Raw genomic sequence first — 288,358 nt, forward strand, 5'->3', positions numbered from 1 at the left:
TTCGATAATTAAACCTATCAACAAGCCTTTTTACATTATGCCAGACTAACATACAAATAGATACAATTTCCAAATGCTGATCAAGGAGACAAACATTGATTTTCAGCTTACCTGGAACCAAAGTCAGTCTGTCGGGTATCAGGTTTCATAAGTATAATGTCATCAGTCTTCTTGCGAATCTTTTTCACTCGCCGCTTTGTCTTCTTGAAGGACACCTTTAAAAAAAAAAAAAAAAAAAAAAAACGCACTGTAATTTACTCCAGCAATATACATATTTGGAAATCCGAACCGTCGAAAATTAGCTTTCTTTTTGTAGACAAATAGTCTGCAATATTGTCGCAACATCAGTAAAATGCTGACACTAGTGACTACTCCTCAAGGTCTAAACTTCCAACTAACCCCATTTACAAGGGTCCTGTTTATTGTCTTACCATCTCCTCAGGAGTATAATATTCAGATGCAATTTTCAATCCTGGAAGTTCTAGAGTTTGTGCCTGATTGTGTAAAGTTTGCCGAATACTCTGCATCTCCCTTTCCCAAGACCCATCTGCAGTTCCACCAGTCTCCAAGCGGAAGGATTTCTTCTTTTCCCCATCAATCTCCTCATCATATTTGGAAAGTACAGATTTGTGTCGGAACTAATTTAAGAAAAAAAAAAAAAAGACAAGACATGTTTCCTCAAGAAATGTGACAGACTGAATTCAGCAACTGTACTATAAGAAAGACGCACACTTACCATTACCATGTCATCCACATTCTCCTCTTCCGCATATGGTTTGTAATCGGGTCGTTTCTTCTTAAGCTCTACATTTTTATCTGCTCTCTCTTTGTCTATCATATTCACATTAACTAAGACATCAGCATCATCTTCATCAAGGACACCTAGGTATAGAAACACCATGTCAATGCAAAAACTAAGTTTGGCTCAGTATGTATGCACATCGATCCCCACCCAGCTTTCTATGCAAATGTTTGACAGATTACCTTTGTCCTTGAGAGTTAGAATTACAGTCTTCCCCTCACTAAAAGACTCTGTATTGTGCTCTACAGTGAGTCCCTGCAAATCTTCTGAGGTGTAATGCTAGAAGAAGGAGATATATCAAACAACCATTAATTACTATCTCTACAAAAAGGAAAAACAATGCATGGATCTCAAGAAAAAGAAAATATATATAAAAAAAGATATAGTCTACAACAGACCTTCTTTTGTCCAAATTCCTCTTCCACAAGATTAGACACACCAAATTCTTCATCCATTTCTGCTAACAATTTTGCCTGTGCAACCAAATATAGTGTTAGGTCCAAGGTCTTATTCTTTTAAAATTAGGAAAACAAACATTTCAATTGCAATACAACCATGCTGCAGCAGCCAATCAGCATTACAGAATCCGGTGCAAAATCTGCTCGTACCTATTGCAATAATGATCAGCAGGGAAGGGATATTATCAGATCTCCCAGAGATGAAAGGACTGCCCCACCCCAGTCATCCTGCGACCATAAACAAGTTCCAGCCTGGGTGACAAGCATAGAGTACCCATGGTATGTGAAGTGCAATGGGTAGGAATGCTTTCAATAAGCCCTAATGGCAATAAGGGCAAGCAGAACAAAAAAAAGTTCTGAGTCATTGACATTATGGGTGAAATTTACTAAGATGTGAAATACACTTCACGTCATGTTGCTATGGGCAACCAATCACATCCTGTCTACTATCTTCTAGAGGGTGGTAAATAAATAAGTAGCTTGTGATTGGTTGCCCATAGCAACATGACCAGTGAAGTGTATTTCACATCTTAGTAAATTTCACCCTATATGTTAACTTACTGTCCAGAGGGAATATGATAGGTAGAATAAACCACAGAGGTATCCGACTAAAGCTGGCCATACGCTACTGCGATTTCTTGCAGCAGTGTATGGCCAGCTGATGCCCTGTGAGCCACCCGGGAGGGTCGCATGCGATCCATCACATGCGGTCCTTTCACATGTGATGGATCACAGTCAACCCCTGTTCCTCCTTGTAGGGAGGAGGAGGGTCTGCGGTTGGAGGTCAGACCTGCATGCCGGTCCGACCTCTGACTCAGGTCTGATGCACACAGGACCGCGCATCGGAGCTGAGGGGGACATCACAATCACCCCATTTGGGCCGATTTTTCTTCCCGTTCCATTGGGAACTGTAGAAAATCGGCCAAAATCGCAGTAGTGTGGCCTTTAAGGTTTGAGTAAATCAGTTTTTCAAGTAAAAGGGGGAAAAGTCTATTTTGTAACTAATGCTATAACTCCCAAGACAAAAGTTCAACTTATTACACAATTTACTAAAGAGTTCGATCTAGATGTGATGTCCCCAACTGGGATTTTTTACTAGCTTCAGATTTAGGCTAACTAGTGATTATGCTACCTTTTGCTTTATCCACTGCTTCCCCTTACTAACATATACCATATAACATAATGGTTATACCTAGGGATGCCAATCCCGGGGCATTTTTTCAATCCCGGGAATCGGGATTGAAAAATGCTCAATCCCGGGATTCCCATACCTAAAAGAAAGTTGCCCCTGTGCCCCACACTGACTGACTTTTGGGGAGCGGCGGAGGGGGGCAGGCAGGACGTGTGCAGCTGTGGGTGGCCTGGCGGCGAGCAGGTTCCGGGGCCACACTCACTTACTTTTGGGGAGCGGTGGAAGCCTGCAGCATCGGCGCGGAGGCAGGCAACTGGGGGAGGCGGGTTCCGATGCCAGTGGTGCAGCGCTGCGGCCTGCGCAGTGTGACCTATGACTGAATCATGCTGCGCAGGCCACAAGCCGGGTCGGGAACAGCCGGGCAGTGTCTGAGTGCTCAGACGCTGCCCGGCATTAGACTGCGCATGCGCAGTCTAAACTCGAAATCCCGGACATTTTGGGGCCAAATCCCAGGATTCCGATCCCAGGATTGGCCACCCTAGTTATACTCCTGTATAATGGTCATCAATTAGGTATTTATCCTACCCCTTCCTAAAAGTATTAATTATGTCCAAAATCCAAATCTTTACTGCCCTGACGGGATGTGGTCGGCATGTCGACGGTGAATACATGAAAGATTGAGACATACCTTACGCTGACATGGTCAGAAGGTCGACACAAATATTAAGCCGTTTTTTTTTCATACTTTACAATCCAAGTAGACAGAGTTAGTATATAATAGTATGCTGAGCATTGCGAGGTACCATGCCTGAAGCATAACAAGCGAAGCGGTACACTTCTAGCTTGTACATGTCGACAGACACCAATTTTTTTTTGAAAAACTCATATCGATCTATTGCTTGTGTTGAGCTTTTGACCATGTTGACATAAGCTATGTCAACCTTTTTCATGTGTCGACCTGATTACTGTGAACCCTAAGATGCACACCTGCCCTCACCATAAAAAAAATTGCTTCCTTCAGATGGCACCAAATCTCCTCTCCTCCAGTCTAAGGGAAAGCCCATGTGTCCTTGTCACTGACCTCAAGGTAAAAAGGGTTACCAGATAGTTGCTTATATTGCCCCCTGATATATCAGCATGATAGGCATGTGCCCTGCTTAAATGTCTTTTTCCCAGTAATTTGGCTCATCTTTCATCATAGCTCAAGGACTCCTTCCCTCTTTTTAGCTTTGTTGCCCTTCACTGAACCTTCTCCAGTTCTACAATGTCCTTTTGTTGTGTGGAGCCCAGAATTGCACTCCAAACTCCAGGTGAGGCCTAACCAGTACCTTATAGAGTGGCATCATTACAGTCTCGTACCTTACTTCCTTCCCCCTTTTTATTCAGGATAATGTCCTATTGGTCTTAGTTGCTGCTCCATGACACTGAGCACTGCAATCAAGTTTGTTATCAATTTGTACTCCTAGGCCCATTTCCATTTGTGCTCTACCCTCTTTAGATTGCAGCCAGCAAAAAGGAAACTTAAGGCCCACATACACTATCCGATTTTGGGACGATTTCATCCGATTTCGGCACTTTGTGCCGATAATCGTGTGAAATCGGCCCAAAATCGCAGGTGTGTGATATCTGATCCGATCCGATGCGCGGTCCCGGGAGGTCGGACGGTCAGTACATACGATCACGTCCGACCTCCCTGTATGCATATGCCTGCCCACCTGACAGGCATATGCATGCAGGCACCGGAGGAGCAGTGGGGCGGGCAGCGGGTCCCTGAGCGCCAGGGAGTGCTGACCTGGCCGGGCGGTGATGTTCATATATATCAGCAGCGCTGCAGGAGTCGGGAGGGGACGTGGTGCCGGGTGCGGCAAGTGCTGCTGGCTGACCTGGCCGGGCATGTGATAACAAATAGCAGCAGCGGGGTCAGGACGCGCAGTGGCGGCTATTCGATTTTTAAAATACCTGTCTCTCAGCCAATCAGAGAACGGCCGGTCATTTGACAGGTATTTTAAAAATCTAATAGCCACCACTGCCGATATATATGAACATCACCGCCTGGCCAGGTCAGCACTCCCCGGTGCTCAGGGACCCGATGCCCGCCCCACTGCTCCCCCTGATGAGAGCACCGCCGCCCCCTGCGCCCCAACATGTGATAAATCGCAGGCGATTTATCACATGTCAAATTTGGCTCATCAAGTGCCAAATTGTGTGTGAGCCTTCCGGGGAGCTCCCGGGCGGCTCACAGGAGAATTGGGTCCGACTTGCCTTATGGACAAGTCGGCCTAATGTATGGGGGCCTTTAGACACAAAGGAAAAGGAAACCAGGACAATGAGGTTGTCTTAAATCAACTAATGTCACTGTCCCTCTTTAAAAGGAACAAGCAAGTTTGCTATACTTGCCCTCTTCTCAGCTTTATCCTTTTCGGCTTGAAGCTTCCGACTTCGCTCAATCCAAGCGGCTGTATCATCTAACCACAGTTCATCTTCCCCCAGGGATTTTATTTTTCTGTAGGTAGAATTAAGAGAAGCATGGAAGAATGAGGGGAGAGTGAACAGTGTTCTTCCGGTAATTGCACAAACCAATACAAGGAAATTTGCTCTCAAACATCAATGTCTCCTGTCTGGATTCAATTCAAACCCCTTTCACACTCGCAAAAATATCCCGGGTTTGATGCACACGAAACGCGCATCACCCTGACCTGGGTAGATTCCGGGATCAACATGGGATGCTCAAAAACCCCGGATATTCTTGCGAGTGTGAAAGGGGTATCAGTTGGAATAAAAGAAGCCAGGAAAACCTCACCTAGGCCTTTATTCAGATCTGATCGCAGTACAAATATGTTTGGAAAATGGGCAAAACCATGTGCACTGCCGGTGGGGCAGATTTAACATGTGCAGAGAGAGTTCGATTTGTGCGAGTTATCTTGTTTCTGTGCAGGGTAAATACTGGCTGCATTATTTTTACACTGCAATTTAGATTTCAGTTTCAACACACCCCACCCAAATTTAACGCTCTCTGAACAGGTTACATCTGTTTCACCTGCAGTGCACATGGTTGTGCCCATTTTCCAAACAAATGTGTACTGCAATCAGATCTGAATAAGGGCCCTAGTACTAAACCATACTCTTCACTTACCCAAGTTTCTGGTTCAGCATCCTCTTCTCTTTCGCAGCTGCTAGTTTCTCTCTAATCTCTTGTTGATGCCTCAGGACCATTGGGTTAATAATAGCTGCTGCAACCGGGTCTTCTTTAGTGCCACACTCTGCAAAACAAGAACACATGAGTCAAATACAACGATGTGCCTAGTTTAACCAAAATTATATGATCAGACATCTTAATGAAAATGATTGGGGGGGGGGGGGGGGGGAACATACCCGTTTTAACTGTATTTAGTTCCAGGGGTTTCAAACCAAGTTTAGCACGTAGTTTACTAAAGAGAGAAAAAAGGAGTTAACAGATTACACTTGTACCAGTTCAGCAGCTCTCAGATTGGTCAAATAAAGGGGGAAAAGGACTATAAAAAAGCTACATTTGCAGCCGGTGACATGCTTGCTTTTTCAGGCACCTTAAAAAAGCAATGGCTCTTAAACAGGAACCTTAAGCAGATTAAACAACATCTTACATAATGATCCCTAATTCACTAATTAGTACATGTTAAAGGATCTGATTCAGAGTTGTACACAAGCCCAATGGTTTGCATACAATCCACTGGTGGGTGGATGGAGCACGAGCTGAATGGGTCCTGAGTAATCACTTGCAGTGCTTCATAGGCTGTGGCAGTTTAGGGGTGGGGTCTACAAGAGACAACCACCCCTTAATCCAGAACATTCTTTCCCAACCCATGTCTACATATCCATTAACCTTCTCTATAGATCACCCTGTGGTTAAGGACAATCTTCTCCCAACATCTTGTTTTCACTACCTTTGATTCTCATTGTCATTATTTCTCTACTCGCAGGTAGATGGTTTCCTGTGGCCAGTACGCACACTTGGACTACTAATCAAACATCTTTTCACCTTCTCTACAGTGTGTACTTTAATCTGTGTTATTCTAAACTGCTCAATCAGTATATTTATATTAAAAAGAACGGTACTTATATGTTATTTGGGCACCCACTAAGCTATTTGCTTAGTTTTACGCGTCCATGCTTTTTTTTGGGCTCCACACCAACATGGATAGTGGGAGTATGAGCGTACTAACTATAGTGGGCGCCCAACTAACATATAAGTACCAAAAGAACCTACTGATCATAGGTCATTTTTACCTTTTTTTACAGAGTGCTAGAGGTGCAGGTTTGCTTACGGTCACAACATTTTTATGAAACAAACATCTTGCACCACAATATAAGTTATGGAGAAATAAAAATCCCCAAAAGCAAACAAACCAAAAAAAAATAAAAAAAACTTGGCAAATGTAAAGGCTTTACACTTACTTGGTCTCCTCAATGCTTAATGATGAATCCCCACCTGCAGATTTGGGAGCAATACCTAAATGCAGAAGAAGCAGATTTTTGGTCATTTGTCAGTTAAAACTAAAGCAAAGTTACATGTGTTCTGTTCTAGCAAACACGGATTTACATTAATATTGGCGTTGAAGCTTTGTGGAGGTACCATCCCATGTGATGTGATAAAAGCATTCACACTCACAGAAAGAGACTTAAGGCCCGTACGGCAAGTTTGAGCGGCTTTCAGCCCAAAGCGGCCCATTGTTAATGGCCCAGCCCAGCTCATCTGCTGGTATGAGTGGTCCTCCCCCCACTGACAGCGCCGGGCAGGAGAAAAGCCGCTCAGTTTGTATGCACCGAGCGGCTTTCCCCCCAGCAATGATAGCGATCATCGCTGTCCATACACGCTGGGAATAATTGCCCAGTGTGTATGGACCTTTAAAATCATACAACTATATTCAATTTTAACCACACATTAATATATTTGGATTCAAACAGATTTACAAAACACTATCTATAAATTATTCTCTTCTCTTCCCTGCTGGAATCTACTCCCTAATGCCAAGAGAATGGTGGACTATTTATTAAATACTTGATTGGACTTTCAGTCTCTGTGGTCTTATTTATATTGAAAGAAAAATTATCGTGACATCATTTGTTATTTTGAACTGTCTTGGCATTGTTATATTAGGGATCCTTTGTTCATCACCCAGCTCTGAATTTCTAAGAGAAAGCACAAACCTCTAATATATTGAACTACCTTGTAAATGGATTTCAGAAAGTCCAACCACAGTTGTGCTGTCACTGGCTACAAATCTCTCTAGCTGTGATATGACAGAGGGACAACACTTTCAACATGTAACAACAATCATCTTTTATTTAATGTAAGTAGTTTAAAAACAATTATGTGGTCATTACCCTTTTCCCATGCAAATAACAAAGTCACTGCAGAGGGTCTTTCCGAACTCAAGGTATATACTGGACAGTTGAGATTGATGACACATGAAGCTTACTATACAAACAGGATTGAGAGAATTGTCTTTTGAAATATGGTATTGAGAATGCTCTCTATATAACTGTTCTTCCTTGCTAGCTTCCTATATAGCAGTGGTTCTCAACCTGGGGTACTGCGTCACTTCCAGTTGCTGGAAATAGAGCTTGAATCTCGTGATTCCTCTGTATAATAGTGAGTCAACTGTTGCATACGCAGTAATACAGAGGAATCACGCAATTAAAACTTTAAATTCCGGTACACACGATGTACATTCTACATTGTATCATACTAACCTACCCCACATGCACAAGGGTGCGGAGCACAGGATCCTTCTAATATAGAGTTACAGCTATAAATGAAATGTGCCATGTCAGAAATTATCTTTATAGTTATAATTGCTCTTACCATGCTCATACGCAGGGTCCAACTTCTCCTTTTTTATCCTGCGAGAGTCTGTTTCCTTGGTGGCCCTTGACCTTCCTTCTCTGTCCCGAGGCCTCTCTCTTTCCCGGGATCTCTTGCGTCTTTCTCGCTCTCGTTCCTTGTGCTTGTGCTTCTTGTGCTCTCTGTGACGATCTTCCCCGCCACCTGCAGCTGAAGCATCGCGATCCCGTTCCTTCTCCTTGTGTTTCTTAGACGAGCCCATTACTTACGGGAAAGAAAAGGCAGATATTTAATACTTTCCTGTATAACAAGGTTTGTCTCACATGATATTATACCAGTACCACCTGAAACGTGAAAACTTATTTTGAGTAGGAAGCTGAAGACTACGTTAGCCTTCCTCCCCCAGTGCCCAGCTGTGTTCTCTTAGCAGCAGCACATAAGGAACAAGACAGTTCTTTCTGCCTCCTGCAGAGGTGTTGCGTGCCCAACCCCAGTTTTTTATTTTTTTGTCACAGCCCCGAATAAGCGGCAGCTAACGCCAGCTTTTCTGAGTTAATTGCAAACCCCAGGCAAATCCATACGCCACGAAAAATTATCATTGTTAATAAGATAGCACCTTATATATTAAATGCTGGCAACCCCAAAGCTAAATAGTAAACAGGGTGGCAAAAGGAATGGTCCACTAATATTCACCCTTTCAGTGTTCTCAAATTAGGACATAAAAGCAAATCATGGTGTAGTTCTCAGGTATGCTAGTGCTAATAATAAAACCAAATAGGAAAGTTATCTGTACAGTATTTATTATAAAACCTTTGTGAAATCTGGACTAATACCCATTTCACACCAGCCAAAATTACCGGGTTGGCCCCGGGAACAACCTGCGACTAGCTCTGGTGTGCAAATTCCCAGAAAAATTTGCAGAGATTTCAACCGTGCTAGCTAGCAAGGTTGCTACCGCGAACAGTCGTGGTTGCTGGCTAGAGTGAAAGGAACTTAACTGAGAAGCGGGGTCTGGCCGGAAGTCAATGCGGTCCATGCCGCGGCGGCTGGTGCTTGTAGCGCTATTTGCCGGGCGGGAAGTGCTGCTGATATTGAAAAGACTTTTCAAAATGTTTTCAAAACCAGCAGCGCTTCCCGCCCCACTGCCTGGCAAATATCGCTATAAGCGCCCAACCGCCACTCTCCAGATCCCCGCAATCTGGACCCCGCTGCCCCCTCACACCATAAAATGCAGAGACAAGGGTGGTGAGAAAGGGGTCAACCCTGCTTGATCTAGGGACCATTTTCCCAGTTAAGCTCCTGCATTTTCTGGTGCAAAAGGGGTATAAACGTACGTAGTCAAGCAGCTCAAAAAGTTAAGGCCCATGCACACTAGGCGATTTTTGAGCTCAATGTAGCTCACTATTTGCATTTTGAGCTATTTTCCAGCCATTGATTTTCACATGATCGACTGGCATACAAACTGGGCAAACATGCCCAGTATGCACTTTAAGTAACATAAAATGCTTTATATCTCAATTTTCCAGGCAGGAGTAATGTTGAAATTTGCTTATGCAGTGTTTGTCAGACAATATAAAGGAGGGGTTAGGGTTAGTAAAGTTCAAAACTGGTGTTAGAACAGTTAGATAATAAATTAGTCTGGATCCTGTATCGGGTTTTCTGTTTGTGCTAAAAGGTGGAAAGGCAACCCAAACTGCTGTGGAAATACGCATCAAAACATGCCGTGTTATGATGTATACACACGGGGCCGATATGCCGTGCTATGCGAGTCCCGATGCGATCAGATCGCATCGTGACTCACATCGCACGGCATGCATGGAGGGGCACAATTTAGACTATAAAGTGCAGATACGCACTATATAATCTTGCCTGCCCTCTCTATTTGGCTGCTGATTTGCGCTCACACAGGAGCCCTAAAAAAGCATGCGATCTGGCTTCCGATGTTCACTATATCGGCAACATCGGAAGCCATATCTTACTTACTGTGTACACACCATTACAGTTCTAATATTAGAGTATGCCTAAAACTCTGGCAAGTCATACTAGGATGTGAACTTTCACTTGTATAATAAGTGCATTTACCTAAGCCACCTTATAATCATTGGTAAACACTGATCTGGATCCAATAGTAATAAACATGAATATATCCTGTTATTTGAGTTCAAATGTCAAAAAAGACAGTCATAACCAATGAAAAGGACCCAGCTATGGTGCAGTTCCCAATACCACAAAGGGTGCATGGAGAAGAGGTCATCTCCTAATGCCATCAGAGGAAAAGCCCCAGAAATAACCTGGGTATAAAGCTTTGTGTTTAGTGACCCAAACTGGACCCGAGATTTAGATATAATACTATCTAATATAAGGTATATAAACAAGCATCAGAAAGCAGAATCCCAAACCTCCTCATTAGGCCATGCCACCTACATGGAGATAGATATCTGCATTTAACCTGATTAATCCACCAAAAAACCTGTGCAAATCATAGGTGTCCCTAAATAAGAGTAATATCGCCATAAGCATATAGGTAATTGGCAAGGAATAGAAGCAGACAACAAATGCTGTATGTAGATACACATGAACATTACTGTACATACAAATCCCGTATATTCAGAAGATTGTATCATATATAACCTGGTGTGTGTATGCGATATATAGCACAGCCCCAATTTATACACCTACAGAACAGCCAGTTATATACATAAAGGACCCCCTATGTTTACATTACGGCAATCCCAGCTCTGTAACCCGCTGATTCGTATACAACGGGACCCCCGCGCAGACTGCCACACACCGCCCTACACTTGACGTGCCATACATCCCAGTGCCCGGTACCTGTCCTTGTAACATGACTTACGGATAGCACCGCAATGCTGTACAACACAAACTGGAGGTACAATAATAACCGGCACAATCTTATTTACTTACTGCCACCGTCAGAGTTTCGTTACTCAACTCAAGATGTCTGCCACAGCGGTCGCAGCTCTGACGTCACGCCGCTATTCTGTCGCTTTAAAATGACGTTTTCAGCATTCAAAGTGACCCTACCGCATAATTCTAGTTTACTGCCCTCTCCACAACCAACGAAGCAAGAAAAATCTCCAATGATTTTTGGGTTGCAGTAACCGCCTGTTACAGAATTTGCAGTTTGGTAAATCCATATGCTCTCTGAAAAATTAGGGTAGTTTTCAAGGATGTCTTGTAAAGATTAGACTATTGCAAAATGTGTAGTTGCTAGCAAATCAAATCTATTGTCTATACTTCAGACATCCAAAGATGCCAGCATTTTAAATATATAGAATTTATTGGTACTTGTTTAGTTTCACGGCGGCCTATATATCCCGCTGCGGGACACGCTGCGCATCGCTGGCTCACTGCAAAGGACAGCTTGGTACTTGTGTATTATCACGGCGCCCATTTCATACCATCGCATACCACTAATTAAGGTATGCAATGGGACCCATGATTTTTATTTGTACAAGCACCCTGATGGGTGATTACTATGTTAAATGCACCCCCATTGTTAACGCCACCCCCACTATCAATGCCAACCCGAAGCGTGCCGAGCGCAGTGAGCCCGCGAGGGGCGGCGGTACACGTCCTCTGACCTTTTCATACCCCCACTATCCATGTCGGCGTGGAGTTGATTTTAGATAGTGTGGCGAGCCACCAAGCCCGAAGCGTGGCGAGCGGACGCGGAATACATGTGAAGTAATCCGCGTGCGCTCGCCACGCTTCAGGCTCGCTGCGCTCGCCACACTATCTAAAATCAACTCCACGCCGACGTCGATAGTGGGGGTATGAAAAAGTCGAAGGACACGTACTGTTCTCACAGCTGTTCTCACAACCAGTAATAGTTACATAGGAGGTTATTCAGGTTGGTGCGTAAATTTCCGAATTCTTTCGGAGCGGTCCGCACGCCACGCTGTGCGGACATCGTACGAAGAAACGCCCACCGGACCTCCGCTTGCGGTCGGACTCCCACTAGAAGAACAGGGCGTGTTTACGGACGACATCCAAACACATATTCTGCACGGTCTTACAGCGTTTGCACGGTCTTACCGCGTTAGAACGGACGGGAACCTGCCCGTACGCACCGATGCGGTGTATTTTCGCAAAACTCACCACTATTATCTGAACTCCGAAATCGGTCACATGACCCACTTATGCAATTAGGCAACCTCATTAAAAAGTGTTTGTTTGGAATTGAAATCAATTAAATCCTAATAGATACTTAAACACATTACTACCACATTCATTACAGACATTAACCCTTACATCATGTGAAGTGCTATATATTCATTGTCACCCCTTTATTTAGGTTTTATGTATGCATATTATATCATAATTGCACGTGAAATGCAATATTCTACAATGTGCTAATTATTACTAACACATACTAAAGGAAACTTAACACAGTGTGTGTGTGTATTTTTTTGTTTGGATAATGTTAATTGCTCTACAATTATAGTACATTTGTGTATTGCAAGGATCTGCACACTACAATAACATACATCTATATACAGTATGTACCTTTTGCTACTTAAAAATATTCTAAGCAATTTACACATATACTGTTTAATATCAAAAAAACACACAGACAACTTCTAACTGTAATCAACAATTTATTTTTTAAACAAAATAATTTAACCTAAAAAAGTGGAAAAAAAACCCTCAAAGAAGCAGGTCAGTAAGGTCCTGCAGATCAGCCAGGACCAGTCATAGTGCACCTTCAGAATCCCCACCCACCCATGACTAAGCTTTGAGAAGCATGTAATGAGCTCCACCAATAACAACTCATCAAAAACCGCTCAGTGTCTGTACTCTGATGCAACGTGGCATGGGACTTAGTCAACTCTCAGGAATGCACAATACATTTGGGCAATCATGGATGGCTTGGCTGCTGATGGTCTGCTCCATAAATCATTGTCATAATGCCAGGTAGGTGAAGCTGCAGCACTAACCCACTCCCATGCACAAAATCATTATTAAGACAAAATCAACCAACAATTATGTTTGCAAAAATACATGCAAACCACAGGGGGTGTCTAGCTAGAGGAGGGCCCAGGGGCACTGACCACTTGTGACTCCATTCTAAGCCACGCCTGTCCATACTCCATTTATGCCATACTTAATCTAGTTTAGAAATATCAATCAACTGTAAACTCTATTCACCTATATGAGGCTACAGATTGTACGCTTGCAGCAGGGACATGTAACCCTTAGATGAGCATGTCATCCCTTTAATCCAGGATACAGATTAAGTACACAGGTTCAGTGGCAGTTCAAATCGAGCTGAAAGCCATCCCCAGAACCTGTGTAATTAACATGTGTCCAGGATGAAAGGGACTTTGACACCCTATCTAACCCCTAAGTGTGTCTATTGGTACCCAATTTGTTTTATGACTTTATACTATTGTAAAACACAATTGAATCACCAGTGCTACATAGCAAATAGTAGCAAATAGTAGTCTAAAAAATTAATAATGATGCATTATGTATACATACCACTTTCTGCCGCCTGCACCACCTCACAGGCCTCCTCCTCCTCCGGCTCCACCTCCTCCTCTTCATCCCTGGCCTCCTCCACCGCCACCACCTCCTCCTCCACTTCCTCCGCCACCTCCTCCACTTCCTCCACTTCCTCCGGCACCTCCTCCGCCTCCACTTCCTCCACCATCTCCTCCGTCACCTCCTCCCGGGCCTGCCCCGCCTCTGCCTCCTCCCGGGCCTGTCGTGCTCGATCCCGTGCTGTGTTGGAGAAAAGAAACATTAGTGCCAATTAGGGGTCATTGGGGCAGATGTATTAAGCAATAAATGCAAAGGTGATAAGTAGAGATAAATGTCCAGCCAATCAGCTCCTTACTGACTTTTATCAAACACAGCCTGTAACATGCCAGTTATGATGTGACATCTGGCCCATTGTATGCATCACAATCAATAATCCTATAGAATTACATATTGGGGGAAATTTACTAAAGGAAATGTGTAAAAAATCTGTGTATTTGTATCCAGAAATACACTTATTTTTGACATTTACTATCCCGAAAATACAGCAATTCGTATTGATAGCACATAAATACGACTACGAATTGCCGTATTTTTGGGATAGTAAATGTCAAAAATAAGTGTATTTCTGGATACAAATACACCTATTTTTTTTACAAATTTCCTTTAGTAAATTTCCCCCATTATATCCACATGACTGCATGTCAAACAGGAAGTAGCACACATATAGTGTATGGCATGTTAAACTCATGATCAGCCAGTTTACCTTATTGACTTAAAAAAGTTAATGTAAGCAATCATGTAAAAATGTTAATTTATTGTGTAAACACTCACATTGAGCAATCCTGCCCCTGATTTGCTGGAGCAAATCTGGCTGTCGCCTCCTGAGGTCTGATCATCACCGCTCCAGCTGGGCGATGCTCCTCCGCACCTGGGTGCGTGCGAATATGCGGCGGCGGGCCGCGGCATAAGCATTACGCTTCTGCCTGTTGGTAATGAACGGCCCGCACGGCCCAGCCTTCTCTCCATAACGGAGACCAGTGTCCTGAGCTCCGCATCAGAAAAAGGGGCTGCTCTGCCATAGGTCGCCATCTTAGCAATGGCACAATACAACCAATCATGTCCTGTAATTGGTTGTTCACAGTGAAATTTTATAATAACTTTATTGATCATTTTAACATTAACAGCGTGTATGCACCACAACAAACGGCTAAAACATCGCATAGCCAAACAACACTTGCTGTAGGTTGGCATCGCTGCGCTAACCTTTGCAGTACTTAGTATATTCCAAACAGACAGGGTGAAAGAAGTTTGAAAAACAATGTAATCACCAAACATGGCAGAAAACAACAGGTGAAATAGTGTGCCACAATATACAGTTACACATATCTGTACAAGGTACTACATTAGTCAGCCTTAGTGGTCAGAAAGCAATACACCACTAACATACAAAACAGTGCTTTACCTTTTCCCTTTCCCATGGAGCCATTTATGTACCTAGCATCAAGGCAATATTTATAGGCCTATCACATGTGATTTGTATGCAAGCAGTGATTACTAATGCATGAGTTGTGGACTGGATGAACATATGGAATGGGTTAGTGTCATTTGTTGTACATACCAAACAAGTGCACAGTAGAAATGAACATTCACATATAGATTTTATGTCTGGCCAAAGTTGTAGGTGTTTATTGGTGTTCAAATCTGCCAATAAGTACAAAATCAGACTTAGAAAGTATGCCTGGTTTTGTACTTTTGTTTGTCCCCTGGTATGGGCATGGCCTAAGCGCCACACGGTGTACGCTGCCGTACGGAACGCTGCCGTACGGAACGCTGCCGCAAAGAACGCAGGGTGTGGCTGATGTACGCCAATGACAGAAAATTGTATATAAAGGTGTGCTAGAAAAACAAAATGGTGTTGCAAACATGTCTGATTCTCAATAAGAGGGAGAACAGGAGTATTAGGGCCTCCTGGCTCACCTGGACTCCAGCACCTCCTATGTGCCACTCACCAGAGACCAGCCATTGGGAGGTGAGCAGGCAGCTGGCCCATCAACATCAGGCCAATCGACAGATGCCCAATCTGCAGCTGGGACATCTTCTGCCTCAGCAGAATCATTGGGAACACAGCAGGTGGCTTCCCAACAGAGTAGCCTGGCCAGCACTTCAAGTACAGCGACTGGTGGCTGTGGCCGTGGCCGAAAGAGGCTAACAGAGGAACCAAGCAGCAGGAACATGGTATTCGAACCGCAGGAGCTTGCCATACTGGTACACCATGCACAGGATTGGATAGAGTGTCCACAGGAGAGGTTGACACACACAAGGAAATGGAAGATTTGGAAGGACATAACTGTGGAGATTAATGCGGTAGCTCCACAAGTTCGTGAGGCGGAGCATGTGAAGAAGAGGCAAGATCAAGTGTGTTACATTTGAGCAGAACAAGACCAGTAATGTTTTTAATAGATGTTAGACGGAGTTGGTAAATGGTCGGTCACGTTGCTCGGAGCAACAGACATGATTGCCATGTCACTTAGTCTATAGTTATTGTAGGGTGAGTGTGAATGTATCTTCTAAAGGTTGGTTTTATAGTTTAACATAATGTAAGTTATGTGGAATGAAGCACATGTTTTAATCTGTAGCAGATTGCAATGGCTGCTATATCAAACATCAGGAGTGACATGTAGTAATATGTAAACTTTGGTTGCAGGTGACATGACTTCAAAACCAACCTCAAGAAGAAAATGACCAAATGGTGGGAACACAGCCACACCTCTGGGGCTGGCCCCATGCCAGGCCGCCTGAAGCTCACCCCCCTGGAGGAGATGGCTGAGGGCTGTATAGCAATTGAGGAGGACCGGGGGGTGAGCAACATCGATAGTGAGGCCCCAGTGGACGTTTTTGCTGCTGTTTTAGAAGGTAATTTGTTTGCATGGCATAAGTAGTTTGTACTAATTTTCCAGGAATGTGTTGTAATTGTAAGTTTCTCTTTCAGCAGCATCCCCACCGTTTGGTCGTGAATCTCTTGAGGAGGCGGAGGAGTCAGTGCCACCTGCCACCAGTGGCAGCCATGTGCAGCAGCAGCAGCCAACGGCCACACCGGATTTGGACAGGTGGGTGCAGATGCTTGGGCAGATTCGCCAGCAGGGAGAGTTAGCATCAGAGCGGCAGCGTAGGACCAAGGAGGTCATGCAGGGTATTGTCAGCACCCAGCAGGCAATAGCTGGGAGCCAGCAGGCAATTGCTGAGAGCCAGCAGACAATTGCTGACACCCAGCAGGCCATGGCTGGCACCCAGCAGGCCATAGCTGCCAGCCTGCAGGTGCTGGCAGATCAAGCCCTGCGCCAAAATGACCTCCTCCTCCACCATAATGAGCTTAAGGTGGAGCTAGTTACCACCAATAGGGCCCTATTGTCAGTCGTTTCTGGTGCATTTCCAACACCAGCACTCCCTGCTGGCAGAAGGGGAACACCATCCCCCCCTTCAACAGCATCTGCTCCACCTGCCCCATCATCCCAACGTGGCCGTGGCCGAGGAGCTGCTGCACGTGGCAAGGGCCCTACCACGGCCAAAAAGTCCCGCAAATGAACTTGTGTCCGCATTAATCTCCACCCTTATGTCTTCCCAAAGCTTTCATTTAGCTGTGTGTGTCAGCTTCCTGTGTGCAACCCAATCCCGTGCACAGGGTACCCACATTTGCCCTTGGTTCGAATGTCTTGTTTGGTTCCCCTGTTGCCCTCTTTCGGCTACCATTACCGTCTGCTGTACTTGAAGTGTTGGTGCTATACTTTTGTTGTGAAGCCACCTGATGTGTTCCTAATGATTCTGCTGTGGTTATGTATGCAAACAATACATTTTTTTATTTTTTTTATTTCGTTACAAAATTCCTGTTATGGTAACTTTAATTTTTGGCATGTGCCAAAGAACATGCTATTAAAATGTTATGTTTTAAATCTTCCTGGAATAAATTTTTCATTTTATCCCCAAATGTGTGCTGTTATTGGTGAATGTAAAAGTGACATATACATTTATATTAGTGATAGCAAGTTCTGTCCATTGCATACAGTGTAAATGTGTGTAAAAAATGCAGCCGTGCTTTCAGCATATATTTGTGTGTTTAGTAATGGTCCATTTAAGCTGCAATGGTTCCAATTGAAGCAATGAAAAGAGTGTAATTAATGAGTAATGAGTAAAGGAGGTGATTGTATTGTGTTCAGCTGACATTGGTTGAGGTGCGGCCGTCCTGATTAGGCGTTCCGATTGCCTAGCGCATGAACGAGTGGTGTCCGCAAAGCGATACTTGCTTATGGACACCGCATATTTCTAGCCTTTTTGTTCGCGTGCATTCGGTGTGCTGTCCGAATGCACGCCTACCAGAATAAGTGCACTCCCTCGTGCACGCCCATGTTTACGCCCAGTTTAGCCCACTTTGAAACTACGCCCCTGTGTAGTTCCGAATGACGCCCATAATACGCCCATATTTCCCGAGTGATTGCGGTGCACATTTCTGTACGGTATTAGTGAGAACAAGTACGTAGACCATGCGTGGCACATGCGCATAGCGTTCCCCAAGCATGCGCAGACGGCTGAAAAACGACATCCGAAAGTATTCGGAAATTTACGCATCGACCAGAATAAGGCCCTATGTGACTGAGAAAGGTAGAAAAATAAAGACTCCACGAATGTAACCCTAGAATGAATGTGTGTGCCTGTACATGTGGTAGGGAATATAGATTGTAAGCTCCATTGGGGCAGGGACTGATATGAATGTTCAAATATTCTCTGTAAAATGCAGCAGAATATGTTTTTGCTATATAAGAAACTGTGAATAAATAAAATAAATAAGGTTCCAGAAGCAGCTGCTGATTCTATACTATCACTGAGATCAGCAGATGAAGGACTTTTAGCAGTACCTAGAATCTCCCATAATTAATTTAGGGGTCAAGCTTTTAGCCCACACAGCTTGAGGGTCCGCCATTCTAGAATCCTTCAAAAACAGATTCAAGACTTAACTATTTACTCAAGCATTTCCGTAATTTCCAAAAGTAGTGTTTACGAAAAGTTTTTCTGTACTTCATTGTTCCTGTATTGCATTACATTCATTCTATCTGTTAATACAGTACAGTAGGAAAAACAGGGGCTGTTTTTGGTATACCTGCGCACAGATTCTATTGAGGTGTACCTTGGACTAGCAGCTGCACTTTAGAACGGGTGACTAGGTCCGTTGTGGATTACAGTATAGGAGATTTGGTTTCAGTGCTGCGCTTTGTCACTAAGATTCTACAAGGTTGGTAAATTAAATGATTTTTATTGTGCAAAAAAACATGCATAGAACAAATGCTCTTTTCAATACAGTGTCCAGTCACTTGCGGCTGGAGAATATGTATTCCTTCAAGGGCAATTAGTCTACACAGGAGGAATAAAACAAGTGAAAAGGAAAAAGAAAAAAAGGGGGCAAAATTGTAACATAAATATCCAGTTTTGTCACAAATAGTCTATTGATTTTGAACAATTGTCACTGCTTGAGAAATGTTGTTAGTTGACCGACAGTGCAGGATAATAAAAGGTGGAAATCATGCAAAAATTCGTGTTCGGGAACGGTGGTAATTGTGGAGGTGGCTTGGGGAGTGGGGGTCCTGGATGGGTGAAGCTGCCTCTGTCTCCCGCTCGTCACCGGTAGCTGAGTGCGATGCACTGCTGTGTCCCGGTTAGCAGTGCATCGAACACGAATTTAAGGTACCAGAACATTGCAAAGTACAATAAGGATTACAAATAGCGGGACGCCGCTGAACTTCTTCACTCCACTCAGAGTTCACTTATTTTTGAATATCAGGACCAATCCTGCACACTCGTTTTACGAGAAGGTACACACCACGCAATCAATTGAACAGACAATCAGAATCAGCATTTTTTTGCATGATTTCCACCTTTTATTATCCTGCACTGTCGGTCAACTAACAACATTTCTCAAGCAGTGACAATTGTTCAAAATCAATAGACTATTTGTGACAAAACTGGATATTTATGTTACAATTTTGCCCCCTTTTTTTCTTTTTCCTTTTCACTTGTTTTATTCCTCCTGTGTAGACTAATTGCCCTTGAAGGAATACATATTCTCCAGCCTCAAGTGACTGGACACTGTATTGAAAAGAGCATTTGTTCTATGCATGTTTTTTTGCACAATAAAAATCATTTAATTTACCAACCTTGTAGAATCTTAGTGACAAAGCGCAGCACTGAAACCAAATCTCCTATTCTATCTGTTAAGCACCTTGAGTCCTATTGGCAAAAGAGTGCTATATATATAAAATTATTATTACAGGTTGAGTATCCCTTATCCAAAATGCTCGGGACCAGGAGAATTTTGGATAACGGATTATTCCGTATTTCGGAATATTTTAATATTTCAATGATGTATTTTGAAGTATCTTGCATTTATGCTGTATAAACACATAATATACACACAAATATATTTTATTACCACATAAAATACACACAAATATATTTTATTTATTAAAAAAACAAGGTTTCAAAACGTGAAACAAAATGTGTGTACTATCGCAGCACTGAATTTGAATGCCAAGCAATCATTGTCTTGCACATATATAGTGCCAGTTACATATCATGTCCCCAGTGATGCTGTTACAAATGTCCCCAGTGAGTTTTTAGCAAAAAATATTTTTTTTTTCACTTTCTGGAATGTCTGGTTTTCGGAATAATTCGGATAACGGATATTCGGATACGGGATACTCGACCTGTATTAAAGAGTTGTCTCCAGCCAATCCATCTGAAAGATTTGATATCATTTCCTTTTGAAAAGAGTGAGAGAAGGCAGCTGTGGGTGGATCCATGAGTGCAGATTAGTCTTTTGTGCTTCTGCACTAATTGCTAATAATAATGTCCTACATACTTTGGCTAATCTCTGGCCTTTGGCAATATTCCTAAAGATAGCCTATTCTGCATTAAACGGTAAATCATTTAGTAAATACTCCAATGAGAAGCCACACATCTGCAACCGAAAGGGTGTTATTCAGGTTGGCTTGCAAAGCACATTTGGGCCTCATTGCGGTTGGCTCGGTAAGCTGCAAAGATCACAATTTACTGAGCACCAGAGGCACCGCCCACCACCTGTCTGAACGCCCATCTCCCCGCCGCCACCGAAAGGGATCTGAAATGAAGACACATCCCCTCGCATGTCTCCAAGGCAGGGGAACTCATTCCATGATTGGCAACCATCAAATAATTTCTCCTAACTTTGCAAATAAAAGACAGTTTTGCAAGCACTGGGACGAAGTCGGGGCGTGTGGCTGACTTCCTGGGATGTCAGCCGCCTGCTCCCAACAGAAATTGTCCCACCCGCATACCCAAGGGAACGCACAGCACTTTCATGGGGATGCCCATAAAACGATGAGCGGTCCCATGGGCTAACCCCTCCCCTGGCACGCCCTGATCCATGCAAAGAGCTCAGCGACTATGTAAGTCACCGAAGCCATTCGCAAAGGGGAACTGCACATGTGCATAATAGACCATGCGCATGTGTAGTCCCACAAACATCAGGATGGTCTCAAACTCACAGGAATGCGAGTGAATCAGAATGATCCCCTTAGTTTACTAATGAACAAAACCATGCTCACTGCAGGTTGGGCAGATATAACCTGTGGGTGAGTTATTTTGTTTCTGTGCAGAGTAAATACTGGCTGCTTTATTTTTGCACTGCAATATAGATATCTGTTTAAAGGACACACCCCACCTAAATCTAACTGTGGCACCCCGCAAGCTGAGGCACTACAAGTGCCAGCAGCATAACATAATGGAAACACTGTAAAGGCCTGCAGGCATAAAGTAGCTGTGGCACTACAGGCTCCAGCATGACTGTGTATTAAAAAGTACTACTGCATACCTCCCAACTTCCGTCCGGAGGAAATAGGGACGCCGCGCGAGCGCCCGAAAAGGGGGTGGGGCGTATGCAAATGAGGGCGCGGCTTATGCTAATTAGCCGCAACCTCATTTTCATACGAGAATAGACGCTGTGCGCATGCGCACAGCGTCTATTCTACTAGATTGGGGGGTCTCCCAACTGTCACCCCCCCGCAGCGGGACAATGCCTGCCGCGGGTGGGACAGCGGGACAGGACCCGAAAATCGGGACTGTCCCGACGGAATCGTGACAGTTGGGAGGTATGCTACTGGAGTTGCATAGAACTGAGCTTATATCGCTTGCAGCACAACAAGGGTTAACAGCCCAGCTCACAGCAAGGGAGATCAGTTTGCAAAAAAAAGAAACATTGTACAGATCACAAAAGTTTGCAGAAAAAGGTGGGAAATCCTGGAAGGAATCTCTCCCTGGGAGTCTGAGACAGCCGAGTGAGAAGTATGGTGTTGACTGGTGAATGCTGAAGCTTGCACAGCCCTGAAGGCTGGAGAAAGGTAGCCTGACTTGGGTGAAGATGAAGCAGCGTGCCCTGAAGTGTAGCACAGACTGGCAGCATGCAGAGAGCGCTGGTAAGTGAGGACAGCCTGTCAGCCCCATCAGCAAGTGTGCAGCTGCAAGGGTCAGAGAGAAAGAAAGTGGGCCTGCGTCCCTGGAGCTGAGGCATCGGGAGTGGCCCTGTGCAGAGAGAGAGAACCCAGTGGGAGTACCCGCAGCAGCAGAAGGCTATCAGAGGTCCTGGCAAGTATCTGACAACTGAAGTGTTATGCATTTAAAGTACTCTGCAACTGAAGTATCTTGCATTTACAGTATCCTGCATCTGAAGTATCTTGCACATGAAGTATTCTGCATCTGAAGTATCTTGCATTAGAAGTATTCTGCATATGAAGTATCTTGCATATGAAGTATCTTGCATTAGAAGTATTCTGCATCTGAAGTATCTTGCATTAGAAGTATTCTGCATCTGAAGTATCTTGCATTAGAAGTATTCTGCATCTGAAGTATATTGCATTAGAAGTATTCTGCATCTGAAGTATCTTGCATATGAAGTATTCTGCATCTGAATTATCTTGCATATGAATTATTCTGCATCTTAAGTATATTGCATTAGAAGTATTCTGCATCTGAATTATCTTGCATTAGAAGTATTCTGCATCTGAAGTATTCTGCATCTGAAGTATATTGCATTAGAAGTATTCTGCATCTCAGACTTCCGGTGGGCGGGGCATCAAGTATGGCCGCATTTTAGCTAAGCTCCTGAGATGGCGATCTGAACATCAGCATCCATCAGCCTTTCCTGATACCTATTAGTGGGTGAAACTACCCCACAGCAAAGCCTGAGAGCCGCTGAACTGATTTATATCAGTATCAGCCAAGGAGCACTTTTGGCCACCGGAGTCCGGCCGCACATGTTGGCGGCCTGTATGACCGCCTCACCATTGGCGCGAAATCTGGCTTGAAGGCGCCAGGGACCCACTCGATCCCCTCTGATTCTGCCCCTTACCTACATTCGCCGCAAGTTCACAGGTCCTCAAGGTCGGAGATATCGGCGTGTCAACCAGCCGGGAGAAGAGGACCGCAGGGAAGGACCGACTGACCAGAAGAGAGACAGCACCAGCCGGAGTCTTAGTGCACGGCGGCCTGTCGTGCCTGAAACACCTGCTACACATATCCCCACTGTGAGGAGGCTAGAGCGTGCTCAGCGCTACCTCCTTCTGCACTGCTGGAGGCGACGGGCAGAAGACAAAAAGAGAACCTGCTTCCTCTGCCACATTGCCGAGGCAACAGGGATCCGCGGCTTCGGGCAACGGAGGTGAGTCACTACTATTAGAGACTCCCGACCCGACTACCAGAAGCTGCTGCTGGACCTGCCTGCTAAACATTGCTGCTGGCAGGGGAACTGAGCGGCACACCAGCTACACAGCAGCTGACTGTAAGTAAATTGGTCCACTGGACTTGTATGTACAGTCTGGAATATCCACCTGAAGTGGTGGCAGGACTCTGTATCAGTTCCATCACAATTGATTTTTGCCATTGCACGGACTACCGCTAATTGAGAAGCCTGGCTGTTTAGAGCTAGATTCCCTTTCGGCACGAATAAACAATTCACGTGCATGTGATTATCAGGAAACCTCATCTGTGACAAAAACTACACATTCCCTCTAATCTGGATACTATTCTGCTTTCCTGAGAAAAGTCGGGATATTACCTTTCAGTGGTGGAGATACTTTATTTTACTCTGAGGGACTGTTATACGAGAGAGATTGTTTACCTTCAATACTGTCATTATATCTGGACTTCACTGTGATCATTTTCATATTTCGCTGAAGCTTCACGAGTCACTTAACTAATTACAGTGTATTGTTCAGACAACGTATTCTGTCAGTAATGCAACATTGCCACCTAGTGGCAGTCTCTATTAATGTATTGTTAGTGAATTAACTGTTCGATTTATTACACTGTTATTTCTGCTATCTAATCTATTAATTTACTAGTGAATTGGATATGCCAGGAGAGATGGCCATGTATGTAAAGTTGGAGGGTACTGCTTTAGCTACCCAGCTGGCAGTGGAGTTATCACAGATTATGTTACCATATTTTGAGAGAAAGTTTAATGATATAAAGCTTATCTTTGACAGAGCATCGGCTCATTCGGCTAACCACTCTCCTTGTTTGGAGGTACCTACTTTGCTGAAAAATGATTCTGAGATTGATGATTCTCTTGACACTGAGCCCACATTTATTTCTGATGTTAGCACTTCTACTTCTTCCACCACTCATTTCCACAGTGGTTATTTTTATGATTTAGCTTTGGACACTTTGGTACCTGATTCCTCCACAGCACAGGTCATAAATTGTAAGATAGAGGAGCATTTGGTAAATTGGTCACCTCGGAAGTTACTGACCAATGTATATAGACATAGCTCTGCTTTTCATAGCGCTCAGCCAGTTCTACCAACTGTGGGAATGTCAATATGGCATCTGTGGCAGTTCCCTTCACCCCCCACTGTGTGCATTTCACTTTTATTTCTATGCCTCTTAGGGGCAGTCACATGAATAGGTTGTTGTTGTTTTTTATATATTAAGTCTTTCTTCCTCTAGACGCACGTATGCAATTTTGACTATGCCTCCCGATATACCACTTGATAATTGAATGTGAAACTTAAATCTAGTGATAATGCGAATACGAAATGTGATGGGTTCTGTCTTACTTGATAGAGTTTGCTAATACTACTGTTATACCCAGTCTCATTTGCTTCGCAATGAGTATTTGCTATGATTTAGAAATGGTACCAATAACATCGACTTAATGCTTGTCATCCCAAAAGCCATAGCACAAATGTATGTTCACCTTCTTTTCCTCTCATTTAGGTTTTAATCAGAACCACTAGTTATTAATATACTTTTATTGTGCTCCTGTCAACCTGCCTTACTACAGTTTGGCTTGTCCCCCTTACAATCCTTGTTCTGCCTATATTAAGGGGTCCACTAGCCTTTGATTGTGACATATTTGCTATTATATGGCTATATGTACATGTTGTTCTGCTTTGGATTCCCTCTGGATATTGTTAGTTTATTACATGACATCATATGTATGACATACATTGTATATTATAACACAATGCTTTATGTTACTTATGTTTAAGTAGTTCAAATAGTTTGTTCCTTGGACATGGACTGCAACCGCAGTTCCAGTCCCTTTTCCCTGGCTTGGAAAAAAAGAAAATTAGAAGCGTAGCATCTATTTGTGCTGTAAATTTAAACACTTATTTGTTCCATTTTGTATTATTTTTTTTATTTTTCTTTATTAATTGAACAGATTGTCATTCTATATAGCCTGCCCTATATTGGTTTTAGTTTGACAAATTAATCGTACAGCTCATCTGCATTATGAAACCTATCTTAACTCTGCCTAGATATATTGACTCTGTAATGCATTTACCAATTGTATAACTTAATATGATGCATATGCTTCAATAAAAAGAGTTTGAAAAAAAAAAAAAAAGAAGTATTCTGCATCTGAAGTATCTTGCATATGAAGTATTCTGCATTAGAAGTATTCTGCATCTGAAGTATCTTGCATGTGAAGTATTCTGCATCTGAAGTATCTTGCATATGAATTATTCTGCATCTGAAGTATCTTGCATGAGAAGTATTCTGCATCTGAAGTATCTTGCATTAAAAGTATTCTGCATCTGAAGTATCTTGCATTAGAAGTATTCTGCATCTGAAGTATCTTGCATATGAAGTATTCTGCATCTGAAGTATCTTGCATTAGAAGTATCTTGCATATGAAGTATCTTGCATTAGAAGAATTCTGCATCTGAAGTATCTTGCATATAAAGTATTCTGCATCTGAAGTATCTTGCATATGAAGTATTCTGCATCTGAAGTATCTTGCATATGAAGTATCTTGCATATGAAGTATCTTGCATATGAAGTATTCTGCATCTGAAGTATCTTGCATTAGAACTATTTTGCATCTAAAGTATCTTGCATACGAAGTATTCTGCATCTGAAGTATCTTGCATTAGAAGTATCCTGCATCTGAAGTATCTTGCATATGAAGTATCTTGCATATGAAGTATCTTGCATATGAAGTATCTTGCATAAGAAGTATTCTGCATCTGAAGTATCTTGCATTAGAAGTATTCTGCATCTGAAGTATCTTGCATATGAAGTATTCTGCATCTGAAGTATCTTGCATTAGAAGTATTCTGCATCTGAAGTATCTTGCATATGAAGTATTCTGCATCTGAACTATCTTGCATTTGAACTATTCTGCAATTGCAACGACACCCTGTGTCACTATTCTGCATTAGTAGTGACACAGGGTATGGGTGGCCAATCCCGGGATCGGCGGGATCCCGGGATTTGGCCCCCAAAATGCCGGGATTTCAATCCCGGGATTGGAGATTCCAGTCCCGGGATTTCGGGATTAGACTGCGCATGCGCAGTCTAATTCCGGACAGCGTCTGAGCATTCGCTCAGACGCTGCCCGGCTTCTCCCATACCCGGCGTGCGGCCTGCGCAGCGTGATGAGGTCAGCTGTCACGCTGCGCAGGCCACACAGCCGCCCACACGCCCAGCAACCCGGCTCAAAACACCTTATCAGTCCAGCACAGTGCACGCCCGCCCAGCTACCCAGCTACCCGCCCAGCTACCCATCCACCCATCCAAGCTACCCGACCGCCTGCCCAGCTACCCAACCGCCTACCCAGCTTCCCGACCACCCGTCCGCCCCCCTGCCCAGCTACCCGACCTCCGGACATACACGGCTCCCAGCAACCCGGCTAGCAGACATACCTGCAGCTCACCTGGCTCCCAGCAATATCTGCACGCTCGCCCACCCACCCAGCACCCGCAAATGTAAGTACTGTGAATGTGCAGGGTGGCCGGGGCGTTTTTTCAAATTAGGGAAGCCAATCCCGGGATCCCGGGAATCCCGGGATTGAGCATTTTTCAATCCCGAATCCCGGGATTGAAAAAATGCCCCGGGATTGGCTTCCCTAGGGTGCATAAGCCTTCCATATTCTAAACATTGCTACAACAAGCAACTGTGTGTTTCATCAGTGTATATCCAGCATACAGTCAAGTTTCCCAATAAAGTATTTACAGTCACTGTCAGCCTAGCAGTGACAGGATCCAGTGGCAGTGGTGATATCTTGCCATATCATACTTGTGAACATTCTGGACACTCATGAGTCATTTATTTAACAAGTGTGCTAAATATTAATGACATTACTGCACTATGTCCAAATTCACTACTCTAAACTTTCCCCTCCTTCATTATGCAAAGGGTTTTATATACATGCATGTATATCCCAAACATCAGTACCACGTGACTATTCAACTGGGATTTGAGCATTTAAGTTACACTGAACGGTACAGTTATAAAGGAGACTGTTGATATTTACTTACAGTATGTTGCACTGTGAATTGTGAATATGTGCATGTGATGTATGTTCTGATTTATGCTACATTGAAACGGTTAAGCCTCAGATATATATGTCTGCTCTAGGTAGATATTGAAGTAAATATAGAAGTGTATTGCATTTATTGTGATAACCTATTGCAATTATAGAAGACTACCCACGGTCCCTCTGTGTTTCTTCCTTTTCACCCAAGCTCTTATGCAAAATAAATGACTTCAAAGTGAGGCCTTAAAAGGACAATAATCGTGTTAGCCTGTATTCCTTCCACTAACTCTCCAAGGAAAAAGAAGAACCTGTGCGGTGGGGCGATTAACACCAGCGATCCCGGTGAGTGCATTACATCTCACCCTCTGAGCAGGGTGTTACGTAACTCTCTCATGTACGTTACATCAGCCTTACTTGCAGTGCATATGGTTTTGTCCAATAGCAAACCAACTGTGGTTTGTGAGCCAACCTAAACAACCTGAATCACCCCCTAAATCTGCGTCCAGCGAACAACACCGAGAACATGCACTTGAAGAGGACATGGCCAGAGATTGCACATGTGTATACGCAAACCCCGACCATCAGGGCTGGAGCCGAATTCGGATTGCTAAGAGTGATCCTGAATCGGCCCCATTGTGCATAAGGTAAAGGATGACAGGTTATATTAAAATTTTAACCAAAAATTCACGGGTGAGTGTGAAAAACTGACAACCATTGGCTAATATCTGATCGAATATTAGAGTGTTCGATGGGCATCCTTAGATGTATTGATATGCCCTTACCTATGGGCGGTGTCCTCTGCGTACAATACATATCATTATACCAAACTATGGGCCCGATTCAGAGCTATTAGAAAGGCTGCAATTTTTGCAGATGAACAAAACAATGCTGCACTGCAGGTGAGGCAAATGTAACGTGCAGAGAGAGGTAGATTGGCCCCACCTACTGTTCAGCATGGTTTTATCCATCTGCAAAAATTGCAGCCTTGCTAACAGGTCTGACTCAAAAACTAGGATTTCTGGCATCCGGGGCAAGACAATAACTTGTGTGAAACTTGTGTGCATATGAATGCCCGCCCCCGCTACATGCCGAATGTTCCGACTGCACTGCGAATGGATGTTTTTCATAAATTTCTATTTGCAGGCGAGCCTGAAATCAAAACATCAGGAGGTGTAGGCAAGTGAAATTCAGTGTTCCAAAAGCAAAAAAAAAATATACAAAAAACCCCCCTAAAAATTACAAAAAGCAAAACAAACAAAAAATAAATAAACCTCCACCTCTCCCTACTGATTGTATCCCATATCAGGAATGTCATACAGTATGAGCAGGTCACAGAGGGGGTTAACAAAATGATTACCGGGTGTCAGCCAGGGCTTCATGGGAGCCCACAACTATGGAGATAGCAATGGTATAGGTTCCACATGTGTAAGGGCACTGCTGTTCCCGAGTCTTATTACGCTACACTAGTTAAACACAGATTTACGCTACAGCAGGAATGTCATGCAGTATGAGCAGAAGAGAGTCAAGCACAGAGGGGGTTAACAAAATGGCTACTGGGTGTCAACCAGGGCTTCATGGGAGCCCACAACTATGGAGATACAGTAGCAGCGGTATAGGACATGTGTAAGGGCATTGCTACACTGGTTCCTGCTGTGTGAAATACAGTACAGTATGTACAGTACTGTAACAACTATACATTCTGTGGAGGACTTGCAAAAATTGACTGTACAGTACAGTACAGTGCGGTGTAGATTTTACACAACAGTGCAGTGAATGACTTACTGTAAAGTACTGTACAGTAGGCCATGTCTACAGTACAGTATGATTCTCATACACATTTCCTGTTGAAAATGTGCAATGAGGTCTGCTTATTGTTACTGCTTTTATTGCTTTGTTATACAGTAAGACCTCAGATTTGTCAGCGCTCAGAGGCTAACCACAGTTAGGGGTCACGCTGTCTGTCCTGCTGGCCGCGTGGTATGGTCAAGACGCCGGGGAGCATGGGCACACAGGAGGCAGGTCCAGGGCAGCATGGTGCGGCAGCAGAAGCCGCCATTGTAGCACAGTGCAGTGTTCCTGCCTAACCTGCTGCTGCTTCTGTCCGGTGTACCTTAAAGTCCTAGTACCACAGTGACCTTCCAGCGTGCCGCAGCAGACCCACCTCTCTCCTGTTTGGATTGCCGTTCTGTGCCTCTCGGTTACCTTCAAAGTTCCTCAGAGACTCTCAGCAAATACCCAGGTATTCCAAAGTCTACACTATGCTAAAGTCTACACTATGCTAAAGTCTACAGCAGGGCTGGGCAATTGCGGCCCTCCAGATGTTGAAGAACTACACATCCCAGGATGACGTCTATAGTTCTACAGTGTCTTCTAAAGTGTCGACGTATACCAAAGTGTCTACAGTTCTACAGTGTCTTCTAAAGTGTCGACGTATACCAAAGTGTCTACAGTTCTACAGTGTCTTCTAAAGTGTCGACATATACCACAGTGTCTACAGTTCTATAGTGTCTTCTAAGTATCACAGTGTCTACAGTGTCTTCAAAGTGTCTACAGTGTCGTCTAAAGCACTAACCTATCTACAGTATATTCAAAGTATTACAGAGCAGTGTGGTCAAGTGCCTGAACCTTTCACAGTATTCCACAGTACCCAGTCTTCACCGTATTCCACAGTATCAAGTCTTCACAGTATTCCACAGTATTCAGTCTTCACAGTATTCCACAGTACCCAGTCTTCACAATATTCCACAGTATCCAGTCTTCACAGTATTCAGCCTTTCCAGCGTTCCACAGTATCAAGTCTTCACAGTGTTCCACAGTATCAAGTCTTCACAGTGTTCCACAGTATCACATCTTCACAGTGTTCCACAGTATCAAGTCTTCACAGTATTCCACAGTATCAAGTCTTCACAGTGCTCCACAGTATCAAGTGTTTACAGTATTTAATAGTATCAAGTCTTTCACGTCTTCCAAGTTGCCACAGCTATCTACAAAGGTCTTCTACAAACTTTTACAGTGGTCTCCAAACTCCTTCATCATTTTCAATCTCATAATTGTTGTATAAGCAAGCCTCTCTTCATAGTCTCATCATTGTACCAACTGTTACCGTTGCTACTGTTATCGTTCATTCATCTCATTATTTGCTGTGTGCTATTATTTGTATTTGATTGTATGCTAAGACCTTTTCATTAAACTCTTCAATCATATCCAAGTTCTCCTCGTTCATCCTCGATCCTGGTATGTGAGAAGGCAGTACATCCAACCACCAACCCTCTGCCATCCAATCCCTGTCTCTTCTAAGGGTACTCCCCATTTGCCAGTCCCTACAAAACCCCAGAGTGTGACAGTAAGCACTGGCCCAATGGATTTGGCAGGGGATCAAGCCACCAGAGGAGATATAACAGTCGACATAGTAAGTCGACTTGGAACCAAGAAGCAGCTCAAAGACAAATAATTCAATATATGCAAACAATGTCTCCTTGTCTCGATGCACTGCACACGGCCTTGCCAGCTACTCCAGCTCAACCCTCCGGGCTGGTGACAGTGGCCCCAGCTACACCTTTTCATGTCTCATCACCTCGTCTTTTGATTCCTTCCCCAGGCACATATGATGGAACTCCAAAACTTTGCCGTGGTTTCCTGAACCAATGTGAGATCCAGTTTGAACTTCAGTCAACCAATTTTCCAACAGATTGTACCAAGGTTGCTTATATTATTTCTTTATTCACGGGCCAAGCATTGGACTGGGTGTCTCCATTGTGGGAGAGAGCAGATCCTCTACTCTCAAATTATGTGGACTTTGTTGCTACATTCAGGAACATTTTTGATGAGCCAGGTAGAATTTCTTCTGCTGCATTGGAAATTCTACGCCTACGCCAGGGTACCCGCCCTGTCAGCCAGTATGTCATCTTTTTCAGGACACTTTCTTCTGAGCTAAAATGAAACGAGGAGGCTCTTATCTCAGCATTCTGGAATGGTTTATACGACAGAATTAAAGATGACTTAACTACTATTGACCTACCTAATTGTCTAGATGATCTGATTTCTCTCTGTAATAAAGTTGATTTGAGGTACAGTGAGCGATGTTCTGAGAAAGCTAAGACTGATCGTCCAAGACCCCGATTCTCTTCCCTTCCAAAGTCATTCCCAAAGGCACTTGACCACGTTTCTGAAGAACCAATGCAAATCAATCGTTCTCGTTTGACGGACGAGGAACGTCGAAAGCGAGGACAGGGGAAGCAGTGCATGTACTGCGGCTCCCCAGAACATTTTGTCAAATTCTGTCCCATACGTCCAAGAAATGCCCGCTCCTAGCTTATTCTGGAGAGGTTAAGCTAGGAGGATCCCAAGAATCATCCGTAAGGAAAGAACCCCTTCTCTCCACTTGTCTGGACATCCCTTCATCTAAAGTTTTTGTGGCTGCTCTTTTGGACTCTGGGGCAGCAGAGAACTTTATTACCATTCACCTAGTTCAGAGGCTGGGAATCCAGACTGAGAGATTGTCTCGTCCAGTGTCCATTACTGCAGTGGATGGTAGTTATATTCCCGGAAGGTTGATTACTCATCGCACTGTACAAATTACGTTAAGGGTAGGTGCCCTCCACTCAGAAAAAAATTATTTCCTTGTGATTTCAATTTGCCATGGCTCCAGCAACATAGCCCAAGTATCAATTGGCAAACCATGGACATTCTCAGTTGGGGTAAATCTTGCCATCACACCTGTTTACCCAGTATCAAGCCTTTATGTAGTGTGACCTCAGACAATAGTTCAATGGTTCACTCGCAAAGGCACAATCACTCTCTTATGGACAAAACCATATGCACTGCAGATGTAACATGTGCAGACAGAGTTAGATTTGGGTGGGATTTGTACTTCAAACTGATACAGATGGAGCCGGGCTCCCTCTTGCTGGCGAATCGCCAGAACGTCACCGCTGGCGATCCGCCAGCAGCCCTGGGGGGTGGGGGGGGGGGGGGCGGGGGAGGGGCGGGGAGGCGGTGGGGAAAAGGTTGATCTGGGGTCATCTGAAGCCCTAAAGCCTTTTCGTTTCTCCGCCCCTATTCTCCGCCCCTATGTTTCGTCAGCCCGACCTTACTCGTCCTTTTTAAGTCGAAGTCAATGCCTCTGCTATTGGGGTAGGGGCAGTGTTGTCACAGAATTTCGAAGATAATAAGAGTCATCTATGTGCTTATTTTTCAAGAAAATTTTCAGCTGCAGAATTGAATTATCCAATCGGAGAAAAGAAACTATTAGCCATAAAGTTGGCTTTCTCAGAGTGGCGTTATCTTTTAGAGGGTGCTCAACACCATATCTCCGTGATTACCGATCATAAAAATTTGTTATATCTACAATCTGCGCGCTGTCTCAATCCAAGACAGGCCAGATGGGCGCTTTTTTTTCTAGATTCTCTTTCAAGCTCTCTTATCGACCTGGACCTCTCAATCATAGAGCGGATGCCTGGCAAATGGATGATTCCGTCGAGTCATCCAGGGAAAATTCATTCTGGATCCTACGTCTTTTGCAGCAACTCAGGTGTCTCCAGTACCTCCGGTGGGGAAAACCTTCGTAGCTCCTAAATTTAGGAGGAAAATCCTGTCTTGGGCACATTCTTCTTCGTTTATGGGCCATGCCGGAGCCCAAAAAACCCTTGAATTCATTCAAAGATCTTATTGGTGGCCTCAACTCAAGAATGATGTAACCGAATTTGTGGCAGCTTGTTCCAAGTGTGCGCAGCATAAGACTCCTGGAACTTCTCCAGCCGGTCTTCTTCAACCATTATCCATTCCTCGAAAACCTTGGACTCATATTGCAATGGACTTTATCACTGATTTACCATTGTCCGGGGGTTTTAATACAATTTGGGTCATTGTAGACAGATTCTCCAAGATGGCTCATTTCATACCTCTTTCCGGTCTGCCTTCTGCTCCGCAGTTATCGGAATTTTTCATCTCTCAGATCTTTCGTCTACATGGATTTCCACAATTGTTTCTGATCATGGCCCTCAATTCATAGCTTTTAGAAGGGAAGGGGAAATGGAGAGTTTCGGGTCCGCACACAGATTGAATATACCCTTTGTCTAAAATTGATATAGGGGTGACATTTATTATAGATCGTTGTTGGGTTTTTGGCGATTTATTTCGTAAAAACGGCCATTTTTTGTTTTTTTTTCCCCCAAATCGACTACTTAATGGGTGCCGATTTGTGGCATAAATCGCTCTTTTTGCCGCTAATTCGCACTTTCTGAAGTGCCGATTTACAACATCGCATCCAGATGTTTTCCCATTGAAAAAGATACAAATCGCTAATTTAATGTCTGCCGCATTTGGAAATCGGCAGCAAAGTGCGATTTCTGCCCAAAAAAACCCCAGACCAAGTCCAGGGTGGCGGTTTGCAAAAAATCGCCACCGTTTGAGCTTAGAAACGGTAAAATCTCTCACAGGTGACCCACATACCACTTACTAACTCCCCTACATATACTCCCACATGATTATGGACACCTGTGAGGCTGTTTGAGATGGACATTTTGCACAGTGGACTGGAGGTGCTAGTGTGTGAGCTGGCCCGTTTGGAGGAGCTACGCAGGAGGGATGCTGCTGCTGCCTCATTCGTGGCTCATGACACCTCTGCGGAACCCACAAAGCCCTGCACAGCACCGCTACAATGCTGCACATATTGCAACCCGCAATGTAGTGGAACGCACCTTTGGGGTGCTGAAAAGCCGATTTCGGTGTTTGGACAGGTCAGCAGGTACACTGCTATACCCAGTGCTATTTTTGTAGGAAAATAGGTTCAGGAACTGTGGGCGGGGCAGAAAGTGGACGGTGATGTGGGAGGAGCTACAAAAGGGGCGGGGCATTAGGCGCACGCCCAAAAAAACAGGGGTGTAGCCTCACTACAAGGGTCACAGCATTGCAGGAAAAGACCGCAGTTTTGCAACCTGCACGCCGAGAATTGGCCCAATATACATATGCCCCACTCCGTAACGCTTATTATACATATGTCACACACCGAGATTCCCATTATACATATTCCACACACCGTGATGCCCATTATACATATGCCACACACCGTGATGCCCATTATACATATGCCACACACCATAATGCTCCATTATACATATGCCACACACCGTGATGCCCATTATACATATGCCCCACACTGTGATGTCCATTATACATATGCCCCACTCCGTAATGCTTATTATACATATGCCGCACACAGAGATGCCCGTTATACATATGTCACACACAGAGATGCCCGTTATACATAAGGCCCACACAGAGATGCCCATTATACATAAGGCCCACACAGAGATGCCCATTATACATAAGGCCCACACAGAGATGCCCATGTAGCCCACACAGAAATGCCCATCAAACATATGGCCCACACCAAGATGCCCATGTCACACTCAGATATTTCAGACAGCAACAGGATACAGCAGTGACAAATCTGAAATTGCATTAATTACTTCAGTAAATAAATACCAGACAATTGAGGCTTGAGGGATCAGAAGGGAGAGTAAGTGCTGCGTAGGTCAGGCAGGCAGACCCCTCTCCCGGTGCCCCCTCGCATAGCTGGCAACACAGGGCACACAGGGCTGCTCTTACCTGCAGTGGGCTAGCTGACATTGACAGATCTAGGTACTTGGCAGCACCACGCCTCCTGCACCTGACAGCGGGCTTCCTCCCGGGCTACACACCCCCTCGCCCTGCTGCCCAGCACCACATGTCCCGCTGTGTGAGTAGTCGGACTGGGGCTCATCCCTGTCACAAGCAGAGGACATGTGGGGGGTCTCCGTGCCCTAAAGCAGCCCCTCCCCCCGAACCCATACCCCCGCTCACCTGTCGACATGCTCGGTGGGGTGTGTCAGCTGCCCCGCTGCTGCCGCCGCCGCCCGACCCTCTGCACTGTCTCCATGCTGCTTCTGCTTTCCTTCCTGACGCGTGACTCCCCGCCCACGTGACAGGACGGTGCACCAATCTGCACCGCCTGGTACCCGGTGCCGGCCAATCCCAGCGCGCCTGTCAGGGTGAAGGGCCGTTCACAGGAGACTCCAGAGAATCTCTCTGCTGTAGCCTGTGCCCTGCGCTGATTTGCACTTCCGGAACGCCGTTCCTGGTGATGTCATTTTTCAACTGAACTTCAGGAACTGCGTTCCGGACCGTTCCCCCACAAAAATAGCCCTGGCTATACCACCCTGCCAAAGTGGTTTTGGTTGTCCAGGCTTGCTGCATGCTGCATAACATAGCTTTGGGTCAACCAAATTATGTTGATGTGGCCCCTGCAGCAGTCGTGCAGGAAGCTCAAACTACTGATGTTGTAGTGCGAGGTACACGAAGGGGGGATGTGGTTCGTACACGGATGATCCGGCAGCATTTCACAGGTAATTTGTGTGTGTACAATGAATAGTAATGGGGAACCTGTAACACACATACATTGGTAACATTACATTTTTCCCTGTCCATGTTAATTGCCCAGAAGCAGACCAACAATAATGGACAACCCCTGCAAGCTACCCCACCACAGCATACTTTATGGCTGGCAACATGATAACACCTATAACAATGTCAAGTAAGTACTGTAGTTTTCAGAGTGTGCAAATGTTGGCAACTACTATTTAACATAACAACACTTTTATTGGCAAGCTGCTCAATCAGAGGTCTGTCATTCAGGTGCCAACAGGGAGGGGTAAATCTGGTTAGGAAAAAAAACAGTTTGTATCCCTATTGCACACTGAATGAGAAATATACATATAATAATCAGATAATGGTTGCATATATCTTCAGATATAGGGTTAAGCCCCCAGGCCGTACGTCAAGGCATCTCTGTCACTGGGGGTCCCTAACACTGGGTATGGGTCTGGGGTGTGGGCCCCCAATATGCCGGCACAGGCTGACTACTCCAGGGCAGCACACAAATGAAAGTTAGTAGGTGTTAATTAAGAAGCACATAAGTGCTATGTAAGGAGGTGAAGGTGTGGTTAAAATAATACATACAATGTGATAGGGAAAAACATAAATGTTAATAAATCTCTGTATTATCTGATTATTATATGTATATTTCTCATTCAGTGTGCAATAGGGATACAAACTGTTTTTTTTTCCTAACCAGATTTACCCCTCCCTATTGGCACCTGAATGACAGACCTCTGATTGAGCAGCTTGCCAATAAAAGTGTTGTGCAGTTGAGAGAGGCACAGATGGGTCAGCATTAGGAGGGATTGCTGACACCTGAGTGCCATTGGAGAAGCCAGGGGTATCTCCAGGTAAGCTGGCTCTCAGATGTTGTAAGCCATTATCATGTGGCCTTACACTGGGCTATTAGGCCCATAAATTTGTTATTGTGCATGGGATGGATTTGGGAGTGTGATTCCCTCTTTGTTGGTATGGCTGGTCTGCTCCAGGTTGACACACCCTAACACTTTATTAACATTTATGTTTTTCCCTATCACATTGTATGTATTATTTTAACCACACCTTCACCTCCTTACATAGCACTTATGTGCTTCTTATTTAACACCTACTAACTTTCATTTGTGTGCTGCCCTGGAGTAGTCAGCCTGTGGCGGCATATTGGGGGCCCACACCCCAGACCCATACCCAGTGTTAGGGACCCCCAGTGACAGAGATGCCTTGACGTACGGCCTGGGGGCTTAACCCTATGTCTGCAGATATATGCAACCAAGATCTCTGTATTATCTGATTATTATATGTATATTTCTCATTCAGTGTGCAATAGGGATACAAACTGTTTTTTTTCCTAACCAGATTTACCCCTCCCTGTTGGCACCTGAATGACAGACCTCTGATTGAGCAGCTTGCCAATAAAAGTGTTGTGCAGTTTAGAGAGGCACAGATGGGTCAGCATTAGGAGGGATTGCTGACACCTGAGTGCCATTGGAGAAGCCAGGGGTATCTCCAGGTAAGCTGGCTCTCAGATGTTGTAAGCCATTATCATGTGGCCTTACACTGGGCTATTAGGCCCATAAATTTGTTATTGTGCATGGGATGGGTTTGGGAGTGTGATTCCCTCTTTGTTGGTATGGCTGGTCTGTTCCAGGTTGACACACCCTAACACTTTTTTTTTTTTTTTTTAATTCTTTATTAAATTTTTAGTATAGCAATACATAGAGTGTATATTTACATTGAATAAAAATATGCAGACATTTAAAATTTACATGACATGATACAAATACAAACACTTAGACAGTTACAAACATTTGTCAAATCATTTATATTGTTTATGTAGCACCTTCTGTGATCCTTTTACTGCGATGTTAATTACCGCTTTCCATATATTAAAGGGGTAGATTGTTTCTATCATATGGTTTTATATATAATTGTGTCTGGTTGGTCTTGTACGTTTATATTCCTTATCGTGCGAAAAAAACAGTATGAATTAGTAAAGGTATTCAATCAGAAAAGGGTTGCATTAATTTCATTCTAATTAAGTGTTATGTGTGTGTTTTAATAGTTATAAGCAGTGTAATTAGTAAATATATATATATATATATTTTTTTTTTTGTTGTGTCAGTTTTTATATATTTATTCTATTTATGACAGTTTGTGTATTTAATATCAATTACTATTTGTGATTGCCACGTGTTTGTTTTTCTCTACTAAGGAGAAAAAGTACACAATAAAACAGTGAGAAAGTGCTAAAAGAAAAAGAATAGTGTGTATGCTTATCACACTCCACGTGATTGTGTTTTATCTATTCTTTTGTTATAATGTATCATAATAAAGTAAACACTATTTATAATATTTAGAACTCAACCAACCATTCCATATAGCTTCATGTTTATGTAAAGTATTTCGGTTTATGTGAAGACTTTTTTCCTGTTTATATGTAAAATTGATCAGAGCTATCCACTCCTGTATCTCAGGTCCTTTATTAGCCAGCCACGTTCTTGCAATTATTACTTTGGCCAGTGAGGTTAAAATTATGATATAGTTAGAGTGCGGTTCATCAATATGATGGTCTACTACTATACCAAGCACACATTGCTTTATATTTAGTGTTTCTCTGGGTATTCCCGTTTCAATCATTATCTGAATCGCTTTTTGCCAATATTCTGCTACTACAGGACATTCCCATAGCAGGTGAATAAAGGAACCCGGGGTTAATTTACACTTAGGGCATTGATCAGAGGTCCTCCCCCCAAATTTTACTATCCTAGTCGTTGAGAGATATGCTCGATGCAGAATAAAAAGTTGAATTTGCTGTACTTGTAGTGCATTTGTCGCTTTTTTAATCGAGGTTGTGGCTAATTGCCATTCTTTGTCGTTTAACCTCCCGACATCCGCCTCCCATTTATTCTTGAGTGTTATTAACTGGTCGCTTTGTTCTAAGTTTCTTTAGTTTTCTTTATGTTTTTCCCTATCACATTGTATGTATTATTTTAACCACACCTTCACCTCCTTACATAGCACTTATGTGCTTCTTATTTAACACCTACTAACTTTCATTTGTGTGCTGCCCTGGAGTAGTCAGCCTGTGCCGGCATATTGGAGGCCCACACCCCAGACCCATACCCAGTGTTAGGGACCCCCAGTGACAGAGATGCCTTGACGTACGGCCTGGGGGCTTAACCCTATATCTGCAGATATATGCAACCAAGATCTCTGTATTATCTGATTATTATATGTATATTTCTCATTCAGTGTGCAATAGGGATACAAACAGTTTTTTTTCCTAACCAGATTTACCCCTCCCTGTTGGCACCTGAATGACAGACCTCTGATTGAGCAGCTTGCCAATAAAAGTGTTGTGCAGTTGAGAGAGGCACAGATGGGTCAGCATTAGGAGGGATTGCTGACACCTGAGTGCCATTGGAGAAGCCAGGGGTATCTCCAGGTAAGCTGGCTCTCAGATGTTGTAAGCCATTATCATGTGGCCTTACACTGGGCTATTAGGCCCATAAATTTGTTATTGTGCATGGGATGGATTTGGGAGTGTGATTCCCTCTTTGTTGGTATGGCTGGTCTGCTCCAGGTTGACACACCCTAACACTTTATTAACATTTATGTTTTTCCCTATCACATTGTATGTATTATTTTAACCACACCTTCACCTCCTTACATAGCACTTATGTGCTTCTTATTTAACCCCTACTAACTTTCATTTGTGTGCTGCCCTGGAGTAGTCAGCCTGTGGCGGCATATTGGGGGCCGCCCACACCCCAGACCCATACCCAGTGTTAGGGACCCCCAGTGACAGAGATGCCTTGACGTACGGCCTGGGGGCTTAACCCTATATCTGCAGATATATGCAACCAAGATCTCTGTATTATCTGATTATTATATGTATATTTTTAATTCAGTGTGCAATAGGGATACAAACTGTTTTTTTTACTATTTAACATAGGCTTCATGGATGGAGGTGACATGGATCATTGATCTCAGGTGCTTGAAATGGTGCAAAAAAAGTGGTGGCTACATACAGTATGCAATTCCCAATGCTTAACCCCTTCAAATGTGACTTTTTCCTAAAAATCCCATTACTAATAAGCACACCCAACCCAAAGTCCCATGGCTGGTAAAAAGTCACTAGTTGACAATACATAATAGAACAGTGTGGGTAATCATTTAGAAAAAATGACAACAAGTTTGCTGGATGCAAATAATTTTTACTTGCAGAAACATTTGGCCATAGGCCATAGCATATAAAACATTTGCAGGAAGAATCACTGCAACAGTGAATGCAAAAAAGAATAAACATGATACACATGTAAATGCAAAGAAGATTATTCATGTTTAAATACTGCCCCGGGAATTAGCACCCTTACCAGTAGTGGCACCACCACCCCTAGTACGGACACTACGCCGTGGGGGAGTAGTGGGGGACCCACTCATGGGTGTGGAGGAGACACTACTGCTTTGGGTAGATGTGGTTTGGTGCTGACCTAACAAAGTATTAGCACTGAGACAAGACGAATTTGTGTCCCTACATTAGCCCGCACACTTTGCGAAATTCCTCTCATTTGCAGAGCTATGTTCCGCATATACCCCTTCACCGTTTCTAGTTGGGTGGTCTGCACCTCCATAAAAGCAAGTTGTTTCCCCTTAAATATATGGATGGATTGCGCCAACTCCTCCGCACTAGTGGGGGTGTTGGTGGGTGCAATGCTTGTGGGCTGATGCCTATGTGACTGCGTATAGGGGGCTTCATTGACTGGGTGTGCTTGGTTTTGTGCAGGCTCCAACGATGTCACCGTCTCCAGTATGATTTCACTCATGTCGTCGATATTTTGCATGGGATCCGTTGGTTCAGGCATCGGTTGTGAAGGACCTACACATGAGAAAAGAGTGGTAATTATGCTATGCAGATTGGTGTATGGTGGGTCATGTTACCTTAGTTGGAATGGTTAGGTGTTGCTCATGGATTATGCATTGGCACAGGCTACTGTGGTGGGGACAGGCATGTGTGATTTGTGCAATGTGTGTGTGTAACACTATGATATCTCACCTGCAGACTGGACAGTGTCACCAATCGGATGTGGCTGATGTTGGTCAACAGCAGGCTGGGACTCCAGAGCTGGAGCTGTTTGAAAGAAGAAGACATTTTCTATTATTATCATTTGCACCTAACTGGCATTTTTTGCATGATGCAGATAAAAACTTTTCCTCAATCAAACTTTTGGATCCTGATATGATTACATAAGGAATTTGAAGACTTTGAACTGAAGTGGTTATTTGAGTATTATGACTAATTTTTTGAATCCACTTGCAAATAACAGGAAAGGCCAGCAGATTAGACATGTAAAAGTGACTGTAAAGTGCTTTCCCAACTACCCAGAGGATTGATAAGGATTAACAATCAAGTACACTGCAGGCCTACAGTGTTTAGGACAGCACACATTAATAGGATCTGTGGAACTACATAACCCAGCAACATGCAGAGTCCATTATTTAGCAATGCAAGGTAGCAAAATGTGATTTTGCTGGGATATGTAGTTCCACACACAGCAATCTTTTGGACACATAAAGCATAGCAGCATAATAGCATGCGCACATGACGGGTTGGGATCATTTGGTCTATTGCATTATGGTCGAAAGTCATTAGGTCGAATCCATTAGGTCGACATGCTAAAAGGTCGACATGACTCTAGGTCGACATGGGAAAAGGTCGACATGATTCTAGGTCGAAAGGTCATTAGTTCGACAGGTCATTAGTTAGACAAGGTCATTAGTTCGACATTGTCTATGTCGACATTCACAAGGTCGACATGGGGTTTTTCACTGTTTTTTTACCTGAATGTCAACACCGTCGACATGGACACAGTTTAAAGTGCACTGCATCCCCTCGCATCGCTCGCTGCGCTGGCAATGCATCGGGCACGGTGCCTCGCTACGCTCGGCACACTATTTTATTCTCCCACCACGCCCTAGTGGATGGTAGGGCATGAAATACCGCCTGTCGGCACATGTTGGCTCAAAAAACAGTGAAAAACTCCATGTCGACCTTGTGAATGACACATACCAGTTGGCGGTGGAGTGGGGGGCCTGTCTGTGTCGGCAATGTGGATGCCGGGAAGCACCTCCGGTGGGATGATTCGGCGTAGCAACCTCTCATATGCCTTAAAGCAGACCTTCTGCCTAGGGCCACCTCCTGTGCGACAGGCCTCTTTCTTCTCCAGGGCAAGCTTGGCTTTGAGGAGGCGCTTGATGTCATTGTAACGCTTTTTGACGTTGCGCACACTCCTCTTGTGTGCGCTAACTGCATTTACCGTGGAGGTGATACTGTCCCACATCCCCTTCTTCCTTGCCACACTTGTGCGATGATGGTGAGGACCAAGTAGGCGGTCATACAGGGGCAGGAGTGCATGTACCAGGGCCATATTCTCCTCATATGAGAACCTGACTTTCCTCCCACTAGCTGTACGAGCTGCATCATCCTCCTCCACATTTCCAGGCTCACCCTCTTCCTCTTCCTCCTCCTCCTCCTCCTCCTCCTGTCCTGGTTCTTTACCCAGCACCTCCAATTCAGCTTTCTCTGCCTCCTGCACAGGCCAGTCCACCTCAGAGAAATCCCCCTGTTGCAGCTCCTCCTCTGTGTGCCTGGCACTCTGTTCCTCCTGTGAGGACACCTGGCTTGTGCCTGCTTCCTCCTCATCCTCCATAGCCACCTGCTCAGCTTCCACCATGTGGCCTCTCCCTGGCGCAGCTCTTGCTGGGAGCATGCTGGCTCTCCCTGTCCTGCCTTTGCCAGTGCTGGCTCTCACTCCCCTACCTCTCCCAGTGGTTGGGGTGTTTGGGCCCAAGCTGGCTGTCCCTCTGCCTCCTCTGCACCTGACAAAACCTCCTCTCCTCTCCATCGCCTTACTTCCTTTCAAAGGGTAAAATGGCGTCTGCACCCCTTTATATAGGGGGTGTGATGCATATTGCAAGGGACTAAGGTGGGCCAATAGGTTAGCATGTTGTATGGGCTGTTCAGGTGTATTGGTGTAAATCGCACTCCGGTTGGCCGCTAATACGCACATGACCGAACCCAGAAATCGCACTTTTATGGCGTATTACATCGACTCAATTCGCACCTTATCGCCGTCTATCGCCATGTATCGCACTTTTCGGGCGTCTTTGCGCCAGCCATTCAATACGCGATTTATTGGAAAAAATGCGATATAAAAAAATGGCGATACACAGCGATTTGAGTTTAAATCGCATTTTGTCAAAAACGGTAAACCCAATAAATCTCGCCCAGGGTTTCTATTTGAAAAAGAGAAGGAGGCCGCCGTTTTATTAGAATAATGTGACGGGGGGTGCTATCCAGGCAATCGGTTCTGAAAAAGCTATATGTGAAACACGTGTGAACCTGATCTCTGTTACTTAGTATCTAAACAATGTGATTGTACAAAAATTGAAAGAAATGTTGTATAAGCTGTAATAGGAAATCTGCGCATATAGAGAAGGGGGAGTGGAAAACAGTCGAGCTAGAGTGGGACTCAACCTGCACATAAGAAATAAGTGCAGAGACCACTAATCTTAATACTCAGACTGAATTATAGAGCCACCAATAGGGGAATATTACCCCAATACTTTATAAACACTGACCACTAGATGGTGATAAAGCACTGTGCTTAATAAGGCTTAAAGTATTCCACAAATAGAGGGAGCTAACCATGATATTTCTACAAAAAGCCACCAGATGGCAGTAGAAGGAAAAGAATTGGTTACCAACCTCAAACAAACCAGAATCCCCTAAACAATAATACATGCGATATAAAGCCAAATTAGGCAAAAGATAGAAAGGAGACTAATTAATATCTGGACATATACAGTGAATATAACTGCAATTTAGCAGATACACTGAATAAAATCATTAAGGAAAATACCCACTCTGTACTGATATAAAAAATAAAAATAAACTGTCTCAATTTTAGTGTGTATAGAGGGGACCGAAAAATTATCCAATCAGTTTGGGATTCATCCTGCATATAATTAAAATATGCAGTGACCACCACCCTATCAATAATTGGTTCAAAACATAGGCCACTAACAGTGGAACATTATTTGCAGTGGAATATTATCCATACATCTTACATCAATGACCACCAGATGATAAAGCACTGTGATAGAAAAGGCCTAACATCCCAGTAAGAGAGGTAGCTAACCCTAGTACAGGTTGAGTATCCCGTATCCAAAATGCTCGGGACCAGGAGAATTTTGGATAACGGATTGTTCCGTATTTCAGAATATTTTAATATTTCAATGATGTATTTTGAAGTATCTTGCATTTATGTTGTATAAACACATCAAACACATGAAATGCACACAAATATATTTTATTTGTTCAAAAAACAAGGTTTCAAGAACATGAAAAAAGTTTGTGTACTATCTCAGATATTGAATTTGAATGCCAAGCAATCATGTTCTTGTACATATATAGTGCCAGTTACATATCATGTCCTCAGTAATGCTGTTACAAATGTCCCCAGTGAGTTTTTAACTAAAAAAAAAAATTTTTTTTGCACTTTCTGGAATGTATGGTTTTCGGAATAATTCGGATAAGGGATATTCGGATACGGGATACTTAACCTGTACTTTCTATCCAAAAATTATGAGACGGCAATAGAATACCAATAAAGGGTTACCGATCTCAATCACACCTCAAAACCCCCAAGTACAAATACATGCTATATAAAATTGAACAAGGTAGCCAATAGGAAAAGAGGCTAAAGAACAGAGCAGAAGAGTGAATAACACCCATTATAATATTATCCATCATCCTCGGCCGGAATACCAACGAAGCCAACACTCTGTCTAATTACAATAAACAGTCTCCTATCTTCTTAGATATAATCTCCTAGAGTAAGGGTGAAGAGCTGGTAAATCCAACATAAATACAGCCCCCTGCTCCTAAGAATGAGAACCTATTACAGTCCCTATACAGCCAAACTTAGGAACAAGTAACATGTCCAGTGAACACTTTTAATTACTATAACACACACTTTCCTACTATCATAGTGCATGAGCACTTCACTTTATATGCATGTGTGATATGTATGTCCCATTTTAACCTTTAAATATTTCACAAATAGTGGAGCGGGCCAAGATCTGTGGTTCCATAAGACTACGAAGAACGCAGACACCTGGGTCCACTTGATATATTTTATGTAAATAAATCAATAAAGGTTACGTTTTAAAAATAATAATTAAATCATTTCTTTTGGTGTGCATCCCCCATGCAATCTCTTGTCTTTTCCCCTCAATTCATAGCCAAGTTCTGGAGGGCGTTATGTGCAGCATTACAGATCAAGGTAAATTTATCATCTGCTTATCATCCTCAAACAGACGGTCAGACCGAGAGAGTAAACCAAGACTTAGAGACCTTTCTTAGAATATTTATGTCTTCTTCCCAGGATGATTGGATACAGTATCTTCCGTTTGCTGAATTTGCTCATAACAATCTTTTTCACTCCTCCACTAATACGACTCCATTCTTTATCAACTATGGTTTTCATCCTCGTGTACCAGTTTTTCATGCTCTTCCAGTGCAGGAGATTCCAGCCGCAGAGTCAGCTCTTCGCCAGTTTTCTAAGATCTGGAGACAAACACATGCAGCCTTAGTTAATACGTCTGGAAGATATAAGATTGCTGCTGACCGAAGGAGAAGGGCAGTTCCGAGACTTAAAGTAAACTTTAATATTAAACCTGCGCCCCCAATCTTCCCAAACGTACTCCCACCCTGCTTCCCCATGGTCCATGTCCCTGTTCCTGCATCCCCCCCTGTCCCTGCCTCCCCGTGGTCCCTGTGTCCTCAAATTTTGGCTCAATCTGTGTTGCATTATGTTGGCTCAATCCGTGTGGCAAAAAATTAAATTTTTCTTAATCCTGTTGCATAACATGAATTATGGCTCAATCTGGGTGACATGACGTGAATTTTGGCTCAATTTATGGCTCAATCTGGGTGACATGAAGTGAATTTTGGCTCAATACCTGTTGCATAACATGAATTATGGCTCAATCTGGGTGACATGACGTGAATAATCGCTCAATCTGGGTGGCATGGTGTGATTTTTTGGCTCCTTCCATTTGCATTTTTTTCTCATTCTGTGTGGCATCATATTTAAGGGGCAAGTATATGGGGGTCTACTATTGTGTTACATTATGTATATGACAGAGTTATATGACACACCCCTTTTAAGTGGCCACACCCCCTTTTTCTGGAGCGCGCATAGCATCGTCCTTCACTTTTCCATACCTCATCTTTAAAATTTCCACTTCGACCACTGCACTAACTGTGTGGCCACTGCCAAGATCTGCCAAGATCTCTGACTATCCAGACAGCATTAACTGCTGTGCAATGTTTTCCATACCTGAGGTCTTATTTTTGACAAATCTCTTTTTATGGCTGGGCCCCATCCTCCAAACTACTGTACTTGACCTTGGCCGCCCACATTTCTTGATGTGGCTCTGTTCCTGTATTGGATTTATGAATGGCCACACAGTAGCCTAACAAAATATGGAAAGCATTCTGTATGCAGAATTCAGCTGCTTGTAACAGCCTCTAGTTTAAGTAATGTGTCCTATCCCATAGTGTAGTGATTTCTTTCTTGAGTCATGGCATTCTTAAGTATCTCCATTTTTCCATGATACCCATAGGCCAAAAGTTGCCTATTGAGAATCTCTGCAAAAGTTAATAAACGTATCAATGTGCACTTACCTGTCATCCTAACGGTCCCTATATACTACGTGATTTACGCCCGATTTCATACAATTCCAGCGGATCAGACCGCGGCATCGGGTGAAATTGGGCCAAATTCTGTACTTTATGAAATCCGATCTGATCCGATCTCGTGCGCATCAGATCGGAGGTGGTGTCAGGGGATCGTTGCCCGGAGGTGGCGGGCGGCGAGCAGCAGGAGAATCGAAAAAAGCTGGGCATCCGCTGATTGGCTAAAAGAGCTGTCTGAAAGGAGGCCGCTGATTGGCTGACGGAACTCTCACTGAACTCGCCCAGTCTATTAAAAAGGATTTTTTCAATTCTCCCGCCCCCCCCGCCTGTGATACATGTGATAAATCACATCCGATTTATCACATGTAAAAAAATGTGGTGAATCTTACGGAGTTCTCCTTAGGGCAAGTGAGCCTAATGTATGGAAGCCTTTAGAATTGGTTATGTGGTACAGGATTTTGTTTCTGTTTGTCAACATACAGATGTGTCCTAATACATATGCAATGCAGCATGAAATGCCTGACATGAGTGAGCCACCAGGTCCTTTGCAACTATACTTTTATGGCTTTTTTACTTATTCATTGGATTTATGACACTTGTATATTGTGTTTGAGGGGGAAATTTACTAAGGCGAATACGCATGAAATAGGGGTATTCGTAAGGCAGTCGTATGGAAATACAACTGCCTACAAGTATTTTGGACATTTACTATGCCTGAAATACGCCTATTCATATTCTTTTGACAGGCGTATTCATATTCCTAATAAGCAATACGAATGCATGTGCCATTGAAAGAATACGAGTAGGAATCACCATTCAGTCGAATGGTGATTCCTAATTTACTAACCGGCTGTATGTAATATACGACCGGTAATTGGCCGGTAATTGCCACTAAAATACACCTGGAAAAGCATATTTGTGCAGGCTTCAGTGTAAAAAAATAAAATAATAATAATTAAAAAAAACAGCATTAGGTCCTCCCTCATGGCCATAACCATCCCTGGGCTCAAAAGAGCCGGTCCTGGTTTTAGAAATTCACGGGTCTAACTGAGTAGGAAATCCCCAGAATTTTTAAAACCAGCACCAGGCTTAAGGGCCAGTCCTTCCTCTCAAAATACAGGGGACAAAATTACTAGGGGTCTCCCATATTTTGAGAACCAGCACCAGACCCAACAGCCAATAGGGTAATGGTACATCCGGGGGACACTTATTATAAGGTCCTGCGGCCGAACCATTAAGCCCCTGACCGGGCAGCCTGGGCAGAGACACTGGGGGAGTGTGGACCCCAGGGGCTGTCCCCGGTGCCACAGGGTGGTGGTCATCGAGCTGATGGCATTGATGTAAAAATTAGATTTAACTATTGGGTTCTGCTGTAGAACTATGAGTCCCAGCAAGCCTCCCCCCGCAACCTGTGGGGCATTAATGTCCATGCTGGGACTCTTAGTTCCACAGCAGAACCAATAGCCAAATAAAAACACACATACATACACACCAGAGAAGTAAAATTGTATTACACACACACCCCATACATACTGATACTTCCCTACAGTATCTTGACCCGATAAGCATCGGTCCTCCTCCAGTAGAATCCTAGTTATGGTACCTGTTGAAGGAAATTATACTTAACAGCTCCTATGGGGTGGATCGCGTCCCATACACTAGTCCAATTTGGGGCGATTTCACCCGATCCCGATGGATGTGCTCAAATTGTAAGTGTTTGACGTCCTCCTGCGGTCCCGTGCTCATTGGACCTGAGCCAGAGATCGGACCTGATGCCTGGCCGATCTCTGACTCTGCCCCCCTCTCAGCAGCAGGGTTGCATGTAATACATCTTGTATGAAATGACCTCATGTGATACATCGCATGCGATCATGCCGTCCAGGCGGTTCAGGAGGGGGTCCGATCGTCATACACGGCTGCGATACATCGCAGTAGTGTATGGCCACCTTAAGTCTGACAGAGTAGTGGGGGAAGGCACAGACCGGTGTGGGGTGGCGGCAGTGTTGCAGGGGTGTGGTCCAGGCAAAACAGGTGTGTCCAGACTGTTTGGAGTGGTGGTGGAGCTTGGACATTTGCAGAACTTCACAAGCAGCCGATGTGACCAGAAAAGTGGCTGACCCTTCCTGGCTTAGCAGCTAGGCTGTACAGCCAGGGGGCAACCAGTATTGTGTGAGCAGTAAATTGCTTGCACAGTAGTGATTTCCCCCCCAAACATCTCAGTGAGGGACTCAATGTGCTGGGCGGCTGCCGCAACCTATTGATGGGAGTTGTCATTTAGCTAAATTTACCAAAATTACAACTCATGCTCATTCAGGCCCAATGTGCGGGGAAATCCAATAAATTCAAGTACTTTTATGAGTTTAATCAGGCTTCCCATGTGGGGAAAATTAAGGTTAATTAATAGCTCTTGGCATTTTCTCTGTGTGGTAAATCCCATGCCTAATTGAATATGACCCAAAGAATGGTTTATTATACTGATCTCTTAAACAATACAAGAGCGCTTCTCATATGCATTAATGTTACTCAAAATTAATGAGATTTGTAGTTGCCAGCCTAAGGATTTCAGCATTAAAATGTGAAATAAGTACGATATTCAGGTGAAATTAATACATCACTAAATATTAAAAAGGATTTGTTAATTTTAGGAATAATGGTTATGTCCTGGCAATGTGGAAAATACAGTATGGAGAATTCTGGTTCACCCGCAAAGGCAAATTCACTCTCAGATGGACAAAACCATGTACACTGCAGGTGGGGCAGATAGAATTACATTTGGGTGGGGTGTGTACTTCAAAGTGAGATCTATATTGCAGTGTAAAAATAAAGCAGCCAGTATTTACCATGCACAGAAACAAAATAACTCACCCAAATCTGACTCTCTCTGCACGTGATACATCTACCCCACCTGCAATGCACATGGATTTGTCCATCTGAGAGTGAATTTTCGAGTGAACCAGAATAACCCCCTTTGTATGAAAACCACATGTCAATAGTACTTTGTGCTGGGAAATGGGACACCTGGCTGGTAGTGGCTAATAGCACATGTTGACAGGATGCATTTCTGCATCTGATTGTGGCGATCTCCAGAGAAGTGACTCGTTTGTATTTATTGTATGTTATAATAATACAAAAACATTGCAAAAATACTGCTACACAATTGAACAGAAAAGGAAGTAATTATTTTGCTCTAGTAGGGGCAGCTTCTTTTAGTTCATGTAAATAATAGCAAATGATATTTCCAAAGTTTCACAATATTACAGAGTTGCATTATTTGAGTTTTCAGAAAAAGGAAATGAAATGATCTACATAACTAGATCTTTACAACATGCTCATGTAAAGCTCTCACAACCAAGTCTGAGGATAGGGATAGCTACCTCTTGCACAGTGCTTGTGTGTAAGCCAAACACAGTATTAACCACAGTGCAAATATCCTTGTTCTGCTGTGACCCTTGTTATCAGTGCCGGTTGTTACCTATGGGCTACAGGGCTGCAACCCCCCCCAGGTAAAATCTGCCACTGTTCCCTGCCTAAGTGAACCCGGATGCAGTCTGTGAGACTGTACTGGCTTCACTGTGACTGGCATTGACTTCCTATTGGAAGTCCAACCTGCCAGTCACCCAAGGCAGTCCCATTGGCAGGTGTTCCCTCCCTCAGGTGTTCCCTCTACATGGGCTGCTGATCGGCAGCCCATAAAAACTGGGTTCCGCACATGCACAGTACGAGGACGATACTGAGCATGTGCCAGACCCGGGACCCGGAATATGCCTCTGGGGGCTGCTGCAAAAGCAGCCCATAGAGGCTGTGGGCTGACGCATGTGCAGTACTGAAGAAGCTACTGTGCCTGCATCGGCCCCGCAGTGGGGACCGGCGGCTGGGACAGGGACCGTGATTGGTGGAAGCAGGGATAAGCACAGCGGCGGCAGCAGCAGAGGGGGCGCAGTGTGGCAGCCCCCCTCCTCCGCAGAGTTATGAGCCGCTGCTGCTTATTATGGTTCAAATGTTTAACAATGTCTCTTTTTACCACTAAGTTAGAGACCCCGGGAAGCTAGAGACTCCGGGAGAAATTAACTTAGAAGGCCAATTACGGCCGATCCCGATTAAGAGCAGGTACAACTGGGATTATCTGTATTTGGGAGAAAGTACCAAAGAATACACCCAATTTACAAAGCTGCCATATTCTTTCATTCGTATTTTTCGATGGTGAAGTGGTTGGTAATTGGTTGGCGAGTTTTCTGTCAGCCAAATACCGACTGATCAGTCAGATATTTTCAAAACCAGCACCTGCTCCAACAGCCAGCGGTGCTATGCCACAGCTCCGATGATGTAAAAAAAAGTTTAAAAAGTGTCAAAAATAGATATTGGGTTCTGCAGTAGAACTTCAAGGCCCAGCAAGCCTCCCCCACATGCTGGGACTTAGCGAATAACTAGTCCCAGCATGCGAGGCATTTATTAATGCGAGGCAGTCAGCCCCGCTGGGGCTTGTATTGCCACTAAAGAACCAATACTGAAATCAATGAGACCCACAAAAATAAAATATAACTTTATTATACCCTTTGCACCAGTGATTTTGTCCACTTGTCCTTGTAGAATCCAAAATGGTACCAATGGTAGGTCACATCCTCTTCTTTTCCTGTATGTGTTAAAAAAATAATAATGCAAACAAAAACCTAAAACCAAACTGACTGAAGGAAGTCGATATATTACTGTGACACCTGTGATCACTAATTAGCAATACCTGCTGAATGGACATGCAGAGTTTAAATAACAGGTCCAAAATTACAGTCTTTAATACCTTCTGAGAAAACACTAGGCACATTCGTATGTGGTCTTATTCCTCCAAGAAATATTGGGCCACTGCAGCTGTGGTCCGGTAGTCTGGGTTTAGACTCTTGTTTGAGTATTAATCAACTTCTCATCCAACTATTCCCTCCGTGTTCCAGTTTCCTCTCCGTTATGTGCATTGCTACATTAAGCCTTCCCAGTTCAACTATAGAAACAAAGAAACATAGAATTTGACAGCAGATAAGAACCATTTGGCCCATCTATTGTGCCCCTTTTTTTTATCCTTCAGGTAATCTCAACCCTTTTTAATTCTTATTTCTTTGTAAGGATATTCAGTACTTGTTTCCTAGCACGGTACCCATCGCATACCATCGCATACCTTAATTAGATTTTCAGGTCCTTAGAGCCGCACTGTACAATTTTAATATCGCATCGCATGCCATTACAATGGCATGCGATGCAATGCGATTTATAATTGTACAGGCACCCTGATGGGTGATTACTATGTTTTTTTTCCAAAACGATTTTTATTAAATTTTGTCAAAATAAAACGTTTCATGACCATTGCAATGTTGTTTCATGGTACATGACTGAACATTGGTGAATAAAGCACAATAAAACCATCAGTTAAGGCTTAAGTTACAATTATTTCACAGAAATTTGAACAAAACTATCCCTAAGATCTATCACAAGATGTTTACATGTCAGTTATTTCCCATTTGATTCTCCCCTTTTTCCCCCTTTATCTTCAGCCTTATCCGTCTGAAAACATAAGTTACACACAAGAGCTGTTATTAAAGCTTCCAAATTACCACTACTCCTAAACATCGCTATACAGTACCTTAAAGGAAATTTACTATCATTATTTCAACTACCCTTAAATTATAAGTTTCTTACCCCCCCTCCCTCTCCCTCCCACAACTAAGACTCGGTGCATCCTAACCATCAGACAATGACCTAAGCAGGTACCAGGTTGTGCCCTCAAATATTTTCATGACATGCTTCTGCGCATCTTCCTCCAATGAATTTATATATGTTCCCCATTTGGCATATAACTTTTTAACACCTTCCTCCATCATAGGCAGAGTGGCCCTTCTATCAAAATATAGCAGCTGTGTTGATGCTACCTTAATGTCTTGTAGAAAAGGAGGAGATGAGGTGGTCCAGTTGCGTAGGATAACTTTCCTCGCAACTGTTCCAGTTATAGTAAGGAATGGGAATAATTCGTTTTTTCGGCCATGTATATTCCAATTGGAGAAATTTGTGCATAACATTGCCAGAGGGTCTTTAGTAAGTTGTAAGCCACATATGGTATTAATATACATTGTTACTTTATCCCAGAATTTCCTCATTTTCCCACAGTCCCACATATGGTGGAAAAATGTAGCATCAGAGCCCTTACATTTGAGGCATGTCCCCAATTCTCCCGGTACAAAATATTTTCTCTGGGCTTGGGAAATGTATGCCCTATGTAATGTTTTGGTACTTGTTTCCTAGCACGGCCACAATCGCGGGCATCGTGTGCCTTAACTTTAAGGCACACGATGCCCGCGATTTCCCCATAGGCTTCAATGTTAAAATATTTTAACATTGAAGCCTATGCGCGTCCGACGCGATGCCCCCGATTTCTCCATAGGCTTCAATGTTAAAATATTTTAACATTGAAGCCTATGCGATGGACCCGATTTGTCCATAGGCTTCAATGTTAAAATATTTTAACATTGAAAATGAGTGCATTTAACATAGGTAAAAATGGGAAATGGCCCAATATGGGCCATTTCTCATTGGGTATGGCCCCGGCATATGTGTGTAAAAAATAATGGCCCCCCATTGTGGCCGCCACCCCCACGATTGACGCGAACCCGAAGCGTGGCGAGCGCAGCGAGCCCGCGAGGGGCGGCGGTGCGCGTCCTCCGACCTTTTCATTCCCCTACTATCCACGTCGGCGTCCCTCACGGGCTTGACAGGTATCCGCGTCCCCTCGCCACGATTCGGGCTCGGTGGCTCGCTACGCTTGCCACACTATATATTCTCAACTCCACGCCGACGTGGATAGTAGGGGAATGAAAAGGTCAGAGGACGCGCACCGCCGCCCCTCGCGGGCTCGCTGCACTCGCCACGCTTCGGGTTCGCGTCAATCGTGGGGGTGGCGGCCACAATGGGGGGCCATTATTTTTTACACACATGCCGGGGCCATAGCCAATGAGAAATGACCCATATTGGGCCATTTACCTTTTTTTTCTATGTTAAATGTACTCAGTTTCAATGTTAAAATAATTTAACATTGAAGCCTATGGAGACGCGATGGACCCGATTTCTCCATAGGCTTCAATGTTAAATTATTTTAACATTGAAGCCTATGGAGAAATCTGGTACATCGCGTCGGTCGCGTCGTGTGCGTTTTGGTATGCACCCGACGCGATTTTTTCCGACACGACCACCACGATAGAAATCGTGGTGGCCGTGCTAGGAAACAAGTACCAATGTTTTTATGTGAACCTCTTGCAGCATGGCTGAATGCAGTACTTTCAAAGTTTTTTCCATATGTTTATGCAACATTTCCACCAGGGTCACCCCCGGGATATCTGCCTGCCACTTTGGTACCACGGCAGTCCAAACTGCTTCTGGTGAAGCCGGCAAGATATCACCGTATACATATTTCAATCTAAAGGGCTCAGTGGAGCTCAGGCCAAACACTTGTTGTATCACAGTATCTAACATACTGTAGGACCCTTTTTTGATTGAATAAAATGTCTGACCTGGAGGAACATATAGAAGTCCCTATTTGACAGTGAATATTTAATCGATAGATCCTGAAATGAGAGGAGATGCCCCCCAGGATCAAACACATCTTTAACCGCCATTATTCTTTGTTTTTTCCATCTGTCATAGCCCAATTCTGACATTCCAGGAGCGAAACCAGGGTTCCCCCAAAGAGTGTCATACTTGGTGTTCTGGTAGTTTCGATCTAGTCGTTTATTAATGCATAGCCATGCGGAATACGTGTCCATGAATAATATATTGTCTCGGACCTGCTGTGGTAATTTGGCTCGTGGAACGTGGAGCAACCCCACCAAAGAAAACGGCATGACTATGTCCCCCTCCAAAGCTTTGTGTGTATAGGCACAAGATCCCTGCAGCCAGTCTAAAATATACCTCATGAAAACCGCCTGGCTAAGAGCAGGGACGTTCGGTATTCCCAACCCTCCGTCTGCCTTTTTAAGATATACTTTGTGTCTGGAGATACATGTTTTTTTGCCCTGCCATAAGAAAGAAAAGAAGGCCTTATTAATTTTTTGTAAATCACTTCTAGATAACCGTATTGGGAGCATCTGAATACAGTAGGACAGCTTTGGGAATGCTATTGCCCTACCCAACAATGAGAAAGGCAATGATTTCCACACATCTAGCAATCTCATTATTTCCACAATCATAGGGGAATAATTGGATTGGTACAAGTCCCTAGTATTGCCCGGGATATTTATGCCTAGGTATTTAATAGCTTTAGTATTAAGTTTAAAAGGGGCTGTGATGTGTACAGGGACTTCAGCTATTTGAGGCCCTAATACTTGCAGAATTTTGGATTTATGAAAATTTGATATCCCGCGAAAGACCCAAATTAATTTATAATTTTCGTGATGGCTGGTAAGGATTCAGATAGATGAGACACAAACAACAGCATATCATCAACGAAGAGGCTGATCTTCAATTACACAGATCCCAATGTAATACCCTTAAATTGCTGATTTGCCCTTAGTGCTATCGCCAATGGCTCCAAGGCCAACGCAAACAGTAGTGGAGACAGCGGGCACCCCTGTCTTGTCCCCTTCTGGATAAGAAATGGAGGAGAGATGTAGCCATTACACGCTACCTGAGTATAAGGTAATGTATATAAAGACCGTATAGTATTAATAAAGGCCGGTGGGAATCCAAATCTTGCTAATGTTTCATAAAGATGATCCCAGGTGACCAGGTCAAACGCCTTTTCAGCATCCATAGATATTACGACCCGGTCACCCGAGCCTCCCTCTTCCTTCAACCACTGCACCACAGCCAACAACTTACATACATTTACCACCGAGTGGCGACCGTGTATGAACCCGGTCTGGTCTTCGGAGACAACTGTTGGCAAGATATATTTAATTCTCTCAGATATTATTTTAGTTAACAGCTTATAATCGGTATTTAAAAGTGAAATAGGCCTGTAGGAACCAGGGTCTTCCGGGTCTCTTCCCAGTTTCGGGAGCACCTTAACCACTGCGGAGTTGAAATATAACGGTATATTTGAAGATTTCTATCATGTCCCCCCTTTCCCTTCTCTGCTCTAAACTATACATGTTTAGATCTTTTAGTCTTTCCAGGTAAGTTTTGTGATGTAGGCCATGCACCATTTTAGTTGCCCTTCTTTGTACACTCTCTAATGTATTTATATCCTTCTGAAGATATGGTCTCCAGAACTGGACACATTATTCCAGATGAGGCCGTACCAATGAACTACAAAGTGGCATTATTACTTATTTTTTTCTGCTACTGATTCTTCTCACTATGCAACCAAGCATCTGACTAGCCTTCCTCATTGCTTTGCTACATTGCTTTCCTGCCTTTAAGTCACTTGAAATAGTGACTCCTAGATCTCTTTCCTCCTCAATAGTTTCCATTATAGTACCCCTGGTAATATATAAGCCTTTGGGTTTTTGAGTCCCAAGTGCATAATTTTGCATTTTTTAGCATTAAACTGTAGTTGCCATGCTCTTGACCAATTCTCGTTTACCTAGATCATAAGTCATTTGATTTACCCCTCCTGGTGTGTCTACTCTGTTGCATATCTTTGTGTCATCTGCAAAAAGGCATACTTTCCCTTCAATACCATATGTCACTAACAAATATATTAAAGAGCTGGTAACATGTCCCTCCATAGAATGCACTCCATTTACTTCAACTGTCTGTTTCCTATCCTGCAACCAGGTTCTTATCCATTTAATTGTTTTATAATCCAATCCCACACTTTCAAGTTTATTTATCAGCCTGCGATGTGGGACAGGGTCAAATGCCTTACTAAAGTCTAGATATGCCACATCTATGGCCCCCCCTTCATCTAGTATTTTGGTCAAGGAGTCAAAAAAGTCAATAAGATTTGTTTGGCATGATCTCCCTGCAGTAAAACCATGCTGTTTTGGATCCTGTAAATTGTTTAATTTAAGATATTCCACTATTCTTTATTTTAATAGTGTTTCCATCAATTTCCCTACTACTGATGTAAGGCTCACTGGTCTGTAGTTACTTGCTTCTTCTTTGCTTCCGCTTTTGTGCAGTGGAACTACATTTGCTCTTTTCCAGTCCTCTGGAACTGCACCTGTATCTGGTGACTGGTTGAATAAATCTGTTAATGGCGCTACCAACACATCTTTTAGTTCTTTTAGTATCCTTGGATGCACTCCGTCTGGCCCCATTGATTTACCCCCTTTTTCTTGAAAGTTCTTTTAGGACTCTCTCCCTAGTAAATGTACTTCCATCTACCTTATATCTACCTTATTTTTATGACTGTCCTTGCAACTTAACTGTGGTCCCTTCCCTTCTCCTTCTATAGTGAATATGGAGCAAAAATAATTATTTAGAGGATCTGCAATTGCCTTGTCTCCCTTCACCAAATTCTCAGTGTGTGTCTGCAGTCTTATTATTCCTCCATTAGATTTTCTCCTTTCACTGGTTGTGTTGTCGACAATACTAAGGTCGACAGTCATTAGGTCGACACTGTTGGGTCGACAGGGGGGAATGTCGACATGGTTCTAGGTCGACATGGGTCAGGGTCGACAGGTGTTTAGGTCGACATGGGACAAGGTCGACATGGGTTTAGGTCGACATATGCGTAAGTTCGACATGGGTTAGGTGTTTTTTTACCCTAATGTCGACACAGACCGAATTGACCTGAATGAGGCCCTGTTTCATAACTCCCCCGTATATCAGAGTATAAAGTAAGCGGCACTGCGGGTTTGATGGTGCCCAACAGTGGGATTACCCATATAATTAAATAGACGAATAATCACAATAAGACATTGGAGTCCTAATAAGCACTGCTGGGTGTATATAGAGCTACAAGCCGGTATTGCCCAAACGTGCGGGGCTTATCAGGTAATTTATATGTATCATGCACATAACTCTTGTGTGAACATAATGTTGAGTAACAATATGATCTGCAGGGTTAATAAAGTGCGCTGCTTTTTTTGCAGTCCACCTTTAACCAGCATGCTCCCCCCCAAAAATACTACTTGCACACATCTCAAGGTTATACATTGCTGACCCTTCCTTGCTCCCCTTCAAGCTGCAGAAAGCTCCGGCTCGGCGGCTCCCTGCAGTGTTCAACGCAGAGGATTGGTTTTCTCCTCTCTTGTGGGCGTCAGGACCAGGTTGTAGCACGGCCCGGGTAGTGAGGCCACGCCCACCGCCAATGTGTTTATCCTATCCCCCGGCGCAGGATCAGCCGGCGGGGACTTGCTCTGCAGCATAGCCGCCGGGGTGAGCAGTGTAATGGCGGCGGGAGACGGGGGCGAGGCAGGCGGCACTGTGCGGTGATGGTTACTGGTGGTTGGGGGCGTGGACCTGCCTAGAGGGGGCAGTTGGGGGCATTATGTGTTTAACGCGTTATACACACACACTCTTATATATTTAGCTGGGATGCGGTCATTTGGTCGAATGCATTATGGTCGAATGTCATTACATCGAATCCATTAGGTCGAATTGCTAAAAGGTCGACATGATTCTAGGTCGACATGGGAAAAGGTCGAAATGATTCTAGGTCGAAAGGTCATTAGTTCGACAGGTCATTAGGTCGACAAGGTCATTAGTTCGACATTGTCTAGGTCGACATTCACAAAGTCGACATGGGGTTTTTCACTGTTTTTTGAGCCGACATGTGCTGACAGGCGGTATTTCATGCCCTACCATCCACTAGGGCGTGGTGGGAGAATAAAATAGTGTGCCGAGCGTAGCGAGGCACCGTGCCCGACGCATCGCGAGCGCAGCGAGCGATGCGAGGGGATGCAGTGCACTTTAAACTGTGTCCATGTCGACTGTGTTGACATTCAGGTAAAAAAACAGTGAAAAACCCCATGTCGACTTTGTGAATGTCGACCTAGACAATGTCGAACTAATGACCTTGTCGACCTAATGAACTGTCGAACTAATGACCTTTCGACCTAGAATCATTTCTAGCTTTTCCCATGTCGACCTAGAATCATGTCGACCTTTTAGCAATTCGACCTAATGGATTCGATGTAATGACATTCCACCATAATGCAATCGACCAAACGATCCCAACCCATTTAGCTACGTGTGTATAACGCTGGGTGGGGGGTAACTCCGCCCAGCGTTATACACACACATGATTGACACATGAACAAATAAGCTCCCCCAAATCTAACTCTCTCTATACATGTTACATCTGCCCCACCTGCAGTGCACAAGGTTTTGCCCATTTTAAGAACAAATTTGTACTGCGATCAGATCTGAATAAGGGCCATTATCTCAGACCCACAATTGTCCAAACAAGCTCAGTGTCTCCTTTAGCCTACCTTTGCCTGTCCCCCTCCAATGGTGCTTGCAGCTGGAATAAGAAGACACATTGTCATCACCACACATCCATCTATCCTGTCACGTAAAGTGGAGGAGCTTCCAGAGAGAGTGGCTGACAATTACAGGTCCCTGTTGGCTGGTGGCATCATGGCACACATGGCGCATTGGCAATGGAAACCACAGGGAAGATCCCCTTTGAGTTGATGTGTCTGTGGGTCCACCTGTGGTCAGGAGAGGGTGACAGACTCATGGTGCTGTGTTCAGCCGTAGAAGGTGGCAGGCTGGCGATGTCGGTGTATAAGGGAGCCATTTTGGCAATTTTTCAACAGCCACTTTAAATTCACAGGGCCAGATTCTCTAAGCTTCAAAAGTGATAAAATGGAGAGTGATAAACAGCCAACCAATCAGCTCCTTCCTACCTTGTTACAGACTGTGTTTGAAAAATGTCAGACAGGAGCTGATTGGCTGGCTATTTATCACTCTCCATTTTATCACTTTTGAAGCTTAGAGAATCTGACCCACAGTCTGCTCATGACACTTGGAAAGGGCATTGTAGTGGAATTAGCATAAAGATGCAGACACAACTGCAGTAAAAGACACAAGGATGACTGCAATTGTGTCCAACCTAGAATAATGGCCTATGAGAGGAATTCCACCCCTTCAACTGACCCCACCCCCTCAACAGACCCCCACTTCCAGGAGGGCAGCTTCCATAAATTTCCTGGGCTGGTTATCCATCCGAATCCAGCAGAGGACACACCCCATTACTGCTCCACCCTAAATTTGTCCTGATCATAATCAGTCAAGAAGGGTGATAGACTGCGCTTATTGATGACAGAGTGAGGAAAATTAAAAAAATATTTTTAATTCTATAATATCATGCTACAATGTAAGCACATAAATTACAATAAACACAATAAAAGAAGGGGGGGGGGGAGAGGGAAATGTAAAATGCTGCATCCACTGAAATATTGATATCACCTTTGTAAGTCCACAGTTCAATGGGTGACCGAAGGATTGGATGATCCTTTAGAGCTTGGCCACAGCGGGCAGTTAGCCCAGGCTCCTAACTGCCCACCCAATACGCTGCTTTCCACCATCACCATCTTCCACCCAAAGCTCACTGGAGATCCACAACTGCTTACCATCATTGGCCCATTTGACCTGGAGTGAGGCACTCACCTTCTGAAGGCAAGCCGCCTATCTAATACCCACCCAGAGTCATCCTGCGGACGTCTCAACAATACCTCTCATTCCGAATTGGGAGGCTTGCAACCCCCTATTAAATCTGGATTAAGTTACAACTGAGCACCGCTGTGGCCAAGCTCTAAAGGATCATCCAATCCTTCGGTCACCCATTGAACTGTGGACTTACAAAGGTGATATCAATATTTCAGTGGATGCAGCATTTTACATTTCCCTCTCCCCTCCCCCCTTCTTTTATTGTGTTTATTGTCATTTATGTGCTTACATTGTAGCATGCTATTATAGAATTAAAAATATTTTTTAATTTTCCTCACTCTGTCATCAATAAGCGCAGTCTTCCACCCTTCTTTACAATTTTCTATAGGGATTGACAACCCCTTTTTTGACAGCTGCTGGCTGAGGCCACTCATACAGGCGCCCCTTCAGTTACTTTGGTAACTGACCCCCCTTTTTTCATAATCAGTCAAGCCTGATTTCAGAGGCTTTTGATGGGCAGTTCCAGTTACACAGCCTGGGATCAGTGAGATACAGTATGTTGAAAGAGAAATTATGTAAAATTATGTCATACCTCCCAACTGTTCCCTGGGAATAGAAGCTGGGGGCATGGCCGGCAGCTTACACAGCTCAGTAAAGGAAAATGATGGTGTGGCCATGCCCCTTCAACACAGGAAACACTCCTTTAAAAGGCACGCGTGCAGTGTAGATCCTTTACTTTCAAATGTTGGGAGGTATGGCATAGATGGTAATTTGGTAGAAATGCTTATGGAGGTTATGTTGGTGGTTCTGGAATACAATAAGCTGCCTGAAGAGGTGTATTCTCAGAAAATGCTTAACGGTTTGGAGACTATGTATGAGATACACAGATCTTGTGCAGGAAGGATGGGCAAGTTAGGAGATATTGGGCCAGATGTACTAAGTATCAATCAAACAGCCCTGAACAGTCATTTTTAAAACACAGCCTGTAACATGGAATTAGGAGCTGGTACTTTATTACTCAGGGGCGCATTTATCATGATCGCATTTACAATGCGATCTGGGTGGAATATTACCGCCCAGGATATAAGGGTGCAGGGACAGGGCTCCTGCGAAGCCCTAACCCAGAATCCGGGAGGTCAGTGCATGCGCGGTTATGCGCTGATCCCCGTCGACCCCTCTTACCGAAGTAAGTGTAGCCATAGGCGACAATGGGCTATCGACACATTACAATGGAGATAGCCCAGGGGTGCGATGCCGGGCTGCCCGATGTTGATACATCGGGCAGCTTCGCATCCCCCATAGAAACCTATGGGGGATGCGGCCGGCGGCGCTGCAGGGAGGATCGCAGCAGGGACCGGAGATCCCTGCTGCGGTCCCCCTTTAATATATTTGGGGGATACTAAATATTTGCGGTGAACCCCCGAAAACGGATGTTTTCGGGGATTTAACCGCAAATATTGCTTGATAAATGCGGCCCAAAGTTGTGACTCGTGAGATAATAGAAGAGATGTATGCAGGTGTAGACTTGCTAATAGAATTGTGTCAATAGAAGTATTTTATATGGAAATCCGTAAACTACAGGCAGCCAATGGAGAAACTGACAGAGTTGTGGCACACACAAGGGAGGGGCAGTGGGGGAGGGTGATTCCCTCAACCACTCTAGGGTCACTTTAAGCAATTATAGAGACTATAATAGAAAGGATTTGGAGATCCTTACAAATAAGATTCTCAAAAGAAAACACTCTGATGGTAATGCACAGAGGGCCTGATTCAGTATCACTCGCTTAGCAACGGTCGTTCTGTGCTTAGCGAGCAGCTTCACACCACCAGCCGCCCAACTGAACACCCGCCCCCCGCCGCCGAATCCCCTCGGTACCATGCGAGGGGATGTATATGAGAACATATCACCTTCGGTACCATGCGAGGGGATGTATACGAGAACATATCCCCTTCAGCAATAAAAGTCAGTGAAAACTGACTTTTATTCCAGTCAGAGATAGCCAAAGAAGGGGGCAGGTGGTGATGTCATGTGACATCAACACCCATCCCAAGCAGGAATTGGGCCGACTGCATTCCCAGGGGAACGCCCAGCATTCACCATCGGAACGGTTCCGAATTTGGCCCCATCCGATCCAAGAAGAATCAGGCCCAGTGTCACAATATGCATGTATTTCAGTTACCTGCTGGTCAAATCCTGCTGGCTTTGTCTCATGCTGCTGACAGCTCTGTATAGTTGAACTGTGCTGTGAGATCTGAGCTCAGCTAATTAGTAACACCTGGTAACTCTCTCCTGCAGGAGAGTTCAGTGTAAACTGAGCATGCTCAGCCCGTTGATTAGTTCACCTGTGAGTTCCCTGTGCTTCCTATAAAAGGCAGTCTCTGGGAGACAGAAGCTGCCAGAGTATAGGTTCACACCAGCTCCAGCGTTCCAGTGCCTTGTACTATTCCAGACTTCTGATTATTGCATCTGACCTCGGCTTGTTCCTGGCCATTCTCTTGCCTGATCCTCCGGTACCGTGTCCAGTGATTCCTGTGTATGACCTTGGCTTGTTCTGTGACCATCCTCCTGCCTGCTCCCTGTGTACCGCATCCTGTGCCTTCCTGTGTATGACCTGGCCTGACTCTGACTAATCATTGCTTCATCCATTGGTATCATTTCTGTCCACCTGTTACTAACCCGGCTTGACGACCACGCTCCATATTCCACAAGCTACCACCACTCATACGGGGAACCTGACCAGGGGGCCGCGACCGACGTGTCGGGTGCCGCAGAAGCCCATATCCCGCTTGGAGGGGTCACTGGCAGAAAACCCCCGGCACGGTTAGACTCCGCGCCCCTGTGTCAGGTCTAGCCAATCCCCGAGTGGTAGTGCACCCCAAGTTTGTGACAGAATACTCTGGCCCAACTGGAATATGGATGCTGTTAGTGGCATGTCTCATAAAGAACTCCTGGAACACCTGCTGGTCCGGGTTGAAAAGCAAGGACAGTACCAAGCTCTGATTATGCAAAGCTTGCAAACTCTGCAGCAGCAATTGGACCTCGCTCCACCCTCTCCAACACCAGTGATTTCTGATCCGGAGTCCATTAGGGTGCCTCGCCTGCTAATACAGCAGTTACAGGAGCTGCTGTCTAACGTCCTCACCCTTGTCACCAAACTGCTCGACGAGTCTACTGTGGGCTTGGTGCCTGCAAGACCCTCAGATTCCACTCCGGGTACCCCATTGGCAAATACATCTGTGCCCTTTAAGGACAAGTACGTGAGTCGGCCTCGTCCCCAGTTGTCAGATGAGGAACGCCAGCGACGCAGGTCCTTAAATTTATGTTTTTATTGTGGAGGCCAGGACCATTTGATTGAGGATTGCTCCCTCCGAGAGGCCAGGAATAAGGTTATTGCTTCTGTGCCCACTCAGGAAGAGTTTCATGGCTATCACTGGGGTCCATGAACTAAAATCTTTTTACCTAAAAGCAGTACATTTTCGGTCAAGCCGCAAGAAGCGAACCCGAGTGTCAAGTTCCGAGAGGGGAGTCCGGGTGTCCAACCCCAAGAGGGGGTCCCATCAGTCCAACCCCAGAAGGGAGTCCTGTCCATTCAGCCCCAGGAGGGAGTTCATGGTCACAAGCCCCAGGAGGGGAGTCCGAGTATCAAACCCAAAGATGGGGTTCTGTCCAGCCAGCCCCAGAAGGGGGTTCTGTTAGTCCAGCCCAAGGAGGGGCTTCCGAGTATTGTGCTCCAGGAGGAGCTTCCTAGTGTCCTGCCCAAGGAGGGGCTTCCGATTATTGTGCTCCAGGAGGAGCTTCCTAGTGTCTTGCCCAAGGAAGGGCTTCCTAGTGTCTTGCCCGAAGAGGGGCATCAAAGTGTTTCACCCCAAGTGGACTCTCACAGTGTTGAGTTCCGTGAGGGGTCTCAGAATGGCGAGCCCCAAGAAGAGGTACTGAGTCTTTTTCCTCAGAAGGGGTCTCGGAGGGTAATTTCCCAGGAGGGTTCTCAAATTCTCAAGCCGCAGAACGGGGTTCAGAGTGGCGTGCACCAGGAGGGGTCTCAGACTGTCAGACTCCAAGCAGGGTCTCAGAGTACCGCACCCCAAACAGGGTCTCTGAGCATTGTGCCCCAGGAGGGTTTCCCGAGCACTGCACCCCAAGAGAGGTCTCTGAAAGTGGTACCCCAAAAAGGGCCTCTGAGTACACTACCCCAAGAGGAATCTCCGAGAGTTGCACCCCAAAAGGATCCTCTGGTCGCCACACCCCAGGAAGGGTCTCTGAGTGTGGCTTCCCAGGTTAGGCCAGAGCACTTTGCCTCAAGAAGGGGCTCTATATATCACCCCAGAAGGGGGTTCCGAGTCAATCGCCACAGAAGGGGGTTCTGAGTCAATCGCCCCAGAAGGGGGTTCCGAGTCAATCGCCCCAGAAGGGGGTTCCGAGTCAATCGCCCCAGAAGGGGGTTCCGAGTCACTCGCCCCAGAAGGGGGTTCCGAGTCAGTCGCCCCAGAAGGGGGTTCCGAGTCAGTCGCCCCAGAAGGGGGTTCCGAGTCAGTCGCCCCAGAAGGGGGTTCCGAGTCCGTCGCCCCAGAAGGGGGTTTCGAGTCCGTCGCCCCAAGTAGGGGTTCCGAGTCCGTCGCCCCAAGTGGGGGTTCCGAGTCCGTCGCCCCAAGTGGGGGTTCCGAGTCCGTCACCCCAAGTGGGGGTTCCGAGTCCGTCACCCCAAGTGGGGGTTCCGAGTTAATCACCCAAGAAGGGTGTCCCCAGTTAATCACCCCAGATGGGGGTTCCGAGTTAATTACACCAGATGGGGGTTCCGAGTTAATTACACCAGTTGGGGGTTCCGAGTTAATCACCTCAGAAGGGGATTCTGAATCAGTCACCCCAGAAGAAGGTTCCAAATCCAGCACCCCAAGTAGGGGTTCCGAGCCAATCACCCCAGATGGGGGTTCCCGGTCCTTCACTCCAGACGGGAGTTCCGAGTGTGTCACCTCTGGTGGGGGTTCCAAGTCTGTCACTCCCAATAGAGATCCATCTGCCCTTGCCGTCGGGCATGAGGACCCATCTGCCCTTGCCTTCGGGCATGAGGACCCATCTGCCCTTGCCTCTGGGCATGAGGACCTATGTGCCACGGCCTCCGGGCCTGTCTCTGTGGCCTCCGGGCCTGTCTCCGTGGCCTCCGGGCCTGTCTCCGTGGCCTCCGGGCCAGTTTCCGTGGCCTCCGGGCCTGTCTCTGTGGCCTCCGGGCCTGTCTCCGTGGCCTCCGGGCCAGTTTCCGTGGCCTCCGGGCCTGCCTCCTTGGTCTCCAGGTATGGTTCCTTGGCCTTTGGGCCTTCCTCCGTGGTCTCTGGGCCTGTCTCCATTGCCTCCGTGGTCTCCGGGCCTATTGCTTCCATGATCTCTGGGCCTAAACATGTCAGCCAAGGAAAAATTTCTAAAGTACCGATGCCTACTGTACTGAACATCCATGAGGCTTCAGCAGTGCCTCAAGTCCAAGAGACATCCGTTGTGTCTAAGGTCCCACCAGGGTTGGTTAGTACACAAAAGCCAGTTGAAGAATCTTCTGAAGTCATTTGCTTTGATGGGAACATTGCCCATTACCAGGCTTTAGCTGATTACTACTTCGATGCCATGAACTTTGATCCATCCTCCGGGGATAATCTGGCAAATATTGTAAAATATATGATCTTATCCTTCCGAGGAGAAGCACTAGAATGGGTCAATCCACTTGTGGAAGCTAATGATCTTCGACTGCGAGATCTGATATTATTCTCCAGGGCCGTGATTGACAAATTTGGATCAAAGACTCCTTCATCTTCCTTGGTTGAAAGTCTGTCCATGCCTCTTCAAAACCATGGGTCATCTAGACGGCATGCGGAGACTACTAGTGCTTCTGGGAATTTTTTTTTACCAAGATCTGAATCAAAGAACTCAACAGTTAGGGGCATTCGTGTCAACTCTCTAGCACTTCATGGTCTCAGTGAATCATCAGCCAAAAAGTCTTTGATCTGCACCCCAGAACTAGACTCCAACTCAGATTATGATTCTGAACACGATGCCGCTCCCTTTCTGGGGGGTCTAGTGTTGGCCAGAGCCCGTTTTGTAGACCCAAAGGTTGCACATCAATCGACCAGATCCAAGCGATCTTCCAAAAAGACGAAGCACCGCAGACGACCCTAAAAATTTCCTTATGGGGTGTTCGGAGCCCACCCCTAGAGGGGAAGGTAATGTCACAATATGCATGTATTTCAGTTACCTGCTGGTCAAATCCTGCTGGCTTTGTCTCATGCTGCTGACAGCTCTGTATAGTTGAACTGTGCTGTGAGATCTGAGCTCAGCTAATTAGTAACACCTGGTAACTCTCTCCTGCAGGAGAGTTCAGTGTAAACTGAGCATGCTCAGCCCGTTGATTAGTTCACCTGTGAGTTCCCTGTGCTTCCTATAAAAGGAAGTCTCTGGGAGACAGAAGCTGCCAGAGTATAGGTTCACACCAGCTCCAGCGTTCCAGTGCCTTGTACTATTCCAGACTTCTGATTATTGCATCTGACCTCGGCTTGTTCCTGGCCATTCTCTTGCCTGATCCTCCGGTACCGTGTCCAGTGATTCCTGTGTATGACCTTGGCTTGTTCTGTGACCATCCTCCTGCCTGCTCCCTGTGTACCGCATCCTGTGCCTTCCTGTGTATGACCCGGCCTGACTCTGACTAATCATTGCTGCATCCATTGGTATCGTTTCTGTCCACCTGTTACTAACCCGGCTTGACGACCACGCTCCATATTCCACAAGCTACCACCACTCATACGGGGAACCTGACCAGGGGGCCGCGACCAACGTGTCGGGTGCCGCAGAAGCCCATATCCCGCTTGGAGGGGTCACTGGCAGAAAACCCCCGGCACGGTTAGACTCCGCGCCCCTGTGTCAGGTCTAGCCAATCCCCGAGTGGTAGTGCACCCCAAGTTTGTGACACCCAGAATATCACACTGACTGATTGCATCTCTTGGCTTAATACATTTTTCGTAAATAGCAGTACCACAGAAAAAGCCAAACAGTGGTGGCACATTGCAAACAGTTATAGAGGTTTAAAAAGAAGTGTCAGAATGTGCAATACAGATGTACAGTACTACCTAAAGCTATACAGCATATGCTTATTAGGCAATGATGAAACATGAAAAAGTCAGTACTTTCCATAACAAGTTCATAAAACAGATTCATGGAAATTCACATTTTCTTGATAAATCCCATATGGTTTCACATTTACACATTCATTTTTCAGAGCAATACAACAATTCAGACTGATGTATTCAACAAAGCTTGATACCCAAGCATTGGATTTGTCTGAAGAATTCTTTAGTGATTGTGCTTAGATATGTCAGATACTGATCATACTGTAGAAGTAACTGGTAGATTTTCAGATTTTCTCAGAGTAGATAATATATCAGAAACACAATTAGTCCTCACATGGGGCCTTATTCTGGTTGGTGCGTATATTTCCGAATACTTTCGGATGGCGTTTTTTAGCCGTCTGCGCATGCGTGGGGAACGCTATGTGCATGTGCCACGCATGGTCTACGTATTTGTACTCACTAATACCGTACAGAAATGTGCACCGCAATCACTCGGGAAATATGGGCGTATTATGGGCATCATTCGGAACTACACAGGGGCGTACTTTCAAAGTGGGCTAAACTGGGCGGAAACATGGGCGGACACGGGGGAGTGCACTCATTCTGCTAGGCGTCCATTCGGACAGCACACCGAATGCACGCGAACAAAAAGGCAAGAAATATGCGGTGTCCATAAGCAAGTATTGCTTTGCGGACACCACTCGTTCATGCGCTAGGCAATCGCTCCGCCTAATCACTTCAACCAATGTCAGCTGAACACAATACAATCCACTCCTTTACTCATTACTCATTAATTACACGCTTGTCACTGCTTCAATTGGAACCATTGCAGCTTAAATGGACTTAACTAAACACACACATATATGCTGCACTTTTCACACACTTTTACACTGCAAATAATGGACACAACTTACTATTAATAATAGAAATAGACATGTCACTTCTACATGTATCAATTAAACCACACATTTGGGGGCAAAAAAAAAACATTTATTACCAGAACTTATAAAATAAAATGGAAACCGTAACAAATTAAAAGGTACCATGCCAGGAATATAAATAAAAAATATATAATAAATACATGATTTTTTGACATACATAGCCACAGCAGAATCATTAGGAACACATCAGGTGGCTTCACAAAACAAGTATAGCACCAACACTTCAAGTACAGCAGACAGTAATGGTAGCCGAAAGAGGCCAACAGGGGAACCAAACATGACATTCGAAACGAGGGCAAATGTGGGTACCCTCTGCACGAAATTGGACACAGGAAGCTGACACACACAGCTCAATGAAAGATTTGGGAAGACATAAGGGTGGAGATTAATGCGGACACAAGTTCATTTGCGGGCACGTTTGGCCCTGGTAGGCTCCTTGCCACGTGAAGCAACTCTTCCGCCACGGCCACGGCTACGTTCTGATGATGGGCCAGGTGGAGCAGATGCTGGTGAGGGGGGGGATGGTGTTCCCCCTCTGCCAGCAGGTAGTGCTGCTGGTGGGAATGCACCAGAAACGGATGACATTAGGACCCTATTGCTGGAAACTTGCTCCACCATAAGCTCATTATGGTGGAGGAGGAGGTCATTTTGCCGCAGGGCTTGATCTGCCAGCACCTGCAGGCTTGCAGCCATGGCCTGATGGGCCTCAGCCATAGCCTGCAGGCTAGCAGCAATTGATTGCTGGGTGGCAGCCATAGCCTGCAGGCTCCCAGCCATAGTCTGCTGGGTGCTGACCAAACCCTGCATGACCTCCTCGGTCCTACGCATCCGCTCTGATGCCAAGTCTCCCTGCTGGTGAATATGGGAAAGCACCTGCCCCCACCTGTCGAATTCTGCCTCGGGCGGTGGCTGCTGCTGCTGCACGGGCCTGGCACTGGTGGCAGGTGGCACAGACTCCTCATCCTCAAGAAATTCTTGACCAAGCGGTGGGGATGCTGGTGAAAGAGAAAATTACAATTACAACACATTCCATGCAAAATTAGAACCAGCTACTTATGCCATGCCAAATAATTACCTTCAAGAAAAGAAGCATAGACTTCTGCTGGGGCCTCGCTATTGATGGTACTCACCCCCCGGACCTCCTATACTGCAATGCAGCACTCTGCCATCTCCTCCAGGGGGGTGATTTTCAGCTTTCCAGGCATGGGGCCAGCCCCAGAGGTGTGGCTGTGTTCCCACCGCTTGGTCAATTTCTTCTTGAGGTTGGTTTTGAAGTCGTGCCACCTGCAATCAAAGTTTACATATTACTACATGTCACTCCTCATGTTTGCTGTAGCACACATTGCAATCTGCAACAGATGACAACATGTGCTTCATTACATTACATTCAATGAAAATATAAAAACAACCCTTAGAAGATACATTCACACTCACCCTACAATAACTATTGATTAAATGACATGGCAAACATGTCTGTGGCTCCAAGCAACGTGACCGGCCATTGACCAACTCCATCTAACATCTAATGTAAACATTACTGGTCTTGTACTGCTCAAATGTAACACACATGAACTTGCCTCTTCTTAACGTGCTCCGTCTCACGAACTTGTGGAGCCACCGCATTAATCTCCGCCGTTATGTCCTCCCAAATCTTCCATCTCCTTGTGTGTGTCAACCTGTCCTGTGGACACTCGATCCAATCCCGTGCGCGGGGTACCAGGATGGCAAGCTCCTGCGCTTCGAATGCCATGTTTCTGCTGCTTGGTTCCTCTGTTGGCCTATTTCGGCCACAGCCACCTGTCGCTGTACTTGAAGTGCTGGCCTGGCTACTCTGTTGGGAAGCCACCTGTTGTGTTCCCAATGATTCTGCTGAGGCTGAAGATGGGCCAGCTGCCGATTGGCCTGATGTAGATGGCCCATCTGGCTGCTGTTCTCCCACTGACTGGTCTGGGTTGAGGGGGACATAGCTGGTGTTTGAGTCCATGCGGGCAAACAGCTCCTGCTCTTCCTCAGATTGTGAGCCAGCCATGTTTGCAACAACATTGCAGTTTTCTAGCACACCTTTATATTCTATTTCTGTAATTGGCGTACATCAGCGACACCCTGCGTTCCGTACGGCAGCGTAGACCGTGCGGCGCATAGGCCACGCCCCTACCTGCGGAAAATAAAAAACAAAAACCTGGCAAACTTAGTAAGTCTGATTTAGTAGCTAATTGCAGATTTGTACTCCAATGACCAACTAAAAATGTGTTTAGACATGAAATGTATATGTGAATGTACATTTGTACTGTGCACTTGTTTGGTATGTAGTACAAATGACACTAACCATTCCATATGTAAATCCAGTCCACCACAGTAATCAGTGCTTGCATCCAAATCACATGGGAAAGGTGTCCAAATACTGGCTTGATGCTAGCTACATTGCATTCCACATCTCTAGTGTGGGCCAGTAGAAAGTAAGTGTACACATGGCACCATGGCCTAATATTGGGAAAAGGTCTTGCACTATTTGCTATGTTTTTGCTGTATAGCTTTCACTATAATAATGCTGGTTAGTACCTTGTAGAGTTAGGTGTAACTGGCCAGTGATGCAGATGATTTCACCTGTTGTTTTCACCCATGTTTGGTGAATGTAATAGATTATATATAATGGGTTGCAAACTTCTTTCACCCTGTCTGTTTAGGAGATACTAAGTAATGGCATGGTCTGCTCAACTATGCAAAGGTACAGCAAGTGTTGTTTTGCGATGCAATGGGTTAGCCGTCTGTTGTGGCGCATACACGCTGTCAAAATGAACAATAAAGTTAATACCAAATATCACACTGAACAACCAGTTACAGGACATGATTGCTTGAATTGTGCCATTGCTAAGATGGCGGCCTATGGGAGAGCAGCACCCTTCTCTGGCGTGGAGCTGAGGGCACTGGTCTCCGTTATGGAGACCAGGCTGGGGCGTGCGGGGCCCTTCATTACAAACCGCCAGAAGCGGCAGGCGTATGCCGCTGCCCGCAGGCGCATATTCGCGCGCACCCAGGTGCGCAGGATCATCGCACAGCTGGAGCGGCGATGGTCTGATCTGAGGCGCCGGGAGCCAGAAAAGCTCCAGCAAATAAGGGCCAGCATTGCACGATGTAAGTGTTTACACATTAAATGGCCAATTGTACATTAATGCTTCCATGACCTTTTTTTTTGACAATAAGGTAACCTGGTTGATCATGAGTTAAACATGGCATACACTATTTGTGTGGTACCTCATGTTTGACATGCTGTAATGTGGGTTTAATATGTCATTTTTTGGGATGCTTGATGAATGAACAAATCATGTGACTTATTTAACACTCTGCATTTTGATTTTCCTTACAGCACGTGACCGTGCAAGACGGGCCCGTGAGCAGGGCCAGGAGGAGGTGGCCCATGAGGAGGCGGACCATGAGGAGGCGGACCATGAGGAGGTGGCCCAGGAGGAGGTGGGCTCGGAGGAGGCGGCCCATGAGGAGGTGGCCCAGGAGGAGGTGGGCTCGGAGGAGGCGGCCCATGAGGAGGTGGCCCAGGAGGAGGTGGGCTCGGAGGAGGCGGCCCAGGAGGAGGTTGCCTCGGAGTTGATGGGCCACGAGGAGGTGGCCGAGGAGGTCGTGGAAGAGGAGGAGGCGTGTGAGGTGGTGGAGGTTGAAGGAAGTGGTAGGTAAACATAAGGCATCATTAATAATTGGTGGTACTACTATTTGTTAGGTACCACTGGTGAATCTTGTGTGTTTTACTCTATTATTAATTAAAAAACAAAAGTGGGTTACAACAGACACACTTAGGGGTTATAAGCCCAAGCTGCAAACGTGGAATCTGGAGGCTCAGGTAGGTGATGCGTGTTTATTTATGGAGGGCCTTTCTATACTAGCAGAAAAAAACATCAATGGAGTATGGTGAGGCGTGATTTATAATGGAGTCCCAAGTGGGCAGTTCCCCTGGGCCCCCCTCTAGCCAGTTGGCCCGTGTTGTTGCCATGTATTTTGCCAAGCTATTTTGTAGGATGCATTGACTTTAGAAATTGTTTGGTGTAAGGAAGCGGATTAGTGCAGCAGTTTCACCTATCTGGCAATGTGACAATGATTCCGGAAGTAAGGGGTAGAGGGACTAGGCTAGCCTTTAAATGTGGTATCCATCCATCCATGTATCTATCCATCCATCTATGTATCCATCCATCCATCCATGTATCCATCCATCCATGTATCCATCCATCCATGTATCCATCCATCCATCCATCCATCCATGTATCCATCCATCCATGTATCCATCCATCCATCCATCCATCCATCCATCCATCCATCCATGTATCTATCCATCCATCTATGTATCCATCCATCCATCTATGTATCCATCTATGTATCTATCTATCATGCAGTTTAGCTATTAAGCAGTGACATGCAGGTATATATGTATGGCAAAATGTGGCATGTTGTATTGGATGTAGCTTTCTAGTAGATTGGTGATTGTTAAGGCAGGAGATTTTTATCAGTCACATATTCAGTAGTGTAAGCCAGTGTGTGTGTGTGGGCCCATTTTATTTTTTACCATTACAAACAGTATTGCCTATGTAATTGTTTGTATGTATGATTTCGCATGCTGTAGGTACTTAGGATTGACAGTACAAGGTCTACCTGATTAGCATAATTAATGTTTATCCCCCTTTAACAGATGACCAGAGGCAAGAAGGCGAGGGGTTGAGACTCCTCAGACTGCACCAGCACCTTCTGCTCCTGGCAGAAAAGGTTAAAAATGTATGCGACCTCCTGGTCTGAAGACCTTTTTTTTTTACTTTTGTAAGATGTAAATAAAGTTTTCCAGTTAAAGTTATAAGTGGTCTGTGTGTTATTGTATAATTTTACAGTATAAGTATAAATATAAGTATATAAGTATAAATAGTGGTGTTTATTTATGTAAGGTGCAAAAGGGATATACAGTATATATAGATGGGTTTAGTGCATAAAAGTGGCTGCAAGTGAAGGGTAATGTAAAGATGTACATAGTGTGTTGATTTGTATGTGTGTGTTTGCGGGTGAAGAATAATTGATGATGTAATATGCATACAAAGAATGTTGTGAACTTAGCATGATGAAAGGGTTAATGTAAAGTGGTAGTAAAGTGTTTAATGATCAATTAGATAAATAATAGATGACCATTAAAAACAATCCGTTTTGAATGAGGTAGCCTAATTGCATAAGTGGGTCATGTTACAGATTTGGGTGTTCTGATAAGAGTGGTGATTTGTGTGTAAATACACCGCATCGGTGCGTACGGCCAGGTTCCCATCCATTCTAACGCGGTAAGACCGTGCTTATGCTGTAAGACCGTGCAGAATGTGTGCGTGTCCACCGCACACGCAAGGTTTGTATGTCGTCCGTACACACGCCCTCTTCTTAAAGAGTGAGTCCGTCCGAATGCGGAGGCTCGGGATGCGTTTCTACGGACGATGTCCGCACAGCGTGGCGTGCGTACCGCTACGTAAGAATTCGGGAAAGTACGCACCGATCAGAATAAGGGCCATGGAGTACACACAGTACCAGAAATAGTTTAGAAGCAAAAGCAATTCGATTGGAGGTACAAATTCAGAGGGTTCTAATTAGCCCGTGCAATGGTCCATGTAGCTTACAAAAGTGATAAATATTTGCCTGCCTTGCATAATACCAGTGTTCTCTAGCTACAATGGCTAAAATTACAGGTACTTGCATATCTGTATGGGTCGCCTGTAATAGGGTTGCCTTGCCAAGCTGCAACAAGAAGGGTGTCACTCCCTTTATATAGATACAAATAGATGGTGGGGATAGTTGCGCTATACAATAAATGACAAACTGTATCACAGTGGAATTAATAAAAATAAAATGTGTGCGTTTATTATTACAACATATTTAAAAACAAAGTATTATGAAAGCTCATCACTGAGCAATACAAATATTTAAACATGAAAAAAGTAGCTCCATCCAGTATATTGAGAAAGAATAATTGGAGATGTCACCTCAATTGAGTAGTGTCCTTCTTTCTGGGCCCACAAATATTGATGTTGGCAAACCCCCTCTACGCTGCTCACCCAGTTGGACACCACTAGTCATACCTGGAGTATCCCCCTCTTTTCCCAATACAGAGGAAAACCAAAGTCTTAAGGCCCCCATACACTAGTAAGATTTATCTGACCTGTAAATTGCATCTGATTTCCCTTGAACTTCCCCAGCAGCTTCCCAGGGGGCCTACATACAATTTGACATACAAATTTGACGTACATTTTATACATCCAATTTGCGTCAGATAAATCACATGTGATTTATCTGACGCAGTGTCATGTGATTTACAACACCACACGGCCTAGCGGCCCTGAGCCCCTGAGCCATCAGCGGAGTCCCTGATCCTAGGCTGTCCCTATGAGCCCACGTCCCCTGTTTTTTACCATATGATTTTCTGGTAATCTGTCATAAATACATTGTGCTGGTAATCACATATACTACAATACACAGTAAATTTTATCACATGTAAATCACATTCAATTCTCAAAGTATAATAAATATTCCCATTAGTGCTGTCATGTTTAACTTTTCAGAGATTATTCCAGAACAGATTGAACATTTCGTTCACACACACACACAAAAATGCCATATATATATATATATATATATATATATATATATATATATATATATATATATAATAAATCAATATAAATATAATAGTGGTTAAATAAACCAGTGTAATAGTTCCAGATGTGTTTTCTTATATCTTTGCTTATAGCGTGTGATTCAAGACTCCCAGACATAGCATGATATGGTGGGGCATCCCAGTTGCAGAATTTCATAGCATACTATATGCCATGAGAGGAACCATGGGTACTTGTGTATTATGACGGCGCCCGATTTTACTACGTACGCAAACGTAGTAAAATCGCATCGCATGCCGTTTTGGTATGGCATGCAATGCAATGCGATTTTGACGCTTATAATGGCATTTAATGTACTATACCATTAAATGACATATAGGGGGAAATTTACCAATATGAAAAACCTAGTTTTTCGTATTGGTATTTCCCCTCCGACTGCATACGACTGTTTCAGTCGTATGCAAAGTCGTGTTCCGGAGGGGAAATTACAAAGCAGTCATATACGACTGCTTTGTAACCCTCCGATGGTGTAACCCATGGGTCCTCAAACTGCGGCCCTCCAGATGTTGTGAAACTACAAATCCCAGCATGCCTTGCCACAGTTTTAACACTCCCTTATAGCAAAGCTGGGGCAAGGCATGCTGGGATTTGCAGTTTCACAACATCTGGAGGGCCGCAGTTTGAGGACCCATGGTGTAACCATTCGTATTAGCGGCACATATATACGGCCGCTAATACGAATTCGTACAGGCAGTCTGCACGGATCAGTCAGATCCGTGCAGGCTGCAGTGTGTAAAAAAAACAGAAAAATAAAATAAAAATAAAAAAAAAATCAGCGTGGGGTCCCCCCCACAGCTGTAACCAGCACCAGGCTGAAAGAGCCGGGGCCGGTAATTAAAAATCAGGGAACCCGACAAATAGGGGTTCCCTGATTTTTAACAACCAGCCCCAGGCTCCAGGTCCGGTTCCCAAAATACGGGGGACAAAATGACTAGGGGCCCCCCGTATTTTAAGAACCAGCCCCAGGCCAAACCAGCCAGCAGCGTAATGTCACAGCCGGGGGACACTTATGATATAAGGTCCCGCGGCCAAAACATTAACCCTACCGACCAGTCAGCCTGGCCAGGGGCCCTGGGGGAGTGGGGACCCCCCCAATGAAGGGGTCTCCCCCCTCCAGGACTTACCTGACCAGGCTGAAGCCTGGTGCTGTCCTCGATGCCCCTGGGCGATTTGCATGTATTAAGGGGGTGGGGCTTAATTTTAAGAAGTGCCCGTCCCCATCCATAGTCCTCTGGACCTGCTGGAGTCCAGTAGTACTCGGTCCACCTCACTTCCCCTCTCTCTCTCTTTATGTAGTGTTCATTCTAGCACCCGCTATATTGGAAAACTCATGCAATTCCTCTTCCCTGCCTGGGGTGTCGCTGTCTGCTGTAGTGCTTCTAGCACAGTGTGGTCTGTATATCAGCACTGATATGCAAACACCACAGCAGACAGAAACACTGTCTGGCCTAGAAACACCACAGCAGACACCCCAAGCAGGGAAGAGGAACTGCATGAGTTTTCAAAGATAACGGGTGCTAGAATGAACACTATTTACCTATCTCTCTCTGTCTCTAACTGAAGTAATGTGTGTAATGGGGCTCTACCTGTTGTAATGTGTAATGGGGCTTTTCCTGTCATAATGTGTAATGGGGCCCTGCCTGTTGTAATGTGTAACGGGCTTTGCCTGTCGTAATGTGTAATGGACTCTACCTGGTGTAACGGGGGCCCTTTCTGGCATAGCAGGGTCTCTGCCTGGCATAACATGTAGCAGGGGGCTAAGCCTAGTCTAATGTGTAAAAGGACTCTGTCTGGTGTAACGTGTATTGGATGCTCTGCCTAGCATAGCATGTAAAGGATCTTCCTGTTGTAATGTATAAAAGGGCCCTGCCTGGTGTAACATCTACCGGGGACTCTCCCTGGCATAATGTGTAGTGGGGGCTCTGCCTTTTGTAACGTCTAATGGGAGCTCTACCTGTTGTAATGTGTAATGGGTCTCTGCCTGGCGTAATATGTATAAGGGGCTTAAAGTGCAATGGGGCACTGTCTTGTGTAATCTGTGTAATTGTCTCTCTACCGAACATAATATGTATTGGGGGCTCTAATTGGGGCATGGTGTCTAAGGGGCTCAACCTGGCACAGTGTGTCTAAGGGGCTCTACAATGGGTAGTGTGTTTAAGGGACTTTTCCTTGTGCACTGTCCGTATTACAATATAGAGTGGTCACCAATTCCCTTTCTGGCACAGGGCACCAAAATGTCTAGTTATGGCACTTCCCGTATACATTTTTTAATTAAATATGTATTTGTGCTCTTGTGGTAGAATTGGGACAGTATAAGCTAGAACAGCATGTTTTTCAGTGGTGCCTATTGCAACAGTTCTGTGGTAGGCCTATTGAGAACTACAGTTTTGTCCACTACAGCAGTTATAAGACTTCACTGGAAATACTCATCCCATTGATTTCGAAACATCTAGTTGTGTTTTCACTTCTCTGTTCATGAATAGCTGCTGACCTGATATGATAATTCTGCACACCATTCCTACACAGGCTGTCCTAAACTTGATAAGTGAACTCAAAGCATACAGAACAAAAGAATAAAAAGACGCTCAAAGACAGCAAAAGACAGAGGTAAGTGAGACCTGTACATAAGCAATAAAAAAGGAAAATAAACCAGAAAATTCAAAATGTATTATTCAAAAAAACATTGTATAATTTTCTATAGACTAGTTTCTTTCTTTACTTTTATGTTTTATATTATGAATACTAGGTGATTCATCGCGCCCTACGGGCGCTCTTCACACCTTCATGTGAAGGCCTTTATTGATTGAAAGATGGTGTGTGCAGGAGAGGCGGGTGGGGAAATACTGAGGGTGCAGGAGGGGCGGATGTGTTGTTTTGAGGTGGATGTGGGGGTGCAGAATTGGGTGGGTGAGGCGGTGGAGTGGGTGAGGATTGGGTGCGAGGGTGCTGTGATCCCCACTCACACATGCACATACTGTATAGTGTATATGAACACCCCCAAACACACATACTGTAGACACACATCCCCCACATGCACATATACTGTATATGAACACCCCCCAGGGGCATATCTGGCACTGCTGGGGCATAAGTGGCACTTTGCGGGCATATGTATGGCACTGTGGGGGTGTATGTGTGGCACTGGGGGCATACTTAGCACTGTGTGGGCATATCTAGCACTGTGGGGGTATATGTGTGGCACTCTGGGAATATGATAGTTGGCACTAGGGGCATATGTGTGACACTGTGGGGGCATTGATGTGCGGCACTGTGGGCATACCTAGCACTGTGAGGGCATATGTGTGGCACTGTGGGGGCATATCTGGGACTAGTGGCAAATGTGTGGCACTGTGGGGGCATGTGTGGCACTGGGGGCATACTAAGCACTGTGGGGGAATATCTGGCACTAGGGGCATATCTGGCACTGCTGGCGCATATCTGGCACATATCTGGCACTTTGGGGGGCATATGTATGGGACTGTGGGGGCGTATGTGTGGCACTGGGGGGCATATGTGTGGCACTGTGGGGGCATATGTGTGGCACTGTGGGGGCATATCTGGCACTGGGGGCATACTTGGCACTGGGGGGGCATATATGTGTGGCACTGTGGGGGTAAATTATATCTGGCACTGTGGGGGCATATATGTGCACAAGCCCAAACAGAAATGTCATTGTGTTGTAAAGTTTTGTCATGTAGCCACTCCCCCTCATGTCATATGGCTATGCCCATGATCACGCCCATGACCACGCCCATTTTGTGGTTCTCCAAGTCCCAGCTTGCAGGGTAGGCTTGCTGGGACTCATAGTTCCACAGTTTATTCTATTTTTTTTACACACAATCAGCTCGATGCCCACCGCCCAGGGGCATCAAGGACAGCACCAGGCTTCAGCCTGGTCAGGTAAGTCCTGGAGGAGGGGACACCTTTATTGGGGGGGTCCCCACTCCCCCAGGGCCCCTGGCCAGGCTGACCGGTCAGTGGGTTAATGCTTTGGCCGGGGGGACTTGTATAAAAAGTCTCCCCCCGGCTGTGGCATTACCCTGCTGGCTGGTTGAGCCTGGGGCTGGTTCTTAAAATACGGGGAACCCCTAGTCATTTTGTCCCCCGTATTTTGGGAACCAGCCCCGGACCTGGAGCCTGGGGCTGGTTGTTAAAAATCAGGGAACCCCTATTTGTCGGGTTCCCTGATTTTATATTACCGGCCCCGGATCTTTCAGCCTGGTGCTGGTTACGGCTGTGGAGGGACCCCACACCGTTTAAAAAAAAAATGTATTTATTTTTCTATTTTTTTTTACACTAAATCCTGCACGGATCTGACTGATCCATGCAGGCTTAAAGCAAATACGACAGGAAAAAAAGGTGTATTTTCCTGCCATATTTTCGTGGCTGTTTCACGCCAATCAGCAGCCGTATTATCAATATGGCTGCTTAGTAAATCAGGAACCACCATTCTTTTGAATGGTGATTCCTGTCGTATTCTATCGATGGTATAGACATTTGTATTTGTAAATACAAATACGAATGTCCCATCATTAAGAATACGAAAATACGTTTTTTTTGGCATAGTAAATGCCAAAAATACGTATACACCAAAAAAAATTGTATTTTTGTATGAAAATATGATTTTTGCCAGGATTTTTTTTTTAGTAAATTTCTCCCTTTGTAAACTTGGCTAATTTAATAATGACGGAGTTAATTAAAAGTCGGAAGCTTTTCATTATTTGGTATGCAGCTACAGTTTAACACAAAATATAGGCATGCCACATATCATTGTATGCAACTGTATCTGCATACCAAATAATGTTACACTGTTTGGCTGGGAAACACTGAAGTATAACATTTTTTTGTGCAGATGCAGTCGCAATCACAGTATATACAGAATATAGGCAGGCTGTATATAACTTTTATCCCCAGAAGCTTCTTCTGGGTCAGTTTCTAACTCGGTTACCATACAGTCTAACCTGCAACTGGTTGGAATTGAATGCTTCCTATTCTGAAAATATAATGAGAAGTTGGATTCAACTTGCATTCGGAATATTAAAGATGCACAAAATGACACTGCCTGTGTCCATGTAAAAAGTTAGAAACGCTAACATCTGACTTTTTACAACATTTTCCTGCCTGCTAAAATCAACTCCAATTACTGTACATCTCAGCACCTTTATTCTTCTTAATGTGTTTAAAGTGTTAGGCTGGCTAAACATCAGAACAATGTGTACCCAACCAACATGCCCATCAATGGCATTAAATAAGCACATAAGAAGCAATATATTTATCAATCTGATCAACCTAAATTATTTTTCCAGACTCAAAAATATGGATCCAGCCTTACGTTTATGTAAGTATGTGATTACTCCTAATTCTAAATAAGGCCCTTTATACTGCATGTGTTCTATTACCCTAAATTAGGTCTTCAATTAACCAGCACGGAGCCACATGATAATGGCTCCTTACTTGTTAATCGTAGACCCAATTTAGGGTAACGGTGGTGTGGGGTATGGTGCCCCATGACTGATTGGGCTAGGTGGCTTTATTGTGGCACATCTTTACATTCTATTACCACTTAGCACATTTTTTTCTCACTAACACTATTTCTTTAATATTTTAATTACATTTCATATAGTGTTAATATTTATTAATGATATAGTATTTCACTGGTGTGCTACTCTGGGCTTTCAAGCTTATGCTGTTTTTTTGGGGTGCCGCACCCTCCACCTAGATATAGCACTAGGGACCCCTGATATACAGAGAAGCCTTGACAATGGCTTGGGGGCTTACACATAAATTTGCGCAAATATACAGTATGTAACCAATATCTCTGAATTCTATTATCATGTAGTGTTCTAGACTAGGAAAAAAGTGGTATACTCGAGATGGGGTACTCAGAGTAGGAACAGGCGCCTTGTGGGGTGCTGTGCCAAGCTGCTCCAACTTAAAGGGTGTCAACCCTCTACAGTATGGGTGAATAAAAGAAAAATGATGTGGAGCGCTAGAAACGGATCAATTGGATATTACAAAGTTAATTTATTATTAAGATAAAAATAAAAAAGACATCAATGACAGGATTTAAGATAATGTATGTATAAAAATTTAGACAAAGAAGGTTTATACTTATGTATCTGGAACACTGCTGATTTTATCTTGCTCCCATATAAATATTGGGCTCCTTGATCCAATGGATTTATACCCTTTGATGGTAATGAAAACAGAATACCGTGCTGGATTGCAAAGATAACGCTGGAGGATGGTCTTGTTCCCAAGTTGATGTGGGGGTCCTCACGATGGTGCGAAATTTGTAATCCACAGTGGGTTAGTTCACGCTGGAGGATGATCTCGTTCCTGGGTATAGGAAAGGTCCTCACGATGTATGCGGAAATGGGGATCCACAGTGGATGAGAGATGAAGTCAAGGGGGGAGCAATCCGGGTATTGGGGCAATGAGGGGGTCCAAGGGTGGGCAGGGAGAGGTGAACAGCAGTGTCCAGAAAGCCTTCAGAGTCTAAGTTAAAAGTAGCAAGTGCTGCCTAACATGTTTCGTCGTAACCTTACGACTTTATCAAAGGTATGGCACTTGGTAGGTAGGTTGGTTTTAAATACCCACATACAGGAAGTATACATTTACATAATTAAACAATTATCCAATTGATCCTAGAATGTATGTTTAAAAATAAGGTTAAATTAAACTTATATGTTACTCTAATAGATAGGAGGCAGACCTAGATTGATGGTATTAGTAAGAGCTAGTTACCTTAGAAGACAGGAGATCTAGAAGTGCTGGTATCGCACGGTGAGAGCCGACTGGAATGCACGCCGCGTCCCAGTTTCCGGCTGGTGGAACGCATACTGTGCGCGTCCCAAAAAATGACGTGATTCCGCCTACGGAGTTTGTATGTCAGTGAATGGCTGCTTTGGATTGGCTGACCACGGCACTCCATGGGTGGGGCCCTGATTGAGAATCTCACTCAGTGCATGTTGTGCAAGATGTATGCGCACCTGGAGCAAGAGTCCCAGTGCGAATACATCTGCACGAGATGTGAGCGAACGTCCGCCCTGGAAGCCCAGGTCACTGATCTAGAGCGGACCGTTCAGCGACTGAGGGATATTTCCAATCTTGAGCAAAGCCTTAATAGAACGGTGGAGGAGTTGCAGATGGGGTCACTGGTAGAGGAGGAGGATCAGGTAGCCAGCTGGGTCACGGTTAGAAGGGGAAGCAAGAGGGACAGGAGGGACAGGAACGACATCTCGGATCTATCACACCCGAACAAATTTGCCCGGTTGGACGAAGTTTCGGGGGAGGATAGAGACGAAATGACGGAGCTGGAGGAGACGGCTCCCTCTAGCAACCAGAGGAGAGGTCCCTCTAGCTCAAACGGGATGACAGTTAGTGAGGTACCAAGGCAGATAGTGGTGGTAGGGGATTCCATCATTAGGAGAACAGACAGGGCAATCTGCTATCGGGACCGCGATCGCCGCACGGTCTGTTGCCTCCCGGGTGCTCGGGTACGGCACATCGCGGACCGAGTCGACAGATTGTTGGGAGGGGCTGGGAGCAACCCGGCGGTCTTGGTGCACATCGGCACCAACGACAAAGTCAATGGTAGGTGGGATGTCCTCAAGAAAGAGTATAGGGAATTAGGTAAGAAATTAAAGGCGAGGACATCTAGGGTAATTTTCTCGGAAATATTACCAGTGCCACGCGCTAGCTCAGGGAGGCAGAGGGAGATCAGGGAGGTAAATGTGTGGCTTAAGGATTGGTGTAGGAAAGAGGGATTTGTGTTCATGGAACACTGGGCGGACTTCTCGGTCAGGCGCCATCTTTTTTGCCGTGATGGATTGCACCTGAACGAGGAGGGGGCTGCGGTGCTGGGGGGAAGGATGGTTAGAGGGTTGGAGGAGATTTTAAACTAGGCGACGGGGGGGTGGGGGCAGCAAGACATTATGGGACCATCAGGGAGAGAAGCCGGACTGGGATCAGGAATCATATGGGGGAAGGAGATGGGGGGGGGGACGGAGACATAGATAAAGTCCTGGGACATAACAAGGGTATAATCGGGGGTAACTCTCAGGGTGCATCAGGAATGTCATGTAATAAAATGTTATGTTGTAACAGTCACGTTACCCCATTACAGTTCTTAGGTACAGATGATCTTAGTATACGGGAAGGAGGGAATGACAGAGGAAGAATTCCCGGAACTATGGAGAGGGCAGGCAGTGTGCATGGTGGGGAGGCCTGTAGAGAGTCTATTGAAGGGGAGAGGGGAAAGAGGAAGCTAGTAAAGAATTCAAATGGGTCCTGGGGTGAAACTAATCACAATATTAGAGCCATATCTAAAAATAAACATAAATTAAAATGCTTACTGGCTAATGCAAGAAGCTTAGTGAGTAAAATCGGGGAGCTTGAAACGGTGATCAGTAGGGATGACTACGACATCATTGGTATTACAGAAACATGGTGTAATGAGTCGCATGACTGGGCATTAAACATGGAGGGATATACACTCTACAGGAAAGACAGGGAAAATAGAAGGGGCGGGGGTGTGTGCCTATATGTAAATAATAACTTAACATCATGTGAGAAAAATATGAGCACAGACCTGGAAGACGACAACTCGGAGACAGTGTGGGCAGAGATAACCGACAATAATAAGAAACCAAAAAACAAATTTATAATAGGGGTATGCTATAGACCACCAAATATAAATGAAAGGGAAGAGTCTCTTCTTTTAAACCAAATCAAACAAGCATCAAATCAGGGTCAGGTATTAATTATGGGGGATTTTAATTTACCCGACATTGATTGGGAAAACGAAACAGGTAAATCAGCAAGAAGCAATGGGTTCTTAAGCTTACTTAAAGACCAGTTTATTACACAAACGGTAGAAACTCCAACTCGTGATGAGGCGCTCTTGGACTTAGTATTAACAAATAACACAGACTTAGTTTCAAACACAAAAGTAATTGAACAATTAGGGAATAGTGATCACAATATGGTTTCACTGGAAATCAACTTCAGTAAATTACATCAAAAAGGAACTGCAAAAATACTAAACTTCAGAAAAGCGAACTTTGAATTATTTAGGGAAGCCCTAACAGGAATTGGGTGGGAAACGGTTATGGAGGGAAAAAATGCAGAGGAAATGTGGGATACTCTAAAAAAGGTGCTTGATTCACTAACTATTGAATACATTCCTAAAGTAACTAAAGGTAAATTCAACAAAAAAAAGCCACCATGGTTGGACAAAGAAGTAAGGTCAGCTATCAACAATAAAACCAGAGCCTTTAAATTCTATAAAAATAACTTGAATGAGGAGGCATTCGCAAAATACAAAGAATCAAACAAAACTTGTAAAGGGGTAATCAAAGCAGCTAAAATATTATATGAAGAGTGCATAGCCACTGAAAGCAAAAACAACCCAAAGAAATTTTTTAAATACATAAATAGTAAACGTTTAATTAAGGAAAACATAGGCCCATTAACTGATACTAGTGGAAAAAGTGTTACTGAGGACAAGGGAAAAGCAAAACTGTTAAATGAGTTCTTCTCATCAGTATTTACTAAGGGAGAGCAGACTGTGGAACGAACATTTACCACAAACGGGACAAATAAGCCAGATCTCATTGTGGATTTCACGCCGAAAGAATTAATACTGAGGCTAAGCAAACTCAAAACAAATAAGTCACCAGGGCCAGATGGGATTCATCCGAGGGTATTAATGGAATTAAGGGATGAACTAGCTACCCCCCTACATTATATCTTTAGCAAGTCACTATCGTCAGGTATAGTACCAAAAGATTGGAGAATAGCAGAGGTAGTGCCAATATTCAAAAAAGGAAAAAAGGAAGATCCCGCTAATTACAGACCCGTTAGTTTAACATCAATTGTGGGTAAACTATTTGAAGGATTTTTAAGGGATAGTATCCAGGAATATTTAGATCATCACCTTCTACTCAGTACTAACCAACATGGGTTCGTGAAAAATCGTTCATGCCAAACTAATCTACTAGGGTTCTATGAAGAGGTTAGCAAAAACCTCGATAATGGAAATGCTGTAGATGTGATTTTCCTAGATTTTGCTAAAGCATTTGATACTGTCCCACACAAGAGATTGATTAATAAAATGGAGAACCTAGGATTGGGTGAAAATATCTGCAGATGGGTAGGGAATTGGCTATGTAATAGAGAACAAAGAGTGGTTGTGAATGGTGCCGTATCAGATATGATACCGGTACTAAGTGGAGTGCCCCAGGGTTCGGTTTTGGGGCCCATTTTGTTTAACATTTTTATTAACGATATTGGGATAGGGTTACTCAGCAATGTATCCATCTTTGCGGACGATACAAAACTTAGCAAAGTCATCAAATCACCAGAAGATGTCACCATGCTTCAAAATGATCTTGCAATTCTAGATGAGTGGGCAAAAAAATGGAAGATGAGGTTCAATGTAGATAAATGTAAGGTTATGCACCTTGGGAGACACAACCAGTGTGCAAGTTACAACCTTAGTGGAGAGGAACTGGGTAATTCCATACTTGAAAAGGATCTAGGAGTCCAAATAGACAGCAATCTAGGATGTAGTGCCCATTGTAATGTAGCTACAAAAAAGGCCAACAAAATTCTGGCATGTATTAAGCGGGGAATGTAAACTAGGGACTCAAGGGTAATTATGCCACTATATAAAGCATTGGTGAGACCTCACCTAGAGTACGGAGTACAGTTCTGGGCCCCACACTATAAAAAGGACATCATAGAATTAGAAAAAGTCCAAAGGCGAGCAACAAAGCTTATTAGGGGAATGGAGAATTTAAGCTACGGGGAGAGATTAAGCAATTTGGGACTATTTACATTAGAAAAGAGACGTTTAAGGGGGGACATGCTCAACATGTACAAGTATATCAAGGGCCAATATAAGGAACTGTCACACACCCTATTTTCTACTAGAAAGGAATCTAGGACGCGAGGGCATGAGTATAGATTAGAAGAAAAAAGATTTCATTCAGCTAGTAGAAAGAATTTCTTTACGGTCAGAACAGTCAAACTCTGGAACTCTCTTCCCAGAGAGGTGGTAACGGCTGGCTCATTAAATGCGTTCAAGGCAAAGTTGGACAAACATTTACTGGAGAAAAACATCCATGGGTACAAATAAGAAATATAATTTGTCTGTAAAATACCAGAACCAACCAAATCAGCAATGGATATCTATACCAGGTTGAACTAGATGGACGCAAGTCTTTTTTCAGCCTTACCTACTATGTAACTATGTAACTATGAACGCATATGCGTACCATTGTACACGGAAGTGATGGTTGTAATGGCATAGTATATCGGCAGAAATTATCACTGACGGACAAAGTCCTTATAATTAATAAATATGTTGGGCACAAAAGAAACACGCCGTTGGTGTAGTTATACATTGTGGACATAACGTGTTTAAAGAGCCTGTAAAATTTACCTTTATATATGTTTTTAACAGAAAAAGACTTTTCTCCCACTTTTTTAACCTTCTTGCCATCACTGAAACCTACAACTGGAGAGAAAAGATATGTCCTTAGTTAGGTGCACCTAGGAGTTAACAATAAAATTTAACCTTTATTAATAGATAATTAAAAGGCTGCGAAAATTAAAAATTAACATACAACATAAATGGGGTAAACACAATTTAAAACTAAGGTGGCAGGCAGAAACTGCTGTTTAAACTATTCAGTCTTTAATTCAATTGCATGTATGTCCTTAACAACGTGGTGTAGGACCACCTTATCCTGGTAGGTCCTCACTCAGGTTGTATGATGTGTAGACACCCAGAAGCGGTGCAACCGACGCAGGCCCACTGGACTTTCTGCGGTATTGCCACACGCTCTAATGGGGTCTTGCGTTCTAGGAGTGGGTGCAAACCTCTTGTGACTCCTAGTTAATAATAATGTGTCCTATAGCTGATGTCGACAATTGGCCCGTCGACTGATTACTGAATAATTTCTATAGATGGTAAGTATTAGAGTTCTGAATGTGTCAATAGTACTCACAAATTCCTCCTAAATTGTATCTGGATATCCTCTTGGTACATGAAGACCGTGAGGAGACGAATTACCAGAGAGGATTGGCGTGACACTGGTACCACGGCTATACTCCCGCACCTTGTGAATAAATAGTGCAGGTGAGGTACTCGATAATGTAACCTGGATACCCCTAGCTGTGTATACACTCCGGGGAAATAAATAACCAGGGAGTACCAATTCTGAGGTGTATAATATATATGTCACTCTCAGAGTGGCATCGTGGTGTCTGGACCAGATGTTACAGGGTGTCCTATACATATATATATTCATAGGACACCCTGTAACATCTGGTCCAGACACCACGATGCCACTCTGAGAGTGACATATATATTATACACCTCAGAATTGGTACTCCCTGGTTATTTATTTCCCCGGAGTGTATACACAGCTAGGGGTATCCAGGTTACATTATCGAGTACCTCACCTGCACTATTTATTCACAAGGTGCGGGAGTATAGCCGTGGTACCAGTGTCACGCCAATCCTCTCTGGTAATTCGTCTCCTCACGGTCTTCATGTACCAAGAGGATATCCAGATACAATTTAGGAGGAATTTGTGAGTACTATTGACACATTCAGAACTCTAATACTTACCATCTATAGAAATTATTCAGTAATCAGTCGACGGGCCAATTGTCGACATCAGCTATAGGACACATTATTATTAACTAGGAGTCACAAGAGGTTTGCACCCACTCCTAGAACGCAAGACCCCATTAGAGCGTGTGGCAATACCGCAGAAAGTCCAGTGGGCCTGCGTCGGTTGCACCGCTTCTGGGTGTCTACACATCATACAACCTGAGTGAGGACCTACCAGGATAAGGTGGTCCTACACCACGTTGTTAAGGACATGCAATTGAATTAAAGACTGAATAGTTTAAACAGCAGTTTCTGCCTGCCACCTTAGTTTTAAATTGTGTTTACCCCATTTATGTTGTATGTTAATTTTTAATTTTCGCAGCCTTTTAATTATCTATTAATAAAGGTTAAATTTTATTGTTAACTCCTAGGTGCACCTAACTAAGGACATATCTTTTCTCTCCAGTTGTTGTTCTCATACCCATGTCCCTAGGTAGCACACCCCTGACTTGCAAATTATTGTTGATCATACATTTGAGGGGTCCTATTGTTCTCTAAATTTTGTCTTGTGCGATTGACAACCAAAACCCCCATCACTGAAACCTGGCTGTCCGCATCTGACACTACCTCCCCTGCTGCCCTCTCTTATGGAGGCCTCTCCACACACTCGGTCAGACCGGATGGCCGCCAGGGTGGAGGAGTGGGCATCCTCCTCTCCCCTAACTGCACCTTCCGTGCCATCCCACCTGAGCCCTCCCTCACATTCTCCTCCTTTGAGGTACACACTATCCGCCTCTTCTACCCCATTCACCTCCTTGTGGCTGTAATCTACCGCCCCCCTGGCCCCTGCTCCCCTTTCCTTGATAACTTTGCTGCGTGGCTTCCACACTTTCTCGCCTCTGACCTCCCCTCTATCATCCTCGGTGACTTTAACATTCCTATTGACATCAATAATGCTGCCTCCTCTAACCTTCTTGACCTTACCACCTCCTTTGGACTTTCTCAATGGACCTCCACCCCCACTCATAATCTCGGACACTCCCTTGACCTAGTCTTCACCCACCATTGTAATCTCTCTGATTTCTCTAATTCTTCCTTCCCACTCTCTGACCACAATCTGCTCTCTTTCACCCTCTCATCCTCCCCTCTCCCCTCATTGCCCAGACCCACAGTCACCAGACGTAACCTCGGGTCTCTTGACCCCACTGTCCTGTCTTCCCTGGAGACTTTCCTCTCTCCTCTCTCAACCATGACTTGCCCCAACCAGGCTGCCTCTTTCTATTACTCTTCTCTCACCTCTGCTCTCGACTCTGTAGCCCCCCTCCACACTGTTCCCCTTCGACGCTCTAAACCACAACCCTGGCACAACAAAATAACTTGTTTCTTGCAAAAATGTGCACGCTCTGCTGAACGCCTCTGGAGGAAATCTCACTCTCTGGAAGACTTCCTCCATTTCAAGTTCATTCTCTCCTCCTACAGCGCTGCTCTCTCCTATACCAAACAATCTTTCTTCAAATCTCTCATCTCTTCCCATTCTTCCAATCCCCGACGTCTCTTTGAAACTTTCAACACTCTACTTCGCCCTGCACCACCCCTCCTCCCTTCATCCCTCACTGCCACTGACTTTGCCTCCTTCTTTCTCTCTAAAATTGAGGTAATCCGACATGATATCTCCTTCCATACCCCCTCTGCTGCCCACCCACCCCAATCATCCTCCCCTACCAACTACCCCACTCTGTCATCCTTCTGCCCTACTACAGCTGAGGAAGTCCACTCCCTCATCTCATCCTCTCCCCCCTCTACCTGTCCCTTGGACCCTCTCCCCTCCTCAGTTCCCTCTCCCCCACTGGCTGCTCCCACCTTGCTCACCTCTTTAACCTATCTCTTTCTACTGGCATCTTTCCCTCACCCTTCAAACACGCTCTGGTCTCGCCTATTCTTAAAAAACCTAACCTGGACCCTTTATCTCCCACAAGCTACTGCCCTATCTCTCTTCTCCCGATTGCCTCTAAAATACTAGAACGGCTGGTTTACAGGCGTCTCACCAGCTACCTGTCTGACCACTCCATCCTAGATCCCCTTCAATCTGGCTTTCGCCCACTTCATTCCACTGAGACTGCCCTAGTGAAAGTCACCAATGACCTGCTGTCAGCCAAATCCAAGGGTCACTTCTACCTGCTTATCCTTTTGGACCTATCTGCTGCCTTTGACACTGTGGATCACCCTCTCCTTCTCCACACACTCCAAAACATTGGCCTCTCTGGCACAGTCTTCAATTGGTTTTCCTCTTACCTCTTCAACCGTTCCTTCTCAGTCTCTGCCTCTGGCTCTACCTCACCACCTTCTATCCTTCCTGTCGGGGTCCCTCAGCGTTCCGTCCTTGGCCCCATTCTGTTCTCTCTGTACACCTCCTCTCTGGGTGCACTCATTAACTCCTTTGGCTTCCAATATCACCTCTACGCAGATGACACCCAAATCTACCTCTCCTCTCCTGATCTGTCCTCCACTGTTTTCTCTCAAGTTTCCAACTGCCTCGCTGCCATCTCTACCTGGATGTCTGAGCGATTTCTGAAGCTGAATATGGACAAAACCGAACTTATTATCTTTCCCCCACCCAGAGCTATGCCCCCTACTAATATCTCTATCACTGTTAACAACACCATCATCTCCCCTGTTCCCCAACTCCGCTGCCTGGGTGTCACTCTTGACTCCTCCCTCTCCTTTGCACCCCACATCCAAACGCTGGCCCATTCTTGCCGGTTCCAGTTACGCAACATTGCTCGCATCAGGCCCTTTCTCTCACAGAGTGCAACTAAGCTGATCATCCACTCATTGGTCATCTCACGGCTTGACTACTGTAATGCTCTTCTCACCGGCCTTGCTCAATCCCAACTAGCTCCTCTCCAATCTGTCCTCAATGCTGCAGCCAGGCTTATCTTCCTCTCCCGCCACTCTAATTCTGCTACTCCCCTTCAACAAAATCTGCACTGGCTTCCATTCCCCTACAGAATCCTCTTCAAACACCTCACACTCACATACAGGGCCATCTCTAATTCCATTGCTCCATATATCTCTAACCTCATCTCCATTCATACACCCTCCCGCCCTCTACGGTCAGCTGACGACTTTCGTCTCTCCTCCACCCTGATCACTGCTTCCCATGCTAGAGTACAGGACTTTGCCCGTGCTGCACCCCTTCAGTGGAACGCACTCCCTCGCTCCATTAGACTCTCCCCGACCTTGCAAAGCTTCAAACGGGCACTGAAAACTCACCTATTCATCAAAGCGTACCCTTCCACTGCATAAACCAGCTGGTTCTCCGACCCCTTGCCTGTTTCCTGTTTACATCCTGCTATCTAACCACCACCCCCTTGCTTGCACCTCTTGTAATCTGTCTGTCTCCCCTTCCTACTAGATTGTAAGCTCCTCCGAGTAGGGCCCTCTTCCCTCCTGTTGTCAAAGCCCACTTCTCTTCACATTTCACTCACAGCTCTCCTTTACTCCAACACTCAGTGACCATCTTCGTCTGCATACTCCTCTCCATCATTGGCCTCAAGCCTCTAGTTGTATGTTGATTTAGTCCTCACTAATTATATCCAAGCTGTAATGTGTATTGATCTGTGGCGCTCTTTATTTGTACTGTATTTTTGTTATTTATTCAATGTTATGCCAAGTTTTGTTTCCCTGTATTGTTCCTTTGTACGGCGCTGCGAAACACTTGTGGCGCCTTATAAATAAAATTATAATAATAATAATAATTCATTACAGTGAAATTTCTATAGGACTGAAGTAAATGAAGTTATATTCGGATTGGAAAATGATAATGGGTGTAAATAATATTAATAATAAAAATTCTGAATAATAAAAAATATTTAAAAAAAAAAATATATATATATATATATATATATATATATATAAAAAAATATATATATAATAAAAATAAAAATAAAAATTGATAAATAATAAAAATAAAAATAATAATAAAAATAGTAATAAAAAAAAAAAAATATATATATATATATATATATAATAAAGGATATATATATTGGTATTCAAGAGAATAATATGTAATATCTCTAGAAGAAGGACAAGTTGTATAATCTGAAATGACTGGGAACATGTATATACATACTAAGATATCTGATGTGATTGGATATATATTCGACTCCATCATAAATTTGTAGAGAGACCGCATGCATGAAGGGGTGTATATATATATATATATATATATATATATATATATATATAATGGGAGAGTTGATTTGTTCTTTTTTGTATTGTTTTGAGTTTTTCTATCATTTATGTATATATAATAAATTATGCAGTACACAAAATACAGAAAAAATGAGTACTCTGAGTACCCCATCTCGAATATACCACTTTTTTCCTTGTCTCTTGTCTTGAATGGGCAGCCGACATGGGGTGCTTTGCCAATTTTAAAGAACGTATAAATAGGAGGCAGACCTATTTTTCACAATGGGACAATCCCAGAGAAAAATAAATTGTTATTGAAAATGATCTTAAAGGAGATTTTGAAAATTTGGAAGATCTGTTGAAACAGGAGACCAGACACTGGCTGGATGGTGTAAATTTACAGAAATACACCAGCCATAAAATGATACCCAGAAGTCTGCGTCTAACAAAACCATCAATCTTCCAAAATGACGAAACCTTCCAAAAAAGATGGCTTTCACTTTTAGACCAATGCTCACTTTCATTAATGGAATTGGTAGTTGAATTTAGATTAAAAAAAGCACAGACTGTAGAAAGTGAGATTGAGACTATAAAGAAAAAGATAGATAAACATATAGGCACAAAATAATATAAAGAAAGAGAGGAAACACTTACAGATAAAATGTTAAAATTTGAAAATTCACTAATGGAAATGAAATGTAAAAAATTTCAAAGAGATCAGGAGGACTACAGAGGGGGCGATATTCGGGTATATAAGAAAAGGACAACACAGTATGAGAAAATAAAAAAACAACCGATATATCCCCAACGTAGAGACTCAACTAGAAACAGAACATTTTCTAATAGATATAATAAACCATCATCCCCGTATCATAGGGACAAAAGGGATCAATATAATACATCAAGTCAGAGAACCACTCCCCTTAACACCATATAGATCCCCAAAACTCAAGGACTCAAGGGGGGATATGGGAGCAAGACCAAAGACAGGATCTAGAGAAACCAATAAGGATAATCCTTCTGAGGTGTTTTTTTTGGACCAGCAAACACACAGGAACACACAGAGAGAATCTCATTGGGACAAGGACTTAATGTTCTGCATATATATCTGCAGATATAAATATCTGCAGATGGGTAGGGAATTGGCTATGTAATAGAGAACAAAGAGTGGTTGTGAATGGTGCTGTATCAGATACAATACCGGTACTAAGTGGAGTGCCCCAGGTTCAGTTTTGGGGCCCATTCTGTTTAACATTTTTATTAACGATATTGGGATAGGGTTACTCAGCAATGTATCCATCTTTGCGGACGATACAAAACTTAGCAAAGTCATCAAATCATCAGAAGATGTCACCATGCTTCAAAATGATCTTGCAATTCTAGATGAGTGGGCAAAAAAATGGAAGATGAGGTTCAATGTAGATAAATGTAAGGTTATGCACCTTGGAAGACACAACCAGTGTGCAAGTTACAACCTTAGCGGAGAGGAACTGGGTAATTCCATACTTGAAAAGGATCTAGGAGTCCAAATAGACAGCAAACTGGGATGTAGTGCCCATTGTAATGTAGCTACAAAAAAGGCCAACAAAATTCTGGCATGTATTAAGAGGGGAATGGAAACTAGGGACTCAAGGGTAATTATGCCACTGTATAAAGCAGGGGCAGAACTCTGGGAGGCAATGGAGTCATCTGCCGCCTGGCTAATGCTCCCAAGGGGGCACCTTGCTAGTTTAAATCAGTTAATTGAAAGCCATTGATATCCCTTCTGTAGCTGAGTTCTGCAATATATCTGTGTTTTCTCTCTCTCTCTCTCTGTGTATAAAACACAGATATTTCAGAACATATTATATAAGGTTGTGTGTGTGCGTGTCTGTGTGTGGAGGGGGGGCACCAATATATATATTGCCTCCGGGCCACTGTGATGAACTTACGCCACTGGTATAAAGCATTGGTGAGACCTCACCTCGAGTACAGAGTGCAGTTCTGGGCCCCACACTATAAAAAGGACATCATAGAATTAGAAAAAATCCAAAGGCGAGCAACAAAGCTTATTAGGGGAATGGAGAATTTAAGCTACGGAGAGAGATTAAGCAATTTGGGACTATTTACATTGGAAAAGAGACGTTTAAGGGGGGACATGCTCAACATGTACAAGTATATCAAGGGCCAATATAAGGAACTGTCACACACCCTCTTTTCTACTAGAAAGGAATCTAGGACACGAGGGCATGAGTATAGATTAGAAGAAAAAAGATTTCATTCAGCTAGTAGAAAGAATTTCTTTACGGTCAGAACAGTCAAACCCTGGAACTCTCTTCCCAGAGAGGTGGTAACGGCTGGCTCATTAAATGCGTTCAAGGCAACATTTACTGGATAAAAACATCCATGGGTACAAATAAGAAATATAATCTGTTTGTAAAATATCAGAACCTACCAAATCAGCAATGGATATCTATACCAGGTTGAACTAGATGGACGCAAGTCTTGTTTCAGCCTTACCTACTATGTAACCTATGTAATATATATATATATATATTTTTATATTATCATCATTATTATTTTTATTATTATTTTTATTTTTATTATTTCTCAATTTTTATTTTTATATATATATATATATATAGGTCTCAGCTCAGTAACAATCAGCGGCACTCCAACGGACTTCAAAACAGCAAACTTTTAATGCACAATAGTGACCAACGTTTCGGGGACAACGCTCCCCGTTTTCAAGGTGTGCAAGACTTGAAAACGGGGAGCGTTGTCCCCGAAACGTTGGTCACTATTGTGCATTAAAAGTTTGCTGTTTTGAAGTCCGTTGGAGTGCCGCTGATTGTTACTGAGCTGAGACCTGCATTTCCCCCTGCCAGAAGGCACCCACGGCAGTTGCACTAGCACCCCGGGAGTGCCAGGCTGACACCTTGTGTATATATATATATATATATTTTTATATATATTTTTTATTTTTTAATATTTTTTATTATTCAGAATTTTTATTATTAATATTATTTACACCTATTATCATTTTCCAATCCGAATATAACTTCATTTACTTCAGTCCTATAGAAACTTCACTGTAATGAATAGGTGGTCTTTTTCTGTTAAAAACATATATAAAGGTAAATTTTACAGGCTCTTTAAACACTTTGGGGGAAATTTACTAAAGGAAATTTGTAAAAAATAGGTGTATTTGTATCCAGAAATACACTTATTTTTGACATTTACAATTCCGAAAATACGGCAATTCGTATTCGTATTGATAGCACATCTATACGAATACGAATTGCCGTATTTTCGGGATAGTAAATGTCAAAAATAAGTGTATTTCTGGATACAAATACACCTATTTTTTACAAATTTTCTTTAGTAAATTTCCCCCTTTATGTCCACAATGTATAACTACACCAAAGGCGTGTTTCTTTTGTGCCCAACATGTTCATTAATTATAAGGACTTTGTCCGTCAGTGATAATCTCTGCCGATATACTATGCCTTTACAACCATCACTTCTGTGTACAATGATACGCATATGCGTTCCACGGAGTGCCGCGGTCAGCCAATCCAAAGCGGCCATTCACTGACATACAAACTCCGTAGGCGGAATCACGTCATTTTTTGGGACGCGCACAGTATGCGTTCCACCAGCCGGAAACTGGGACGCGGCGTGCGTTCCAGCCGGCTCTCACCGTGCGATACCAGCACTTCTAGATCTCCTGTCTTCTAAGGTAACTAGCTCTTACTAATACCATCAATCTAGGTCTGCCTCCTATCTATTAGAGTAACATATAAGTTTAATTTAACCTTATTTTTAAACATACGTTCTAGGATCAATTGGATAACTGTTTAATTATGTAAATGTATACTTCCAGTATGTGGGTATTTAAACCCAACCTACCTACCAAGTGCCATACCTTTGATAAAGTCGTAAGGTTACGACGAAACATGTTAGGCAGCACTTGCTACTTTTAACTTAGACTCTGAAGGCTTTCTGGACACTGCTGTTCACCTCTCCCTGCCCACCCTTGGACCCCCTCATTGCCCCAATACCCGGATTGCTCCCCCCTTGACTTCATCTCTCATCCACTGTGGATCCCCATTTCCGCATACATCGTGAGGACCTTTCCTATACCCAGGAACGAGATCATCCTCCAGCGTGAACTAACCCACTTTGGATTACAAATTTCGCACCATCGTGAGGACCCCCACATCAACTTGGGAACAAGACCATCCTCCAGCGTTATCTTTGCAATCCAGCACGGTATTCTGTTTTCATTACCATCAAAGGGTATAAATCCATTGGATCAAGGAGCCCAATATTTATATGGGAGCAAGATAAAATCAGCAGTGTTCCAGATACATAAGTATAAACCTTCTTTGTCTAAATTTTTATACATACATTATCTTAAATCCTGTCATTGATGTCTTTTTTATTTTTATCTTAATAATAAATTAACTTTGTAATATCCAATTGATCCGTTTCTAGCGCTCCACATCATTTTTCTAGTGTTCTAGACTGGTGACTAATAAATACCATTCAGTGAGCTGGGAGAAACCATGGATTTTTATACATACTTACCTAATTTTATTAAGATGCTCTCTAGGAGAATTGCGGTCTCTGTCTCAGTGTTTGAGGGTGATGTGTGGGATCCGAGGAGCATGTGGGAGGTTTGCAAGAAATGGTAAAACTGTTGCGCTGTCCGCAATTAGCAGGTAATAGGAGTGAAGTTCTTCAATCCTCTTTTCATACAACCGGTGATCTTCCAAATACTTAGCTTAAAACATTCGGCAATGGGAGATTGGTCTGACGGACTTGGTAATGGAAATTCCCATACACAGAACCCAATCTGTGTTATTGACCTGTCTCCCTCGACCTATTTGCATGTAAAGGTTTCTTTTGAATCCACAGCTGGGCACCACGTCCCCAAATGAAAAGGGCTTACCTTGTGTCTATGCCCTATGTGCACATACAGTATGGGTATCTTTGGTCACCAGTCCTGGATACTTTTAAACCACACACGGAAGCTCCAAGGTCCACAGGTAAAAAAGTACTTTATGTTGGCACAATATCGATCCAGATAAAAAATTCGACCAATGAATATACAGATAAAAATAAAAGGTTAAAATAATGTCTCAAGGGATATACTTATCTCCACCACCTCATCTGACCCGGGTATCAAAGAAAAATGGTGGGTCTGCCGTGAAGATGGAAAAATCGGCAAAGGGTCCCTGGACAAAAAAGTTGTTAATTCCTCCTCACCAATGCGTTTCGTGCCATGAAACGCCCTTTTTCAAGGTATGGAGGAAACCTGAAAGGATAGGGTTTATATACCCTCAGACATTACCTTATTACAGGTACATGCATAAAACTGTGGGAGGTTTGACCACCTTTCCAGGGGGCCGGAGGGCCATACAATTTTGGGAAGGTGGGGCAAGTATGGGTTTATATCAATATTTATCTAACTTTGAATTTCAGGTTTCCAGATCCTTTTTTTAACTGTCTGTATTGGGCTAAGCATATCTATGATTGTAATGGGTAAGTGATAAAAATCAGCTGCTCTTTTTATTACTCAATTCTAAGGGGGCCTATGCATGAAGGGCTGTGGTTATGAGCATTCTGAGCGATGTTAGATGGTTCAAAATGCTCAGTATCGCTCAGCACACAGCGATGTGTCAGCGATGTGGGCTAAGCGATCTGTCAGGGCCAGTGTTCTCTGGTAAGAACACTGTCCCTGACTGATTAATATCCAGGACCCCTACACAGCGATGTAGAGGCCTTTTCTGAGCGATATAGTTATATTATGTAACTGCACAGAAAATGGCCTGAAATCGCTATGTGTGTGGGCCCCAAATGTTACTCAATAGCTTCTGTTATATCTGTAAGACACACCATAAAGTCTTAACCCTTTGACTGGCAAGTGATTTTGTCAAAATAGGTGTGAGAATTGTGAAGAAAACATTTTTATTCATCATAATGACCTGTAATGTTTACCTTATATAGGAAATATAATCTTTTTTTACACTTTTTTATTTTAATTTATTTAACCAATGTGAATGACGCTGGCATTTTTAGAGGATATTTTGAACATCTCTGACAGAGATGTTGGCACTCAAATGTTTAAGAGGTGTACACATGGGGCAATTGTTTGATTTTGACTACATTGTCAAATTTGCTTAGAAGTTTTGCCTGAATCATCCCATGTGGACACAGGGGGCGATATTGATGTGCGGCCCTGCAGCATTTCTATAGCCAAGCAAAATACAAACTACAGTGTCTAGTATTTTGACTAGATGCTGCAGTGTCTATTTGACTATACACACAGACTACTGCTGGGGATGGCAGCCAGCTCATCTCTGCTTACTCAAAATCTCCCAGCTATTCCCCCATGTGTACACCCCTTTAGTTTGCCCTACAGAGGAATTTGCACGTTTTCCCCGAAATCGCCAACTTAATGAAATGCAAATTGCGCTACAAATCACACTTTTTGACACAAATTTGCACATTCTGAACGGGCGATTTTTGGTCACACTTCAATTCGCATCCAGATGTTTACCCAATTTTAAATATACAACTCACAAATTTAGTGATATGCAATTTCGGGAAAACGTTACTAAAAATCGCAAAAAAATAGACCAGGTTATGACAGGTGAATTTGGCAGAACCATGCACAGATCATTGAGATCTGTGCATGGTTCTGCCTTAAAAAATGTGTAAAAGTTAAAATAAAGAAAAAATGGCATGGGGGTCTCCCCTCCTCCAAAAATATGGTGGACAAAAAACGTAGGGGTCCGTTGTATTTCTGAAACCAACCCCGGCCTCTGGGATTGGTCCTGGTTCCAAAAATACGGGGACACAAAAAAACTGGGGGCCACAGCCGGGGGACACTTTTTACATAAGGTTCCCTGGCTGTACCATGCGCAACGTGGCTGATCAGCCTTGGATGGGGATCCTGGGGGAGAGGGGACAGAAATGAAGCCTGTGGCTGTCCCCAGTGTCCCTGACCAGTGGACGCCGGGCTGATACACGTAAAAAAAAAACATTGCATTTTACAGGTGAACTACAAGTCCCAGTAGGCCTCCCCGCTTGCTGGGACTTGGCAAACCACAAGTCCCAGCATGCAGGGCATTAATGGGCCCCCTTGGACTTGTAGTCCTCCTGTAAAAAGAATGTTTTGAAAAAACACAGACGCAGAGAAAAGTAAAAGATTATTACACACACACATTCATTTTACACCTCTATACTCACAAATCCAGGCTCCAGTGTTGTCTCTGTTAACTGCAGCAGCTCACCCCGCACTGACTGCGAGATGAGCTGGATTCCTCCATCGCTACTGATGGCTTTTATAGCACTGGCACAGCGCTATAAAAGAGCTAGCCCTGATTGGCTGAAAGCATCTCCATGGAGACGCATATAGCCAACTACGGCTAAATGCTATTAATTAGTTAATTATAAGTATTCTAATTTGCAGTATTTAGTACTTAGGGGGTTATTCAGACATGATCGCTATGGCACGATTTAGCAGTGTCCTGCAATCACCCTGCAATTAGTTAGCCACTTCCCAGTCTGTATTAAATCCAGACCCATGCAATCCTGCAAATCATACGTGATAGAAACATTAGGACCTAGGCCAGAGCTGATGTCACATACCCTCCCTTCAAACGACTGGACACACCACCCAGAGAAAGGCCAGGTGACACCCATTATTACTGTATTCCTGTAAATCCCCTTGCATGTGGCCAGGGATTAAAAAAGGAGCAGGATGTTATCAGGGCCGACTTAACAGCAGTGTGGGCCCCTGGGCAAAGTAATGCACTGGGGCCCTTACCCATTCTCCCCTCCTATGGGTGGGGGGGGGGTGCTATCAGCAGCAGCTTTGATGTCCTACAGGTGGCAGGGGGTGCCCTATCTTCCATTCAACATGTAGGACCTGGAGCAGTAACTTCTGCTAATTACTCCTTTACTGCACAGGTGGTGGGAGGGTGAACACTAACGTGTAAAAGGGGGCACTGAGCTGTATGAAGGGTCCCTTGTAAATGACTTCCAGGGAGGTAGGGGGTGTTTTATACGCAGGGGAGGGTTGGATAATGGAGTGGGCTAATATTCGCCATTTTCCGGTGGAAGGGCAGCTTGTTTGACTGCAGATATCGCTGTTATCTGGAAATAGATTTCTTAGCCTTCAATAGTATAAAAACCTAGAGTCCCAACTTTCAGGAGGTGCTGGGAACTTGGGGATCAGAGATCAGAAGCCAGAGCAATCCATTGACAAAAATATAAAACTGTACAACAGATTTTTGGAGCTGGAGCAGGGACCGGCTGCTGGAAGGCTGATATCTCTGGTTCTGGGTATGATAGAGACAAGCTGCTAGTGTCGACAGAAAGGGGAGAGTCCCAGCTTTTGGAATATACTCTAAGTCAGAGAGAACCTGAGAAATTTGACTGGGAATTGAAATGAACAGGTCAGATGTGGACTGCTTATTTGAAGTTGGATATCTCCAGTTCCCCAGGGCCGATTTTCAAAATTCTGGTATCCCTGGAAAAAGGGGATCCTCAGCTATCAGCATAGGGCCCTTATACAGGAGAAAAAAGAATCAACCTAGGTTGATTTAGGAGCGCTGGTTATGAGCTGTTTGTTCAATGTGAAAAGAAGCAGCTGCCAAAAAGGGAGTAGTCAGCTCCCTAATGGAAAAAAAGGAAAAAGAAAGGAGTTATGGCAGCGCTAAAATTAAAAATGAATTGTTATTCACAAGTGGATCAATTTACAAGATAACAATTTAATGACACAGTATAAACATAAAAATACAATTTATCCAGATATGGTTAAAAAGATAAGCAATGATTACTGATATTGGACTTATCAGTGAATATGACCTGCACTGGACCTGGTATGTGTCCCTTGAGTTCAATCCTTGGGGAACCAATTGACTGGAAAAACCGCTGGAGGAAAGTAAATCCTTGGAAATTGGGGCAATATTCTACCCCGTGCTTGGAAGGAACCTCAACAATGGATGCGGTGTGGGTCCATAAGGTGGTAAAGTTCACCCAGGGTTGGTGGGGCTTAGGTCCAGAGAATGTGGCAGGAATGTCCAAAGTCAAATGTTGCAAGAGTAAGGTCCGCTTGGAGCACCTACGCGTTTCGCTGACCCCTGTCAGCTTTATCAAGGTTACCTTGATAAAGCTGACAGGGGTCAGCGAAACGCGTAGGTGCTCCAAGCGGACCTTACCCTTGCAACATTTGACTTTGGACATTCCTGCCACATTCTCTGGACCTAAGCCCCACCAACCCTGGGTGAACTTTACCACCTTCTGGACCCACACCGCATCCATTGTTGAGGTTCCTTCCAAGCACGGGGTAGAATATTGCCCCAATTTCCAAGGGTTTACTTACCTCCAGCGTTTTTTCCAGTCAATTGGTTCCCCAAGGATTGAACTCAAGGGACACATACCCGGTCCAGTGCAGGTCATATTCACTGATAAGTCCAATATCAGTTATCATTGCTTATCTTTTTAACCATATCCGGATAAATTGTATTTTTATGTTTATACTGTGTCATTAAATTATCTTGTAAATTGATCCACTTGTGAATAACAATCCATTTTTAATTTTAGCGCTGCCATAACTCCTTTCTTTTTCCTTTTAGGGCCCTCATACACCTGGGGCCCCTGGGAAAGTGCCCATTAAGCCCATATGAAAAGACAGCCCTGGATGTTATCAGAGCATGGCCTCGTGCTTGTACAGTCATCCGATAATTCCTTGCACTGTGAATTTGCAGTCGTGCAATCAGATCTGAATAACTCCCTTTCTATGTGCACATGTAGCCTTGTCACTTGCTTAGCTTCAGCTGCTGCCCAGCCATGCCTCCTTCCCCCGGCTGTGTGCGGCGTGACCTGGCTAACGTCACACCGTACAGTTGGGTTGCTGGGGGCAGGGCTGGATAGCAGATGGAGTGCTCAGTGTCGTTGCCCGGGCCCATGAATCACAGTGGTTTTTTTTAGGGAGCTCTCCCCAAAAAACTTGCCCAGTGGGGAGCGCTCCCTAAAAAAAAAACACCACCAAGGGGTTAAAAGAGTTTGCTTTTGCAAACCAACCAGAATCACCCCCTATGTACAGTAGAATTTTACTTTGAATATTTTCTGCCTCCTAACCAAGTACCTTTCTCATTTGCAGGAGCCATATATAAAAATGACTGTCCCCTCCAGCCCTATATACCTATCTTTCTGTTGGTGAATGGCATCACTTACTTGGTTGTTATTTTCTTAATATTTCTGAGAGCTGTGTTAGAGATGTTTAGCCTTGTTCTTGAAGCTACAATTGGAACATTCAGCTTTCTATGGTATATAGCAGGTAGGTGTTTAACACATATCGTGCATAGCATGACTGAAATACAATTGAATTGTGTTCAACAGTTAAAATCTGAATGTAGTTATTTTGGAAGACAATATTTATAATATAGAAATAGAATTATCCAATCCATTTATTTTCTCAGTAATAACTGGTTGTTGGCTATAGCGCTCTAGACCCTGGTGTGCGGGGGCAGCTTGACTGAGTTGTCCGTGCTCAAAGTAGGGATAATTTATTTGGTTGTAGTCAAGTACTCACCCTGTGACTGATATTATGTTAGCTGATGTGGTGAAAGTTTTAAGAAGACTAGTGAGAGAGTGGTTATTTCAAATCAGCAGTGTTTATTAGATAAATATACAGTGGGAAGTATAAAACACACTATTGTTTGTTGGTTAGTGTCTGCAAAGTCAATAGTCTTGTAATGAGCCTCATGGGAATGAGGAAGCCAGCAGTTTCCTTTTTACCATAAGTCTTTGCCGACTTGTGTCTCATTTAGTGCGGGTATGTCTCTATATTGCGGCCTGAATGAGCCTGGCAGATTTTGTGGATACTGCGGGGTGTAAGAGTACCAGCAGGCCTCTTTTAAACCATAAGCCCTCCGGGGTTTATGTCTCAAACAGGTGCAGGGTACTGGGTGGGACAGACAGAATTTGCTCGTGGACGGTGGAGTGGTAAAAAGTTCCAGCTGAGTGTCAAACCTTGTGTCCAGCAGGGGGGGGGGGGGGGTGAGGCGGGTGCTCGGGTAGTGGTGGAATAAGGAGCGGCGTCCCACTCACTTACTTCTTACCTGGTAGAACCTAGGCTATTATATTTAATTAATAAATAATACCTGTCCTGCAGTGCTGTAATAAATTCCAGGCTGCTGGTGCCCTGTCAACCAGTACCTACTGCAGTATAATTATTATAATGTCATTCTGCTGGTGCCTAGTATTGCTGTATCTACCTGTCTGGTGCCTAGTACTGCTTTATCTACCTGTCTGGTGCCTAGTACTGCTTTATCTACCTGTCTGGTGCCAAGTACTGCCGTATCTACCTGTCTGGTGCCTAGTACTGCCGTATCTACCTGTCTGGTGCCTAGTATTGCCATATCTACCTGTCTGTTGCCTAGTACTGCCGTACCTACCTGTCTGTTGCCTAGTACTGCTGTATCTACCTGTCCTGTGCCTAGTACTGCCGTATCTACCTGTCCTGTGCCTAGTACTGCCATATCTACCGTCTGGTGCCTAGTACTGCTGTATCTACCTGTCTGGTGCCTAGTACTGCCAAATCTACTGTCTGGTGCCCACTGCCTAGTAATGCCGTATCTACCTGTCTGGTGCCCACTGCCAGTGCTACTGCCTACCTAGTAGTTTCTAACTAGGCTTTTATATTTAATTAATAAATAATACCTGTCCTGCAGTGCTGTAATAAATTCCAGGCTGCTGGTGCCCTGCCAACCAGTACCTACTGCAATATAATTATTATTATAATATTATTCTGCTGGTGCCTAGTATTCAGTGACGTGCGGTGAGGTCAGTCACTGGTGAGGCTCTGTATTTTTTAAATTATTATTATTACCAGTTACTTATATAGCGCACACACATATTCTGCAGCGCTGTACAGAGAATACTATTACCATATTCTTATATAGCGCACAAAAATTCTGCAGTGCTTTACAGAGTATAGTTGAACTTTCATGTCAGTCCCTGCCCCAGTGGAGCTTACACTCTATATGCCCTACCACATGTACACGCACATACAGACATTGTAGGGTTAATTTTTGTTGGAAGCAAATTAACCTACTAGTAAGGCACCTTCTAAAGGCTATGCAACTACACTACTGCTCATTGCACAGTGGGGCTAGATTTAATGTGCACAAGGCTGAAGTTACTGTAGCTATACAGTATGCATGCTGGGAGGAGGAATACTGCGGAGTAGTATAGGAGGAGGCTGAGCCATACCTGGGCTCACAGAGGGGGGGGGTGGGGGAGAAGAGGGGAGGGGGGGAGAGAGGGAGAGCAGGGGTTTGAAGAAGCTAACCTGAACACAGTCACCAGTAATGATCGCCTTGCCAGCCGGGTCTTCTGCTCCTGCTCCCTGACGCTGGGTCTGCTTCACATTCTACCCAGCAACGGATCTCTATCTCCTGTGACAGACCCTGCGCATGGTCTGGTCTCCCACTTCGTGGCACCATCTCTGCTGCAGCCTGCACACGGAGCCGGGTCTCCCACTCCTCCTGTGCCTCAGTGCACATTCTCCTGCAGGCTTGCTCATTTAACCCGGCGCCGTTGGGTCTCCCCCTGTGCTGTGCCGCACGGTCCTCAGCTCCTGCACATTGGAGCCGGGAGCCACTGATCTGGCCTAAGTGGCCGGGACCAGGATTGCACCCACTGCACCCGGCAAACGCATCCCCCGAGCTGCTAGCACAAAGGACGGGGAGCGCTACCATCTCAGCCCCTGCTCTGTGTGGAGATGTGCTGCCCTGTGCTATGAACTAATCCCACTGCCGCTGCTGGTGCCTGATGCCTGCCATCGCTGATGCCGGTTACCGCCGCCCCCTACCACCGGTGCCGGTTCCCAGACGTTGCACTGTTGCAGGTAATGTCTTCTGGGGGTGTCTGGTGATATGTCACCCCCGGCTAGTCCAGCAGCAGCAGGCACTGATCATGGCAAATAGGGCTGCCTCCTCTGACCGGATATAGACTGTCTGTGCGTGACAGACAGTATCCACTGTCCTATCACATCTGTCTCAGTGACAGCCCTGTCACAGAGGCAGATGTGTCGGTGCCGCTTCCCTGTCAGTTTCTAATGGGCTTTTCCGACTCTTTTTTGAGCCCGTCCTAAGCTCTGCCCCCCGCTGCTGACAATTTTCAATTGTCAGCAGGAGGCACAGCTCCTGCTGCCTCCCAGACTCCCTACAGTGTCCCACCACATAAATTAAGATATTTATTACACAGTAAACTGTATGTGTTTTAAATATCTTTGTATTTTCTTTTTAATCATTTATAACAGGGGAGGCTCTGCCTCCCCTGACTGCACGTCCCTGCTAGTATTGCCGTATTTACCGTCTGGTGCCTAGTACTGCTGTATCTACCTGTCTGGTGCCTACTGCCTAGTACTGCTGTATCTACCTGTCTTGTGCCTAGTACTGCCGTATTCTCATGTCTGGTGCCTAGTACTGCCGTAACTACCTGTATGGTACCTAGTACTGCCGTATCTACCGTCTGGTGCCTAGTACTGCCGTATCTACCTGTCTGGTGCCTAGTACTGCTGTATCTACCTGTCTGGTGCCTAGTACTGCCGTATCTACCTGTCTTGTGCCTAGTACTGCCATATTTACCTGTCTTGTGCCTAGTACTGCCGTATCTACCTGTCCTGTGCCTAGTACTGCCGTATCTACCGTCTGGTGCCTAGTACTGCTGTATCTACCTGTCTGGTGCCTAGTACTGATGTATCTACTGTCTGGTGCCCACTGCCTAGTAATGCCGTATCTACCTGTCTGGTGCCTAGTACTGCCGTATCTACGGTCTGGTGCCTACTGCCTAGTACTGCTGTATCTACCTGTCTTGTGCCTAGTACTGCCGTATCTTCATGTCTGGTGCCTAGTACTGCCGTAACTACCTGTATAGTGCCTAGTACTGCCGTATCTACCGTCTGGTGCCTAGTACTGCCGTATCTACCTTTCTGGTGCCAAGTACTGCCGTATCTACCTGTCTGGTGCCTAGTACTGCCGTAACTACCTGTCTGGTGCCTAGTACTGCCGTATCTACCTGTCTGTTGCCTAGTACTGCCATATCTACCTGTCTTGTGCCTAGTACTGCCATATCTACCTGTCCTGTACCTAGTACTGCCGTATCTACCGTCTGGTGCCTAGTACTGCCGTATCTACCTGTCTGGTGCCTAGTACTGACGTATCTACTGTCTGGTGCCCACTGCCTAGTAATGCCGTATCTACCTGTCTGGTGCCTAGTACTGCCGTATCTACCGTCTGGTGCCTAGTACTGCCGTATCTACCGTCTGGTGCCCACTGCCAGTGCTACTGCCTACCTAGTAGTTTCTAACTAGGCTGTTATATTTAATTAATAAATTATACCTTTCCTGCAGTGCTGTAATAAATTCCAGGCTGCTGGTGCCCTGCCAACCAGTACCTACTGCAATATAATTATTATTATAATATTATTCTGCTGGTGCCTAGTATTGCCGTATTTACCGTCTGGTGCCTATTACTGCTGTATCTACCTGTCTGGTACCTAGTACTGCCGTATCTACCTGTCTGGTGCCTAGTACTGCCGTATCTACCTGTCTGGTGCCTAGTACTGCCGTATCTACCGTCTGGTGCCTAGTTCTGCCGTATCTACCTGTCTGGTGCCTATTATAATTTGCATGTTGTAAATTTAATATAAATTTAATTTGTTGTCTTCCTTCATCTATTAATGCGAGTTGCGTACATTTATGTTTGTGGATATTCATTCTACTAAATATTGTTCACTACTTTATACAGTAAGATGCAGTTTCACAATATTGGAACAATGTCAATTGGTGAGAATCTCACCAATTATCCCTGTATGTTTTCAATGGTGTTCTAGTGGAATGCTTACTTTCTGAGTATTCTTATATTCAAGATCACTATTACTCAGGCTTGGTAGCCCTTCAAATTGAAGGGCATCCAAGCCTGAGTAATAGTGATCTTGAATATAAGGATACTGTTACCCTCTCTTTTGTAACAAAATATACAAGACGAGTAACATTTCTTTCTAATATAATACTCAGAAAGTAAGCATTCCACTATAACACCATTGAAAACATACAGGGATAATATAACCCTGCAAATCCAGGACATAGTTGAGCTGCGGTCATTTTTTAAGAAAATCTAATATTGCCCACCCCTGATCTAAAAGGGGTGTGGTGTAGGAGCCCGACTGGTTGGCCTCAGACAGCAGGGGGAGCGCAATGAAGCACCTTGCGGGCTCGCTGCCCTCGACACACTGCGGGCACAGTGGCTCGCTGCGCTCACCACCTATTCTATTCTCCCTCTATGGTGGTCGTGGACCCCCACAAGGGAGAATAGCCGGTGGCCGTCGGGACCCCGAGTGTCAGGGTTTTAACAGTCGGGATTCCGACGTAGGTGTAATGACTGTCCGTCACCTGTAGGCCATCCGGCACCCATCTTAAAGCATCTTCCAGCAACAACATAAAAAAATGAATATGATTTGTGTCCAAATGTATTTGTCTAGTGCACAATAAAATATGAACTGTGACCTCACATTCTTCCAGGTCACTTATGACATAATCAGAGATGTAAGCAAAAAGTGTTTGCCATTATTCACAGGTATAGTGCAGAACTAGGCAATCTGCAGAATGTTAGCTGCTATGAAACTACCAGCATGCCTTCCCATAGTTTTGCTGTAAAGGCATGCTAAAACGTTGGCAAGGCATGCTGGGATGTGTATTTACAGCAGCTAGAGTGCTAGAGGTTTCCTACCCCTGGAACAGTGCATGCAATGTAATTAAGTAATATTAATAAGATTATTAATTTATTCTGGGACTATTACAGCTGTTGTATTTAATCTAACTTCATGTATTCTCCTTTTTATTCAGGTTATGTTTGGGTAATTAATCTAAACACTTATCCTGAAGGATTTTGTAACCAAAGCCTTACCATATTTACTTTGATAATCCTGATATTTGAATCTGTGATGCTCTTCTTAGGCTTTGTTGCTCAATGTTGTGGATATTCAACAAGAACACTTCTGTATGAAAGGTAATATTTATGGTTGTTTTTACCTCTAATACTAAGGGGGTAGTCAATGTGGCATTCCAATTGTCAGAAAGTCGTGACATTGGGAATCCTGGCTCGTAATTCGACAGGTGGAATTAAATGTTCCACCTGTTCACTGTCAAAAAGGGGGCGTGTCAGCAAAAATGGGCATGGATTGTCGACATATGAGCGTGATTTTGACAATCCACGGAAGTTTTCAACAAAACAGAACCGACTGGTTTTAAAGTCAGATCCGTTTTGTCGAATTCCACCCCAAATGCTGTCAGAAACAACAGCATTATATAGGTGGTGGCCGCTATTTCCCCTGTCGGCAATAATGCCCGGTACATGAGGGGCGTACTGCGGGCAAGTGGGTGTCAAATGGGGTGTAATTGTGTAATCAATTCAGCATAAATCACGTCCTCAGCCATGGACGAATGGCATATCACCTCTGGAAGACTCAACCGAGTGTCCGGGAGTGCTAAATGATTTTTGGGAGCCTCCCAGATGGTGCAGGCAAGTATGTTTTTAGCTTCAGTTTAACGTATTTTCCATGTTAATCTTTTTGGATGTTAGCTTGAATATTCTTTGCAGTTTAAATAGCACATATAATTGCAGTTTAAATAGCACATAACTTCTTTTTCATATCTAGGCATAACACATTTCCCCCTAATGACTATTTTTATGTAATTCTCCCAACCCTTATTAGTCAACTATTATTTATGAACTCTTGGCTTTACTATGTGATTTCTTGGTTAGGCTGTTTAGCTGTGCTTTCTCAGAAAGATTTATCAAACCTTGATGAGAGAAAAAGTGGAGTTGTTCAAAGCAACCAATCATCATCTGACGGTCATTTTAAATATCCTAATACATGTCAGGGTGTTAACATTTTTAGATATGCATATTAAACAGGATGTAGTCAAATGTTGACAATGCCAATGTCAACATTCAATATGTCAACACCAAACTTTCATTAGGTAAAATGTCAATATCAACATTATGTGACTGTAACCATTATGGGTAGACTGTGGGCAAGAGTTTTATGGTTAGGTTTTGGAGAGGGGTTTACAGACCTAAACGATGGTGGATTGGAGGTCTGACTCGGCAGTGAAAGTCAGATAACACCTGGGACTCTGAAAATGTAGCTGGAGCCATCATCAGCAAGTAATATGTCACTGAAGGGCCACTTGTGACAATATGTTGTCAGTTCATCACTGTTGATATATGACCATGTTGAGAGTTTGCTTACCATAGGCTTAAGTGCTGACCATAATGTGTGCTGAGTACATCTGGAGCTGTGCGTCACCCGAGAATCAGCCTAAGGCTTTGCTTACTCCTTCTAAACCTGTCCCCGCCCCCAGACTGCCATTGGCTAGTTTATGGGAATCTGAGGGTGGGTTTAGGATTGTGAAAAACCTTATGCTGATTCCTGGGTGCACACTCAACATAACCAATCCCCAGGGGGAACCAGCTGCAGGAACTGTGGTCGTACGCATCCTTTTTTTCTTATTTCCTTCTTAGGTCCTACACTTGGGGCCTTACTTAGATTGCTTCGCTCAGACGTGAATTCAGCCAGTGTACCGATGTTGTGCGTATACGCATGTGCAGAACCATTCCTGCGCATGTCTGTATGCAGGGAGCGAGCGAACTTTGTGAGAGTCCGGTCGCCGTGTGCTCGCTCCTAGTCTTCTGAGCAGGGGGTGGAGAGGGGCGTTGCGGCCTGATCATGGTCATTACCATATGCACATGCCCTGCGTTTCATGGGCGTTCCCATGAAAATGCAGGGCGTGCGTATGGAAATGCGGTCATGATGTGCGTGCAGGGGGGCGGACAGCTGACTTAACTGGATGTCAGCTGCCCGCCCATATCCCTGCTTTTCTTTGCTCATATGTATGAGTGGTGCAGACGACTCGTGCATGGGCGAGTGCTTTCCACATCATTCGATGGTCAGCGCTAAATAAATAAGAAGATTCTGATTAGTTTCTAATTGCAATATCCCATCTTCAATAGAACGCCCATCTTAAACCCCAATGGGTTTTACCGTAAAACTAAATTGCTGTTTTACAATTGTAGGAAAATTTGCAGAAAATCATAAAAGTACAGTAACTCTTTAATCTACATTTTTACGTTTTGTCACTTTCTCAGAAGCATGTTATTTTATTATGGCATTTGATTAGTAAACAGCTGAGTAAATGTGTGAAGAAAAAGAAAAGTGTAGCGCTATACCTTGAAAATAAATAAATATTTAAAAAGTAGATCAATTGGGTATTACAAAACTAAATAAAATTGATTAAGCATGATGTCTCATTAGAAATCGATATTCAGCATGATTGGCATAATCTAATATATGACCAAAGTAGCAGCGCACTTGATAAAATATAATAAAATTGGATTGAGCAGTTATACTTATGGTGGAGTCCCGCCTGTATTTGGTAGACTCTCCTGGGGTTTATATCCGCTTGGTTATCACATTAAAGATTAAGGGCCAGATGTATCAAGCTTCAAAAAGTGATAACGTGGAGAGTCATAAACAGCCAGCCAATCAGCTCCTACCTGTCATGCTACAGGCTGGGTTTGAAAAATGATAGGTAGGAGCTGATTGGCTGGTGGTTTATCACTCTCCACCTTATCACTTTTTGAAGCTTAATACATCTGGCCCTCAAGCTGGAAGTTATAATTGGTGGGTATCCATAAATCCTGACTGGGTCTTGAGGCTGTATTGGAGTGTGTCTGTCCTAATTGATTGGGACAGTGTTACAAGCCAGTTATAAGGCAACCCAAAGATTGAGCAGGTGGTGGTGTCCCGAATGCTGTCTTCCAGAAGGAAAGGTCCTCGGGCAGAATATTTTTGTGGGGTATATGGAGAAAAATCAAAGTGGGCTGTCCATCCAATAATGCTACAGGGTCCAAGGAATAAAATAAATAGCTGTGTCCTGACACGTTTCGTTGTCTGCTGACAACTTTTTCAAAGGAATACTACTTAGTTTCTGGTCAGGGTTTCTATACCTAGAGACAGGAAGTACATTGTGCAACACAAATTAATGACCCAATTGATAAATCAAAGAATAAAAAATCAATTCTATATATTAAAATAAATGTGTTTCTCTTTTTAGCTTGATTTTCATAAAAAAAATACGAATATCAGTCTATGGGGGGGGATTTTATTCCGGGCGATGTTCTAGTTCTAGCCTACGCGAGTATGTGCAGCAATCATCACACTTTAGGGCAGCATGAACAGTTTATGGATGCATACAAAATTGTGCAAATTCGTCATGAGAGGGGTGGGATATGCGTTACCACTGCAAATGCAATTTACATCCCAACCCCTAAAGGTTTTAAATATTGAAAACAAATCAAATTCTATCTATCATTTTCTAGGATGCAATAAAGAAGGGATCTGATTGGTTGCTATGGGCAATGTCCCATTTTTCACTTTTGGAACCTTGAGTAAATTATCCCTTATGTGTTTTCAGAAATAGATTACCATTTATATGTATGTGTGGGATGTCTTTACTGTATATTTTGATTTATTTTATAATTTAGTTTACTTTTTAATCTATAGTGTTTAATTATGATATTCTCCCCATTGGATTTCAGATTTGATTGACAAGTAGAAAATGAAAAATTAAGGCAACCAGCACAAGGATACAAATGGTTAAAGGAAGCTGAAGTACAGATGCTCAAATTCTGAAAATCTAATAACACAGAAACCTATAACTATTATAATTTACATGTTGTAAATTTAATGCAAGTTTAATTTGTTTGTCTTCCTTCATCTATTAATGCGAGTTGCTTACATTTATGTTTGTGGATATTGAGGCTACTAAATATTGTTCACTACTTAATACAGTAAGATGCAGTTTCACAATATTGGAACAAAGTCAATTGGTGAGAATCTAACCAATTATCCCAGTATGTTTTCAATGGTGTTATAGTGGAATGCTTACTTTCTGAGTATTCTTATATTCAAGATCACTATTACTCAGGCTTGGTAGCCCTTCTTTTGTAACAAAATATACAAGAAGAGTAACATTTCTTTCTGATACAATACTCAGAAAGTAAGCATTCCACTGTAACACCATTGAAAACATACAGGGATAATATAACTCTGCAAATCCAGGACATGGTTGAGCTGCGGTAAATTAAAAAAAAAATCTAATATTTTCTATGCTATATTTTCATTCTACTATATTTTAATATTTCACCGAGTTTATTGAAAAATATTAAAAGCTATATTTTATGAGTTATTATTGGATTTTCAGTGCACTTACATTATACTTACCTTCTCTTGTTCGTGATATATGCCTAATTCAGACCCGCTTGGTTCACCACGAATTTGCTGCGGGACCAATGGTGCAGATCTGCGCATGCGTAGTGGCAATATACGAATGCGCAGACCCGATGTGCCAATGCCTTTGGCAACTATCACCAGTCGCCAAGGCGTTTGCACAGAGGATAGGGGGCTGTCCCATGGGAACGACCAGCATTTCCTGGGCATGCCCACAAAAATGGTGAGTGCACCCAGAAAAACACTGTGTGTCCCCAAGGGACTGCAGGTGTGGCAAAGCCTGCACTTGGTCACATGAAATCAGCACCCACCCTATTCTTGGCCGTTTCTGAGGCAAATAAAAGTCAGTCTAATCTGACTTTCATTTGCGAACAGGAAAAAATCCTTCGATGGTCGGGCGATTTAACACCTGCATTCGAATAGATGTGGAATCTTGGTTGCTCATAATGTGCAAAAAATGTGCTTGTTTTTTAATGTGTCCCAAGTAACTTGATACGTTCATAGCCGTGGTTGCGGGTCTGACATAACCATGCCATCAAAATAGGCAGCCTCTGAGACTTCCTCCAGTTGCCATTAGCCTTTTCCCCTGTGTTTCTATAACTACAGCCCTACAGTGTCTCTACAGCTCCAACCAGCACCCTTCTATCTCCCAGCCTCCTTCTTTCTCATCATTCACCCAGTGACTCTCCGGCTCCAACCTGCACTCCTTACATCTCTCTAGCTACAATAGCCCCTCCTACTGTCTCTATACCAGCCAACCCCTCTTTTGTCTATCTAGCTCCAGCCAAATCTAGCCCCCTCATCCGCATGTCAGGAGTCATGACGCTTAAGGTGGCCATACATCAGAAAGACCGGTCTTACAATCATGATTGTGTCCAATTTCCCTTCAACTCCCTGGCAGTCCTTGGTGGTTTTTGGACACAGTACTCACAATCTGTCATACAATCCATCTGCTGCATGATTGTATGATTGAAGCTTCATTTAAATAGGGGGCTGGCCTACTAGGATAAAAAAGATAGGCGTACCAAAAATCCATTTTTTTTATATTTTTTTAATTACTGGTTGCCAGCAACTACCAATCTGCTCACATCTGCTGTGTTATGCTATTATTAAATATTCCAAATAATAACATTGACAATGCAAGTCCATCAACGTCACCTGCTCAGGCCAATGCCCAATGTCCAATGTCATAGAGGGCATGTAAAATCCAAGAACCTAAAATGAATCACCCCCCAAAAATGTAAACTGATAAGAAACCTAAAATTAGCAATATGCTATTTACAACATGAAGTAACAAGGAAAGGCCCAAGGCCTTGACCTATGTTCATGACAGGTGGTTCAGGTTTTTCGTGGAGATGGAAGCCCTCCTCTAAAAAAAAAATTAAATAAAGCTTGTTAAAGCACATGAACTAACTATGCATTCAGATATCACAAATTCTCAAGCTGAGTCCAAGTGTGTCCGCGATTTATGATGTCTACGCCTGACCCTACCAATACTGAACAGTAACTACACTTGGCTGGTGGGAACATAATTTATTATGTTTTGGAAATGTTGAGTTTCAGGTGGCGGGATGACATCCAAGATGAAATGACAGAAAGGCATTTAGAGACACAGAGCAATACTGATGGTCACAATTCAGGGGAGGATAGCTAGATTTTGCACATCCTCTGCAAGTGTTGGAAGGAGCAGCGCCAGTCAACATTGAGATTGAGGATGTCTCTGAAGACGTACACCGAGATGAGAAGGATATTGGTGTAGATGGTGCTAGTGAGAATGTTGACGATGAGGATTCTGATGATAGGGATGTAAGCAAGTTTTATTTATATAGCGTATTTTCTCCAACAGGACTCAAAGTGCTTTACAGACATGAAAACAATGTACATAATACATAGGATGTGGATAGTACAGCAATAGGTAAGTCGCATAGACATAAGAGAAAACCTTGCAATGCAGGATGCCAGCGGCCAATTAAAATGCAGCACTGGCGAGTGAGCCAATCAGAGCTCATGTACTGGCAGCCGCTCTAATTGGCTAACGGAATACGAGCTCTGATTGGCTCCAAGCCGGGGCAGCGTTTTAAATGGCTGCCGGCTTCCTGCATCGAACAAGCCAGGCTGTGCTTCGGGACCAGCTGAGGACCGAGTGCAGTGCAGGCAGCATAAAGCGGAGAGTTGCTGTGGGCAAAATGAGCTGCCGGTGCCCTTCCAGAGGCCGAGGCCTGGGACAGCTGTACCCACAGCACCCCCCCCTGTTGGCAGCCCTGGTGGAGACAGTTGTTGCCCATGGGATAAAAAAGCCCATTGTGATGCCTGAGCAAAGACCCAAAAATCCACCTCTTCTGTCTGGAATTGTTTATTTCCTACCCAAATCCAGACTACAACTGTCAAGCCATATGTAGCCTTTATAAAACCATAGCAAGTGGGGGTAAGGATGTCAACCACCTAGAAACTGTAACATATTCCTTATATATTAGTTGCAATGCATTCATCAAAAGTTATTGTCAAATTAAGAAACTTTTGCTTAAAGCACAATCAAAGTGCAATCCACACCACCAGCACCCTCATCGTCAATTGCCTCCTCAATCAGAATCAAAAGTAGTCCTGTAGTCATAGGCTTGAATGACCTATAGTGACATACGGCCTTATTAAGGTAGGCTCACTAAAGCAAAATCTCTCTAATGGGCAAAACTAGGGTGGCGAAACTTGGGATCGGGATCCCTGGATTTGGCCCCAAAATGACCGGGATTTCAACCCACGGGATTGGAGTATCCAATCCCAGGATTTCGGGATTAGACTGCGAATGCGCAGTCTAATGCCGGGCAGCGTCTGAGCACTAGCTCAGACACTGCCCAGCTGTCCCCGCCCCAGCGTGCGGCATGCGCAGCGTGATTAGGTCACATGTCACGCTGCGCTGGCCGTAGCACTACACCCCCACCGTCGGATCCGCTAGCCGCCGGGCCTCCCCCAGCCGTCTGCATCTTCACTGAAGCCGCCTGCTTTCCCCGCTCGGCGCTCACCAAAAGTAAGTGTGTGGCCCCGGTACCTGCTTGCGGCCAGGCCACCTGCCCCCCTCCCCAAGAGTCAGTTAGTGTGGGGGGCACAAGGGCATTTTTCTTTTAGGGATCCCGGGAATCCCAGGATTGAGCATTTTTCAATCCCTATTCCCAGGATTGAAAAACTGCCCCGGGATTGGCATCCCTAGGCAAAACCATGTGCACTGCAGGTGGGGCAGATGTAATGTGAAGAGAGAGTTAGATTTGGATGAGTTATTTTGTTTCTGTGCAGGGTAAATACTGGTTGCTTTTTAGACTGCAATATAGATATCAGTTTGAAGTACAAACCCCACCCAAATCTAAATCTCTCTGCACATGTTACATCAGCCCCGCAGGGCACATATGGCCTGATTCAGGTTCACTTGCACATTTGGGCCCTCACAGTGGCGTAACAACAGTGCCGCAGACCCCGCGGTGGTGGGGAGGTGCCAAGTAAGTGTGGGCACCAGGGTCTGCGGGGCTATTATTACGCTGCCACTACCTGAAGGGTACCTGTCCCAGCCGTCACGCTGTGTCCGTCGGCCGGGAGCCGCAGATCTACTAGTCCGGCGCTCCTCCTGGCTCCATGTGACAAAATGTAGATCTGCAGCTCCCGGCCGGCGGACACAGCGTGACGGCAGGGACAGGTAATATAAGACTGGGGGGGCGCAGGGTTAAATTTAGAGGGAGGGGGGGTGCCGATATTTTCCAGCGTGGGGGGCGCAAAAATTGTTGTTACGCCACTGGGCCGTCATTCGCAAATATGCAACGGGGACCAATGTTAACATACTACGCATGTGCATATTCTCATATGTGCATGTGCAGGGCTGCTGTGCGGACGCCTTCGGCGATTTACGTAGTCGCCAGGGCGTTTACACAGGGGGGAGGGGGGCAGGAATTTTCTGTATTTCCTGGGCCTACCCACAAAAATGGTGGGTAAGCCCAGGAAAATGATGGGCCTCCTCATGCAATGCACCTGCCTTCTGGGGGTGGGCGGCTGATGTCACAGTACGTCAGCTGCCCACCCCATTCTCTGACCCAGACGCCACAAGTCTAGATCAATTCAGACTAATTTAGATTTGGGAACAGAGTAAAAATCATATGCTACCCTGAGAACGAATCTATATACAAAACATCCATTCATAAAGTGGTGGGGATGTGTGGACCGCGGCATGGGGGGGTGGGCATTCGCGTGGGTGGCATCGACTCGCTATGCAGTGATTTTTGCTGCTTAGTGAGTCAAACAGAATCACCCCCTTGGTTTGCTAATGGACAAAACCATGTGCACTGCAGGAGGGGCACATGTAACGTGCAGAGAGAGTTAGATTTGGGTGGGGTTTGTACTTCAAACTGATATCCATATTTCAGTGTAAAAAAAAAAGCAGCCAGTATTTACCCTGCACAGAAACAAAATAACTCACCCAAATCTAACTTATTCTGCCTCACCTTCAGTGCACATGGCTTTGCCCATTAGCAAAGCAATGAACCTGAATCAGGCAAATGGTTTTGTCCATTAAAAATGAGTTTGCTTTTGCGATCCATGCTGAATCAGTCAGTCCATCGAGTTCAACCTATCTGTAAAATTATACTATTTGCAAGAAACAAGGAAGATGAAGTATGACAGTAGTCATCCAGTTGCAAAGCAGATTACTGAGGCCATAGCAACTATACTGGTGTTAGATGTGCATTCAATATCAGCCATTAGGGCAGTGGGATTTACATAGATTGATGCACTGTGACCACGCTCTAGATTCCACTTCGCTAGACAAGCAATACCCAGATCTTACAAGGACATTTTGAAAAAGTGTCCACTTAACCATCGACATGTGGACAAGTGGAACAAAGGACTACGTGACTTTGATGGCCCACCGCCAACAGCCGCAGCGTCTCACAAACATCAACTCATTCCAGGGCAGGCTACACTGGGAAATCACCGGTTTAAGTAAAAGAAGAAAGCTGAGAATCTTTTAGAAAAACTGAGGGACAGCATTGCACAATACCTTACCCCTCTTGGACACTAGTGGGGATATGTAATATTTATTTTTATTCATTACCAGTTATTTAAATAGCACAAACATATTCTGCAGCACCTTACAAATAAATTGTGTATGTTTACATCAGTCACTGCCCCAGTGGAGCTTATTGTCCATATTCCCTTATTACCACATGTATTGTACGCAAACACATTCATTGTAGGCATACTTTATGTTGGGAGCCAAGTAACTGCCCAATATATTTTTGGATTATGGAAGAGTACCCGGAGGAAACCCCTCCACACAGTTAAGGCCATAATGGGAATTGAACCAATGACCTCAGAGGCAGTAATGCTAACCATCCATTACACATCCTGTGACAATACCACTAGTGTTGTGAGAGCATTACATCTGTGCAAATTCCAATAAGTCTCATGTTCTGCTGACACAATTAATTTGATAGTGGTGGTGAATTTTATTAAAAATTACAGTGCCCCACAGGAGATGCTGTCAGTGGCCCAAAAAGGTGGTCAATTTGTTGAAATCAGATCACTATATTTTGGCCACTGTACATAATCCCAGATATAAACCTGTACCTTTTTTTCCAATGAACTATGGAACATTTCCTTCTTTATTTTCTCCGGTAATGGGCAGAGAAAACAAAATTTAAAAAACACACCTGCTACAATGACGGACATGTCTCCTGTCACTGCATATGATGCTGTTGCCATTGAAAGAATGGTGAAGGATTATCAGTGATATCCCTTTCACACTGGAAAGTGCTTGCAAGCCGGGTCGCACGCTGTGTACAAAATCCTGTCTGCGAACCGGGTTGCAAGCGCTTGCACACTAGCCGTCTAACCCGGCATAAAGCCAGACGGGTGATGTAATCAGGAGATGGAGCCGGAGATGTCAGCATCTCCCAGCTGCGCCTTTACAGCGCAGTGAAAGGGACCCGAGCCACGTTGACCCATGATACCCATTTACATTGCCCCTGGACCCGTGAACGGGTCAAGACCGGGGATGAAATCCTGGAACATTGGACCCGGGGTTGGATCAATTAAATAAAAAAAAATATATATAATAAAGAGAGGGAGGGAGAGACAGATGTATATATTGTATTTAGAAACAAAGGCACTCACAGGTGACTTTAAAATAAAACTTATCTTATGGAAAGTACATTTGTAGTTCGTGATGATGTCATATTTAATTAGAACTGAGTTCCTGCAGGTTCCTGCTGAAAAATAGTACTGGTCACACCTGAGGTGTTTGTTAGTTTGTCAGCTGGGGTGTACTGAAAACTGGGTTCACTTGGGAACTTAGTCCACATGTGTGAATGGATTCGGTATGAAATGCCGACGGTCAAAATCCCGACAGGGTCAAAATCCCGAATGGGTCATAATACCGACAAGGAAAAAATCCCGACAACGGCAAAATTCCGACATTTAAAATCCCAACAAAGACAAAATCCTGACATTTAAAATCCCGACAAGGTCAAAATACTGACATATAGAATGTACAGGTGAAAAAGTCAACATGTCTTTCTGTCGACAGGGCGATCGGCACACTATTTTATTCTCCCACCACGCCCTAGTGGATGGTAGGGCATGAAATACCGCCTGTCGGCACATGTTAGGTCAGAAAACAGTGAAAAAACCCATGTCGACCTTGCGACCTGTCATGTTAACTGTTTCACCTGTACATTCTACAGTCGGGGCCGGGCTCTTCTTTGCTGGCGATTCGCTATTTGCTATGGCCCCTTCAAAACAGTGACAGTGAGAGAGAAAGAGGAAAAGTGACGAGGAGAGGGAGAAAGAGAGAAAACGACAAGGAGAGAATGCAATGGGGAGCGAGAGTGACGGCGAGAGAAAGGAGGCACAGTGACTAGGAGAAAGAGAAGGAGAGAGAGACGGGAAGAGAGTGACAGAGAGAAGGAGAGTCAGTGACGGTGAGAGAGAAGGAGAGACAGTGAGAGAGAGAGTAGGAGGGACAGTAATGGTGAGAGAGAGAGAGAGAGGGAGGGACGGTGACAACGAGAGAGAGAAGGAGAGACAGTGATGGTGAGAGAGAAGGAGGGATGGTGATGGTGAGAGAAGGAGAAACGGTGACGGTGAGAGAGAAGGAGAGATGGTGACTGTGAGCGAGAGAAGGAGAGATGGAGATAGAAGGAAGAACAGTGACACGGAGAGAAAGAGACATATAAAATACATAATTGTAAAATAAAGTAATAATTATAATTTTGATGCGCTATCCTACATATTTTCTAAGCTCTTATACCACATAGACCCCTCCAGCCCCCCTAGGACCTGGGGAATGCTGGGAAGTGGGTGGTGATGAGACAGTGGGGGAAATTTACTAAGAATACGAATACGAAATTTCGTATTCGTATTCTTAATACGAATGAATACAACTGCATACGGCTGTTTCAGCCGTATGCAAAGTCGTGTTCCAGAGTGGAATTTACAAAGCAGTCAAGTACGACTGCTTTGTAACCCTCCGATGGCATAAACATTCGTATAAGCGGCCGTATATACGGCCGCTAATACGAATTCGTCCATGCAGTCTGCACGGATCAGTCAGATCCATGCAGTCTGCAATGTGTAAAAAAAATCAGCAGAGGTACATGGGACCAGGGAAACGGGAGCAGCAGAGCCCAGCAGTAACCACAGAGGCAGCCATAGAGTCCACCATCAGCCGGAGGCGCAGTGTAGCAGAGTGTGGCAACGCCTGGCGCCCACACTAGCGATCCCTAAGGGGTACACTACGACAGGTGAAGACTTACCTTCCCCAGCTGGAGCTGGCACCACGCACCAGGTACTTTAAGTCTTTCCCCAAATAGTGCCCATTCATAGGCCCTATCCTTGCCCCTTCTGAGTAGGGATGTGCACCGGCCACTTTTCGCATTTAGGGTTTTGGGCTCTGATAATCTTCAAGTTTTGGGTTCTAATAGGTTTTGGCAAAACACCCCCTCAAGGTTTTGGATTTTGGGTTTTGGGTTCTGATTTTTTTTTTTAAATGCATAAAAACCGCTAAAATTGCATAATTTTGGGGCTTTTTTTTTGCTCCTATGCTATTATTAACCTCAATAACATAACCACTCATTTGCAGTGTATTTTGAACACCTCACACCTCATAATATTGTTTTTAGGCCAAAAGGTTGCACCCAGGTAGTTGGATGACTATGATAAGCGACACAAGTGTGCGGCACAAACACTGGACTGATACAGCACACTTATCATCACCCCTGGACTGATACAGCACACTTATCATCACCCCTGGACTGATACTGCACACTTAGCATCACCCCATGAATTATACAGCAGACTTGGCAGCTGCAGCAACCCATGAATTATATGACACACTTGGCTTACCCCGGAAAATATGCTTCATACATGCGAGGACCACTGACGTGTTACAGCACACATGGAATTATACGGCACAGATGGCGGCACCCCTGGACTGATACGGCACACATGGCGGCAGACATGGAATTATATGGCAGACATGGCAATATTCCTGCAGTAAAAAAGAAAAACTTTTATTCTTTTAATTAAAATAAAGAGCAGCACACCGGGAATTATATGATATGGGACACATGCGGGCACCCCTGGACTGATATGGGACACATGCGGACACCCCTGGACTGATATGGGACACATGTGGGCACCCCTAGTCTGATACAGGACACATTGGGGCACCCCTGGAATTACACGGCACACATGCAGGCACCCCTGGACTGATATGGGACACATGTGGACACCCCTGGACTGAAATGGGACACATGTGGGCACCCCATGTCTGATACGAGACACATTGGGGCACCCCTGGAATTACACGGCACACATGCGGGCACCCCTGGACTGATATGGGGCACATGTGGGCACCCCTGGCCTGATACGGAACACATGCGGGCAGCCCTGAACTGATATGGGACACATGGGGGCAACCATAGAATTATACAGCACACATGGGGGCACCCCTGGACTGATACGTGATACATGGGGGCACCCATATAATTATACGGCACACATGGGGGCACCCCTGAACTGACACGGGACACATGCGGGCAGCCGTGGACTGATATGGGACAAATGGGGGCACCCATAGAATTATACAGCACACATGGGGCACCCCTGGACTGATACGGGACACATGGGGGCACCCATATAATTATACGGGACACATGGGGGCACCCATATAATTATACGGCACACATGGGGGCACCCTTGAACTGACACAGGGCACATGCGGGCACCCCTAGACTGATATGGGACACATGCGGGCACCCCTGGACTGATACGGGACACTGGGCTGTAACCGGGCAGCCCTGCAGTAAAAAGAAAAAACTTTTTTTTTCAGAGAGCCTCTTATCCCCCACAGCAGTCCCATATAGCAGCCCCCCTAGTCGTGCTACAGAATAGTACCATTAGTAGTTCCCCCTTAGATTATTCCACAGTATTTCTGCCTTAGTAGTTATTCCCTGGCTGCTCAGTAGTTCCCCCTTAGTAGTTGTACCTGGCCGTTCAGTAGTTCCCCCTTAACAGTTGGACCCTGGCCGCTCAGTAGTTCCCCCTTTAGTTTGTCCCCCCTCCAGCAACCCCTTTAGTCCTTTAGTTCCCCCTTTAGAGTGTCAACCCCCCCACCTTGCAGCCCCCATGAGTTCCCCCTCTGCAGACAGCACGGGCACATCCGTGCTGTCTGACATTCACTTGCAGAATGAAGATGGTGCCGGAGCTGGGACATATAGCGATCCGGTCTTGTGAGAATTCGACACGGATGATGATGTTTTAGCCTCGTTTTGGACTCGGAAAGATGGCGGGAACCGGCGAACTCCTGGGATCCGACCTCGGAAAAGGTACGTGGGGGGGGGGGAATTTGGATCCCTAGGATCCCAACCCGCTCAGCTCTACTTTTGAGTGTGGACAGACTGTCAGAACTGTAATAGTTTGCTCTGTCAGGCAGAGATCAGATTTTGTGGAAGAAGTGTGCCACCCGGTGGCCTAAAGATCAAAGTACAGCCCTCAGTTAATATTAAGGAGAAGTATCGCTAATGTTCCAAGTGTGATCTCCTTCTAGGACTTTGAGTATTGTGCACAGGTTCCATTCAGGACTGGCCGACCTTAGTAATAAAAAGTACCCTGGTACATAAGGTTCTGTTATATTGTAATGTTATGGTGATTATCTTTAAATGCCTATGTGATGTCAAAGTGTGATTTGTAAATCCTATTCGATTCAACGGTGATACTGTACCCAAACATCGTATAAGGTATCCAATCGGTATCGTTGTACCCTTGGTTAAGTAGTTGAAACGGAGTCGTATGACCCCATTCGTTGGGCAGTAGCACCGCGAATACTGAATAGTCTCTGTGCACCTAACTTAAACTGAGTTTGAAGTTGGTTATTGCAATAATTGTTGTTGAAAGATCTGGATATTGTGTATCTTGATACTGTACTGGTATTCTTGCATTGTTGTAATTCAGGTTGAGGTATTCACCTTGTATTAAGGCTAAAAAGGCTGGTGCCCCTAGTTGCAGGCCCAGAATAAAAGGTCAAAGTGATATTTGTGTGGCCTGGTCTTTGTTGTCCATCTTGCGGAAACGAGAAGACTTCTGACCGGATATGGAGAAGTCATCGGGAGAACTGGTTGCAGCACGTGCAGAGTAAGGTAACCGCATTGCCCGTAGCCGGGGCCTACACCCCTTTTCTGGCATCATGAACAAGATCCGGTCAACTAGGAGTATAATCCAACCCAAGGATGGAAGCACCACAGGCCGGGGGGCGGACCGCCACCCCCTGAACCCTCCAACAATGACCAACAGGCTGCCCCACCACTTATAGCACCTGGTCCAGCAGCTACGCCTCATGCCCCAATCACCCTACCATACTATTTCAGAGCTCCATGGATGCCCACCTATAGTGGAGACTCCAGCAAGCCGCCTGGCGCCACATTTACTGCCTTCAAGAACAAACTCAAGTCGATGTATCGCTTATATACACCAAGCGAAGAGCAGAAGGCCAATTAACGGGTTCCGCCCTCCGCAAGGTCAAGTCTTGGCCAGACGACAAGTAGAAGGATGCAGATGAGATCCTGAAGTGACTGGCCACGATATTCGAGAACACCACCCTCCCAGAACTGAAGATAAGCTGTATGGCCGAAAACAACAGGCAGGCAAGACTCTCCGAGATTTCGCCCTGATTCCACAGGCAACCCTGGAACTCATACAAGCGGCTGATAAAGACGAAATTCCCAATGGCGACGAATCCATTACCCTACAGTTCGTAGAAGGAGCATCGAACCCCAACATTAAGACCCAGCTACGGCTCCTGAAGATGCAAATGCCGGGTAAATCCTTTGCCGATTTTAAAGACACCTCCATCTTCACAATTGGGAACCACTCTGACCCTGAGGTGGAGTATCCGGAAATGACGGGGTTTCGAGGACCAGCGGCTACGAACCGAGAACAATTCGGGAAGCCAAAGGACCGGGCCATACAGAATAACCAGCAGTCATCGGGAGACCAAGGTCAGTCCCTCCAGTGCCCGTTGAAGACCTAGCCCTCAGGATGGCCGCAATGCAGCGAGAAATGTGCCAGATAGCGCGGCAAACCTCGCCGGACAGCGGGGGAGCCAGATGGAAGACAGAACGACAGCAACCGAACCGAAACCGCTGGAAGCCACCTCGGGAGTATGGACGATGGGCGACCAACCAGTTTGACTACCAAGGCTGACCCATTTGCAGGTTGTGTCAAGAAGTGGGGCACGTCAAAAGGGACTGTCCACCCGATCCTCTAAACTCCAGTGCCCCGAGGGGGAGGGCCGAACCTCAGGGAGAACAGGAAGAGTAGGTCCAGGTGAAGACGGGCAGACCTACTATGGCAGACAATGCCATATAAGTGCAGGAGAATTATCTGCCAGGTTATACCGTGACCCTCCAGTTTGCATGAAAAGTCGAGCGAAAGTTATCTGGTTCCACATACAATGTGGATATGGGTTTGTCGATTGTATTGATCCAAAGCAAGACATTTTTGTCCACCACACAGCCATCCAGAAGTGTGACCCAAGAAAATGATACAGAAGCCTCGGGGCTGGGGAGATGGTAGAATTGGACGTCATCAGAGGAGAAAAGGGTCTCAGAGCAGTAGACGTCCCGGTACTTGTTTCCTAGCACGGCCACAATCGTATGGATCGTGTACCTTTAAGTTAAGGTACACGATCCATACGATGGACCCGATTTCCTTTGAAATCAGGTCCATTTTGCCGGCTAGGACACAATATCGGGGGCATCGCGTCGGTCGGGACCATTAACATTGGTCCCGACGCGACCGACGCGATGCCCCCGATATTTCCATAGGCTTCAATGTTAAAAAATATTTTAACATTGAAATCGTGTCGGGAAAGGTAAAATATCGGGGGCATCGCGTCGGTCGGGACCATTAACATTGGTCCCGACGCGATGCCCCCGATTTTTCCATAGGCTTCAATGTTAAAATATTTTTTAACATTGAAATAGTGAGAAAATGTGAAAAATGTGAAATGGGCCAATATGACCCATTTCACATGATAGATGTCCCCGTCGTCACCCCACGATAGACGCCAACCCGAAGCGTGGCGAGCGCAGCGAGCCCGCGAGGGGCGGCGGTGCGCGTCCTCCGACCTTTTCATTCCCCTACTATCCACGTCGGCGTGGAGTTGAGAATAGAATAGTGTGGCGAGCGCAGCGAGCCACCGAGCCCGAAGCGTGGCGAGCGCAGCGAGCCCCGCGAGGGGACGCGTATAACTTCACAGGTATAACTTCACAGGTAACTTCTCGCCACGCTTCGGGCTCGGTGGCTCGCTGCGCTCGCCACACTATTCTATTCTCAACTCCACGCCGACGTGGATAGTAGGGGAATGAAAAGGTCGTAGGACGCGCACCGCCGCCCCTCGCGGGCTCGCTGCGCTCGCCACGCTTCGGGTTGGCGTCTATCGTGGGGTGGGGTGGACGCCGTTAAATTTGGGGGGGTTGGGAATATTTTACATTGAATCCAATGTAAAATCGGGTCCCAGGGACCCGATTTACATTTCATTAAAAAAAAAAAACGGGTCGAAAATCGGTCGGTCGCGTCGATCGCATCGCATGCGACCAAATCGCATGCGATGTGATCGACCCGATTTTTCCGACACGACCACCCCGATGTAAATCGGTGTGGCCGTGCTAGGAAACAAGTACCGACGTCACTGATCCTGGAGGTATTCCTGTTGTAGGCAGCCGATATGTAGCAATAAGTAAGTGTTATGGGAGCCACCCACCTCGCAGAAGTCCTCCACCTTTCCACCATCCAAAAGGCCAGCCCCAGAGAGATAATATATATCCCAAGGAAGCGGAAAATGTGACAGAAAACACTCATGGGGGCCCATATGGATGTACCCAACAGTACTCTTATGCCTGAGTGGGGAATGAGCTAACGAAAAATGATCAGCCACAAAGCAGAGAGTGGACACCATATGGAAATCCCGCCCTTATATGGCCACTGAAAGTCCGAGGTCGACAGCCGAGAGTGATCGGATTGGAGCTCCAGGTGGGACCTAACGGCAGTGGATCTATTGCGACCAACTTAAGCAGTACCCTACCCGAACCCAATTGCCCCTTGAGGCAAGCAGCGAGGAGTGTGATAATGACAACGTGAATCGTGTCCCGAGCATGTTACAGAGTCCAGTGGGGCCATTGCCGAATGCAGGGTGGCCGATACTTCTCCCAACAGTAGTACCACCTTTGCATTATAGGGAGTTGCATTACTCTTTGTGTTACTGAATATTTCTGTATTACTGTCCCATTGGTGATGATATTGTGGACACTGTTCAGTAGTCTTTGTAATGTTGTATCTCTTTGTAAATTATACCTTGATTCGTCGAGGGAACTTTGTGGTTCCAGAAATTTATGACTGTGCTGGACTTGCGGTTAAATTGGTGTGGCGTGAGGACACGCCCACAAAAAATTATGGGCGGATGTAACCCCCAGCTCAATAGGGGTTAACACAGACCCCAGCGCACTTCCCATTAACAGCCCTGGCAGGGTTAAGTACGGGAGGAGGCGGGGACGGCCATTGAGTGATAGGCCAGCATGGCCTGAGATAGGCAGAGACAAATGTGAAGCAGGGGACCGGAAGGAAGAGAGAGAGTGGAGTGGGGAGACTCTCGTGAAAAGACAGACGCCAGCTGCAGTGTGTGCAGAGGAGCTGCACAGAGGATAGAGTCGGGCAGAGCGGCTGTGAGGCGAGACAGCAGCGGGGATTGAGGCGCAGCCCAGCAGCTGAGAAGCCGGGCGAGTCGGAGAGCAAGTGCCGGGAGCAGAGAGCAGTGGCAGAGGGGTAACGTCACGGGAGAGAGGAGAGCCGACCTCTGACAGCATATAAGAGAGGGAGAGAGGCGGCGGCAGCAGCAGCGGGCAGGACACTGGCTCACCCCCACCCTGAGTCACAGCCAAGCCGGGAAACAGGGGAGGGGAGACGGCCATCAAGGGCAGTTCAGCAGCTCGCCCCTCCCTTCAGGGTCACAGCCACGCCGCAGCAGCATAATTAACCAGCATCCCTTAGTCCCAGGTGCCCGCAGCAGCAGAGGTACACGGGGCCAGGGAAATGGGAGCAGCAGAGCCCAGCAGTAACCACAGAGGCAGTCATAGAGTCCACCATCAGCCGGAGCAGCAGTAGAAGTAGTAGTTTGTTTATTTATAAGGCGCCACAAAGTGTCCGCAGCGCCGTACATAGCAAACAAAAAACAAATGACAAGGTAACGTACAGGGTGTGTTGATAAAATACAGTATAAATAGGGGTATAACTGATAGAACTAAAATCAGCATCAGTACTGAAGTAGGTGTTGAAATTATCGAGGAGACTGAAGATGAAATAGAGGAAGGGAAGAACAGAAGCACTGGTGAGGTAAAGAGGTAGTGTGAAAACATGAGGAAGGAGGGCCCTACTCATAAGAGATAACAGACTAAAAGGAGGTGGGTGGACGAACAAAAAACAATAGGATAAGTAGGAATGGATGGAGGGGTAGGGTAGGCAGGATAGGAGGAGCGAAAGAGGTTAGGAGGAGGAGGGATAGGCTAGTCAGAAGAAGTGGGTTTTGAGAGAGCGCTTGAAGGAGGTAAGGGAATCAGAAAGCCTGATGGGTGGTGGGAGGTTGTTCCAGTGCAGGGGGGCAGCGCGAGAGAAGTCTTGGACACGGGAGTGGGAGGAGGCGATTAGGTGAGAGGTCAGGCAGCGGTCGGCAGCGGAGCGTAGAGGACAAGAGGGAGTGTGGATAGAGATCAGTGAAGAGAGGTAAGGAGCGGTGGAGGAGGAGAGAGCCTTGTAGGTGGTGGTGAGGAGTTTAAAGAGAACTCGGAAAGGAATGGGGAGCCAGTGAAGAGATAGACAGAGAGGGGAGGCGGAGGTAGAGTGGCGGGAGAGGAAGAAGAGCCTAGCAGCGGCATTAAGAATGGATTGGAGAGGGGCAAGGCGGGCGTGAGGTAGCCCGGAGAGAAGGATGTTGCAGTAGTCAAGGCGGGAGATGACAAGAGAGTGAATGAAAATTTTGGTTGTGTCAGTGGAGAGGAATGGTCTGATGCATGAGATGTTGCGGAGGTGAAAGCGACAAGACTGTGAGAGAGCACGAATGTGGGGGGTGAAAGAGAGGGAGGAGTCAATGACAACACCAAGGCAGCACGTTTGGTCGGTGGAGGTGATCTCGGTTTCACCAATACTGATGGAGATAGTGGGATAAGAGGGGATGTTCGGGGGATGGAAGATTAGAAGTTCAGTTTTAGCCATGTTTAGTTTCAGGAAGCGTTGGGTCATCCAGGCTGAGATGGCCGTGAGGCATTCGGAGACCTTGGACAGGAGTGATGGGGATAGGTCGGGGGAGGAGAGATAGATTAGGGTATCATCAGCATAAAGGTGGTAATGGAAGCCGTAGGAGCTGATGAGGGTGCCCAGAGAGGTGGTGTAGAGGGAGAAGAGGAGAGGGCCAAGGACTGACCCTTGGGGAACACCGACTGGCTGCGGGGTAGTAGTAGAGGAGGAGCTCGGAGTGGAGATGGAGAAGGAGCGATCGGAGAGGTATGAGGTGAACCAGGAGAAGACTATGCCAGTGATGCCAAAGGAGCGGAGGGTGTTGAGCAGGAGAGGGTGGTCAACAGTGTCAAAGGCAGCCGACAGATCAAGCTGGATGAGGATAGAGAAGAGGCCTTTGGATTTAGCCGATAGTAGATTGTTAGTGACTTTGGTCAGGGCAGTTTCAGTGAAATGTAAAGGGCGGAACCCGGATTGGAGGGGGTCTAGAATGGAGTTAGCAGTAAGGTGGCTTTGGAGACGATTATAGGCCAGACGTTCTAGGAGTTTGGAGGCAAAAGGGAGATGGGCCTGTAGTTGGACAGAGAGTTGGGGTCCAGATTTGTTTTTTTGAGAATTGGGGAGACAAGAGCATGTTTGAAGGAGGAGGGGAAGATCCCAGAGGATAGGGAAAGATTAAAGAGGTGAGCCAGGTGAGAGCAGATCGATGGACTGTAGCGGAGTGTGGCAGAGTGTGGCAAGCCTGGTGCCCACACTAGCGATACCTAAGGGGTACGACGGGTGAAGACTTACCTTTCCCAGTTGGAGCTAGCACCACGCACCAGGTACTTTAAGTCTTTCCCCAAAGAGTGCCCATTCATAGGCCCTATCCTTGTCCCTTTTGAGTGTGGACAGACTGTCAGAACTGTAATAGTTTACTCTGTCAGGCAGAGATCAGAGTTCAGAGTTTGTGGAAGAAGTGTGCCACCAGGTGGCCTAAGGATCAAAGTACAGCCCTCAGTGTGATCTCTTTCTTGGACTTTGAGTATTGTGCACAGGTTCCATTCAGGACTGGCCAACCTTAGTAATAAAAAGTACCCGGGTACATAAGGTTCTGTTATACTGTAATGTTATGGTGATTATCTTTAAATGCCTGTGTGATGTCAAAGTGTGATTTGTAAATCTTATTCGATTCGGCGGTGATACTGTACCTTCATCGTATAAGGTATCCAATCGGTATCTTGTACATTTAGTCAAGTACTTGAAACGGAGTCATATGACCCCATCCGTTGGGCATTAGCACCGCGAATACCGAATAGCATGGATTTGTGTCAACACACAGGGTGGCGGAGAGGTTACACTCACACGTCTTGGTAACAGCTTGATCGACGCTAGGCCACGCACCAACGCGTTTCGTCATCAAAGGACTTCGTCAGAGGGCTCTGACGAAGTCCTTTGATGACGAAACGCATTGGGGCGTGGCCTAGCGTCGATCAAGCTGTTACCAAGACGTGTGAGTGTAACCTCTCCGCCACCCTGTGTGTTGACACAAATCCATGCTGTTCATCACTGCGGTTGTGTTAACCGTCAGTTAGGGTACGTTACCCATGACTTTTATGTGAATTTTAAAGCTGCATGAAATAAATGGCTTATACATATTGCACTATGGAGCGCTCCTTTGTTTGTATTTTTTAGATTGAGTGACCCTTCGAATCCAGGTGTTGTCAGGAGCTGCCGGTCACATAAGACCAAAGTGCAGGAGACTGGAAGTTTGGGTATTAACCCTTTGGAAATTGGACTATTGTGGGACTTGCGCACTTAATTTCTGTATATATATATATATATATTTTTTATTAAATGTATATATATATATATACTGTATATATGTATATATATTATATGTATAATTTGTAAGCGGTATTATGGCACGTGGCCTTTGGGGCACACATTACGTGTTGTGGTGTATAGTGTAAGGGGCATTATGTGTGTGGTGTATAGTGTAGGGGGCATTATGGTGTGTGGCGGATAGTGAAAGGGGCGCCAGAAACTTTTTTGGGTGGGGTGAGCAATATCTATAGTTATGCTACTGCTTCTAGCGACTTCACAGGTGGTCACATGTACTGAGTAGACCCTGCCCCTCGGTACTTCCGGACTTGCACAAGTGCAATCGGAATTTTTGCACCGTTACCGGTTACCTACAAAAAGGTTTGTGGGGCAGCGGGAGGGTCTGGTAAAGACCGAGAGACTTCTGCTGAAACCGGGAGGGTAGGCAAGTCTGGCCTACAGTAATGATGGAGATAAGCACTGTGGAACACAGGGTGAGGCAGCCGCTGAGGATGCAGGAGACAATGCTACAGTAGGGGAGTGAGCACCACAGTATGTAGTGCGGACACGCAAATGACCGCTGCTGGAGAAATCATTCTCCAGGGCGAGCAAACACAAGTCAGTGTAGACTGACTTATATTTGTGGGGTTCCGACCGAAGGCAGGGCGGGCGGTTGACGTCATGTGAAATCAGCAGCCCGCCCCCAGCACACCTCCTCCTGCCCGCAAACCCATGGGAACGCCCAGCATTTTCATGGGGACGCCCATGACACGCTCAGCGTTCTCATGGGTGCAAACCTGGCGCACCGGCCCATGCCCCCTGCCCACACTGCTCCATGTGATCGGACCTGCGACTATGGACACCAAAATGTCTAGTTATGGCACTGCCAGCATAGGTTTGTGCACAGGGGGTGCCGGGTGTGCACCTCCTAATGACCATCCGCCGCCAAACTCTGACTCTGCGTGACAGTCTCGCGCCGCTGCCACTGCCCAAATCACGCTGACGCAGCGGCGCGGGACTGTCACTCAGAGTTGGTCAGCGAGCGGCTGAATGGTCGAGGTCAGTGTCGGGTGGGTGCCTTCCTCCTCGAGGAGCCGAGGAGGAGAGCGGGCGCACCACTGGCCCCATCTCCTACCTCCTCCACTGCGCCTCATTGCCACTGTGTCCTCTACAATGTCCCCCGACTGAGCATTCCCCAAGCAGAGGTGGTAGCGCGATCAGCTCGGTACTCCCCTCTGTGATCTAGATCAACTCTGCGCTCTTCTAAGCAGGCTGTGCTCTGACTGACTGAGGAGCGGGAAATGCAGGTGCACTGAGCCTGTCACACTCACGCACACAAAGAAGGGAGTCCAGGGAGCAGCCAGCACAACAGTGGGCACTGGCAGTCCCGACTAAATGGTATGTGAAATCCAACAATAATCACTCACACAGCAGAAGGTCAGGGCTGACACAAGGGGAAGGGGAGATGGTAGTGTCTAAATCCCCTTCAGTTTTGACAATTGGACGGGGACATGGCTGACATAGGGGGAAGGGGACATGGCTGACACAGGGGAGAAGAGGACATGGATGACACAGTGGGAAGGGGACATGACTAACACAGGGGGAAGGGGACATGGTTGACATGGGGAAGGGGACAGGGCTGACACAGGGGGAAGGGGACATGGCTGACACAGGAGGAAGGGGACATGGCTGATAGGGGGAAGGGGACATGGCTGACACAGGGTGAAGGGGACATGGCTGACACAGGGGGAAGGGGACATGGCTGACACAGGGGGAAGAGGACAGGGCTGACACTGGGGAGGGGGGCTGACATGGAGGACCCCCATGGCTGACACGGGGGACCCCCATGGCTGACACATTGAGACGGGAACATGGCTGACACGGGGTAATAGGGACAGGGCTGACACAGGGGGAAGAGGGGGATGCCGTTAAGATCCCGGCGGTCGGGATCCCGGCGTTCAGAATCCCGACGCCGGAATCCCGACCGCCGAAATCCCGACACATTCTCCCTCCGTGGGTGTCCACGACACCCCTGGAGGGAGAATAAATGAGTGTGCCGAGCGTAGCGAGGCACCGGGCCCGCTGCGTGTCGAGCGCAGCGAGCCCGCAAGGGGGGGTGATCCTCGTCCCCCCCTTGTCGGGATTTCGGCGGTCGGGATTCCGGCGTCGGGATTCTGAACGCCGGGATTCCGACCGCCGGGATTCAGTACTGAATCCGGAAGAGGACATGGCTGACACAGGGGGGGAGGACATGGCTGACACAGGGGAATGGAGACATGGCTGACACAGGGGGAAGGAATGGCGGTGAGGCGTAATGTGTAATGGACATCACGGTTTGAGGTGCAATGTGCAGGGCCGTAACTAGGGGGGGCTGGGGGGTCACGCGCACCGGGCGCTGGAGGTGAGGGGCGCTGTGAGGTCCGGTGTATGTGGACGCTGTAGTGTAGCGGCGGGCATGTTACTTTGACTCCGTCCATCTCCTACTAGCGCGGCTGCAGGAAGCTCTGATGACTTCGAAAAGACTTGCCGGACGCTGATTGGCTGAATTCAGCCAATCAGCGTCCGGCAAGTCTTTTTGAAGTCATCAGCGCTTCCCGCCGCAGCGCTAGTAGGAGACGGACGAAGTCAAAGTAAGATGCGGCTGCGGCTTCAACGGTGAGAGGACTGTGCGGGGAGGGGGGGGTCTCCGGCGCCAGGGACAAGGCGTCATTTGGTCGGTCCCCCCTGTCAGCTGCTAACTAAGCAGCGGGGAATAAACGCTGTGCGCATGCGCACAGCGTCTATTCCCGCAGCCAGGGGGCTGGGGGCATGGCTAGAGGCTCACAGAGCCTCTGGGTCATGCCCCCATAGCGGCAAAATGGGGGCGTGGCCTCGCGGGAGAGCAGCGATTATAGGCCACGCCCCAAATTAGGCCACGCCCCCCCGAAAATTTCGACGCGCCTCCGGCGCGCAGCAGCATCACTAGGGGGGGGGGGCACCAAAAGACTGCCTTGCCCCGGGCGCCGGAAACCCTAGTTTCGGCCCTGCAATGTGTAATGGGCATCACGGTTTGAGGTGCAATGTGTAATGGGCATTACGGTGTTTGGTATAACATGTAATGGGCATTACGGTGTTTGGTATAAAATGTATTGAGCATTATGGCATGTGGTATACTATGTAATGGGTGTGTGACGTGCAATAGGCATTACGTGTAATAGACGCACTGTCCCTGTTCTCCATGTTTTACAAAAAATTGTCAAGCCCTGGCATAATATGTAATGGGCATTACTGTGTGTGGCATTATACGACACGCACTGTGGGGAATGGTTCATTCTGAAGTGTATATATAAATAAGTCACCTTCTATTTAGTTTGCATTGATGCCCAACAGGCATTGTTGGACACGCCCAGTTGGCGGGGCAGGATACGCCACTCCAATGGTGCACCCCCTAACAAAATGGGCTGCGCACACCTATGACTGCCAGTATATGTTTTTTAACTAAATATTTATTTGAGCTCTTTTGGTGGAATGGGGACAGTACTGTATAAGCTATAACAGTGTATTTCTCAACTGTTGCAACAGTTCTATCCACTACAGCAGTTTTATCACAGGCATTACTGGAAACATTAGAGACAGCCTTGTTTTACTCATCCCATTGATTTCGTAACATCCAGTTGTGTTTTCACTTCTCTGTTCATGAATAGCTGCTGACCTGATGTGGCAAACCTGCACACCATTCCCACACTGTTATACACTTGTTAAGTAAACTCAAAGCATACAGGAAAAAAAAAGGATAAAAAGACGCTCAAAGACATCAAAATACAGAGGTAAGTGAGATCTGTACATCTACATAAGTATAATTGAACAATGTTTGTGTGTGTGTATGGATGTTCCACGATAACTCTCGAACGCTTTAACTATTCAGCTTCAAACTTTGCACAGTACCTTATCATCTTAAGGGACAATCTATGTGTTTAATTGGACGAGCACTTAAGGGTGCTGTCATCATGCTATTTCTGTTGTTTTCCTGCATTGTGATATGTCATTGGAAAGGTTATGACTTGCTGAATACAACACAATAAACAGACTCCCTTAAATGAACCCTTAAAGGCCTATAAGGGTCCATAAAATGAAAAAAAAGTACTTTACAAAGTTTTTGACAAACTGAAATGAATTAGAAACTTAGGGGGTTATTCTGATCGGTGCGGCCAAACTTGCGTACGTTACATATTAGCGTACGCTCTCCGTACGCGGCCGTTAAGGTTAAGTCCACCCACCAATCAGCCGCATACGTACGGCCAGAAACACCGACAAAGGGGAGTGGCGTACAATTGAGCGGACGGCTCACTCCTTAGACTCCGACAACTGGCGTACAACAGAGCGTACGCCACCGTTTACGGACGTCTCTCGTCCGTCTTCCCACCGACTTCTTGCGGCTATCTGAGCGTACGCCACCTTGCACGGACGGGTCTCTATTGTTTTCAATGGAAAACTCAGCGTATGTCACCGCTCATGAGAGCGAGCGTACGTCCGTGCACGCTGGCATACCCTTCACATATATGGACCTGCAAATCTTGCCTTTCATCTATAATTAAGAAAATTAATTAATTATTCTAATTGTTATTCAATTATTGTTTTCTATTAACTCAATTGTCTACCTTAATAAAGACCCTAATAACACAACATTTTAACCCTCATTACATGTATATTTGTTATGTTCTAATGTGGCATTTTAATCACTATCTATGTGTCCCCACATTGCTTTTACTTTTAAATAAATTTATGTTGGTGTTTGTGTGTATGTACTAAATTATGTCCATAATTAGTTTGATCTGATTTTTTTAACATGTATACCTACCCTGATGTTATGTGTGATGTTTTAATCTAACAACAATAAAAAATCATGCCTTTTCACTATGTGTTATTTCACCCCAAAACACACACATTCACACATCATTCATTACCCCTCACCTCAAATTACCAATATAACTTACATTACACATCTGTATGTACCTGCCCTTACAAACCCTCTCACATATTTATGATTAAAAACACAGGCAACTTCTAACTGTAAAAACACTTTTATTTATAACAAAACTGAAAGGGGGGGGGGGGGGGGGGATTAAAGCAGGGCCTCCAATCGGGTAAACAGAATTTGCAGATATAGCAGGGTAGAAAATTTCTTGCATTATCTGCCCCACATCATCCTGGTGCTGTTCAGTGTCTGTAGTGAAGGGGGAAAGAACATTATAATTAATATATATTATCCACAAATGTTTGTTGTATTTTAACATAATAAGAAGTTGTGAGTTAAGTCTGAAGCCCACATACATTTTTCTACTACATTGAAGATGGGTCTGCTGTAAACACGGTACAATAGACTAGTATGTTTTCACACACATACTGTACATATTACATGAAATGAAATAAATTCCTCCTTATTGGATGAATGTATGCTGTATCACCATTGGGAGGTTTGTTTTGGGGGAATCACCTCTAACCTCACAATTAACCTGTGCTATTTAAGGGTAATGACATTGTTGTGGCTTAACCACTCCTTACTTAGTAAAATGTTTGCCATTGCTGTATAAATTATAGGCCTAAAGCTATGTTTGTAAAGCATGCATCCGCATGGCCTCACATACTATTAACAAAACAATCTATAAATTAATGTTGCACATCATGCTGAGAAGTGGAGTTACACAACACCTGGATCCACATAACTACAACACCACTAATGTCGGATATGTCATTGGATGTACTGTTATGTCAATTATTCAAGGGGTGAGGCATGGCCACACTCAAAAAAACCACCAAGGGGACCCTTGTTCCTGGAGAAGGACAGGCCACACCTCATGGTCGACCTGCAGTGATATGTTGCAACTAATGTTAATGTTGGATACACATATGTGGTTGTTGTGATTGTTTATGTGTAGAAATGTGTAGGTAAACATTGGCCACATTATTTACTTACGGCTAGTTGAGCCATCCTGCTCGCCGCTGGTTCGGTGTCCGGTGGTTGGGGGGGTCAGGAGCAAGGGGGATGGGATAGGACTTGGGATAGAGGTAGTGGGTTGGAGTGGGGATTGGAGAGGTTTGGGGGTGGGTGGTGGGGAGGTGTAGGGGGGTTGGAAATGGGGTGGGGAGGGGTTTGGGTGGGGGTAGGGGTGTGGGTGGGGGTAGGGGAGTGGCTGGTGAAAGGGGATCTTGATATGGGGTGTGCTCCAGCAGGCCCCAATGTGTCCTCCTCCTCCTCCTCTTCCTCCTCTTCCTCCTCCCGGGCTGCCTCCTCCCGGGCTTCCATGCGTGCCCTTGCGCGTGCTGAAATGTTCATGTTAAAGGCATAGAAATCGAAGGTTGGGCTTCATAAAAATGGGGGAATGAAAAATTCACATTAGTCATGCTCATAACCTTACAAATTATCATTTCTGTTATATTTCATACATTTATCATGCTAACTAATTGATATGCTACACCCAAAAACAGAGCGACTACATATACCCCCCTATACACCCCTTATACACCCCATATACCGCCCTATACACCCCATATACACCCCTATACACCCCATATACCCCCATATACACCCCTTATACACCCCATATACACCCCTATACACCCCATATACCCCCCTATACACCCCATATACACCCCTATACACCCCATATACCCCCATATACACCCCATATACACCCCATATACACCCCATATACCCCCCTATACACCCCATATACACCCCATATACACCCCTTATACACCCCATATACACCCCATATACACCCCATATACACCCCTTATACACCCCTATACACCCCATATACACCCCATATACACCCACATACTCATGAACATATTTATAAAAAGTACAGAAATCATTGCAAAAAAACGCAGACATACTAGTAAATAAAAACTTACATCGGGCAATATGGCGGCGAATTGAAGAAAGCATCACTGGCTGCCGCCGGCGCAGGTCAGACCAGCGCCGCTCCACTTGTGCCAGGCTTTTGCGGACGCCGGTCCGGGCGTATATTAGCCGGCGGGCAGCATTATATGCCTGCTGCTTGTCCATGTTGGACACATATGGGCCCCTGGGCCCCAGGCGCCGGTCCATGACCTCAACCAAGGCCACCAGCTCCTGGTTAGAAAAGGCGTTAGCCCTGGTTGAAGTCATATTGGCAATGGCGTAGTTATTAATTGCAGGTACATATATCACTTTTGGTGCTTGCTGATTGGTCTTAAAACTTGTTTGTTTAGTATTAACTTTATTAATCCTTCTTACATTAACAAACTGGATGCGAATAGAAACTTACGCGGAGCGTTCTGATATACACACACCATAACCAACAGTATGCTTTCAATGTATAGAGAGACATACTGTATATACAGTGTGCTGAAAATAATACACGCAACCGTCTACTAATAAATACGCTGCTAAAAAAGGCACAATACAACGATTTCCATGGAGAGCCGTACTGTATATACAGTGTGCTGAAAATAATACACGCAACCGTCTACTAATAAATACGCTGCTAAAAAAGGAACAATGCAACATGTTGGTGTATGACAATTTCATACTCATTACATATGTAAGGAAAGCATTATAACGTGATGTTTTGAAATGTGATTCAGAAAGCATACACCAGGGGTGGGGAACCTCCGGCCCGCGGGCCCGATACGGCCCCCGCAGCCAGTTTGTCCGGCCCGGCTGCCCGCCCGCACTCATGCCCGCTTACCCTCCCTCCTGTCAAACAGAAGCGGTGATGCGCCGCCTGATCGCCCGGCCAGATAAGGGGGAGAGCTGTGGAGACGCGCTGGCCAATCACTGCGGGCTGTAGTGGTGACGTGCCCGCCAATCACTGCGGGCTGTAGGGACTTCCATCCTCTCGCGAGTGCTGTGATGCGCCCATCATGCACTGCATGGGCGGGAGCATTGCGAGAGGACGGAGTCCATCAGCCACAGCAGCAGCAGCCGCATTACCCTGTGCAGCCGGACCTACAGTAATTACTGTAAAAAAAAAAAAAGGTAAATGCTTCTCCTGGCTCATCACTTTCCCTAGCTGCCAACCACCCAGCCTCACTCATGCCGACCTCCCTTCCCCAGTGACTGACAGATCCAGGGGTTGTCATTTATTCATAAAAAGTGACAGTGTGGAGGAAAGGGGGGGGGGGTGTCTCCCCCAAACAGGATTATGAGATTATGTCTGATTTTCCGACATAATCACATAAACCTTTTTGTGGGTGACACCCCCCTTCCTCCACACTGCCACTTTTTATGAATAAATTACATCCCCTGGATCTGTCAGTCATCCATATCACCCTCACACTGCTGTACATTAATTAGCCCACCCTGGTGTCTCTGCAGTGGTGGGCAGAACTGTTATGCATATGTCCGCATGTGTATAATGCCCACATGTATGCGCCGCTGCCCGTATGTATAATGCCCACATGTATGTACCGCTGCCCGTATGTATAATGCCCACATGTATATACCGCTGCCCGTATGTATAATGCCCACATGTATATACCGCTGCCCGTGTTTATAATGTCCACATGTTTACGCCGCTGCCCGTGTGTATAATGTCCACATGTATATGCCGGTGCCCTGTGTATAATGCCCACATGTATATGCCGCTGCCCGTGTGTATAATGCCCACATGTATATGCCGCTGCCCGTGTGTATAATGCCCACATGTATATGCCGCTGTCAGTGTGTATAATGCCCACATGTATATGCCGCTGTCAGTGTGTATAATGTCCACATGTATATGTCGCTGCCTGTATGTATAATGCCCACATGTATATACCGCTGCCCGTGTGTATAATGTCCACATGTATACGCCGCTGCCCGTGTGTATAATGCCCACATGTATATGTCGCTGCCTGTATGTATAATGCCCACATATATATACCGCTGCCCGTGTGTATAATGTCCACATGTATACGCCGCTGCCCTGTGTATAATGCCCACATGTATACGCCGCTGCCCGTGTGTATAATGCCCACATGAAAATGCCGCTGCCCGTGTGTATAATGCCCACATGTATATGTCGCTGCCTGTATGTATAATGCCCACATGTATATACCGCTGCCTGTATGTATAATGCCCACATGTATATACCGCTGCCCATATGTATAATGCCCACATGTATATACCGCTGCCCGCGTGTATAATGCCCACATGAAAATGCCGCTGCCTGAATGTATAATGCCCACATGTATATGCCGCTGCCTGAATGTATAATGCCCACATGTATATACCGCTGCCCGTATGTATAATGCCCACATGTATATACTGCTGCCCGTGTGTATATTGCCCACATGCATATACCGCTGCCCGTGTGTATAATGCCCACATGTATACGCTGCTGCCCGTGTGTATAACGCCCACATGTATATACCGCTGCTCGTGTGTATAATGCCCACATGTATACGCTGCTGCCCGTGTGTATAACGCCCACATGTATATACCGCTGCCCGTGTGTATAATGCCCACATGTATATGCCGCTGCCCGTGTGTATAATGCCCGCATGAATATATTGATAATTTTTATATGGCCCCCGAAGGATTTTATAAATATCCAAATGGCCCTTGGTAGAAAAAAGGTTCCCCACCCCTGGCATACACGAACTCCAACAGATACCAGCTGACAACACTCATCATTGGAATGACAGGTGCACACATTTCACCATGTAGCACACAATGGTCCACAACCTGTGTATGTGCATGTACAGGTGAATGTTCAGGTGCGTTGAGACCTGCGTAATTTAAGCGGGAATTATCGCCGGGAAATATCGGCGTAAATTAGCTACTACATTGCGGGAAAAATATACGCCCCCTTGTTCATGGCGGGAGATTACCATATAAATATTCAGGCAGATGCAGGCCAGAATTGCTGCAAACATGTCTAGCTCAGATGATTCCGCAGCTGAGGACGCTCTACAGAGAGCAAGAGCAGAATCCTTGCTTGAAAGGTTGAGGCAGAGGGAGCAGGAGAGGACAAGGAGGACCCAAGAGCAAGGGGGCCCCTCACTAACAGCCACTACTGCAATGCCACCAGCTACACAAGGGCCAAGCAACCAGCCAGAACAAGAGGTTGCATCTCTCCAAACAGGTGTGACCCAGCAGGTGCATGGTGAGAGAACTGGGGCCACCAGAAAACGAGCTGCAACATCTAGGGTGAGGACTGAGCAGGATACCACCACCAAAAAGAGAAACCCTGCATTTGTAGAGGCAGAATTGAGAATTTTAGTGCCCAGGACACGCGAATGGATCGAATTGCCAACCAGGAAGCCGGGTGCCAGTGCAAAGAGAAACCTTTGGGAGAAGATCACAGAGGAAGTGAACCAGGTGTCACCAGTGGTCAGAGATTGGCTAGCAGTGAAGAAAAGGCAAGTGTGTTTCTCCCCCTGATAATGTCATATGTGTGTACATATGTTACATGTATGTTTTGAGAATAATAGAAAGGTGTGTTTGTAGATAGTGCTACATTTCAATGTCACATGTGAACACAACCATGTCTAATAACCCACATTTATATATGTGTCAGATCCCCTGCGCTCAGCTTCGACGCTGGCGCAGGGAAGTCGCGGCAGGACGTCCCGGCTGTTGCTAAGCGGCCGAGACGCCGCCGCGTCACGAGACGCCACCGCGTCACTGGTCAGCGCCGCATCACCAGACGCGGGTGCGTCAGCAGCGCGCATCCCGCGTCTGACGTCACGGACGGCCTGGGATCAGGCTCCCGGCCGCTTCCGCAACGCCCGCCCCGGTTGCCTAGGCGACGGGGACGCCAGGTGGCCGGGCGGGAGGTTGGAACCAATCAGCAGGCTGCTTCCTCTTCTTAAACCCTGGCGCCGGTTCACTCAGTGCCGGTTATAGTTCTGACATCCGTGTCCTGAGTGTTCCCGGTCCCTGGAGCTGCTTGCCAGTCATCGGCCGTTGGTATCCTGCTTGTTCCTGTGGGTTCCAGTCTGCCTATTCCCAGCCTTGCCCGCTGCAGTCCGACTTCCAGCTAAGTTGTTTTCCTTTATATGGTTCTGCTGGATTGTTTTTTGCGGGTCATCTTGTGTGTATTGTTACACTTGTTACATAGTGGGTCATCTTGTGTGTATTGTTACACTTGTTACATAGTGGGTCATCTTGTGTGTATTGTTACACTTGTTACATAGTGAGTCATCTTGTGTGTATTGTTACGCCCCTGGCCCCGCGTCAGATAGGTGTCGTCTCGCACCTTCCACGGTGCCTCACCTATTCAGGAGCTGTGTTAGGGTCCTCGCCAGGGGGGTTCTTAAGTTAGCATTTCCCCTTGTCTATCTCTGACCTTGACGTGCGAGTTGTCAACCCGTAAGACCAGGTGGCATCGAGGTGGGAGCCTGACTAACGGGCTCCCACGAACGCGGCTATTAATGGTGAAGCTTAGCCTCGCACACTCACGTCAACTACAGTCGATAGCAACGGAGTCAGGTCGGCGAGGTTACACAACTCCTAACATTATAACCGGCCATATACTCACGCAGCCGCGGTCCTCGGTCAGTCATGGATCCCTCTCAGCAGGCCACAGGACATGCTATAGTGGGTCAGATTCACACCCTTACACAAAAACTCCAGGAGCTCACACTTAAGGTCAATTCACAGGAGGAACAGGTCCATGGGGTCCTCTCATCCTCCAGACGCCCAGAACCTAAGCTTAATCTCCCAGATCGTTTTTCTGGCGATCGTTCCCAATTTTACAACTTCAGGGAATCCTGTAAACTTTATTTTAAGTTACGCCCCATCTCCTCTGGTTCAGACTCACAGCGGGTAGGAATAATTATTTCCCTGTTACAGGGAGATCCTCAGACCTGGGCTTTCGGTCTTCCCACGGGAGACGAAGCCCTCACCTCCGTAAATTCCTTCTTCACGGCCATGGGATTATTGTATGATGATCCCGATAGGTCTGCCTCGGCAGAGGCTAATCTCCGGGCCCTTAGGCAGGGTCAGGGTACCGCAGAGGGATATTGCACTCAATTTAGGAGGTTGGCCAATGACTCTGGGTGGAATGACCCCGCATTGCGCAGCCAGTTTAGAATTGGTCTGTCAGACAGTCTCAAGGACGCTCTGGTCCACTACCCGTCTCCCACATCTCTCGATGACATTATGCAGTTAACTATCAAGGTTGATCGACGTTTTCGGGAACGTCAGAGAGAGAGGGAATCTGGGGTCTTTCCCTCATCTTCTCCGCGAGAGTCTCCAGATTATTCAGGGGAGGAACCCATGCAGGTTGGGGCCACTCGTCTTTCCGCTTCTGAAAAGAACCGGAGAAGACTGAAGGGCTTGTGTCTGTATTGCGGTGGTTCTGGACATCGCGCCTTGGTTTGCCCTCTCAAGGCGGGAAAAGACAGGGCCTAAGTAACTTCGGGGGAGTTCACTTGGGCCTTACTCATTTTTCCCCCATTGACTCAGTATATATTAAGACCACTGTCTCCTTTGGAAGGCAGTTCCGGGAGGTCTCTGCCTTTTTGGACTGTGGTGCAGCTGGCAATTTTATTGACGCCACGCTGGCAGACTCACTCGGGTTCAAGCCGGTGCCCCTCGAGGGCTCATTGTCAGTCTGTGGCTTAGATGGCTTACCACTTTCCAACGGCAGTATCTCTTTCTGTACTCCTTCCCTAGGGTTGACTATAGGAGCTTTACATTCGGAAGAGATATCCTTTTTGATTTTTCATTGTCCTTTTTCACCTCTTGTCTTGGGTCTTCCTTGGTTAAAGAAACATAATCCCGATATCAACTGGGTTACAGGGGAGATCATCCGGTGGGGCTCATTTTGTCTTGATAACTGTTTGTCCTTACCCCTTCGGGCAGTGTCTTCTGTTCCCTCTTCATTGCCCTTACCCTATCACAGCTACGCTGATGTTTTTTCCAAAAAAGAGGCAGAGACACTGCCACCTCATCGGTCATTTGATTGTACCATTGATCTGGTTCCCGACGCTAGGTTACCTAAAGGGCGTCTGTATGCTTTGTCTGCCCCTGAATCTCGTGCCATGGACAATTATATTAAGGAAAGCCTAGAAAGAGGCTTCATTCGGCCTTCCAAGTCTCCGGTGGGGGCGGGTTTTTTCTTTGTTGAGAAAAAGGATGGGTCCTTGCGGCCCTGTATTGACTACCGTGCTTTAAACCAGATTACCATTAAAAACTCCTACCCGTTGCCTCTTATCTCGGTCTTATTCGATCAGATCCGAGAGGCCGTCATCTTCTCTAAGATTGATTTAAGAGGAGCATATAATCTCATTAGGATCAGACAGGGAGATGAGTGGAAGACCGCCTTCAACACCCATTCCGGCCACTATGAATATCTAGTGATGCCTTTTGGCCTTGCCAACGCTCCTGCAGTCTTCCAGGATTTCATTAATGAGGTACTCCGGCCTTTTCTTGGGGTTTTCGTTGTGGTCTATCTAGATGATATTTTGATTTTTTCCCAGACGCTATCTGAGCATAGACAACATGTCTGCATGGTCCTCCAAAAACTTCGTTAAAACCACCTGTATGCTAAATTAGAGAAATGCGAGTTTGAGGTACCTCAAGTCTCTTTCCTTGGTTATATCATTACCCCTAAAGGATTCTCCATGGACCCCAGTAAAGTTCAAGCCATCTTGTCATGGGCCCGTCCCACTAACCTCAAGGCAGTCCAGAGGTTCCTTGGATTTGCGAATTATTATCACAAATTTATCCGGTCCTTCTCTGACATCGTTGCCCCTATTGTGGAACTCACTCGCAAGGGAGCTGATCCACAAAACTGGTCCCTTCAGGCCATCACATCCTTCGAACGGTTGAAGAAAGCTTTTTGTTCTGCCCCCATTCTTCACCATCCGGATCCCAAGATTCCCTTCTTGATAGAAGTGGATGCCTCCGATGTCGGAGCTGGAGCTGTACTCTCCCAGACTCACAACCTAGATAATAAGCTACATCCTTGTGCCTATTTCTCACGTAAATTCTCCTCAGCTGAAAGAAATTACGATGTCGGAAATAGAGAGCTGCTAGCTATAAAATGGGCCTTCGAGGAGTGGCGTCAATGGCTTGAGGGAGCGGAGCATCGAATAACCGTTATCACTGATCACAAAAATCTGGCATATATTCAATCGGCCAAACGACTCAACCCACGTCAAGCCAGGTGGGCTCTATTCTTCACCAGATTTCAATTTATCATCACCTTTAGGCCCGGTCCTAAGAACACCAAGGCCGATGCTCTTTCTCGAAGTTTCCAATCCTCTCAAGACTCGGAAGCAAGGGATGAACCCATTATTTCACCTGACATCATTTTGGCTGGGGTAACCCAAGATCTGGCTTCCCGGGTACTCGCCTCACAGTCCTCTGCGCCTCAGTTGACCCCTCAAGATCGGCTCTTTGTCCCCCGGACTTTACAAGATTTAGTCCTCAAAGATTTCCATTCCAGTAGGATAGCAGGACATCCTGGCATCGTCAAGACTTTTGAAAATTTGTCTAGAGTGGTCTGGTGGCCCACCATGAAACAAGATGTCACCCGTTTTGTCTCTGCATGTCCAGTTTGCGCCCGACAGAAGACACTTAGAGTTTCTCCTATGGGCCAACTTCTTCCGTTATCCATTCCAGTAAGGCCATGGTCCCATATTTCTATGGATTTTATCGTCGACCTTCCTTTGTCTTCCCATTTTTCCACCATTTGGGTCACGGTCGATCGATTCAGTAAGATGGCTCATTTTGTACCCCTACGCAAGCTTCCCTCGGCTCAGGAATTGGCTCAACTTTTCATCGTTCATATCTTCAGACTACATGGCCTTCCGACTGATATAGTCTCAGACAGAGGATCCCAATTTATTGCCAGTTTTTGGAGGACTTTTTGTTCTGACTTGGGTATTCAGCTTAGCTTGTCCTCTGGATATCATCCTCAGTCCAACGGACAAACTGAAAGAGTCAACCAGATCTTGGAACAATATTTACGCTGCTTCGTGGCCAAGTGTCAGACCGATTGGGCAGAATTGGTCCCGTTGGCTGAATTTTCGTACAATAACACCTATCATGTGTCTACCAAGGCTTCACCCTTTTTCTGCAATTTCGGGTTTCACCCCAAATGTAGTTCTTTTGATAGTCCCGTGCAGACCCCTCAATCTAACTCCGCGGCAGTTGCCACTCTTAGGAACTCCTGGAAAAAGGTGCATCATGCTTTAAAATTGTCTTCAGCCCGATCCAAGACATTTTATGATAGACATAGAAGACCTTGTTTATTTAAGGTTGGTCAGAAAGTTTTTCTTTCAACCCGTCATATCAAGTTGCGCCAGAGATGTCCTAAACTGGGTCCCAAATTCATTGGACCTTTTCTCATCACCAAACAAATCAACCCGGTAGCCTTCCAATTACTATTACCCAAATCTTTGAGGATCAATAATGTCTTCCATTGTTCTCTTTTCAAACCAGTTTCTTCTTTCTCCCGTCCTAAACATTCCGGTAGACCTGTGCTTGTCAAGGGTCACAAAGAATTTGTGGTAGAACGGATTCTCGACTCCAAACTCATCCGGGGTCAGCTCAAATTTCTGGTTCATTGGAAAGGATTTGGGGACGAAGAGAGATCGTGGGTACCTGACAGATTCTTACATGCACCCAGATTGAGGGCAGAGTTCTTCAAAAAAATTTCCATTTAAACCTGGGAATAAGGGTTCGGTGACCCCTCCTCAAGGGGGGGGTACTGTCAGATCCCCTGCGCTCAGCTTCGACGCTGGCGCAGGGAAGTCGTGGCAGGACGTCCCGGCTGTTGCTAAGCGGCCGAGACGCCGCCGCGTCACGAGACGCCACCGCGTCACTGGTCAGCGCCGCATCACCAGACGCGGGTGCGTCAGCAGCGCGCATCCCGCGTCTGACGTCACGGACGGCCTGGGATCAGGCTCCCGGCCGCTTCCGCAACGCCCGCCCCGGTTGCCTAGGCGACGGGGACGCCAGGTGGCCGGGCGGGAGGTTGGAACCAATCAGCAGGCTGCTTAATCTTCTTAAACCCTGGCGCCGGTTCACTCAGTGCCGGTTATAGTTCTGACATCCGTGTCCTGAGTGTTCCCGGTCCCTGGAGCTGCTTGCCAGTCATCGGCCGTTGGTATCCTGCTTGTTCCTGTGGGTTCCAGTCTGCCTATTCCCAGCCTTGCCCGCTGCAGTCCGACTTCCAGCTAAGTTGTTTTCCTTTATATGGTTCTGCTGGATTGTTTTTTGCGGGTCATCTTGTGTGTATTGTTACACTTGTTACATAGTGGGTCATCTTGTGTGTATTGTTACACTTGTTACATAGTGGGTCATCTTGTGTGTATTGTTACACTTGTTACATAGTGAGTCATCTTGTGTGTATTGTTACGCCCCTGGCCCCGCGTCAGATAGGTGTCGTCTCGCACCTTCCACGGTGCCTCACCTATTCAGGAGCTGTGTTAGGGTCCTCGCCAGGGGGGTTCTTAAGTTAGCATTTCCCCTTGTCTATCTCTGACCTTGACGTGCGAGTTGTCAACCCGTAAGACCAGGTGGCATCGAGGTGGGAGCCGGACTAACGGGCTCCCACGAACGCGGCTATTAATGGTGAAGCTTAGCCTCGCACACTCACGTCAACTACAGTCGATAGCAACGGAGTCAGGTCGGCGAGGTTACCCAACTCCTAACAATATGAAACATGCACCATTGGTGTGATGTGAGGTTATGGGCACAGTTCTGCTCATGTGAAGTATGTGATGGGACAACAGAAAGTGTGTTGTTGAAAAAGAGTTGTTGTAACATGTTCCATATGATGCTACTGAAACAAGAATGACCAAACTGTGCACATGTTGCTGGTGAGAAACTACACATCCCAGTATGCCTTCCCATAGTTAAATTACTCCATAATAACCCCACTGTCAAGCTATGGTGGAATGTGTAGTTTCACAACAGGTGGAGGTGCATAATTTGGCCATGGATGATGTCATTTCTGCATAGTGATCTATGTATGTGCATTTAGTGGCCTAATGAATGAGATGAGACACTGAAATGCCTCATAATGGAGACATTAATGTGTGTGTGGGAAACATATGGCTAAAAAACATAAGATCACCCACACTAGGAAATGTAACGTAGTCATGATGTTCACTAGCACAGTGGTGCACATATCTCATGGTGATATTTGTATTTTTAAACTTGTAGGTGGACAGACTTCAAAAGTACACTTAAGAGGAAGATGACTGACCGGTACAACCACCGCATGTCCACCGGGAGGGGGCCTATGCCAGATCATTTGGAATATACCCCCCTGGAGCAGGACGCCTTGGATGTAATTGATGTGGCCGAGGTCAGGGGGATATCCAATATGGATAGTGAGCTCCCGGTGGAGGTCTTTGCTGCTGCTTTTGATGGTAAGTCACAGTAATGCATTGTATTTGGAAAGATATTTTTTAGTGCGTATGTGATGGTGACATTGTTTTCAATTATTATCCTAGAAGAAGCAGAATCACAGGATGAACCGGCAGCATCTTCCTCTGCAGAGCCACAGGTGGAGCAAGCGGTCCAGCCTCCACCAACACGACACCCCCAGCCACAGGACACATGGGATGCCAGGTGGATGGTGATACTGGAGAGGATGGAGCAGCGAGTGGAGGGGTCTACGGTCTGTCAGCAGAAGGTTGTGGAATTTCTGGCAGATTGGAAGTCCACAAAGAGGCAGCAGTGTGAGGCCTTAAACCGCATCAATGACACTCTGGCGGCTGGCATGCAAAGCATTGACCAGCAATTCAGCCGCCAGAATAACATTCTTGTGGAGCTGCTCACCACCGCCAGGTCCCTAAGGGACAATCCCCCATCTGCTGGCCCACCCCAAGCTGCTCCCCAACCTTCCACCTCTGCTGACCCTCCTGTGTCCACTAGGGGAAGACGGCGCAAGCCATCAGAGCCAAAGGCCCCTGTCCCCAAGGCCCCATCTAAAAAGGGGAAAAAAGGGCCCAAATAATGACACCTGGTTCACTTCCTCTGTGGTTGGACCCCAAATGTTTAAATTGCACTGGACATCCACTTCCTGAGTTGGCCATCGATCCATTTTCGTGCCATGGGCATTAAAGTTCTTATTTTGACCTCTAGAAATGCAGGATACATTTTTGGTGGTGTGTATCATGCTTAGTATTCACCCTGGTTGTTGCAGTTCGTATTCTGGTGTCCCCATTTCTTTCACCATTGCATTTGCAGGGTAACACATGTTTGGAGATATGCAACCTCTTGTTCTGGCTGATTTTTATTTTTGTGTATATTTTATATTTTAGTTTTATTTATGACATTAAAGTGGCAAATAAGCTGTGGTGCTGAACAGCAAATAAATTTATTTTCCCAATTACAACACAATTGTTGTATGTGTAATTTCTTGTGTGAAACAAATACTACATTTATGTGTACTTACTGACCAGGGTATTTTTGAGCATTTCTTGAAGTGTGGTAGAAGTTTCCCATGTGTAAACCTCTCCATGGCCATTCACATGTTCATATCCAACTTTTCCCTGCTAATTAGTTTGTGTCAGCACATGTGCAGAGCAACTTAATAGGTGAGAAAGCAGTTTGTGTGCAGGTGAGGTAGCTCCTACATTAGTAGGTAAAAGCAGGTCCAGAACAATGATTTCCTCATGGAGTGGGTGAGGTAGACAAACAAGGGTCAAAAGGGACATTTGTGTAGGAATGCATATGTGTCCTCCCTAAAAAAAAATGTGTGAATCGGCCAAACATGATAAAATTGCTTGTGAACAAACATGTTTAACTATTTAAATATATATGAGTTTACAGTGTCATAAGCAGATGTAGGAACTCTTTGTTAGAGAGAGTGCAATAATGTGATTGGTGGCATCTTACATCCATAGTGTAGTAAAATCCAATTCATAGCAGATCAGAAAGTGGTACAGTTCTGTATTTTGGGTACTATACAGAGATTGTGCGCAAAATAGTGGGCATGGCCTTAAAACATTGCTGAAACATCCTTTGTAGGTGTTAGATGTGGTTTATGTTATTGTATCATAAATACAAAACATATGTTTGTATTAGAGTGAACACGTTGACACATGTCGACTTGTGTAGATTGAGTGTGCTACTGTGTAAAGTCTATGAAAGCACGTAGTGAATGTGTATAACTGTTTAACAAATACCTACCTTAGCATATATAAGCAGGTCTTACCAGGGGCGAATTTAGGGGTCAGGCCGCCCCTAGGCACAACATTTCTGTGCTGCCCCCCCCCCCCTATTTTAATGTAATCATATATGTATATACATTGTTATTTATATATTTCATTAAAATGTAACTGTAGCCCACCTTAATATTTTTTTTAAGCGCTCTGGACTGAGCCATTTTCGGACACGGAGGGGGACCGTCGGACCCAGCCACTAAGCGGTGATGTAATGTGCATGGCAGAGTGGGTGGGCAGTGGCGGGTGACGAGCGGCGCTGCCGTCGACATATTATAATTCATGTCTGCGGTGGCGGCGCTCGTCACTCGGCGCTGCCCACCTGCTCTGCCATGCTGCTATTTAACAGAATGTCAGCCTGCCTGCCGCCCTTAATTGGTGCCGCCCTGAGGCCGGTGCCTCACGGGCCTAGGCACAAATCCGGCCCTGGGTCTTACAAAGATTCTTACCTTAAATTAAACAATCCTTTAAATGTCGAGAAGTATAGAAAGATAAGCTTCCAAGGTGTTTGAGTGCTGTGTGTGGCTTGCAGGTAGTGAAATCATAGTTTGGACTTAATAGACTGCAGCATTGCTTATTACATTCAGGTGTATGTGTTTGAGTAGTAATCAGCGTAAATTAGCAAACCCAGGCGCACGCTGTCATGCGGTATCTGTAGGGGTGGTCTGAGGTGGCGGTTGGCGGCCGCCTGTTTTGTGTCCGAAATGAACGGTGCTTTAGCCGATCGAGCGGTAGTAGCACCGTTCATTTTTGGTGCACACCCCCGTGTACGCCCATGTTTACGCCCATTTTCCCTCATTATTTCAGCCGCTCCCCTCAACACGCCCCTATGCCGCCCCCAATGCCCGTACTCTCGCGTACAGGTTTTTTCGCACGGAGAGACCCCGTCCGTAAGCGTTGTGGAGTGTTCGCGCCTGCGCATTGGAGATGGTACGCATGCGCAGATCATTAAAAACCCTGGAACGTACGCGTACGGCCCAGCCGCCCCAACCAGAATAAGGCCCTTAGAGTGGTCTGTGAATCGAACAATGTAGATATTGTTGTGAAATCCACATGAGATTAGTCCCGTCAGTTTTTTTTTTCTTGATTGTTTGCATATTCATTTAAGGTTTTTCTGATCTTCTGTACCTACTGCAGCAGCTTCTGCCATGCTGTGGTTGAGAAGGGTAGGTGGATAGTTGGAGACTTGCTGTGCCTGCTACAGCAGCTTCTGCCCTGCTGCGGTTGGGTAGGTGGATAGTTGGAGACCTGCTCTGGCTGCTGCAGCAGCTTTTTGCCCTGCTTAAGACTACTGTAGTTAGCAATAAAAAAGAAAAAGATACCAGAAACAGTCTTTCAAAATCTATTTTTACAAAAAACATGATCTCATTTTCTATAGACTAGTTGCTTTCTTGCATATATCTTTTATATTATAAATATAGGCAGTTATTTGAGTTTTGAGCACACAAAAGCAAACTCATTCCTTAATTTAATTTAGTTCCAAAACCATGTGTACTGCAGGTGGGGCTGATGTAACACGTGCAGATAGACTTAGATTTTGGTGTGGTGTACTTCAAATATTGAATACATCTATATTGCAGTTTAAAAATAAAGCAGCCAGTATTTACCCTGCATAGAAACAAAATAACTCACCCAAATTTAACTCTCACTCTGCACATTAGTGAGTGAGGTTTTGCTTTTGCGAGCCAACCTGAATTAGGCCCTAAAACTGTAAACATAAATTATCATGCATCAGGGCCAGCTCTACCATTAGGCAGCTTTAGGCATTTGCCTAGGGCGCCGGGATCTGGGGGGGCGCCACCAAGTCTGCAAAATTAAAAAATCATGGATATCTATGAGAATCCTTGTTGTACTTAATGCAGGTTGCGACTGTGGAACGTCTAAGACCTCACCTCCATACTTTCCCTTGAGACATACTTTCCTACATTGCTGCCCCCCCTCCTTGTACTCTGTTGTGGGTGGCAAAGGGGAGGGTGCAGATGACCTCTAGGGAAAGCAGGGTACTTGCCCACCTTCCCAGTAGGGGATGGGAAGACCACATGATTTTTTTTTTGGGGGGGGGGGGGGGGGGGGGGGAGAGTAGGTTGAGGTTTTGCCTAGGGTGTTGAGAAGCCTTACACCGGCCCTGTCATGCATGACACAATTACAAAACATTGTCTTATGTGTGTGCTTAATGCGTCAAATTCCTTTTGCTTTAGATTCATTTGTTCATAACATGGAAAGCTCTATTTTAATTTTAATTGCAATTATTGATGGATTGTAAAACACAAAGTTAGTTACACAAGAACTCCAATTGATAGGTTGAACTATCTATATGAGGGGATGTAATGGGAGACGCATTTGGTGCGATTTTGTGAAACGTCATATTTTTACACAAAGATCAGACATGTTCTAAAGTCAGCTAATTTAATAAGCGACTGAAGGCATTTGATTTAGGTTGGCTCACAAAAGCTAAATCTCTCTCTAATGGGAAAAACTATGTGCACTGCAGGTGGGGCAGATGTAACATGTGCAGAGAGATTTATGGGTGATTTGGGTGAGTTATTTTGTTTCTATGCAGGGTAAATACTGGCTGCTTTATTTTTACACTGCGATATAGATTTCAGTTTGAAGCAGTGGTGTAACAATGGTCCTGCAGACCCAGCGGTGGCTTGGGGAGCCATTCCCGGTACTCAGCTTCACTGACTCCCTGCTTCCTGTGCAGCCAGGGTAGCGCCTCCTGCCTTCACAGGGTGAATGGGCTCTTCGGCCCTTCTCATGACCATTAGTAGTTAGGTGGGCTTGCTTCCCCCTGCCCCCACTATGATCAGCCAGTTGGCAGCTGGGCATTCGTTTTGATTTATATAAAAAGCCAGGAGCTCTGCCTCAGCAGTCCCCAGCTCCCCTTAATGTTCCTCACAGTGGTTGGCTCCGCCTCATGCCCTGGGCCCAGCAGGGAAAGCGCTCAGCAGCGTGCAGAGCATGCTGACTGCATTGAAAACTCAAATCCAGGGCTATAGTCACCAGCCACACAAAAATGCCAAACAAGTAAGTTAAACATGCTTGGCCTCATGATCCCCAAATACCTGTATATGAGGGGTGTGGGTGGAGTTATAGGTGTAATATATATATATACAGTTTATGGACATTTAGGTATATAAGGGGTGTTGGAGGGTATGACTACTATATATTATATATTTTATTTATTAACAGTTTCTTGCATAGCGCATACATATTCTGCAGCGCTTTACAGAGTACAGTTGAACATTCACATCAGTCCATGCCCCAGTGGAGCTTACAATCTATATTCCCTACCACATGTGCTCACACACATTCATTCTAGTGTTAATTTAGTTGGGAACCAATTAACCTACCAGTATATTTTTGGATTGTGGGAGGAAACCGGAGTTCCCGGACGAAACCCACACAAACACAGGGAGAATATACAAACTCTGCACAGTTTATATGCCTGGATATAGCATAATGAATGGACTACATGGCGCTTCTATTTTTGACACCCCAATTTCACAGCATCACCGAGTCTGTCTAAATAAATCCTTATAAATCCTATGCTTGCCCCTGTGGTGTGTGGGATGTGTAATGGGCATTATAGTGTGTGCCATAATGTGTAATGGGCATTATGATGGGTGGCATAATGTGTAATGAGCATGATGATGTGTGTGACATAATGGGCCTTATTCTAGTTTATTCTTTCTGACAAAATCCTTCTTAGATGGACAATACCATGTGCACTGTAGGGGGGGGGGGGGAGATGTAAAATGTGCAGAGAGAATTAGATTTGGGTGAGTTATTTTGTTTATGTGCAGGGTAAATACTGGCTGCTTTATTTTTACACTGTAACATCTGCCCCCCTGCATTGCACAGGTTTTGTTCATCTAAGAAGGAATTTGTCAGAAAGAGTGAACGAAAATAACCCCCAATGTGTAGTGGCCATTACAGTGCATGGAATAATGTGTAATGGGCACTAATTACACTTATACTTGGGTATAAGGTGGTCTTTTCCTGCAAGGCCACACACCCTTTTTCAGAATGTGCACAGCATAGGTACATGCAAATTATTTATTTTTAAAATATCTATGGGGGGACCCTTTTTACTATTCACATTGGGAGCCATATTGCCTAGAAATAGCCCTGTGTGTTTTACCAAAATGCTATGGGGGAGTGAGGGGGTGCCAGGAACTTTTTTGGCAAGGGGGAGCAAAATGTATAGTTACGCTACTGTTTGGAAGTACACACCCCACCCAAATCTAACTCTCTCTCTGCACGTTACATTAGCCCCACCTGCAGTGCACATGGTTTTGTCCTTTAAAGGAGTTTGCTTTTGCAATTCATACTGAATCACCCCGAGTTCACTAAAAGTCAGAAGCTTAACATTATTTGGTATGCAGAAACAGTCACAATTAAACTCAAAATATAGGCATGCCACATATCATTGTACGCAACTGTATCTACATACCAAATAATGTTTCACTGTTTGGCCGGGAAACACTGTAGCAGAATATTTTATGTGCAGATGCAGTCGCAATCACAGATTATAGGCAGGCAGCATATCATTTTAATCACTAGTAGCTTGTTGTGCATCAGTTTCTAACTTGGGGGTAGATGTATGAAGCAGTGATAAGGGAGGAGAAGTGATAAAGTGCCTGGTACTTTATCACTGGCCAATCAGCTCCTGACTGTAAAGTTACAGTCTGGGTTTAAAAAGGGACAGTTAGTAGCTGATTGGCCGGTGATAAAGTACCAGGCAGTTTATCACTTCTCCCTTATTACCGCTTCATACATCTACCCCTCAGTTACCATACATTCTGACCTGCAACTGGTTGGAACTGAATGCTTCCTATTCTGAAAATATAATGAGAAGTTGGATCCGATATGCATTTGGAGTGTTAAAGATGCACAAAATTACATTGGCTGTGACCATGTAAAAAGTCAAACACTCTAAGGTCTGACTTTAAACAACATTTTTCGTGAAAATCGGCTCCCATTACATCCCAGCGCCTGTGTTCTTCTTAAAGTGTTTAGTGTTAGGCTAGCTAAACATCAGAATAATGTGTACCCAACCATTATGCCCTCCAATGGCATTAAATAAGCACACAAGAAACAATCTATTTATTAATCTAATCAACTTAATTTATTTTTTGCAGACCTATAAATATGGATCCAGCCTTACGTTTATGTAAGTATGTGATTACTCCTAATTTTAATAAGACCCTTTATACTGTATGTCTTCTATGTATACATGTTTATATCATGTGTACACATGATATGTAATTTTTTATAACAGTAACTTCTAACCTGGATTTTTAAATCTATTTATTAAAAAGTGATGATTACCCTCAGCCAAATTGCATAATTGAATCCAGTCTGCTAGGTTGAATGGCAGAAGTGGGGTGCAAATGAATGAAAATTACATCAGATAAGTGGATAGCACCGGTTATTGGTTGGTTGATGACCAGCACCATCCTACTCTCTCAGAGTGTCCAAGAGAGACCTGAATGCTGTAAATTTAGGAAGAGAAGACAAAGCTTCCACAGAGAAGAAACCTTTATTAAAATACTAAAAAGTAGAGCCATGCGCCACAGATAAATGGACTTAATTTAAACCAGTAAACCAGACTTAATTTAAAAATACTGTCCCTTCCCGTCTATTGCTGCTGTTCTGAGGGGGATGGCTCTGTGCTTCAAATACCAGACAAGAAAGAAAAGAAATAGAACTGCGCAATATAGGGGATAAACAGTATTTGCAATTTATTTGCTCTCTATGGGCCAGATTCTCTAAGCTTCAAAATCAGCTGCTACCTGACATTTTTCAAACACAGCCTGTGATATGGCAGGTAAGAGCTGATTGGCTGGCTGTTTATCACTATCACATCAAACATACATGTAAAAATAGGTATTAAAAGAAAATAAAAGGAATTTATGCACAACCGGTTTTGACTATGTGTAGCATGTAAAGGTTTTGTTAAAAACTGATCATATTGGTTTGAAATGCACTTCCCTTGCAGGTATTCACAGTCACGTTAGTATGTTATTAGGCTCAGTTGAAAATGGCTGGTAAGTAAACAGTTTGTTATGGATTAGTGGTTAGGTTTTGATGTGAAATGAATTTATACTGTCCAGGTTTTATGTCTGGCCAAACACTTTATAGTGAGGGTACCTTACAGCTGCCACCTGTAATTCCTCGGTTCTCCCAGTTGATGGTGCTAAATCACCTTTGTAGACAACTATATCCGGAGTCACCTTAGGATGGATGGTCTGGTTGAATTCTGTATGGTGTCCCTCTGGTGCAGTGTTTGTAGGGTTCCCACAAACCTAGGGAACCCTACAAACACTACACCAGAGGGACACCATACAGAATTCAACCAGACCATCCATCCTAAGGTGACTCAGGATATAGTTGTCTACAAAGGTGATTTAGCACCATCAACTGGGAGACCCGCAGAATTACAGGTGGCAGCTGTAAAGTACCCTCACTATAAAGTGTTTGGCCAGACATAAAACCTGGACAGTATAAATTCATTTCACATCAAAACCTAACCACTAATCCATAACAAACTGTTTACTAACCAGCCATTTTCAACTAAGCCTAATAACATACAGATGGAGCAGGTCCCATCCTGGCAGGGGATGGCGCTAGCGATGCCAGCCGCCATCCCCCGCCAGCGCCATATCGATGGCGAGAAGGGGATGCGCGCGCATGAGAGGCGCGCGCGTCCGCTTCCGACGGCGCTTCCATCTGCTCCCCCGGGTCCCCGCTGGCTTGTCGACGGTAACCCGGGGTCCCCGCCGCCTGCCCGCACCCCCCATAACCCTGTCCGTCTCCCTGAGGCGGAGACGGACAGAGTTTCCATCGCCCCGCCGACGGAGACTGAGACGCGCATGCGCGGGAGACGCACGCGCGTCTCAGTCTGATGGATAGCGAGGCTGCTGGCGGATCGCCAGCGGGGACGTTCTGGCGATCCGCCAGCCAGGATGTAGCCTGCCCCATCTGTACTAACGTGACTGTGAATACATGCAAGGGAAGTGCATTTCTAACCAATACGATCAGTTTTTAACAAAACCTTTGCATGCTACACATAGGGCAGTATTCAATGAAAAAAAATCGCCGTGCATGGCGAGAGATTTTTTCTCTCGCCATGCACTCGCCCTGTTCCAGAGGGCTCGCTGCCACTCCTGCTCCCTCCCTCAATGTTGTTAAGACTCGCCGCCACTCGCGGCGAGTCTTAACCCCTGCAGCGGACGAGTGTCAGCGGCAGGGAGCTGGCAGGGAGCCGTGGGACGGTGGCAGCCATGGAGATTAAAGTCTCCCTGGCTGCCCCAGAACATATGTGGAGGGGAGGTGGGCTCACTGGGACCCAGGCAGCACAAGCTGCCCCCCCCCCTATAGCTAGCGGGGGACCCAGTATTCACTGCACCCGATCGTGCATATGTAATGATCGGATGCAGTGAATATATGAATATCTAATGAGCGGCTCGAGAGCTCTGGCCCCCTGCTGGCTGCTCTGTGTAAAAAAAAAAAAAAAAATTTATTAAATATATATTCATGTGCTATAAGCACATGAATAAAAATAACATGCCCCTTCACAGAAAAAAAATCCTGATTTTTTGACACCAAAATTAAAAAAAAAAAACCTTTTAGTTGAAAAGTTCACATTCCAGCTCTCCATGAAAAGATGGAGAATTGCTACACGGAGAGAGACGGCGAAAATCACTTAGAAAAACGGCGAATATTTCACATTGAATAGGGTTGCTTGCTTTTGGAGAGCAAAATGCTCCGTCCAAGGCGAAAAAAGCACAAATTCGCCATAAAACAGGGCAAATTTTTCTCATTGAATACTGCCCATAGTCACAACCGGTTGTGCATAAATTCCTTTTATTTTCTTTTAATACCTATTTTTACATGTATGTTTGATGTGATGTATGTCTTGTCATAGAGAGCAAATAAATTGCAAATACTGTTTATCCCCTATATTGCACAGTTCTATTTCTTTCCTTTATTAAAATAATATTTTAAATATGATCTGCATATTAGTTTTATATATACTTACCTACTTTGATTTAGCTCTCTCTATGAGAATTAACATAGTAACATAGTAATTAAGGCTGAAAGAAGACTTTAGTCCATCGAGTTCAACCTATCTAACTTGTAACTACTGACTTGAGTAAGTCATATATATAAGATTCCCTTAGTGGCCAAGAATGCATCCAGTTTTGATTTAAATTCATTAACAGTAGTTGCTGTAATCACCCCCACCGGCAATGAGTTCCAGAATGTTACTGCTATAATGGTGAAGAATCCTCTTCTTAATTCAGTACGGAATTATTTTCCTCGAACCTCAGTGCATGCCGCGTATAAGCCTGTTAGTGAACAAACCAGTTCCATATGATTACTGATCCTGTGATTGAACATACTAATCATATCACCTCCCAATCTCCATTTCTCCAATGAAAACATATTCAGCCTTGTTAAACTATCTTTGTATTCTAGTGATTTAAGACCTTTTACTAGCTAAGTCGCCCTTATCTGTACCTGTTCCAATTAAGTTATATCCTTTTTAAGGTGCAGTGCCCAGAACAGAACGCAATATTCTAAGCCTTGTACAGAGGCACTATCACACTGGCATCCCCTGAATCCATTCCCCTTTTAATGCATGCCAGTGTCCAGTTTGCTTTTCAGCAGTGTGCACTATTACCAAATTTTTCATCTATGATGACCCCCAAGTCCTTTTCTACAACAGAATTCCCTATAATAACTTCATTTAGCCTTAAAGTAGCTTGTTCATTTTTTTTATCCCATAATGAATTACCTTACATTTATCAAAGTTAAACGACATTTTCCACTTTTCCAGTTTAATTAAGTCACTTTGTAGTGTTTCCACATCCTCCCCTGAGTTAATTTCATTACTCAATTTCATGTTGTCTGCAAATATTGCAATTTTACTCACTATGTCACTTTTAATATCATTAATGAATATATTAAACAAGGTGAGTCCCAATATTGAACCTTGCAGGACTCCACTTTGGACCTTACCCCAGCTGGAATGTATGCCATTTACCACCACTCTCTGTCCCCGATTGTGCAACCAGTTTTTAATCCAATTACAAATTTTATCTCCTAACCCTAAATTACCTAGTTTCATTATAAACCTTTTAGCGTTAGCAAAATCAAGCAGCATTACATCAACAGATTTCTCTAAAATGATCTATTTTTGACGAACCCATGCTGAGCCTTACTTATCACTTTCGCCTTTTCTAAGAAATTTTGGATACTATTTCTTATTATTCCTTCTAATATTTTCCCCACAATAGATGTAAGGCTGACCGGTCTATAATTTTCATGGTTAGTTTTGCTACCTTTCTTCCATATTGGTACTATGTTAGCTATGCGCCAGTCCCTTGGTACAGTCCTCGAGTTAATAGATTCCTCTCAGATATAATGGTAGTGCTATGACAGAACTCAATTCTTTTAGTATCCTAGGGTGTATTTCATGCGGTCTCTGTCTCAGTGACTGGGGGGGGGGGGGGAATGCAGGAGGTTTGCTCACCTTTCGGGAGGGTGGACAAGTTATCAATATTTATGTAACTATGATCTATTTGAATTTCAGGTTATCAGATAATTTCTATAACTGTCTGGATTGGGCTAAGCATAGCTATGATTGTAATGGGTAAGTGATAAACAATCATCAGCTGCTCTCTTTAGAACTTAAATCTTCTCAATAGCTTCTGTTATATCACAAAGTCATACGCCCTGAGGCATACACATGTAGCGATCCCCAGGCATTTCTCACTAGATTGCTTAAAAAATGCCCCGACGTTGCTCAATGTGTAGGGGCATCATGACAGCGATGCGTGGCCTTGCGCATTGTTATTGCCCCAGCAATTAATATTCAGCATGTCGACCTTCAGTGGTTGACCCAATGCATGCCGACCATCCTTTTGTCGATCTTATGACCCATCCCCTCTCCCTATATCTGGTCCTATTCCTATATTGGTTTTAAGTATTTGAAACTGAAACACAAGAAGGGGTTGGAATTAGTGACATATTTATAATGGGTTCAGGCCCCTCAGGGGCCACATTGCACACCATGCACCTATTTTTCAGTACTCACCTCTCTGCTTGGCGCTGTGACACTGACTGTGATGCTTGGCTGCAGGAGAGAGAAAGGAGGGGACCCAGTTGGAGATTGCACACGGGCCCCTTCCTCTCTTAACATACCTCTAATGTATTAATTGTTTAAATTTTATGTTATGTGAATTTAATGTTCAAAAATTAGACTACAGGTGGAGATCTTTCTATTCAGAGGCGGAGTAGCAAGCCCAGGTGCAAAGATATGCTTTGGGCCCCCTGCCCAACTCAAAATGGGAACAGTGTGCACCAAAGACAGCTGCAGTGTGTGTGTGTGTGTGTGTGTGTGTGTGTGTGTAAGATTAGGGCTACAGGCTGTGGGATGTGTGTGTATGATTAGGGTTATAGGCTGTTGGGTGTGTATGTGTATGATTAGGGTTATAGGCTGTAGTGTGTGTGTGTGTGTGTGTGTGTATGGTTAGGGTTATAGGCTGCTGTGTGTGTGTGTATGGTTAGGGTTATAGGCTGCACAGTGTGTATGGTTAGGGTTATAGGCTGCGCGGTGTGTATGGTTAGGGTTATAGGCTGCAGGGTGTGTGTATGGTTAGGGTATAGGCTGCAGGGTGTGTATGGTTAGGGTTATAGGCTGCGGTGTGTGTGTGTGTGTGTGTGTGTGTATGGTTAGGGTTATAGCCTGCGGTGTGTGTGTATGGGTAGGGTTATAGGCTGCAGGGTGTATGTTTAGGGTTATAGGCTGCAGGGTGTGTGTATGGTTAGGGTTATAGGCTGTGGTGTGTGTGTGTGTGTATGGTTAGGGGTATAGGCTGCGGTGTGTGTGTGTGTGTATGGTTAGGGTTATAGGCTGCGGTGTGTGTGTGTATGGTTAGGGGTATAGGCTGCGGTGTGTGTGTGTATGGTTAGGGTTATAGGCTACAGGGTGTGTGTGTGGTTAAGGTTATAGGCTGTGGGGTGTGTGTATGGTTAGGGATATAGGCTGTGAGGTGTGTGTGTCTGGTTACGGTTATAGGCTATGGGGTGTGTGTATGGTTAGGGTTATAGGCTATGGGGTGTGTGTATATGGTTAGGGTTATAGGCTGCAGTGTGTATGGTTAGAGTTATAGGCTGCAGGGTGTGTGTCTGCGTGGTTAGTGCTATAGACTCCGGACGGGAGAGTATGGTTAGGTTTAGGCTGTGGGGAGGGGGATGGGTGGGGTTAGGCTGCAGGTGGGTGGTGAATGGTTGGGCTGTGGAGGAGGTGTATATATAGGGTTAGACTATGGGGGATGTATAGTTAGGGCTAGGTTACTGGGGTGTGTTTAATTAAGGTAAGGCTGAGGGTAGGGTGTGTATAATTACAGTTGGGCAGCAGGGGAGGGGGGTGTAAGGTTAGTTAGGCTGGGAGGGTTAGGGTTTGTGCCCCCATTACATTTTTTACATTTAATTTCTTCGGCACAATCCACCCCCCTTTAATGTCTTTTGTTTGCCTCCAGCTTCCATTTTATTTTAACAAGTTTTATTCAGCGCCCCCCCTTATAATTTCAAATGTTTCAGCAATCGATAATGTGCGCCCCCCCCCCAAGTAACTTACCCCTGGCACGGCAGCGGTCATTGCTGCTTCTGTGATGCTCCGCCACTCTCCTGGAGCCCTCCGTGCTGAGCCTCAGAGCAGACAGGAATTAACTTCCTGTCAGGCTCCAAGACTGAGAGCAGCAACAGGCAGCCTTGTGATTGGCTGCCTGTTGAAAGGAGGACGATCACCGCCGGACGGAATGGATACAGGGCGCTGCTGCCGTTGCCTCTACATCCATGTCTGCCCCACACGTATGCGCACCTGCTGCCCTGCCATGTACCCCCTGCCACCCGTGTTTGGCCATGCACAATATAAAAAAAACCCCATGGAACTCTGTCATGCCGGGCAGGCGGCAGCATCGGGCCCCTTTAACCCCTTGGGCCCCGGTGCACTGCACCGTCTGCACCGGCGGTAGTTCCGCCCCTGTTTCTGTTTATCAGTTGTAAACTGGTTTAAATATATTAAATGAAGAGCTCATAGAAGTTATAATGTTGCAAATTGGCCATGGTTACTGCTGTCCTGTAAACTTTCATGCTTCATACTTCATCAATGTTATTAGGTTGGAGCCCTCTATGCCAGTTAGTGCGATGGCCAGTTAGGTAAAAACAACCGGTACTTGTTTCCTAGCACGGCGCCCATCTAGTCCCATCGCATACCTTAAGTTAAGGTATGCGATGGGACCCGACCGACCTGATTTCGGGTTTTTTCACGACAATTGCAAAATCGGGTCCATCGCATGCCATTATAATGGCATGCGATGCGACCGACGCGACCGACCCGATTTTACATTGTATGCATTGTATTCAATGTTAAATTCCTATGTAAAACCGGGTCCATTGTATGCCATTATATTGGCATACAATGCGACCAATGCGATGGACCCGATTTTACATAGGGAACAATGTTAAATGGCCCACCATACCCGATTTTTGATTGTATACCCACCCTGATGGGTAATTTGTATGTGAAATGCCCCATCATTGTTAACGCCACCCCACGATGAAGCGTGGCGAGCGCAGCAAGCCCTCGAGGGGCGGCGGTACACGCCCTACAACCTTTTCATACCTCCACTATCCACGTCGGCGTGGAGTTGATTTTATATAGTGTGGCGAGCGCAGCGAGCCACCGAGCCCGAAGCGTGGCGAGCGCAGCAAGCCCCACGAGGGGCCGTGTAATACCTGTGAAGTAATGGCCCGCGAGGGGCCGTGTAATACCTGTGAAGTAATGCGCGTCCCCTCGCGGGGCTTGGTGGCTCGCTGCGCTCGCCACGCTATATAGAATCAACTCCACGCCGACGTGAATAGTGGGGGAATGAAAAGGTCGGAGGACACGTACCGCCACCCCTAGCGGGCTTGCTGCATTTGCCACGCTCGGGTTGCCAATTATCGTGGGGTGGCGTTAACAATGGGGGGGCATTTGACCCATCAGTGTGGGAATACAATGAAAATTGGGGTCTGGGGGGCATTTAACATTGGGTCCAATGTAAAATCGGGTCTCAGGGACCATTTTACATTGGTTCCAATGTAAAAATCGGGTCGGCCGCATCGCATGCGATTTGGTCGCATGCGATGCGATCGACCCGATTTTTCCGACCCGATGGCTTACAGTTAAAATCGGTGGCGCCGTGCTAGGAAACAAGTACCAAAGAACCTTGTCTAGATGATATGCCAACCTTGGAGTTTCACAGCAGGAACCAAGAAATAACACTTCTTGTTAATCTAAAGCTGGAAACCAGAGTTGACTGAAGGTATCAAATCCCTTTCATATCTCCAGCAACAGTACTAACAACAATTCCCGAACAAAATACTTCTCTCTTCAGGGGCAAACGCAGGTTTTTTCAAAAGGGGGTTTCCAGAGGGGCGGAGCAAAGCACGGAGATGAACACTTAGGTGACCCAGTATACGCCTGGTCAGTTAAAGTATTATAGATAGACCAAACGTATATAAATAATAATAAAATATATATATATGTATACATATTTATACACACACACACACACACACACACATATATATTATACACATACATATACATGCAGGGGCATCAACAGCAGTGTAGACCCCTGGACATTGCAATGTATTGGGGCCCCTACCGATCCTCCAGCGGTAGGGGTGGGGGAAGCTTTGATGTCCCGCGATTGGTAGGGGGTATTATATCAACCGCTCAGCATGTAGGGCCTGGATCAGTAATTTCCACTAATTACCCCTTTACTGCACAGATGGTGGGAGATAGGGTGGAAGAAGGGGGCATTGGGCTGAATGAAGGGGCCCTGATACATAACTTCCAGGGTGGTAGAGGATGTTTAGTATGCAAAGGAGGGGTGTATAGTGGAGTGGGCTTATTATTCATAATTTTCTGGTGGGAGGACAGCTTGCTTGACTGCAGATATCTCCAGTTCCCAGAAATAGATTTCTTAGATTAATGGAATTAAAAACTAGAGAATCCCACCTACCAAATGGTATTGGGGACTAGGGGATCAGAGTTCAGGAGGCAGAGCAATCTGCCAACGATTATATAAAACTACATACCAGGTGTGTGGAGCTGGAGCAGTAACCAGCTGCTGGAAGGCTGATATCTCTGGTTCTGGGAACAGTAGAGACAAGCTAATGTCCATCAAAGGGGGAGAGTCCCAGCTTTTGAAATATATCCTCAGAAAAACTGTAAGTCAGACAGAACCTGAAATAACTGACTGGGAAGAGCAATGAATAGGCTTGGATGGGGACCACTGCTTTGAAGTCAGATATCTCTGGTTCCTAAGGGCTGATTATTAAAATCCTTATACCCATGGAAAGAGGGGACGCTCAGCCTTTAGCCTAGGTCCATTAGACTCCTGGAGGGGTTTCTGGGTACTCAACCGAATGCTTCGGTTTCTAGCTAATTTTTTTATCTTGTTTCTTTTTTAAGCTTAAAGAGTTGTTCTTATGGAAAATAGATCTCATGGGTCATCATACAGATGATAAAGTCACAAATGCAGAAATAAAAATGTAAAATGCTGGCACTCATATTTCAAGAAAAACACCTGTGTGGAAAATTGCAATGTTTTGTGCTATTACTGGTAAATGTGTGGAAGGGAAATGCCATGAACAGGAACACTGGGCCTCATTCAGACCTGAATGCAGGTTGTAACCCCACCAAGAATCCCAATTATCATGAGTCTGTGTCATGCCTGCACTTTTCCTCTGCCACGCTTGATTGAAAGGTAGTCACATTCAGGTGGTGGGCGGGGTTTGTTCTGTGTTCCCAGAAATGAGGCATGTTATCCTCATTTTCTGGAAGAGTCACAATATTTGATCCCAGCTTGTGACATCGGTCACATTGCATCATCGATCTCAGCTACATACAGGAGACATCTCTTCTACTGAAATGTCTCCTACTGTACATGCCCCACCCGGAGGTTGGAGATGAAAATACAATGTTGCCAGTGGCGTAACTACAATAAATGCCCCCCCGCTGAACATTTCAACATTTCGTCAGTGCCCCCCCCCCTAGTAAAGTGAGCACCCCCCCGGCCGCCCATGCCCCCGTGCCTTACCCCTCCGTTTAGCAGCAGGTACCCACAGATCTTCTCTGCGGTGCGGTCCCTGCGTCTGCTATGAAAATGAACCATCACAAAATGTCTGCCCCCATACAGCAGACAGTTTCACAGAACTGTCTGCTGTATGGGGGTGGACATTTTATGATGGTCCGTTTCCAAAGCAGCAGTAGATCTGCGGGTAACTACTGATAAGCGGAGGGGTAAGGTAGGGTGCGCTGCCGACGCTTCCAAAGAAGCAGTAGCCGGGACCGCAACGCAGACAAGTAATCTTGAGGTCTCAGCCACAGACACAGCGGCGGCGGAGTTGGTGTTACAATAGCCTTGCAGACCATTGGGGCCTGCACTTACACAGCGCCCCCCCGCTACCATGGGGTCTGTAGGGCTATTAATACGCCACTGAATGTTGCTTTGAATCAGGACTGCTATCCTTGCTCAGCAATCCCTTCAACAAATTACATCTGGAGATCCAACATCTCAATGGCAATATACTGTAAACTATTCACATCAGAGACTGGGCTAGTAGAAGGCCATATTAGTGTAGTAATGTAGTTAGGAGAGCAAAATACTGCAGAAGAGCAAAAATTCTGCTGGCATTTAATGATATAACTACAGCTATTGCATACCTCCCAACATGACCCTCTTCGGGAGGGACACAATGCTTTGCTTCTTCTTAATGCAGGATTACCTTCATCTGTGTTGAACAGGTTAATTGATAAGAAAGGTGTTTCCACACAGTTGATGGCAATTATACATTAACAGGGAAGTGCAGGAGCAGAGCAATGTGTCCCTCCTGGAGAGGGTCATGTTGGGAGGTATGCTATTGGAACCTAGTAATATGGATGTTACCAAGGAGAAGAGGGGTATTAAAACAAACTGGTAGTCAGTGGTTCCCAATCTTCTTTGAATAATGGCACCCTAAAGTATCAGAGGTTTTTCCAAGCACCCCTAGGCCCCCCAAACATGTAGAAAAAATTATAAAATTAAGTTGATTGTGTTTATATGTGATCATTAGAGGCCGTGGTGCTGCTGCTGCCCAGGATGCTGCTCCATTGCTGTGGGTGTCTTGGTGGCTACGGAGCTCCAGTCAATGGGCTGCAGCTGCGACTACCTCAGACGCAGAGCTGCCTAGGCAAGCGTCTGAGCGGTTGCTAGCCAGCCAGCAGCATTTGTCTCTCCCTGCTGCGTGTTGTCTCCTGCCATCGCTAGGAGATGGAGGAGACCCCAGGAGGTTGCTCGGACAACAGGGACTTTGTGTAAAGGCTGCTGAAGATTCTGGGCGATGGCTGATTAGCACACCTTTCCAATTACCTTGAGCTTCATGGGAAGGGCTTTCCCTATTTATTGCCTTCAGTCTTTTCCTCAGGTGCCGGTTATAGGTTTTCCTTGCCTGTTTGTGTCATTCCCTGCATGGGTTCTGTTACCTTGTTGAAGCTTACTCTCCCACTGGTCCCCTTGCCTGAAGCCTTTCAGTCTGTTTCTCTGAAGGTTGCCAGCCTTGCTAAAACCTAAGTTGGAAATAGTTCTTTACACCTTATTACTTATTATTACACCCTGTGAATTGTCGCATGCATCATTTTGGTTATTATTACACCCTGTGCATTGTTGCATGCAGCATTCTAGTTATTATTACACCCTGTGCACTGTTGCAAACAGCATTCTGGTGATCATAATACCTTGTGCATTGTTGCATTAATTATTATTATTACATCCTGTGCATTGCTGCATTTATTGCCTTATACCTGAGTCCACTAAGGTTCCCTTGTCTTTTGTTGGGAGGAACCAGTTCAGTCTCTTGCCCAGCCTCCACGAGCAGCCTATTAAGACCTGGGGGCATCTGATTTCTGGGAGAACCTAATTATCCTGGGAAAGGTGATTGCTATAGGTGAAGCTTTGGGTGTAGGAGGCTTTAGGATTGCTAGGCAAGCACAACTGTGTTTCCTGTAATCATACCACTTAGGTTCAGTTATGCGCTAAAGGTTTCTGTTTGTACACAGTATTTTATAATTGGCAGTCACCAGAACTGGTTTTGTCCAAAAATAATTGACCATAAATAATTTTGATTGGTCTTGGACCACCAACCCGTGGCTCCCCTGCAAGTGTCCCAAGGCACCCCAGGGAGCCGCGGCACACAGATTGGGAACCACTGTGCTAGTACATTAGAAACTGCTGCTTCTGACTAATGTACCACTTTTAATACTGAACTACTAACTCTCACTAGACTATTGTTAAACCTTTGGGTGGGGGTTTGCTTGTGCTAGCCTAGGGGGTCCCAAGGTCTCGACTTAAACCTTAGGAATGTTAAGGAACCTAAAGATGAGGTCTCCTGGTTACTGTTGGAGGGGCAATATTTTTGGGAAAAAATATGCTAAAACCCTCAGTTTTACAGAGTTTATATTATGATTGGCAGTATTTAGTACTCAGGGGGATTTTCAGACCTGATCACTGCGGCGCGATTTAGCAGCATCCTATGATCACCCTGCAATTAGATAGCCGCTGCCCAGTGTGAATGAAATCCCGCTCCATGAAGGTCTCTGATCATCTGCAAATGCATTCACATCACTCACTATCAAATGATTTTCCCACTGTGTGTAACCCAGGACCTCAGCGATAGAAACATGAGGATCGAGGCCGGAGCTGATGTCAGAAACCCTCCCTTTAAACACCTGGGCATGACAGTGTTTTTCCTGACACTCCCATAGAAAGTTTGTGTGACACCAATAAATGCCCATTCCCATACTTCTGCAGTTGGGAGGTCGGGACCCTCGCGCGGTGAAGCCATGCGCGCTCCCGAAAAGGGGGCGTGACCTTGGGAAAAGGGGGCGTGGACTTGCGTGATGATGCATCCTCCGGCCACGCCCCCATTTTCCGCCACTCGTCGGCACTGAGGGTTGCAGGCTGGGGGGACTCTCAACTGTCCCCCCCCCACCGCGGGACAATAGCGGCCCCGGGCGGGACGCGGGAACGTCCCCGAATATCGGGACGTTCCCGCGGTAAGCGGGACAGTTGGAAGGTATGCCGTTCCTGTCAATCACCTTGCGTGTGGCCAGGAATGAAAAAAGGAGCAGGATTTTTTCAGTGTATGCAGCAGGCTGCACTTGCTAGATGTCACGTGTTATGTTGATGAGGATGGGCACAAGGCCTATCAGAGCAGGGGGAGGGCTTAGCAGGGTTTGAATTGATCACGAGTTAGTGTGATCCCCCTCTGTCTCAGGAAGCCCCGCCCACCCTTCCCTATTTTTCTCTTCTTCGGCGGTGGTAAAGAACGGTCATCTCTGATAGATCTGTGTGTATGTAGATAGTGGGGTGCGCTCTCCCTTGTCAACGATTGTCATGGGCCATGCTTCTGCACGGGGGATAGCCGTTACCATCTGCCCGGGTGGTTGTGTAGGGAGAGTAATCACCAGCGATGGTATGCATGAACATCTTAAAACCCAACTTTCCTATAATGACCGTTCTTTGGTGCCGCCACCAGTTTATAGTTATACATAGTTGCTTGTCAAAATAAATTTTGACAGTCTGTTTGAAACGCCACCACTTGTGTCCGTGTATTTATTTTAGATAAGGTTATAGATAAGTTAAGCTAAGTTATGTGGTGGTCTTGGGGTGTGGCCTGTGGGGATACCCGATAGTGAGTTTATGGCACTGTGCAGAGAGAGAACCCAGTGGGAGTACGGGCAGCAGCAGAAGGCTAGCAGAGGTCCTGGCAAGTATCCTACAACTGAAGTATCTTGCATTTGAAGTATTCTGCATCTGAAATATCTTGTATATGAAGTATTCTGCATCTGAAGTATCTTACATTTGAATTATTCTGCACATGCAACGTCAGCACCTGACTTTACCACTATACTAAATTATTAGTGACACAGGGTGCATAAGCCTTCCATGTATTCTAAACATTGCTACAACTGTCAAGTTTCCCAATAAAGTATTTACAGTCACTGTCATCCTAGCAGTGAGAGGATCCAGTGGCAGTGGTGAGCTATTGCATATCATACTTGTGAACATTCTTGACACTCATGAGGCATCTATTTAACATCTATTCAACTACAGTATGTCCAAACCACTACTCTAAACTTTTTAGGAATACACTCCTTCATTACACAGAGGGTTTTATATACATGCATGTATATCCCAAACGTCAGTACCACGCAGTGGCGTAACTTACATTTTTGCACCCCCCGCTGATATTGACATTGCCGCCCCCCCCCATAGCCCTAGTAAAGTAAAGTTAAGCACCCCGTTACCCTCCGCATGCCGTCGCCACATTCCTGGTCCAGCACCGCAGATATCCTCCTGGCTCCGTCTCCTGCAGTTCTAGCTTGGCCCCCGGCATGACCTCCAGAGGCGGTGACCCCCATCGGCACCTGACAGTGGCATCCGGCCGCGACAGTGAAGGAGACCTGGCCCGCAGGCCCCAGTCACAGTCCCCTAGCACTACCAGATGGCGGGAGCCCTTCTACTCTGTGGCAGCACTTCCACCCAGGGAGGAGGTAAAATTAGACTATCGGGGGCAGCGGCGTAGAAGTCAGCACAAGGAGGGCCCTACTACAGTCCCAGGCCTCACTGAGTTTTCCCAGGCCCCCGGGCCTCAGTGACTCTCCCCAGGCCCCAGTGACTCCCCCCCCCCCCGCGGGTATATGTTCTCCGTGTGCCATATACTGTCCCTGCTCATATTGTCACCTACCGGTCTGCTGCAGTGACCAGTGGCGCCGCTGGCTGCCTAGGCGCTGTGCTGCTCAGCGGGCATGTGTTCCCATCATGTAATGTCTCAATGTAACGTATGTTATGCCTCCCCCCTTCATTCCTGCTTGATGCTGCACTGTATATCGACAAAAAATTCCTAGTGTGCGCAAGCACACATGGCCAATAAAGTTGATTCTGATTATGATGTATGTTCTGATTTATGCCACTTTAAAAAGGTAGATATTGAACCGTTGAAGTGAATATAGAAATGTATTGCATTTAAAGTGATAGCCTATTGCAATTATAGGTGACTTCCCACAGGCAGTGTCCCTCTGTGTTTCTTCCTTTTCATTTGACCTCTTACACAAAATAAATGACCTCAAAGCGAGGCCTTAAAAGGACAACACTTGTGTGAGCCGGTATTCCTTTTACTAACTCTCCAAGGAAAAAGAAGAACATGTGTGGTGGAGTGATTAACACCAGCATCCCCGGTGAGTGCATTACATCTCACCCACTGAGCAGGGTGTTACACTTGTGCTTGCACAGTCATTTGATAATTGCTCACACTGTGAATTTGCAGCTGTGCTGTGTGCACCTGAAGCTATGGGCCTTATACTGGTTAATTCGCAAAAGCAAATTCTCTCTCTAATGGACAAAACCGTGCTGCACTGTAGGTGGGGCAGATGTAACATGTGCAGAGAGAATTCATTTGGGTGAATTATTTTGTTTTTGTGCAGGGAAAATACTGGCTGCTTTATTTTTACACAGCAATATAGATATCAGTTTGAAGCAAAACCCCCACCCAAATCTAACTCTCTGCATGTTTTACATCTGCCCCCAGCAGTGCACATGAATATGTCCATTAGAGAGAGAGAATTTGCTTTTTCAAGCATACTTGCCTACTTTTTATTTCTCCTCACCGGAAGAAGCCTGGAGAGGAGATCAGATAACAGCATGTCAGGGGGGCAAACGAGGCGGATGTCACCAAGCCTCGCCCACATGCAGGCAAAGGAGGCAATTCGCTAAAATGAAGTGAAATTACGCGATTCACGTAATTTTAGCCCCGACCCTTACTGCGGACCTCTGTAACACTTCTATATCTCAATATCTATATATTGTACAGTAGTGAACAGTAGTGCATTTTTACCATCTTGCATATTTACATATGCAATCTAACATATTGGATGAGGGAATGTTATATTTTAATTTATACCATTTTATTTTTAATCATGTTAAACGTCGATTCATTTTGGGGCATGGCTTATGCTACCCTATGTACAGTAAAAGTTTGTTGTGTAAAACTGCAGAAGAGCAACTTACTTTGAATATTTTCAGCCTCCTAACCAGGTACCTTTCTCATTTTCAGGAGCCATATATAAAAACGACTGCCCCCTCCAGCCCTATATACCTATCTTTCTGTTGGTTTCTGGCATCATTCACTTGGTTGCTATTTTCTTATTGTTCCTGAGAGCTGTGTTGGAGACATGTAGCCTTGTTCTAGAAGCTTTAATTGGAACATTCAGTTTTGCATGGTTTATAGCAGGTAGGTGTTTAACATATATTGGCCCTCATTCTGGTTGACTCAGCAACGAGTGGTGGGTGGTTATGGGTGCAATTGCACCCTAATGCTGGGAGAGAGAGGAAATAGTTTTGCAGGCGGAGAATGCACATTTCAGTTTGAGGCCTGTCCACATTGCTTTCAATTTATGTGAAAAAACAAGTCAAGAATGCCTCTAGCGCAGGGCTGGGCAATTGCGGCCCTCCAGATGTTGAGGAACTACACATCCCAGGATGCTTTGCATTAGTTTTGCTATGTGGCCATGCTGAAACTGATGCAAGGCATGCTGGGATGTGTAGTTCCTCAACATCTGGAGGGCCGCAATTGCCCAGCCCTGCTCTAGCGCCATCTAGATGCATTTCACTGCATTAGCACACAAATACTTTTGCATGCAAACCAAACTAACAAAAAAAAAATCTAGAGTTGCATCATTAAGAAGAAATCTGGTTTGTCAGGTTTTTTTTGCTACCTAAATAAAAGTAACAAGTAGTATTTCGGCTGAAGAACATATTTTCACCAATTAATTGTTCTCTGCGTTTATCTGTTGAAAACAACAAAGTTACAAAATGCATCTAAAACAGGGTTGCCTACTTTTGAAAAATCAGTTCAGGGAGAAATGTAATAGCCAGGGGGCAGGCCTTGCACCGCCAGGGGGCGGGCCTTGTGTCGCAAGGGGACCAGGTAAGTATGCAAAAAATATATGGAAAACTCCCTTATCCAAAATGCTTGTATTCCCGAGATGTGCGCCGGGCACTTTTTCAGGTTTTGGTTTTGGATCTGGATCTCCCTTCGTGTTTTGGATCTGGATTGGTTTTGGCAAAACCACCCTTGCGGGTTTTGGTTTTGGATCTGGATTTTTTTGAAAAAATGCTAAAAAATGGCTAAAATAACAGGCCTGTTTTTGCCCCTAAAGTATTATTGACATTAGTTTCCACTCATTTCTAGTAATTTCTAGTCTAGTCTAGACACAGCCGTCACACTGGACACTGCCCCTGGACACAGGCCGTCACACTGGACACTGGATACAGGCCACTACCCTGGACACAGCCCCTGGACAATGGACACAGCCTCTGGACACAGCTCCTGTACACTGAACACAGCCGTCACACTGGACACTGTCCCTGGACACAGGCCGTCACCCTGGACACAGCCCCTGGACAATGGACACAGCCCCTGTCACACTGGACACAGCCCCTGTCACACTGGCCAATGCACCCTGTACACAGCCCCTGTAAACTGGACACAGCCCCTGTGCACAGCCCCTGTAAACTGGTCACAGCCCCTATGCACAGTCCCTGTACACTGGATACAGCTTCTGTACACAGCCCCTGTACACTGGACACAGCCCCTGTACACAGCCCCTGTACACTGGACACAGCCCCTGTGTACAGCCCCTGTACACTGGACACAACCCCTGTACACTGGACACAGCCCCTGTCACACTGGACACAGCCCCTGTCACACTGGACACAGCCCCTGTCACACTGGCCAATGCACCCTGTACACAGCCCCTGTAACCTGGACACAGCCCCTGTACACAGCCCCTATAAACTGGACACAACCCTTGTGCACAGTCCCTGTACACTGGACACAGCCCCTGTACACTGTACACAGCCCCTGTACACTGGACACAGCCCCTGTACACTGGACACAGCCCCTGTACACTGGACACAACCCCTGTACACTGGACACAGCCCCTGTCACACTGGACACAGCCCCTGTACACTGGACTTGTGTACAGTCAGCAGCCCCTACGTGCACACCTTAATCGAGTGAGCACTGCAGCACCAAACAAAAGCGCACAGCACAGAGCACAGATCCCAACCACCCTCTTCCCTCTCCTATAATGGAGTGAAGATGGCGGGGTGTGCGTGTGTCTTATATATATAATGCACCCTGTACACAGCCCCTGTAAACTGGACACAGCCCCTGTGCACAGCCCCTGTAAACTGGTCACAGCCCCTGTGCACAGTCCCTGTACACTGGATACAGCTTCTGTACACAGCCCCTGTACACTGGACACAGCCCCTGTACACAGCCCCTGTACACTGGACACAGCCCCTGTACACTGGACACAGCCCCTGTGTACAGCCCCTGTACACTAGACACAACCCCTGTACACTGGACACAGCCCATGTCACACTGGACACAGCCCCTGTCACACTGGACACAGCCCCTGTCACACTGGCCAATGCACCCTGTACACAGCCCCTGTAAACTGGACACAGCCCCTGTACACAGCCCCTGTAAACTGGACACAACCCTTGTGCACAGTCCCTGTACACTGGACACAGCCCCTGTACACAGCCCCTGTACACTGGACACAGCCCCTGTACACTGGACACAGCCCCTGTACACAGCCCCTGTACACTGGACACAGCCCCTGTACACTGGACACAACCCCTGTACACTGGACACAGCCCCTGTCACACTGGACACAGCCCCTGTACACTGGACTTGTGTACAGTCAGCAGCCCCTGCGTGCACACCCTAATCGAGTGAGCACTGCAGCACCAAACAAAAGCGCACAGCACAGAGCACAGATCCCAACCACCCTCTTCCCTCTCCTATAATGGAGTGAAGATGGCGGGGTGCGCGTGTGTCTTATATAAAATCCAGATCCCGCAAAAATCCGACAGCGCGATGATGCCATTTTGCCCTGTTTTTGGTCCGGAATCGGGCGGGAACTCCCGAGTCAGCTCGGATCCGGATTGCGATGTTCGGGTGGGTTCGGATCTCAAAGATCCGGACCCGCTCATCTCTAATTTCAGATAAGGGATACTCAACCTGTATAATTATCTGTACATGTCAAAACTCTCTTGCAGTTAGGACAGTGGTTCCCAAATTTTGTGCCCAGGATCCTTGGGGTGGCTTGAGGCACTTAAATGCCTGGGAGGCTCCTTAAAAATCAAATCCCACTTCTGGCAAACCTCCCGCATTTACCTGCTATTTAATATTACCAGATATTTAATATGATGTTTTATGGGGGGACTGGCTGGCTGCATGTTTGGTACATACATAACATGACATAATATATCATTTGCATACTTTACCATAAAGTAGGCATAGAGCAACCCACAAGCGGCAACCCACAACCCACCTGGACAATGCATGGGACACTACTGTTGGTCGCATAGCATATGCTTACAGTATCTCTGCTGTGCGTCCCGTACCTGCCAGCCAGGGAGCAGCCACCGCCCAGCAGCCTGCACCATACAGAAAGCAGCCTCCATCAGAGCCCCGCAGCCTCCAGCCGAGCCAGAGTCACTGGGCAGCGCTAACTGGTCTCCAGTGACAGCTGAGGATCTCGCCCTCTGCACGGCACGGGAATGTCACTCCCTGCTTGCTGTCCGCTTCTTTCTGCTGCGTTGTGCCAGCGGCATCATCTGCCTCAGTCATCGCATCCGATACCTAGTGAGTACACACGCGGAAGCTGCGGGAGAAAGGGGTCCTCTTCCGGGAGTCCATGAGATGTCCCAGGATTCCGGGAGTCTCACGGATATTCTGGGAGAGTCGGCAACCCGGATCTAAAAGCATCTTCCAGCACCAGCATAGAAAACAGAGTATGATTTGTGGGTACTTGTGTGCTATAATTAGTCGCCCGATTTTTTATCGCATCGCATGCCATACACCCGATGGCATGCGATGCGATGCGATTTTAACCCATATACGATATTAAATTGTATAAGCACCCTAATTGGTGCTTACAATGCTTAAATGCACCCCCACGCCACCACCCAAGTATAAACGTGAACCCGAAGTGTGGCGAGCCCGCGAGGGGCGGCGGTACGCGTCCTACGACCTTTTCATACCCCCACTATCCACGTCGGTGTGGAGTTGCTTTTACAAAGCGAGCCCGAATTGTGGCGAGCACAGCGAGCCCCGCAAGGGGACGCGGATACCTGTGAAGCCCGCAAGGGGACGCGGATACCTGTGAAGGTATCCGCGTGCGCTCGCCACGCTTCGGGCTCGGTGCGCTCGCCACACTTTAACAACTCCACGCCGACATGGATAGTGGGGGTATAAAAAGGTCGTAGGACACGTACCGCCGCCCCTCGCTGGCTCGCTACGCTCGCCATGCTTCGGGTTCACGTATATACTTGGGGGGTGGCGTGGGGGTGCATTTAAGCATTGTAAGCACCCATTAGGGTGCTTATACAATTTATAATCGCATCCCATCGCATTGTATGGCATTGTATGCCATATACAATGGCATACAATTTTAAAATTGTATGCCATTGTAGAACATCGGCCGATATCGCGTTGCATCGCATCGCATGCGATATGGTCTGCGATGCGATGGGCGCCGTGATAGTACACAAGTACCGATTTGTGTCCCAATGTATTTGTCCAGTGCAGTGGTTCCCAATCTTTTTTCTCTCCCATACCCCTTCATTATGCTTTTCATCTATGAGTACCCCCTCCTCTCAATTTGAAATATCCACAGAACTTACAAGTGGAGTGGAAGGGAGTGTTATGCGAATCCTTATGCGTGTCCTTATATTAAGGAGTAGATGAGGAGTAGTGTGCTGTCCGGAATCGGAGATCTGTGTCTGGTTGTTGGCTGTGTACTATCCCCAAAGTTCCTGTAAAAGCCTGTAGGATTAACTCCACTGCTTCCTCCACCCGTGTTAGCGCAGGACAGATGATTAATGATGTTTGAGGACAGCGTGGGTAGCTCCCAATGGATTGCTGGTCTGACAAAACCACGTGTAGATTCTGATGACACTGCAGACGAACCGGAAGTGCCGTCTCCATGGCAATGGAAGACTTCTTCCGCCATCGAGAAACTTATTTTTCTTCCACCATTACCAATACTATTTTCAAGTACCCCCAACTGGTCTGTACCCCAGGTTGGGAACCACTGGTCTAGTGTACAAAAGGATTTGCACAACAAAACATGAACTGTGACCTCATGTTCTTCATTAACATATGATATAATCAGAGATGTAAACAAAAGGTGTTTGCCATTATTCACAGGTATAGGGCAATATAGGCAAAATATAGAGCGCCAGCGTCTATGGAACTGCCAGCATGCCTTACCTTAGTTTTGCTGTAAAGGCATGCTAAAACTGTGGCAAGGCATGCTGGGTAGGGGTGGATTTAGGGGTCACCCCTAGGCACATAATTTTTGGCCTCCCCCTATTAGGCATGTGGCGTGATGACATCACATGCATTAGTCTGGACTGGATCCGGAGAAACACCGGGGGTGATAGGTACAGGGTAGTGTAATGGAATGCTGGCATCCTGTCCTCACCACAGTGCACCCTTTCCTGTCCTCCTGGATCTATGCCCCACGACATCCTTCTCTTCCTTTTGTAGTAACAGGTACAGCAGGTACTTACCGGATGGGTCACACTGCGCCTCTATACTTTGGCACTGTTAGCGGGTGGGACTATTGCAAGATGCCCCCATCCTGCATAAATATGACACCAGAGGCGGAACAATTGAGTTGTGGGCCCAGGTGCATAAATATGGTTTGGGGCCCCCAAACACACATGAAAAAACGCAGTGTCTTTTTGTCTTGTTTACTTCAAATTTAAAACCCATTATACATTATGCTGCACACTGTAGTGCCCATTACATATTCACACACCGTAATGCCCATTATACATTCACACACCGTAATGCCCATTACATATTCACACACCGTAATGTCCATTACACATTCACACACCGTAATGCCCATTACACATTCTCACACCGTAATGCCCATTACACATTGGCCTTGATGCTGGGATGTGTAGTTTCACAGCAGCTGGAGTGCTGGGGGTTGCCTACCCCTAATACAGTGCATGCAATGTAATTTAGTAATATGTATATGATCCTGGGGTTATTACAGCTGTTGTATTTGATCTAAATTCTTGTTTTCTTCTTTTTATTCAGGTTGTGTTTGGGTGTTTAGGCTGTACAATCATTATGGAGAACTTTGTAACCAAAACCTTTACTTATTTGCTTTTGGAATCCTGATATTTGAATGTGTGATGATCTTCTTAGGCATCATTGCTCCATGTTTTGGATGTTCAACAAGAACACTTCTGTATGAGAGGTAATATTTATGTTTGTTTTTGTTATGTACATCTCATACTAATACCCCTTTCACACTGCACTTGCCATTTTTTTCACATTTCAACACGTCTAAGTCTGCAGTGGGAAAGTGCCAGAGTTGATTTACCGGTTAAAGATAACCGGTATTTCAAAACATTTAAAAAGCGGAGTCCTACACGTTTCAGAGCCATTTTTTATGCAGTGAGAATGGCTCTGAAACGGTATTTAGCAAAAAACAACAGATTACAGACCTGTGATAGGCTGTCCCCTGCATTCTGCCTTGAAACGTGTTGAGGGGATTAAAACGGGTTGACTGATGTGAATGATATTTAAATGGTATTTAAAACGGTAATCTACTGCAATGTCAAGGCTCAGACTTGTTTTAAATACTGTTTTAAAATACCGTCGATGCATCACTCCCCCCCCCCCCCCCACATCCATTGGAACAGCCAGGCTATCATGTGAGGGGCATATTGTGGGCAAATGGGTGTCAAATGGGGTTTAATTGTGCAATCAAGCATAAATCACGTCCTCAGCCATGGACTAATGGCATGTCACCTCTGGAACAATCTTGTGTCCGGGAATGCCACCCGATTTTTGGGAGCTTCCTGGATGATGTAGGCAAGTATGATTTTAGCTCCAGATCAGCTTATTTTCCCTGTTAATCTTTTTGGTTATTATTATAATTTTATTTATTTATAAGGCGCCACAAGTGTTTCGCAGCGCCGTACAAAGGAACAATACAGGGAGACAAAGCTTGGCATAACATTGAATAAATAACAAAAATACAGTACAAATAAAGAGCGCCACAGTTCAATACACATTACAGCTTGGATATAAGTAGTGAGGACTCAATCAACATACAACTAGAGGCTTGATGCCAATGATGGAGATGAGTATGTAGACGAAGATGGTCACTGTGTGTTTGGTTGCTAGCTTGACTATTCTTTTGCAGTTTAAATATACTTATAGAATTTGAATTTGATGGCAGATAAGAACCACTTGGCCCATCTAGTCTGCCCCTTTTTTTAAACATGTGACCTCAAACCATATTTGATCCTTATTTTTTTGTAAGGATATCAATATGCTTCTCCCAAGCATGTTTAAATTATCCCAAGCATGTTTAAATTATCCCAAGCATGTTAACTTCTTTCTCATATCTAGGCATACACATTTCCCCTATTATAATGACTATTTTTGTAGATTATATTAATCTGCTACTATTTATGAATTCTTGGCTTTATTATGTGATTTTTTGGTAAGGCTGTTTAGCTGTGCTTAAAATAATGCTGCTTCCTGAACTTATGTACTTATGTTGTTCAGTTGTACCCTATGCTATACCCGAAAAATACCTAGATGTAGTTCAGGCTATCTTGTCCTCCTATATTTGGAAAATAAGTCCCTGAAAATTGTTGATCAGTAGAGGTTCGTTTGAAATACAAAATCTTCTTAGGTATCAATTAGGTATTTGTTCTTGCTCAGCTTCAGAATTAAATGCACCCCTCTGGAGCTAATCTTGTAAAAAGAATCCGCTGGACTTATTGTTGACCCCTAAACTTTGAGACCCTGCCCTCTTTCACTGAGAGATTTATTAAACATTGGTGAGAGAAAAAGTGGAGTTGCTAAAAGTAACCAATCATTGTCTGACGGTCATTTTAAATATCCTAATGTATTTTAAGGGGGTAAAAAATTTTGAGATGCATATTAAACAGGATATAGTCAAATGCCGACAATGCCAATGCCAACACATTCAATATGTCAACACCAAACTTTCATTAGGTAACATGTCAACATCAACATTATTAGACTGTAACCCTTATGACTAGAAAGAGGTTTATGGTTAGGTTGTGTGTGTGTGTGTGTGTGTGTGTGTGTGTGAGTGTGTGTGAGTGTGTGTGTGTGTGTGTGTGTGGGGGGGGTTAATCACCTGAATGATGGTGGATTGGAGGTCTGAATCGGAAGTGAAGGTCAGGTGACAGCTGGGACTCAGAAGAAGTCTCTGGAACCATCAGCAGCAGGTAAGCCACTGATGGACCACCTGTGACAATATGTTGTCATTTCATCACTGTTGATATATGACCATGTTCACAGTTTCATGTCAATATGATGAGTGCCAACATTATGGCTGACAACATATTATACCAACCAGTGGTGGTTGCAACCATTGGGCTTCAATGCTGACCGTAGAGTGCGCTGAGTACATCTGGAGCTGTATATAACCAGGGAATCAGACCTAAGGCTTCACACACTCCTTCTAAACCTGTCCCCATTGGCTAGTTTCAAGGGAGTCTCGTTGTGGGCTTAGGATTGTGAAAAAACCTTATTCTGATTTCCAGGTTCTGCACAGCTCCAGACACACTCTGCATAGCCAATACTCAGGAGGAACCAGCTGCAGGAATTGTGATTGTATGCATCCTATTTTTCTTATTTCCTGCTTATGTCTTAAGGTGCCCATACAAGTTACAATTATTGTATACAATATTGTATACAATATCGCATCTCATCGCATCTCGGTTTTGCGATAAGATGAGATGAGATCTAGTACAAAAAGTATGTGCTGCACATACTAATACCCCTTTTCCACTAGAAGAAATAACCCGGTAATCTCCGCGGGGACGCGCTTCTACCCGGGTTTTCCTGCTAGTGGAAATGCTCCCTTTCAAATAACCCGGTTTGGATTCCCCGGCAATCCTACCCAGGTCATGATCAGGGTAGCACCCGGTTCGCACCCGGCTTCAAGGGTAGTGGAAACGCTCCCTAACCGGGTTATTTGACTGAGCATGTAAAAATCTTCACTGATTGGTGCTGCTGGGGCGCTGGTGAGTGATGTCATCACTCAGAGCCCCGCAGACTGCGCACATAGCATGGAGGACAGCGTTGTGTGCACATGTGCTGCATGTCTGTCCTGCTGACTTTCCCCTGCTGTATCAGAGGCTGCTCAAGCAGCCACCTTCCTCTCTGCCACCAGCACCACAGGCTGCCCCAGCCAGAAATGAGTGTGGTAATATTTGCCAGTAAAAAAAAAAAGTTCTTTTAAAAGAAATGAGTGTGGTCTCTTCTTCTAATATGGTAATATTTTTAATGGTGGCCCTTTTGGTGTAATGGTGGCCCTATTTTGTGACCTCCCATGGTAAAGCCCTTTAAAAAGGCTTTTTCTTATGTTTATCTATAGGGAAAAAAAGGCCTTACCCGGGTAAAGTGTAAAAGGGGAAGATCAGGCAATTTACCGGGTAGCACTGTAGTGGAAATGTGTCTCCTACCCATGTCCCACCCGGGTTCGAACCGGGTACAAATTACCAGGTCCGACCCAGGTTGCTAGTGGAAAAGGGGTATTATTGTACTAGATCTCATCTCATGTGATCTCATTGCAAAACCGAGATTGAGAAACAACAAGCCAATCAGCTCTTAACTGCCATGTTACAGCCTTGGAGCGATGCTCTAACATCCGCGCCCCCTTACCGCCGCACATCGCTGGCTATCGCTAACATAATTATCGCATATGCTCTAAAATATGCGTTAATTATGGCAAAAGACAGCTCTTGCATTAAGAGCTGTCTTTTGCAGCGAGCCAGCGTTGCGTGGCAGGTCGCGGCGGCTCCCTCCCTTAACCGGCTAACTCTGCTGCTGCTGCAGGGGGGAGGGCTCTCTCCTCCCTGCACCCGGAAGATGATTTTTCAGTGCAGGGAGGTCACAGGTCCGGGCAGTACAGCGCTGTGCTGCCCGGACACAGGTGAGGGAGGGGGGTTCAGCGCGAGTCAGCGGTGGTTGGTGCGGGGTGGCATGGGTCACGTTAAGAAGCCCGTAGGCTTCTATGGAGCGAAAACCCGCCATGCAGGTTTTGCTGCATATCAAAATGCAGTAAAAACCCAGATAACGGGATTTTTACCGCATTTCTGTTTTAGAGAATCTCCCCCTGGGTTTGAAAAATTAGAGAAGCTAAATGGCTAGTTGTTTATCACTCTCCACTTCATCACTTTTTGAAGCTTGATACATCTGACCCAAAGTTTGATGTAGTATGAAGTTCGTTGTCTGGCCGGGGTATATTTTGTCAATATTCATCATGCTGACATCCATAGTGTTGACATGAGAATGTCAACATGGTTATCATATTGACATGCTTGGCATGTTGACTTTGACCACATCATCAGGGTGACACTGATGAAATGCAGCTGTTACTAGAATGTCAACAAAATATCCCTGATGGTCTATTAGCACATTACCTGGTCTGGTGGCTCCAGTAGTTTCTTGGAGGTCCCATGTAGCCCTATAACCGTCAATCTATTGCTTAACCCTTTCTTAGCTCTTTCCTTGAATCTCCTCTTCTTCGTCTTTATGTGTCTATGGTCTTTTCACATTGAAGATACACTATGTGTTGGGTCATAGATTTATTGCAGGTCAGCCAACTATTGTACAAAACTTGAAATACCCCTTTCCTCCAACTATAACTAAACTATTTTCTCATTTAAGAAATAGCCACCTTCACTCCAAGTACAGTGGTGACATGTGACATGTCAGCATGAAATCTTTTTGGATTTTTCTGCCAGTTTTTTAAAATGGGAATTTTATCTAAGTTGAAACACAACAGGGTTATTTACTAAGATGGGAGTTCTAGTGAAGATGGGATGTTACTATGGCAACCAGTCAGATTATATTATCTTCTAGAAGGTAAATAAATGAGAAGTAGATTCTTATTTGCTGCTAAGGGCAACATCCCATCTTCAATAGAACTCCCATCTTAGTAAGTAAACCCCAATGAGTTTTACCATAAACTAAATTGCTGTTTTACAATTGTAGGCAAATTTGCAGAAAATCATAATTTTTGTTTATAAATTGCTACTTGATAAGAAAATCAATTCTTTAATCTAAATTTTTTACGTTGGGTCACATTTCCAGAAGCATGTTATTTTATTATGACATTTGATTAGTAAACAGTAAAGTAAATGTGTGTTTCTCTTTTTAGCTTGATTTTCATAAAAAATATGTATTTCAGTCTATTGGGGAGTTGAACTGCGGGTGATCTAGCCCCCGTAAGTTTGTGCAGCAATCTTCACACTTTATGGCAGCTTGGACAGGTTATGGCTGCATACAAAATAGTGCGAATTCGGCATGAGAGCGGTGAGAGGGGTGGGATATGCTGTACCACTGCAAATGCAACTTACATCCCATGTCTGCATTTTGATTTCTCAATGGGGTAAATTTACTAAAGGTTTTAAATATAAAAAAATTGGGATGTGCCAATAGAAACAAATCATATTCTATCTATTATTTTCAAGGATGCAATAAAGTAATATTCTGATTGGTTGCTATGGGCAATGTCCCATTTTCCACATTTGGGACCTTGAATAAATCTTCCCTTATTTGTTTTCAGAAATACATCAATATTTATGTGTATTTGTGGGATTTATTTACTGTACTATATTATGATTTATTTTATCATTTAGTTTACTTTTTAATCTATAGTGTTTAATTATGATATTCTCCCCATTGGATTTCAGATTTGATTGACAAGTAGAAAATGAAAAATTAAGGCAACCAGCACAAGGATACAAATGGTTAAAGGAAGCTGAAGAACAAATGCTAAAATTCTGAAAATCTAATAACGCAGAAACCTATAACTATTATAATTTACATGTTGTAAATTTAATGCAAGTTTAATTTGTTGTCTTCCTTCATCTATTAATGCGAGTTGCTTACATTTATGTTCGTGGATATTGATGCCACTAAATATTGTTCACTACTTAATACAGTAAGATGCAGTTTCACACTATTGGAACAGTCAATTATTTATTATTATTTATTAACAGTTTCTTATATAGCGCAGCATATTTCGTTGCACTTTACATAGGAGACAGTGATACAACAAACAGGGTATTTACAGACAGTCAAAAGGTAGGAGGGCCCTGCTCTCAAGCTTACAATCTATACAATGATCACATTTTGAGATTCTCACCAACTGTAAATGGTGCCAGTATTTGGAAAGAAAAAGACAAACAGATTAAGGGGCCGATTTAGGATTGCTCATAGTAATCCGAATATGGCCCCAGCCCAATGCACATATGCAAACCCCGACAGCGAATGGCTTCAGGTACACATTCGCCGAGTTGTTCGCTTCGGGGAGGGAGGGCTGGGGCGGACACAGTGCTGGACCAGGGGTGTCCCCATAAAAATGTAGGTGTTCCCCTTGGAACGCAGGCGTGGCGTTACCTGCTCGGGGTGAGCAGCTGATCCCCTTCCCAGAGCAAACATCCGCATTTGCATACAAATGAATGTGTATGCTCTCACATCCATACGCAGCTGACTATCGAATGATTGTTCCACTCGTTCGCAAATAAAAGTCAGTCTCAGCTGACTTTTATTTACTAGTGCCTGGACGAAGACGGGGCGGGCGGCTGACGTCCTGTGACATCAACCTCCTGCCCTAAGCAAGCTTCATTCACACGGGGATGCCCAGTGTTTTTCTGGGTACACCCACCGTTTTTGTGGGAACGCTGTGTGCGAACGCCTCGGCGAGCGTGATACCCACTCAGCATATCTCACCAGTCAGCCCACCTTCTGTTTCACCTGCCTCCTTTTGTGTTTCTAGCCAGCCCCTTTATTTCTCACCAGACAGCCACTCTTCTGTCTCACCATCTCCAGCCACAGCCAGCCCCCTATACACATGGCAGGAGTCATGACACTTAGCATTACCTTCTTCTTCTGGTCTGGCTGCTCCAGTCCTCGCCACTGCCTGGTGTATTTGGCACAGATGCCATCCACACTACACTTTGCTGTAGGCAGCCAACAATTGTCATGCTTTCATGAATGAACTCTCAGAATAAACCGCCAGGGTTTGTGTGACACTGACGCGCTCCTTTAACCTGCGGCCTGCTCTCTATCACACTGACACGCTCCCTCACCCTGCACTCTCTCTCCCTGGGGCCTGCTCTCTATCACATTGACACGCTCCCTCACCCTGCACTCTCTCTCCCTGGGGCCTGCTCTCTATCACATTGACACGCTCCCTCACCCTGCACTCTCTCTCCCTGGGGCCTGCTCTCTATCACATTGACATGCTTTCTCAACATCTGTATAGCATTGACTTACTCCCTGTGGCCTGTGCTATATCACACTGACGCACTCACTCACCCCTTATCCTGTGCTCTATCACACTTACTCACTACCTCTCCCTTCGGCCTGCTCTCTATCACACTGATGTGCTCCCTCTACTTGTGCCATATCACACTGACTCACTCACCCTGTGTCCTGCACTCTATTACACTGATGCACTCTCATTCCCTGTGGCCTGCACTATATCACACGTATGCACTCCCTCCCCCTATGGCCTGCTCTCTATCATACTGATGTACGCCCTCACCCTGTGCTCTGTCACACTGACGTATTCCCTCACCCAGCGGTCTGTGCTCTATCACACTGATGCACTCCCTCATCCTGCAGCCTGAGCTTTATCACACTGATGCACTCCCTCACCCCCTGTCCTGCGCTCTTTCACACTCCCACACCCCATGGCCTATGCTCTATCACACTGACGCACTCCCTCACCCTGCGGCCCTCGCTCTATCACATTGACGCACTCCCTCACCCTGCGGTAGGGTTACCACCAATCCGGGATTACTCCGGACAGTCCGGTAATTAAGCCGGGTGTCCGGAGTCTGGACGGGTGGCGTTCTCGGACTATACATTGTCCGGGAACAGAGCAGGGAGGGAGAGTCGGCCAGCCGCACTTCCTTGTTGCCGTCGCTGGGGACAAAGCTCCGGCACTGGGGCTAAACCGATGGGCAGGCTGTGCAGCGTGTGCGGCCGGGGACCAAGCTCCGGCACTGGGGGCTAAACTGGTGGCCAGGCCGTGCAGCATAGAATGGATGCAGACTGCATCCATTCTGCCCGGGGATTGGTCTCCAGTAGCCATAGCAACAGGCAGCCAATCGTACGGGATTCCTGTCTGCTCCCTCCGAGGCTGAGCAGTGAGCACGACTAGGAGTGAAGGAGCGACATGAACACCCACCAGGCAGCTGCCAGGTAAGTTCATTGAAGGGGAGGGTGGGCCGCTGACTGAAAAACCCTCATATAACGGGAGTTGGGCACTGCAGCATCACATCATAATATAATGAGGGGACACAAATAAGCTAACATTTAAGGGGGCACAAAAAAATGAAATAAAAGTATAACGGGGCAAAAAATGAAATAAAAATATAACGGGGCACAAAAATCAAATAAAAATATAACAGGACAGGGGCGGAACCATCGCTGGTGCAGCCCAAGGAACTCATGGGGCCTGAAACCAATGATGTTTGCACCATTTGACACTGCTGCAGTCATTTCCTTTTTTTTTTATTATCTTTAAGCAGTGGCATTATCCCCTGTCACATCTTGTTATCCAGGGCCAGCGTACCTCAATGTCCACGGGCCCGCTGCGGATCTCTTGTGGCGCCATATAACTAAAGTATAATAATAAGAATACTGTTACTTATAATGGGCATTACAGTGTGTGGCAAAATGTGTAATGGGCATTGCGGAGTTTAGTATAATGTGTAATGGCCATTATGGTGTTTGGTATAATGGGGTTTATTCTGCTCGGTACGGTGGGACCGTATACGGGTGGATCGTTTTTTTTTTTCATCTGCGCATGCGTAGCTTTCGCAATGCGCAGGTGCGGCGACCTCACACCGCTCACGGATGGGTCTCTCCGTGCGAAAAAACCTGTCCGCAAGTGTACGGTCATTGTGGGCGGCATGGGGGCGTTTTTAGGGGAGTGGCCGGAATAATGAAGAAAACTGGGCGTAAACATGGGCGTACACGGGGGTATGCACCAAAAATGCACGGTGCTACAACCGCTCGATCAGCGGTGCATTTTGGGCCAAAAACAGGTGGACGCCAAAGATAGCTCCATACCACCCCTAGAGATACCGTATGAGAGCGGACACCTGGGTCTGCTAATTAATGCTGATTACGACACAAACACATACACCTGAATGTAATAAGCAATGCTGCAGCCTATTAAGTGAAAACCATTATTTCACTACCTGCAAGCCACACACAGCCCTCAAACACATTGGAAGCATATCTTTCTACACTTCAACATGTAAAGGTTGGTTTAATTTTAGGTAAGATTCATTCAAAGACCTGCTTATATATGTCAAGGTAGTTATTTTATAACCATCTACACCACGGGTGCCAAATCCGGCCCGCCAGACCTCGTCATGTGGCCCGCGCGAGGAGATAGCACGCAGGGCAGTGTGTCCCAGCTCCTGCCTAGGCCACCTCCTCTCACCCACCCCACCGCGGCTGCCTTACCTGTTCCTCCACTGTCGGCGGCCATGTTCCTGTAGGCACATATGTATGCGGCTACAGAAACATGGCCGCTGGCCTCCACGGCTACGTGGAGGAGGGCCCGGCCGCCTGTTACCTCTGATGCACGGCAGTGACAGACACTGGGTGGGGACGTCATGACGATGACGCCGCCCGCCCATGCGTCTGTAGAGAAGTAGGAGCAGTCAGGGAAGCTGGACCGGGAGTCGGGGACAGTGTGGCCGCAGCAAGCAGTGAAGAAAAGCTGGAAGCCGCAGCAGCTGCAGGACAGACGGGGAAACAGTAAGTGAGGATGAGGATCACACTCACAATAAAAAAAAATATATATATCTGCTGTTTCCTGAGGTGTCCCCGTATATAATAATAATAATGCCATGACACCACAGGCTGCTCCTCCTGTATAATCATTTATGTGTCATGGCATTACTTTTATTATATTATACAGGGGGAGCAGTCTGTGGTGGGACCTACAGATACAACCGGCCCTTTGAGGGTGACCAAACTGCTGATGAATTTGAGTTTGACACCCCTGATCTACACCCATTCAGAAAGTGTTTTGGTATACTTTAAAAAGCAGGACACTCAATTCACAGAAGTCGACATGTGTCAACTTTTTCACTGTAGCACAAACATACCAGTTTTTTATATGGAAAAAGACACATAAACCACATCTAAGACCAACAAGGATGTTTGAGCAATGTCCTAAGGCCATGGCCACTATTTTGCACACAATATTTTTATTTTAGGCCAACGACATACATTATGCACTTTCATATCTGCTATGATTTTTATGTAGCACACTCTGTATGTAAGATGCCACCAAGCACATTATTGCAATCACATATCTCTAACAAAGGATCCCAACATCTGCCTATCACACTCTAACCACCTCCCTGCGACTAACCCCCTAGTATACAATAGAGAGTTAAATTACAATGCAATTACACACTACAAGTTAATTTCTATCAAAATATAAGAAAGTTGATATTTATCTGTTCCTGCAGCTGTGTCACACTCCTGGTGTCCTCACACCTGATGTGTCTGCAGCAGCGACACTTGGTGAGCCAAGTCTGCCAAATAATTCCTGGGGTGAGCCAAGTCTGCAGTATAATTCATGGGGTGCTGCCAAGTGTGCTGTATTAGTCCAGGGGTGATGCTAATTGTAAATAAATAAATTAATTTAAAAAAAGTGTACTTAAATTGTTTCATTGTGTAATATGTGAAGTATGCTGTGTAAATTTAAATCAAGTTTCTAGTGGTATTTGTGCATAAATATATATCAGGGTTGCCGACTTTAAAAAAATCCTCTCCGGGAGAAGCCCGGAGAGGAATATTGCATTACGAGTTTTGGGGGCGGGGCTTAACCATGACATCATTAAGCCCCGCCCCCATTACAGCAAATAGCAGAAATAACTGATATCCATGAAGGGGGCGGGGCTAAAACGTCACGATTGTGCCGTTTTACCTCCGCCCCCTCCCCTGAGACCCGCGGATTGCGGCATATGAATGCCGCGATCGGGGGGCTCAGTGGGGTCCCCCTGATTCCGGGAGGGTTGCCCACCCTTCCGGGGGCCGGGAGGAAGGACCCGATTTTCGGGAGACTCCCGCAAATTCCGGGAGGGTCGGCAACCCTGATATATATCAATCGTATAATTATATAACTGAAGTTGTCGCTGGGGCTGTGTGCTAGGGCTCCCTCAGTGCTGCTGTGTACTCTGTCCTCTCTGCTTAGGGTGGGATCACCCTAGCAAGGAGGACAGTCAGCTGTTTAACTACTGCAGTGTAAAGTAAACTAGTGAACTGATTCTGCTGTGTGTAACTAACTGTGTACTTGTAGTACTACTGTCTCCTCTGTGATGGGGCCTACCTCTGATGCTGTGCTGTATATAATATAATATATTATTTATATATATATATAGTCCACTGGTGCTGCTAGTGCCTGCACTGAATAGAGGATGCCAGTACCTACTCAGTCCACTGGTGCCAATGACAGTTCTACTGCCTACCTACCCAGTAGTTATTAGAAATAACTGGGTGAGGTGTCACAGGCAGTTTGTGAGAGAGAAAAGATTGTAACAATAAGAATTTAGTAATGAACCAACATGCGACCTATTAACGAAAGAAATATATTATAGGGTACTGGGTTGGTGGTGCTCCCAAAAGATTCAGCAGGATAACTGAATTAAATTAGGTGTCATAGGAGAGACGTAGGGAGAACAAAAGGGTTTTTGGGGCACACTTGAAATTTTAAGATAGTGAAAAAATGGTGTACGAATGTGTGACATAAAATCTAACCTTTATTGATTATTCTTAAAAAAGCATATAAGAACACGTCAATTAGATACAAAGAACAATTTCAAGAGCAAAAACAATTTTTTAAATCAATCAGCATGTGAGTATATCTACGGAGTTTATTTTATAATCGTAATATACAATGCAGACAAAAACGAAATTGTAATACAATCACCGTCAAGTGGGCGAAAATGTTTTGGCAGGGAATTTACCAGAACGTAAATATTTGGGCAAGACAAATCAACACAAGATAGTAATACCATGCAAATACATGCTGCAAAGGTTCATAATATTTTAATATTTTGGAGTCTTGCTTCAGACCCTCCTCTGACACAAAATATAATTATAATGGACCCAAATGCAATGATACGGGTAACAGGTTTACATTACTATTGTTGGAACAGGATTTAATGGATAAAGGGAGAGATAGGAATGCTCTTCGTATACATTCGTTACTTCTGCTGTCTGAATGTGTGATACAGCACTGGATATTCCCTGATGGTCCCCCAGGAGGTACTGATCCAGCCAGTCGCTGCTTAGCTGCTGAGTTCAGATGGGATCAGGCGGCCCAGCGTTGTATGGCTGTATATGGCATCAGATGAGAGAGCCTCAAATGGAACTAGGAGCCAGTTGTCACTTCTGCTTTTCCCCGATGTGGCTCAGGAGAATGAGAGAGTGAGCGAGTCCAGATGCGAGATGAAAGTAAATTAGAATGAAAAAGGAAGGATAAGAGGGATAAGGAGAAATATGCTCACAGAGTAATGGTATATGTGCCCACTGCTGGATTCAATGAATTCGTGGTCACTGAGCCAGTAATGGGAAATACTGCGCACAATGCCACATACAGGGGTGAGTAAGGTCTTTATAAATCTTAAATCATTGTATGTGCAAGATATATTAATTCATCAGCAGCATACATCACAGCATGTGGTTTCAAGCATGTATCAAAACAGAAAGTATTGGTTGAAGACATCAAATATTGTTACCAATTTTAAGGAAGAAAAGAAGACGGTAATTGTCAATTTAACTGACTATTGCTAAATAGCAATGGTTGAGGGTTCTTAATTAGGGCTGTTAGTAATGGTCTAATGGGAATACCAGTAGAGCAGGTAGGTGGATTTGAAAAAAGATAATTTGGTATAATCTATGAAACAAAACAACAATAATATGCAAAGAAACTCTCAGCAAATCACATTAATAACAAGCACTCAGTTTTTCAATTGTCAGGAAAGAAAAAAAAAAAAAAAAGAAAAAAAAAAATGGTAGTTGTCAATTTAACTGACTGTTGCTAAATAGTAATGATTAAAGGTTTTCAATTAGGGCTGTTTAGAAATGGTAACACTAATAGAGCAGGTAGATGGATTGTAAAGATAATGTGGTATATTAAAGTGGTATATTAAATGAAACAACAATAGTATGCAAGGAAGTTTAACCCGCAGGTCACATTAATCACAAGCGCTCAATTTCTCATACAGTGGACGCCAGATTACAGCGTGCCCCATATGATAAAGCACAACAAGTCCCGCTCAGTAGCGGTATCGGGATGCGTACGCATCAGACACAAAGTCTGTGCGCAGACGGCAGTCTGTGAACTAAAAAACAGATTACCTTGTATAGGCGGCAGCGGAATCCAGGCTTGGTATAGTAGACCGTGCGGTGAGAGCTCCCACCGTCCAAATTGTAACGGCCGCGCTGCTCTGAGAAGGACTGTGGGAGGGCTCTGAGTGGCTGGAAAATGCCCTGACGTCAGAGACACGTGTTTCGCCCAGATTGGGCTTGATCACAGTAACGTCACTACCTGCTCTACTGGTATTCCCATTAGACCATTACTAACAGCCCTAATTAAGAACCCTCAACCATTGCTATTTAGCAATAGTCAGTTAAATTGACAATTACCGTCTTCTTTTCTTCCTTAAAATTGGTAACAATATTTGATGTCTTCAACCAATACTTTCTGTTTTGATACATGCTTGAAACCACATGCTGTGATGTATGCTGCTGATGAATTAATATATCTTGCACATACAATGATTTAAGATTTATAAAGACCTTACTCACCCCTGTATGTGGCATTGTGCGCAGTATTTCCCATTACTGGCTCAGTGACCACGAATTCATTGAATCCAGCAGTGGGCACATATACCATTACTCTGTGAGCATATTTCTCCTTATCCCTCTTATCCTTCCTTTTTCATTCTAATTTACTTTCATCTCGCATCTGGACTCGCTCACTCTCTCATTCTCCTGAGCCACATCGGGGAAAAGCAGAAGTGACAACTGGCTCCTAGTTCCATTTGAGGCTCTCTCATCTGATGCCATATACAGCCATACAACGCTGGGCCGCCTGATCCCATCTGAACTCAGCAGCTAAGCAGCGACTGGCTGGATCAGTACCTCCTGGGGGACCATCAGGGAATATCCAGTGCTGTATCACACATTCAGACAGCAGAAGTAACGAATGTATACGAAGAGCATTCCTATCTCTCCCTTTATCCATTAAATCCTGTTCCAACAATAGTAATGTAAACCTGTTACCCGTATCATTGCATTTGGGTCCATTATAATTATATTTTGTGTCAGAGGAGGGTCTGAAGCAAGACTCCAAAATATTAAAATATTATGAACCTTTGCAGCATGTATTTGCATGGTATTACTATCTTGTGTTGATTTGTCTTGCCCAAATATTTACGTTCTGGTAAATTCCCTGCCAAAACATTTTCGCCCACTTGACGGTGATTGTATTACAATTTCGTTTTTGTCTGCATTGTATATTACGATTATAAAATAAACTCCGTAGATATACTCACATGCTGATTGATTTAAAAAATTGTTTTTGCTCTTGAAATTGTTCTTTGTATCTAATTGACATGTTCTTATATGCTTTTTTAAGAATAATCAATAAAGGTTAGATTTTATGTCACACATTCGTACACCATTTTTTCACTATCTTAAAATTTCAAGTGTGCCCCAAAAACCCTTTTGTTCTCCCTACGTCTCTCCTATGACACCTAATTTAATTTACCTACCCAGTAGTACCTACTACCTAGGCCAGTGGTTCCCAAACTGTGTGCCTAGGCACCCTGGGGTGCCTCAGGACACTTACAGGGGTGCCTTGGGTTGGTGGACCAGGATCAATTCATATTAGTTATGTGCAATGTAACAGGCAAAAGCAGTGCTAGTGGCTTTCAATCATAACATATGTGGACAAACAGGAGAAAATCCTTCCCCTCACCACATAAATGTGACATATAAACACAATGGGGGTTATTCTAGTTCATTCTTTCTGACAAAATCCTTCTTAGATGGACAAAACCATGTGCACTGCGGGTGGGGCAGATGTAACTTGTGGGTACTTGTGAGTTATCCGGGCTGCCGATTTTTTGATTGTATGCCTTAAGTTAAGGCATACAATCAGATGCGATGCGATGCGATATCGCATCGCATCGCATCGCATGCGACCATCGGATGCGATGACCCGATTTTTCCATAGGAATCAATGTTAAAATTGACTGAGTCCATTTTAACATGGAATTCAATGGGAAAAAGGGGTCCTTTTCATACCCCTACTATCCAAGTGGGCATGGAGTTGGATATAAACCTGTGGCGAGCGTAGCGAGCCACCGAGCCCGAAGCGTGGCGAGCGAAGCGAGCCCCGCGAGGGGACGGTATTCTGTGTCCCCTCGCGGGGCTCGCTACGCTCGCCACGCTCGCCACAGGTTTATATCCAACTCCATGCCCACTTGGATAGTAGGGGTATGAAAAGGACCCCTTTTTCCCATTGAATTCCATGTTAAAATTGACTCAGTCCATTTTAACATTGATTCCTAGGGAAAAATCGGGTCATCGCATCACATCGCATCGCATCCGATGGTCGCATGCGATGCGATGCGATGTGCCCGATCCGACCCGATTTAGAAATCGGCAGCCCGGATAACTCACAAGTACCAACTTGTGCAGAGAGAATTAGATTTGGGTGGGGTTTTTCTTAAAAGTGAGATCTATATTGCAGTGTAAAATAAAGCAGTCAGTATTTTTCCTGCACAGAAACAAAATAACTCACCCAAATCTAATTCTATCTGCACATGTTACATCTGCCCCCCTGCATTGCACATGGTTTTGTCCATCTAAGAAGGATTTTGTCAGAAAGAATGAACTAGAATAAACCCCAATGTTCTTACTTTTATTTTTGTTCCTGAATTTCTCAATAAGAAACATTTGACCTAGGGGTGCCTTGAAAACATTTTGATGCTCTAGGGTGCCGTGATTAAAAAAAGTTTGGGAACCCCTGACCTAGGCTATTATATTTAATTAATACATAATACCTCTCCTGCAGTGCTGTAATAAATTCCAGGCTGCTGGTGCCCTGCCAACCAGTACCTACCTACTGCAGTATAATTATTATAAAATCATTCTGCTGGTGCCTAGTATTGCCGTATCTACCTGTCTGGTGCCTATTACTGCCGTATTTAACTATCTACCTGCATGGTGCCTATTATTGCCGTATCTACCTGTCTGGTGCCTAGTACTGCCGTATCTACCTGTCTGGTGCCTAGTACTGCCGTATCTAATTATCTACCTGTCTGGTGCCTAGTACTGCCGTTTCTACCTGTCTGGTGCCTAGTACTGCCGTATCAACTGTCTGGTGCCCACTACCTAGTACTGCCGTATCTACCTGACTGGTGCCTATTACTGCTGTATCTACCTGTCAGGTGCCTAGTACTGCCATATCTACCTGTCTGGTGCCTAGTACTGCAGTATCTACCTGTCTGGTGCCTAGTACTGCAGTATCTACCTGTCTTGTGCCTAGTACTGCTGTATCTACAGTACCTTCTGGTGCCTAGTACTGCCCTATCTACCTGTCTGGTGCCTAGTACTGCAGTATCTACCTGCCTGGTGCCTAGTACTGCCGTATCTACCTGTCTGGTTACTAGTACTGCCGTATCTACCGTCTGGTGCCCACTGCCTAGTACTGCCGTATCTACATGTCTGGTGCCTAGTACTGCCGTATCTACCTGTCTGGTGCCTAGTACTGCCCTATCTACCTGTCTGGTGCCTAGTACTGCCGTATATCTACCAAAAAAAAAAAATCAGAACCCAAAACGTTTATGGGGTGTTTTGGCAAAACCCATTAGAACCCAGAACCTAACGGTAATCAGAACCCAAAACCCAAAATGTAAAAAGTGGCCGGTGCACATCCCTAATTTGCATGCTGGAGAACTGTCATGGGGGAGCCGTATGCTGGGGAGCTGGCAGGGGGAGCCGAACGCAGGAGAGCTGGCAGGGGGAGCCACACGTGGGAGAGCTGACAGGGGGAGCTGGACACTGGGGAGCTGGCAGGGGGAGCCGCACGCTGGGGAGCTGGCAGGGGGAACCACATGTGGGAGAGCTGGCAGAGGCCATTAAGACATCAAATGCACCATTTGAAATGTGGCTCCAGAAACTAGCCAATTGGAACTTGTGGCATGGCACCCGCAATGGCTGCTCCTGATTAGTTGACATTCCATGAGTTAAGGTGCCACCTTTGAATGCTGTCAGCACTGAGTTCTGATTTCCACTATTATCTGTGAGTAAAAAACATTTTTTATGTTGAACACAATGTGACACTCCACCAATGATTGATTCTTATGTATACCATGTAAGCAGAGTCTGCTGTTGGCTGTCAACTGATCATGCTCCTCACTTACCTAAATACCAGTAGCACGCTGAGCCTGGGCAGGCTTTAACTGTATGCTCAAATTAGACAGTCGCCACTTTGTGACCATGCCCCTTTCTTGTGAGACCATGCCCCTTTCTTGTGAGACCATGCCCCATTCTTTCTCTTTCTTCTATGGCTTCCTTCAATACCCAAGGGAAACACAATAGGGGGGGGGGGGGGGGCTGCCTATTGTTTCAATCCCAGGCCCCACTATCTCTGGTGGCAGCCCTGCCCTCCACTGTAGCTCCTAACTCTCCCTGCAGCTTCTTTCTCAGCAAAATTTCTAGTTATGCCAATGTATAACACTGAGGACTAAAGGTGTTCTTCCAAAAGCAGATTCTGGCCTCTAATACCACTTTTACACCAGAATACCGGATAGGACCCGGGAAATCGAACACGGGAAATTGCCAGGGCATGCCCTGCCTCAGACCCCATTTACACTGCACTTCAATCCGGGTTATTCCCGGGTAAGGCCCTTTCACACTGAAAACGGATCAGCCCTGTCTTTCCTTGCTGGTGTCATTAAAAATGGACCTTTGGGCTGTTTGAGATGAGGTCACAAGAAAGAGAAAAGGGAGGGGGTGGGTTCTGCTCCCAGCATTGCAGCAAAGATGGCAGACGGAGTAGCTGTGTTGCAGTTTGTGCTGTACTTTTCAGCAATTGAGAGTTTGAAGCAGCTTCTCACCCTGTGCTACTTGCTTCACACTTGGAGTAGGAGAGCACAATTCTTGGCTGAGAGGTCTAGATCTCGACACCAATATTTGTGCCGCAGGAGAGCGCTGATATCATCTAGCCTTACCTCCATTTTGAGGCTGACGACCATGCGGGATCGCAGGATCTGGGTCAGAGACCGGTGCCACGGAGAAGCTTTCATGCAGACCGTGGAATCTTTTCAGGAGGAGCAGTGGATGGCCCACTTCAGGATGTCACGTGCTACCTTCTATTATATCTTGGATCTACTTGGACCAGTCCTGACTATGCAGACCACCCACTACCGTCGGCCCATCAGCCCAATGCGGAGATTAGCCATTGCCATTTGGTGGTATGCTACCCCTGGGGAGTACCGCACAATCTCCTGTTTGTTTGGAGTCGGTATTGGCACTGTCTGCAGGATCATTTACCAGGTGACACAGGCCTTTGTGGATACCCTGTACCAGCGGTTCATCTGTTTGCCGGAAGGACAGCGCCTTGATGACACCATCCAAGGCTTCCAGAGGCGTGGTTACCCGCAGTGTGCAGGTGCTATAGATGGGACCCATATCCCCATCATTGCTCCCCGTGACAACCCTGCGGACTACTATAACAGGAAGGGGTGGCATTCTATTATACTTCAGGCTGTTGTGGACCACCAATACCGGTATGTACATATTTACAGTTTCCTTATTAGGAACCTTTGTAAATGAATTTTAATAGCTCTAACGATTAAAAAAATTTTTTTCCCCCATTTAGTTTTACAGATGTCTTTATTGGCTGGCCTGGGCGTGTACACGATGCTAGAGTGTTTGCTAACTCTCAGCTGTATGAGCAAAATACAATGGGTTGTGTGGTGCGCTATCATACAGCAGCTGGCACAAGGGTTTGTCAGGCCCAGTGATTAATAGATAAAGAAAAAAGGGGGGTATGTGCCAGCGCTGGCTGTAATAATTGGATAATACACGGTTCTCAAAAAGTATAACAATTTATTATGAAATAAAACAATGTTTAAAATGAATCACTTTAAAAGCAAGCAGTCCATAGCAAAATAAAAAGGACTATGTCAGAGGATAATAGGTCTTGATGATTTAAGCTGCTTGGAAGTAAATAGAAATAAATTGCTGTATATTACCATCCCATTTGTGCCTGGTCAGTTGTGAAAGCCAGGGTCTGTGACGAAGTGTCCATAGAATATGTCCTATAATTTCAAGGACTCAGGATGTCCCAGTATATGTGTCCTCTTGGATGTTAGCTGGATGATTAGGAATAAGGCTGTATCCCATAAGAATTTTGAATCCAGAAGATTGTGGAGGACCAACTGTGGGAGGGTGGACACGTCACTTGGCAGAGGTGGGTGGAAGATTTCACAGCAGCATGAATCGCTTTTGCTCAACGCGTTTCCCCGGATATCCCAGGCTTCATCAGGAGCAGGTATGTGTCCCACATACCTGCTTTATTTATTTCTATTTACTTCCAAGCAGCTTAAATCATCAAGACCTATTATCCTCTGAGATAGTCCTTTTTATTTTGCTATGGACTGTTTGCTTTTAAAGTGATTCATTTTAAACATTGTTTTATTTCATAATAAATTGTTATACTTTTTGAGAACCGTGTATTATCCAATTATTACAGCCAGCGCTGGCACATACTCCCCTTTTTTCTCAGCTGTATGAGATTGGTGAGGACAAGCGTGGGGGATGGCTTTTCCCTAGACAGGTAAAAATATATTGTACACATTTTTTTTCTCTGATGGACCAGACTTGCCTGCCTGTTCCTCTCCATGCATGATTGCTATCACCTGTGGTAATACACTTTTTTTTTAAACATTTACAATTAGCTCATCGCAGGTGATTGCAATCTTGCAAGGACAGGATCAGGTGTGATGGGCCCATGTTTTTTATTCTACTGTGGTTTAGACGTGTGTGGTTTAGACGTGTAATATTTCTTTATAGTAACTATACACTTAAGGCTGCTTTGTATAAATAGTGACAATCGCTATTTTTTTTTTTTATAGAAATCTATTTTCATAGATGAAGTAGAGATCCCGGTCCACATAATTGGGGATGCTGCTTACCCTCTACTACATTGGCTCATGAAGGGATACACACAAAATGTTGAGTTGTCCACGGAAAAGAAAACCTACACCCTAAGTTCTGCTCGTATGGTAGTGGAAAATGCCTTTGGCCGGTTAAAAGGACGTTGTGTTAGGCGCCGTGGGAGCGCTTCTGGAAGGACAGAGCGGCATGTTCGCTCAGCCGCCTGTCCTTCCGGCTCCGACGCCCGGTTGCTAAGCAACCAGGGACGCCGGAGGACGCAGCGTCAGAGCGTGACGCCCATCCTCTCTCCCCGCGTCTCCCAGCAACTAGGGATGCCGGAGGACACGGCGTCAAGACGTAACGCCCGTCCTCCATCCCCGCGTCTCCCAGCGCCAGAGACGCGGCAGACCACAGGGGAGACTTCCTGCCTACGGCAGCACCGTTGCTTAGCAACGGCAGACGCTGCCAGGCTGGGAAGGAGAGCCTCTAATAGGCAAATAAGCAGACCACAGGTGTCTGAGGGGGCTCGTTAGGACAGGCGGGGCTCAGGCCTCCGTTCTCATTGGCTCCTAGCTTCCTTATCTAGGGAGTCAGCCCAGCAGTCCTCGCCGGTGATAGCTCCTGTTTGGACCTATCTGTCTGCTGCTCTCCGGTCCGCTTCCCTGCTGTTCCCAGTGACACCCTTGTGGACTCCTCTTCTACAGGGTTCTCCCCGTGTCGTGAGTTGCCCCACTTGGGGTAGTTTCCTTCTTATATTTTCATTGTTATTACTGGACTTGTACATATTTTTCCTGTCTGCCGGTTTGGCAGGTCCTTTACGTTGGGGCATCCATTTTTGCTCCCACTCGTCTCCTCCTCTTGCCTCCCAGTTTATCTGGGGTCCCCAGTCCTTCCTGTTCCTTTCATGCTTTTGTATTTTGCCTTGTATTCTGTTTGGTTCCCTGGGCGACGGTCGTCGCGGGTTGTGGCGACCAGGTCGCGGGCACTTAGCTGCGTTAGTCAGGGTTCGGCAAGTCGCCGTTTGTTAATTTTTAGTTAGGCCCCTCAGTCAGCTTTCCTCTTGGCCGTACCCTAGGGGGGTCCCCGGCTCCTTGTCCTTCCATAACTCCTGGCTGCACCGGAGCTTGGGCGGGCATAACTCGCCCATTCAAACGTGGCGGCTACAGGCGAAGCCTAGTAACATCTGCAGGAGTCGGTCACCCAGCCTGGGGGGTACAACAGAGGCAGTGTAGGGTTTTGCCGTGGCTGTCATAAACAGCAGTCCCGGCTGTGGGGTCACACCCGAAACCTAACATTATCACCGGCCAGAAATATAAAAAAAAACCTAAGGTTAACCTTCCAGACCGGTTTTCAGGAAACCGGAAAGATTTCTTTAATTTTAGAGAGAGTTGTAAACTCTATTTCAAACTTCGACCCCGGTCGTCCGGCTCAGAACTGCAGCAAGTTGGTTTAATTATGTCTTTGCTTCAGGGGGATCCCCAGACTTGGGCTTTCGGGTTAAAGTCTGATGATCCCGCTTTAGCGTCGGTGGATGCTTTCTTTAAATCATTAGGACTTCTATACGATGACCCCGATAGGGAGGCGTCTGCCGAGAGTCATCTGCGCTCTCTCAGACAGGGCCGGAACCCTGCAGAGGCGTATTGCACGGAATTCCGACGATGGTCGAATGACTGTGGCTGGAATGATCCAGCATTACGTAGCCAATTCAGGCTGGGACTTTCGGAAGCCATTAAGGATAGCCTTATCCAGTATCCTGCCCCGGGATCGCTTGACAAACTCATGGAGTTATCTATTAAAATTGATCGGCGTCTCAGGGAACGGAGGTCCGAGAGAGGATCCAGTTTGAGGCCTACTTCCCTCGGCTTTGTACCCTCGGAGGACGAAGAGGAACCGATGCAAATCGGTGCTTACCGCATCACTCCAGATGAAAGAGCTCGCCGGATGAATGCTTGGCTATGCATTTATTGCGGGAGCAAAGGGCATTTCCTCCGTGCTTGTCCTAACAAGTCGGGAAACGCCAAAGCCAAGTGAATACAGAGGGGATTCACTTTGGTTCTCTTCTTATTTCCCCTCACAATGCGTTACTAGTCCCTGCGGAGATTCGGGGTGAAGGGGTGAAGATGTCAGTTACTGCATTTATCGATAGCGGGGCAGCTGGTAATTTTTTAGATATTCAGCTTGCTGAAAGACTGGCCATCCCTCTGCTACCCCTGGAAAAATCTTTAATAATGCGAGGCCTGGACGGCAGTCCGTTGGCCAATGGAGTGGTCCTCCATCAGACCCCGCCAGTATCCCTGCGTGTGGGCATTTTTCACACAGAAAATATTTCTTTCTTTCTTATCTCATGTGCCACTGTGCCGATTGTTCTGGGTCACCCCTGGCTCCGGGTTCATAACCCACAGATTGATTGGCAGGCGGGGGAAATAACTCGCTGGAGTGATCATTGCTCCAGTCATTGTCTAGAGCAGCCAGTACTGGGGGCAATGGTTTCCGTGGAGGGGATTCCAGCTGCCTACGCCGACTTCCAGGATGTCTTTTCCAAGGGCGAGGCTGATGTTTTACCACCTCATCGCCCATACGATTGTGCTATTGAGCTAATTCCCGAGGCACAATATCCCAAAGCCAGACTTTATTCTTTGTCTGGACCCGAGACGCAGGCCATGAATACTTATATTCAGGAAAATTTGGCTAAGGGGTTTATTCGACCCTCAAAGTCTCCCCTAAGTGCGGGGTTCTTTTTCGTTTCCAAAAAGGACGGTTCCTTAAGACCCTGTATAGATTACAGGGCACTCAACAAGATAACGGTAAAAAACACGTATCCGTTACCGTTAATATCCGTATTATTTGACCAGCTTCGCACCGCTAGGATCTTTTCCAAGATCGATCTGCGCGGTGCCTTTAACCTTGTCCGCATAAAAGCGGGAGACGAATGGAAGACCGCCTTTAGTACCCAAACAGGGCACTACGAGTATCTCGTAATGCCATTTGGCTTGTCCAACGCACCAGCGGTCTTCCAAGATTTCATCAATGACACTCTTAGAGACTTCTTGGGAGTCTTCGCTGTGGTCTATTTAGACAATATTTTGATCTACTCCAGCTCGTTGGAGGAACATCGCTATCAGGTCAGATTAATTCTTCAGAGGCTTAGAGAACATCGCCTCTTTGCTAAGCCCGAGAAGTGCGAATTTGAAGTTACTAAGGTATCCTTTTTAGGATACGTGATCTCCTCTGAAGGCTTTTATATGGAACCCAAAAAACTGCAAGCAGTTTTAGATTGGGCCAAGCCCACGACCCTTAAAGCCGTCCAAAGATTCTTAGGGTTTGCAAACTACTACAGGCGGTTTATCCGCTCTTTTTCTGACGTGGTAGCACCCATAGTGGCTCTCACTAAGAAAGAAGCAGACCCATTCCAGTGGCCTCCCCAGGCAGAGGAGGCATTTCTTGCCTTAAAACAAGCTTTCGTGTCCGCTCCCATTTTAAGACATCCCGATCCCCAACTACCGTTTGTCGTTGAAGTCGACGCTTCTGAGGTAGGAGCAGGGGCAGTCCTGTCTCAACAGGATCCTGAGTCCTTATTTTTTTTTCCCTGCGCCTATATGTCTCGAAAATTCTCTACTGCTGAAATTAATTATGACGTTGGGAACCGGGAGTTGTTGGCCATAAAATGGGCGTTCGAGGAATGGAGGCATTGGTTGGAAGGGGCCAACCACCAGGTTCTGGTTATCACAGACCACAAAAATCTACAATACCTGGAATCAGCCAAACGTCTGAATGCCCGACAAGCCCGGTGGGCATTATTCTTTACACGTTTCAACTTTATTATCTCTTACCGCCCCGGGTCCAAGAATGTAAGGGCAGACGCATTGTCCCGGAGCTTTTTACCCAAACAGGGTATGCGGGAACCTCCGCGGCCCATTCTTCCGGCATCTATTATTCATTTTGGCCTTACTCAGACCCTCAAAGACCTACTTCTGCAGGTCCAGGATCAGGCACCCAGGCAGATGCCTTTCGGTCATTTATTCGTTCCGCAGCCTTTGAGAAAGCGGGTCTTGGAGGAGTTCCATGACAGTCAAATTGCAGGTCATCCTGGCATCAAGAAAACACTTGATCTTCTCTCCCGATGCGTCTGGTGGCCGAGCATGGTTCCAGATACCAAGGAGTACATCCAGTCTTGTCCTGACTGTGCTAGACACAAAATTCCCAGAGTATCGCCCACAGGACAACTTATTCCCTTGGCCATTCCCTCCAGACCATGGTCACATATTGCCATGGAATTTGTGGTCGACCTGCCCCAATCATCAGGTTTCCGAGTAGTATGGGTGATTATCGACAGGTTCAGTAAGATGGCCCACTTTGTTCCTTTGCCGCAGTTGCCGTCAGCCAATAAGTTGGCCAAGTTGTTCCTAGTTCATGTTTTCAAACTTCATGGTCTACCGACCGATATTGTTTCTGATCGAGGTCCGCAGTTTATTGCCCGGTTTTGGAAACTTTTTTGCAAAGCATTAAAGATCAAGCTGAGTTTGACTTCCGCTTATCATCCCCAATCCAATGGGCAGACGGAACGCCTTAATCAATCCTTGAAGCAATATCTGCGCCTTTTTGTGTCCAAAGCTCAAAATGACTGGTCGGAGTTCCTCCCCGTTGCCGAGTTCGCATATAACAACTCTCATCACTCGGCTACCCGGACTTCACCTTTTGTAGCCAATTATGGCTTTCACCCTAAAGCCACTGCCCTGGCTCCAGAGGGATCAGTAGTACTTTCTTCCACTACTGCCCGTTTAAGGTTCATTTGGAAGGAGGTACACCACGCTCTAAAAAAAGGCTGCTCTTCAGGAGAAGGTTTTTTCTGACCGGTCAAGACGGCCATGCAACTTTAGAGTAGGCGATAAAGTCTGGTTATCGACTTGGAACATTAGATTGCGACAAGGAACTTCTAAATTTGGTCCAAAATTTATTGGTCCATTTGCCATTATTAAGAGAGTCAATCCTGTAGCCTTTCGGTTACAAATTCCTAGGGCTTTAAAGATAGCCAATACATTCCATGCCTCTCTGCTCAAACCTGTTTTCACGTCTAAGAAATTTCCTCGAAAAGCAGACCTGGGTAAACCTCCTATTAATGTCCATGGACAGTCAGAATTTCTTGTAGAAAAAATCCTGGATTGCAGGGTATCTCGAGGTTCCTTATATTTCCTTGTCCATTGGAAGGGATACGGCCCGGAAGAGAGGTCATGGGTTTCCGACAGTGATCTGCACGCCCCTCGACTCAAAGCAAGCTTCTTTCGGGATTTCCCTCAGAAAGCAAGGCTTAGGGGTTCATTAACCCCTCCTCAAGGGGGGGGGTACTGTTAGGCGCCGTGGGAGCGCTTCTGGAAGGACAGAGCGGCATGTTCCCTCAGCCGCCTGTCCTTCCGGCTCCGACGCCCGGTTGCTAAGCAACCGGGGATGCCTGAGGACGCAGCGTCAGAGCGTGACGCCCGTCCTCTCTCCCCGCGTCTCCCAGCAACTAGGGACGCCGGAGGACGCGGTGTCAAGACGTAACGCCCGTCCTCCATCCCCGCGTCTCCCAGCGCCAGAGACGCGGCAGACCACAGGGGAGACTTCCTGCCTACGGCAGCGCCGTTGCTTAGCAACGGCAGACGCTGCCAGGCAGGGAAGGAGAGCCTCTAATAGGCAAATAAGCAGACCACAGGTGTCTGAGGGGGCTCGTTAGGACAGGCGGGGCTCAGGCCTCCGTTCTCATTGGCTCCTAGCTTCCTTATCTAGGGAGTCAGCCCAGCAGTCCTCGCCGGTGATAGCTCCTGTTTGGACCTATCTGTCTGCTGCTCTCCGGTCCGCTTCCCTGCTGTTCCCAGTGACACCCTTGTGGACTTCTCTTCTACAGGGTTCTCCCCGTGTCGTGAGTTGCCCCACTTGGGGTAGTTTCCTTCTTATATTTTCATTGTTATTACTGGACTTGTACATATTTTTCCTGTCTGCCGGTTTGGCAGGTCCTTTACGTTGGGGCATCCATTTTTGCTCCCACTCGTCTCCTCCTTTTTGCCTCCCAGTTTATCTGGGGTCCCCAGTCCTTCCTGTTCCTTTCATGCTTTTGTATTTTGCCTTGTATTCTGTTTGGTTCCCTGGGCGACGGTCGTCGCGGGTTGTGGCGACCAGGTCGCGGGCGCTTAGCTGCGTTAGTCAGGGTTCGGCAAGTCGCCGTTTGTTAATTTTTAGTTAGGCCCCTCAGTCAGCTTTCCTCTTGGCCGTACCCTAGGGGGGTCCCCGGCTCCTTGTCCTTCCATAACTCCTGGCTGCACCGGAGCTTGGGCGGGCATAACTCGCCCATTCAAACGTGGCGGCTACAGGCGAAGCCTAGTAACATCTGCAGGAGTCGGTCACCCAGCCTGGGGGGTACAACAGAGGCAGTGTAGGGTTTTGCCGTGGCTGTCCTAAACAGCAGTCCCGGCTGTGGGGTCACACCCGAAACCTAACACGTTGGCGCTGCCTGATGAAGTGGAACCATGTGGACCTACAGTTGATGCCCCACGTAGTTGCAACCTGCTGTATTCTACATAACATTTGTGAAATACAAAAGGACCACTTTCTTCCAGAGTGGAATGTGCAGGACACAGGGGGCAATCCTGAAGCAGCAGATTATGAGGGTGAGCATGTTGGCAGTGCAGAAAGAATCAGGGCCACCATTGCAGCAAACCTTCCCTCAATGATTTAAAATAAAAATCAGTCAGAAATCTTCTGTCAGCACCGGGGTTTCTCGTGTTCCCGGCTGTGACCGTGGTGGACCAGTGGAGGGCGCAGGCTGGGACGGAGACTGGAGATGTGCGTTGAGGCGGCCTGAAAGCCGGGGTTGACAGTGGACAGCCTGGAAGCTGCGGGAGTTGTCGACGTAGGATGTCGGCAGTCAGATGAGAGGCGAGTGGAGGCACAGGTGGTATCGGCAGCAACAGCAGAGAACACAGGACGGATTCTCAAGTGAGGCTGGGAAGCCTGGAGCCTTGGGAGTTTCACTGAGACAGGAGTAATTCTGGGAGCAGATATATATATATATATATAAAGTCTCTTGCTCTGACATACACTGGGGACCCGGGCACAGCGAACCAGAGGGTTGGCAGAGACCAGAAGCAGGGGCGCGGAGTCTAACTTGCCAGCGGTGTTCACCAGGGAGTCCCGCAAGGAACTATGGGCTTGGCTGCGTCTGGCAAGCAGGTCGCGGCCCCCCGCCCTGGTCCTCCTGACGCTGGCTGGGAGTGAGGACACCGGAGATAGGAGAGAATGTCTTTGCAGACGGCTTGAGAGCCGGGAATGATAGCAGACAGCCTGGGAGCTGTGAGGCGGCCTGGGAGCCGGGGTTGTAGTTGGCAGCCTGGGAGCTGTGAGGCGGCCTGGGAGCCGGGGGTGTAGTTGGCAGCCTGGGAGCTGCGGGATGGCCTTGGAGCCGGTGATGACAGTTGGCAGCCTGGGAGCTGCAGGATGGCCTGGAAGCCGGAGATGACGACCTGGGAGTCGTTGGTCTATGATGTCGATAACCAGGAGAGAATGTCGGAGTCTCTGGAGGCACTTTGGGAAACAGTTGACACAGGATGTCGACAACAGGTGTATGTGTGACAATACTTGAGTGCGGCAACTGGTGGACGTCGGAGATGACACAGATGATGTTAGTCACCAGGTGACGACAGAAGCACAGAGTCTCTGGAGGCACTTTGGAACACAGTTGACACAATGTCGACAATAGACGATAATATGACAACACTTGGATGCAGCAACTGATGGACGTCAGGGATGACACGGATGTTGTTAGTCAAGGATAGACGGCAGAAGCTGAGTGTCGACTGTGGGGTAGACAGTGCCTGTCGACAGATCAGGACTGTGATGGTAAAAGTCACTGAAAGGTCTGAAGGTAGTTTGGCCTGGGAGCCAAGAGGTCTACCCTGGAAGCTAGTGGGGATTTGCTAGCCAGGGTCAGCGGTATCCTCTGCAGGGGATAACTTGCTAACTCAACCGCAGTGATGGAATTAGCAGGAGTCTCTGGAGATGAACGGAACCAGGTAAGTAGCAGCAGGACACTAGGAGAAGGTATCGCTGGAGACTGGATAGCCAGGAGCCTTGGAATTCTCTGTCTCTGGGGTAACCACACAGGAAGCAGAAAGAACATTTGTTCAAGGCAAGGAGTACTCTGGGAAGCTGGCTTATATTCCTCCAGGTGATTGCTTGATTGTCTGCAGCTTGCAGCAGCAGACAGAACCAGGAAGTATGCCTTGAGTTACCTGGGATCATGTGACTGGTGCTGAACTCAGGGAGCTTCACAGGAGTTCTAATCACTGAGACTGCAGAACAGCTGCAACAGCAGCAGCTAGGAAACAGACAGGCATGAAACATCAGAAATAAATGTGAAACAAGTCAGGTTCATGACAGTACCCCCCCCTTTAGGGGTGGACTCCGAACACCCCAATGAACTGGGTAGGAGTGCTAAAGAAGTCCCAAACTGAGCTTTTTCACAGATCTTCCCAGTTTTCATCTTCGGAACAGGTGGACCATCCATCATCGAAAAAACCTGAATTTATTGGGATATCTTCCTGGAGAAAAACATTGTTGTGAAGGATAGAACCTCCTTGGAAAGGAGTTTCATCGTAACCCGGGTCATAATCGGAATCTGAGTCCAATTCTATTGGACGTATATGATCCTCTCTCTTGGAAGCATCAGTTAGAGAGTCCTGTAAATAATGTGGAGTAGAAGAACCAATACAGATTGTAGACTCTGAATGATCAGTATTCTTCTTTTTAGGGGCAGAAGTGATGTTAGCTGGTACATCCATGGGACTAGAATTCCTAAAAGGACCTGCAGAAGAACGGAGTGAAATTACACCCAACCTTAAATCAGGGGAATGGGGTATGGAAATATCTTTATTTCTGGAGATATGACGACTGTTAATATATGGATCCTGGAGGACCTGGTCGGGTTCAAGCTTGGATGCCCCAGAAGATTGAGACTGCTGATATACAGTGGAGGAATTCCAATTTTTTAATTGAGAAATGCTTTGATTCAATATAGCTTGATCTTGTTCGGAAAGTGATGGTGCAGTAGTGGATAAGCTCTTAGTGACCTTGGTGGAACTTTTCAAAGATCCCAAAGGAGCTGGTTTAGGAGGGAATTCCTTCTGAACTGCTTTTAGAAATGCCGAGAGGTTACTAAGTATAGGATCCTTAGATTCGATGAGGGGGTTAACCCATTCCAAGGCTTTACCTTTGAAGGAGAGCAGTAAAAGTCTAACTGCGTTAACAGGAGTTATGACTACTGATGGATCAGAATCCATCTGTGCGAGGATTTTTTGAACAATACAGCGAAATTGGGCAAAATCATCTTCAAAGTATAATGATGAACTACTTACAGTAGCATCTTTAGGTGAGGTCCTTGGAACGATGGAAGAAGTCTCTGGGATTGTGGAAACAACTTCATCCGTTGGGAGCAGGCTGTCTATTGAAGAATTTGAACCTAAACCCCTTTTTGGGTTTACAATGGGAAGTTCATTACTAAGAGGATCGGACTGAAGTTCGACACTGGGACAGACGGAATCCGGCCTGGAACCGGAACGGACTGAATCCGGGCATTCAGATGGTCCATCTTGGACCTGGACTACACAGGATGTAGACATCATGGCACTGGAAGAAGGATGACCTGGAGTATATGGCTTGGGTGCCATTTCTGGAACTGGAGAAACAGATAGCTCTGCTGGGGTCAGAGCATCAGATGCCTCACTGGAGGCTGATATTTTCAATACATTTCTTTGGACTGTAGCTTCAGATGTCCCAACACGAGCTACGGGATCAGGTACCTCCTCCGAGGCTACAGCTACAGATGTTTTACTTGGGACAAAGGAATCCGAGACCCTTTTAGGGAGGCGAGACTTATACATCCTCTTCTGGTTCTCAGACTTGGAACTAGGAAAATGCGTGACTGAGGCAGAAAACGTGGAAGCAGATGTTTCAGAATACTTATGCATAGGAGGCCTGCGGCATTGAGGCTTGTCACCCTTCCTGGACATACAAAGGTTACAGTCTCTAATAAGGTGACTAGCGCTACCACAGTAGAAGCATAGATGGAGCTGTCTGCGACGCTGACGTTCAGCTTCCGAGCATTTGGGATGTGAGTATCTCTTGACTTTGTCTTCACACTGCATGGAAGAGAGTGGATTATTTCTCAGTGAGTTAATAACAGGGGATAGTTTCATTGCAGTGGATCGAGCAGAACTTCTTGCAGTAACTTGTGTACTCTGAAGAATCTCTGGTATTAGCATAATAATAGTGGACAGAAGACTTTGTAGCTGTTCCAACAATCCATGAAGAGCACTCAGAGGCCCAGAATCCTTTTGACAAGGGGACTGGGAAATCCACGGACAATTCATGGGTGACCGAGGACAGGAAACTTGAACAACTGGAGTTGAATCGGAACATGGATTAGAGGTACCCAGGAATTGCTGGAGATCGTCCAAACAGGAGGTGACGGCAGGTGATGCAAAAAAATTGTGGACTGTCGACACAGGAGGTGTCAACGACTGCTGTATAGTGTCCAATCGAGTGGATACTCCCTGGAGACTCTTCGTTATGCACTGCTGAGTGGCCTCTTGGATCTTCATACGGGCGAAGACATCTGGAAGAGCCGCTGGTCCCACACTTGGGTCGTGAGCCGAGTCCATCGGCCTTGAACAAACTGTCAGCACCGGGGTTTCTCGTGTTCCCGGCTGTGACCGTGGTGGACCAGTGGAGGGCGCAGGCTGGGACGGAGACTGGAGATGTGCGTTGAGGCGGCCTGAAAGCCGGGGTTGACAGTGGACAGCCTGGAAGCTGCGGGAGTTGTCGACGTAGGATGTCGGCAGTCAGATGAGAGGCGAGTGGAGGCACAGGTGGTATCGGCAGCAACAGCAGAGAACACAGGATGGATTCTCAGGTGAGGCTGGGAAGCCTGGAGCCTTGGGAGTTTCACTGAGACAGGAGTAATTCTGGGAGCAGATATATATATATATATAAAGTCTCTTGCTCTGACATACACTGGGGACCCGGGCACAGCGAACCAGAGGGTTGGCAGAGACCAGAAGCAGGGGCGCGGAGTCTAACTTGCCAGCGGTGTTCACCAGGGAGTCCCGCAAGGAACTATGGGCTTGGCTGCGTCTGGCAAGCAGGTCGCGGCCCCCCGCCCTGGTCCTCCTGACGCTGGCTGGGAGTGAGGACACCGGAGATAGGAGAGAATGTCTTTGCAGACGGCTTGAGAGCCGGGAATGATAGCAGACAGCCTGGGAGCTGTGAGGCGGCCTGGGAGCCGGGGTTGTAGTTGGCAGCCTGGGAGCTGTGAGGCGGCCTGGGAGCCGGGGGTGTAGTTGGCAGCCTGGGAGCTGCGGGATGGCCTTGGAGCCGGTGATGACAGTTGGCAGCCTGGGAGCTGCAGGATGGCCTGGAAGCCGGAGATGACGACCTGGGAGTCGTTGGTCTATGATGTCGATAACCAGGAGAGAATGTCGGAGTCTCTGGAGGCACTTTGGGAAACAGTTGACACAGGATGTCGACAACAGGTGTATGTGTGACAATACTTGAGTGCGGCAACTGGTGGACGTCGGAGATGACACAGATGATGTTAGTCACCAGGTGACGACAGAAGCACAGAGTCTCTGGAGGCACTTTGGAACACAGTTGACACAATGTCGACAATAGACGATAATATGACAACACTTGGATGCAGCAACTGATGGACGTCAGGGATGACACGGATGTTGTTAGTCAAGGATAGACGGCAGAAGCTGAGTGTCGACTGTGGGGTAGACAGTGCCTGTCGACAGATCAGGACTGTGATGGTAAAAGTCACTGAAAGGTCTGAAGGTAGTTTGGCCTGGGAGCCAAGAGGTCTACCCTGGAAGCTAGTGGGGATTTGCTAGCCAGGGTCAGCGGTATCCTCTGCAGGGGATAACTTGCTAACTCAACCGCAGTGATGGAATTAGCAGGAGTCTCTGGAGATGAACGGAACCAGGTAAGTAGCAGCAGGACACTAGGAGAAGGTATCGCTGGAGACTGGATAGCCAGGAGCCTTGGAATTCTCTGTCTCTGGGGTAACCACACAGGAAGCAGAAAGAACATTTGTTCAAGGCAAGGAGTACTCTGGGAAGCTGGCTTATATTCCTCCAGGTGATTGCTTGATTGTCTGCAGCTTGCAGCAGCAGACAGAACCAGGAAGTATGCCTTGAGTTACCTGGGATCATGTGACTGGTGCTGAACTCAGGGAGCTTCACAGGAGTTCTAATCACTGAGACTGCAGAACAGCTGCAACAGCAGCAGCTAGGAAACAGACAGGCATGAAACATCAGAAATAAATGTGAAACAAGTCAGGTTCATGACATCTTCCAGTTGTTTGCTTTATAATGAAAATATGCATCAAACTGTACATACATTTCACATCTTGTTTATAGATGTTATTTACAATAAAAGACAAAGATATGAGAGTCCAACTGGGAATAGAGAACAATTGTAAAACTTTGTGCCCATACAGTTTAACGTCATAGGACACATTATAAAATAGAACTGTATAAAATGGTGACTGCTCCTATAGAGAATCACACAAATATTAAGCAATAAAGTGCAACCTTTCTAAAGACTATAAAAACATGAGTGCAACCTTTCGAAAGATTTGAAAAAGAAGTAAAGTGCAACATTTTTGAACAATATTTTAAGACTAAAAGTTGAAACCTTAGCTCAAATTCCGGTACACGGAAAATTCTGGGGACTCTAGGATTGGCGGGTCACTACTAGCAGCACTATTGCCAAAGTTATAATTGGGCTCTCTGTATTCTGGTGTCAGCTGGTTTGGTTGGGTGTTAGTAGATGTGGCAGGATTGAAACTGACACCTCTATTGTAATGATCATATGGGTTGGGTGGGTAGTTAGGTGGGTGGTGGGGATGTGGTGCAGGTTGTGTGAAAAAACCGCCAAATGTACGTTCTAAAAAGGACATTTGCCTATCTTGCATAGCCAGCAATTGAGACATAAATGCCTGCTGGTTCTGTCTCTCAGCTTCCAAATATTTGTCCATGCGAGCATCCTCCTTTGCTTGGACATCAGTATCCAATTGGCGTAGATGGTCCACTATCACCGATGTCATCGCTTTAGCCGCTAGTTCAGACCGATTAAGCTTTTTCTTTTTGGCAGGAACGCTGTACACTGTAATTTAAAAAAAACAATAACATTATACTTCCATGTTAAGTGTTATATAATAAACAGCAGTATTGTTTGCCAAAATGTGCTAGTGGCCTTCTTCCACCTGCATGCTAGCAACATACTGCAACAGATACTGGGCCTCATCCCGCCCTAACCCCACGTTGGGTGTTTTTACTATGTGAAATGGGTGTAAATATATAGAATGTCTACTTACAATTAGAACGTAATGGAGTGCTTCGATTGGGGAGCATCGTCTGACTGTTTTCTTCTACAACATCATCTGTGGCTGCTTGGACGCTGTCAGAATGCATGGAAGCATCCATCATATTCTCTGCTGCACCATCATCACCAAACAGCAGCGGTGAAGCCGGGCTCATGTGTGCTGACATCTGCGTGGCTTCAGAAGGCGTTGAGACTGGCGGGGACAGCTGGGAAGCCTGGGTAGTCTGTACATCATGGCTGTCCTGGCTGTTGTCCGTCTGGCTGCAATGGGGTGCTATGGTGGAGGACAGGGCTACAGGGTTGCAGAGTGCCGTGTTTCCAAAAGCACTGTAGCACAGGTCATAGTGCACCCAATCGGGCCTAGCTGCACCACTTTTCTTGCGCTTCTGGTCATTCACTTTGCAGAACTGCTTCCGCAGAGATTTTAATTTATTTACAACCTGCTGTTGCGTGCGATGAATACCTCTGGATGCCAGCAATTCGGCAATATTGCGATACACCACTGCATCCCGAATGGTGCCGGTCATTTGCCGCCGAATCTCCTCATCTGCCCTGATTTGCAGGAGCTCACATACCTCCTTGTCAGACCAGTTGGATGTATTGGACATGATGGTTCAGATCAAGTTTGGGGTCAGCCAAAGTGGAACACACTGCACAGGCAGTGTGTGCTGCAGCAGATGAGGCTGTGGAGTGTGCTTGTAGCGTGGTAGCGTGGTAACGCTGCTGCTGCCCTGCTACATGCGCCCTGTGCGGGTCTCCAGCAGATGACATCATCTGCCAGAGCCGCAGAAGCTCCAATAAGCTCTTCGCGCCCCTCTACCCACCAAATAACCCGGATAATGGCCATTTACACTACCCTGAGCCCCGGATAAGCCCCGTGTCCGACCCTGAACATTTGCCGGGTCAGATTCCCGGGGAACAGTACACGTTTTATTTTTTTTAAGCCCATTTACACCATGCCCTGCCCCGGACTGGAGCGGCAATATCCCGGGTCCAAACTCTGGTGTAAAAGGGGTATTAGACTAGGGTGAGGAAGGAACTCAGAAAGTTATGAAGAGCAAATAAAGCCCATATGCAAATAAGTTCAGAATTGAGACCATCTGACTGGTTGATGCAATTGTCATTCAAAATAAGCCATTCTGATTGGCTTATGTACTGTCAGTCAAAAGTTTTCTATTTTACAACTTTTGCTGGGACCAGCATGCAATAGTCTTCAACCAGCAAGACAATTGGTCAAGAATGTAGTCAACAGTTTTCTATTTTACAACTTTTGCTGGGACCATCAAGCAATAATCTTCAACCAGCAAGACAATTATTCAAGAATGTTCTTGTTATCAACTATCTGTGGCTGGTTCTGCATGTGTTCAATTAGACTAGGGTGAGGAAGGACCTCAGTAAGTTATGTTGAGCAAATAAAGCCCTTATGCAAATTAGTTTAGAATTGAGACCATCTGATTGGTTGATGCAAGTGTCATTCAAAATAAGCCATTCTGATTGGTTTATGTACTGTCAGTCAACAGTTTTCTATTTTACAACTTTTGCTGGGACCATCATGCAATAGTCTTCAATCAGCAAGACAATTGGTCAAGAATGTAGTCAATAGTTTTCTATTTTACAACTTTTGCTGGGACCATCATGCAATAATCTTCAACCAGCAAGACAATTATTCAAGAATGTTCTTGTTATCAACTATCTGTGGCTGGTTCTGCAGGTGTTCAATTAGACTAGGGTGAGGAAGGACCTCAGTAAGTTATGTTGAGCAAATAAAGCCCTTATGCAAATTAGTTTAGAATTGAGACCATCTGATTGGTTGATGCAAGTGTCATTCAAAATAAGCCATTCTGATTGGTTTATGTACTGTCAGTCAACAGTTTTCTATTTTACAACTTTTGCTGGGACCATCATGCAATAGTCTTCAATCAGCAAGACAATTGGTCAAGAATGTAGTCAATAGTTTTCTATTTTACAACTTTTTCTGGGACCATCATGCAATAATCTTCAACCAGCAAGACAATTATTCAAGAATGTTCTTGTTATCAACTATCTGTGGCTGGTTCTGCAGGTGTTCAATTAGACTAGGGTGAGGAAGGACCTCAGTAAGTTATGAACAGCAAATAAAGCCCTTATGCAAATTAGTTTAGAATTGAGACCATCTGATTGGTTGATGCAAGTGTCATTTAAAATAAGCCATTCTGATTGGTTTATGTACTGTCAGTCAACAGTTTCCTATTTTACAACTTTTGCTGGGACCATAATGCAATAATCTTCAACCAGCAAGACAATTGGTCAAGAATGTAGTCAACAGTTTTCTATTTTCCAACTTTTACTGGAACCATCATGCAATAATCTTCAACCAGCAAGACAATTGGTCAAGAATGTTCTTGTTATCAACTATCTGTAGCTGGTTCTGCAGGTGTTCAATTAGACTAGGGTGAGGAAGGACCTCAGTAAGTTATGAAGAGCAAATAAAGCCCTTATGCAAATTAGTTTAGAATTGAGACCATCTGATTGGTTGATGCAAGTGTCATTTAAAATAAGCCATTCTGATTGGTTTATGTACTGTCAGTCAACAGTTTCCTATTTTACAACTTTTGCTGGGACCATAATGCAATAATCTTCAACCAGCAAGACAATTGGTCAAGAATGTAGTCAACAGTTTTCTATTTTCCAACTTTTACTGGAACCATCATGCAATAATCTTCAACCAGCAAGACAATTGGTCAAGAATGTTCTTGTTATCAACTATCTGTAGCTGGTTCTGCAGGTGTTCAATTAGACTAGGGTGAGGAAGGACCTCAGTAAGTTATCAAGAGCAAATAAAGCCCTTATGAAAATTAGCTCATAATTGAGACCATCTGATTGGTTGATGCAATTGTCATTCAAAATAAGCCATTCTGATTAGTTATGTACTGTCAGTCAACAGTTTCCTATTTTACAACTTTTGCTGGGACCATCATGCAATAATCTTCAACCAGCAAGACAATTGGTCAAGAATGTAGTCAACAGTTTTCTATTTTATAACTTTTGTTGAGACCATCAAGCAATAATCTTCAACCAGCAAGACAATTATTCAAGAATGTTCTTGTTATCAACTATCTGTGGCTGGTTCTGCAGGTGTTCAATTAGACTAGGGTGAGGAAGGACCTCAGTAAGTTATGAAGAGCAAATAAAGCCCTTATGCAAATTAGTTTAGAATTGAGACTATCTGATTGGTTGATGCAATTGTCATTCAAAATAAGCCATTCTGATTGGCTTATGTACCATCACTCAACAGTTTCCTATTTTAGAACTTTTGCTGGGACCATCATGCAATAATCATCAACAAGCAAGACAATTGGTCAAGAATGCAGTCAACAGTTTTCTTTTTTACATATTTTGCTGGGACCATCATGAAATTGTCTTCAACCAGCAAGACAATTATTCAAGAATGTTCTTGTTATCAACTATCTGTGGCTGGTTCTGCAGGTGTTCAATTAGACTAGGGTGAGGAAGGACCTCAGTAAGTTATGGAGAGCAAATAAAGCCCTTATGCAAATTAGTTTAGAATTGAGACCATCTGATTGGGTAATGTAATTGTCATTCAAAATAAGCCATTCTGATTGGTTTATGTACTGTCAGTCAAAAGTTTCCTATTTTACAACTTTTGCTGGGACCATCATACAATAGTCTTCAACCAGCAAGACAATTGGTCAAGAATGTTCTTGTTATCAACTATCTGTGGCTAAAGCCCTCATGCAAATTACTTCCGAATTGAGACCAGATGATTGGTTGATGCAATTGTCATTCAAAATAAGCCATTCTGAATGGTTTATGTACCGTCAGTCAACAGTTTCCTATTTTACAACTTTTGCTGGGACCATCATGCAATAGTCTTCAACCAGCAAGACAATTGGTCAAGAATGTAGTCAACAGTTTTCTATTTTCCAACTTTTACTGGAACCATCATGCAATAATCTTCAACCAGCAAGACAATTGGTCAAGAATGTTCTTGTTATCAACTATCTGTAGCTGGTTCTGCAGGTGTTCAATTAGACTAGGGTGAGGAAGGACCTCAGTAAGTTATCAAGAGCAAATAAATCCCTTATGAAAATTAGCTCATAATTGAGACCATCTGATTGGTTGATGCAATTGTCATTCAAAATAAGCCATTCTGATTAGTTATGTACTGTCAGTCAACAGTTTCCTATTTTACAACTTTTGCTGGGACCATCATGCAATAATCTTCAACCAGCAAGACAATTGGTCAAGAATGTAGTCAACAGTTTTCTATTTTATAACTTTTGTTGGGACCATCATGCAATAATCTTCAACCAGCAAGACAATTATTCAAGAATGTTCTTGTTATCAACTATCTGTGGCTGGTTCTGCAGGTGTTCAATTAGACTAGGGTGATGAAGGACCTTAGTAAGTTATGTTGAGAAAATAAAGCCCTTATGCAAATTAGTTTAGAATTGAGACCATCTGATTGGTTGATGCAAGTGTCATTCAAAATAAGCCATTCTGATTGGTTTATGTACTGTCAGTCAACAGTTTTCTATTTTACAACTTTTGCTGGGACCATCATGCAATAGTCATCAACCAGCAAGACAATTGGTCAAGAATGTAGTCAACAGTTTTCTATCTTACAACTTTTGCTGGGACCATCATGCAATAATCTTCAACCAGCAAGACAATTGGTCAAGAATGTTCTTGTTATCAACTATCTGTGGCTGGTTCTGCAGGTGTTCAATAAGACTAGGGTGAGGAAGGACCTCAGAAAGTTATGAAGAGCAAATAAAGCCCATATGCAAATAAGTTCAGAATTGAGACCATCTGATTGGTTGATGCAAGTGTCATTCAAAATAAGCCATTCTGATTGGCTTATGTACTGTCAGTCAAAAGTTTTCTATTTTACAACTTTTGCTGGGACCATCATGCAATAGTCTTCAACCAGCAAGACAATTGGTCAAGAATGTAGTCAACAGTTTTCTATTTTACAACTTTTGCTGGGACCATCATGCAATAATCTTCAACCAGCAAGACAATTATTCAAGAATGTTCTTGTTATCAACTATCTGTGGCTGGTTCTGCAGGTGTTCAATTAGACTAGGGTGAGGAAGGACCTCAGTAAGTTATGAAGAGCAAATAAAGCCCTTATGCAAATTAGTACAGAATTGAGACCATCTGATTGGTTGATGCAATTGTCATTCAAAATAAGCCATTCTGATTGGTTTATGTATCATCAGTCAATAGTTTCCTATTTTACAACTTTTGCTGGGACCATCATGCAAAAGTCTTTAAACAACAAGGCAATTGGTCAAGAATGCTCTTGTTATCAACTATATGTGGATAGTTATGTAGGTTTTCAATTAAACTAGGGTTAGGAAGGACCTTAGTAAGTTATGGAGAGCAAATAAAGCCCTTATGCAAATTAGTTTAGAATTGAGAAAATCTGATTGGTTGATGCAATTGTCATTAAAAATAAGCCATTCTGATTGGTTTATGTACTGTCAGTCAACAGTTTCCTATTTTACAACTTTTGCTGGGACTATCATGCAATAGTCTTCAACCAGCAAGACAATTATTCAAGAATGTAGTCAACAATTTTCTATTTTACAACTTTTGCTGGGAGCATCATGCAATAATCTTCAACCAGCAAGACAATTGGTAAAGCATGTTCTTGTTATCAACTATCTGTGACTAAAGACCTTATGCAAATTAGTTCCGAATTGAGACCATCTGATTGGTTGATGCAATAGTCATTCAAAAAAAGCCATTCTGCTTGGTTTATGTACCATCAGTCAACAGTTACCTATTTTAGAACTTTTGCAGGGACCATCATACAATAATCTTCAACCAGCAAGACAATTGGTCAAAAATGTTCTTGTTATCAACTATCTGTGGCTGGTTCTGCAGGTGTTCAATTAGACTAGGGTGAGGAAGGACCTCAGTAAGTTATGAAGAGCAAATAAAGCCCTTATGCAAATTAGTTTAGAATTGAGACCATCTGATTGGTTGATGCAAGTGTCATTTAAAATAAGCCATTCTGATTGGTTTATGTACTGTCAGTCAACAGTTTCCTATTTTACAACTTTTGCTGGGACCATCATGCAATAGTCTTCAACCAGCAAAACAATTGGTCAAGAATGTAGTCAACAGTTTTCTATTTAACAACTTTTGCTGGGACCATCATGCAATAATCTTCAACCAGCAAGACAATTGGTCAAGAATGTTCTTGTTATCAACTATCTGTGGCTGGTTCTGCAGGTGTTCAATTAGACTAGGATGAGGAAGGACCTCAGTAAGTTATGAAGAGCAAATAAAGCCCTTATGCAAATTTGTTCAGAATTGAGACCATCTGATTGGTTGATGCAATTGTCATTCAAAATAAGCCATTCTGATTGGTTCATGTACCATCAGTCAACAGTTTCCTATTTTACAACTTTTTCTGGGACCATCATGCAATAGTCTTCAACCAGCAAGACAATTGGTCAAGAATGTAGTCAACAGTTTTCTATTATACAACTTTTGCTGGGACCATCATGCAATAGTCTTCAACCAGCAAGACAATTGGTCAAGAATGTTCTTGTTATCAACTATCTGTGGCTGGTTCTGCAGGTGTTCAATTAGACTAGGGTGAGGAAGGACCTCAGTAAGTTATGAAGAGCAAATTAAGCCCTTATGCAAATTAGTTTAGAATTGAGACCATCTGATTGGTTGATGCAATTGTCATTCAAAATAAGCCATTCTGATTGGTTTATGTACTGTCAGTCAAAAGTTTTCTATTTTACAACTTTTGCTGGGATCATCATGCAATAGTATTTAACCAGCAAGGCAATTGGTCAAGAATGCTCTAGTTATTAACTATCTGTTGCTGGTTATGTAGGTTTTCAATTAAACTGTTGTTAGGAAGGACCTTAGTAAGTTATGGAGAGCAAATAAAGCCCTTATGCAAATTAGTTTAGAATTGAGACCATCTGATTGGTTGATGCAATTGTCATTCAAAATAAGCCATTCTGATTGGTTTATGTACTGTCAGTCAACAGTTTCCTATTTTACAACTTTTGCTGGGACCAACATGCAATAGTCTTCAACCAGCAAGACAATTGTTCAAGAATGCTCTTGTTATCAACTATCTGTGGCTGGTTTTGCAGGTGTTCAATTAAACTAGGGTTACGAAGGAACAGAGTAAGTTATGCAGAGCAAATAAAGGCCTTATGCAAATTAGTTTAGAATTGAGACCATCTGATTGGTTGATGCAATTGTCATTCAAAATAAGCCATTCTGATTGACTCATGTACCATCAGTCAACAGTTTCCTATTTTAGAACTTTTGCTGGGACCATCATGCAATAGTCATCAACCAGCAAGACAATTGGTCAAGAATGTAGTCAACAGTTTTCTATTTTACAATTTTTGCTGGGACCATCATGCAATAATCTTCAACCAGCAAGACAATTGTTCAAGAATGCTCTTGTTATCAACTATCTGTGGCTGGTTCTGCAGGTGTTCAATTTGACTAGGGTGAGGAAGGACCTCAGTAAGTAATCAAGAGCAAATAAAGCCCTTATGAAAATTAGCACATAATTGAGACCATCTGATTGGTTGATGCAATTGTCATTCAAAATAAGCCATTCTGATTAGTTATGTACTGTCAGTCAACAGTTTCCTATTTTACAACTTTTGCTGGGACCATCATGCAATAATCTTCAACCAGCAAGACAATTGGTCAAGAATGTAGTCAACAGTTTTCTATTTTATAACTTTTGTTGGGACCATCATGCAATAATCTTCAACCAGCAAGACAACTATTCAAGAATGTTCTTGTTATCAACTATCTGTGGCTGGTTCTGCAGGTGTTCAATTAGACTAGGGTGAGGAAGGACCTCAGTAAGTTATGTTGAGCAAATAAAGCCCTTATGCAAATTAGTTTAGAATTGAGACCATCTGATTGGTTGATGCAAGTGTCATTCAAAAAAAGCCATTCTGATTGGTTTATGTACTGTCAGTCAACAGTTTTCTATTTTACAACTTTTGCTGGGACCATCATGCAATAGTCTTCAATCAGCAAGACAATTGGTCAAGAATGTAGTCAATAGTTTTCTATTTTACAACTTTTGCTGGGACCATCATGCAATAATCTTCAACCAGCAAGACAATTATTCAAGAATGTTCTTGTTATCAACTATCTGTGGCTGGTTCTGCAGGTGTTCAATTAGACTAGGGTGAGGAAGGACCTCAGTAAGTTATGAAGAGCAAATAAAGCCCTTATGCAAATTAGTTCAGAATTGAGACTATCTGATTGGTTGATGCAATTGTCATTCAAAATAAGCCATTCTGATTGGCTTATGTACCATCACTCAACAGTTTCCTATTTTAGAACTTTTGCTGGGACCATCATGCAATAATCATCAACAAGCAAGACAATTGGTCAAGAATGCAGTCAACAGTTTTCTTTTTTACATATTTTGCTGGGACCATCATGAAATTGTCTTCGACCAGCAAGACAATTATTCAAGAATGTTCTTGTTATCAACTATCTGTGGCTGGTTCTGCAGGTGTTCAATTAGACTAGGGTGAGGAAGGACCTCAGTAAGTTATGGAGAGCAAATAAAGCCCTTATGCAAATTAGTTTAGAATTGAGACCATCTGATTGGTTGATGCGATTGTCATTCAAAATAAGCCATTCTGATTGGTTTATGTACTGTCAGTCAACAGTTTCCTATTTTACAACTTTTGCTGGGACCAACATGCAATAGTCTTCAACCAGCAAGACAATTGTTCAAGAATGCTCTTGTTATCAACTATCTGTGGCTGGTTTTGCAGGTGTTCAATTAAACTAGGGTTACGAAGGACCTCAGTAAGTTATGCAGAGCAAATAAAGGCCTTATGCAAATTAGTTTAGAATTGAGACCATCTGATTGGTTGATGCAATTGTCATTCAAAATAAGCCATTCTGATTGACTCATGTACCATCAGTCAACAGTTTCCTATTTTAGAACTTTTGCTGGGACCATCATGCAATAGTCATCAACCAGCAAGACAATTGGTCAAGAATGTAGTCAACAGTTTTCTATTTTAGACAAAGGAAAAAAGGGGGGGGGTCAGCACTAAGTGTCGCCCCCGGGAGCGCTTGTTATGAAACTGTTTTAGTCAATAAGCTGCTGCTATGAAGGGGGAGGGTCAGTCCCCTCAAATAGAGACAAAGAAAAAACAAAGAAATAGCAGCGCTAATAATTAATGAGTGAATCAATTATAAAGGTAAAAATACACACTTATTTATTAATACCTATATGGTAAACATTTCAAACATATAATAGTAAAAGTAAAAGTAAAAATGGACAAAAAATATATAATAAAAATGTTGGTTTAAAAATAAGGTTGCCAGATCTCACGTAATAGGAGCAGTCCCAAGGCAAGGGCGATTGAACCTGCACTGTCCTTCCAAATGGTCCCGATTTGAACTGGAGTCCCAAGAACGGCGATTTGTAATCCAAGTATGCCACAGCGAGGGAGGAGCTGATTGTTGTGAGCTCACCTGCAACCTCGTGGCTGAAATATTCGCTTTTCCTGGAAATTGAGCCGTGGACATCCAAAAGGAGGGGATAATTGGGCAGTCGATTAAGCAGGTAGATCCTTCAAAGTAAGTCCTTGGATCTGGAACCAACCATTAGCACAGCACCTACGCGTTTCGCTGGCCTTACACCAGCTTTATCAAGGTATGCTGTCATGTGTATCAGACTCATATTTATACCCAGTGTCCTCTGGGAGTACTTAGCATAATTAATTGATTCACTCATAGTAATATTAAAAATAACAATAAAAAACATAATTGACCAGATGGAGACAGACCTTATTCTTCTAATAATATGCAAATAGTTCAAGAAAAAACTGTATAACAATATATTTTCATATTTTAACAAAGATGACCCCTGTAATCACTTCCGGGATTAAGCTATTACATCATCTTATGCTAATCCAAAAGTCACATGTTATCTATCACATGTCAATGGTTAGCCAATCACAGTGTATGACACCACATAGACGAATACAGGTATATGGGCAAACAATCGGTGTGTTACCTTATCACTATTGATGTGTATATATGTAGTCGGACGCCACACCGTTTATTAGATCCCTGTGGTTGTATCTCATTTACCGGCGTCTCTCACTGATGCGTGGAGACCTAGCCGGAAGTTCCTCATACTATTGGTGTTACTCCGTCGCCCCGGCAACACTGAGCGTCACCGGAAGTGACGTATCGCTATATTGAGTTCCTGATACTGCTATTGTCATTCCGTCACCCCGGCAACATTTGAGCGTCACCGGAAGTGACGTATCGCTATGCTCTATTACAGCGTTCATATAAACAAGTGAATTTCTTGTGTGTCCAAGTATGTTTTAATCTTTAGCAGTTAGCGGTTATCAATAACATCTATATTCAGACCACTGTGCCTACTGTCAATTGCTTATAAAGTAACTGAAAAAAGCTATTCAGAACTACTTGTTCATTAAAAGAACTACATCTCCCATAATGCATAATTATGTAGTTTTCCGGGAATGACATCACGCAATGGTCCTGGGTTTATACAGGACATAATATTCAATTAAGGTGACAACATTTCGCAGAGTTATTCTGCGTGATTATAGAGCACTCATATTAATGCAAATTGGTGTTTTCCACATATAAATTTATATATAGAAGTGACAATCATAAGAGAAACTAAATGAACTACATTACCCATGGTACTAAGCTCCCGTAACCCCACCCCCTGACACACATAGTATAACCATTCCTCTTATGTGGCATAATTTACAATATATCGCATTTCTGAGGTATCTAAAGATACAGATATAAATGATACCATCCAAATCAATAACTACCCCAATTCCCTCACTGAACCACAATACATAATATAGTGAACAAATTAATGTTCATCTCTTCATATTAGTGACAACTCAATCATTTTTGTTATTTTTTGTTGTTTTTTTTTTAAATTTAATATATATTATTTTATTAATCTTCCCATCTTATTTTCCCTTCTTTATATAGAAAAATTATCCTGCATTAGCAGATGAAAAATATAACACTAAATAATTTACTGATATATACAAAATAATAAACAGTAATAATTAATAGATTTATATGCACATATAACAAAGAGGAAGCTTTCGGCTCTTCATAATCACTAGATATATTTATAGATTATAAATTCACCCGAAGAATAAACCCGCATAGAATGATTAGAGTACTACATTCAGCTCCAGAGCTTCATTTAAACCGTTAGGAAATAATGTACCGAATCTAAACATCCAGTATATCTCCTGGTTACATAAAATCTTGTATCTGTTACCTCCTCTTTTAGATGTTTTTACATATTCCAGGCCGGTAAGCTTCAGACACACGGGATTACTACTGTGCTTTTCACTATAGTGCCTGGACACACTATGGAGTAAGTTGTTTTTGAGGATTTTCCTTCTGTGCTCCAGGAATCGGGTCCTTAATGCTCTGGTAGTTCTCCCTATATACCTGAGACCGCATCCGCAGGTCAACAGGTATATAACATATTCAGTGTTACAATTAATAAAACCTCTTATTTCAACCCGCTTAGTATCACCTTCTATTTCTATTGTGGTTATTTTATTTTGTATATGATTACACGTGATACAGGCATTCCTACCACACCTATAGCAGCCATTAGGTGCACTAGGAAGCCAATTCTTCAGAGATGTGTCAGTCTGTATTTTAGGATCTCTTAATACACTCGGAGCCAGTATGGTTTTTAATGATTTATTTTTCCTAAAAATAAAGGCCGGTTGTTTGGGTAATAGACTTCTCAGTGTGTTATCATTATGCAAGATTGAAAAATTCTTTTGGACAATTTTCTTAATATCCCTATACTGATTATTAAAGGTTGATATGAAAGGAAAATTATTTTCTCTCTCTTCTACGGAGGTGGTTTTTACTTTTTCTTTTAGTAAATTTTCTCTTTTTAGTTTCCTCACTTCCTCTATTGACCCCTTAACCAGACCTTCCGGGTATCCTCTGGCAATAAAGGATTCTCCTAGAGTTTTAGCCTGCTCTTCAAAATTTTTTAACGTGGAGCAATTGCGCCGTAATCTCATCATTTGCCCTTTAGGTATGTTTTTAATCCAGGATGGATGATGGGCGCTTTTAAAATGCAGATATGCATTGGTGTTTACTTCTTTACAGAAGTTTGTGGTGGTAATCACACCTTCCTCCACTTTGAGGCTGATGTCGAGGAAATCCATCCTTTCTTGGTTGTATACATGCGTGAATTTTAAATTATATTTATTAGAATTTAAATGAGTGACAAATGAAAGTGCTGACGTGATATCCCCATTCCAAATAATAAACAAATCATCTATATAACGGCCATAGAAGACCAGATTCGCGCCCCAGTCGCCCCCCCACACGAGGTGGTCCTCGACCTCCCCCATGTAGAGGTTGGCGTAACTGGGCGCGAATCTGGTCCCCATGGCCGTCCCCATCACCTGTAAGTAGTAACAATCAGAAAATGTGAAATAATTATGCTTTAAAATAAAGGTGATAGAGTCCAAAATAAATTGAATGTGAATCTCACTGAGATCGCCATCATTTCTCAATCTTTTTTCTATTGATCTTATGCCCAGATCGTGCGGGATATTTGAGTATAAACTTTCCACATCCATAGTTAGGAAAGCATAAGAGTCTTTCCATTGAATTTTACTTATCAAATTTAGAAATTGCGTCGTATCTTTAATGTGCGATCTCAGTGAGAACACCCGTGGTTGTAAATATGTGTCAACGTAATGGGATAAATTAGAAGAAAGTGAACCCACACCAGAAATAATAGGACGTCCAGGGGGTGCAGTGAGTGTTTTATGGATTTTGGGGAGGTGATAATAAACAGGGGTGATGGGATGTTCCACAGACAAAAACCGTAATTCCTCCTTTGAAATAATTTTATTATCATATGCTGCCAGAAGTAATTGCTTAAGTGATTTAATGTAAATGGATGTAGGATCAGACAATAATGGTACATAGACATTTCGATTTTCCAATTGTCTGTCCGCTTCTTTTATGTACTCATTTCTGTCCTGCAGAACTAGACCACCTCCCTTATCAGCCTGACGACAGACTATTGAATGATCTTTCATAAGGGTATCTAGAGCCTCCTTCTCTTTTTTGGTGAGGTTGTTCTTATATTTAGTGGGTTTACTACAAAGGGCCTTAAAATCTTCAAGAGTAGTTCTATAGAAACTTTCTATGTGTGTCCCCTTATTCTTGATGGGAAAAAACTCCGATTTCTTTTTGATGGATGATTTATTAATGCAAAAGACTTTTTTGGGAATGGTGGTAGGGGGAGTTTTCATCCAGTAATTCATTAAGTGCGTTTAGGGCTGTATCATCATCAGAATCTAAAAAGATCTGGATCTCCTCTTCTCCTTTATCTTTGTTATTTTTATTAGCAAAATATTTTTGTCTACAAAGGGTACGAACGAACCTATTCAGTTCTACAAATAAACTGAATATGTTGGGTGGAGCAGTAGGGGCAAACTTCAAGCCCTTAGTTAGCAGTTTAGTTTCTTCTGAATTGAGTTTCTTCGAAGACAGATTAAAAATGGATTTTTCTAAGTCGATATTGCTTTTGAGTCTAGAGAGTTTTAATTGAACCTTCTTCCCTGCCCTTCTTCCTCTACGCTTGAATATCTGCGTCTTTTTGGTGTTATGCACCCTTGATCTCTGTCTAGGGGGGGGGGATTTCTCCTTCCATTCATCTCTAAAAAAGAGGAGGAAGCTGCTGAGGAGGAACCAGTGTCCCTTCTATTGTAATCAGTTTTGTCTTTAACTGTATCTACAATTTTGGATCTCGCACCCAGATCTCTTCTGTGTGGATGTTCGGTCCTATCTCTCTGATATGCATCTCTATCTCTGTCTCTAAACTCTTGATTCCTAGGTGTATATTTCCTCATATTTTGATTCCTGTTGTATCCTTTTCGATCAGAATACTCTTTAGGACTATCATAAACCTTTAAATCTCTAATTTTATCATATTGTTTAACATATGGTGCACGATTCTGATATCTATTATTTCTATTTTTGACATTATAGGATCTGATGTTACCAGACTGATAATCATCTATGTCCCTCTGAAATTTTTTTTACATTTGTTTTCAATCAGATTCTGTTCAAATTTAGACACTTTTTCCATAATAATTAGATCTCTCTCCTTGAACTCCTTTGTTTTATTAAAGGGTTCTAGTTTTTTCCTCAGTGTCTCAATTTGAACCTCAATCTGCTTGGTTTTCTGTATTCGGAATTCCACAACTAACTCCACCAAAGCTACTGAGCATTTATCCAAGGCTGAATCCCATTTATCTTGGAATTCCTTATCACCATTAAAAACCGAAGGTTTGGAAAGTCTGAGACCTCTGGGTATAATTTTCTTTTCCAAATACTTTTGGAGATTGGTACTGTCTAGCCAGTTCTTGGTCTCAGACTTTAACAAATCCTCTAGGAGGTAGAAATCCTCTCTTAAATCATTATCATTCTCATTAGCAATATTTGCAGATGGTCTGTCCCAACTTGAAAAATAGGTCTGTCTCCGTGTCAGTCTCTCATTAAAATTGAGAAAACAGCTCATATTAGCAGCTCCACTAGACCAGAAAAAGACAAAGGAAAAAAGGGGGGGGGTCAGCACTAAGTGTCGCCCCCGGGAGCGCTTGTTATGAAACTGTTTTAGTCAATAAGCTGCTGCTATGAAGGGGGAGGGTCAGTCCCCTCAAATAGAGACAAAGAAAAAACAAAGAAATAGCAGCGCTAATAATTAATGAGTGAATCAATTATAAAGGTAAAAATACACACTTATTTATTAATACCTATATGGTAAACATTTCAAACATATAATAGTAAAAGTAAAAGTAAAAATGGACAAAAAATATATAATAAAAATGTTGGTTTAAAAATAAGGTTGCCAGATCTCACGTAATAGGAGCAGTCCCAAGGCAAGGGCGATTGAACCTGCACTGTCCTTCCAAATGGTCCCGATTTGAACTGGAGTCCCAAGAACGGCGATTTGTAATCCAAGTATGCCACAGCGAGGGAGGAGCTGATTGTTGTGAGCTCACCTGCAACCTCGTGGCTGAAATATTCGCTTTTCCTGGAAATTGAGCCGTGGACATCCAAAAGGAGGGGATAATTGGGCAGTCGATTAAGCAGGTAGATCCTTCAAAGTAAGTCCTTGGATCTGGAACCAACCATTAGCACAGCACCTACGCGTTTCGCTGGCCTTACACCAGCTTTATCAAGGTATGCTGTCATGTGTATCAGACTCATATTTATACCCAGTGTCCTCTGGGAGTACTTAGCATAATTAATTGATTCACTCATAGTAATATTAAAAATAACAATAAAAAACATAATTGACCAGATGGAGACAGACCTTATTCTTCTAATAATATGCAAATAGTTCAAGAAAAAACTGTATAACAATATATTTTCATATTTTAACAAAGATGACCCCTGTACTTTTACTTTTACTATTATATGTTTGAAATGTTTACCATATAGGTATTAATAAATAAGTGTGTATTTTTACCTTTATAATTGATTCACTCATTAATTATTAGCGCTGCTATTTCTTTGTTTTTTCTTTGTCTCTATTTGAGGGGACTGACCCTCCCCCTTCATAGCAGCAGCTTATTGACTAAAACAGTTTCATAACAAGCGCTCCCGGGGGCGACACTTAGTGCTGACCCCCCCCCTTTTTTCCTTTGTCTTTTTCTGGTCTAGTGGAGCTGCTAATATGAGCTGTTTTCTCAATTTTAATGAGAGACTGACACGGAGACAGACCTATTTTTCAAGTTGGGACAGACCATCTGCAAATATTGCTAATGAGAATGATAATGATTTAAGAGAGGATTTCTACCTCCTAGAGGATTTGTTAAAGTCTGAGACCAAGAACTGGCTAGACAGTACCAATCTCCAAAAGTATTTGGAAAAGAAAATTATACCCAGAGGTCTCAGACTTTCCAAACCTTCGGTTTTTAATGGTGATAAGGAATTCCAAGATAAATGGGATTCAGCCTTGGATAAATGCTCAGTAGCTTTGGTGGAATTAGTTGTGGAATTCCGAATACAGAAAACCAAGCAGATTGAGGTTCAAATTGAGACACTGAGGAAAAAACTAGAACCCTTTAATAAAACAAAGGAGTTCAAGGAGAGAGATCTAATTATTATGGAAAAAGTGTCTAAATTTGAACAGAATCTGATTGAAAACAAATGTAAAAAATTTCAGAGGGACATAGATGATTATCAGTCTGGTAACATCAGATCCTATAATGTCAAAAATAGAAATAATAGATATCAGAATCGTGCACCATATGTTAAACAATATGATAAAATTAGAGATTTAAAGGTTTATGATAGTCCTAAAGAGTATTCTGATCGAAAAGGATACAACAGGAATCAAAATATGAGGAAATATACACCTAGGAATCAAGAGTTTAGAGACAGAGATAGAGATGCATATCAGAGAGATAGGACCGAACATCCACACAGAAGAGATCTGGGTGCGAGATCCAAAATTGTAGATACAGTTAAAGACAAAACTGATTACAATAGAAGGGACACTGGTTCCTCCTCAGCAGCTTCCTCCTCTTTTTTAGAGATGAATGGAAGGAGAAATCCCCCCCCCCCTAGACAGAGATCAAGGGTGCATAACACCAAAAAGACGCAGATATTCAAGCGTAGAGGAAGAAGGGCAGGGAAGAAGGTTCAATTAAAACTCTCTAGACTCAAAAGCAATATCGACTTAGAAAAATCCATTTTTAATCTGTCTTCGAAGAAACTCAATTCAGAAGAAACTAAACTGCTAACTAAGGGCTTGAAGTTTGCCCCTACTGCTCCACCCAACATATTCAGTTTATTTGTAGAACTGAATAGGTTCGTTCGTACCCTTTGTAGACAAAAATATTTTGCTAATAAAAATAACAAAGATAAAGGAGAAGAGGAGATCCAGATCTTTTTAGATTCTGATGATGATACAGCCCTAAACGCACTTAATGAATTACTGGATGAAAACTCCCCTACCACCATTCCCAAAAAAGTCTTTTGCATTAATAAATCATCCATCAAAAAGAAATCAGAGTTTTTTCCCATCAAGAATAAGGGGACACACATAGAAAGTTTCTATAGAACTACTCTTGAAGATTTTAAGGCCCTTTGTAGTAAACCCACTAAATATAAGAACAACCTCACCAAAAAAGAGAAGGAGGCTCTAGATACCCTTATGAAAGATCATTCAATAGTCTGTCGTCAGGCTGATAAGGGAGGTGGTCTAGTTCTGCAGGACAGAAATGAGTACATAAAAGAAGCGGACAGACAATTGGAAAATCGAAATGTCTATGTACCATTATTGTCTGATCCTACATCCATTTACATTAAATCACTTAAGCAATTACTTCTGGCAGCATATGATAATAAAATTATTTCAAAGGAGGAATTACGGTTTTTGTCTGTGGAACATCCCATCACCCCTGTTTATTATCACCTCCCCAAAATCCATAAAACACTCACTGCACCCCCTGGACGTCCTATTATTTCTGGTGTGGGTTCACTTTCTTCTAATTTATCCCATTACGTTGACACATATTTACAACCACGGGTGTTCTCACTGAGATCGCACATTAAAGATACGACGCAATTTCTAAATTTGATAAGTAAAATTCAATGGAAAGACTCTTATGCTTTCCTAACTATGGATGTGGAAAGTTTATACTCAAATATCCCGCACGATCTGGGCATAAGATCAATAGAAAAAAGATTGAGAAATGATGGCGATCTCAGTGAGATTCACATTCAATTTATTTTGGACTCTATCACCTTTATTTTAAAGCATAATTATTTCACATTTTCTGATTGTTACTACTTACAGGTGATGGGGACGGCCATGGGGACCAGATTCGCGCCCAGTTACGCCAACCTCTACATGGGGGAGGTCGAGGACCACCTCGTGTGGGGGGGCGACTGGGGCGCGAATCTGGTCTTCTATGGCCGTTATATAGATGATTTGTTTATTATTTGGAATGGGGATATCACGTCAGCACTTTCATTTGTCACTCATTTAAATTCTAATAAATATAATTTAAAATTCACGCATGTATACAACCAAGAAAGGATGGATTTCCTCGACATCAGCCTCAAAGTGGAGGAAGGTGTGATTACCACCACAAACTTCTGTAAAGAAGTAAACACCAATGCATATCTGCATTTTAAAAGCGCCCATCATCCATCCTGGATTAAAAACATACCTAAAGGGCAAATGATGAGATTACGGCGCAATTGCTCCACGTTAAAAAATTTTGAAGAGCAGGCTAAAACTCTAGGAGAATCCTTTATTGCCAGAGGATACCCGGAAGGTCTGGTTAAGGGGTCAATAGAGGAAGTGAGGAAACTAAAAAGAGAAAATTTACTAAAAGAAAAAGTAAAAACCACCTCCGTAGAAGAGAGAGAAAATAATTTTCCTTTCATATCAACCTTTAATAATCAGTATAGGGATATTAAGAAAATTGTCCAAAAGAATTTTTCAATCTTGCATAATGATAACACACTGAGAAGTCTATTACCCAAACAACCGGCCTTTATTTTTAGGAAAAATAAATCATTAAAAACCATACTGGCTCCGAGTGTATTAAGAGATCCTAAAATACAGACTGACACATCTCTGAAGAATTGGCTTCCTAGTGCACCTAATGGCTGCTATAGGTGTGGTAGGAATGCCTGTATCACGTGTAATCATATACAAAATAAAATAACCACAATAGAAATAGAAGGTGATACTAAGCGGGTTGAAATAAGAGGTTTTATTAATTGTAACACTGAATATGTTATATACCTGTTGACCTGCGGATGCAGTCTCAGGTATATAGGGAGAACTACCAGAGCATTAAGGACCCGATTCCTGGAGCACAGAAGGAACATCCTCAAAAACAACTTACTCCATAGTGTGTCCAGGCACTATAGTGAAAAGCACAGTAGTAATCCCGTGTGTCTGAAGCTTACCGGCCTGGAATATGTAAAAACATCTAAAAGAGGAGGTAACAGATACAAGATTTTATGTAACCAGGAGATATACTGGATGTTTAGATTCGGTACATTATTTCCTAACGGTTTAAATGAAGCTCTGGAGCTGAATGTAGTACTCTAATCATTCTATGCGGGTTTATTCTTCGGGTGAATTTATAATCTATAAATATATCTAGTGATTATGAAGAGCCGAAAGCTTCCTCTTTGTTATATGTGCATATAAATCTATTAATTATTACTGTTTATTATTTTGTATATATCAGTAAATTATTTAGTGTTATATTTTTCATCTGCTAATGCAGGATAATTTTTCTATATAAAGAAGGGAAAATAAGATGGGAAGATTAATAAAATAATATATATTAAATTTAAAAAAAAAACAACAAAAAATAACAAAAATGATTGAGTTGTCACTAATATGAAGAGATGAACATTAATTTGTTCACTATATTATGTATTGTGGTTCAGTGAGGGAATTGGGGTAGTTATTGATTTGGATGGTATCATTTATATCTGTATCTTTAGATACCTCAGAAATGCGATATATTGTAAATTATGCCACATAAGAGGAATGGTTATACTATGTGTGTCAGGGGGTGGGGTTACGGGAGCTTAGTACCATGGGTAATGTAGTTCATTTAGTTTCTCTTATGATTGTCACTTCTATATATAAATTTATATGTGGAAAACACCAATTTGCATTAATATGAGTGCTCTATAATCACGCAGAATAACTCTGCGAAATGTTGTCACCTTAATTGAATATTATGTCCTGTATAAACCCAGGACCATTGCGTGATGTCATTCCCGGAAAACTACATAATTATGCATTATGGGAGATGTAGTTCTTTTAATGAACAAGTAGTTCTGAATAGCTTTTTTCAGTTACTTTATAAGCAATTGACAGTAGGCACAGTGGTCTGAATATAGATGTTATTGATAACCGCTAACTGCTAAAGATTAAAACATACTTGGACACACAAGAAATTCACTTGTTTATATGAACGCTGTAATAGAGCATAGCGATACGTCACTTCCGGTGACGCTCAAATGTTGCCGGGGTGACGGAATGACAATAGCAGTATCAGGAACTCAATATAGCGATACGTCACTTCCGGTGACGCTCAGTGTTGCCGGGGCGACGGAGTAACACCAATAGTATGAGGAACTTCCGGCTAGGTCTCCACGCATCAGTGAGAGACGCCGGTAAATGAGATACAACCACAGGGATCTAATAAACGGTGTGGCGTCCGACTACATATATACACATCAATAGTGATAAGGTAACACACCGATTGTTTGCCCATATACCTGTATTCGTCTATGTGGTGTCATACACTGTGATTGGCTAACCATTGACATGTGATAGATAACATGTGACTTTTGGATTAGCATAAGATGATGTAATAGCTTAATCCCGGAAGTGATTACAGGGGTCATCTTTGTTAAAATATGAAAATATATTGTTATACAGTTTTTTCTTGAACTATTTGCATATTATTAGAAGAATAAGGTCTGTCTCCATCTGGTCAATTATGTTTTTTATTGTTATTTTTAATATTACTATGAGTGAATCAATTAATTATGCTAAGTACTCCCAGAGGACACTGGGTATAAATATGAGTCTGATACACATGACAGCATACCTTGATAAAGCTGGTGTAAGGCCAGCGAAACGCGTAGGTGCTGTGCTAATGGTTGGTTCCAGATCCAAGGACTTACTTTGAAGGATCTACCTGCTTAATCGACTGCCCAATTATCCCCTCCTTTTGGATGTCCACGGCTCAATTTCCAGGAAAAGCGAATATTTCAGCCACGAGGTTGCAGGTGAGCTCACAACAATCAGCTCCTCCCTCGCTGTGGCATACTTGGATTACAAATCGCCGTTCTTGGGACTCCAGTTCAAATCGGGACCATTTGGAAGGACAGTGCAGGTTCAATCGCCCTTGCCTTGGGACTGCTCCTATTACGTGAGATCTGGCAACCTTATTTTTAAACCAACATTTTTATTATATATTTTTTGTCCATTTTTACTTTTACTTTTACTATTATATGTTTGAAATGTTTACCATATAGGTATTAATAAATAAGTGTGTATTTTTACCTTTATAATTGATTCACTCATTAATTATTAGCGCTGCTATTTCTTTGTTTTTTCTTAGTTTTCTATTTTACAATTTTTGCTGGGACCATCATGCAATAATCTTCAACCAGCAAGACAATTGTTCAAGAATGCTCTTGTTATCAACTATCTGTGGCTGGTTCTGCAGGTGTTCAATTTGACTAGGGTGAGGAAGGACCTCAGTAAGTAATCAAGAGCAAATAAAGCCCTTATGAAAATTAGCACATAATTGAGACCATCTGATTGGTTGATGCAATTGTCATTCAAAATAAGCCATTCTGATTAGTTATGTACTGTCAGTCAACAGTTTCCTATTTTACAACTTTTGCTGGGACCATCATGCAATAATCTTCAACCAGCAAGACAATTGGTCAAGAATGTAGTCAACAGTTTTCTATTTTATAACTTTTGTTGGGACCATCATGCAATAATCTTCAACCAGCAAGACAACTATTCAAGAATGTTCTTGTTATCAACTATCTGTGGCTGGTTCTGCAGGTGTTCAATTAGACTAGGGTGAGGAAGGACCTCAGTAAGTTATGTTGAGCAAATAAAGCCCTTATGCAAATTAGTTTAGAATTGAGACCATCTGATTGGTTGATGCAAGTGTCATTCAAAATAAGCCATTCTGATTGGTTTATGTACTGTCAGTCAACAGTTTTCTATTTTACAACTTTTGCTGGGACCATCATGCAATAGTCTTCAATCAGCAAGACAATTGGTCAAGAATGTAGTCAATAGTTTTCTATTTTACAACTTTTGCTGGGACCATCATGCAATAATCTTCAACCAGCAAGACAATTATTCAAGAATGTTCTTGTTATCAACTATCTGTGGCTGGTTCTGCAGGTGTTCAATTAGACTAGGGTGAGGAAGGACCTCAGTAAGTTATGAAGAGCAAATAAAGCCCTTATGCAAATTAGTTCAGAATTGAGACTATCTGATTGGTTGATGCAATTGTCATTCAAAATAAGCCACTCTGATTGGCTTATGTACCATCACTCAACAGTTTCCTATTTTAGAACTTTTGCTGGGACCATCATGCAATAATCATCAACAAGCAAGACAATTGGTCAAGAATGCAGTCAACAGTTTTCTTTTTTACATATTTTGCTGGGACCATCATGAAATTGTCTTCGACCAGCAAGACAATTATTCAAGAATGTTCTTGTTATCAACTATCTGTGGCTGGCTCTGCAGGTGTTCAATTAGACTAGGGTGAGGAAGGACCTCAGTAAGTTATGGAGAGCAAATAAAGCCCTTATGCAAATTAGTTTAGAATTGAGACCATCTGATTGGGTAATGCAATTGTCATTCAAAATAAGCCATTCTGATTGGTTTATGTACTGTCAGTCAAAAGTTTCCTATTTTACAACTTTTGCTGGGACCATCAGTAGTAGTAGTACGTTTATTTATAAGGCGCCACAAAGTGTCCGCAGTGCCGTACATAGCAAACAAAAAAAAAAATTACAAGGTAACGTACAGGGTGTGTAGAAAGATACAGTATAAATAGGGGTATAGCTGGTAGAACTAAAATCAGCATCAGTTCAGAAGTAGGTGTCAAAATAGTCAAGGAGACCGAAGATGAAGTAGAGGAAGGGAAGAACAGGACAGGAGCACAGGTGAGGTAATGAGGTAGGGTGAGTACGTGAGGAAGGAGGGCCCTGCTCATAAGAGTTAACATACTAAAAATAGGTGGGTGGACGAACGAAATACAATAGGATAAGTAGGAACGGAGGGGAATGGAGGCAGGATAGGAGGATCAAAAGAGGTTAGGAGGAGGGATAGGCTAGTCTTCAACCAGCAAGACAATTGGTCAAGAATGTTCTTGTTATCAACTATCTGTGGCTAAAGCCCTCATGCAAATTAGTTCCGAATTGAGACCATCTGATTGGTTGATGCAATTGTCATTCAAAATAAGCCATTCTGAATGGTTTATGTACCGTCAGTCAACAGTTTCCTATTTTACAACTTTTGCTGGGACCATCATGCAATAGTCTTCAACCAGCAAGACAATTGGTCAAGAATGTAGTCAACAGTTTTCTATTTTCCAACTTTTACTGGAACCATCAAGCAATAATCTTCAACCAGCAAAACAATTGGTCAAGAATGTTCTTGTTATCAACTATCTGTAGCTGGTTCTGCAGGTGTTCAATTAGACTAGGGTGAGGAAGGACCTCAGTAAGTTATCAAGAGCAAATAAATCCCTTATGAAAATTAGCTCATAATTGAGACCATCTGATTGGTTGATGCAATTGTCATTCAAAATAAGCCATTCTGATTAGTTATGTACTGTCAGTCAACAGTTTCCTATTTTACAACTTTTGCTGGGACCATCATGCAATAATCTTCAACCAGCAAGACAATTGGTCAAGAATGTAGTCAACAGTTTTCTATTTTATAACCTTTGTTGGGACCATCATGCAATAATCTTCAACCAGCAAGACAATTATTCAAGAATGTTCTTGTTATCAACTATCTGTGGCTGGTTCTGCAGGTGTTCAATTAGACTAGGGTGAGGAAGGACCTAAGTAAGTTATGTTGAGCAAATAAAGCCCTTATGCAAATTAGTTTAGAATTGAGACCATCTGATTGGTTGATGCAAGTGTCATTCAAAATAAGCCATTCTGATTGGTTTATGTACTGTCAGTCAACAGTTTTCTATTTTACAACTTTTGCTGGGATCATCATGCAATAGTCATCAACCAGCAAGACAATTGGTCAAGAATGTAGTCAACAGTTTTCTATTTTACAACTTTTGCTGGGACCATCATGCAATAATCTTCAACCAGCAAGACAATTGGTCAAGAATGTTCTTGTTATCAACTATCTGTGGCTGGTTCTGCAGGTGTTCAATTAGACTAGGGTGAGGAAGGACCTCAGAAAGTTATGAAGAGCAAATAAAGCCCATATGCAAATAAGTTCAGAATTGAGACCATCTGATTGGTTGATGCAAGTGTCATTCAAAATAAGCCATTCTGATTGGCTTATGTACTGTCAGTCAAAAGTTTTCTATTTTACAACTTTTGCTGGGACCATCATGCAATAGTCTTCAACCAGCAAGACAATTGGTCAAGAATGTAGTCAACAGTTTTCTATTTTACAATTTTTGCTGGGACCATCATGCAATAATCTTCAACCAGCAAGACAATTATTCAAGAATGTTCTTGTTATCAACTATCTGTGGCTGGTTCTGCAGGTGTTCAATTAGACTAGGGTGAGGAAGGACATCAGTAAGTTATGAAGAGCAAATAAAGCCCTTATGCAAATTAGTACAGAATTGAGACCATCTGATTGGTTGATGCAATTGTCATTCAAAATAAGCCATTCTGATTGGTTTATGTATCATCAGTCAACAGTTTCCTATTTTACAACTTTTGCTGGGACCATCATGCAAAAGTCTTTAAACAACAAGGCAATTGGTCAAGAATGCTCTTGTTATCAACTATATGTGGATAGTTATGTAGGTTTTCAATTAAACTAGGGTTAGGAAGGACCTTAGTAAGTTATGGAGAGCAAATAAAGCCCTTATGCAAATTAGTTTAGAATTGAGAAAATCTGATTGGTTGATGCAATTGTCATTAAAAATAAGCCATTCTGATTGGTTTATGTACTGTCAGTCAACAGTTTCCTATTTTACAACTTTTGCTGGGACTATCATGCAATAGTCTTCAACCAGCAAGACAATTATTCAAGAATGTAGTCAACAATTTTCTATTTTACAACTTTTGCTGGGACCATCATGCAATAATCTTCAACCAGCAAGACAATTGGTAAAGCATGTTCTTGTTATCAACTATCTGTGACTAAAGACCTTATGCAAATTAGTTCCGAATTGAGACCATCTGATCGGTTGATGCAATAGTCATTCAAAAAAAGCCATTCTGCTTGGTTTATGTACCATCAGTCAACAGTTACCTATTTTAGAACTTTTGCAGGGACCATCATACAATAATCTTCAACCAGCAAGACAATTGGTCAAAAATGTTCTTGTTATCAACTATCTGTGGCTGGTTCTGCAGGTGTTCAATTAGACTAGGGTGAGGAAGGACCTCAGTAAGTTATGAAGAGCAAATAAAGCCCTTATGCAAATTAGTTTAGAATTGAGACCATCTGATTGGTTGATGCAAGTGTCATTTAAAATAAGCCATTCTGATTGGTTTATGTAGTCAGTCAACAGTTTCCTATTTTACAACTTTTGCTGGGACCATCATGCAATAGTCTTCAACCAGCAAAACAATTGGTCAAGAATGTAGTCAACAGTTTTCTATTTGACAACTTTTGCTGGGACCATCATGCAATAATCTTCAACCAGCAAGACAATTGGTCAAGAATGTTCTTGTTATCAACTATCTGTTGCTGGTTATGTAGGTTTTCAATTAAACTGTTGTTAGGAAGGACCTTAGTAAGTTATGGAGAGCAAATAAAGCCCTTATGCAAATTAGTTTAGAATTGAGACCATCTGATTGGTTGATGCAATTGTCATTCAAAATAAGCCATTCTGATTGGTTTATGTACTGTCAGTCAACAGTTTCCTATTTTACAACTTTTGCTGGGATCATCATGCAATAGTATTTAACCAGCAAGGCAATTGGTCAAGAATGCTCTAGTTATCAACTATCTGTTGCTGGTTATGTAGGTTTTCAATTAAACTGTTGTTAGGAAGGACCTTAGTAAGTTATGGAGAGCAAATAAAGCCCTTATGCAAATTAGTTTAGAATTGAGACCATCTGATTGGTTGATGCAATTGTCATTCAAAATAAGCCATTCTGATTGGTTTATGTACTGTCAGTCAACAGTTTCCTATTTTACAACTTTTGCTGGGACCAACATGCAATAGTCTTCAACCAGCAAGACAATTGTTAAGAATGCTCTTGTTATCAACTATCTGTGGCTGGTTTTGCAGGTGTTCAATTAAACTAGGGTTACGAAGGACCTCAGTAAGTTATGCAGAGCAAATAAAGACCTTATGCAAATTAGTTTAGAATTGAGACCATCTGATTGGTTGATGCAATTTTCATTCAAAATAAGCCATTCTGATTGACTCATGTACCATCAGTCAACAGTTTCCTATTTTAGAACTTTTGCTGGGACCATCTTGCAGTAGTCATCAACCAGCAAGACAATTGGTAAAGAATGTAGTCAACAGTTTTCTATTTTACAATTTTTGCTGGGACCATCATGCAATAATCTTCAACCAGCAAGACAATTGTTCAAGAATGCTCTTGTTATCAACTATCTGTGGCTGGTTCTGCAGGTGTTCAATTAGACTAGGGTGAGGAAGGACCTCAGTAAGTTATTAAGAGCAAATAAAGCCCTTATGAAAATTAGCTCATAATTGAGACCATCTGATTGGTTGATGCAATTGTCATTCAAAATAAGCCATTCTGATTAGTTATGTACTGTCAGTCAACAGTTTCCTATTTTACAACTTTTGCTGGGACCATCATGCAATAATCTTCAACCAGCAAGACAATTGGTCAAGAATGTAGTCAACAGTTTTCTATTTGATAACTTTTGTTGGGACCATCATGCAATAATCTTCAACCAGCAAGACAATTATTCAAGAATGTTCTTGTTATCAACTATCTGTGGCTGGTTCTGCAGGTGTTCAATTAGACTAGGGTGAGGAAGGACCTCAGTAAGTTATGTTGAGCAAATAAAGCCCTTATGCAAATTAGTTTAGAATTGAGACCATCTGATTGGTTGATGCAAGTGTCATTCAAAATAAGCCATTCTGATTGGTTTATGTACTGTCAGTCAACAGTTTTCTATTTTACAACTTTTGCTGGGACCATCATGCAATAGTCATCAACCAGCAAGACAATTGGTCAAGAATGTAGTCAACAGTTTTCTATTTTACAACTTTTGCTGGGACCATCATGCAATAATCTTCAACCAGCAAGACAATTATTCAGGAATGTTCTTGTTATCAACTATCTGTGGCTGGTTCTGCAGGTGTTCAATTAGACTAGGGTGAGGAAGGACCTCAGAAAGTTATGAAGAGCAAATAAAGCCCATATGCAAATAAGTTCAGAATTGAGACCATCTGATTGGTTGATGCAAGTGTCATTCAAAATAAGCCATTCTGATTGGCTTATGTACTGTCAGTCAAAAGTTTTCTATTTTACAACTTTTGCTGGGACCATCATGCAATAGTCTTCAACCAGCAAGACAATTGGTCAAGAATGCAGTCAACAGTTTTCTTTTTTACATATTTTGCTGGGACCATCATGCAAAAATCTTCAACCAGCAAGACAATTATTCAAGAATGTTCTTGTTATCAACTATCTGTGGCTGGTTCTGCAGGTGTTCAATTAGACTAGGTTGAGGAAGGACCTCAGTAAGTTATGAAGAGCAAATAAAGCCCTTATGCAAATTAGTACAGAATTGAGACCATCTGATTGGTTGATGCAATTGTCATTCAAAATAAGCCATTCTGATTGGTTTATGTATCATCAGTCAACAGTTTCCTATTTTACAACTTTTGCTGGGACCATCATGCAAAAGTCTTTAAACAACAAGGCAATTGGTCAAGAATGCTCTTGTTATCAACTATATGTGGATAGTTATGTAGGTTTTCAATTAAACTAGGGTTAGGAAGGACCTTAGTTAGTTATGGAGAGCAAATAAAGCCCTTATGCAAATTCGTTTAGAATTGAGAAAATCTGATTGGTTGATGCAATTGTCATTAAAAATAAGCCATTCTGATTGGTTTATGTACTGTCAGTCAACAGTTTCCTATTTTACAACTTTTGCTGGGACTATCATGCAATAGTCTTCAACCAGCAAGACAATTATTCAAGAATGTAGTCAACAATTTTCTATTTTACAACTTTTGCTGGGACCATCATGCAATAAACTTCAACCAGCAAGACAATTGGTAAAGCATGTTCTTGTTATCAACTATCTGTGACTAAAGACCTTATGCAAATTAGTTCCGAATTAAGACCATCTGATTGGTTGATGCAATAGTCATTCAAAAAAAGCCATTCTGCTTGGTTTATGTACCATCAGTCAACAGTTACCTATTTTAGAACTTTTGCAGGGACAATAATACAATAATCTTCAACCAGCAAGACAATTGGTCAAAAATGTTCTTGTTATCAACTATCTGTGGCTGGTTCTGCAGGTGTTCAATTAGACTAGGGTGAGGAAGGACCTCAGTAAGTTATGAAGAGCAAATAAAGCCCTTATGCAAATTAGTTTAGAATTGAGACCATCTGATTGGTTGATGCAAGTGTCATTTAAAATAAGCCATTCTGATTGGTTAATGTAGTCAGTCAACAGTTTCCTATTTTACAACTTTTGCTGAGACCATCATGCAATAGTTTTCAAACAGCAAGGCAATTGGTCAAGAATGCCCTTGTTATCAACTATCTGTGGCTGGTTATATAGGTTTTCAATAAAACTAGGGTTAGGAAGGACCTTAGTAAATTGTGGAGAGCAAATAAAGCCCTTATGCAAATTAGTTTAGAATTGAGACCATCTGATTGGTTGATGCAATTGTCATTCAAAATAATCCATTCTGATTGGTTTATGTACTGTCAGTCAACCGTTTCCTATTTTACAATTTTTGCTGGGACCATCATGCAATAATCTTCAACCAGCAAGACAATTGTTCAAGAATGCTGTTGTTATCAACTATCTGTGGCTGGTTCTGCAGGTGTTCAATTAGACGAGGGTGAGGAAGGACCTCAGTAAGTTATCAAGAGCAAATAAAGCCATTACGGAAATTAGTTCAGAATTAAGACCATCTGATTGGTTTATGCAATTGTCATTCAAAATATCCATTCTGATTGGTTTATGTACTGTCATTCAACAGTTTTCTATTATTCAACTTTTGCTGAAACCATCATGCAATAATCTTCAACCAGCAAGACAATTGGTCAAGAATGTTCTTATTAACTATCTGTGGCTGGTTCTGCAGGTGTTCAATTAGACTAGGGTGAGGAAGGACCTCAGTAAGTTATCAAGAGCAAATTAAGCCCTTATGCAAATTAGTTCAGAATTGAGACCATCTGATTGGGTAATGCAACTGTCATTCAAAATAAGCCATTCTGATTGGATTATGTACTGTCAGTCAAAAGTTTTCTATTTTACAACTTTTGCTGTGACCATCATGCAATAGTTTTCAAACAGCAAGGCAATTGTTCAAGAATGCTCTAGTTATCAACTATCTGTGGCTGGTTATGTAGGTTTTCAATTAAACTGTTGTTAGGAAGGACCTTAGTAAGCTATGGAGAGCAAATAAAGCCCTTATGCAAATTAGTTCAGAATTGAGAACATCTGATTGGTTGATGCAATTGTCATTCAAAATAAGCCATTCTGATTGGTTCATGTACCATCAGACAACAGTTTCCTATTTTACAACTTTTGCTGGGACCATCATGCAATAGTCTTCAACCAGCAAGACAATTGGTCAAGAATGCTCATGTTATCAACTATCTGTGGCTGGTTACGTAGGTTTTCAATTAAACTAGGGTTAGGAAGGACCTCAGTAAGTTATGGAGAGCAAATAAAGGCTTTATGCAAATTAGTTTAGAATTGAGACCATCTGATTGGTTGATGCAATTGTCATTCAAAATAAGCCATTCTGATTGGTTTATGTACTGTCAGTCAACAGTTTTCTATTTTACAACTTTTGCTGGGACCATCATGCAATAATCTTCAACCAGTAAGACAATTGGTCAAAAATGTTCTTGTTATCAACTATCTGTGGCTGGTTCTGCAGGTGTTTAATTAGACGAGGGTGAGGAAGGACCTCAGTAAGTTATCAAGAGCAAATAAAGCCCTTACGGAAATTAGTTCAGAATTGAGACCATCTGATTGGGTGATGCAACTGTCATTCAAAATAAGCCATTCTGATTGGCTTATGTACTGTCAGTCAAAAGTTTTCTATTTTACAACTTTTGCTGAGACCATCATGCAATAGTCTTCAAACAAAAAGGCAATTGGTCAAGAATGCTCTTGTTATCAACTATCTGTGGCTGGTTATATAGGTTTTCAATAAAACTAGGGTTAGGAAGGACCTTAGTAAGTTGTGGAGAGCAAAAAAAGGCCTTATGCAAATTAGTTTAGAATTGAGACCATCTGATTGGTTGATGCAATTGTCATTCAAAATAAGCCATTCTGATTGGTTTATGTACTGTCAGTCAACAGTTTCCTATTTTACAACTTTTGCTGGGACCATCATGCAATAGTCTTCAACCAGCAAAACAATTGGTCAAGAATGTAGTCAACAGTTTTCTATTTGACAACTTTTGCTGGGACCATCATGCAATAATCTTCAACCAGCAAGACAATTGGTCAAGAATGTTCTTGTTATCAACTATCTGTGGCTGGTTCTGCAGGTGTTCAATTAGACTAGGGTGAGAAAGGACCTCAGTAAGTTATGAAGAGCAAATTAAGCCCTTATGCAAATTAGTTTAGAATTGAGACCATCTGATTGGTTGATGCAATTGTCATTCAAAATAAGCCATTCTGATTGGTTTATGTACTGTCAGTCAAAAGTTTTCTATTTTACAACTTTTGCTGGGATCATCATGCAATAGTCTTTAACCAGCAAGGCAATTGGTCAAGAATGCTCTAGTTATCAACTATTTGTTGCTGGTTATGTAGGTTTTCAATTAAACTGTTGTTAGGAAGGACCTTAGTAAGTTATGGAGAGCAAATAAAGCACTTATGCAAATTAGTTTATAATTGAGACCATCTGATTGGTTGATGCAATTGTCATTCAAAATAAGCCATTCTGATTGGTTTATGTACTGTCAGTCAACAGTTTCCTATTTTACAACTTTTGCTGGGACCAACATGCAATAGTCTTCAACCAGCAAGACAATTGTTCAAGAATGCTGTTGTTATTAACTATCTGTGTCTGGTTTTGCAGGTGTTCAATTAAACTAGGGTTACGAAGGACCTCAGTAAGTTATGCAGAGCAAATAAAGGCCTTATGCAAATAAGTTTAGAATTGAGACCATCTGATTGGTTGATGCAATTGTCATTCAAAATAAGCCATTCTGATTGACTCATGTACCATCAGTCAACAGTTTCCTATTTTAGAACTTTTGCTGGGACCATCATGCAATAGTCTTTAACCAGCAAGGCAATTGGTCAAGAATGCTCTAGTTATCAACTATTTGTTGCTGGTTATGTAGGTTTTCAATTAAACTGTTGTTAGGAAGGACCTTAGTAAGTTATGGAGAGCAAATAAAGCACTTATGCAAATTAGTTTATAATTGAGACCATCTGATTGGTTGATGCAATTGTCATTCAAAATATCCATTCTGATTGGTTTATGTACTGTCAGTCAAAAGTTTTCTATTTTACAACTTTTGCTGAGACCATCATGCAATAGTCTTCAAACAGCAAGGCAATTGGTCAAGAATGCTCTTGTTATCAACTATCTGTGGCTGGTTTTGCAGGTGTTCAATTAAACTAGGGTTACGAAGGACCTAAGTAAGTTATGGAGAGCAAATAAAGGCCTTATGCAAATTAGTTTAGCATTGAGACCATCTGATTGGTTGATGCAATTGTCATTCAAAAAAAGCCATTCTGATTGGTTTATGTACCATCAGTCAACAGTTACCTATTTTAGAACTTTTGCAGGGACCATCATACAATAATCTTCAACCAGCAAGACAATTGGTCAAAAAATGTTCTTGTTATCAACTATCTGTGGCTGGTTCTGCAGGTGTTCAATTAGACTAGGGTGAGGAAGGACCTCAGTAAGTTATGAAGAGCAAATAAAGCCTTTATGCAAATTAGTTTAGAATTGAGACCATCTGATTGGTTGATGCAAGTGTCATTTAAAATAAGCCATTCTGATTGGTTTATGTACTGTCAGTCAGCAGTTTCCTATTTTAGAACTTTTGCTGGGACCATCATGCAATAGTCTTCAACCAGCAAAACAATTGGTCAAGAATGTAGTCAACAGTTTTCTATTTGACAACTTTTGCTGGGACCATCATGCAATAATCTTCAACCAGCAAGACAATTGGTCAAGAATGTTCTTGTTATCAACTATCTGTGGCTGGTTCTGCAGGTGTTCAATTAGACTAGGATGAGGAAGGACCTCAGTAAGTTATGAAGAGCAAATAAAGCCCTTATGCAAATTAGTTCAGAATTGAGACCATCTGATTGGTTGATGCAATTGTCATTCAAAATAAGCCATTCTGATTGGTTCATGTACCATCAGTCAACAGTTTCCTATTTTACAACTTTTTCTGGGACCATCATGCAATAGTCTTCAACCAGCAAGACAATTGGTCAAGAGTGTAGTCAACAGTTTTCTATTATACAACTTTTGCTGGGACCATCATGCAATAGTCTTCAACCAGCAAGACAATTGGTCAAGAATGTTCTTGTTATCAACTATCTGTGGCTGGTTCTGCAGGTGTTCAATTAGACTAGGGTGAGGAAGGACCTCAGTAAGTTATGAAGAGCAAATTAAGCCCTTATGCAAATTAGTTTAGAATTGAGACCATCTGATTGGTTGATGCAATTGTCATTCAAAATAAGCCATTCTGATTGGTTTATGTACTGTCAGTCAAAAGTTTTCTATTTTACAACTTTTGCTGGGATCATCATGCAATAGTCTTTAACCAGCAAGGCAATTGGTCAAGAATGCTCTAGTTATCAACTATCTGTTGCTGGTTATGTAGGTTTTCAATTAAACTGTTGTTAGGAAGGACCTTAGTAAGTTATGGAGAGCAAATAAAGCCCTTATGCAAATTAGTTTAGAATTGAGACCAACTGATTGGTTGATGCAATTGTCATTCAAAATAAGCCATTCTGATTGGTTTATGTACTGTCAGTCAACAGTTTCCTATTTTACAACTTTTGCTGGGACCAACATGCAATAGTCTTCAACCAGGAAGACAATTGTTCAAGAATGCTCTTGTTATCAACTATCTGTGGCTGGTTTTGCAGGTGTTCAATTAAACTAGGGTTACGAAGGACCTCAGTAAGTTATGGAGAGCAAATAAAGGCCTTATGCAAATTAGTTTAGAATTGAGACCATCTGATTGGTTGATGCAATTGTCATTCAAAATAAGCCATTCTGATTGACTCATGTACCATCAGTCAACAGTTTCCTATTTTAGAACTTTTGCTGTGACCATCATGCAATAGTCATCAACCAGCAAGACAATTGGTCAAGAATGTAGTCAACAGTTTTCTATTTTACAATTTTTGCTGGGACCATCATGCAATAATCTTCAACCAGCAAGACAATTGTTCAAGAATGCTCTTGTTATCAACTATCTGTGGCTGGTTCTGCAGGTGTTCAATTAGACGAGGGTGAGGAAGGACTTCAGTAAGTTATCAAGAGCAAATAAAGCCCTTACGGAAATTAGTTCAGAATTGAGACCATCTGATTGGGTGAGGCAACTGTCATTCAAAATAAGCCATTCTGATTGGCTTATGTACTGTCAGTCAAAATTTTTCTATTTTACAACTTTTGCTGAGACCATCATGCAATAGTCTTCAAACAGCAAGGCAATTGGTCAAGAATGCTCTTGTTATCAACTATCTGTGGCTAGTTATATAGGTTTTCAATAAAACTAGGGTTAGGAAGGACCTTAGTAAGTTGTGGAGAGCAAATAAAGGCCTTATGCAAATTAGTTTAGAATTGAGACCATCTGATTGGTTGATGCAATTGTCATTCAAAATAAGCCATTCTGATTGGTTTATGTACTGTCAGTCAACAGTTTCCTATTTTACAACTTTTGCTGGGACCATCATGCAATAGTCATCAACCAGCAAGACAATTGGTCAAGAATGTAGTCAACAGTTTTCTATTTTACAACTTTTGCTGGAACCATCATGCAATAATCTTCAACCAGCAAGACAATTGGTCAAGAATGTTCTTGTTATCAACTATCTGTAGCTGGTTCTGCAGGTGTTCAATTAGACTAGGGTGAGGAAGGACCTCAGTAAGTTATTAAGAGCAAATAAATCCCTTATGAAAATTAGCTCATAATTGAGACCATCTGATTGGTTGATGCAATTGTCATTCAAAATAAGCCATTCTGATTAGTTATGTACTGTCAGTCAACAGTTTTCTATTTTAAAACTTTTGCTGGGACCATCATGCAATAGTCATCAACCAGCAAGGCAATTGGTCAAGAATGTAGTCAACAGTTTTCTATTTTACAACTTTTGCTGGGACCATCATGCAATAATCTTCAACCAGCAAGACAATTGGTCAAGAATGTTCTTGTTATCAACTTTCTGTAGCTGGTTCTGCAGGTGTTCAATTAGACTAGGGTGAGGAAGGACCTCAGAAAGTTATGAAGAGCAAATAAAGCCCATATGCAAATAAGTTCAGAATTGAGACCATCTGATTGGTTGATGCAAAATGTCATTCAAAATAAGCCATTCTGATTGGCTTATGTACTGTCAGTCAAAAGTTTCCTATTTTACAACTTTTGCTGGGACCATCATGCAATAGTCTTCAACCAGCAAGACAATTGGTCAAGAATGTAGTCAACAGTTTTCTATTTTACAACTTTTGCTGGGACCATCATGCAATAATCTTCAACCAGCAAGACAATTATTCAAGAATGTTCTTGTTATCAACTATCTGTGGCTGGTTCTGCAGGTGTTCAATTAGACTAGGTTGAGGAAGGACCTCAGTAAGTTATGAAGAGCAAATAAAGCCCTTATGCAAATTAGTACAGAATTGAGACCATCTGATTGGTTGATGCAATTGTCATTCAAAATAAGCCATTCTGATTGGTTTATGTATCATCAGTCAACAGTTTCCTATTTTACAACTTTTGCTGGGACCATCATGCAAAAGTCTTTAAACAACAAGGCAATTGGTCAAGAATGCTCTTGTTATCAACTATATGTGGATAGTTATGTAGGTTTTCAATTAAACTAGGGTTAGGAAGGACCTTAGTAAGTTATGGAGAGCAAATAAAGCCCTTATGCAAATTCGTTTAGAATTGAGAAAATCTGATTGGTTGATGCAATTGTCATTAAAAATAAGCCATTCTGATTGGTTTATGTACTGTCAGTCAACAGTTTCCTATTTTACAACTTTTGCTGGGACTATCATGCAATAGTCTTCAACCAGCAAGACAATTATTCAAGAATGTAGTCAACAATTTTCTATTTTACAACTTTTGCTGGGACCATCATGCAATAAACTTCAACCAGCAAGACAATTGGTAAAGCATGTTCTTGTTATCAACTATCTGTGACTAAAGACCTTATGCAAATTAGTTCCGAATTGAGACCATCTGATTGGTTGATGCAATAGTCATTCAAAAAAAGCCATTCTGCTTGGTTTATGTACCATCAGTCAACAGTTACCTATTTTAGAACTTTTGCAGGGACAATAATACAATAATCTTCAACCAGCAAGACAATTGGTCAAGAATGTAGTCAACAGTTTTCTATTTGATAACTTTTGTTGGGACCATCATGCAATAATCTTCAACCAGCAAGACAATTATTCAAGAATGTTCTTGTTATCAACTATCTGTGGCTGGTTCTGCAGGTGTTCAATTAGACTAGGGTGAGGAAGGACCTCAGTAAGTTATGTTGAGCATATAAAGCCCTTATGCAAATTAGTTTAGAATTGAGACCATCTGATTGGTTGATGCAAGTGTCATTCAAAATAAGCCATTCTGATTGGTTTATGTACTGTCAGTCAACAGTTTTCTATTTTACAACTTTTGCTGGGACCATCATGCAATAGTCTTCAATCAGCAAGACAATTGGTCAAGAATGTAGTCAATAGTTTTCTATTTTACAACTTTTGCTGGGACCATCATGCAATAATCTTCAACCAGCAAGACAATTATTCAAGAATGTTCTTGTTATCAACTATCTGTGGCTGGTTCTGCAGGTGTTCAATTAGACTAGGGTGAGGAAGGACCTCAGTAAGTTATGAAGAGCAAATAAAGCCCTTATGCAAATTAGTTCAGAATTGAGACTATCTGATTGGTTGATGCAATTGTCATTCAAAATAAGCCATTCTGATTGGTTTATGTACTGTCAGTCAAAAGTTTTCTATTTTACAACTTTTGCTGGGACCATCATGCAATAGTCTTCAATCAGCAAGACAATTGGTCAAGAATGTAGTCAATAGTTTTCTATTTTACAACTTTTGCTGGGACCATCATGCAATAATCTTCAATCAGCAAGACAATTATTCAAGAATGTTCTTGTTATCAACTATCTGTGGCTGGTTCTGTAGGTTTTCAATTAAACTGTTGTTAGGAAGGACCTTAGTAAGTTATGGAGAGCAAATAAAGCCCTTATGCAAATTAGTTTAGAATTGAGACCATCTGATTGGTTGATGCAATTGTCATTCAAAATAAGCCATTCTGATTGGTTTATGTACTGTCAGTCAACAGTTTCCTATTTTACAACTTTTGCTGGGACCAACATGCAATAGTCTTCAACCAGCAAGACAATTGTTTAAGAATGCTCTTGTTATCAACTATCTGTGGCTGGTTTTGCAGGTGTTCAATTAAACTAGGGTTACGAAGGACCTCAGTAAGTTATGCAGAGCAAATAAAGGCCTTATCCAAATTAGTTTAGAATTGAGACCATCTGATTGGTTGATGCAATTGTCATTCAAAATAAGCCATTCTGATTGACTCATGTACCATCAGTCAACAGTTTCCTATTTTAGAACTTTTGCTGGGACCATCATGCAATAGTCATCAACCAGCAAGACAATTGGTCAAGAATGTAGTCAACAGTTTTCTATTTTACAATTTTTGCTGGGACCATCATGCAATAATCTTCAACCAGCAAGACAATTGTTCAAGAATGCTCTTGTTATCAACTATCTGTGGCTGGTTCTGCAGGTGTTCAATTAGACTAGGGTGAGGAAGACCTCAGTAAGTTATTAAGAGCAAATAAAGCCCTTATGAAAATTAGCTCATAATTTAGACCATCTGATTGGTTGATGCAATTGTCATTCAAAATAAGCCATTCTGATTAGTTATGTACTGTCAGTCAACAGTTTCCTATTTTACAACTTTTGCTGGGACCATCATGCAATAATCTTCAACCAGCAAGACAATTGGTCAAGAATGTAGTCAACAGTTTTCTATTTGATAACTTTTGTTGGGACCATCATGCAATAATCTTCAACCAGCAAGACAATTATTCAAGAATGTTCTTGTTATCAACTATCTGTGGCTGGTTCTGCAGGTGTTCAATTAGACTAGGGTGAGGAAGGACCTCAGTAAGTTATGTTGAGCATATAAAGCCCTTATGCAAATTAGTTTAGAATTGAGACCATCTGATTGGTTGATGCAAGTGTCATTCAAAATAAGCCATTCTGATTGGTTTATGTACTGTCAGTCAACAGTTTTCTATTTTACAACTTTTGCTGGGACCATCATGCAATAGTCTTCAATCAGCAAGACAATTGGTCAAGAATGTAGTCAATAGTTTTCTATTTTACAACTTTTGCTGGGACCATCATGCAATAATCTTCAACCAGCAAGACAATTATTCAAGAATGTTCTTGTTATCAACTATCTGTGGCTGGTTCTGCAGGTGTTCAATTAGACTAGGGTGAGGAAGGACCTCAGTAAGTTATGAAGAGCAAATAAAGCCCTTATGCAAATTAGTTCAGAATTGAGACTATCTGATTGGTTGATGCAATTGTCATTCAAAATAAGCCATTCTGATTGGCTTATGTACCATCACTCAACAGTTTCCTATTTTAGAACTTTTGCTGGGACCATCATGCAATAATCATCAACAAGCAAGACAATTGGTCAAGAATGCAGTCAACAGTTTTCTTTTTTACATATTTTGCTGGGACCATCATGAAATTGTCTTCAACCAGCAAGACAATTATTCAAGAATGTTCTTGTTATCAACTATCTGTGGCTGGTTCTGCAGGTGTTCAATTAGACTAGGGTGAGGAAGGACCTCAGTAAGTTATGAAGAGCAAATTAAGCCCTTATGCAAATTAGTTTAGAATTGAGACCATCTGATTGGTTGATGCAATTGTCATTCAAAATAAGCCATTCTGATTGGTTTATGTACTGTCAGTCAAAAGTTTTCTATTTTACAACTTTTGCTGGGATCATCATGCAATAGTATTTAACCAGCAAGGCAATTGGTCAAGAATGCTCTAGTTATCAACTATCTGATGCTGGTTATGTAGGTTTTCAATTAAACTGTTGTTAGGAAGGACCTTAGTAAGTTATGGAGAGCAAATAAAGCCCTTATGCAAATTAGTTTAGAATTGAGACCATCTGATTGGTTGATGCAATTGTCATTCAAAATAAGCCATTCTGATTGGTTTATGTACTGTCAGTCAACAGTTTCCTATTTTACAACTTTTGCTGGGACCAACATGCAATAGTCTTCAACCAGCAAGACAATTGTTCAAGAATGCTCTTGTTATCAACTATCTGTGGCTGGTTTTGCAGGTGTTCAATTAAACTAGGGTTACGAAGGACCTCAGTAAGTTATGCAGAGCAAATAAAGGCCTTATGCAAATTAGTTTAGAATTGAGACCATCTGATTGGTTGATGCAATTGTCATTCAAAATAAGCCATTCTGATTGACTCATGTACCATCAGTCAACAGTTTCCTATTTTAGAACTTTTGCTGGGACCATCATGCAATAGTCATCAACCAGCAAGACAATTGGTCAAGAATGTAGTCAACAGTTTTCTATTTTACAATTTTTGCTGGGACCATCATGCAATAATCTTCAACCAGCAAGACAATTGTTCAAGAATGCTCTTGTTATCAACTATCTGTGGCTGGTTCTGCAGGTGTTCAATTAGACGAGGGTGAGGAAGGACCTCAGTAAGTTATCAAGAGCAAATAAAGCCCTTACGGAAATTAGTTCTGAATTGAGACCATCTGATAGGTTGATGCAATTGTCATTCAAAATATCCATTCTGATTGGTTTATGTACTGTCAGTCAAAAGTTTTCTATTTTACAACTTTTGCTGAGACCATCATGCAATAGTCTTCAAACAGCTAGGCAATTGGTCAAGAATGCTCTTGTTATCAACTATCTGTGGCTGGTTCTGCAGGTGTTCAATTAGACTAGGGCGAGGAAGAACCTCAGTAAGTTATGAAGAGCAAATTAAGCCCTTATGCAAATTTGTTCAAAATTGAGACCATCTGATTGGTTGATGCAATTGTCATTCAAAATAAGCCAGTCTGATTGGTTCATGTAGCATCAGTCAACAGTTTCCTATTTTAACACTTTTTCTGGGACCATCATGCAATAGTCTTCAACCAGCAAGACAATTGGACAAGAATGTAGTCAACAGTTTTCTATTATACAACTTTTGCTGGGACCATCATGCAATAATCTTCAACCAGCAAGACAATTGGTCAAGAATGTTCTTGTTATCAACTATCTGTGGCTGGTTCTGCAGGTGTTCAATTAGACTAGGGTGAGGAAGGACCTCAGAAAGTTATAAAGAGCAAATAAAGCCCATATGCAAATAAGTTCAGAATTGAGACCATCTGATTGGTTGATGCAAGTGTCATTCAAAATAAGCCATTCTGATTGGCTTATGTACTGTCAGTCAAAAGTTTTCTATTTTACAACTTTTGCTGGGACCATCATGCAATATTCTTCAACCAGCAAGACAATTGGTCAAGAATGTAGTCAACAGTTTTCTATTTTACAACTTTTGCTGGGACCATCATGCAATAATCTTCAACCAGCAAGACAATTATTCAAGAATGTTCTTGTTATCAACTATCTGTGGCTGGTTCTGCAGGTGTTCAATTAGACGAGGGTGAGGAAGGACCTCAGTAAGTTATCAAGAGCAAATAAAGCCATTACGGAAATTAGTTCTGAATTGAGACCATCTGATAGGTTGATGCAATTGTCATTCAAAATATCCATTCTGATTGGTTTATGTACTGTCAGTCAAAAGTTTTCTATTTTACAACTTTTGCTGAGACCATCATGCAATAGTCTTCAAACAGCTAGGCAATTGGTCAAGAATGCTCTTGTTATCAACTATCTGTGGCTGGTTCTGCAGGTGTTCAATTAGACTAGGGCGAGGAAGAACCTCAGTAAGTTATGAAGAGCAAATTAAGCCCTTATGCAAATTTGTTCAAAATTGAGACCATCTGATTGGTTGATGCAATTGTCATTCAAAATAAGCCAGTCTGATTGGTTCATGTAGCATCAGTCAACAGTTTCCTATTTTAACACTTTTTCTGGGACCATCATGCAATAGTCTTCAACCAGCAAGACAATTGGACAAGAATGTAGTCAACAGTTTTCTATTATACAACTTTTGCTGGGACCATCATGCAATAATCTTCAACCAGCAAGACAATTGGTCAAGAATGTTCTTGTTATCAACTATCTGTGGCTGGTTCTGCAGGTGTTCAATTAGACTAGGGTGAGGAAGGACCTCAGAAAGTTATAAAGAGCAAATAAAGCCCATATGCAAATAAGTTCAGAATTGAGACCATCTGATTGGTTGATGCAAGTGTCATTCAAAATAAGCCATTCTGATTGGCTTATGTACTGTCAGTCAAAAGTTTTCTATTTTACAACTTTTGCTGGGACCATCATGCAATATTCTTCAACCAGCAAGACAATTGGTCAAGAATGTAGTCAACAGTTTTCTATTTTACAACTTTTGCTGGGACCATCATGCAATAATCTTCAACCAGCAAGACAATTATTCAAGAATGTTCTTGTTATCAACTATCTGTGGCTGGTTCTGCAGGTGTTCAATTAGACTAGGGTGAGGAAGGACCTCAGTAAGTTATGAAGAGCAAATAAAGCCCTTATGCAAATTAGTACAGAATTGAGACCATCTGATTGGTTGATGCAATTGTCATTCAAAATAAGCCATTCTGATTGGTTTATGTATCATCAGTCAACAGTTTCCTATTTTACAACTTTTGCTGGGACCATCATGCAAAAGTCTTTAAACAACAAGGCAATTGGTCAAGAAAGCTCTTGTTATCAACTATATGTGGATAGTTATGTAGGTTTTTAATTAAACTAGGGTTAGGAAGGACCTTAGTAAGTTATGGAGAGCAAATAAAGCCCTTATACAAATTCGTTTAGAATTGAGAAAATCTGATTGGTTGATGCAATTGTCATTAAAAATAAGCCATTCTGATTGGTTTATGTACTGTCAGTCAACAGTTTCCTATTTTAAAACTTTTGCTGGGACTATCATGCAATAGTCTTCAACCAGCAAGGCAATTATTCAAGAATGTAGTCAACAATTTTCTATTTTTCAACTTTTGCTGGGACCATCATGCAATAATCTTCAACCAGCAAGACAATTGGTAAAGCATGTTCTAGTTATCAACTATCTGTGACTAAAGACCTTATGCAAATTAGTTCCGAATTGAGACCATCTGATTGGTTGATGCAATAGTCATTCAAAAAAAGCCATTCTGCTTGGTTTATGTACCATCAGTCAACAGTTACCTATTTTAGAACTTTTGCAGGGACAATAATACAATAATCTTCAACCAGCAAGACAATTGGTCAAAAATGTTCTTGTTATCAACTATCTGTGGCTGGTTCTGCAGGTGTTCAATTAGACTAGGGTGAGGAAGGACCTCAGTAAGTTATGAAGAGCAAATAAAGCCCTTATGCAAATTAGTTTAGAATTGAGACCATCTGATTGGTTGATGCAAGTGTCATTTAAAATAAGCCATTCTGATTGGTTTATGTAGTCAGTCAACAGTTTCCTATTTTACAACTTTTGCTGGGACCATCATGCAATAGTCTTCAACCAGCAAAACAATTGGTCAAGACTGTAGTCAACAGTTTTCTATTTGACAACTTTTGCTGGGACCATCATGCAATAATCTTCAACCAGCAAGACAATTGGTCAAGAATGTTCTTGTTATCAACTATCTGTGGCTGGTTCTGCAGGTGTTCAATTAGACTAGGGTGAGGAAGGACCTCAGTAAGTTATCAAGAGCAAATTAAGCCCTTATGCAAATTAGTTCAGAATTGAGACCATCTGATTGGGTGATGCAACTGTCATTCAAAATAAGCCATTCTGATTGGTTCATGTACCATCAGTCAACAGTTTCCTATTTTACAACTTTTTCTGGGACCATCATGCAATAGTCTTCAACCAGCAAGACAATTGGTCAAGAATGTAGTCAACAGTTTTCTATTATACAACTTTTGCTGGACCATCATGCAATAGTCTTCAACCAGCAAGACAATTGGTCAAGAATGTTCTTGTTATCAACTATCTGTGGCTGGTTCTGCAGGTGTTCAATTAGACTAGGGTGAGGAAGGACCTCAGTAAGTTATGAAGAGCGAATTAAGCCCTTATGCAAATTAGTTTAGAATTGAGACCATCTGATTGGTTGATGCAATTGTCATTCAAAATAAGCCATTTTGATTGGTTTATGTACTGTCAGTCAAAAGTTTTCTATTTTACAACTTTTGCTGGGATCATAATGCAATAGTATTTAACCAGCAAGGCAATTGGTCAAGAATGCTCTAGTTATCAACTATCTGTTGCTGGTTATGTAGGTTTTCAATTAAACTGTTGTTAGGAAGGACCTTAGTAAGTTATGGAGAGCAAATAAAGCCCTTATGCAAATTAGTTTAGAATTGAGACCATCTGATTGGTTGATGCAATTGTCATTCAAAATAAGACATTCTGATTGGTTTATGTACTGTCAGTCAACAGTTTCCTATTTTACAACTTTTGCTGGGACCAACATGCAATAGTCTTCAACCAGCAAGACAATTGTTCAAGAATGCTCTTGTTATCAACTATCTGTGGCTGGTTTTGCAGGTGTTCAATTAAACTAGGGTTACGAAGGACCTCTGTAAGTTATGCAGAGCAAATAAAGGCCTTATGCAAATTAGTTTAGAATTGAGACCATCTGATTGGTTTATGCAATTGTCATTCAAAATAAGCCATTCTGATTGACTCATGTACCATCAGTCAACAGTTTCCTATTTTAGAACTTTTGCTGGGACCATCATGCAATAGTCATCAACCAGCAAGACAATTGGTCAAGAATGTAGTCAACAGTTTTCTATTTTACAATTTTTGCTGGGACCATCATGCAATAATCTTCAACCAGCAAGACAATTGTTCAAGAATGCTCTTGTTATCAACTATCTGTGGCTGGTTCTGCAGGTGTTCAATTAGACGAGGGTGAGGAAGGACCTCAGTAAGTTATCAAGAGCAAATAAAGCCCTTACGGAAATTAGTTCTGAATTGAGACCATCTGATAGGTTGATGCAATTGTCATTCAAAATATCCATTCTGATTGGTTTATGTACTGTCAGTCAAAAGTTTTCTATTTTACAACTTTTGCTGAGACCATCATGCAATAGTCTTCAAACAGCAAGGCAATTGGTCAAGAATGCTCTTGTTATCAACTATCTGTGGCTGGTTCTGCAGGTGTTCAATTAGACTAGGGCGAGGAAGAACCTCAGTAAGTTATGAAGAGCAAATTAAGCCCTTATGCAAATTTGTTCAAAATTGAGACCATCTGATTGGTTGATGCAATTGTCATTCAAAATAAGCCATTCTGATTGGTTTATGTACTGTCAGTCAAAAGTTTTCTATTTTACAACTTTTGCTGGGATCATCATGCAATAGTCTTTAACCAGCAAAGCAATTGGTCAAGAATGCTCTAGTTATCAACTATCTGTTGCTGGTTATGTAGGTTTTCAATTAAACTGTTGTTAGGAAGGACCTTAGTAAGTTATGGAGAGCAAATAAAGCCCTTATGCAAATTAGTTTAGAATTGAGACCAACTGATTGGTTGATGCAATTGTCATTCAAAATAAGCCATTCTGATTGGTTTATGTACTGTCAGTCAACAGTTTCCTATTTTACAACTTTTGCTGGGACCAACATGCAATAGTCTTCAACCAGGAAGACAATTGTTCAAGAATGCTCTTGTTATCAACTATCTGTGGCTGGTTTTGCAGGTGTTCAATTAAACTAGGGTTACGAAGGACCTCAGTAAGTTATGGAGAGCAAATAAAGGCCTTATGCAAATTAGTTTAGAATTGAGACCATCTGATTGGTTGATGCAATTGTCATTCAAAATAAGCCATTCTGATTGACTCATGTACCATCAGTCAACAGTTTCCTATTTTAGAACTTTTGCTGTGACCATCATGCAATAGTCATCAACCAGCAAGACAATTGGTCAAGAATGTAGTCAACAGTTTTCTATTTTACAATTTTTGCTGGGACCATCATGCAATAATCTTCAACCAGCAAGACAATTGTTCAAGAATGCTCTTGTTATCAACTATCTGTGGCTGGTTCTGCAGGTGTTCAATTAGACGAGGGTGAGGAAGGACTTCAGTAAGTTATCAAGAGCAAATAAAGCCCTTACGGAAATTAGTTCAGAATTGAGACCATCTGATTGGGTGAGGCAACTGTCATTCAAAATAAGCCATTCTGATTGGCTTATGTACTGTCAGTCAAAATTTTTCTATTTTACAACTTTTGCTGAGACCATCATGCAATAGTCTTCAAACAGCAAGGCAATTGGTCAAGAATGCTCTTGTTATCAACTATCTGTGGCTAGTTATATAGGTTTTCAATAAAACTAGGGTTAGGAAGGACCTTAGTAAGTTGTGGAGAGCAAATAAAGGCCTTATGCAAATTAGTTTAGAATTGAGACCATCTGATTGGTTGATGCAATTGTCATTCAAAATAAGCCATTCTGATTGGTTTATGTACTGTCAGTCAACAGTTTCCTATTTTACAACTTTTGCTGGGACCATCATGCAATAGTCATCAACCAGCAAGACAATTGGTCAAGAATGTAGTCAACAGTTTTCTATTTTACAACTTTTGCTGGAACCATCATGCAATAATCTTCAACCAGCAAGACAATTGGTCAAGAATGTTCTTGTTATCAACTATCTGTAGCTGGTTCTGCAGGTGTTCAATTAGACTAGGGTGAGGAAGGACCTCAGTAAGTTATTAAGAGCAAATAAATCCCTTATGAAAATTAGCTCATAATTGAGACCATCTGATTGGTTGATGCAATTGTCATTCAAAATAAGCCATTCTGATTAGTTATGTACTGTCAGTCAACAGTTTTCTATTTTAAAACTTTTGCTGGGACCATCATGCAATAGTCATCAACCAGCAAGGCAATTGGTCAAGAATGTAGTCAACAGTTTTCTATTTTACAACTTTTGCTGGGACCATCATGCAATAATCTTCAACCAGCAAGACAATTGGTCAAGAATGTTCTTGTTATCAACTTTCTGTAGCTGGTTCTGCAGGTGTTCAATTAGACTAGGGTGAGGAAGGACCTCAGAAAGTTATGAAGAGCAAATAAAGCCCATATGCAAATAAGTTCAGAATTGAGACCATCTGATTGGTTGATGCAAAATGTCATTCAAAATAAGCCATTCTGATTGGCTTATGTACTGTCAGTCAAAAGTTTCCTATTTTACAACTTTTGCTGGGACCATCATGCAATAGTCTTCAACCAGCAAGACAATTGGTCAAGAATGTAGTCAACAGTTTTCTATTTTACAACTTTTGCTGGGACCATCATGCAATAATCTTCAACCAGCAAGACAATTATTCAAGAATGTTCTTGTTATCAACTATCTGTGGCTGGTTCTGCAGGTGTTCAATTAGACTAGGTTGAGGAAGGACCTCAGTAAGTTATGAAGAGCAAATAAAGCCCTTATGCAAATTAGTACAGAATTGAGACCATCTGATTGGTTGATGCAATTGTCATTCAAAATAAGCCATTCTGATTGGTTTATGTATCATCAGTCAACAGTTTCCTATTTTACAACTTTTGCTGGGACCATCATGCAAAAGTCTTTAAACAACAAGGCAATTGGTCAAGAATGCTCTTGTTATCAACTATATGTGGATAGTTATGTAGGTTTTCAATTAAACTAGGGTAAGAAAGGACCTTAGTAAGTTATGGAGAGCAAATAAAGCCCTTATGCAAATTCGTTTAGAATTGAGAAAATCTGATTGGTTGATGCAATTGTCATTAAAAATAAGCCATTCTGATTGGTTTATGTACTGTCAGTCAACAGTTTCCTATTTTACAACTTTTGCTGGGACTATCATGCAATAGTCTTCAACCAGCAAGACAATTATTCAAGAATGTAGTCAACAATTTTCTATTTTACAACTTTTGCTGGGACCATCATGCAATAAACTTCAACCAGCAAGACAATTGGTAAAGCATGTTCTTGTTATCAACTATCTGTGACTAAAGACCTTATGCAAATTAGTTCCGAATTGAGACCATCTGATTGGTTGATGCAATAGTCATTCAAAAAAAGCCATTCTGCTTGGTTTATGTACCATCAGTCAACAGTTACCTATTTTAGAACTTTTGCAGGGACAATAATACAATAATCTTCAACCAGCAAGACAATTGGTCAAGAATGTAGTCAACAGTTTTCTATTTGATAACTTTTGTTGGGACCATCATGCAATAATCTTCAACCAGCAAGACAATTATTCAAGAATGTTCTTGTTATCAACTATCTGTGGCTGGTTCTGCAGGTGTTCAATTAGACTAGGGTGAGGAAGGACCTCAGTAAGTTATGTTGAGCATATAAAGCCCTTATGCAAATTAGTTTAGAATTGAGACCATCTGATTGGTTGATGCAAGTGTCATTCAAAATAAGCCATTCTGATTGGTTTATGTACTGTCAGTCAACAGTTTTCTATTTTACAACTTTTGCTGGGACCATCATGCAATAGTCTTCAATCAGCAAGACAATTGGTCAAGAATGTAGTCAATAGTTTTCTATTTTACAACTTTTGCTGGGACCATCATGCAATAATCTTCAACCAGCAAGACAATTATTCAAGAATGTTCTTGTTATCAACTATCTGTGGCTGGTTCTGCAGGTGTTCAATTAGACTAGGGTGAGGAAGGACCTCAGTAAGTTATGAAGAGCAAATAAAGCCCTTATGCAAATTAGTTCAGAATTGAGACTATCTGATTGGTTGATGCAATTGTCATTCAAAATAAGCCATTCTGATTGGTTTATGTACTGTCAGTCAAAAGTTTTCTATTTTACAACTTTTGCTGGGACCATCATGCAATAGTCTTCAATCAGCAAGACAATTGGTCAAGAATGTAGTCAATAGTTTTCTATTTTACAACTTTTGCTGGGACCATCATGCAATAATCTTCAATCAGCAAGACAATTATTCAAGAATGTTCTTGTTATCAACTATCTGTGGCTGGTTCTGTAGGTTTTCAATTAAACTGTTGTTAGGAAGGACCTTAGTAAGTTATGGAGAGCAAATAAAGCCCTTATGCAAATTAGTTTAGAATTGAGACCATCTGATTGGTTGATGCAATTGTCATTCAAAATAAGCCATTCTGATTGGTTTATGTACTGTCAGTCAACAGTTTCCTATTTTACAACTTTTGCTGGGACCAACATGCAATAGTCTTCAACCAGCAAGACAATTGTTTAAGAATGCTCTTGTTATCAACTATCTGTGGCTGGTTTTGCAGGTGTTCAATTAAACTAGGGTTACGAAGGACCTCAGTAAGTTATGCAGAGCAAATAAAGGCCTTATCCAAATTAGTTTAGAATTGAGACCATCTGATTGGTTGATGCAATTGTCATTCAAAATAAGCCATTCTGATTGACTCATGTACCATCAGTCAACAGTTTCCTATTTTAGAACTTTTGCTGGGACCATCATGCAATAGTCATCAACCAGCAAGACAATTGGTCAAGAATGTAGTCAACAGTTTTCTATTTTACAATTTTTGCTGGGACCATCATGCAATAATCTTCAACCAGCAAGACAATTGTTCAAGAATGCTCTTGTTATCAACTATCTGTGGCTGGTTCTGCAGGTGTTCAATTAGACTAGGGTGAGGAAGACCTCAGTAAGTTATTAAGAGCAAATAAAGCCTTTATGAAAATTAGCTCATAATTTAGACCATCTGATTGGTTGATGCAATTGTCATTCAAAATAAGCCATTCTGATTAGTTATGTACTGTCAGTCAACAGTTTCCTATTTTACAACTTTTGCTGGGACCATCATGCAATAATCTTCAACCAGCAAGACAATTGGTCAAGAATGTAGTCAACAGTTTTCTATTTGATAACTTTTGTTGGGACCATCATGCAATAATCTTCAACCAGCAAGACAATTATTCAAGAATGTTCTTGTTATCAACTATCTGTGGCTGGTTCTGCAGGTGTTCAATTAGACTAGGGTGAGGAAGGACCTCAGTAAGTTATGTTGAGCATATAAAGCCCTTATGCAAATTAGTTTAGAATTGAGACCATCTGATTGGTTGATGCAAGTGTCATTCAAAATAAGCCATTCTGATTGGTTTATGTACTGTCAGTCAACAGTTTTCTATTTTACAACTTTTGCTGGGACCATCATGCAATAGTCTTCAATCAGCAAGACAATTGGTCAAGAATGTAGTCAATAGTTTTCTATTTTACAACTTTTGCTGGGACCATCATGCAATAATCTTCAACCAGCAAGACAATTATTCAAGAATGTTCTTGTTATCAACTATCTGTGGCTGGTTCTGCAGGTGTTCAATTAGACTAGGGTGAGGAAGGACCTCAGTAAGTTATGAAGAGCAAATAAAGCCCTTATGCAAATTAGTTCAGAATTGAGACTATCTGATTGGTTGATGCAATTGTCATTCAAAATAAGCCATTCTGATTGGCTTATGTACCATCACTCAACAGTTTCCTATTTTAGAACTTTTGCTGGGACCATCATGCAATAATCATCAACAAGCAAGACAATTGGTCAAGAATGCAGTCAACAGTTTTCTTTTTTACATATTTTGCTGGGACCATCATGAAATTGTCTTCAACCAGCAAGACAATTATTCAAGAATGTTCTTGTTATCAACTATCTGTGGCTGGTTCTGCAGGTGTTCAATTAGACTAGGGTGAGGAAGGACCTCAGTAAGTTATGAAGAGCAAATTAAGCCCTTATGCAAATTAGTTTAGAATTGAGACCATCTGATTGGTTGATGCAATTGTCATTCAAAATAAGCCATTCTGATTGGTTTATGTACTGTCAGTCAAAAGTTTTCTATTTTACAACTTTTGCTGGGATCATCATGCAATAGTATTTAACCAGCAAGGCAATTGGTCAAGAATGCTCTAGTTATCAACTATCTGATGCTGGTTATGTAGGTTTTCAATTAAACTGTTGTTAGGAAGGACCTTAGTAAGTTATGGAGAGCAAATAAAGCCCTTATGCAAATTAGTTTAGAATTGAGACCATCTGATTGGTTGATGCAATTGTCATTCAAAATAAGCCATTCTGATTGGTTTATGTACTGTCAGTCAACAGTTTCCTATTTTACAACTTTTGCTGGGACCAACATGCAATAGTCTTCAACCAGCAAGACAATTGTTCAAGAATGCTCTTGTTATCAACTATCTGTGGCTGGTTTTGCAGGTGTTCAATTAAACTAGGGTTACGAAGGACCTCAGTAAGTTATGCAGAGCAAATAAAGGCCTTATGCAAATTAGTTTAGAATTGAGACCATCTGATTGGTTGATGCAATTGTCATTCAAAATAAGCCATTCTGATTGACTCATGTACCATCAGTCAACAGTTTCCTATTTTAGAACTTTTGCTGGGACCATCATGCAATAGTCATCAACCAGCAAGACAATTGGTCAAGAATGTAGTCAACAGTTTTCTATTTTACAATTTTTGCTGGGACCATCATGCAATAATCTTCAACCAGCAAGACAATTGTTCAAGAATGCTCTTGTTATCAACTATCTGTGGCTGGTTCTGCAGGTGTTCAATTAGACGAGGGTGAGGAAGGACCTCAGTAAGTTATCAAGAGCAAATAAAGCCCTTACGGAAATTAGTTCTGAATTGAGACCATCTGATAGGTTGATGCAATTGTCATTCAAAATATCCATTCTGATTGGTTTATGTACTGTCAGTCAAAAGTTTTCTATTTTACAACTTTTGCTGAGACCATCATGCAATAGTCTTCAAACAGCTAGGCAATTGGTCAAGAATGCTCTTGTTATCAACTATCTGTGGCTGGTTCTGCAGGTGTTCAATTAGACTAGGGCGAGGAAGAACCTCAGTAAGTTATGAAGAGCAAATTAAGCCCTTATGCAAATTTGTTCAAAATTGAGACCATCTGATTGGTTGATGCAATTGTCATTCAAAATAAGCCAGTCTGATTGGTTCATGTAGCATCAGTCAACAGTTTCCTATTTTAACACTTTTTCTGGGACCATCATGCAATAGTCTTCAACCAGCAAGACAATTGGACAAGAATGTAGTCAACAGTTTTCTATTATACAACTTTTGCTGGGACCATCATGCAATAATCTTCAACCAGCAAGACAATTGGTCAAGAATGTTCTTGTTATCAACTATCTGTGGCTGGTTCTGCAGGTGTTCAATTAGACTAGGGTGAGGAAGGACCTCAGAAAGTTATAAAGAGCAAATAAAGCCCATATGCAAATAAGTTCAGAATTGAGACCATCTGATTGGTTGATGCAAGTGTCATTCAAAATAAGCCATTCTGATTGGCTTATGTACTGTCAGTCAAAAGTTTTCTATTTTACAACTTTTGCTGGGACCATCATGCAATATTCTTCAACCAGCAAGACAATTGGTCAAGAATGTAGTCAACAGTTTTCTATTTTACAACTTTTGCTGGGACCATCATGCAATAATCTTCAACCAGCAAGACAATTATTCAAGAATGTTCTTGTTATCAACTATCTGTGGCTGGTTCTGCAGGTGTTCAATTAGACGAGGGTGAGGAAGGACCTCAGTAAGTTATCAAGAGCAAATAAAGCCCTTACGGAAATTAGTTCTGAATTGAGACCATCTGATAGGTTGATGCAATTGTCATTCAAAATATCCATTCTGATTGGTTTATGTACTGTCAGTCAAAAGTTTTCTATTTTACAACTTTTGCTGAGACCATCATGCAATAGTCTTCAAACAGCTAGGCAATTGGTCAAGAATGCTCTTGTTATCAACTATCTGTGGCTGGTTCTGCAGGTGTTCAATTAGACTAGGGCGAGGAAGAACCTCAGTAAGTTATGAAGAGCAAATTAAGCCCTTATGCAAATTTGTTCAAAATTGAGACCATCTGATTGGTTGATGCAATTGTCATTCAAAATAAGCCAGTCTGATTGGTTCATGTAGCATCAGTCAACAGTTTCCTATTTTAACACTTTTTCTGGGACCATCATGCAATAGTCTTCAACCAGCAAGACAATTGGACAAGAATGTAGTCAACAGTTTTCTATTATACAACTTTTGCTGGGACCATCATGCAATAATCTTCAACCAGCAAGACAATTGGTCAAGAATGTTCTTGTTATCAACTATCTGTGGCTGGTTCTGCAGGTGTTCAATTAGACTAGGGTGAGGAAGGACCTCAGAAAGTTATAAAGAGCAAATAAAGCCCATATGCAAATAAGTTCAGAATTGAGACCATCTGATTGGTTGATGCAAGTGTCATTCAAAATAAGCCATTCTGATTGGCTTATGTACTGTCAGTCAAAAGTTTTCTATTTTACAACTTTTGCTGGGACCATCATGCAATATTCTTCAACCAGCAAGACAATTGGTCAAGAATGTAGTCAACAGTTTTCTATTTTACAACTTTTGCTGGGACCATCATGCAATAATCTTCAACCAGCAAGACAATTATTCAAGAATGTTCTTGTTATCAACTATCTGTGGCTGGTTCTGCAGGTGTTCAATTAGACTAGGGTGAGGAAGGACCTCAGTAAGTTATGAAGAGCAAATAAAGCCCTTATGCAAATTAGTACAGAATTGAGACCATCTGATTGGTTGATGCAATTGTCATTCAAAATAAGCCATTCTGATTGGTTTATGTATCATCAGTCAACAGTTTCCTATTTTACAACTTTTGCTGGGACCATCATGCAAAAGTCTTTAAACAACAAGGCAATTGGTCAAGAAAGCTCTTGTTATCAACTATATGTGGATAGTTATGTAGGTTTTTAATTAAACTAGGGTTAGGAAGGACCTTAGTAAGTTATGGAGAGCAAATAAAGCCCTTATACAAATTCGTTTAGAATTGAGAAAATCTGATTGGTTGATGCAATTGTCATTAAAAATAAGCCATTCTGATTGGTTTATGTACTGTCAGTCAACAGTTTCCTATTTTAAAACTTTTGCTGGGACTATCATGCAATAGTCTTCAACCAGCAAGGCAATTATTCAAGAATGTAGTCAACAATTTTCTATTTTTCAACTTTTGCTGGGACCATCATGCAATAATCTTCAACCAGCAAGACAATTGGTAAAGCATGTTCTAGTTATCAACTATCTGTGACTAAAGACCTTATGCAAATTAGTTCCGAATTGAGACCATCTGATTGGTTGATGCAATAGTCATTCAAAAAAAGCCATTCTGCTTGGTTTATGTACCATCAGTCAACAGTTACCTATTTTAGAACTTTTGCAGGGACAATAATACAATAATCTTCAACCAGCAAGACAATTGGTCAAAAATGTTCTTGTTATCAACTATCTGTGGCTGGTTCTGCAGGTGTTCAATTAGACTAGGGTGAGGAAGGACCTCAGTAAGTTATGAAGAGCAAATAAAGCCCTTATGCAAATTAGTTTAGAATTGAGACCATCTGATTGGTTGATGCAAGTGTCATTTAAAATAAGCCATTCTGATTGGTTTATGTAGTCAGTCAACAGTTTCCTATTTTACAACTTTTGCTGGGACCATCATGCAATAGTCTTCAACCAGCAAAACAATTGGTCAAGACTGTAGTCAACAGTTTTCTATTTGACAACTTTTGCTGGGACCATCATGCAATAATCTTCAACCAGCAAGACAATTGGTCAAGAATGTTCTTGTTATCAACTATCTGTGGCTGGTTCTGCAGGTGTTCAATTAGACTAGGGTGAGGAAGGACCTCAGTAAGTTATCAAGAGCAAATTAAGCCCTTATGCAAATTAGTTCAGAATTGAGACCATCTGATTGGGTGATGCAACTGTCATTCAAAATAAGCCATTCTGATTGGTTCATGTACCATCAGTCAACAGTTTCCTATTTTACAACTTTTTCTGGGACCATCATGCAATAGTCTTCAACCAGCAAGACAATTGGTCAAGAATGTAGTCAACAGTTTTCTATTATACAACTTTTGCTGGACCATCATGCAATAGTCTTCAACCAGCAAGACAATTGGTCAAGAATGTTCTTGTTATCAACTATCTGTGGCTGGTTCTGCAGGTGTTCAATTAGACTAGGGTGAGGAAGGACCTCAGTAAGTTATGAAGAGCAAATTAAGCCCTTATGCAAATTAGTTTAGAATTGAGACCATCTGATTGGTTGATGCAATTGTCATTCAAAATAAGCCATTTTGATTGGTTTATGTACTGTCAGTCAAAAGTTTTCTATTTTACAACTTTTGCTGGGATCATAATGCAATAGTATTTAACCAGCAAGGCAATTGGTCAAGAATGCTCTAGTTATCAACTATCTGTTGCTGGTTATGTAGGTTTTCAATTAAACTGTTGTTAGGAAGGACCTTAGTAAGTTATGGAGAGCAAATAAAGCCCTTATGCAAATTAGTTTAGAATTGAGACCATCTGATTGGTTGATGCAATTGTCATTCAAAATAAGACATTCTGATTGGTTTATGTACTGTCAGTCAACAGTTTCCTATTTTACAACTTTTGCTGGGACCAACATGCAATAGTCTTTAACCAGCAAGACAATTGTTCAAGAATGCTCTTGTTATCAACTATCTGTGGCTGGTTTTGCAGGTGTTCAATTAAACTAGGGTTACGAAGGACCTCTGTAAGTTATGCAGAGCAAATAAAGGCCTTATGCAAATTAGTTTAGAATTGAGACCATCTGATTGGTTTATGCAATTGTCATTCAAAATAAGCCATTCTGATTGACTCATGTACCATCAGTCAACAGTTTCCTATTTTAGAACTTTTGCTGGGACCATCATGCAATAGTCATCAACCAGCAAGACAATTGGTCAAGAATGTAGTCAACAGTTTTCTATTTTACAATTTTTGCTGGGACCATCATGCAATAATCTTCAACCAGCAAGACAATTGTTCAAGAATGCTCTTGTTATCAACTATCTGTGGCTGGTTCTGCAGGTGTTCAATTAGACGAGGGTGAGGAAGGACCTCAGTAAGTTATCAAGAGCAAATAAAGCCCTTACGGAAATTAGTTCTGAATTGAGACCATCTGATAGGTTGATGCAATTGTCATTCAAAATATCCATTCTGATTGGTTTATGTACTGTCAGTCAAAAGTTTTCTATTTTACAACTTTTGCTGAGACCATCATGCAATAGTCTTCAAACAGCAAGGCAATTGGTCAAGAATGCTCTTGTTATCAACTATCTGTGGCTGGTTCTGCAGGTGTTCAATTAGACTAGGGCGAGGAAGAACCTCAGTAAGTTATGAAGAGCAAATTAAGCCCTTATGCAAATTTGTTCAAAATTGAGACCATCTGATTGGTTGATGCAATTGTCATTCAAAATAAGCCAGTCTGATTGGTTCATGTAGCATCAGTCAACAGTTTCCTATTTTAACACTTTTTCTGGGACCATCATGCAATAGTCTTCAACCAGCAAGACAATTGGACAATAATGTAGTCAACAGTTTTCTATTATACAACTTTTGCTGGGACCATCATGCAATAATCTTCAACCAGCAAGACAATTGGTCAAGAATGTTCTTGTTATCAACTATCTGTGGCTGGTTCTGCAGGTGTTCAATCAGACTAGGTTGAGGAAGGACCTCAGTAAGTTATGAAGAGCAAATTAAGCCCTTATGCAAATTAGTTCAGAATTGAGACCATCTGATTGGGTGATGCAACTGTCATTCAAAATAAGCCATTCTGATTGGCTTATGTACTGTCAGTCAAAAGTTTTCTATTTTACAACTTTTGCTGAGACCATCATGCAATAGTCTTCAAACAGCAAGGCAATTGGTCAAGAATGCTCTTGTTATCAACTATCTGTGGCTGGTTACGTAGGTTTTCAATTAAACTAGGGTTAGGAAGGACCTCAGTAAGTTATGGAGAGCAAATAAAGGCCTTATCCAAATTAGTTTAGAATTGAGACCATCTGATTGGTTGATGCAATTGTCATTCAAAATAAGCCATTCTGATTGGTTTATGTACTGTCAGTCAACAGTTTTCTATTTTACAACTTTTGCTGGGACCATCATGCAATAATCTTCAACCAGCAAGACAATTGGTCAAAAATGTTCTTGTTATTAACTATCTGTGGCTGGTTCTGCAGGTGTTCAATTAGACTAGGGCGAGGAAGGACCTCAGTAAGTTATGAAGAGCAAATTAAGCCCTTATGCAAATTAGTTCAGAATTGAGACCATCTGATTGGTTGATGCAATTGTCATTCAAAATAAGCCATTCTGATTGGTTTATGTACCATCAGTCAACAGTTTCCTATTTTACAACTTTTTCTGGGACCATCATGCAATAGTCTTCAACCAGCAAGACAATTGGTCAAGAATGTAGTCAACAGTTTTCTATTATACAACTTTTGCTGGGACCATCATGCAATAATCTTCAACCAGCAAGACAATTGGTCAAGAATGTTCTTGTTATCAACTATCTGTGGCTGGTTCTGCAGTTGTTCAATTAGACTAGGGTGAGGAAGGACCTCAGTAAGTTATGAAGAGCAAATTAAGTCCTTATGCAAATTAGTTTCGAATTGAGACCATCTGATTGGGTAATGCAATTGTCATTCAAAATAAGCCATTCTGATTGGTTTATGTACTGTCAGTCAAAAGTTTCCTATTTTACAACTTTTGCTGGGATCATCATACAATAGTCTTCAACCAGCAAGACAATTGGTCAAGAATGTAGTCAACAGTTTCCTATTTTACAACTTTTGCTGGGACCATCATGCAATAGTCTTCAACCAGCAAGACAATTGGACAAGAATGTAGTCAACAGTTTTCTATTATACAACTTTTGCTGGGACCATCATGCAATAATCTTCAACCAGCAAGACAATTGTTCAAGAATGTTCTTGTTATCAACTATCTGTGGCTGGTTCTGCAGGTGTTCAATTAGACGAGGGTGAGGAAGGACCTCAGGAAGTTATGGAGAGCAAATAAAGTACTCATGCAAATTAGTTTAGAATTGAGACCATCTGATTGGGTAATGCAATTGTCATTCAAAATAAGCCATTCTGATTGGTTTATGTACTGTCAGTCAAAAGTTTCCTATTTTACAACTTTTGCTGGGACCATCATACAATAGTCTTCAACCAGCAAGACAATTGGTCAAGAATGTTCTTGTTATCAACTATCTGTGGCTAAAGCCCTCATGCAAATTAGTTCCGAATTGAGACCATCTGATTGGTTGATGCAATTGTCATTCAAAATAAGCCATTCTGAATGGTTTATGTACCATCAGTCAACAGTTTCCTATTTTACAACTTTTGCTGGGACCATCATGCAATAGTCTTCAACCAGCAAGACAATTGGTCAATAATGTAGTCAACAGTTTTCTATTTTACAACTTTTGCTGGGACCATCATGCAATAATCTTCAACCAGCAAGACAATTGGTCAAGAATGTTCTTGTTATCAACTATCTGTGGCTGGTTCTGCAGGTGTTCAATTAGACTAGGGTGAGGAAGGACCTCAGAAAGTTATAAAGAGCAAATAAAGCCCATATGCAAATAAGTTCAGAATTGAGACCATCTGATTGGTTGATGCAAGTGTCATTCAAAATAAGCCATTCTGATTGGCTTATGTACTGTCAGTCAAAAGTTTTCTATTTTACAACTTTTGCTGGGACCATCATGCAATATTCTTCAACCAGCAAGACAATTGGTCAAGAATGTAGTCAACAGTTTTCTATTTTACAACTTTTGCTGGGACCATCATGCAATAATCTTCAACCAGCAAGACAATTATTCAAGAATGTTCTTGTTATCAACTATCTGTGGCTGGTTCTGCAGGTGTTCAATTAGACGAGGGTGAGGAAGGACCTCAGTAAGTTATCAAGAGCAAATAAAGCCCTTACGGAAATTAGTTCTGAATTGAGACCATCTGATAGGTTGATGCAATTGTCATTCAAAATATCCATTCTGATTGGTTTATGTACTGTCAGTCAAAAGTTTTCTATTTTACAACTTTTGCTGAGACCATCATGCAATAGTCTTCAAACAGCTAGGCAATTGGTCAAGAATGCTCTTGTTATCAACTATCTGTGGCTGGTTCTGCAGGTGTTCAATTAGACTAGGGCGAGGAAGAACCTCATTAAGTTATGAAGAGCAAATTAAGCCCTTATGCAAATTTGTTCAAAATTGAGACCATCTGATTGGTTGATGCAATTGTCATTCAAAATAAGCCAGTCTGATTGGTTCATGTAGCATCAGTCAACAGTTTCCTATTTTAACACTTTTTCTGGGACCATCATGCAATAGTCTTCAACCAGCAAGACAATTGGACAAGAATGTAGTCAACAGTTTTCTATTATACAACTTTTGCTGGGACCATCATGCAATAATCTTCAACCAGCAAGACAATTGGTCAAGAATGTTCTTGTTATCAACTATCTGTGGCTGGTTCTGCAGGTGTTCAATTAGACTAGGGTGAGGAAGGACCTCAGTAAGTTATGAAGAGCAAATAAAGCCCTTATGCAAATTAGTACAGAATTGAGACCATCTGATTGGTTGATGCAATTGTCATTCAAAATAAGCCATTCTGATTGGTTTATGTATCATCAGTCAACAGTTTCCTATTTTACAACTTTTGCTGGGACCATCATGCAAAAGTCTTTAAACAACAAGGCAATTGGTCAAGAAAGCTCTTGTTATCAACTATATGTGGATAGTTATGTAGGTTTTTAATTAAACTAGGGTTAGGAAGGACCTTAGTAAGTTATGGAGAGCAAATAAAGCCCTTATACAAATTCGTTTAGAATTGAGAAAATCTGATTGGTTGATGCAATTGTCATTAAAAATAAGCCATTCTGATTGGTTTATGTACTGTCAGTCAACAGTTTCCTATTTTAAAACTTTTGCTGGGACTATCATGCAATAGTCTTCAACCAGCAAGGCAATTATTCAAGAATGTAGTCAACAATTTTCTATTTTTCAACTTTTGCTGGGACCATCATGCAATAATCTTCAACCAGCAAGACAATTGGTAAAGCATGTTCTAGTTATCAACTATCTGTGACTAAAGACCTTATGCAAATTAGTTCCGAATTGAGACCATCTGATTGGTTGATGCAATAGTCATTCAAAAAAAGCCATTCTGCTTGGTTTATGTACCATCAGTCAACAGTTACCTATTTTAGAACTTTTGCAGGGACAATAATACAATAATCTTCAACCAGCAAGACAATTGGTCAAAAATGTTCTTGTTATCAACTATCTGTGGCTGGTTCTGCAGGTGTTCAATTAGACTAGGGTGAGGAAGGACCTCAGTAAGTTATGAAGAGCAAATAAAGCCCTTATGCAAATTAGTTTAGAATTGAGACCATCTGATTGGTTGATGCAAGTGTCATTTAAAATAAGCCATTCTGATTGGTTTATGTAGTCAGTCAACAGTTTCCTATTTTACAACTTTTGCTGGGACCATCATGCAATAGTCTTCAACCAGCAAAACAATTGGTCAAGACTGTAGTCAACAGTTTTCTATTTGACAACTTTTGCTGGGACCATCATGCAATAATCTTCAACCAGCAAGACAATTGGTCAAGAATGTTCTTGTTATCAACTATCTGTGGCTGGTTCTGCAGGTGTTCAATTAGACTAGGGTGAGGAAGGACCTCAGTAAGTTATCAAGAGCAAATTAAGCCCTTATGCAAATTAGTTCAGAATTGAGACCATCTGATTGGGTGATGCAACTGTCATTCAAAATAAGCCATTCTGATTGGTTCATGTACCATCAGTCAACAGTTTCCTATTTTACAACTTTTTCTGGGACCATCATGCAATAGTCTTCAACCAGCAAGACAATTGGTCAAGAATGTAGTCAACAGTTTTCTATTATACAACTTTTGCTGGACCATCATGCAATAGTCTTCAACCAGCAAGACAATTGGTCAAGAATGTTCTTGTTATCAACTATCTGTGGCTGGTTCTGCAGGTGTTCAATTAGACTAGGGTGAGGAAGGACCTCAGTAAGTTATGAAGAGCAAATTAAGCCCTTATGCAAATTAGTTTAGAATTGAGACCATCTGATTGGTTGATGCAATTGTCATTCAAAATAAGCCATTTTGATTGGTTTATGTACTGTCAGTCAAAAGTTTTCTATTTTACAACTTTTGCTGGGATCATAATGCAATAGTATTTAACCAGCAAGGCAATTGGTCAAGAATGCTCTAGTTATCAACTATCTGTTGCTGGTTATGTAGGTTTTCAATTAAACTGTTGTTAGGAAGGACCTTAGTAAGTTATGGAGAGCAAATAAAGCCCTTATGCAAATTAGTTTAGAATTGAGACCATCTGATTGGTTGATGCAATTGTCATTCAAAATAAGACATTCTGATTGGTTTATGTACTGTCAGTCAACAGTTTCCTATTTTACAACTTTTGCTGGGACCAACATGCAATAGTCTTCAACCAGCAAGACAATTGTTCAAGAATGCTCTTGTTATCAACTATCTGTGGCTGGTTTTGCAGGTGTTCAATTAAACTAGGGTTACGAAGGACCTCTGTAAGTTATGCAGAGCAAATAAAGGCCTTATGCAAATTAGTTTAGAATTGAGACCATCTGATTGGTTTATGCAATTGTCATTCAAAATAAGCCATTCTGATTGACTCATGTACCATCAGTCAACAGTTTCCTATTTTAGAACTTTTGCTGGGACCATCATGCAATAGTCATCAACCAGCAAGACAATTGGTCAAGAATGTAGTCAACAGTTTTCTATTTTACAATTTTTGCTGGGACCATCATGCAATAATCTTCAACCAGCAAGACAATTGTTCAAGAATGCTCTTGTTATCAACTATCTGTGGCTGGTTCTGCAGGTGTTCAATTAGACGAGGGTGAGGAAGGACCTCAGTAAGTTATCAAGAGCAAATAAAGCCCTTACGGAAATTAGTTCTGAATTGAGACCATCTGATAGGTTGATGCAATTGTCATTCAAAATATCCATTCTGATTGGTTTATGTACTGTCAGTCAAAAGTTTTCTATTTTACAACTTTTGCTGAGACCATCATGCAATAGTCTTCAAACAGCAAGGCAATTGGTCAAGAATGCTCTTGTTATCAACTATCTGTGGCTGGTTCTGCAGGTGTTCAATTAGACTAGGGCGAGGAAGAACCTCAGTAAGTTATGAAGAGCAAATTAAGCCCTTATGCAAATTTGTTCAAAATTGAGACCATCTGATTGGTTGATGCAATTGTCATTCAAAATAAGCCAGTCTGATTGGTTCATGTAGCATCAGTCAACAGTTTCCTATTTTAACACTTTTTCTGGGACCATCATGCAATAGTCTTCAACCAGCAAGACAATTGGACAATAATGTAGTCAACAGTTTTCTATTATACAACTTTTGCTGGGACCATCATGCAATAATCTTCAACCAGCAAGACAATTGGTCAAGAATGTTCTTGTTATCAACTATCTGTGGCTGGTTCTGCAGGTGTTCAATCAGACTAGGTTGAGGAAGGACCTCAGTAAGTTATGAAGAGCAAATTAAGCCCTTATGCAAATTAGTTCAGAATTGAGACCATCTGATTGGGTGATGCAACTGTCATTCAAAATAAGCCATTCTGATTGGCTTATGTACTGTCAGTCAAAAGTTTTCTATTTTACAACTTTTGCTGAGACCATCATGCAATAGTCTTCAAACAGCAAGGCAATTGGTCAAGAATGCTCTTGTTATCAACTATCTGTGGCTGGTTACGTAGGTTTTCAATTAAACTAGGGTTAGGAAGGACCTCAGTAAGTTATGGAGAGCAAATAAAGGCCTTATCCAAATTAGTTTAGAATTGAGACCATCTGATTGGTTGATGCAATTGTCATTCAAAATAAGCCATTCTGATTGGTTTATGTACTGTCAGTCAACAGTTTTCTATTTTACAACTTTTGCTGGGACCATCATGCAATAATCTTCAACCAGCAAGACAATTGGTCAAAAATGTTCTTGTTATTAACTATCTGTGGCTGGTTCTGCAGGTGTTCAATTAGACTAGGGCGAGGAAGGACCTCAGTAAGTTATGAAGAGCAAATTAAGCCCTTATGCAAATTAGTTCAGAATTGAGACCATCTGATTGGTTGATGCAATTGTCATTCAAAATAAGCCATTCTGATTGGTTTATGTACCATCAGTCAACAGTTTCCTATTTTACAACTTTTTCTGGGACCATCATGCAATAGTCTTCAACCAGCAAGACAATTGGTCAAGAATGTAGTCAACAGTTTTCTATTATACAACTTTTGCTGGGACCATCATGCAATAATCTTTAACCAGCAAGACAATTGGTCAAGAATGTTCTTGTTATCAACTATCTGTGGCTGGTTCTGCAGTTGTTCAATTAGACTAGGGTGAGGAAGGACCTCAGTAAGTTATGAAGAGCAAATTAAGTCCTTATGCAAATTAGTTTCGAATTGAGACCATCTGATTGGGTAATGCAATTGTCATTCAAAATAAGCCATTCTGATTGGTTTATGTACTGTCAGTCAAAAGTTTCCTATTTTACAACTTTTGCTGGGATCATCATACAATAGTCTTCAACCAGCAAGACAATTGGTCAAGAATGTAGTCAACAGTTTCCTATTTTACAACTTTTGCTGGGACCATCATGCAATAGTCTTCAACCAGCAAGACAATTGGACAAGAATGTAGTCAACAGTTTTCTATTATACAACTTTTGCTGGGACCATCATGCAATAATCTTCAACCAGCAAGACAATTGTTCAAGAATGTTCTTGTTATCAACTATCTGTGGCTGGTTCTGCAGGTGTTCAATTAGACGAGGGTGAGGAAGGACCTCAGGAAGTTATGGAGAGCAAATAAAGTACTCATGCAAATTAGTTTAGAATTGAGACCATCTGATTGGGTAATGCAATTGTCATTCAAAATAAGCCATTCTGAATGGTTTATGTACCATCAGTCAACAGTTTCCTATTTTACAACTTTTGCTGGGACCATCATGCAATAGTCTTCAACCAGCAAGACAATTGGTCAATAATGTAGTCAACAGTTTTCTATTTTACAACTTTTGCTGGGACCATCATGCAATAATCTTCAACCAGCAAGACAATTGGTCAAGAATGTAGTCAACAGTTTTCTATTTGACAACTTTTGCTGGGACCATCATGCAATAATCTTCAACCAGCAAGACAATTGGTCAAGAATGTTCTTGTTATCAACTATCTGTGGCTGGTTCTGCAGGTGTTCAATTAGACTAGGGTGAGGAAGGACCTCAGTAAGTTATGAAGAGCAAATTAAGTCCTTATGCAAATTAGTTCAGAATTAAGACCATCTGATTGGGTGATGCAACTGTCATTCAAAGTAAGCCATTCTGATTGGTTAATGTACTGTCAGTCAAAAGTTTTCTATTTTACAACTTTTGCTGGGACCATCATGCAATAGTCTTTAAACAGCAACGCAATTGGTGACGATCTGATTGGTTGATGCAATTGTCATTCAAAAAAAGCCATTCACCCACCATCTTTGGCTAGTTTTGTAGCTTTTCAATAAGACTAGGGTGAGGAATAACCTAAGTAAGTTATGGAGAGCAAATAAATGCCTTATGCAAATTACTTTTGAAATTAGACCATCAGATTGGTTGATGCAATTCTCATTAAGGATGACCATCGATGTATTATGGTCGATGTTCATAGTTTTGACATCGATGGTGGAGAACCAGATGGTTTACCAACATCAACGTCAAGCTCAAACGAAAAGATTTGTTGTGCTTTTTCCTGAGACATGGAGCATAGCTCCACCCCAAACACCCATGAAGCCCCACCCCCAATCAGATGCAATAGTCTTCAACCAGGAAGACATTCAGTTATGAATGCTCTTGTCACCCACCATCTTTGGCTATTTTTGTAGGTTTTCAATAAGACTAGGGTGAGAAAAGACCTAAGTAAGTTATGGAGAGCAAATAAAGCCCTTATGCTAATGGGAATTAGACCATCAGATTGGTTGATGCAATTATCATTAGGGATGACCATCGATGTTTATAAAACATCGATGGCTTATGGTCGATGTTCATAGTTTTGACATCGATGGGGGAGAAACAGATGGTTTCCCACCCTCAATGTCAAGCTCAAACGAAAAGATTTGTTGTGCTATTTCCTGAGACATGGAGCATAGCTCCACCCCCAACACTAGTGAAGCCCCGCCCCCAATCAGTCAAATACAATGGATGACCATCGTTATGTAAAAACATCGATGGCAAAGGCAACAATGGGCATCATTAATTCTCATTGAAAATAATTCTGATTGGTTTATGTAGTCAGTCAACAGTTGGGCCCATCAGGCAATAGTCTTCAACCAGCAACACAATCTGTCATGAATGTTTTTGTCATCCTCCATCTTTAGCTAGTTTTGTAGGTTTTCAATTAGACTAGGTTGAGGAGAGACCTAAGTAAGTTATGGAGAGCAAATAAAGCCCTTATGCAAATTAGTTTAGAAATTAGACCATCTGATTGGTTGATGCAATTCTCATTAGGGATTTACCTTCGATGTTTATAAAACAATGATATATTATGGTCGATGTTCATAGTTTTGACATCGATGGGGGAGAACCAGATGGTTTCCAACCATCAATGTCAAGCTCAAACTACTACTTTTGTTTTGCTATTTCCTGGGACACGGAGCATAGCTCCACCCACGACACCAGTGAAGCCCCACCCCCATATTCTGATTGGCCCACAGACCAGTCAGTCAAATACATTGGATGACCATCGATATGTAACAACATCAATGACAAGTCAACAGTTTTCTATTTTACTACTTTTGATGGGACCATCATCCAACAGTCTTCAACCAACATACCAATTGGTCAAGAACTTTCTTGTTATCAACCATCTTTGGCTGGTTTTGTAGGTTTTCAATTAGACTAAGTTGAGGAAAGACCTAAGTAAGTTATGGAGAGCAAATAAAGCCCTTATGCAAATTAGTTTAGAAATTAGACCATCTGATTGGTTGATGCAATTCTCATTAGGGATGACCATCGATGGTTATAAAACATCGATAGATAACGGTCGATGTTCATAGTTTTGACATCGATGGTGGAGTAACAGTTGGTTTCCCACCATCAATGTCAAGCTCAAACTACTAGTTTTGTTTTGCTATTTCCTGGGACACGGAGCATAGCCCCACCCCCATATTCTGATTGGCCCACAGGCCAGTCAGTCAAATACAATGGATGACCACCAATATGTAACAACATCGATGGCGATGGCGATGGCGATGGCAACAATGGCCATCACTAATACTCATTCAAAACAATCCATTTCCATTGGTTTATGTACTGTCAATCAACAGGTTTCTATTTTACTACTTTTGATGGGACCATCATGCAATTGGTCAAGAATGTTCTTGTTATCTATCATCTTTGGCTGGTTTTGTAGATTTTCAATTAGACTAGGGTGAGGAAGGACCTAAGTAAGTTATGGAGAGCAAATAAATTCCTTATGCAAATTAGTTTTGAAATTAGACCATCTGATTGGTTGATGCAATTCTCATTAAGGATGACCATCGATGTTTAGAAAACATCGATGGATTATGTTCGATGTTCATTCTTTTGACATCCATGGGGTAGTACCAGATGGTTTCCCACCCTCAATGTCAAGCTTAAACGAAAAGATTTGTTGTGCTATTTCCTGAGACATGGAGCATAGCCCCACCCCCAATCAGTCAAATACAATTTATGACCATCGTTATGTAAAAACAGCGATGGATAAGGCAACAATGGGCATCATTAATTCTCATTGAAAATAATCCATTCTGATTGGTTTATGTACTGTCAGTCAACAGTTTTCTATTTTACTACTTTAGGTGGGACCATCATGCAATAGTTTTCAACCAGCAAGACTATCAGTCATGAATGTTTTTTTCATCCACCATCGTTGGCTAGTTTTGTAGATTTTTCAATTAGACGAGGGTGAGGAAAGACCTAAGTAAGTTATGGAGAGCAAATAAATCCATTATGCAAATTAGTTGAGAAATTAGACCATCTGATTGGTTGATGCAATTTTCATTATGGATGGCCATCGGCCATCGGCGTTTATAAAACATCTATGGGTTATTGTCGATGTTCAATAGTTTTGACATCGATGGGGGAGAACCAGATGGTTTCACACCAGTTATTTCCTGGGACACAGAGCATAGCTCCACCCACGAAGCCCCGCCCCCATGTTATGATTGGCCAACAGGCCAGTCAGTCAAATACAATGGATGACCACCGAAATGTAACAACATCGATGGAAAGTCAAAAGTTTTCTATTTTACTACTTTTGATGGGACCAGCATACAACAGTCTTCAACCAACAAACCAATTGGTCAAGAACATTCTTGTTATCAACCATCATTGGCTAGTTTTGTAGGTTTTCAATTAGACTAGGGTGAGGAAGGACCTAAATAAGTTATGGAGAGCAAATAAATTCCTTATGCAAATTAGTTTGGAAATTAGGCCATCTGATTGGTTGATGCAATTCTCATTAGGGATGACGATCGATGTTTATAAAACATCGATCTATTATGGTCGATGTTCATAGTTTTGACATCGATGGGGGAGAACCAGATGGTTTCCCACCATCAATGTCAAGCTCAAACGAAAAGATTTGTTGTGCTATTTCCTGAGACATGGAGCATAGCTCCACCCCCAACACCAGTGAAGCCCCGCCCCCAATCACTCAAATACAATGGATGACCATCATTATGTAAAAACTGCAATGGCAAAGGCAACAATGGGCATCACCAACTCTCATTGAAAATAATCCATTCTGATTGGTTTATGTACTGTCATTCAACAGTTTTCTATGTTATTACTTTAGCTGGGACCATCATGCAATAGTCTTCAACCAGCAAGACAATCAGTCATGAATGTTTTTGTCATCCACCATCTTTGGCTAGTTTTGTAGGTTTTCAATTAGACTAGGGTGAGGAAAGACCTAAGTAAGTTATGGAGAGCAAATAAAGCCCTTATGCAAATTAGTTTAGAAATTAGACCATCTGATTGGTTGATGCAATTCTCATTAGGGATGGCCATCGGCCATCGATGTTTATAAAACATCTATGGGTTATGGTCGATGTTCAATAGTTTTGACATCGATGTGGGAGAACCAGATGGTTTCACACCATCAATATCAAGCTCAAACTACTAGTTTTGTTTTGCTTTTTCCTGGGACACGGAGCATAGCTCCACCCACGGCACCAGTGAAGCCCCACCCCCGTGTTCTGATTGGCCCACGGTCCAGTCAGTCAAATACAATGGATGACCACCTATACATAACAACATCGATGGCAAAGGCAACAATGGCCATCACTAACACTCATTCAGAACAATCCATTCCGATTGGTTTATGTAATTTCAGTCAACAGGTTTCTATTTTACGACTTTTTGATGGGTCCATCACGCAATAGTCTTCAACCAACAAGCCAATTGGTCAAGAATATTCTTGTTATCCACCATCTTTTACTGGTTTTGTAGGTTTTCAATTAGACTAGGGTGAGAAAGGACCTAAATAAGTTATGGAGAGCAAATAAATGCCTTATGCAAATTAGTTTGGAAATTAGACCATCTGATTGGTTGATGCAATTCTCATTAGGGATGACCATCAATGTTTATAAAACATAGATAGATTATGGTCAATGTTCATAGTTTTGACATCGATGGGGGAGAACCAGATGGTTTCCCACCATCAATGTCAAGCTAAAACGAAAATATTTGTTGTGCTATCTCCTGGGACATGGAACATAGCTCCACCCCCTGAAACCTGTGAAGCCCCGCCCCGTGTTCTGATTGGCCCACGGTCCAGTTAGTAAAATACAATGGATGACCACCTATACATAACAACATCGATGGCAAAGGCAACAATGGCCATCACTAACGCTCATTCAAAACAATCCATTCCGATTAGTTTATGTAATTTCAGTCAACAGGTTTCTATTTTACGACGTTTGATGGGTCCATCACGCAATAGTCTTCAACCAACAAGCCAATTGGTCAAAAATGTTCTTGTTATCAACCATCTTTTACTGGTTTTGTAGGTTTTCAATTAGACTAGGGTGAGAAAGGACCTAAATAAGTTATGGAGAGCAAATAAATGCCTTATGCAAATTAGTTTGGAAATTAGACCATCTGATTTGTTGATGCAATTCTCATTAGGGATGACCATCAATGTTTATAAAACATAGATAGATTATGGTCAATGTTCATAGTTTTGACATCGATGTGGGAGAACCAGATGGTTTCCCACCATCAATGTCAAGCTAAAACGAAAATATTTGTTGTGCTATCTCCTGGGACATGGAACATAGCTCCACCCCCTGAAACCTGTGAAGCCCCGCCCCGTGTTCTGATTGGCCCACGGTCCAGTTAGTAAAATACAATGGATGACCACCTATACATAACAACATCGATGGCAAAGGCAACAATGGCCATCACTAACGCTCATTCAAAACAATCCATTCCGATTGGTTTATGTACTGTCAGTCAACAGTTTTCTATTTTACTACTTTAGCTGGGACCACAATGCAATAGTCGTCAACCCGCAAGACCATCAGTCATGAATGTTCTTGTCACCCACCATCTTTGGCTAGTTTTGTAGGTTTTCAATAAGACTAGGGTGAGAAAAGACCTAAGTAAGTTATGGAGAGCAAATAAAGACCTTATGCAAATTAGTTTAGAAATTAAACCATCTGATTGGTTGATGCAATTCTCATTAGGGATGACCATCGATGTTTATAAAACATCGATGGTCATCCCTAATGAGAATTGCATCAAAAATTAGTTTGGAAATTAGACCATCTGATTGGTTGATGCAATTCTCATTAGGGATGACAATCGATGTTTATAAAACATCGATATATTATAGTCGATGTTCATAGTTTTGACATCGATGGGGGAGAACCAGATGGTTTCCCACCATCAATGTCAAGCTAAAACGAAAAGATTTGTTGTGCTATCTCCTGGGACATGGATCATAGCTCCACCCCCTGAAACCTGTGAACCCCGCCCCCATGTTATGATTGGCCCACGGTCCAGTCAGTCAAATTCAATGGATGACCACCTATACATAACAACATCGATGCCAAAGGCAACAATGGCCATCACTAACACTCATTCAAAACAATCCATTCCGATTGGTTTATGTACTGTCAGTCAACAGTTTTCTATTTTACTACTTTAGCTGGGACCACCATGCAATAGTCTTCAACCAGTAAGCCAATCAGTCATGAATGTTCTTGTCACCCACCATCTTTGGCTAGTTTTGTAGGTTTTCAATAAGACTAGGGTGAGAAAAGACCTAAGTAAGTTATGGAGAGCAAATAAAGACCTTATGCAAATTAGTTTAGAAATTAGACCATCTGATTGGTTGATGCAATTCTCATTAGGGATGAACATCGATGTTTATAAAACATCGATATATTATGGTCGATGTTCATAGTTTTGACATCAATGGGGGAGAACCAGATGGTTTCCCACCATCAATGTCAAGCTAAAACGAAAAGATTTGTTGTGTTATCTCCTGGGACATGGATCATAGCTCCACCCCCTGAAACCTGAGAACCCCGCCCCCGTGTTATGATTGGCCCACGGTCCAGTCAGTCAAATACAATGGATGACCACCTATACATAACAACATCGATGCCAAAGGCAACAATGGCCATCACTAACACTCATTCAAAACAATCCATTCCGATTGGTTTATGAACTGTCAGTCAACAGTTTTCTATTTTACTACTTTAGCTGGGACCACCATGCAATAGTCTTCAACCAGCAAGACAATCAGTCATGAATGTTCTTGTCACCCACCATCTTTGGCTAGTTTTGTAGGTTTTCAATAAGACTAGGGTGAGAAAAGACCTAAGTAAGTTATGGAGAGCAAATAAAGACCTTATGCAAATTAGTTTAGAAATTAGACCATCTGATTGGTTGATGCAATTCTCATTAGGGATGACCATCGATGTTTATAAAACATCGATAGATTATGGTCGATGTTCATAGTTTTGACATCGATGGGGGAGAACCAGATGGTTTCCCACCATCAATGTCAAGCTAAAACGAAAAGATTTGTTGTGCTATCTCCTGGGACATGGATCATAGCTCCACCCCCTGAAACCTGTGAACCCCGCCCCCGTGTTATGATTGGCCCACGGTCCAGTCAGTCAAATTCAATGGATGACCACCTATACATAACAACATCGATGGCAAAGGCAACAATGGCCATCACTAACACTCATTCAAAACAATCCATTCCGATTGGTTTATGTACTGTCAGTCAACAGTTTTCTATTTTACTACTTTAGCTGGGACCACCATGCAATAGTCTTCAACCAGCAAGACAATCAGTCATGAATGTTCTTGTCACCCACCATCTTTGGCTAGTTTTGTAGGTTTTCAATAAGACTAGGGTGAGAAAAGACCTAAGTAAGTTATAAAGAGCAAATAAAGACCTTATGTAAATTAGTTTAGAAATTAGACCATCTGATTGGTTGATGCAATTCTCATTAGGGATGACCATCGATGTTTATAAAACATCGATAGATTATGGTCGATGTTCATAGTTTTGACATCGATGGGGGAGAACCAGATGGTTTCCCACCATCAATGTCAAGCTAAAACGAAAAGATTTGTTGTGCTATCTCCTGGGACATGGATCATAGCTCCACCCCCTGAAACCTGTGAACCCCGCCCCCGTGTTATGATTGGCCCACGGTCCAGTCAGTCAAATTCAATGGATGACCACCTATACATAACAACATCGATGGCAAAGGCAACAATGGCCATCACTAACACTCATTCATAACAATCCATTCCGATTGGTTTATGTACTGTCAGTCAACAGTTTTCTATTTTACTACTTTAGCTGGGACCACCATGCAATAGTCTTCAACCAGCAAGACAATCAGTCATGAATGTTCTTGTCACCCACCATCTTTGGCTAGTTTTGTAGGTTTTCAATAAGACTAGGGTGAGAAAAGACCTAAGTAAGTTATGGAAAGCAAATAAAGACCTTATGCAAATTAGTTTAGAAATTAGACCATCTGATTGGTTGATGCAATTCTCATTAGGGATGACCATCGATGTTTTTAAAACATCGATATATTATAGTCGATGTTCATAGTTTTGACATCGATGGGGGAGAACCAGATGGTTTCCCACCATCAATGTCAAGCTAAAACGAAAAGATTTGTTGTGCTATCTCCTGGGACATGGATCATAGCTACACCCCATGAAACCTGTGAACCCCGCCCCCATGTTATGATTGGCCCACGGTCCAGTCAGTCAAATACAATGGATGACCACCTATACATAACAACATCGATGGCAAAGGCAACAATGGCCATCACTAACACTCATTCAAAACAATCCATTCCGATTGGTTTATGTACTGTCAGTCAACAGTTTTCTATTTTACTACTTTAGCTGGGACCACCATGCAATAGTCTTCAAACAGTAAGACAATCAGTCATGAATGTTCTTGTCACCCACCATCTTTGGCTAGTTTTGTAGGTTTTCAATAAGGCTAGGGTGAGAAAATACCTAAGTAAGTTATGGAGAGCAAATAAAGACCTTATGCAAATTAGTTTAGAAATTAGACCATCTGATTGGTTGATGCAATTCTCATTAGGGATGACCATCGATGTTTATAAATCATCGATGGATTATGGTCGATGTTCATAGTTTTGACATCGATGGGGGAGAACCAGATGGTTTCCCACCATCAATGTCAAGCTAAAACGAAAAGATTTGTTGTGCTATCTCCTGGGACATGGATCATAGCTCCACCCCCTAAAACCTGTGAACCCCGCCCCCGTGTTATGATTGGCCCACGGTCCAGTCAGTCAAATACAATGGATGACCACCTATACATAACAACATCGAAGGCAAAGGCAACAATGGCCATCACTAACACTCATTCAAAACAATCCATTCCAATTGGTTTATGTACTGTCAGTCAACAGTTTTCTATTTTACTACTTTAGCTGGGACCACCATGCAATAGTCTTCAACCAGCAAGACAATCAGTCATGAATGTTCTTGTCACCCACCATCTTTGGCTAGTTTTGTAGGTTTTCAATAAGTCTAGGGTGAGAAAAGACCTAAGTAAGTTATGGAAAGCAAATAAAGACCTTATGCAAATTAGTTTAGAAATTAGACCATCTGATTGGTTGATGCAATTCTCATTAGGGATGACAATCGATGTTTATAAAACATCGATATATTATAGTCGATGTTCATAGTTTTGACATCGATGGGGGAGAACCAGATGGTTTCCCACCATCAATGTCAAGCTAAAACGAAAAGATTTGTTGTGCTATCTCCTGGGACATGGATCATAGCTCCACCCCCTGAAACCTGTGAACCCCGCCCCCGTGTTATGATTGGCCCACGGTCCAGTCAGTCAAATACAATGGATGACCACCTATACATAACAACATCGATGGCAAAGGCAACAATGGCCATCACTAACACTCATTCAAAACAATATATTCCGATTGGTTTATGTACTGTCAGTCAACAGTTTTCTATTTTACTACTTTAGCTGGGACCACCATGCAATAGTCTTCAACCAGTAAGCCAATCAGTCATGAATGTTCTTGTCACCCACCATCTTTGGCTAGTTTTGTAGGTTTTCAATAAGACTAGGGTGAGAAAAGACCTAAGTAAGTTATGGAGAGCAAATAAAGACCTTATGCAAATTAGTTTAGAAATTAGACCATCTGATTGGTTGATGCAATTCTCATTAGGGATGACCATCGATGTTTATAAAACATCGATAGATTATGGTCGATGTTCATAGTTTTGACATCGATGGGGGAGAACCAGATGGTTTCCCACCATCAATGTCAAGCTAAAACGAAAAGATTTGTTGTGTTATCTCCTGGGACATGGATCATAGCTCCACCCCCTGAAACCTGAGAACCCCACCCCCGTGTTATGATTGGCCCACGGTCCAGTCAGTCAAATACAATGGATGACCACCTATACATAACAACATCGATGCCAAAGGCAACAATGGCCATCACTAACACTCATTCAAAACAATCCATTCCGATTGGTTTATGTACTGTCAGTCAACAGTTTTCTATTTTACTACTTTAGCTGGGACCACCATGCAATAGTCTTCAACCAGCAAGACAATCAGTCATGAATGTTCTTGTCACCCACCAGCTTTGGCTAGTTTTGTAGGTTTTCAATAAGACTAGGGTGAGAAAAGACCTAAGTAAGTTATGGAGAGCAAATAAAGACCTTACGCAAATTAGTTTAGAAATTAGACCATCTGATTGGTTGATGCAATTCTCATTAGGGATGACCATCGATGTTTATAAAACATCGATAGATTATGGTCGATGTTCATAGTTTTGACATCGATGGGGGAGAACCAGATGGTTTCCCACCATCAATGTCAAGCTAAAACGAAAAGATTTGTTGTGCTATCTCCTGGGACATGGATCATAGCTCCACCCCCTGAAACCTGTGAACCCCGCCCCCGTGTTATGATTGGCCCACGGTCCAGTCAGTCAAATTCAATGGATGACCACCTATACATAACAACATCGATGGCAAAGGCAACAATGGCCATCACTAACACTCATTCAAAACAATCCATTCCGATTGGTTTATGTACTGTCAGTCAACAGTTTTCTATTTTACTACTTTAGCTGGGACCACCATGCAATAGTCTTCAACCAGCAAGACAATCAGTCATGAATGTTCTTGTCACCCACCATCTTTGGCTAGTTTTGTAGGTTTTCAATAAGACTAGGGTGAGAAAAGACCTAAGTAAGTTATGGAGAGCAAATAAAGACCTTATGCAAATTAGTTCAGAAATTAGACCATCTGATTGGTTGATGCAATTCTCATTAGGGATGACCATCGATGTTTATAAAACATCGATAGATTATGGTCGATGTTCATAGTTTTGACATCGATGGGGGAGAACCAGATGGTTTCCCACCATCAATGTCAAGCTAAAACGAAAAGATTTGTTGTGCTATCTCCTGGGACATGGATCATAGCTCCACCCCCTGAAACCTGTGAACCCCGCCCCCGTGTTATGATTGGCCCACGGTCCAGTCAGTCAAATTCAATGGATGACCACCTATACATAACAACATCGATGGCAAAGGCAACAATGGCCATCACTAACACTCATTCATAACAATCCATTCCGATTGGTTTATGTACTGTCAGTCAACAGTTTTCTATTTTACTACTTTAGCTGGGACCACCATGCAATAGTCTTCAACCAGCAAGACAATCAGTCATGAATGTTCTTGTCACCCACCATCTTTGGCTAGTTTTGTAGGTTTTCAATAAGACTAGGGTGAGAAAAGACCTAAGTAAGTTATGGAAAGCAAATAAAGACCTTATGCAAATTAGTTTAGAAATTAGACCATCTGATTGGTTGATGCAATTCTCATTAGGGATGACCATCGATGTTTATAAAACATCGATATATTATAGTCGATGTTCATAGTTTTGACATCGATGGGGGAGAACCAGATGGTTTCCCACCATCAATGTCAAGCTAAAACGAAAAGATTTGTTGTGCTATCTCCTGGGACATGGATCATAGCTCCACCCCCTGAAACCTGTGAACCCCGCCCCCGTGTTATGATTGGCCCACGGTCCAGTCAGTCAAATTCAATGGATGACCACCTATACATAACAACATCGATGGCAAAGGCAACAATGGCCATCACTAACACTCATTCAAAACAATCCATTCCGATTGGTTTATGTACTGTCAGTCAACAGTTTTCTATTTTACTACTTTAGCTGGGACCACCATGCAATAGTCTTCAACCAGCAAGACAATCAGTCATGAATGTTCTTGTCACCCACCATCTTTGGCTAGTTTTGTAGGTTTTCAATAAGACTAGGGTGAGAAAAGACCTAAGTAAGTTATGGAGAGCAAATAAAGACCTTATGCAAATTAGTTCAGAAATTAGACCATCTGATTGGTTGATGCAATTCTCATTAGGGATGACCATCGATGTTTATAAAACATCGATAGATTATGGTCGATGTTCATAGTTTTGACATCGATGAGGGAGAACCAGATGGTTTCCCACCATCAATGTCAAGCTAAAACGAAAAGATTTGTTGTGCTATCTCCTGGGACATGGATCATAGCTCCACCCCCTGAAACCTGTGAACCCCGCCCCCGTGTTATGATTGGCCCACGGTCCAGTCAGTCAAATTCAATGGATGACCACCTATACATAACAACATCGATGGCAAAGGCAACAATGGCCATCACTAACACTCATTCATAACAATCCATTCCGATTGGTTTATGTACTGTCAGTCAACAGTTTTCTATTTTACTACTTTAGCTAGGACCACCATGCAATAGTCTTCAACCAGCAAGACAATCAGTCATGAATGTTCTTGTCACCCACCATCTTTGGCTAGTTTTGTAGGTTTTCAATAAGACTAGGGTGAGAAAAGACCTAAGTAAGTTATGGAAAGCAAATAAAGACCTTATGCAAATTAGTTTAGAAATTAGACCATCTGATTGGTTGATGCAATTCTCATTAGGGATGACAATCGATGTTTATAAAACATCGATATATTATAGTCGATGTTCATAGTTTTGACATCGATGGGGGAGAACCAGATGGTTTCCCACCATCAATGTCAAGCTAAAACGAAAAGATTTGTTGTGCTATCTCCTGGGACATGGATCATAGCTCCACCCCCTGAAACCTGTGAACCCCGCCCCCGTGTTATGATTGGCCCACGGTCCAGTCAGTCAAATACAATGGATGACCACCTATACATAACAACATCGATGGCAAAGGCAACAATGGCCATCACTAACACTCATTCAAAACAATATATTCCGATTGGTTTATGTACTGTCAGTCAACAGTTTTCTATTTTACTACTTTAGCTGGGACCACCATGCAATAGTCTTCAACCAGTAAGCCAATCAGTCATGAATGTTCTTGTCACCCACCATCTTTGGCTAGTTTTGTAGGTTTTCAATAAGACTAGGGTGAGAAAAGACCTAAGTAAGTTATGGAGAGCAAATAAAGACCTTATGCAAATTAGTTTAGAAATTAGACCATCTGATTGGTTGATGCAATTCTCATTAGGGATGACCATCGATGTTTATAAAACATCGATAGATTATGGTCGATGTTCATAGTTTTGACATCGATGGGGGAGAACCAGATGGTTTCCCACCATCAATGTCAAGCTAAAACGAAAAGATTTGTTGTGCTATCTCCTGGGACATGGATCATAGCTCCACCCCCTGAAACCTGTGAACCCCGCCCCCGTGTTATGATTGGCCCACGGTCCAGTCAGTCAAATTCAATGGATGACCACCTATACATAACAACATCGATGGCAAAGGCAACAATGGCCATCACTAACACTCATTCAAAACAATCCATTCCGATTGGTTTATGTACTGTCAGTCAACAGTTTTCTATTTTACTACTTTAGCTGGGACCACCATGCAATAGTCTTCAACCAGCAAGACAATCAGTCATGAATGTTCTTGTCACCCACCATCTTTGGCTAGTTTTGTAGGTTTTCAATAAGACTAGGGTGAGAAAAGACCTAAGTAAGTTATGGAGAGCAAATAAAGACCTTATGCAAATTAGTTTAGAAATTAGACCATCTGATTGGTTGATGCAATTCTCATTAGGGATGACCATCGATGTTTATAAAACATCGATAGATTATGGTCGATGTTCATAGTTTTGACATCGATGGGGGAGAACCAGATGGTTTCCCACCATCAATGTCAAGCTAAAACGAAAAGATTTGTTTTGCTATCTCCTGGGACATGGATCATAGCTCCACCCCCTGAAACCTGTGAACCCCGCCCCCGTGTTATGATTGGCCCACGGTCCAGTCAGTCAAATTCAATGGATGACCACCTATACATAACAACATCGATGGCAAAGGCAACAATGGCCATCACTAACACTCATTCATAACAATCCATTCCGATTGGTTTATGTACTGTCAGTCAACAGTTTTCTATTTTACTACTTTAGCTGGGACCACCACGCAATAGTCTTCAACCAGTAAGCCAATCAGTCATGAATGTTCTTGTCACCCACCATCTTTGGCTAGTTTTGTAGGTTTTCAATAAGACTAGGGTGAGAAAAGACCTAAGTAAGTTATGGAGAGCAAATAAAGACCTTATGCAAATTAGTTTAGAAATTAGACCATCTGATTGGTTGATGCAATTCTCATTAGGGATGACCATCGATGTTTATAAAACATCGATATATTATAGTCGATGTTCATAGTTTTGACATCGATGGGGGAGAACCAGATGGTTTCCCACCATCAATGTCAAGCTAAAACGAAAAGATTTGTTGTGCTATCTCCTGGGACATGGATCATAGCTACACCCCATGAAACCTGTGAACCCCGCCCCCATGTTATGATTGGCCCACGGTCCAGTCAGTCAAATACAATGGATGACCACCTATACATAACAACATCGATGGCAAAGGCAACAATGGCCATCACTAACACTCATTCAAAACAATCCATTCCGATTGGTTTATGTACTGTCAGTCAACAGTTTTCTATTTTACTACTTTAGCTGGGACCACCATGCAATAGTCTTCAAACAGTAAGACAATCAGTCATGAATGTTCTTGTCACCCACCATCTTTGGCTAGTTTTGTAGGTTTTCAATAAGGCTAGGGTGAGAAAAGACCTAAGTAAGTTATGGAGAGCAAATAAAGACCTTATGCAAATTAGTTTAGAAATTAGACCATCTGATTGGTTGATGCAATTCTCATTAGGGATGACCATCGATGTTTATAAATCATCGATGGATTATGGTCGATGTTCATAGTTTTGACATCGATGGGGGAGAACCAGATGGTTTCCCACCATCAATGTCAAGCTAAAACGAAAAGATTTGTTGTGCTATCTCCTGGGACATGGATCATAGCTCCACCCCCTAAAACCTGTGAACCCCGCCCCCGTGTTATGATTGGCCCACGGTCCAGTCAGTCAAATACAATGGATGACCACCTATACATAACAACATCGAAGGCAAAGGCAACAATGGCCATCACTAACACTCATTCAAAACAATCCATTCCGATTGGTTTATGTACTGTCAGTCAACAGTTTTCTATTTTACTACTTTAGCTGGGACCACCATGCAATAGTCTTCAACCAGCAAGACAATCAGTCATGAATGTTCTTGTCACCCACCATCTTTGGCTAGTTTTGTAGGTTTTCAATAAGACTAGGGTGAGAAAAGACCTAAGTTAGTTATGGAGAGCACATAAAGACCTTATGCAAATTAGTTTAGAAATTAGACCATCTGGCAGGTTGCGGCCTGGTCCGGAGATAGAAGCCGGGGCCTCGAGTTCGGGGAGGAAGACGGAGCGGTGACGCGGCAGACGACGCTCCAGCACGGCCGACAGGAGACTCCTCCGTGCCCTCCGACTAGCCGACTAGCCGCCCAGCAAGCTCTCCCACCAAGCCCTCTCACCTGCTGCCGAGCTGACCGACGGATCGGAGCGCACATCTCACCCGCAGCGCGCCGGATCAAAGGAAGCAGGCGTCCAACCCCTAACACCGGGTGTCACAGAGCCCTCACTCCTCTGGTAAGTGGAGACCGCCACTACCTGGGATTAACCCCATACGGGGAGCACCTCACGCCGCCTATCACCCTCTACCTAGCCGCGGCTGGACCCGGCCATCACCGCAACCCCACGTGGCTCCGCCATTTTCCCCTCATCCCCACCTGGGCTTGCAGCCCCCAGCAGCTACTCCACAAGACTCCAAAACCCCTCTTGGGGCTACCCTCACCCATCAACCACAGGGCTGAATTACTCCCTATACTACCTGCAGACCCCTCTTTCACTACCAATTGCGGGCGCACTTCTGGGACCTGTATACAGCCCACCCTGCTTCAATCTCCCCGGAGGCACTAAGCACCAATACAACACTCTGCTGAACCCTTGAACACTCATTAGCCCATATCCCAGACACAGGGATAATTTCATCTCTCAAAACACCACAAGTGCCACCAAGCTCACCCTAGGGCGCTGTGACATAGCGCACCCCAGATAGTCCCTATCTGCAGCACCCCTATTCAGGCTCTAATGTGAATACCCACATCTTATGGCTGCCGCCCCGTGACGACTACAACTTACACTATATATGAAGTAATAACCT

The 288,358-nt window shown here is 43.5% G+C and overlaps 3 protein-coding genes, 1 long non-coding RNA gene and 2 pseudogenes across 9 annotated transcripts in view; 4 read left to right on the forward strand and 2 right to left on the reverse strand.

The window, feature by feature from the left end:
* Window positions 1-11,230, reverse strand: part of SART1 (spliceosome associated factor 1, recruiter of U4/U6.U5 tri-snRNP) — a 22,028-nt gene extending 10,798 nt beyond the window's left edge. Inside the window, exons 1-11 of one of the 3 annotated variants that reach the window (XM_083165515.1) lie at window positions 11,139-11,230; window positions 8,235-8,477; window positions 6,824-6,878; window positions 5,765-5,820; window positions 5,526-5,652; window positions 4,790-4,895; window positions 1,201-1,275; window positions 985-1,081; window positions 737-882; window positions 432-638; window positions 112-215 (exon numbers count right to left, since the gene is read on the reverse strand). In XM_083165515.1, the coding sequence (XP_083021641.1) occupies window positions 112-215; window positions 432-638; window positions 737-882; window positions 985-1,081; window positions 1,201-1,275; window positions 4,790-4,895; window positions 5,526-5,652; window positions 5,765-5,820; window positions 6,824-6,878; window positions 8,235-8,475 (1,214 nt within the window). In that variant the 5' untranslated portion in view covers window positions 8,476-8,477; window positions 11,139-11,230. The other 2 variants (XM_083165517.1, XM_083165516.1) reach the window with 2 other exon arrangements.
* Window positions 11,231-35,769: 24,539 nt separating this feature from the next.
* LOC146046197 (uncharacterized) lies at window positions 35,770-41,161 on the forward strand. Its single transcript, XR_014465782.1, has 3 exons — window positions 35,770-36,137; window positions 40,764-40,876; window positions 41,040-41,161. It is a non-coding gene; the product is annotated as an uncharacterized LOC146046197 (long non-coding RNA).
* Window positions 41,162-77,446: 36,285 nt separating this feature from the next.
* On the forward strand, window positions 77,447-112,154 carry LOC146045287 (transmembrane protein 272-like). 3 transcript variants are annotated; one of them, XM_083164033.1, is made up of 7 exons: window positions 77,447-77,622; window positions 80,322-80,353; window positions 96,740-96,870; window positions 97,307-97,366; window positions 101,997-102,173; window positions 107,748-107,910; window positions 111,505-112,154. In XM_083164033.1, the coding sequence occupies exons 3-7, from the start codon at window positions 96,759-96,761 to the stop codon at window positions 111,512-111,514; spliced, it is 522 nt and encodes a 173-aa protein (XP_083020159.1). In that variant the 5' UTR covers window positions 77,447-77,622; window positions 80,322-80,353; window positions 96,740-96,758; the 3' UTR covers window positions 111,515-112,154. The 3 variants fall into 3 exon arrangements, with proteins under 3 accessions (XP_083020159.1, XP_083020160.1, XP_083020161.1); XM_083164034.1 differs by lacking the exon at window positions 97,307-97,366; XM_083164035.1 differs by lacking the exon at window positions 96,740-96,870.
* Window positions 112,155-133,472: 21,318 nt separating this feature from the next.
* LOC146045601 (transmembrane protein 272-like) lies at window positions 133,473-182,175 on the forward strand. 2 transcript variants are annotated; one of them, XM_083164576.1, is made up of 6 exons: window positions 133,475-133,620; window positions 154,099-154,130; window positions 158,559-158,618; window positions 170,174-170,350; window positions 176,252-176,414; window positions 181,909-182,175. In XM_083164576.1, exons 2-6 carry the CDS (start codon window positions 154,109-154,111, stop codon window positions 181,916-181,918), a joined length of 432 nt encoding a protein of 143 aa, XP_083020702.1. In that variant the 5' UTR covers window positions 133,475-133,620; window positions 154,099-154,108; the 3' UTR covers window positions 181,919-182,175. The 2 variants fall into 2 exon arrangements, with proteins under 2 accessions (XP_083020703.1, XP_083020702.1); XM_083164577.1 differs by lacking the exon at window positions 170,174-170,350 and having other exon boundaries at window positions 133,473-133,620.
* A 6,309-nt stretch (window positions 182,176-188,484) lies between these two features.
* Window positions 188,485-188,601, reverse strand: LOC146046482 (5S ribosomal RNA; annotated as a pseudogene).
* Window positions 188,602-190,328: 1,727 nt separating this feature from the next.
* LOC146046494 (5S ribosomal RNA) lies at window positions 190,329-190,445 on the forward strand (annotated as a pseudogene).
* Window positions 190,446-288,358: the final 97,913 nt, after the last annotated feature.

Source organism: Crinia signifera, chromosome 11, assembly GCF_055691185.1.
Source record: "Crinia signifera chromosome 11, ASM5569118v1, whole genome shotgun sequence".
NCBI lineage: Eukaryota > Metazoa > Chordata > Amphibia > Anura > Myobatrachidae > Crinia > Crinia signifera.

Coding starts and splice junctions, on each gene's coding strand:
- LOC146045287 (XM_083164033.1), top strand. CDS start 96,759: ATGAAAAGGGCTTACCTTGTGTCTATGCCCTATGTGCACATACAGTAT. Junction 97,367..101,996: donor CATATCTATGATTGTAATGG/GTAAGTGATAAA, acceptor TCTCATTTGCAG/GAGCCATATATAAAAATGAC. Junction 102,174..107,747: donor CTTTCTATGGTATATAGCAG/GTAGGTGTTTAA, acceptor CTTTTTATTCAG/GTTATGTTTGGGTAATTAAT.
- LOC146045601 (XM_083164576.1), top strand. CDS start 154,109: ATGGATCCAGCCTTACGTTTAT. Junction 154,131..158,558: donor GGATCCAGCCTTACGTTTAT/GTAAGTATGTGA, acceptor TTTGAATTTCAG/GTTATCAGATAATTTCTATA. Junction 158,619..170,173: donor CATAGCTATGATTGTAATGG/GTAAGTGATAAA, acceptor TCTCATTTTCAG/GAGCCATATATAAAAACGAC.